General features: G+C 41.2%; 13 protein-coding genes across 28 annotated transcripts in view; 7 read left to right on the top strand and 6 right to left on the bottom strand.

The window, feature by feature from the left end:
* The window catches only part of col11a1b (collagen, type XI, alpha 1b), a 61,354-nt gene extending 42,101 nt beyond the window's left edge, over window positions 1–19,253 (bottom strand). For all 3 annotated transcript variants that reach the window (XM_027031245.2, XM_035528311.1, XM_035528312.1), the window contains exons 1-8: window positions 18,927–19,253; window positions 13,921–14,085; window positions 12,577–12,790; window positions 11,263–11,425; window positions 3,836–3,961; window positions 1,939–2,040; window positions 1,556–1,660; window positions 1–201 (exon numbers count right to left, since the gene is read on the bottom strand). The exon at window positions 1–201 is cut by the window's left edge and continues 111 nt beyond it. In XM_027031245.2, coding sequence (XP_026887046.2) covers window positions 1–201; window positions 1,556–1,660; window positions 1,939–2,040; window positions 3,836–3,961; window positions 11,263–11,425; window positions 12,577–12,790; window positions 13,921–14,085; window positions 18,927–19,041 — 1,191 coding nt within the window. In that variant the 5' untranslated portion in view covers window positions 19,042–19,253. The remainder of the gene's footprint in view (window positions 202–1,555; window positions 1,661–1,938; window positions 2,041–3,835; window positions 3,962–11,262; window positions 11,426–12,576; window positions 12,791–13,920; window positions 14,086–18,926) is intronic.
* A 15,637-nt stretch (window positions 19,254–34,890) lies between these two features.
* On the bottom strand, window positions 34,891–38,663 carry amy2a (amylase alpha 2A). Its single transcript, XM_027031371.2, has 10 exons — window positions 38,496–38,663; window positions 37,015–37,161; window positions 36,696–36,893; window positions 36,359–36,589; window positions 36,034–36,167; window positions 35,797–35,919; window positions 35,592–35,691; window positions 35,385–35,506; window positions 35,172–35,297; window positions 34,891–35,080 (listed from the first exon to the last, which is right to left on the bottom strand). Exons 1-10 carry the CDS (start codon window positions 38,661–38,663, stop codon window positions 34,891–34,893), a joined length of 1,539 nt encoding a protein of 512 aa, XP_026887172.1.
* A 41,539-nt stretch (window positions 38,664–80,202) lies between these two features.
* LOC113591033 (netrin-G1) lies at window positions 80,203–118,552 on the top strand. Its single transcript, XM_027031389.2, has 6 exons — window positions 80,203–80,520; window positions 97,301–97,944; window positions 108,366–108,538; window positions 112,867–112,893; window positions 113,265–113,309; window positions 116,572–118,552. The coding sequence occupies exons 1-6, from the start codon at window positions 80,275–80,277 to the stop codon at window positions 116,820–116,822; spliced, it is 1,386 nt and encodes a 461-aa protein (XP_026887190.1). The 5' UTR covers window positions 80,203–80,274; the 3' UTR covers window positions 116,823–118,552.
* Window positions 118,553–130,821: 12,269 nt separating this feature from the next.
* On the bottom strand, window positions 130,822–160,156 carry vav3b (vav 3 guanine nucleotide exchange factor b). Its single transcript, XM_035528120.1, is given in 29 exon segments — window positions 130,822–132,189; window positions 132,670–132,929; window positions 136,454–136,571; window positions 137,206–137,293; window positions 138,925–139,041; window positions 139,569–139,603; window positions 139,982–140,047; window positions 141,182–141,363; window positions 142,494–142,511; window positions 143,624–143,703; window positions 144,426–144,559; window positions 145,346–145,438; window positions 146,356–146,488; window positions 147,173–147,246; window positions 147,800–147,881; window positions 148,122–148,225; window positions 149,803–149,871; window positions 151,715–151,810; window positions 152,249–152,348; window positions 152,445–152,492; window positions 152,494–152,543; window positions 152,616–152,684; window positions 152,792–152,890; window positions 153,371–153,467; window positions 154,002–154,026; window positions 154,029–154,064; window positions 154,218–154,284; window positions 158,421–158,501; window positions 159,971–160,156. Coding segments are annotated over 29 exon segments (2,649 nt in total). The 3' UTR covers window positions 130,822–132,147.
* A 1,621-nt stretch (window positions 160,157–161,777) lies between these two features.
* selenoj (selenoprotein J) lies at window positions 161,778–166,167 on the top strand. The gene is made up of 9 exons (XM_027032005.2): window positions 161,778–162,069; window positions 162,216–162,392; window positions 162,732–162,830; window positions 162,994–163,086; window positions 163,181–163,337; window positions 163,654–163,769; window positions 164,099–164,176; window positions 165,072–165,211; window positions 165,497–166,167. The coding sequence occupies exons 1-9, from the start codon at window positions 162,003–162,005 to the stop codon at window positions 165,596–165,598; spliced, it is 1,029 nt and encodes a 342-aa protein (XP_026887806.2). The 5' UTR covers window positions 161,778–162,002; the 3' UTR covers window positions 165,599–166,167.
* A 741-nt stretch (window positions 166,168–166,908) lies between these two features.
* Window positions 166,909–174,594, top strand: sh3glb1b (SH3-domain GRB2-like endophilin B1b). Of its 4 annotated transcripts, XM_027031667.2 has the most exons (11): window positions 166,909–167,310; window positions 167,651–167,792; window positions 168,458–168,586; window positions 168,884–169,017; window positions 169,709–169,801; window positions 170,982–171,068; window positions 172,308–172,331; window positions 172,815–172,904; window positions 173,304–173,404; window positions 173,651–173,885; window positions 174,174–174,594. In XM_027031667.2, exons 1-11 carry the CDS (start codon window positions 167,248–167,250, stop codon window positions 174,279–174,281), a joined length of 1,206 nt encoding a protein of 401 aa, XP_026887468.1. In that variant the 5' UTR covers window positions 166,909–167,247; the 3' UTR covers window positions 174,282–174,594. The 4 variants fall into 4 exon arrangements, with proteins under 4 accessions (XP_026887468.1, XP_026887478.1, XP_026887484.1 ...); XM_027031677.2 differs by lacking the exon at window positions 172,308–172,331; XM_027031683.2 differs by lacking the exon at window positions 170,982–171,068 and having other exon boundaries at window positions 166,910–167,310.
* A 525-nt stretch (window positions 174,595–175,119) lies between these two features.
* On the bottom strand, window positions 175,120–234,920 carry arhgef4 (Rho guanine nucleotide exchange factor (GEF) 4). 7 transcript variants are annotated; one of them, XM_027031595.2, is made up of 16 exons: window positions 234,331–234,920; window positions 231,541–231,573; window positions 197,707–202,332; window positions 196,652–196,996; window positions 196,160–196,289; window positions 183,654–183,802; window positions 179,417–179,593; window positions 179,032–179,226; window positions 178,547–178,726; window positions 178,201–178,433; window positions 177,883–178,012; window positions 177,641–177,772; window positions 177,257–177,500; window positions 177,032–177,109; window positions 176,547–176,782; window positions 176,025–176,113 (listed from the first exon to the last, which is right to left on the bottom strand). In XM_027031595.2, the coding sequence occupies exons 1-15, from the start codon at window positions 234,532–234,534 to the stop codon at window positions 176,553–176,555; spliced, it is 7,086 nt and encodes a 2,361-aa protein (XP_026887396.2). In that variant the 5' UTR covers window positions 234,535–234,920; the 3' UTR covers window positions 176,025–176,113; window positions 176,547–176,552. The 7 variants fall into 7 exon arrangements, with proteins under 7 accessions (XP_026887411.2, XP_026887446.2, XP_026887396.2 ...); XM_027031604.2 differs by having other exon boundaries at window positions 196,652–196,993; XM_027031610.2 differs by lacking the exon at window positions 176,547–176,782 and having other exon boundaries at window positions 175,120–176,113; window positions 234,331–234,916.
* Window positions 234,921–235,741: 821 nt separating this feature from the next.
* amer3 (APC membrane recruitment protein 3) lies at window positions 235,742–245,779 on the bottom strand. 2 transcript variants are annotated; one of them, XM_027031655.2, is made up of 4 exons: window positions 245,059–245,779; window positions 244,716–244,857; window positions 241,480–244,261; window positions 235,742–238,130 (listed from the first exon to the last, which is right to left on the bottom strand). In XM_027031655.2, the coding sequence occupies exon 3, from the start codon at window positions 244,232–244,234 to the stop codon at window positions 241,481–241,483; it is 2,754 nt and encodes a 917-aa protein (XP_026887456.2). In that variant the 5' UTR covers window positions 244,235–244,261; window positions 244,716–244,857; window positions 245,059–245,779; the 3' UTR covers window positions 235,742–238,130; window position 241,480. The 2 variants fall into 2 exon arrangements, with proteins under 2 accessions (XP_026887456.2, XP_035383718.1); XM_035527825.1 differs by lacking the exon at window positions 245,059–245,779 and adding an exon at window positions 244,995–245,057.
* Window positions 245,780–245,879: 100 nt separating this feature from the next.
* atr (ATR serine/threonine kinase) lies at window positions 245,880–268,866 on the bottom strand. The gene is made up of 47 exons (XM_035527822.1): window positions 268,672–268,866; window positions 268,452–268,543; window positions 268,190–268,342; window positions 267,183–268,072; window positions 266,870–267,048; window positions 266,588–266,740; window positions 266,291–266,499; window positions 265,848–266,000; window positions 265,537–265,735; window positions 262,638–262,888; window positions 262,279–262,466; window positions 262,099–262,199; window positions 261,825–261,996; window positions 261,403–261,573; window positions 260,876–261,070; window positions 260,081–260,266; window positions 259,499–259,594; window positions 259,277–259,407; window positions 258,905–259,048; window positions 258,688–258,781; window positions 258,437–258,562; window positions 257,741–257,947; window positions 257,494–257,607; window positions 256,504–256,619; window positions 256,130–256,250; window positions 255,880–256,017; window positions 255,345–255,558; window positions 254,701–254,879; window positions 254,232–254,396; window positions 253,912–254,003; window positions 253,702–253,793; window positions 253,442–253,619; window positions 251,614–251,802; window positions 251,167–251,326; window positions 250,314–250,493; window positions 250,076–250,218; window positions 249,853–249,950; window positions 249,542–249,774; window positions 249,272–249,406; window positions 248,337–248,537; window positions 248,110–248,253; window positions 247,797–247,947; window positions 247,447–247,603; window positions 246,997–247,150; window positions 246,760–246,911; window positions 246,458–246,563; window positions 245,880–246,205 (listed from the first exon to the last, which is right to left on the bottom strand). The coding sequence occupies exons 1-47, from the start codon at window positions 268,725–268,727 to the stop codon at window positions 246,032–246,034; spliced, it is 7,932 nt and encodes a 2,643-aa protein (XP_035383715.1). The 5' UTR covers window positions 268,728–268,866; the 3' UTR covers window positions 245,880–246,031.
* Window positions 268,867–268,936: 70 nt separating this feature from the next.
* On the top strand, window positions 268,937–273,851 carry zgc:110269 (probable flap endonuclease 1 homolog). Of its 2 annotated transcripts, none has more exons than XM_027029987.2 (11): window positions 268,937–269,123; window positions 269,505–269,577; window positions 270,095–270,197; window positions 270,549–270,603; window positions 270,762–270,823; window positions 270,931–271,067; window positions 271,318–271,378; window positions 271,916–272,002; window positions 272,813–272,958; window positions 273,067–273,208; window positions 273,319–273,851. In XM_027029987.2, the coding sequence occupies exons 1-11, from the start codon at window positions 269,042–269,044 to the stop codon at window positions 273,367–273,369; spliced, it is 999 nt and encodes a 332-aa protein (XP_026885788.2). In that variant the 5' UTR covers window positions 268,937–269,041; the 3' UTR covers window positions 273,370–273,851. The 2 variants fall into 2 exon arrangements, with proteins under 2 accessions (XP_026885788.2, XP_026885780.2); XM_027029979.2 differs by having other exon boundaries at window positions 271,871–272,002.
* Window positions 273,852–274,380: 529 nt separating this feature from the next.
* agfg1b (ArfGAP with FG repeats 1b) lies at window positions 274,381–280,734 on the top strand. 2 transcript variants are annotated; one of them, XM_027031531.2, is made up of 12 exons: window positions 274,381–274,703; window positions 275,365–275,458; window positions 275,545–275,660; window positions 275,864–276,008; window positions 276,770–276,926; window positions 277,081–277,197; window positions 277,604–277,739; window positions 277,902–277,978; window positions 278,070–278,165; window positions 278,278–278,421; window positions 278,894–278,982; window positions 279,935–280,734. In XM_027031531.2, exons 1-12 carry the CDS (start codon window positions 274,537–274,539, stop codon window positions 279,992–279,994), a joined length of 1,398 nt encoding a protein of 465 aa, XP_026887332.2. In that variant the 5' UTR covers window positions 274,381–274,536; the 3' UTR covers window positions 279,995–280,734. The 2 variants fall into 2 exon arrangements, with proteins under 2 accessions (XP_026887332.2, XP_026887343.2); XM_027031542.2 differs by lacking the exon at window positions 277,081–277,197.
* A 1,881-nt stretch (window positions 280,735–282,615) lies between these two features.
* fbxo36b (F-box protein 36b) lies at window positions 282,616–284,771 on the top strand. 2 transcript variants are annotated; one of them, XM_035528451.1, is made up of 4 exons: window positions 282,616–282,711; window positions 282,956–283,064; window positions 283,371–283,420; window positions 283,544–284,771. In XM_035528451.1, the coding sequence occupies exons 1-4, from the start codon at window positions 282,616–282,618 to the stop codon at window positions 283,796–283,798; spliced, it is 510 nt and encodes a 169-aa protein (XP_035384344.1). In that variant the 3' UTR covers window positions 283,799–284,771. The 2 variants fall into 2 exon arrangements, with proteins under 2 accessions (XP_035384344.1, XP_026887270.1); XM_027031469.2 differs by having other exon boundaries at window positions 283,248–283,420.
* Window positions 284,772–285,107: 336 nt separating this feature from the next.
* LOC113590236 lies at window positions 285,108–286,646 on the top strand. The gene is given in 4 exon segments (XM_035528119.1): window positions 285,108–285,181; window positions 285,696–285,737; window positions 285,739–285,910; window positions 285,912–286,646. Coding segments are annotated over 4 exon segments (1,023 nt in total).
* Window positions 286,647–288,358: the final 1,712 nt, after the last annotated feature.

The following is a 288,358-nucleotide window of genomic DNA, read 5'->3' as shown; positions in this document are numbered from 1 at the left end:
GTGACTCGGGTCCAGCTCCTTGACCTCATACTCGCTCAGGTCATACTCCTTGAAGTCCACCACCTCTGGGCTGGGTGTGCCTTTGGCCTCTACTGTTTCCAGAGCATCATCCGTGGCAACTGTGGTGTCGGTGGGGTCTGCACCCACTTGCTCCATTCCAGTGATATAATCGTCCACAATTTCCTCGCCATAGACTAGATTCTACTCAAGAGGGGGAAGAATGGATACCCTCAGTGAAGCTCCAGCGTTGCATACAATATAATACTACAAACTTAAATGGTCAACTATGTACAGCTGAAATAGTTTAGTTCCACATGTTTTGGGAGTGCCCCACTCCACCTCTTCTTAGTTGTCCTGCCCACCTCTCTTCCCCATACAATGACTCTGCAACCATCATAAATATGACATCACCCTCATCTAGCCTCATCTGCCTCACCTAATCTGTCAAAAACCTTTTGAATCTCACGAGATTTAAATTCTTCATAAATTCATACTGATTGAAATGTCTGCATAAGTGCAAGTATATCACCTTTTAATTACAAATATAATCATTGACTGAACCACTCTTTGAAGCACATCAGGACCTGCTAAAAATGTCTGTTTTCTTTTAGCAGTAAAAGGGAACATATAGACCTAGCCAACTGCTCTCCATTAAAATGAAAGCAACTGGTATGGTGATAAGCTATGATTTAAACAATGGTTTCAACACTTATTTAAACATTACTCATATTCCTCACAGCAATAAGGAAATATAGCATTACATCTATAACTGCTACCATACATGCAATTTCATTTAACAGTCTGCTGTTTGTAATGTATATTATCACCTGTGTGCCTGTTTTAAAGATGCATCCTGCAATCACTCCACACTACTCCAGAAATGTCTGCACTTCTACATTTGCCAGCCCACTTCACAAGAGAGTTATGGAAAATACTTATAACGATTTCCAATTTCATTGGATAATATGTAGACTTGCTCCTCATAATGAAAGCAATACAGTCTGCTGCACTGACCCTGAAGATGTATCATCTGAAGCAGGCCTTTGGCCTCTGTCTCCTGCACACATACTGTTCCAGTTTAAAGCCAGAATGTTCTTCATTACGATGCCATTCAACTCACTGAGCTGATAGTTTAGCGCAAGCAAAGACAGGAACTGCCAAATAGGAACCCTGCCTCTCTTTTACCACTTTCAGATTGGGTTCATTGGCAGAGATTTTGTTTTATTTGATTGCATGTGCCTGAGTTCAATTAAAGCAAATCTGAAGCATAGCCACAGTCATCAAACACTGACAAACTTTAAAATAATATGTAGGGTAATGATCTACTCAAAGACAGCAATGATCTGCCCCAAAGTTAATCATCCTCTTTTTTCTCTTTTATAAAATATTCAAAGAGAAAATCCCTCTCAAAACATTTTTGTTCAAATGTTTACAGATTGATATAATATTCATTATTGGATTTTGACCTCATATGTCACATAAAGATATCTGATAAGCATTCTCCCATAAATGTGGTAAAGAAACCAAAAGTTGTTCAGGTCATGTGACCACTGACCTCAGATGCTACAGATGAGGAGGTGGGGCTTTCAGGCTGTGATCCATCCACGGTGCCGTAGTCCACCTCATGCTCAGTGTAGTACTCAGCATCAGCAGTGCTAGGCTGTGTGGAGATCACACAAGCCAAAATTAAAAACACACACACATGCCAAGGATTCCTCTGGAGATGTCATCTCTGTACCCGCTAGTGTCACAGTGTCATCTCTGGATGCCAACAGCACGCTTGACTATATTACTGGTCCAAAGTTTACAAAGGCTCATGGAAGTTGTGTGCACTTTACTCAGGATACACTGCCAGCAAAGAGTAAGCCTGTTGCATTCTTTCATTCTTTTGTATTATATTATTTAATATGACTCATGAAAGAGTTTTTTTTTTTTTACCTTGGTGTCCTCGCTGGCCTCTTTAGCAGGCGCCTCAGTGGTGGCGAGCTCTCCTTCTGTGTAGTCATAGAATTCCTCATAATCAGTGTACTCAGTGTTGTACTATGAGGGAAAGAGGAAGTTTGTACAGTATGTTAGTAGAGGACAATGATCTTCTAAAGCTATGTGTTAATACGAGAGTGGAGAAATAGTATAAGGAAAAAGATTTTCAAAGCTGGGTTTATACTCATAATTGAGTTTTGTGTGGAAGCAGCAATTAGTCTATGCTAATATATGTATCACATAATTTTACTTCATTATGAAAGTAATGAGGACAAATTAGGCTGTTGGGATTTGGTCAGCTAAATCTGGTTAATAAAACAGACCGATGCTTCTTTGTCCATAAAAAGGTATGTAAGCAAAATATTTTAAAAATAACCTATACAATTAACTGTTTCTGACTATGTTCTGTGTTGGAAGGTTAGGCTGCAAATTATCGTTAGGTTCTTGGCTTGAAATAAACTGGGGTAAATTAACATAATCTTGCTAATTATCACCACGCCTCATGCTAATTAGTGTCATCTCGGGGAAATCCTGTAAACAGGTGGAGCCATCAGGTAGAGGCAGAGTAGGACGAAGCGAGGCAGGATTGCTATGATACAGCTTTGCTCACTTCGCATGGATGAATGTTACTGGTCCCAGTATAGCATCTGAACAAAGATAAATAAATAATTAAATAAATAAATGAACAAAAGAAAGAAAGAGGCCAAGGCCTGATGGTCTGGCTGCCTTTCACTGGCTGTGGAGTGAAAGAGAGAGAGAGGGAGGGAGAGAGAGGGAGAGAGAGAGAGACAGACACAGAAACAGAGAAAGAGAAACAGGCTTCAGCCAGGAGTCAATTTATGTGCTCGGAGACTCCTGCCAAGTGTGGAGCCAAGTCTGGCTGTGGCCAGCAAGCAAGATAAACAGCACGAATGTGGTCCCGGGCCATCCAAAACGTGCCTGGCCTTCTCCACACGTGTCTCAAGTACTTGGTGCCGTGCATCGAAGCTCCGCATGGGGGATCTTTGGGAAGAGTCAGGGGACTGGATTCTGAACTCTCCTTATAATGGTAATAAATAGCTGAATCAATCCGTTTAGGAGTGCTGCTACAGTCAACAATGTGTTTGATGGCAGTGGATCATCAACAATGACAGTCAGGGCTATATTATGATGTAATTCCATTTTTGACATGCCTTACCTTGCTTTTTCTTTGGCATGGTGCAGTTTAGCTTTGAGAAGCCAGTTTTTCCCCAGCCTCTGTTATGGAAAATTTTCAATGCACTGGCTTATAGTTATATAGTGATTTATCAGTATGTTACAAAGATGTGGGGTTTTTTTTAATTCCTGGAGAAATAAATTAGCTTTTCCAGGTATCCCCATGATATCTGTGTAGCGAGAAGCTAAAGTTTCTCAGTAAGTGAGCTGGAGACTGCAGAAGTCATTAGTGAAATATATCACTGGGCCCCTCCAAAGTGGACTCTCTGAGTCTGTGGAAGGGGAAAATGTTTCCAGCGTGAGCTCATAAGTTGTTTTTTTTTGGGTTTTTTTTGTGTGTGTGTGTGTGAAATACCATCGGAAAATATCAGTGCACGCTTGAGATGTCAAAGACTCACAAACCAGAGCTTCAACACTGTATTTCAATTATGTGACTGGCAATAGAGCCTTTTGGGTCTAACTGATTAATCTCAACACTGATTTGACTTCAGACGAGGAATGACCAAAATATTAAAACAACCCTATAACACCAGCCCTTTTTGTCCTCTCTTTTCATAATGATAGATGTGAGGCTTTGGCGGCCCGTCTTCAATCTCCCAAATATCCCCATACACTCCCACCATTTCATGAGCTGCTGCACGCTCTAGACAGCCATACTAACCTCGTCCTCGGGCTCCTGCGCCTGTGGCTGTTCCTGGTGTGGTGTTTCGCAGTCAGGGCTGTAGTGTTCGCAGTACTCGTATGCGGCGCGGGGGTCCCCCACCAGCAGCAGCTGCTGGATATCTCCCTGGAAAAGAACAGCAACATCAATTGGCATCTACCTTCTATATAAAAGGTTTAATTCCCAAAGCAGCTCCCAACACCTTTGCTTGAAAACCAAGCGGCTCTGTCTATCCATTTCAACACTTAATTCCAAACATATTGTAAATGCCATTCCAACCCCCTGGACATGTGTTCTTTTAACAGACACGGTCACACTGTAATCGTGCACTGAGAAAGCATCAATTAGGAGAAAACAGTAAGTGTTTTTGTGACACGAATATAAAGATGGGCCTAAAGTTATCAGGTTGTGTTACAGACATATAAAGTCAAATTTTGTATTTATTTTCCTCACACATAGCTAAATGTCTAACATGAACTTAACCCTTGCGATGTATATTTGACACCATTGTAACATCACTACAGCACTCAAAAGCACAACCCTTTCGGCTGTGACTTTGGCTAACAGTACTCATAGTACATAATGTTAGATGAAACCCTCACGACAGTGGAAATTACAGATTTTTGAACATGATTTAAATACATTTCATTTTATCATCAGAAGAAGCAATTTAGAACATTTCAATATGGTGGTAGCCTGTGATCAAATTATACACAGATCACAGATTCCACACCGGTACGCTCTAGGGTATCTATAATGCTTACTGCTAACCTTGTCAATTTAAATAGTATTCAACAGATACGGGCGGTTGCGGGCTGGGCAGATCAATTTGCGTGATACCAATTTTGGCAGTAGCCGCGGAACACTGACGGCATCTCTAGCGTTTTGAACCAGGAAGAGGCTGTCATAAGCCGTTCGGGCCGTCTTTCCCCAGAGGACAGGAAAGAATGCAAATGTGCTTCTCAGCTGAGAAAACAAGACGGGGTCAGCAAGCGTTCGGTCCAGCGCCCGTGCGCACACACGTCGGAAGAGGCGGCAGACTATTCAAAAGCGCTATTGTGCGCCGCTCTTCTCTACCCACTAAGGTCAAAGACGAGTCATATTTCACAGAATAACCCCGCTATAGCGGCCGGGGAATGGTAAGAAAAATAAGCATCGCCCGTTCCTCACGCAGAATATCTGTGGTCTGTTTTTCATGAAGACTAGAGATGAAGACCTCCGCCCCGACTTTAACTCGGCTCTGTGCATTATAATACCAATGATTCTTTTCGTCCAGGAACTGCCTGTCTCCGCCAAGAATGTTAAATGTTGCCTCATAGATATCAGAATGCCTCAGGTGACTCGTGCTGATACGACAGTTAAGCTAGTACTATGATAAATCTTGTTAAATATCTAATTAAGTAAAATAACAACCCGATCAAATGTGCACATAGACGGATTCGTTCCCGTCGCGGTTGACTAGGTTTTCGGGCGAGCAGGGTGGCCTGTGAAAGATCATCCAAACAGACAAGATTACACTAAATTACAGGGGCTGCATCTGTAGGAGTTTAAACCTCAGGGATACATTTTATGGTATGAAAATTATGTTTTCTAGGAGAATAAAGCAGTGTATCCTTATAATGTCTGGAGGTCTGTGGTACACCACTGTACAACAAACATCAAATTCATGCATAAACTCACACACCTGTGTGTACATAACGGAGATTATACATACAGTAGATCATTAAAATATATTAATGTTCATTAAATATACCACAAACATTTAGACCACTCAGGTGCTTTGGATAAGTAAATATTCACGTATACACATGAGGAAACCCAAAACAAACTTTTTTTTTTTTTTTTTACCTCTAACCCACTTTCCCTCACTCTCCACCTCATTCATTTTCTCTGAATATATGTTTTTCTAGACGTCTGGCACATCTTGTGCGCTACTGAGATTGCCATGTTAGCACGGCTCACTGTACGGCTTTAGCAGAAACATTGAACAATAAATTTACAGAGAAAGTCCTACATTACGTTGTTACATTATCCTTGCAGCACAGTGCACAGAATTTATTCCAAATGCATATTTTTCACAGATGGTGATAATACTAGATTCAGTAACCTAAGAACCACAAAAAGAGAGAGACACAATCAGCTCATCAGAGGAAGTGATGGCTCAACGTCGAAGAGTTCTTTTACAATATTCATCTTGCTGAAAGCATTAAACAACACAGCTATAGTTACTTAGAAAAATGGAGACCAACATTAGTAATGTTCTCCAGGGAGTGATTGTACACAGACTGAGTAAACAGCTCGCTTTGTTCATTCATAAATTACCTTAAACCTACATCATTTCCTACATATGGGAAAACAGAGGCTGCACATTGTGGGGTTTCCGCCTGCTCTCAGAATCTCTGAAGCATAACACTGAACAGATCAGTTTTCACTTCTGCGTGCTTGTCTGTTAGTGACACAGATATGGCTAGCATCATATACAGCAAACTTAATCACCAGTGTACAAGCTTTCTAAAAGTAGCCTTAATAGTCTGGGAGTAAGCCTATTACAACTGACACATGTTATATTCGACTTATTGAATATCTATAGAGCTTTTGGATAGACCTCAATAACTGGCATAATTATCCATGTTTATTGTTGGTTAAGAATAAAAAATTTCATGAATGTCTTCATTAGCCTTTCTGATATGTTTAGGTGCTCAAAATGTGGCAGGGTATCACTGAGGCATATTAATCATAATAATCATATTTGTCAACATGCTGGTCTGTTGCCTTTCATGATGCTTATGAATGTAATAATATGGACAAGGACTACAGTATTGTACCTGTCATGATTGCTTTCTCTGAGGACAGCATGTCTCAAGATGTTTATGAACCACCATTAGCACTTTTAACACATTTAATGAAAAGCTCAGGAATGCTGGGTATTCCTGCTTTCACCATGACCTGCCTTTCACAATCTCTATACTTTGAGACTTGAAAGGTTTCCATGCTTCTTATAATTCCATCTGGAGATCTAAAGGTAAGATGATCAGTTAGAAATTATGACTGGTTGAAACATTTCGTTTTCCACTGACTTTTCTAGACAACTAAGCCTATGATTGTTTTATAACTGTAGCCAATGAGCTTTCAATAGCCAACACCACACAGATGACACTACACCACACACATCACAACACGACACTACAGATATCACAACACCACAGACATCACAGCACCACAACAATACAACACCACAGTCATCACAGCAACACAGACATCACAACACCTGCAATAACACATCCTCTGCATCAAAAATTGTGTTTTTTTACTGACTTGCTTTTTCCTTCTTTGTTTCTTGTAATGCATTTACATTATCAGCTAATGTTGTTACATATTAGCTGAGTTGTACTGTATGCCTGCCAAGGAGAGTCACACAGAATAGCCCCCTATGACCATCTCATTCTGGCTGGCAGCCATTTGACACTATATCCAGCTTAGCGGCTCCTGCGTCAGCACCAGAAGTATAAAAGAGAGAGCAAGAACGCAAATTCTCAGAGACAATGACAAGAAGTGATCTTCAAAGATGGTATAGTAAGGAAAGTCATGAAATCCGAGGGGGTTTAGTGATCCCCAGATGTTATTTCAACTCTAATCAAATGCAGCCTTTTTGGTGACAGCTGGGATAAACTTTCTTTCTAAGTAGTGAGAGGAGAGGCATACCATGTTCAGACTTTTTTTTCCCATCAAACTTCACAGAACAGCTGGGCCTCTAATAGGGCCTATCCCCCTGTACCCTTCTCTTGCTCCTCGGGTTTTCTCCAAGTAGCAGCCATCATTCCAAATGTGCAGCGAGGCCTGTTACTTTATCAGTCTACTGGGAGCAGTAAAACTGTAAAATACATTTTGCAGCAGGCAAAATGAACAAAGGGCTGAGGCCAAGTTGGAGTATTGGGAGAGAAGGGTCAATTGAAAAAGAGGGAAGTTGAGAGTATGAGAGAGAGAGATAGAGAGAAAGAGAGGGAGATAATATGAGAAAATATGAGAAATGTCAATATATATGATTATTTAATGAACAGTCCATTTTACAGGTTTAGCTTCCCAAGACGTTTGGCAACTGTTGGATTAAAGAGGATTTGAAGTGGAGTGAGGGAAGATGAAAAAATATCCCCAAACCTGGAATGTGATCAAATGGGCCACTATCAAATGAGTTTGATTCCATGAGAGATGGAATTAAGAAACATTCCATAAGAGTATATTGGAGATATATGACAACATAACTTTTCCACTATAAAAAACTTAAGGTATTTGGCCAAAAACATGTATGTTTTACAAATGCATGTAGAAATGATAAAACAAGATGTGGCATTCTGCTGTATCAATTTCTTTTTGTTGTGCACATCAAGAAGAAATCAATCTTTTGTACTCTTTCAACTGAAGTGGGGCAGGGGGAGAATTGAAACTGCATCTCCTGTAGCTTTCATACTGGCTGGTCCCAGTATCTCTTAAACAGTTGTGGAGCCTTGGTCAAGACAAAAGCACACACCGATCATTTTTTCCCTTCAGCCATTGCCACTTGGCTAGTTCTAACCTCACACCTGCATATGCAGTATGCACAGGCTGGGAACTCACAATATGCCACCATGGAGCACACAGAAAGAAACAGAAGGACCAGCTTCAGGTTCCTACAAATGAATGAACTCCCATGACACAAGACAATGGAAAGGAAATGATGCAAGACTTTGAAATACTGCAAGACTACAGAACAAGCCTTTGGGAAATCTTTTAATTTATATGATACTGGCCTTATTAGTTATGAGGTGGTGCACTGAGGCTTGAAAAGTCAAACAGATGATGTAGATCGATTAGGGCAAACTTGCTGTTTCCAGCAGAGAGGTTTTTCAAGCAATCCTTGGAAGCACAGGAGCCCAAGCGCTTTACTCTGCTTCCACCTCATTTGACATGTCACTGGAAATGTTCCAATAAGTCTTTTGTGAAAGCCAGAGCAGCTTCGGTGACGCCTAAGGATTTATGGCCATCGATGATCACTTCTTCCATATCTTGGCTCAAAGACCAAAACAAGAAGAACGGGTACAGACCCTGTGATCTCTGGTCCTGTTCATCTTGTACATTTAGCTCCAAGGCTCCATAAGCACTAGGTAGAAAACATGTCTTGTTGGGACACTGGTCTGGGAGACAGTATGACTTAGCCTGGAAGCTATTGGTCCCTAAAGCCCCTTCCAGATTTCACACAAGCAAGGTGAGATGTCAGTTCTGACTGCACATTTCCTCAACCAGGAGAACAAAATGGGTCCATCGCACTAAATAAACATTCTTTCAGGTGGGCTTATGCACATCACAAAGTACATTTCATAAAAATAACAAACATTAACACTAAACCTGCAATTTCAGCATTATCAAACACTATGAGGTAAGGTAGGACATTTTTAAGCATTTAATGTCACGCATGACAAATGACCATAATACATACTGTATATATTTTCAATATGTGCTAACTCCAATAAAATGAGAGAATACAGCTTCTGAAAGTAACAGGTTTGTTGTCTGGATTCCCACATCAACCAGAAGGTATGTGTGTAAATCCTCCTTTATGATCCTTGGTTTCAGTTCACAGCAGTTTAGACCTTCAGTTATACAGGTTACCTTCCATTCAGTCTGACATTTTCATATTGTTTAAACACTGCCTCAGCCATCTCTGATTTAATTTGCTAACTGATTTACTAGTTTGACATTTACAACAGTGTATGAATTATTCATTGCTCTAAAATGGGAGGTGATAACAAGAAGTTCTACTTGTCCATATTTGCCAACACCTTGTCCTGCTTGGCAACAGAGCTTGCCTTTGGCTGCAGCCTAATCAATTATTACTGATTTGGCAAACACATTTGCTATCATTACTACACTGCAAATTCCATTAGAGCACAAATACACTAACAACTATCAACAGATTCAGACCACATCTGAAAGGAATTTCAAGAGGGAAATTACTGAACATGTGAAAAGCAAAGCATACAGATGTGCAAGAAGGCATTTTCCAAAAACAAAAATTATAGCATCCTAAGAATTTAAACAATATCCATTATGCAATTGCAGTCATATTTAACACATCCATTAACACATTTCATCATGAGTGTGAACACTTGAGATATTCTAGTGATGTGTATTGTATGAATGGCATACTTAACAGCCTCTGAAATTGGGCTATTAAACAAGGAAAATTTACTCCACCGTTATACGATTTAACTCTGTCACTAAACCCAAACTAACATTGGTTCATGCAGACCACAGAGAGAGAGACTGTTTCATGCCCCAAGACAGCTTTGACCTGCACACAAACATTTAGCAGAATTTTCTTATAAAACATCAAAGAGGCACTTGCAAGACATTATCTTGCACAATGGCATGCAGTGTATAGGTCAGCTTTTAGTTTAGCATAGTGACATGATTTAATCATCACCTTCTTAAAGCATTGTTTCTTAGGCATATTACTGTTTTTGTATTTTCATTAAATACTTTTTTTTTGTCTTACTAAAGCCATTATTTGATCTGCCTATCACAGACTCAATTGTATTAGAAATGTTTAGAGCATTCATAACATTACAGCAATCATCTTTTTACAAGGTGTTTGAGACTGGCCAACAGCAGGTGGAAATTCTTTTTCGGTTTATGGTCAGACCTGAAGTTTGTAATTCAGATGGCCTAAAGTTTGATCTGTGCAACCCATGAGCTATCAAATTCCAAATGCTCCAGTACAACATCAATTATCACACACATATTTCTGTGCTGGCAGCATTGATTAGAATTATCCAATGATCAATTCTTCAGCAGTAAATCAAAATTAAACATTTAACTGAGCTGAGCCCATAACTGATTTAAGGGCCATTATCTGGTATATAATATACAACTGAAAATGAAAGACCTCAGACCATAAAATCACCGTGTGACACTAAAGCACACCAGTTACCTTCCAGCATGTAGACTTGTGACAATGCTGCTTTCCCTTCACAAGAGCAAAATATCCTTTGAAGAATTAAGCATTTAAACCAACCACAGACTAAGAATACCTGATCTGCATCTATATATGAAAGCATTAACATTTTACTTGTTTACACTGAATTAACACTGGCTGTGTGTGTGTGTGTGTGTGTGTGTGTGTGTGTGTGTGTGTGTGTGTGTGTGTGTGTGTGTGTGTGTGTGTGTGTGTGTGTGTGTGTGTGTTTTTTTAGTGGAATGCACTTGTGGCTGAGACTGGGAACAGTCTTTTTTTTCTGATGTTTTACAAAGAGTCTTCATAACACTGTCACACTGTCATATGGTCCAGCTCTGTGAAACCTGCTGAGTCACAACCCAGCATTATGCCCTCCAAACATGCATAAAGCACATCCACAGCATTCAGAGATCTAGAGTATTGCTCAGCTAAGCCCTACCTCAAAGACCTCCTCATCCAGGATCCTTGTGCCAAAGACTGTGATGCCGTCTGTATTGATAACTGCATTGTTGCTTCTGCTCAGCGGCTTAGAGACCTTTTTCTTACAGTCAATGATCATTGTGACAGTCTTCTTCTCTACACTGATTGCCACACGATGCCATCTGCAGGGTAAAAGAGCACAGAATAAGCCACGTGAAAGGAGAGGACAAAGTCAAATTGTTCAATATGACGAGACATTTTTTGTAGCATATGTCTCTTTATTTAGGTGTGAGTGTGGTGTAGAATGTTTCTGAACAAAATCACTTGAGAGGGAGATTCCTCTTCAAAATTTCTCAAGAGTGAGACTGTCTCAATTATTTCAAATAAGCTTTATGTTTAGGACTCACATTGCACCAATTACACCCATTTTATAAGGCAGTCAATTTAATTAATTTTTCTTTGCATTAAACTTGCTTTCTTAGACTGAAAGATGTTGGAGAAATACTTCAGAATAAGTGATTTACCAGCCTAAAATTGCATGATTAAATCAAGCTCTGTGTTGGAAGGAGCAGATGCCAACAGGCTGAGATCACACAAAACTGCTGACCATAGATCACACAAAAATGCTGAGTACTTACAGATATGTCAAAGTTCCCCACCAAATTTGACAGGTCCATTAACTAGGCTCTTCTTTTGTATCAACTTTTGACTTAAGTGTATGTAGATTTTACATTACCCTATTGTGCTAATGTCATACAGTTGCAACAGACAGCATCTTGTCCTGACTGAACTTTCCATTCAACTGTTAACGCTCTTCAAAGAATCAGTCAGAAATAAATGGGTTCCCACACTCACCCATCATTATAAATATACAGTATGAGATTACTGATTCTTATCTGTTAGATTTTCCAGCACTGGCTCATCAGCATTATGTCCATCTCAGTAGCAAAATCAAAAATGATGATACAGTGGAAATTGAAAATGTCACCTCTTAATGCAAAGCCCCCAGCTCACCCCCGACATGCTCTCCGTCCAACCACAGGATAAAACTATTCAACACTGGGGAACCATAGGTTGGAAATGACTATAAAAGCAGAAGCCAAGAACCACAAGACAAGCTCCAGCATAGACTCTCATAGTTTCCCCAAATCCATAGCAAAATGCAATATTGGAAGAATTGCAAAACACCAAGAGAAAGTGCAGAATTCTTGTCAAACACTGTGACTAAGAGAACCACAAGGAGGCCCCATGGCAGGCTTAGAGTTATAATGGCCAAAAAATATTAAATCCATCTTTTAAGCTCATCAGGTGTAAACTTAGTGTCTGAACTTACTTGCCATCCGCTAAATTGATGGTTCGGAACAAGGGGTAGTCCTCGGGTGCAGGCTTCCCATGCTGGTCCTCATAAAGAAAGACTGGGGTGCGACCAACCTCCACACCTAACTGCTGGATTCCCTGCTCATTGTAAACAGACAGCAGGAAGGCCTGGATTCCAACCTTGGGCTTGATAGTCATAAGGATGGAGAAATCCTCAGGAAATACTCCATCTGAAGATACAAGACACATAGTGTTGTGGGCTGGATGTAACTGTAGTAGGTGGTTGCCTTTCTGTTCATGGTTTTCCATACACATAAGAAGGAATAAAATGTGTGCATCTGTCCTTAGCTGATTATATAAAAAGTTCCAAACAAGAAGTACTTTGTGCACAGTATACACTATAATATGAAAAGAGTTATCCCTTAACACTTATGCCCTCCTCTGGGAATGAAATAGCTAAGAATAAGAGTTTAATTGTCTTTCTCTTGCCACATTAAGTTTACAATGGTGGAAGAGATCTAACCATGAACTGCTGACATAAGTGGCAAAACAGGGAAGGGCCTGCTGAGTATGAAACCATGAGAAAGGCTACATGGCAGTTGGCTCTCCTTCTACTTTGAACACACCCACTGTCTAAAAATATTAATTCGCTGAAATTTCTGGTTTTAAAACTATAGGAATCCTGTTTTTGGATTTTGGACAAAAATCAAAGATATCTAATTGTTAATTTAAACTCCTGCTATTTTGTGATTTGATTTTCTTTTGCAGTCTGGCCAATTTGGGAGGTACCCAAATCACGCAGACTGGGACTCCTTAGATAATGAGACTGCTTATAGTAAATGTGCATATCCTGCCATAATAATGAAAGTGAACGACGATCAACATAACCAAGGCAATGACAATAAATATAGGGGAGAGTTAAAGAGGAACAAAGAAAAATGCTCCTCATGTCAATAAGCTGAACAGGATGCTATTGGATGGCTAACAACAGTACACATGGTCTTCACAATCAGCTTACCTTAATTTGTATTAAAGTCTCCTTCATCATTGATTATTTTGTGGGCAGTAGTTTTTATAGTCAAAGCAAAAACATTATCAAAGAATTTTCCATCTCCCATGTTTGCCAAAACAATAAATCTTTCTTTCATGAGTAACAGGCAAGTGGAGCAGTACAATTAAAACCCATTTAAAGTGCAGCTGACTTAAACCATGTTTTCTAGAGAAAAATGAAACATTGCATGGTGAACCCAGACTGACGTATAACATGTAGTATTGGTTTATGGCTTTCTCCATGATAAAGAGCAGTTGTGGTGTAGTGACTGATGTAGAAGGGTGACCCAGATGAGAGCCAGGTGATTACCTGGGAAGAGCTGCTTAGTGGGTGTGCTAAGCTGGGCCTGCTTCCCCACTCTGTAGGCTACGTCTGGCTTGGATCCCCTGCGTATGGCGCAGAATCCCTGCGTTTGCTTCACTCCGCCCGGAGAGCTGTGAAAGTCTAAAATCTTGAGCACATCCACTGGTTCTGCTGTGAAGAGGAAGAGTTTGGATGTTATTGTCACGGTGGCTGCCAATTCGTAACTGTGTTCATCACATTCATTTCATGCAGGAGAATAAACAGTCTTTTCTTCTCAGCATAATTACCCAAAGGCATTTAACTGAAGGCTCTTTCTGCTCCTAAGTAATGTCATCTACTTAATCAGTTATAGTCACAACAGAAGTACTGGCAAGTAGAAGTATAATCAAACTAATGGAGCTTTCAGTGAAACTTTTTTTTGGCATGCAAGTACTCAACAAATCTGAGAAATCTAAACTTCTTAATAACCTGAAGCTAGCTCTAAATCTACAGACACTTAGACTTGAATGCTTGAAGTAGCTGCAACAGCAGTTGTACTGCACACTGTTAGTGAGCAATTACCACACATTACAAGTAAAGACATCTAAGAGTTTAATTCTGCTGACTGGACAGCTAGTGTAAACAAACAACTTATGCTTGTTGATACCAGATGCTGCCATTTTTCCCCCTAAGAGCTCTAACGATGATTAATGGTTTAACTATGCCTGATTTCCGGCCACTGTATACCTGCTGTAACTGCCATGTGCTTTTATCACATGCCAAATAGGGCAATTGGTGTTTTACAAGAAACCTGAGTTGAGCTTAAAGACATGATGAAGCCCCAAGCTGGGCTGAGCAGCCGGCCACCAGGTCCATTGGCGAAGGCCAACAGGCCAGGAGTGGCCTGTGCTGGGGCTGCTCATTGCCCCATTGCATCTATGGAGGCACAGCAGGCTGTGAGTTTTACAAGCAGTCTGTCAGGATCTGTAGAACTGTAGTTACTGCCCATGTTCAAGTCACGTCTGCCAGCTCTTTCATCCTGCTTGCCCCAGCACTATAGAGTGTTTCAGACAGCTTGCAACTCTTCAATCAAACTGCTACAACAGTAAATTGGAGGCATTCACAGGATGATTAATATAGGACTTTCCAGTAAAAGCTGGTTGCGAGTAGCCATGTAATGTCATACTGACGTACTGCCTTTCTTAAAAGTTTCAGGGCTCATCTTGGGTGCTTCTAGAAAGAAGAAAGCTAAGATCTCTGTCAAACCTGATGAATGGAGTGTTACATGAGGTCAGAAAGATAATCATGTACCAGAGTATCTCTGGCTCATGGTGAAATAAACTGGACTCACCACAGATATCAGTCAATATGTCAGGCTGCCTTACATAAGTATTAGTAAATGTCTCTGAGGCCCAATGACAAACAAATTCCTTAGAGAGCCTAATGGAGTAAGCCAGGGAGTTGAAGGAATACAGTGTAAGCAGTGGTAGCTCAGTGGTTAAAGTACTTGATTTATAATTGGAAGCTTGCTGGCTCAAGCCCTGCTGCTGTTGGGCTCCTGAGCAAGGCCCTTAACTTGTGCTCAGTCATAATTTTGAGTTGTTTTGGGTAAAAGGGACATGAGATATCGCACCTTGGGCATTTGGGTCTACTTTCCAACTATCTGAAAGGACGTTTCTACACACAATGAACTGCATCCCTGCTGACGAGACCTGTCTCTTATTTTCTTGAAAGTTCAGCATTGGCAGAACTGATTTATAGGAAACCTTAGTGGGTTTTTATTTTTTCAACTGTTTGACACCACAAAGGGTCTGTTTCCCCCCAATTCCATTCATCTGGAACTCAAACAGAGGCTTGGGAAAGTACTTCAGGGAAAAAATAAGACCTTGAAACTTCCACTAGATCAGCCACATAGCACAGACCATTACTAACAAAAAATGCTACTAATGGTTTAGTAGTAGTAAAATATGTTCAAAATCCATGGACCAAAAACAAAGTACTGTATATGTTGGATGTGATAGCAGGTAAAATGTACCTAGGAAACTGAAAAAAAAAAAAAAACATAAAAAACTTTTAGGCTGTTACCAGCTAGAATAGCTACCTACTCACAAACTAACTTTACCTTAAAATATAGGGTGGTATACTGTGGGTTTTCCCAGTCCTGGATTTACCATATGGCTGGGATAAGCAGGAAGTGCTGGTCTCACATTTCCTGTTCCACTTAAATGGCCAGGTGGGGGTGGGGTTTGGGAGGTGGGGAACACTGCTGGGTTAGTGAACATACTGAAACCATTAGAGCCCTTGCATGATACACTCCACGAAACATGTCCACACACCATTCAGCAGTCAAATATCAATATGGCACAAGATAAACTATGTTGGGGGTTTTTTCCATTACAGTCCAAGTGCATACAAATTTATACCACAATTTATAGAGCTGAAAAAAATTAAATTGTGAAGGTGTCAATGATGTAAATGACTGTAAAAAGTTATGAATTTTCATATGTTTTTTAAGACACTGAAAAATCCTGTAAGAGATAAGCTCAGATGCCGTAATATTGCTGTGTTCTTGATGACCATGTCTTTGTAACTGATGTGATGGGCTTTACCCATACTCATTACTCTCCTGAAAGTTTCCACTTACAGAAAACCCCCAAGTGCTTAAAAACAGATGATCCACTAATTATCATCTATTAAAAAAAAGAGTTTTAAAAGAACTGGACTAATAGTTGTCCACACCCTTGAAATGGGGAAATCAATAGTCTGTAACTCTTCTGAGTTTTGTAGAGAAGGCTGTGCTGCTGTTTTTTCTATTCTGCAGCATGAACTAAAGGTCTCTTTGTGTAATTTAGAATGCTTTTCACTGATGCTGCATACCTAAAAGCCTCATATATTCCAGATGTGAAGAATAGGCCAGCTCTGGAAGGCTGCGCTTACAGAAGCTCAACAAAAACTATAATATTCCAAATCTATTAAAGTATGGATTATCCTTCAAGCGCATTGAGGGTCTGAAATTGCACTGCTGCTGTTTGGCTTCCATTAGCCTATACTTTTAATTCTTTTTTTTATATCAAACATGGTAGAGAATTCTTCTTGGAGAGGGAATAGCACAAGCACTGAAAATTCTGGAAATTAAAAAAGTATATATTTTTGTACAATTTGTACACAAATTGTTTTCTTATCAGAGTTGAAGGAATATTCCCATGCTTTATGTTGCCTTTGAGCTATCTGTACCCTTGGCAGTGTAGCCTTGCAGATGCACAAGTCCTCTTTCATATATTACAAAAGGCAACAACAATGCTTACTAATAGCTGAGGGAAAACTTCAGAAACATTCAGATTTCCCTTTAGCTGAAATTAAGCAAACCTTCTAGAATTCAGTGGACTGAAATAGTGTGCATCTAGGACTATAATGCATATAGAACAGGACATGTCTATACACACATGACAACATGTTTTTTGTTAATACTATGTTCAATGCATAAATCTTCACCCAATTTTGGGTTATATATCACAAGAACTGATGTCATGTAACCCCATTAATAGTTTTTTTCACAGCCATGTCTTACATTGACTGTGTCATCAACCCTGCATGAACTGTGGTGCATCATCAAAGCTAGCATCACCTGCTCTGGTGGTGGTTAATCCTATTGGGCAGGGCCAGTCTTTACGTGAATCTTGTGACTCATGTAAGCAACATCTAACATGAACTTTTGGCTACTAATCTCCATCTCAAGGCTATCACATTACAAAACAGACCCCACTCCACCCTAATAAATGTACAATCCTCTTTAGGGCAGCCTTGCATCTTATTGTGATTATTGCACCACCATTACAGATTATTGTGCCACCATTTTAACCTCAAGGTGGTCTACATCTGGAATATAGGATTTCAAAAAGGATGACATGATAATGTTACTTAAACAGGTTAATTAAAAGGTTAATTAAATTAGGTATACCCTGTTTTTTAAAACCCAGATAAAATCTAGTTTTAACCAAAGAAGGAAAAGGCCCTGTGGAATTTCCATTTATGAATTTAGAATAACTGTATTAATATATACATTTGGTCAAATTAATGAACTAAACTTTAAAATTACCAACATGGTAGCAAAAGAATAATGTCACTTCTTGAACAGGTAGAATAGAAAGATAGAAATATAATGGATAAATAGGGGATTATATATTCAGTGTTAAAATACACTGGTTAGGTTCTCCATCAACGCCCCTTATGGGCCTTCAGTGGGAACCAGGGTAGTGTGGAGAAATGGTGCTCTTCTCTGAGCTGAGGATCTTCTGAATGTGGCAGCGGGCACACGAGTGCCCCACACGCGCATAATAGGGACTGCAATGCGCACGAGAGAACTTCGCCAGCCCGGCAAACATCTCAGTTCAACAGCACAGTGAAACTGAATATGCTACGTTAACTGATATTAATACATTCGATTAGTCGACTGTTATTTGGTAATTATTGTATCACCTTGAATTAGGATAAGCGAACTTTTCTTCAGTCCTATAAATAACTAACAGTCATTTTTCTGGAGCAACAAAAGCAACAGTTGGATTATGTGCCTATAAATATTACAAGGCCCGCACAGTTGTAGCATCCAAATCCAAACTCAGCATTAAAGTTCCCTCTAACCTCACACCTTAAACGACACTTACACACACAAAGAATTTTTGTCTTGGTAAACCCGTATAAAGCGAACAAAAGAGTTCCTAGCCCAGCTTCATATCAGCGTCTCAGCCGCCGCGGTTAATAGTTGTGGCCGAGTAACGGAATTCAGGGCCACTGGGAAGGAGATTTAAAACCTGACATGTGCAGTCTAATGAAATTCTGCTGCCTTCGTTTACTCGTTTGCTACTAATGTAAAAAAAAAAATAAAAAAAAATACATGCACGTTCGAGGTTCCACGGATGCAGACTTGATTCCGGAGCAGAGAGGAGAACAGCAGGTCTGCTGTCATCACAGAATTGCGAGGATGCCCTGAAGCTACTGTGTGAGTGGAACACAAGACCTGGACACAATTTCCTTACCCGCTCTCACATTTGCCGCTTGTAGGACGAACGTTATAGTGATGAAAGTCGGTACATAGCAATTCCACAGCCACTTTTTCGTTTTCCACCTTGATGACCACCTTTGTATATCCATGTTCGGTGCCCACCGCTGTGAACAAATCGGGCAACTTGTTTCAAGACTCTTTCCTTTCCTCAATCCAAAATATTTATTTATTTTTGTATTGCCATAAGTGAGGAAAAAGTTAATTAGTTTCTTCTGGGAAAAAATCCGTGAACCTTTACTCCTCAATCCCTTCGCCCAGCCCTCAGACAGGAGGTGTGTGGGTTTTCATGAAAAACTGGAAACCGTGCGGTCCCCTAAGAGGCTAGCCGTCAAGAGGGCTGGACAGGAGTAAATCTGACCCACGAGTGAAAGGAACTGACACGGGAAAATCTTCTTTTTAGCAAATCAACAGTCTCCAAAAGATCTTTAAGATCCGCCCATCATCGCACCAAGAAGTTCAAAAGTTTGCAACCGTAGCTGAAGAGGTTTTCAGCCTTGCGACGGAAAGAAGAGCCGATTGCCTAGGAGCGACGGTCACCTGCAGGCGATACTGTATTTTTGTGGATTATGCTGTGACAGAACAATCATTGTTGCATAAAATATCTGGAAGACCACGCTATTTATTTATTTATTTAGCGGGTTTATTTATAAACATAAAGGCGTTTTTCAGACGATGGGGATTCTGCAAAATATACATATTTTTCTTTTAAAAAGGTGCTGCAACTCTGATTGCCTACAATAATTTTAGATATTTCCTGAAGGCAATAGAATAGCCTGAAAAGATAGACAGTATAAGCACGAATAAACTGGCTAAAGAACAGAGTTGACATTTCATGGCCAAGATGAAATAATTTCCAGATACAGTCTCTCAAACAGTTTCTGTCGTTTGGACAGTTGCACTGTAGAAATCTGAAAAGAATTAATGCCGAGAAGATCACTGAAACCTCCAGTGGAAGTCCAGGTGGTAGCAATATAATTCAACAGCCAATTCCGTTTTATTTTGTTTTTAATATCATAATGACAGTAACTGTTGCACGAATTTAAAACATATTCGGCACAGACTCGAGACAATGAGATAAACACTGATAAATATGTTTCAAATTTGTGCATTTCGCGAGGATTCAGCGGGTACTTAAGAAAATAAAAGTCAATGATAACGCATAATTATACTGCAGCAATGTTTCATTTCAGTTTCATTCAGTTTCAGAACAAGAAGTGTTATCCATGAAAAAGTATGACCTTAAAATGGCAACGTTTTAAAACTTTCTTTAAAATCTGTGATTAAACTAAACATTCCGCAATGAAAAACAATATTATTTCTAACGAATTTTTGTTTTGTTCCGAATTGTTATATATATTTGAAAGATACATTTGAATTAGAGATTAATAACATTGGGTGTCGCTGGACTGGTTTGTACTGTGAAATGGGAAAAAAAATAGCACAATTTTCAAACCTTTAGCCTTTTCCCCATTTTTCCAGTCAGACTCCAGTCATGTCACAAAGTTATCCAATATACAAAATGGTTAAGGAATACAATGTTGTCTAACCCCCGAAAATATATACCAAGTTCTAAATGCAGGGGTCACATTCATATATATATATATATATATATATATATATATATATATATATATATATATATATATATATATATATATATATAAAATTTTAAATAGTTCTATAATTTAAATAGTTGAAATATCTGTAACCATTACGGTCTCTTCTGATTCTTGATGGATTCACAGAGTTGCCCTTGAGAAATGAAGTCTATAAAAGATGCTATCTTCAAGACTCAGTGGGTACTTCCCCTTAATTAAATGGAGGAAAATTCATGCAGATCCCCGATTATGGCCTTACAATGCACAAACTAATCTTGACAATTCAGCTGTCATTACCTCACCACAAGGTTCTAACCAGAGGTACCAATGGAGACCTGGAAAAGTCTTCAGTGGACTGCTTCTTAAAGTCAGAATGCCAGTCAAAGCACTTTACAACCAGGGTTCACCAGTCATGCAAACAAGTTCTGCACAGTTGCCTAAACAAAGAATGATTAGTTGCATATTTCTGAAAAAAAAGACCTAATATTGAATTAGCATGATAATTTATTACAGGTAAATAATCATTAATCAGTCATGCTTAATCCAGGGATGACCTAATCATTTTAAAAGGAAAAGTTAGATTTTGAGAAGAATAGAGCCTCTCTTTTTTTGGCTGTAAGGAGGACCTTTGTTATACTTTTCACATCAGAATTAAGAAATGAGCAGCAGACACCATATGCGATTGTGTTTACTCTGATTCAAGAGTCTAATATTCTTGCAGGAACCTTTTTCTGATTTTTTCATAGAAGGCTAATTGTACTTAATGAGGTAATATCAGTAAATTTAGATGGTACTCTTCACCAGCATTGAAACCCAATTACACATTTAGTATCAGTATGGAAGAGAATGGAACAAACATAACATCTTCCATGGATTTCCCTCCAGTTCTTCCTGATTATTCAGCTACCCCAGGACGCCCCCCCCCCCCCCCCACACACACACACATAAACACATATTTTCACCCTTCTCATTTTAACCATAATACCAAAAAAAATTGTCCATTCAGACAGACCATTGGAACGGCAGAAAATGTCACTTGCTCTGTTTCCTGGGAGTAAAGCCCAAAGTGATTAGTCTAATTTAATAATCCCCCCTGTGTTGGCACACAGGAAAAAGTTGAATGTAAGCATAAGAATATGCCGGTCCTTTGATAGGAGCAAGGCTCTCCTTAGCGTGAACGCATGGCCATCCAGTCCGGCTGCTCTTTTCTTGCGGTCTATTTTTTTCCCATGTGCTAGCATGCAATTTTCTGCATTTGTAAGTCCTTCCTATATGAAACCATGTGATTAAATGACCAAGGTGCATACTGCCAAGCTATGCTAAAAAAAGGCATTGTGTAATTAGTCTATAAGAAGCAAAGCAAAAATTAGATCAAGCTGAATTCTTTAAGAAATAGCTAGTCGCTGGGAGTTCAAACAGCCTTTTAACTGGTTAAACTCTTCTGCATCTGTTATTACTGCGGATTGACAATGTAGATACATTTAATATCCTCAAATACTTAAAGTTACTTGCATTTATTCAAAAGGTTTTCAACAAAGTTAAAAGCTGACCATTAAATGATTTCATCCTCATTTATTCGTCAGCTGTGTATTCTATGCCCTTATGTGTCACAGCTGACTTTTCTCTTTGCTTTAATACTCTTGGAGTTTGGTCAGACTCTGCCCTCAGCATTTCATAGACTAACACTTGGTTTGTGTCCTTGTGGCTGTGGTTTGGTCTTCTGCCTCTAGGTTGAGCAGAGTCTATGGCTTTTGGACAGGACCACATTCCGTTCTTTGTCACATGCAGAGGAATCTGCTGAGGCCCTGAAAACAGAGGGAGACTGAAGGGTTAATGTATTAGTGTTTCTTTCCATTTTACACAGGCTTTACTCCAAAGCCATAGCACTGGAAGAGGCAAAATGTAAGGCCGTAAAGAGGAGTTTCAAAGGAATCCTGCAACCACAAGACTCTGGAATGTCAGTGAGTCTGAGCATGCAAGTTTTTGGGTAGCCTAATATGACCTGGCTTGGTATGAAAGTGTGCGCTTCAGTTAACTTCATCTCACAGCAGGCTCTCTAAATAATACATGGATTACAAAAGTAGAATAAAAGCTTCCTCAGTGCCTATCACGATACTGATGATGGTCACCATCAGCTGAACACACACACACACACACACACACACACACACACACACACACACACAAATACACACACACGTATACATAAACAAAGCAGTGGGAGAATTCAAATTAATTCATAAGTAGCAGAATAAACTGATTGCTATTTTTCCTTTCTCTTTGCTGATGTTTATACAGTAGATTAAATCCTGAGCATGAAAGGCAACACAGAAGCCTCACAGTTCTTCCAGATCTACTGAATATCAGATCAGTTTTCACAAGTGAGTATCAAATGGGTTTAACTGTGGATTTAATGAATATTGCTAATTAGCACAGTTTCACTGAAGGTTTTATTGCACACATCAACTATTATTCGTTCTTTAAACCCTGTGATTCAGCACTTTTCCTTTGCCAGCTAATGGCACTGAGACCTCTACCAAAATTGGCTACATGTCACAGCGTTATCTCAGCACATATACAACCTTATTCTTGATGAGGTCATGGAATAAATGATCTATTAAAGTCAATTGAATTATTAAATTACTTGCAATAAATCAGTGTATATCCTAATTTGTTTCGGATTCTTAGCATGTGTTCACAGTCCTGCCTTTGCATTGATTACGGTGCAGTGCATTCCTATTTCTATTCATATCTGACAAGATGGGACAATGCATCACAATTGCCTCGCCAACAGACGAGTCCAACCATTCACCATCACCACATCATTTCCAGTAACTGCTGCAGGCACTGGCCTGCTGGCCCAGGGCCATCATATAAAGTTTCAAACACATGAAAATGCCGGAAAAACACACGGAAAGGCAACTAAGTCCGAGGCTCTAGGAGTGTTTTATGCAGATTATCAATCACACCGTGGCTCCAAGTGCATCCTTCCTAGGATCCTGGAGCTCACTGGCTCAACACGTGGCACCTTGTAGGGCTTCAGTATTCTCAAGTGATGATGTTGCAGAAGCGAAAGGGGAACACGAATGTACAGCTCTGCCATGCAAAATGGATTAGGGGGCGGGTGGACATGAACAGCCATTAAAACCATTGGGTTTGTGCTCTGGAAAGTACTTTAAAGTGCTACTCAATCCATTTCCAGACTGAGCCCATGGGACTTACACAGACTAAACAGGAAATCCAAAAAAGACCTTATTGATTATTTCATTCTCCCTCGTGATTGTGTGTTGAATTTGGAAATGTTGAATTTGGATATGGATTTATGTTCATTATTCTATGCACAGCCACCATGTAGTCATGCTTTTAATCTTTAAATATGACTGGGGCATTTTGTATGGCCCTAAACTACCAACACTTCAAGGAGGTTCAAACTGCAATTCCTTGTTGCCACATTGTTTTGACATCTGCTTAACATTTGAAAAAGCAAGCACAGTCTGGGCACTAATAAAAACCAGGGGTGCTAATCTCCCCCAACTGAAGCAAAGTAAAAGACATGGGGGAATGTCACTCCACCCCCAGAAATGAGTGACATGCTGATTTGATCCTCCAGTAATTCTTGTAGAACCCCAGCTGAACACAGAAGAGACAGGGATGGCTGGTGGTTTGAAAAACCACGTGAAGTAGGTTACAGGCATGGTAATCATAACATTCTTAATGGGAACAAATAAAATAGAATTATTTATTTATTACCTTTGTGTTTTAAACACAGTACATATATTGTATTTTATATTATTTTTACAAATACATTGTTTTTAAATAAATAATAATTATTTTTTAAAAAGACTCAACTTATTTTGCCAAATATTAATTGCAAAACAACTGATCTAACCTCAGAAGAAATAATGTAAAATGCAAATTACATAAAACTGTAAATTGCATTTCCAAGAATACAAGCTCACCTCTCATACCCTAACCTTAATAAATACAGGATGGAGATTTATTTTTCAGATGGAACATTTCTCAGCACTGATATCACAGGATGGCTCTTCTCTGCAGCATGACCAAAGCCTTGCATTGGCTTCACCTCCAACTTCATCACTGACATCTGGTTGGAAGTTTGAGGACCCAGTAGCTATTCCCAATACTACTTAATGTGGAACCAACACACTGGCATCGCATTGTTGTCCAGACCGAAATTATTTACTCTTTTTACCCTTATGCATTCATTTCTCCTCCTTCCAGTGCTATATGGAGCTACCTAGATTTTACTAGACATTAAATACATACAACGTTCTCTGTTTAGGTATTAGTAGGCAAAAGTGACAGTCTCATCCATGTGCTTAGCTTCTGGACCTTTTAGTTCCAGCCCTCAGTATCGTTCAACATTTGGAATTTATATACAGTGAACGTGAGAAAAGTTGTTTTAAATGACCCGACGTGATATTCCACTGTACAGACTTCAAAAAGTGAAAGTTTTCTGCCTTATCTTACCTTAGCGACAAAGCCAGCTAGCCACTCTGCTCAGCGTGAATAATTGGCCTGCCGCCAAAGCAGCTAGTTCCTGACAAGAGGCTGATAAGATGGTGCGGTATGAGTACAAGTGTAGGGGGCATGTTATAGATTAGGCAGACTGGGTGAGGGAGCACGCATAGCAGGTCTGGAAGCACTTAGAGATGGGGGGGGGGGGAGACAGTTTCCCCATGCGGAGTGATTTTTCTCTGTAAGGAATGTCATTGTTTCCACAGTCGTTGATCCTTCATCCTGGAATACAGATAAAACGGCAGAAATTTTCATTTGAGATCTAAATCTCTAATTTAAAACGATCTATTTCCGTAGAGTGAAGGAGATAGTAGCTCCAGTCTAAAAAAATGTCTACTGATTGTTTGATTCTACAGAGTTCATAATGAATCATTAATACAATAATCTCAGAGAAAGAATATGAGACTTGGAATGTAATTCTGTTCTTTTAGAAAATCTTTCAAAAATAAATAAATGTTTATCTTTTTCCACTGCATGTATTGTATGTGCACTGTGCAATTGAGTCCCTTGGTTCAGTAGCATGACGTCACAGAAAGTAGAAAAGCTTTACTTAGTGGCATTAAGATGTATATTCCACTCCTCTGTGGCTTTGTCAGATGAACTCCAAATATGTTTGATTATGGCCTTGGTTTTTCATACTGTATGGTTTCAAAATCCTGGCAAAAGGTGATCATGTAACAGAACGTGCAAGAGTTACTGAATTCTCCATAGCTACCATTTGTGGCTGGTTTCAAATTAGAAGTACAGTTTTGAGCCCTGTGGTCACAAGCAGTTCTGAGGCACACCATGGCTTACTGTCTGTGGGTTACGGACACAGCACAGTTTGCCCCTTCGGAGTTGGGATGAACACCCAAGTTTTAGGTGCCAAGCAAAAGATTGCTGGACATGCAAACACATGCACACATGCACAAACGAGTCCAAAAACCTAGTGTGATCTTAAGCTTGTTAGCTCAACAAACGTACTGGCCATATACAAATGGCACAAGTTGAAAAATGGATCTTAACCAGCAGAAAAAAACTGTTGCTTCTCTCCTGGGGGTGACAATCTATTTTTTTTATTCTTTGATACAGAACAGAAAAATAAAATAAGGAAAATAAAATCAGCATGAGGTATTTTCTTCAACTCAGTTTTGTGGACACAGAGGGGACTAGTGGACCGAGAGGGGACTACAGGACAACATAAGATTCCACGATAGCTTAAGACTATTTGTCAACTGTGTCATCCACACATCAACAACAAGGACATGGAACAGATTTTTTGCAGAATCACAACTTGGGATTCTTTTATAACCAAGATTGTTTCCCTGATGCTCATTTTTTATGAATGTCAGGGGGAGGACAAGAGTTGGATTCTGTTATAATGGCTTCTGTTTCGACAGCAGTGTGGAGCCTGATGTCCAACTACACTTCCCCATTTCTGTTGCAGCTTCCCATTTACTATGGCAGAGGTGTGTTCTGAAAATGGTCTATCACTAAGGCTAAGTGTTTGCTGTGTCTGATGAGTGTAGTGTATCATGTGTACTTCTTGCAACAATGAATAATAATAATAATAATAATAATAATAATAATAATAATAATAATAATAAGAAGAAGAAGAAGAAGAAGAAGAAGAAGAAGAATAGTAGTAGTAGTAGTCATGTAAAGTACCTTATTGTTGTACTATAATATGTATGCATTTATTGAACATCTGCTTCAGAGCCCTTGCGATATGCTAGCAAGTTATAAAAATTTAGTGGACAGAGTAGTATAGTTACAATTATTGCTATGCACACTGGGTCCAGCAATTGTCGTACACACTCTATAAGAAATCACTAGTGCATTCAGTAAATGGCTTTCTGTAGATGTTCATCTGCAACATCTGTACTGGGGTCTCATATGATGGGATGAAGAGCATGTCAAACACTTAAAGCATACAGACTGTGGCCTACTGCTAATCTTTCTCTTTGCTTCTGTTTCTTTCTCCCTCTCTGTCTATCTCTTTCACTCTCTCTCATGCATGAACACTTTTAAAAAAAGGAAAAGATGAAATTACAGGAAAGATTTATTTATAAAATAACTTTATTGAATGCTTGTCACTCACTGTAGGAATATCCTATAGTGATAAGGATGTAGGATGGCAAAAATAACCTATCTACAATACTACAGACTGCAGAAATGAAAGAGTGTACTTGGCTGGGCAGCCCACACGAAGCCCATAGCAGTTCTGTCCTGATACTTGGTGGTTAATACAGAAGGTTCTTTGGGCTACTGTTATGGCAATGACCTCAGAGGAAGACATGTCAGCCGGAGACAGCATCTTGGAGCAGCGAGGCAAATCTGCAAATGCAATCTTCAATTAAAAACAAATAAGAGCCCCAGACACCCAATCACATGGCACAAGTATGTTTATATGACTCCTTAGTAGAACCCCAGACAAGTCTACACTAGTCTCACTCACAAAGGTTAGGAAAATGTAAAGATGTGACTAGAAAGCATATACAAAATGTACGTCTAGTTTAACATGTGTGCATATACAAAAAGTCTAGTCTAGCTGTGAGCAGGTTGCACACTGACATGCACTACTGTGCTTTACATGTGGAGAGCAGGGGGCTGTTCCTAGGAGCTCTCAGTATTGCAGTAAGGGATAATCACAGCACATACTCCCATGCCACAACACAACACACTAATGCCAATCAGATCCAAAGACAAAAACTGAATAATTCCAAGTGTATGATGATCAGCAGTAAGTCTCACTGAAACCTGCACATGTAGACTGGAGTCAGTATGTACCGAGGACATGCTTTTATGGTCACCGATTATCGTAACCCGTATGAGTACTGCCAGTTTGCTTGCCTGTGTGGAGATGAATGATGAATGATCAGTTTAAAACGAATGGTAAATTTTATGTTCCTTTTATTTAGCAAAGAAAAACTATTTCCTTACTGAACACACTTAACATGCAAAAGTCACATATTTAATATAAAGAAATATGGATCCCTCCACAGGAAGTCTCAAGAAATGACTGTTATGAATCAAGGTGAATCAAGGTGCCAACAAACAGTTATTATAGCAATTCAGAAGAGTCTCTAGACAGGGTGAAAAAGAGCAAGAGGAAACATGATTAAAGACATGAGCATGAGAGAGAGAGAGAGAGAGAGAGAGAGAGAGAGAGAGAGAGAGAGAGAGAGAGAGGAAGAATGTTCTCTCTCTCTCTAGGTTAAACATTTATCAGCTTCTGACTATAAAAGTTTTGATGACCCACTGACTGCCAAGAAAGAGGATCAATCATAAAATGGATCCCATCTGTATCTTACGACTTGTAGCTTTTATCCCCTCATTTACACAATATAAGACATTTAATATGGCATCAGCTCTGATGGAGAAAATTCCCACCCTCACTACATGTTTCAGTTTTTGCTACTTCACTGACTAACAATAAAGCTAATCTTTACAATTACACTGAAGTAAATTTACAATTATTGCTCCCAAAACTGAATTTGAATTCAGTACTTTGTAATTGAAATGACTACATTTGTAGTTAATTAAACAAATAAGAACTGAAATGCTTAGTCAGGGGAATATTTTTTTTATTTCTAGCCAGTAAAATCCAGATTATTTTAGTAGAAGAAAAATATTGCTTCTTCTACAGTAAGTGCAGTGAATAATGCCTTAGATAACATGTTGAGAGATACATATCCTCAGAGTTGGGCCGTTAAGGGCCATATTGTCCCTGAACACTTTCCCCTGGCATTGCTTTGTTTTATATGAACACAATATTTATTCAAGCACAAAATATATCATTATGCCTGTTGAACAGACAATTCGCATCTGGTTCCAAATGACTTTTTTCCATGTTTCCAAAGTGCGCCTCTGTGTGCATGTGTTTAAAAGGCCCAGACCATTGCAGTCCCTGTGGGTTTTCTCCAGGTCTGTTTTCCTTTGCAATCCAATGGAAAGCTTCTTTCAACATCTGTAGAACATATCTGTTAGGCCAGGAGTGAATTCCATGGAGGAAAAATGATTCATGAAGCCAACTATTCAACTTTGTCCTGTATCTTCTTGCCATTAAATTTTCCAAGTAATTGGAGGCAAGTTAATGCATAGCAAGAATTTAGTGAAAATTCTATATGCATGTTCTATATATCTCATAGTAAATATGTTTCAGAGTTTTATGCTATACGGGGCATTACTCTATCTTTTTTTCTTTCTTTTTTCTCAAAAGTGGGGGACAGGGTCACATACAGCAGGACCCTGAATTACTTATGATTAAGTGGGCTGGGGGCCCATTTTAGGAAAAATGGTTGCTAAAGCACTGAACATTCATTAAGCTAACCAACATTAAACACTGACCTCTGCTGGTGAGGAGAATTTCATGGCATGCTTCGACCGCATGCCAAGTTCTCCTATCTGTAATGCCTGAACAAAGTATCACAGACGTGTGCTATCAGACCTTGACCTCAACTTGTGGATGGAATCATCGCACAGATGTACAAATCATTAGTGATTGTTGTGTCACTTCTTTGTGCACTAAGACACGCCCAAATGCCAGCCCCACACTGATTACTCACTTAAGAGGCTTTCTTGTCAGCTGTCACAGTAACACGTACAGTCCAAACACTGGTAGCATCAAAGTGGATTTCCTCTCATCGGTTTAATTAGATTGCATTTATTTTGGAATTAAAGGTTCAAAGTTGGCCCAGCTGAGACAACACAAGTGTTGAGATAATTACCCAGGCTAAGATCACAATGAATTGCCCATACGTACACAATACAAGCTGTGCCGCGTTGCCTGTAGAATCAGCTGTCCCCTCATGATGGCACTAGTGTTCTTTAGTGGCCCACAAGACCCCCCCCCCCCCCCCCCCCCCAACCCTGCAGGCTGACTGCTTTGATTACAGCTCAGAAGAAATAGCACCCACGTAGGGTCAACAACCAAAATCACCTTGAGAGCAACACACAAATGTGCTTTATTTATGCCAAATTGTAAAAAAAGGCAGTGCAAATCTACTTGAGCCATTCTTCATGCGATTTCCTGCTGGAACTGTGAAGGCACTTCAGTTTGAAAAGATTTTAGCTTTTCCACTGTACAGCCCGACCTACCCTTTTTCTAAACATGGTCAACGAAGTCCTTACACGAAGTCGGAGACTCGGTTACTGTTCAACGTTTATGAGCCTCTCAGCGCCACCCTGACACCATTAGGACTCGCATCGCGTAGCGGACTTCGGCTGTCTTTCGGGCGGGGTGGAATATTCACGACATGAGACGGTACTATCCTTTCGGAAGCTTAGTGAGAACTTTCCCCAGTGCAGGTGTTCCACACTTATGCTGTCCTAAGGGATTTCCCAGCTTCTCACTGCAGAGCAAAACAGATTGTATTTAGCAGCACAATCAGCCTTGTTTAAATGAACCCTTCTCAAGATATCTCCCCCTGATGAAACAAACGCAAACACACACTTTGTTTTAGCCTACTCATCAAAATCATTACCTTGTTTGTTTGTTTTTTGTTTGTTGTGTTTTGTTTTGTTTTTTGTTTGTTTAAATCATTATGTATAATTCCTTATTATTTTCAAGGAGAGCCTATATAGAACAATACATGTAAGTATCGTATCTGTTAGCGTTGCTGTCAATTTGGTCAATTTAAGATAATTTCATGGGTTGAATTAAACGAATCTTTGAACGACGAATAAAAATATAATCAGTAAAGATCAGTGGTTTATTACATTTCGGATTATTACATGAATTAATTTTAATGAAACTGAACAGAATTTACCCCAACCCTTTTCACACACAGAGAACGTACATACTGTTGATTATAACAAATTAAAAACGTGTACAGAGATGAGAGATGCAATTAAAGACCTGTTTTGTTTTGTTTTTGTCAAATAATACAGGATCATTGTTTGATCTTTTAGAACAAACCATTTGGACAAAGATGATAACTGGATATTTCTGACAAACTGTACAGTACATCTTTCAGCTTGCACTGAGTGGCATACCGTTATACTGCATCATATTATCTTTCATATTTTCTTCACCAGAGAAAGAAAATGCCATTGTAAATGTGTGGCACCGAAAAGGTATCCCATAAATGAAAATGTAACACAATAACAAGCTGGTGTTTTGCAGTGGGCTGGTGGACTGTAACAAGCTAGTGGACTGTAACAGGGTGTAACAGGCTGGTGGAGTTCTGGCAGTAGAAATGTGGATAATGAGTCTTTGTGTGTGTGTGTGTGTGTGTGTGTGTGTGTGTGTGTGTGTGTGTGTGTGTCTGTGACTACTTTCTCCAACTTACACCTGCTGCTCAGTACATCAGCCCCTGCTCTTGTATCCCCAGCAGGAATGCAATCACATCAGTTTTCTTCCTCCTCTGGAAAGTGAATGGCTTCCAACTGACCACAAGATGGAAAAATAACCACTGTTCTAAAAGGAGTGCATGTGCATAGTTAAATGTTCAATTTATGATACGCAAAACTAACTGCAGTGAGAAAGAAGCCAAATCAAGGGCTGTGTATGCTCACAGTGGCAGCTATGCCTACTGATAGTCTGTGTTTGTGGCCTGCCTTGCTGTAGCTGAGGGGCCCAGCCTCCAGGGGTGAGAAAGATGAAGGCGTTGGCCATGTTAGAAATCGAAATGGTCAGTATGAGAAAGAGCCTGAAGTGCTTTTTACTTGGTGACAGTGCCAGAATGTTGAAGTGTCCATTAGCGATTTTGTGATTTCATTGGTGGCTCACATCATTCTGCATCATTCTTACAAATTCATAGATGGGCCAGTTAAAATGAAGAATGCAAATCTAACTGCAGTGAATGTTGTTATTCAATTTTATACTGTATAGCTGTTCAAAGAACAACAGCTGAGTGACAATAATCAGTTGGTGAAACATATTGGGATATAGTGCGGTTGTTTGCGGGAAAAGGGGGTGGGCAGCCCAGGGACAGGGGTGTGGAGTGTCCATATCCCTGTCATATCTGTTTCTCTGTGTTGATTGGTTCTCCTAACAGTAGCAGTGCTCGGTAGGCTACCTCCCATCTCACCCCCTTATTGGCCTTTTATTTGATAATTGGACAGAAAGTTTCATTTTATGTCGTGTTTTAGAACTATTATTATCATTCATAATAATTAACATAATAATAATAAACATAATAACATAAACAATAATATTTCACTCAGAACTCCTACAGTTGAAACTGTTATTGATATGTAACTGTTACTGAAACAGAGCTGCTGTATAGTGACATTTTTCACTGGAGCCATGTGCATGCTTTACACTGGTCTTGAGAATTTCAATAGTCATAGTAATAGTGATTGATTTCAAGTGCAGTCCATACCTTTAATTAACCGCTTATAATTTGAGCTAAATGCAAAGCTAAACTCTGGGTGTGTGTGTTACACAGGTTTTCTCCCATGCTTAATTTATTGCATTGCTCTAATGTTCTAATTTGCTCTAACTTAAATTGCTGTAATTTATTGCATTGCTCTAATGCCCCCATTTGAACTTCACAAAGGACTTGTTAATACTTAGGTGATAAGGTGAGTAAGGTTTGTTTGTGTGCACTGCAGGGTTCCTCTGGGGTCTGGTGGGTTTTGAACAGCCTGTACTCTAGCTGATATGTGGTCAGTGGTATATTTGTAAATGTACAGTGAAATATTCCAGGAATGCTCTGTTTTATAAATGAATACACACTTAATACATTGAAAACACAGTTCTCTTCACATGAAGAGGTTTCGTTGCAGGACTAGTGTAGAACAAATGTCATTTTTTGGTTTGGTTTACATTAAATGAAACAGCAGCATCATTAATTTATTGACATATTAAATATCCAGACAAAAGCTTTCATCCACAAGATTGTATTTAATATTTATTTTGAACACCATTGCTGTTGAGTTCTATCACCTTACAGAAAAATGAAGAGCCTGCACTGCATGTTTTCATTCCAGAAGAAAACAGTAAGAGCAACTAGTCTATGTGTGCCTGCTTTGCCATATCTGATCATCAGAAAACAATGTCATCACTTTTCACAAGAGAAGCATGCCATGACCTCTCTGATTATGCCAGGTATCAAAAAACAAGTGGTACCCTTATCAGAGGGCATCACTCAGCAACCCATTCCCCTCTCCCATTCATGGAAAAGAGCTACTTGCTCAATATGAGAGTGGATTTATGTTATTTCCATTTTCAGTTTTGAAACAACAGTTGCTCACCACTGACTTACATGAGAGAGTTTTGCTTTGCTCCACCCACTGTACTTATTTAGGCTAGGGCCATACCTCACTACTCTGACAAGGTGCTGCACTCCCAGTTGAGATAAACTGCTCAATAAACTCCAGTAAGACAGCAGCTCCCAGTATCAATGCCTTATGCAACTGCATTGACTTGCCTGAGATCACATCAAACAGGAACAACCTCCTGGAAACTGCCCAAGATTGCATCAGCAGGGAAAGCAATTGAGGTCAACAATCAATAATATTCCCTCAGTAACAGTGGCTCATATAACACAAGATACTTTTTGTAGTATCTGTTTGTGTATTCGAATGCATTCTCTAACATCAGAATGATTTTGTCATTGCATCCATAATGAAGGACTTATTTCATTTAGGATACTCCGGTATTGAAAATGAAAATGACGTATTAGTGCATTTAAACATTACTTTGCAGCATTTCCAGAGACTCAAACAAAACAAGTCCAAAAAGTAGAAATTTTTGCAATGGGCCTTTTAAACTTAGAGTATTATGAAATACCTATTGAAATATTTTTTTTCCCTCAGATATTGCTTCCACTTATGACTTTTCATTCATATTTTCATCACATCTAAAAAAAAAAGTCCTAAAATAAAAAGAATTGCACATTAAGAGAATTTGTTGAGAGCCCAAATATGAAAAAAAAAAAAAAAAAAAAAAATGTCACAGCCAAACGGCTCAGATATGAGGTTATGTAGAAGACTGGAGCAAAATTACATTAGTATTATTGCAGTGAATGGACTCTCAAGGCAAAATGAGCTGACATGATAACCAGAGTAACCAGAGTTGGGGTGTACAGTATGTGCAATCTTTTTAATGTGAAGCAGGTAGTGAGGACATATTTCAATGCCCCCACAAATGATATCCCTTCAGTTTCTCTCTGTCAGAGACTTCAGTGATGGCAAATACAACACAAGCAGTGGAGACAAGAAATATCATGTGAAGAGCAATCAAGTACATCAAGAACTTTGAGAGATGTGATGGTTGACCTGTGCCTTACTGTATCTGGTCTTGCATACATATCTGGTGGTGATATTTAATTATTTATTTAATGCATTTGTCAGAATCACATTAACAGAAAGAGAAAGTCTCCAGATACTGTCCATACTGTCCTGAAGTGTTGACACAGAATATTCTCAAGGCTGTTGATAATGGTTAGGAGCCCATCACATCATCTCAAGATTTTGAACCGAGTTAAAATGATGGTACTGATACTCAGAAGGTAGAAATGCCATGTTCCACGGCCTTAAAAATGCATCATTAAACTGTAATGCAGAAATGATTACATACATCTTATATTAAACTATGTTTGAATACAAATGAGCGAATATTACAGCTCCTAAGCACCCCCAAGCCTGCACGTTCTCTCTGAAGTCTGATGACATAAGAGAACATTTCTTATAAATCTTTTTTGTACATTTCCCTCACAGGTTTGCTATGCTTGCTTCCATTTCATAGCGACATATTGAAACTGTAAAGAAACTGTAAAATGTTCAGCATAAACAATAATCATTAACATTACTGACATTGCACCATTAAAACGTCTGACGATTTTATATGCAGTTAATTTACTTTATTAAAATTTACAGTTTAGAGTCAGCATGGATGGCAATGAATGGATCTTCTTCCAAGTTGCTGATTTTAAAGTAGGCATGTCCATCAACTCCAACCTTCACCTGCTTTCCGCTGCACAAGCTTCCCTCCCTCTGACCAGAGATGACATCACAGTAGGTTCCGCTAGGCAAACCAGTGTATAAGGTCACGTCCAGGTCCCTGCAACAAATCAGAAACCAGTCGGAACTTGCACAGCTAAGATATCCGTCACTTAATCTAGGTTTTTAGTATTGCAAATGTGTTAATTTACCAGTCATCATTATTGATGACGATGAATCCACGATTACCACGGCTAAAAGCGATCTGGTTGTTGCTATTGTCCCACCAGGTTGATAATGGCTGTCCATTCACAACATTACGGAAAATGACCATGTTTCTATAGAGAAAGTAAAGTCATGTTTTGGCATTTTATCCTAGCTGGTAATAGAAAAGATCTTCTCAGATAAGAACAGAAGCAACCGACCTGATTTGACGCCATCTGTGCTCACAGACCCAGCCATCTCCACAGGTAGTGTCGGGGTTTATAGGCACAGGCTTGGTGGTACCATCACTGTAGCTTGGTGGTCCAATCCAGTCATTCTTATCCTGAAGAATTGGAAAAAAAGGGCCAAATGGAAAAAAAAGGTTTGGGGGTGGATGCATTTTGGCCAGTGGTGGTCAGAATACATACCTTTCCATTGACAAAATTACGGTCCCAGCGATAACTGGACATTACTCTGGTAAATCCATAGGGGTGGGCCAACATCAGACCAATGGCCATCTTGTACAGTCTGGGGAGACAAAGATTACATAGTGCAAGATAATGTAAACTTTTATAAAGTTATATTCAATAAATTACACAGTTGTGCATGTCACTTTTGAAAAGCATCCGATACCTGGCATCCCAGAAGGTGAGAATAGATGCTCCTGCAGCCCCGTGGCCCCTTTGATTATCATGGTTATCAACAAACACCAGGGCCTTATCAGAGGGCATCATACCCCAACCCTCACCCCAGTTACTGGAATAAACACAGCCAGCAGGTTAAATAAACTTACTAAATGCAAGAACATAAGCTACAAGTAAAAGATATGACCAAAACCACCTTGTTTTTCCCCATTCTGTATTTACTTACACCAGGTATTTTAGCTTTTCTCCATTCCATTTGCGCATGACGGTACCCAACTTGGCACCGTACTTGAACTCAGTCACCCTTCCCATGCCATAGTACTGAGAAGCTGTGATGGGCTCCCCACCAAGATCAATAACCTTAAAAAAATTAGCAATGAGAACAACTCCCTACCTCTAATGAGCTAGGCTATCATTTTTAAAAGCTGATAAATATGCAAGTCATTTTATACAACACATGGTTAAACAGATATGGTAATCTTGAGATTAAGAAGCTTTTGGGAAAGTTAATCCACTTCATTCAAAGAAAAAAAAAACACAGCAAAAGAAACCTCTTGGTAGATGAATGGTCTGGAGCCACTGGAGAACCACTTGGTGTTGAGATTATGGAGTCTTCCATAAACTGCACTCAGATCACCAGGCCACATGTGCTTACAAGCATCAACTCTGAAGCCAGCTACACCCATGTCAATTAGCTTGTCCATGTACTCAGCCACTTTACTGCGCACATAGTCCTTCTCCAAGGCCAGGTCAAGAAGACTAGCCAGACGACAGTTTCTCACCTGTCATCAATAAAGAGTTCACCTAAAAACAGCTGAAGCTCAAAGTATATCCATGATTCTTAAGGTAAAATGAGAAACGATACAAGACATGCTAATAGTAACATACTTGATTAACATCATGATAGTTCTCAATTTCTCCACTGTTGGTGTAACATTTTCCATCGTTGAAGTCCCAGGCAGAATAAGGAACTGAAGGGAAGTCCTTGGTGTTAGCATTAAAATATGTACCACAGCTTGAGTGCTTGCCCTCACCACCACTTGCTCCACACATGTGGTTGATCACCGCATCCACATAGATGTTTACCTACACAACCAGTTTCAGACAATACTACTTGCAGCCACTTTGATTCCAAAAACTGGCATGTCACCGCCAGTAAACAAAACATGATCTCAAAACAGGCTTGTTATGAATATCGCATTTCTACCCCAACATTGTTGCATCTGGTAATCATGTCCCTCAGCTCATTCTCATTTCCAGATCTGGAGCACAGATTATAGCTGACTGGCTGATATCTCTGCCACCATGGATGCCAAGGGTTGGTGAGAACAATGCTCTCACTTGGAGGTGAGATCTGCAAGATCAAATAATTTCTTATTAAGGAGAAAATCACTCCCATCCAAAAACTACTACTGCTCATGTTAAGTTTGCTAACCACCACCTAGATGTTCCGCATGTGGATAGATAAAACAAAAGCTTATTTTGTTGGCAAATGTACATATCATTATATTTAGATCCTCTGTCTATAAAACACAGCATAACCATCAAACATCAAATGTCAACTCAACTATGAAGCATGACAGAGGTAGTATAATGGTGAGTTTGCTTTGCTGCCTCAGGGCTTGGATGGCTTGCAATCTCAGAGACCAACAAATTCCAAAATTGTTAATAAACATTCTACAGCTGGAGTCAGGGTGACTGCGCTACCCAAGGGATTTGATTGCAGCATAATACAAAATATAAAATTAAAATAACAGCAGTGTCTAAAACTGGGGGAAAAAAAAAAATATGATTTAAGAATGGCCATATGAAAGACTGTGGGATGATAGAAAATACTGAAACAATGTGCCAAATTATATGGGTCAGGATTATGCCAAAACACCACCTATATGCAGTTGTAGAAGCAGTTTGGATGAATTTATGACTAATTAAACAGGCAACTTAAATATAATACTTTACTTCTAAATAATACTTAAACACAAAATGTTTGCAAATGACCTTGATTGTTAAAACTAAAGATGTGATATTGTACACAAAGATGTTATACTATACACATTAGGGTCTGTAACGGTGAGCTGTATGGAGGCGGACACGTGCGGAGAAGAGCGAGATTTATTAGGGGCAAATCCAGAGTCGTAGTCGTTGGAGTAGTCCAGTCACGGAGCCAACACGGAGGGTACGAAGATACATGATTAAACAAACAAAAACACACGAAGACAAACAGGGGAAGCAGGCTATAACAGGTGCTAGAACTCAGAGGCTAAGAAACACAAAGGCTAGGAAAAACAGTCAGACTAGGATACACGGCGTACTTGCGGGCATACAGATATGGTTTTCAAAAACACTGAGACATACAAACATCCATCCAAACAATGAACAGCCCCCACACAGTCCATCAGACAAGGATTAAGTACACAAACTGAACAAGGATAGAAACGAGGAACAGTTGAAAGTAATGACGGGCGTGGAAAACCGAACGAGGTTTGGAGAAAAAGAAACCACGGAATGGAACCAAAACACATAAGATAGAGAAACCAAGGAACCTGAAAGCTGAGGGACTAATCATGACAAGTCATAGCATTTTTATGTTGGTTTTCTCTAGTTAACAGTTTGCATAGATTGCAAAATCTAATCTCATGCTTGAACCTGAATACTGTATTATGCTTTTCACATAATTGATAAACGTACCTGAACTCCACCAAAGCCATTGGGTGCCAGGTATCGTTCACACTCCTCTGCAATGTCAGCCCAACGCCATTCGAACAGGTGCACGATGGACGTTCTCCCGTGTTTGGTGTGAGGATCGTGCTGAGCAGAGGTCACGCCCAGCAGCGCTGCCAAAACAAAAAGCTTCATCGTCCTCTGGTCAAGAACCCGGAGTGAGCGTGAATTCAGCTGTAGTATATATACACCTTATGGTTTCGTCTCAGCGCTGTGACCTTTGACAGAGAATCTTTTATCAGTGTTATGACCAAGGAACACAGCTGCTAATCACTTAGACGTTCTCACCCCCCCCCCCCCCCGCCTTTACAGTATGTGTACTTTAAAGAAATTGTAATTTTATGAGCACAATGCAGTTTACTTTTAAGTTCATGACATTATCTGGATTTTGCAGTGGCTCTTTTCAGTATGTCCTGAGCAAATTTGAAAAGGTATGGTTTTAAGGAGGAAATTTGAAAATATTTGAAAAATATTTTATGCAATATTAGGACTCTTGGAATTTCAAATTCATAAAAGATGTACTTGGAATTTTTTACATCATATTTTCTCCAAGCTGACACCACATAAAGTAATTAAAAATCATTTGTTCCTAAACCTAGTCTTGAGAGATTATAGAATGAGTCTACCCTTTTCACAAAATACTGTTCTTATATACAAACAATTATCCTGCATTGCTGTAAATCTCACTGAATCCGAAATTAACACAAGTCTCCATTTTTGAACAATAAACGACAGGCAATGAAAAATCATACAGTACTGTACTATTAAACCCAAATTTCTCCATCCATAAATTTATTTACATAAATAAGATGCAAAACTATGATAAAACATTAATAATATAATAATAAAACCAGTAGCAATGTAAGTTTAATAGTCAGTCTGGACACGTTTTGGATGCTGTTCTAGCAGGCTTTCTTCTATGAAGCATTTTCCACCATCTGATGACACCTGATGACACCTTAGTACAGGCTTATGAATAATCTTGCAGTTTGTCTGTGAACAAACCCCAGAGGTTTGCTCTTTTCGTGCCCATTGCGTTCATCTCTTCCTTACCATGACCTATCCACATTTTCCGGATCTTCTCTGCACCGCAGAAATCAGACATAAAATTTAGGACCTTTTAGGGCTCATCTTTCTAAACTTAAGATGCATAAGCAAAAGAGTCACATGAACCAGAACCCTGGCATAGTTTCACCAAACCCTGATAAAACCTCTGTGTCATTGGTCACAGGTCACGCCCACTGAAAGCAGCCATCCCCTCCCCTCCATTCCCCTTTGCTGGAAGACCCACCTCCCCTGTTAGCAGCACGAGTCTTTTAGCGTTATGAGCTGCAAGAGCTGGCCCCCTGCATCTCTTTCAAAGCCTTTTGAGAAGGCAGGGAAGTAGAAGCCGAGACAACAGTCCGTCAGCCGGTGTGATGGCCCATAATGACCTGTCAGAGACGCTGGCCTCAGCCCTGCAGGTCTGCAGGGGCCTCACCCTTAATGAATTCTGGGATGGACCTGTGGGCCCAAAGGGCCTGAGATAATTCTTAATCTATTTCCTGCCTAACATCAAAAGTGACATAAATGTATTCCCTCCAACAATGGCCTTGAACTGAGCAGGGATGGTTTTCTTCCTCTCCCTTTCCCTTTTTTTCCATCAAAGTGTTCTGAAATCAGAATATTAAGAAAGTCTGGGATGGTCTAATTCCCAAGATAAAATTAAAATAACCACTCCGTAGGGGACTGGGATATTTATTCATTTTGGATAAAATGGTGAGTTGTTAAACTTTTATGACAACAGCATCAGAATGCTGAAGAATCTGATCTAAATTCCCCAGAAGTATTGACCTTTTTACACTGAGGTTCATTATCTAGGACAGTTGTTCTATTCACATACAGCAAAGCTTTGGTCCAGAGTGCTGTAACGAGCTATCCTAAAGTTCCTCTGGATTTACCAACTACATACAACCACATTGTTGTACTTGGAGCATCTTAAGAAGCAATTTGTTTTTGCTTACTTGCACAGGCTGATACGCATTGAATTTCACAAACTCTCCAGTTGTTTATGCTTCCCGACTACTACCAGACAGCCTGGGGCTCCCAGTCGGCATGGGAACAGTGTCTTTGATCTTGGAGGGGGCGCTTTCTTGCGGTGTTGTTTTGGGCCTTTCAGGCTGCCACCGCATCGGTTTCACCTGAATGCAGCTATGGCAGTGCTGTCAGGGCAACGAGAGGCCCATGGGGCCACCCTCTGCGCCCCGTCACACACCTACCTGAGAAGGGCTCACACATTCACACACACACACACACACACACACACACACACACACACACACACACACACACACACACACACACACACACACACACACGGACCACAGAGAGCCAGACACACCAAGACAGCAAAGGTGACATTCACCACAGATCGCAAATATGGTCCAGATCCTAACAACAAACCTGATAAGGTGAGGAGTTCATTTAAAAACCTAAAAACACAAAAATGAAAAATATTTAAAACTCAAAATATCTCCAGACCATTTTGAAAAGGGCAATGTTTCAATACAACAGATTCTTTTGTTTATGGATCAACCACCATCTCCTCATATAAAACTATATGACTTTATATTGTATAATGTGACTAAAGAAAAATGTCTTCACTGACTGAGATTCTGATATTATTATTTTTCTGTTTTTTCCTTTGCAGGTTGTACCGCAGCACCATATTGCAGCATATAAATTATTGACCCGGTTGGCGTGTGCAGGACCAGGATGGTGGACAGAGCTGTACCTTCCGATTAGAGGCTCAGGTGTCATGGTATCGGGTCAGGGTCCCGGGCCTGTCATTCTCACTGATACTTTCTGACACAACCGTCAGCCATCGTCAGCCCCCCTCCCCCCCTCATCTATAATTCATGATGTGCATCGTGAAGCCAACTGTCAGTTCACATATGGTGCTCTGCACTGCGTGCTCTTGCAGTGAGTTTGAAAAGTGAGTTTTTTAAAACAAAAGGTCAATAGAAGAGAAGAATTTGGGACGATGCACTGTGTATTAATTCAAGATCTCTTATAGTCATAGCGAGCTGTTTTGGACTGGAAAGATGAGTTTATTCAAAGCTGGTACCGAAAATGATTACCAGAAGGAAAATCCAAGCATTTCCAGTGCTGATTCATCCATCCATCCATCCATACATCCATTCATCTGCTCATCCATCCATCCATCCATTCATCCATATGTCCATCTATCCACAATAATGACTTAGTTCTTATTAACAGCAAGGCTGTACAGTGAAATTATCAAAAATGCAAATAATAATTGTTCATCTATGCTTGTATATCATTGTTTATTGACTAGAATGATAGCTTTATTTCCTTTTCACCTGAGGATAGCATACCAAAACCCAGATCAACGGCCAGTATCCTCGAGTGCCTCAGTGTCTCTCAGTATGAAAAATGACTAATAGTTGACATCATCAGTGAGAGCAAAGTGTTGAAACACCACACTGAGGCTGCTTGCAACTGCTGCGTTTGTGTGTGTGTGTGTGTGTGTGTGTGTGTGTGTGTGTGTGTGTGTGTGTGTGTGATTGTTTGTCCAGGCATATAAAAGGGGCTTCAGTTACCTCCTGACCCTCCTACTGGTGCTTGTTTAATCATTTCATCTGCTTGATTTCCCCATTTCTCACAGTCACCGCAGGGGTTAGAGGTCGAGGGATTCAAAAGCTTCAGTGAGCAAGGCCACAGGCCATGACGAAACAAGCAGAAAAATGATGAAGTCAATGAGCCACCCGGCACCCCGTCAGCCCTGCACCGCTGCCTGGAATACAAAAGGGAAGAAGAACAAACAGTGTCATCACTCAAAGCTATTATATTTATATTGATGAAAACCTTAGCACCTGCTTTGTGGAGTAATAAAACCTTTCCTTTAGACCACAGTGAAATACATTTTTTAGCTGAAACAGTGAGTATTTAGTAGAAACCATGCCACCTATGTGTGATGATTTGCTTTTTTGCATGTTCCAATTTGTTGGATTAGGATTTTTTTTTTTCAGGTTTCGTTTTTTTTTTTTTTCTTCAGGTTTTTGCTTTTTTCAAGGGCAGACCAGTTCTGTTGATGTGCATAAATTACACTGGGCAGCATCATTCAGTCTGCATGTGATACTCCACAATAAAAATAAATAAATCTAATTACACCTCAAGGGCAACACTCTTTAAGTATTCACAGCCCAAGTGTACAAAAAAGCCCCAAACACCCCCATACCTCCACATGGCATTTAAACTATTACACAACATGGCTAAAAATATTCCCAAGGACACACGTCATACTTCATCGCCACCCTGCCTGCATCTCTCTCCCTCATTTGAACAGACACTCCCGTTGGCTGTTTGTTTGACGGTCGGCAGCAGCTGATGTGACAATGGTGTGGCTTCCAAACAGAAGCTCTAATGAGAATGTGTTTGTGTGGTAGTTGCCAGCGCTGCTGGAGGTGGGCCGTGGGCCGCTTTCCAAGAGCCCCCTGGTGTGCTGAGTTGCAGCGAGGGAGAGCAGACGGAGGCGTGGGCACAGAGCTGTGGGTGGCCGGCCCAGGCTCTGGCCCCTGGCCCCTGGCCCCTGGCCTTCGGCTCCTGCCGCTGTCACCTCTCACATGGCTCACCACAACCACACACCCTGCCCAGTCCCAATCTGTCATAGACTCTCCTCCTCTCTCATTCCTAATCATCTTAATGCAGAAAATGTACTCATCTGTACTTTGTATGTAATAACCCAGAGGTCAACAGACCATAACTTTGCAAGTAGAAGTATGTCCAAGTCTTTTTCACCATCTTAATGTCATCTGTCTGTGCATTTATAACAACTGCATGCACAAATATAACAATTGAAACACAATTCCATTTTTCCTGGGCATTGTGGCACTGGTTCAAAACATCACAGGTAAAGGGATGCAAGAAATCCTGACATACGGCCTTGCATTATTATTATTTCTGATAATTTTCTGTTGGATCCCTTTTACTCATTAATGGCCATGATAGCCTTTCTATATTCTGTATGGTTGTCATGGACAACCATACATTTAAAATAACAAATGCAATTAATATAGCAGAATCAAATTCTATTACTCATTCTCTGTACACTTGAATACCTTTCCTTCAATTTGAAAATTCACCATCAAGATTAATGTTTCCATAGTATATATTATCTCTAACAACAGTGACACTCTTTTCTCACTGAGAATTGGTTAAGAATAGAAATCACAACTCAAATCTTCAGGTGACTTTGCCACCCAAATATTTTATTTTGCTTTGTCAAATAAATGCATTAGCAGTGCAAGAAAACTATACATTGCTTCATCTAAAGAGGTTCACACCAATGACAAATGTGACACAGAATATATTTTATTGAACACAAATAATTTGTATTCTGCACTGATCTTTGGTCAGTCCAGTTTTTTCCCATTTAAAAATCTGGTTATGTTATTTATATACAAAATTTACTTACAGAGGGAGCTGCCAGTAGTGAGTCACCAATTGTTTAGTTTCCTTGTATTTCAGTCTTAATTCTAGTTAAATACCTTTAACAGCAATATTGAGCAAAGCTTGGCCCTGCTCCAGCACTATCACCTGGTTTCACTAAGGACACCATGGGTAAACTAGCTTGCCTAAATGTCAAATCAATTATTTTGGCAGAGGAAAGAGAATGCTGGTTAAATATTTATTAATGTATATATTCACAGAAACAGTGTATTGGCAGGTGGCTTGATTAAAATATGGGCTCTTGCTTCACAATTAGCTGGGAGCAAAACTCAGATTTATAGCATGTCACTACGAGCTGATTATAAACTTCAGCAGGATGTCAGCTGTTCTGGTGACTTGACAAATCATGGATTTTTAGTCTAATTATACCCCAACAACATGATAAGTGTAAAGATATTTTCACTACCAGGAATGTATAACTCATGGGCAGTAATATAATCTTAGAGGTTATAGGGTGATTTTGCATAAAAACTTGATGTAAAAACTTGCAGACATTTACACTGAGTGAGCACTTCATTAAATGCACATTCTCTAAAGCTGCACCTGATAGGTTACTATACATTTTACAGTGAATTTAATTGTTATCCACTATTCCTCCAACTCTCATACTCTAAAGTCGTCTGATTGACTGTACCAGAGTCCTGCACCCTGGGCACATTTTAACAACCTTTATTAGACTCTTTCATGAATAATCTGGTTTTCACTTAAGGGCAGGTGTAAGATAGATGTTAATAATGTTTATAATGTAAGCATGTTCATTTGTAAATCCAGTTTATGGAAACATAAAAGATACACACGTGTGTGTGTGTGTGTGTGTGTGTGTGTGTGTGTGTGTGTGTGTGTGTGTGTGTGTGTGTGTGTGTGTGTGTGTGTTTGAATAAATTATAGATTGATAAATTGTATTTACAAATGAAAATGCTAAAACTAAGTTAGCCTGTATAAAACAAATCTTAAATTAAGTTAGCCTCTATAAATAAGAAACATACATGGAAACGTGTTTGTGTTTGTGTTTTGTATTTGCACAAACTGGATATGAAAATGAACATACTAAAACTAAGTTAGCGTCTAGAAAAGGAACCCTAGTTATGTTTAATCTGTTCTCTATGAAAAAGGAATCCAAGCTATTTTTAATCTGTCCTTCAGAGAAATCTATCTAGCTACAATGCATAAGATGATTGGTAAATGTATCTTAACACACTTTGTAAACAATTTGGTTTCATCAGAAGTCACTAAGTCACTTGAGTTGTCTTTCCTATTTTGAACCAACTGACAAGAAGCAGCTACAAAACAAGATTAATTAAAAAACATACATCATGTATTATGTGCATTAAGAGAATTAAATAAAGTGTTTATCATCATGCTGCTCCTAATTCAATCAATAAATTCTATAAGGTTGAATTAAAAAGTAGCAATGCCACATTGATACAGGACAATGTAATTAATCTAATGGCTTCGATACTTGACAATCCTACTAACCCCCTACAGTTATGTTGGCTAAATATCGAAAAGACATTGCCTGTTGCTTAGTCAGCTCGGATATCAAAAGGCTTTCTGGGTTCATCTTTTTACATCAGTCATACCATATCATCCTGGACTGTTACCAGATGATCAGAGAGATATACTCCACTTGCTGACCATCTTATAAATAGCATCTACACCATCTCTGATGAAATGGCTCCAGATAAAATGGCTTGGCAGATAATTATTGTGACATTTGTGTAATAATGGAACAACAAATATGTTTTGCAAGAGGCCAACTGCCATCAGCCTCTGGTCAGATGTTAATATTGTGATATCAGACTCTTACATAATCTAACATAATTACATTCATTTTATTGTCCTCAGAGCAGTGAAAATGACCAAGTCAGTACAGGCACGGTACATCACTGAGAAGCACATCCAACTCATTGCTGTTAAGATTCCAACAACTAGCAAACAACTAGCTAAACCATGAGTATATAGGACAATATGGATTCAGCTTTAAGAGATTTGCTCTCAGACCACATCTAGCCACTCTGTTTAAAAATCCATAAGCTCTTTTCATTTGTGGTGTATGTGGTGTAAACTCATTCACAAACACTGTGTACTGGTAAGACGCTATATCCCTATTGCCATACCAATTCTTCATCAGTAGTCAGCTTTTGACCACTGGATAGCATATTGCTAGATGGCTTTGGCTGGCAAACCACTCCTAACCAGCATGGATACTGACACAATTAAAACAGCAGCAACACTGCTGTGTACTGAAGTTAAAGATTTACAGGTAGTAAAAATTGTAGTGTAACACACAAGGTTTCCAGAAAACAGGACATACACACACACACACACACACTCACATGCACACACACAGAGCTGATACTCTGCTCTGTCCTCTATCCAAGGTGCTCGGTCCAAAATGCCCTGTTTCTCTGAAAATCTTGGGTGTATAATGCATGTCTGTGTGTGTGTGTGTGTGTGTGTGTGTGTGTGTGTGTGTGTGTGTGTGTGTGTGTGTGTGTGTGTGTGTATGTGTGTGTGAATACTATATTATTTTGTCCTTTGTCAATATTTTTACTTTGCACCTTAAACAACTTACACAACTATTCAGATGATGGCATTCTTTGCTGTGGTCTTCAGTTGACAGTGGTGGCTCACCCTTCCTCCTCAGCACTTCCCTTTAGTAGTGCAGTTATCCGCTTGATTGATTAGTTCGAAACAGCCTGCCATCTCAATGACAGCTGCCAAGGGAAGGAGTGGTGTCAGGTCAGGGTCCCTGGCAGGTTGCTGACGACCTAATTTCCCGCTGAGCTGATTCTACCTTTTTGAGACACATGTCCACTAAAGATGTCTTCCTGCTGGATTTCCAATAGCACCCAGTGGAAGCCTTACTAACTTTGAGGCTCTTTACCACAGATGTCTGATGACTTTAAGCACCAATGACTGCTTTTAGCCTTCACCTAAAACATAGCATAAAGGTGTGCCAGTTCATATGTAACCACATGTGATCCAATTTGATATTGATTTCAATTTCATGGAACTTTTTTGCCTAACAGAACGATGTGTGCATGAGATCCGGTGGGGTTCACGTCCCAGGGAAGCCCTCGCTGCAGTGATTGAGTGCTGATTATGACTCTGCCGTGGCAAACAGGGGAATGCGGCTGCTTCTCTCCTCTGGAAGGTAATTCACTTCTCCCGGTATAATGAGTCTCAGTATGTGGCCCATATGGCTACAGCAGGAGGACTAGGAACAGGAGAGAGGAGGCCGGCGGTGGGGGGAGGGGTTGACATACGTTTTTAATGAAAGATCGCAACAGTTCCTGCATACCTGCACAAATTCACCATGAATCTATGCTGAGACAGAAATGTTGCCCTTTAATAGTAAAATTAGGGCAGGCAGAACTACCAACCTTAACATGCTTTGTATATATTTTTTGTGTCTGCTTTCCTTTGCTCTGATTTAAGTGAATGCAGATCTGTGAGATCTGCATTCAGATAGTGCCACTGTATAGTATAGTGCTGCTGTATAAACATATGGATATGGCTGAATTACTAATGTGACTGATGTTGGTTGTCACTAATATTATTAGTATTATTATTATTATTATTATTTTATCTAATCATAAATTTACATGAGCTTTCTGCTTGACAATGATGAAAAATGATTCACAATCTCCCCACGACTTAGCTGGGTCAGGCCTGATCATTCATTTTGTAATGAGATTACTCTGCTCCACTCATCGAATCTTATGAGAAGGGAAAGATTTCCAATACCTTTCAGTAAAAGCAAATTCTGTTGGCATGGTCATGGTTGGGGTGTTTCCACAGAAACAGCAGCCTACCATGCAGTCTAACTTCCTAACAAACAAGCCTGTGCTGGAGATTAATCACCATCTTATTTCTTATTACAACTATTGTAAAGTTTAATAAACTGACCTCTCCATTCTATCTGATGCATCAAAACTAGAAATACAAAAAAACGACATAATAAGAACAGAGAGAACAGGAAATGTATGGGAATATTAAACAAACATCAGTGTTTTAAAAGGGAAAGTTTCAGTTGGAGTGAATTCATGAATTCTCAGTTTGTCTAAGTGTGTATATTGCTGTCTGACAGACCTTTTTCCAGCATGTGTGAAAGAAACAGCTGTGTCTGGCTCTAATCAACCTACCATCCACTGAAATGGTTTTCGATGTGAGCATGTGAGCATGTATTCTTCCAGTTTGGATTCAGAGCCTTAGTCGAGGACAAAATACCCATTAGATCCTGCAAAACTTGTATCCTCTAATCATAGACCGTTAATATGTGATGTATGGTGAACCAAGCACAATATACTGTAAGAAAAAATCTTGTCCTTTATGTAGTGTAGGCTTATTGTTAAAACACCAAGAACATCCTGCTTTCTGCACTCTGAACATCAGACAATTACACCAATGCTGGCATTCTGTATGTGATAGGTCTCTCTGCAATTTGGAAGCAATTAAAACAGAATGAATGAGTCCAATGTTAATGAGTGCCCAGAGGGTTTTAAGGTCATGGTAGAGTGATAGATATGCCCTTGTGTGAGGCAAACACACATGCAGCATCTACTGGCAAACATCTACTAGTATATGAACTTTAACAGCATTCCCAAGTCCAAAAGATCACAGAGTGATGATCTTCCTGCTTGCCCGTAGTCACTGTGACCCTCCACATATCCATTGTGGAGCCATTCCTAGCTAAAGTGTTTGCCAGTGAGACTAAATGATACTGATTTACCAGGTAAAGCTTGCAAGCCCAAGGTCAAGGTGTTCAAAAAGAAGCATGTTATCAGGAACAGCGGGTAAACACTGCAAATCTTATCAGGAAAGTGAAGATGCCAGGGGCCTATCAGGGACCACAGCTTGGAGTGGTATTCCATACATTTAGTCTGTGAATTCCTATTAGCTGTCTCTTAAATAATGTATGGCTGTTCTAGCAGAGTGCTGTCTTTCCAGCATCACGTGTGGTTGGTGCAATAAAGGTCTGCAGCAGAGGGTGAAACCCTCAATGATTTGTAAGGCAGTGTTGAGAGGAACCCAATGGGGCCTTGAACACATTTCTGACTGAAACTGGTTAATTGTTGAAAATCCAACAATTCCCAATAAGCCTTTGCAACTGAGTGGGCCATATCTATCCACTGAAAGGGAAACTTGACCTCTGCATGTATTGTGGTCAGAGTGGCTTTGTCAATGACCTCTGTTCTGCTTCTAATAAGTGAAGGCATGGTGAGTAGCTCCTCTTCATCCATAATGTCTCAGCAACAAATATTTATTCCAGTGGGACTGTTACTGTCCTACTGAGATTATATTTGTTTGTCTGTTTTCATAGACTCTGGAGCAGCATGAAACTGCCTGACCCAAGCCCTTAGTGAATGTCTCTGTATCTACACCATTACATGTGCACCCTTATTAGGACTTCAGCTGACCCATGGTCAACCCATGGGTAACAGCGCCAGCATAATACAAATTTACCCAATGACAATCTATACAGACACAGATAACATAATAATAAGTTCAATTTTGCCACCCTTTGCCCTTTGTATCTATTGCATACAATTTGAAAGAAGTTAAAGTTTTCACAAAATTGGAACTATGATAGATATGAAAACAGTGTTCTTTACAGCTAGCAGCTACTAAGAATAACTGGCCATGCTATATGGGCTTACAAACTCCACTTTTCTGTTCCAGTCCTTTGTAAAATTATATATTTTGTGACACATTAAAATAAATTTATCATCACCTATATTGACAAGCAGTATTTTGAGTTATTTACACAATGCCACTTAACAAGTATGGCATATCACCAGAGTGCCTATTAAATTTTGTGAAGGAGGAGAAATGTGAACTCTATGCAGCTTTTATGTAATTTTAGGGATGTAATATTTATCTGCAGGGTATTAGTATGGATCAGATCATGGATTGGCAGATTCCAGAGATTATTAAGGAGTTGCAGATGTTTTAAGACATTTTTCACATTTTTCACGTTTCAGACTACATGCTATGCTGTTCTGACTGTGCCCAACAGAAATCCATTCAACAACTGCCTGTACATATCCTGCTGCCTTAGTCAGTACCCAATAGATTTTGGTCACACATAGTTGTTGATTCTGTGACCGACCTGCCATTTTCCCAAGGAAATACAACAATTTTGGTTGTAAGTGATCAGTTTTCTAAATCTAGACGTTTGATTTCTCTACGTAACTTGCTTTCAGCTTCTGATTTGCCTAATCTAAAGATTCACAATGTTTTCCATTTTTATGTTTCAGAAGGTATAATTTTAGACAGAGCAACACAATTTACATGAGGCTTTTTGCCACAAACTTAATATTAATGTAAGAATGATGTCTGGTTATCCCCCTGAGTCTAATGGACAGACTGAAGGATTAAAGCAAGAATTATGGAAGTTTTTATTCATGTATTGCTCTAAATTTCTTCAGACTGTACAGACTGTATTACTATGTCAGGAGCGGCTCCGGGGGTGGTGGAGTTATGTAATGCTTGCAGGGGAAAGTCTCCCCTGGCCCAGTAGGGGGTACTTCATCTGTCTGTTTTTTTTCATGGTCTTATGTTTCTGTTCATCGTTTCTATGTTGTTAGTGGTTAGATAGCTATTAGCAAACTAGGTTCTTGGTTTGGTATTTAAGTAGCAGTGTATTTAAAGCCAATGAAGCAAAGTGCAGGAGTTATGAGGTCCTGGAAAAAATGATAAAATATGAAAGTGTTTCCAAATGAAGAAAGCTCTTTTGTGCACCTTGCACAAAACACACACACACACACGCACGCACGCACGTACACACACACACACACACACACACACACACACACACACACACACACACTAAAAGCCCTAAGGAGGCCAACTATGCCAACCAATATCATCTTTTAGTATTCAGTTAGTCACAATATTTCATGTAGCCATATTTTCCATAAGAAATGTTTGGCAAATACGATTCAGAAATGATGACATTTTTCATTGCATTACATTAATCTATTGAGTGCTGATACTGCTCATTTTATTTGCAAGAATTAATGGTTTATTACTCTGGTTCAATCTCACCATTGCTAACCCACATCAGGTAAACCACCAAAGACAATTTAAGATTATTTTCCTCATCTCTTACTTCGAGTGCCAAATCAGTGGCTTCCTGATCGGCAGTGAAGTGGAGGTTCTATCTGCAGGGGATCTGATTGATGTTAGTGCAACATGGGTGAGGAGATAAACCAGTAGTAAACCCACCGATTTCAGCCCACACAGACAGCACAACTCCGCTCCCTGAGGAGATCAAGATACATTTCAGTCTCCTGAGTTTCCACCTCCTCAGTGGGAGTATCAATCACAGCTAAAGCGGACGGCAAAACTTGCAAATAAAGTGGATGTTTCCATTTCTTTCAAGTCATATTTTTATTTAAGAAAATGGTGGATCAAAGCAGAAGAAATTTGCAAATAATCATCAACTTATCAAACTTTAATTCACACAAACTTAGATCTCTACAGTTAGAATAATTTAATCAATATATTCATTCTGTAATGCCCACAACATTAACGAGTGAAATTTAATGTTAATGTGAATATGACATCATCAGTCCCTTAAAATATAATGTAGTCTTTATTTTATCTAAAACATGGCTAATCTAGCAACCATACTAAATAATACAGTTTAATGCTGTTAACAGAGTTAGGCGGGACAAGTAATAGGTCCCACCTAATTTCACTGTGCATTCTGAACAGTTGTAATAACATTCTCCCAATCTTCAAACACAGCCTTTATCACAACACATGATTGAAGTCTAAACTATAATACCCATTATATGTTCAGACTATTCTCTGTTAGAAGTGGCACAGAGCATGCTGAGACATTGCTGTGGAGAGTTCCATTAATCACCTAGCCATTTCTTGTATATGGAGCTGTGTTTCTCCTCAAAGTGCAACAAATGTTTCGCATTCTTAACTGCCCAATCGATACATTACCTGGGAATAACACCTCCAGTGCTGCTTCAATTAATTCATGGCTGTCTAGTTCCACATTGCTTTCTAGTGAAACTAGTACTATTCTGAATAAGATATAGAGAAGCCAAGCAAATGACCTTGTCACCAAGTCTGCTGCCAAAATAAAGAGTTCTAAAAAGATGAAGGGCAAAGGCAAACTGAAAGACCTTTGTTAGCTGTCTTTATCTAATTGAACACTGGTATAAATATCAAATAATGTGTCTATAATCATACCTTTATGAGAGCCTACTTTAAAATCTGAAGAAAACAACCCAAACTCAGCACATGTACTTTTGTATGCCGAGTAGTTGAGCTGTTATGTGTTGAATTTACAACCTTCCTCTACAGTGGTTTATTTAGAGGGGTTAGCTTGTCTATTTCCAACCACACGTTTGAACAGCTGTGTGTCAGCCTTGTTGATTTTTCCATGAAAGCCCAGGCTGAGAGCACAACATTTATTTGGCCACCATTTTATTTTAATAGTGCAGTTATGCCCTGGGTACCTGTGTACCTGTGTACCCATGCCCTGTGTACCCTTTCACCTGTGTGCCAATTCACCTCAACAAACCTATGAATGCATGTAAACAAACATAGTGTTCATCTGAACCTAATGCCTGTACACAAACCTAAATGATCACCATAGCAACAAATGTTTAATATCTAACTAATGGCTGTTGTTTCTAACAACAGAAAAATGTTTTGGACCAAGAAATAAATACCTTCTTGATTTTGTTCCTAAAATTACTCTTGTAATTGATACTCACCCACAGGTCTGATACAACATGCATGTGTACAGGATTAATACCGGCTACCATTGTGGAGTACCCTGGAGAGGATAACTCCCTTATCGTTCCTCCTCCCCTTCCCCAAACACACCCTATAAGAAGCTGGAAATCATTATTAATCTGGATCAAGCCCGAGCATCCACCACCAGCAGGCATTTCTTGATTGAGTATTGACAGTTTGTAGCTACTCTCAACTCTTTTGATTGACTTGTTGTTAGGTGACAGGCCTATGTGCAGGTGAATGTCTTCCAGCAAACTCTTTCTCCTTTCTCAGGGGTCAAACAAATCTGCTGGCACATGGTCTGGTCGGTGACACCAGTCTAAGACCCATCCTATGTCATCTGTGAGCAGTGGTCTGCGGGAGCCCAGATCTCAGATGTGCACTACCAAACACATCGCTCCCAGAAAGTGCCGGCAACTTTTCGTTTCATTTAGCAACTTCATGAATACAGGAATGCTGGCTTTCTAGAAAGCTCTTTTTAGATTTGTGTTTAGATGAACTCGCTGTTACGGGAGTTTCAAGGCATGTCCTAGGTTAGTGGTCACTCAGAGACGTTGAGCTATGTTCATGCCTCTGTCAAGAGCATCTCTGCCATTCACTTCAAATTTGACAGATCTGAACTCTTCCTTCGCTGACTTATACTCAGGCCATACTCTTTACAAACATATATCTGTACAGTTTAAGCAAAATCTATCAATGCTCCCGTAAGTCAGAATGAAGGCTGCATTGATCATGACACTCCACATTTGTGTTAAGAGATTTAAGAAGTTTACAGTCTTAGGCAACACAGTTCCCTGTCATGGTTATATTTTTACAGATCATGCCGCCTGATGCATATAACCTTGTTGCCAGGCACCACTGATAGGCCAATGGTGGATTTCTGCAGAATCTTCAAATCTCTCAAAAATCCATTTCATTACCTAATAGCCAGAATGGTGTCATGATTATCCAGAAATGGTGCTGTACATTGTATGGGATCCCAATGATTCCATACATGTGAGGGCAATCACATTTAGTCTCTGGATGCCCCCCCCCCCCCAATCATTCCCTCACCACCCACCTCCATTATTCTGATCATTTCAGTGCGGCAGTAGTGCCACCAAGTGAATTACAAATGAAGAACTCATGATTACTTTGTTGGACAGAGATATGGTCATGGTGCAGCAGTAATCAATATACCTCTCTTGGCCCCTCTCCTGCTCCTGCATGTAAAACATCTCCAGCACAATGTCAGCCCACTGCTTGCACATTATTCTGCACTGCCCCCCCCCCCAACCTTCCCCCACCCCCTGCCTCCAAAAATCATTAATGTCACAGTCCCCATGCAGGCATATGGACAGCTGAAACCCTTACTTTTGTCTAAATCACACAAAGGACATTTTTTAAAGCTCAGAGCTAAGCTACATCAAGGTGCGGTTATGGGGCAAAATCTCAACTGTGTTCCACAATGCCTCTTTTCAGCTTTTCACATATGGGATTAGAGATAGTGCTTTGGCCAAATTAAAATAATCACTAATACTTATTGCACAATATTAGACAGACATTTAAAACTCAGATTTAGAACTATGTTTTGCAGTTATCATGTTTATATTTAGGGCAGTGAGCTTACAGGTCAGAACATTTAAATGATCTGCAATAGTATACACACACACACACACAACTATGTTCTAAAGAAAAAGAGCAATATTTTTACACTGAATGTGGGCTATGATGTTCCCAGTGTTCTAATTTAATTTTTCTCTGTGATGTTACATAAGCAAAGTTGCACTTAATATTTATAGTGAGAGTCATCAAAATATGGACTCAAAAACAAGGTAGACTCATAGGTCACTTGAGTGCCATCTTAGTCTTCACCTACATATGGGATTCACAACAGTATTTGGTGTTTTGTTTTTTTTTGTTGTTTTAGCAAGTACACAACTGTTTTGTTTCTAAGAACTACCTTCAAGTTGCTCACCGCAGAACAGACTCACAATTCAAACACGGAGCAGTTTAGCAGCAAAAAAAGGAATAGAAGGCAAAAGAAAAAAGGGACTGTTAAGTCTTTCTTACCAAAAAAAAAAAAAGGAGCAGACATCTGGCCCATCCTGTGCTTATTTCCAGACAAGAGGGTGAAAAATCAAGAAACCCTATCCAAAGGCTTAAGGAACGGCAAAGCGCCATTAACTTTACACATGATATTCCTATGCCACCTCCTCCAGGCTTTAATTTTTCATCAAACTCCAACAGTACATATAATGCTACACTTTAAGCCCCACCAAAGGAGGCCACATCAGATGCTTTCCTCTTCATCAAATTATGTCGTCATATGTATGGGGCTAGGGTGGGAATGGGCGACTGTGTCTAAAGTGTACCATGGTGAGATGGTAAAGCCAGATTTTGAATTTTTTTCTGTTGATTCAGCAATTCATCATGCAAACATGAGAGAAATGCCTCCAGGAACGAGTGTCGATAGCAGGCCTCCAGATTAATCAGGAAATCAATGCACCTGTCCAATGACTGCTTTGTGTTGGAAAATAAACTGCAATTGGAGATCTTAGTGGCAGTGAAGCAGAAAATCACCTTTATTATTATGGAGCGATCTGATATGGTGCCAAACCTTATAGTTTTCTCTTCGTGTAGGAGGGATACCATCATAACTCCTATTTTTTTGCCCAGCCCTGTGATTCATTTTCTTTAGATTGGCCCCAAGAACCATGTAATTATGTTAGTAAGCGTGCTTTATTCAGCCTGGTAAAAGACTGCATCATAGAACGCCAGTTTTGCAATTTGGCTTTACTGTACTTTGGGTCTTGGGATAATCACATCAAAGTGTTATAAGCATCTGCTGAATTACCTGGACATGCCACTTCTGGAAAAATTAAACAATATACCTACCTGTAATAAAGGGGTGTTAATGAATGTATCTGTTGTGATTTGTCTTTTCTCTGCTATTTGTGAAACAGTTATAGAGAACATAAAAAAACACAAGTAATATGTAGCTCTTTAGTTAAAGGGATAAAAAGCATTGCTGATCAAAGGAAGGTGAGAATCACCACCTTCATCCACATTTGCCATTGCTGTCAGATTTGTATTGGCAAGAAATACAGCCCTTATCGTGTCAAGCTTGCTGTCATGACCTGTGCCCTTTGTTTTATTGTGGCACTGCAGTGCAACATTAGAGCAGTTTAGTGCCTGATCTGAGACAGCTGCAGTACATAGCTTCAACAGAAGAGTGTCTTGTCTCTTCTCCTTCAGCTAATTGACCAGTTCTTTAAAAACAAAACACAACAAAAATAATTGTTGCTGTGGTTCTTGACTTGACCTTAAATTAATTGTTTTTAAAAAATGCCTAAAAATGTTAGGTTTATATGATGCATTGCTATTTTCAGATGGTTGCTGCTCACATTTTTCATTTAATGTTTATGTTCTCTACTAATTTAAAGAATAACCACAAAAAAAATGCAACAATTATGAGAGTAAAAATAATTGTGCTAACACATGAGCTTTGAAAAACCAGATGAAAAGTTGCCTGATTACATGAAGCCCAACAAAAAACTTATCAGAGATCTCCCACTGTGAACAGCTGCTTAATTGTCATAAAGAATCTTGTTATGAATGCAAATGTGAACCTTTCTGAACTAAACACCATGTTTTCTCTGTCAATCAAGGGTGGGGGGAAATGGATACTGAGCTAGGTTATAGGGTTATAGGTTCCCTTACCACACCTCATCAGGTGGGTCTCTCACTGTGCCTAGACATGCTGTTCTTGACTGCTGTAGTCATGCTGACCATCTTTATCTTATTAAGTTTAACCAGCTAAAGGAACTAAGCAGTGGCACCATGAGACTACAAGGTCTAATCTTAACAAATAAAGTAAAATAGTATAAGTAGCATAACACTATCACACTAGCGAGTATAGTTTAAATATGATAATAGTAGTAGTAGTAGTAGTAGTAGTAGTAGTAATAATAATAAAAATTCTATAATTCTCATATTGCCCAAGAGCAGTTTTCCCAACACTATCCAGTCAAAAAGTTACCACATACAAGTAGCATCCCCAACCATAGCACAACCATCAGGTATCACAGCCACAGGAACTCACAGTTGATAGGACATTGATTTATAGTCCCAAATAACAATTGACCATTTGTAGTGGGGTAGGAATAAAGTGCCCATTGTGATTTGATCACACTTAACTCTGTGAGAGACAACAGATGTACATAGCAGGGGGGGATGAGATCAAGACTTGTGTAGGCTATAGTTTGTCCTACACATGTTTGAGTACATTGTGCAGAGAACATTTTGCACTTTATGTAACATATAATTGTTACCATATATCTGTATAAAACAAAGAAAGAAAGAAAAAAAAAGCAAGATAAAAAGAAATCTCATGATACACCTCAGAGGATGGTATGATTAAACTGCATTGTATAAAATGTCCAAAACAAAACACATTTAAAGAGATACATGGTCATAGACAACCAGTACAATTCTTTTGAACACTGACTTCCACCAAAGCACCACAGTTATGCGTCACATAAATAACTGGGCCACTGGTGTACATATGATGTTAAGACTGTTTTAGTTCCCTGCCTCTAGGGTTTGCTTGACTCAAAGGCAATTTTTTTTATCCCATTTTACTATGTAAATACCACAATGACAGCAACCAGTGCAAGCAGCCAGATATGGAAGATATTTGTAGCAAAGCACACAGAATAAAAAATTACCTATCAGAGCTGAGAACCAAACCCTTTCTACTTTCTGAGATGTGGCTGAACTTGGTTGATTGCCTAAAACTACTGAGAATATAAGGTCAAGATTGAACATTACTGATAGGTTTCATTAACTCAATACAGTGTAAGTAAATATTTCTTGTAAAAAGCAATTACTACAACAAACTGGAGTAACCAGAGAGCTCTATTTCGATAATAATTACAGCAGACATGAACTTGTGAAGATAAATTTACGATAAAGAGTCAGAGAGGAACTCTCACAGAGAAGAATAACAATTTGCCAATCTGGCACTAGTATCAACTGAAATGCAGTGTCATTCTATTTAGGATATGCCATGTGAAGTTCTGAAAAGTAGCCCCAGAAGCATTACCTGAACAAATTCAAATACAATATAATCAGATTCATGAGCTATGAGAATACATCCTGTACAGAATAAATGAATAAATAAATAAATAACACAAAAATTTTAATTACCAATGCAAACAGTACTCTTAGTTTGTATGATGACAATTTTATACCTCTAGCCCATTAAATATTTATAAGAACCCTTTGTGTGTAAATTCTCACATCAATTATTAACACTACCTTTGAAAATGAAAATTTTGCACCAGAGCATAGCTTACTCCCTGGTTCACCAATCTGAAATTGGACTGTTTGAATCTGGTGTTTGACACTTGGGTCAAACTGGTAGTGTAGTGGTTAAGGTACTTGATTAATAATTGGAAGGTTACTGGTTCAAGCCCCACCACAGCCAGTCTGTCACTGTTGATGCCTGAGCAAGGCTCTTAACTCTCAAGTTGTGTACAGTCATAATTGTAAGTAGCTTTAGATAAAAGTTCCAGCTAAATACTGTAAATGAGTGTTGTGTTTTCTGTCTTACCTTCTCTGAACATGCGTCAGAGGTTGTGCAATTAATTTGTATGTCTCCCATACCTCGCAGGTGCTCTTTGGACCTCAGTACATTTTAAGGAATTAAACAGCCACCACTACAGGTTCTCATGGTGTAGGAACAGAAACAAGCTCAGTGCAAGCATCCTAACCTGGGGGTAATTTTACTACTTGCCAATGCAATATAAATAAGCAATGATCCAATTTCTTGTAGAGGACCTTGGCACAACCTTGCACAGTACTGCCAGCCGCTTTAAGATACTTTTTTGACAAATGTATCATTTTCATGACTTGTCTCAAATAAAAAAGTGCAGATTACATGACTGGTTGTTAAAAATATGAAAGGCATATGAGTGATGAATGAGTGTTTGAATACCCTGGCAGATATTTTGTTGAAGACCTTGCTTACAAGGCTATGATTTTGCAACACATATTATTTTACTTCTGTATCACATAATTTCATCTGGTAGGTAATCTCAATCTATTGTATCATATCACTTTGCTATGTAATCTCACATTACTGTATCACATCACTTCATTGGCTATGCAATCTTACAGTATTGTATCACAACTGTCATGGTTGGTCCCGCCTAGCTTCCATGTTCCATGTTTTTCATGTCTTGTTTTTTTTTTTTCTTCTATTCCATCTTTTCGTTTTCTCCACCCCTTATTCAGTTTTCCACACCCATTCCTGATTTTTAGTCCTGTTAAGGTAATTTATTTAAACCCTGTCTTGTTCTCTGTCTCTTTGCTGTCAGTATGTATGTATGTATGTCAGTAGGTTCATTGTTTATCGAAATCTAACCCCTCTATGTAATCCATATAATCTATGTAAGTTGTGTTTATTTATCCTAGCCTGTATGTTATTTCTAGCCTCTGTTTGTTTCATTCTAGCCGCTGTTTGTGTTTATTAGTTGCTCGTGTACCCTAGCCCTTGTTCTTATCATGTATCCTCTTACTCTCCGTATTGGTAAATCAACCCTGGACTACACTGATGACTATGACTCAGGATTTGACGTTAATAAATCTCTTCTCCGTACATACGTCCACCTCCTTACCGCTCACCATTACAACATCACTTCAGAAGACATTTAATTTCACATCATTTCCTAAAGTTATAATGAAAATGTGTCATACAGAGGCCTCTTTCCCAAATTTTAGTTAAGCTGCAAGAAAATGTTTGTGAACTCTCCTGAATTATGTGGATTTCTGAATGACTAATAAATGAAAGATGGCTTCTAATCATAATGATAATTCTTGAGTTGTGTAAAAGAATGGAATGTCCTTTGTGGAGACATTTGAGGATCTTGGGCTTTTCTTCACGATGGGAAAGGGGAGCGTGACTGAGAAACAGAGCATGAGATAGACAGTACCAACAGTCTTGCAGTCTCTGAATCAGTCTGTGGTGGTGTAGCAGGAACTTAGTCCTGGGACAAAGCTCTCTGTGGAGAGCACAGGGATCTATGTGCCCATTCTCACCTATGGTCACAAGATATGTGTAGCAAGTGAAAGAATAAGAAAGAGAATACAAATGAGAAAAATTATTTTTCCCTGCAGGGTTACTGGACTCTAGGATGTTGAATTATGCAGTCTGGGAAGCTGTCAGAGCTGCTGCTTGTCAAGATTGAGAGGTGCCAATTGAGGTTGTTTTGGCATCTTATAAAGATGCCCCTGGTCGGCTGCCGCTACAGCTGTTCCAGGCACATCCCACTGGAAGGAGTCATAAAGGCAGACCCAGTACCCACTGGGGGGATTATATGTCACAGCTGGCCTGAGAGCATGTTTGGTGTCCCATGTGAGGAACTGGAATCTGTCAAAAGGAATAGAAAATCTGGGTTGTGACCCTCACCTTGAAAAGTAAACGAATATGAGACGAGATGAGTTTTGTTTAATAAAAAACACACAACTTTTACAATTTATATTTTTCTTCTTTTGAAAAAAGAAGGTCATTAAAGAAAAGTATTTCTTTAAAAGAGGAAACTGGAGTCAGGTTTCCAATCTATTCATGTGCGAGTTCTTCTGCTCTGCCCATCAATATTATAAGTCCTCAACAATTCGACACAATTGGTATGATTGTCAAGGTTATGGCTAGTGTTCACATTCATTTTTGTTCTTACAGTTTTATTTGTATGAAATTGAATGACATTGATTTGACATTTTTGTTTGAAGTCACACTGGCCCTACTAGATAAGAAACAATTTTCATTACCTGCTCTTAACAGAATATGTGCAGTATGGTGCAGCATGGCCTAATCAAGAACTTAGAATAAGTTGTTGAAGAGAAGAAGGGTTCACAAAAGAATTTCTAAGGACTTACATTTCTATCACTTCCCAGTCATACAGATAGTTTAAAAATGGTAAGTATTGAGCACCATTGCTTCTCTGTCTGGGACTGGGTGTTCTATAAAGGCCAGTGCACATGCATGCTGTACAGTTTCTAGAACCCCAAGTGACAGCTAAGGATCTGTAGGCATTCACTTGGTACTATCTGTGTCATATTGACACCATAAGTCTACCTTGAATCTACTCAACTAAAACACTGAAGAAGAGTGGCACTCAATAGGAAGCAGCCTCAGGGTCCACTGGTCTCCAAAACACCATTGATGCCCATTTCAAGTTTAATAAAGACCACCTAGAAGTTCTATAACATTATAGGGGCAATGGTCTATGGCCAGAATAGACAAAAGCTACACTTTTTGGTATTGGGGAGATCTGCAAGGTCAAATAATCCTATTAAGGAACAAGTCCCTGTATGGTCACTAAGAACCACGTAGATGACAGATGCTCCATACCACTACTGGAGCTATATAGCACAAATAAAAGGAATTGACTTTAGTTCATGTGGGGTTTTTTTCAGTTAGTGTAATTAGTTATGTAATGCGTACAACTCAAAATAAGTCTTACATAGAGCATTACCTTAACATCCTTTGTGCCCTCTTGTTTTTGTTCAGAAACCCACAGTGAACAAAAGATTGGACTAACCCACAAAAGCTTCCAGAAATCACAGGAGTCTGCTATCAAAGAGGTGGAAAATTGTAAGTGCTTAGTCTTCAAGACAGATAGGCCAAAAACGAGAGATAACACATCACTTTAATCATCTGCTATGAAAGATGCTTACTGTACCTTTTTAACTTGTTGGTCACTGCCTTACTAATGTATTTAATGACCTTAAGCGCATGCATTGCCAGAGTTATACTACTTGTGGACTGTCACAGTAATATTCAGGCATTTTATTTTAATTTTTAAGAGACAGTTATTATCCATTTGCAAAAAAATCTATTAAACTTGTTGTGACAGAAACCTTTTGGAGCTATTGATGTTTTGCGCTCTTAATCCAATATGCAAAATATGCTTGTTGATTTAAATCCAGTAGGTTAACACATGGGTGAGAAGGGCAGGTGGTGGGGATGAGTGGGATTAGTGGGCAGTGAGAGGCAGTGGTGGGGTGGGCTATTGGGTTGTCACGGCAACACAGCAGAAGGAACTTGTCTTCAAAACACCAGGCTTAGTCCCAGAGAGCTCAACCTCACTCAGCTGCTCTCCCTTCAACCTTACACTGTCTGAGTGCCTGTGTGTGTGTGTGTGTGTGTGTGTGTGTGTGTGTGTGTGTATGTGTGTGAATGTGATATACACACATACCTATGCACACATACAGTACCTGAGAAACACAGCCCCTTCCATCTCTTAATCACACATGAGTCTTTTCATAGTGTGTCTCACACTCCCGTAAAGTGTCTACAATGTGTCTCCATACTAACAAAGTATCACAGACTAAAATCCATCATGCCAAAAATGACTGGAATAGTCCACTAAATAAAATGATAAATCATTCTGCAGTAAATGCACAGATCTTAATCAAAGTCAATGTTTAAATCCTGGCAAACCATTCCTTTTTGATTGTGAATTTGCTCTTCTTGCATCATATTGCAGACTCCCTCCATTCAAGACATTGGAGCAGGATAACATGTGCCTATGGCTTCAGCTCTAGTCTCTTTTTCCCAGGTGAGGTGGACACTATTCCACGCTGACTTTGCCTCTGCGCCCAAGGTCAGGAGCCGTGGGAACTGTTGTGGGAGCAGGATTGGCTGGGTATGCGGCAGTAGAGTGCCCACACCTTGTTCTGACGAATAAGAGATGACAAAAGTATTCTTTATTCACTGCTGGCTATACCAAGATTTGACTCTGACAGACTCCTGCCATGTCACTTCTGATAACACCAGCATGTGAGCTGCTAATCTCCTTCACGGTGAAGGAGATTAGCAATGTTTTGATTTCCTATAAAAGATTCTGAAAATCTCACTTTAATCACAGCTAAAGGAATGATACTTTGCAAATGTTATTAATCATAATAACAAGGTTTCTGTCCTTAAATGGAAGTGTAGTTTCTGATGATCTCTTGCCCTTTATTGTTTCTATCTCTACTCAACTCCACACGATTACTTGGTTATTAAAAACAGTAATGAAGCTAAAGTCTAACAATTCCACCTGAATAAACAGTGACAATGAAAAAAATGAAAATCTATTTTAGGTGGTGTATATTGATGGCCCAAAGACTGGAAATCAGAGGAAAATTAATTGAATAATATTACAGTAAATAGACTATGGAATAACTGAATAGCAAAATAAACAGTCAATTCTCTCATCAGTTAGCAATAGCACTAAAGGGAGGTTCTGGAATACCCTTAACCTTGTCAGAATTATTGCATCTCAGCATGCTTATGAACTGAATTCTCATTACACAAGTGCTTGAAAGTACTAATGATGCACTTGTTGAATTAATTTTGGAAAGAAAAGCACATTAAACAATTTGGAACACATCAACATTTTTAACTTTACTTACATATCACATTCCATTTTCTGTTGAGCTAACCCATTTATCCATTCATCCATGAAAAACACTTAATTTGCTTCCATGGCCTCCTAAAGTACACCTATTGCTGTAATTACACTCATGTTTCCTACATATTAGAGGCCCACTAGCTAAAAGCAGTTGTCAGTGTAATCGCTGTAATGAACAAGCCATTATTAACACATCTCTAGTAAGGCATATATCTTATTGCTCACAGATTGTGCATCAAAACAAACTGAATAAAACTAAGATTTATTAGTCAAAATTGTTTCTAAGAAATAAAAGAGTATATTCAGGAGGAACAAATTCACTGTTCATTCCTACAGGTGAAGATGAAACAGTTTGACAGTTCAACACATTTCAGTGAGTATCTTCGTGGTCAGTCCCTGCTCTATTGCACTGCTGATCATAGGCAAATTTCACATATGAGGACATTTCCATTTCATTTAGAAAATAAATGAATAATTTATCAAATATTTGGAGGCAAATAACAGAGGAAGTAGATTGTTGTCTGGTGCTGATCTAATACGATGCCATCAGGAAATGTGTATGGACATTTTCTAGGACAAAAAAAAAAAAGGGTTATTTTGTCCTAAGAAGGATTTGTGATTAGTAAATGGTCAACAACCCTATTTTACCCATTTACAAAACATTCAAGTTGCCAGCCAACCACAACCATACTGACTCCAATGTGGCTGCTATCCTTTACAATTCTTTTTTGTGTGTGTGTGTGTGTGTGTGTGTGTGTGTGTGTGTGTGTGTGTGTGTGTGTGTGTGTGTGTGTGTGAGTGTGTGTGTGTGTGTGTGTTTCATCTGTTACTTAGCCAAAAGATCTAGGACTTGAAAGAGAATATGACAGTATTACGGTTTCACACTGGAGCTCCGAGCTCAACTTCTTGTTATTTGAGCTTATCTTGTTCTCTTGGCAGACAACGTACATAAACAGAGCGGCGTCTTCTGAGAGATGAAAATTCAAGTAGGCCAAACAAGGCATCAGCAGGCTACACAGCAACTGTAATATTTACTTTTTATATACACAAATATAAATATAAACTTGCCATATATCCAAGAGAGAAGGATAAACAAAAGGTATTTTTATTAAAAAGACGACCATCGTGAGAATGCTCAGAGACGGTCAAATTTTCTTTTTGGGTGGGGGTTATCTGCAGAAGTTGAGGCTAGTTTCGTTCGCTGTGTGATCATCCATGCTATTTTGTCGCTTTGAAGATAAAACAGAATATTAGCAGTTTCCCTGTTGAAGAAGTGGTGTATCTCAGATCCAAATGTTGGACAAGTGGAATAAATCCATCACGACCACTTCAAATCACTCCGGACCTGAACTTAAGAGCAAGGTCTGCTGTTGTGAGCGAGAAAACAGATCTGCGTTTCAAACAACGGCGTGCCAAAATTTGTTATGACGATGGCTGAGGCATAGGTAAAGGCTTTACGTTTAGAGAGGATCGAGATTCTATTACAATAAATTAATCACTTAGTGGTTCTGGAAAATGGAGGAGAACCTGACACGCCCAATTTGCATTTAGATGAAGACTTTCCCTCCCAGCTACTGTGCTGATTTATGGCTAAATATGTGCGTAAGAGAGTAACCGAAGTCTACATCTGACATCCCGTGCTGCTGAGTCACAAACATATAGAAGCGCATCTGAAACTAAGCAAAATGTCCACATCTTTTTCACCACTGGCACGGTAATGTAGCATAATGGAATGCGATTGTTTTTCTGTGCAAGCAAGGTTGCAGATATCTCTCGCGGCTCCTCTTCATCTTCGACATAACGAGACGCGACGACAAATGAGAAGAGAGACAAACGACAAATCACGACGTGATTGCGATTATTTGCGGCCTGACGAATGTTCTGTAAAAGCACAAAACAAGCTATTACAAACGGTCTCGCTCCGGCCTCCACGTGAATGATTCATGTCGCGTGGCTCGTCGTCCGTCTCAATTCATCAGCGGCCCGCATAACAACCAGAGCCAAATCGCTGGTACTGTATGAAAAATGAGACAACTGCGAATGTGATCCTCAGTCACCCCACAATGATAGCATGTTTACAGCTCTTTTGTTATTATTATTATTATTATTATTATTATTATTATTATTATTATTATTATTATAGAGCATCACGCGTTTCGGCGCTGCACGTCATTAACAATGTGACGCTGTCATTCGACAATGGTACAAAGAAGAAAATACATATTTATCTGCTGCTTCTATGAGTAGTTTACTTGAGCTATTTGAGCATGTGTTGTTAACCTGCAAAGTGAAGTGGACTGATCTTTAGTGAAGGAAAAACTAATTCTTATTTTAAAATGAGGGGAAAAGTTAACAGGCTAAAACAAGAGAGGCAAAATTGCCTGAAGAAAAAAATTTGACCAAATCTCTGAGCGTAGTCACTTCACTCATTATTCATGTCTCTCACCATGTTTTCTAATTGCATCAGGTCCTTTGTGGAGACTTAAACTTGAGTTGAAGAGGTTCTGGAGGATTGCATAAGAGCAGACACCAACTCCCTTATGTTCTTGCTGTTTGCACTGCAGTGAAAAATATACACTTCCACCCACAAGGAATTTCAAATTGTTTAGACTCTCTTCTTCCCTCCCTCCATCCCTCCCTCCATCTTTCCTTCTTTCTCACTCTGTTTGTGTGTGTCTTTCTCTCCAGACAAAGACAGAAAGCAGAACGACTGCTGAGATGTCTGCTCTGCACTCGTTTACCAGGCCTCCTCTCTCTGTTCGCTGTCAAGGTGAGAGTGTCAGCAGAAATGTGTTCTCCCAGAGGAGCTAGTTACAGAACAAACAATATAAACTCCACATACCTTCAAGCAACATAAATAGTTGCAGCCTTGCAAATTTACTGTAGGAAATCCTGTTCTATTGGTAGATACATTTGGTAAGATTTGGTATGCAAAAACTAATGAGGTTTCATCAAAAACGAACAGAAATCAAGTGCTATGTATACAGTCATACATGGGATGTGTTGTGTTGAGGGGGGTCATCGGTACCACTGTAAATCACAACAAGCTAACACCACTTTTTTCTTCTTCTCAATTTTCACATGAATCTGAAATGTGTATGTGATTAAAACAATTCTAGCCAACTTAACAGTGCAAACATGTTGGAGGAACAATAATAGATTTTTCGTAACAGATTAGAAATTGAGAACCTTGGTTCATCGAAATCACATTATATGTACAAATATGCAATGAGAGCACTTGAATTTTGTCAGCTAATGAGAAAAAGGGCAAGCAGACAATGGAGTCGCCTCACAAAAAGCTCTTGACAGCATTATCTAATATTTATAAGAGCCTCACAATCATTTTATCAGAAACAATGGAAGATGCCTGCCATAATTAATATGCCAAAAGAAAGACACATGCATAGCAAAGTAATCCCCCACCCACAGACTTATCAGCACTCAATACTGTAGTTATTAAACCAAATTTACATGAAAGCACACACAAACACACATGGCAATACAGTGTCCCCATTCAAGCAAGCACAGTGTACTGTCTGTTGAGTTCAGCTTGGCTGGATAGTTCAGATCAACCCTTTGCTAGAGTGAAATCTTGATGTGAGAGGGCTCTCCCTGGTGACTGCCTGGCATTGCTAATGGCTTTCTTTCAGGCACTGACAAGGATGCTGGTGTCGATACAATTCGCTTCCGCTATTCCCGCCTGCCAGGTCCCATCTGGAGTCCATTCATGACGACGGGCGGGTTGAGCTTTCCAGCCGCCCCCTGCCCGTCCCTCGCCCACAGCCTCAGCCCTGCATCCCTCTCCAAGCCCTTCACCCTGCTCTTTCCCCCCTCTCCTCCCCTCTTCAGCCCAACACTTCCCCATTCAGTGTGTCTAGCCTGGTAATGCATCTCCGAGAGTCAAACTGAACCTTTAATAGCACAGAACAAAGACAGCCAGAGTTACTGTAGGGCACAAAATATGCTTCTTTATGACCCTTGCCATTCACTGGGCAGTGATTGTACTGTAAAAGCTCCTGCAGGAGAGAAGACGTAAATGTGGACTTACTGTAGACATGAGCACAAGGTGCAGAAGGAGCACTGGCAAAGTTATTCTGCCTGGACACCACAAATGAGGTTCATATGCCTCCATGCTGCTTCCTTCCCAAAAATTATTGTTTCAGATTGTTTCACTGGATAAAGGTGCTGTTGCACTTGGTCATTTTCCAAAGCCAGAAAGTCAGAAAGTATAGTAGCCCTGTTATTGTGTAGACATGTATGATTTGTGCTGTTATAGAGATATGACCTCCCCCACCCTCTCAGAGCACTGGCTTCATGAAGAGCGGTCATTTGCAGAGCCGTTTTTCCTATAATTTAGGATAAATGAGAATCCCAGTAGTTGCACAGAGAGCAAGTGCAATGATCTGTAAAATTGCACCACTTTCTTGTCTCTCTTCATTGTGAAAACCACTGCAGTATAGATAATAAGTAATTCGTTAACAGTAGAGAGCATCAGTGGAAATATAGCACGTATCCAAGTAGTTCTGTGCTGATAAAGCATTTCCATAACTACATATTTGTGTTAGTCAAATTGCTTTCAAATTGCCCATTAATTGCATCTCATCATCATAATATCAATATTAATCCAGGGTGCATTAGGACTATATACCAGCATTAGGACTATATACCAGCAGTCAGTGTTACTGGTATGAATCATGGGATCATAGCAGGAATATTCCAGCCTATCACTGACAATTGTACTACTGTTCCTGAGCAAAGGCCAGCAGATCCTTGTGTGCTTCAACATGCTACAACTACCTCCTTTACCTCCACAAGGTGGCCATGAAAAATAGCGAGCCCACTTAGCAACCCTACTATTAACATTCATGCTCTTCATCACGAGTAAAGCTGACATGAATATTCAGCTTAACAGCTCAGCATCAGCTGAAACCAAGGTAACTTTTCATTTTCCAACAAACGTCTTTAACAAAAGTTTTTGATACCGCTCATGGACGCATCACAGGATTCAGGGTCACGCTCTGCTGTACTCATCACCATTCCAAACAGTCTTCAAGATTTGATTATGGCAAACAACACAAATGTAGAGAGGCCTTACAGCGACGTCACAAAGTAGAGGCAATAGAACCTATACCTTACAAATCATGAAAGGAGACAGATGACATGCAGGAGAGACAAACTCAGTAAATTTGGTATTATTTATATACTATATGAGACTGATTTGATTTATTGTACATATTTATGTATAAATATAAAAGAACTCAAATGTTGGTTCTATAAGGGGTCTAGGGAGTCTTTATATGTGTTATGAGAGACTGGGAGTCTACATTGCATGTATGTTAGGACTAGACTGGGAGTCTGCATGGATGAATGAATGAAGTTACACTTATATTGTGCCTTTCAGTGAACCCAAGGATGCTTTACAATCAGCACACAAACACATATATTTACAATGTAATCAGCTCTTCACTAATGGTGATTCATCAGTATGAAAACACAAAGGTCAAAAGAACAATCCTGAAAGAATTTAACACAGGGACACTTTTTTACATGAGCAAGTAATATGGTGGCCAGGAAAACTCAACGCACTCAACACACTCAACACTTATTGCCCCAGTAATACTTTAGCACAGCACTGTAGATTAAACCTAAGTCTCAACAATCTGGCTGCACAGCTCCTCACTGCAAAAACATGAAAATTCTATATGGTGCAATCCAAATGCCTTGTCTCATCTTTCTCCTGCCTAATGTTAGTCTGAGTAAGCTGCAAGTGAAGATGAAGACAAGAATGCTAAATCTTGGTTAGTTCATGAAAAAATGGTCTCATGATTAAAAATAAGGAAAAATGCATAAATGGTTTCATGATGAAAGGAAATAACAAGAAGCAGCAAAGGTCAAAAGGTAAAACAAGACATTACAATGAGATCACTTTTTTGTTTTGAGGAAATAAACATAATTGTTTTAGGTGGCCTAAGGCATTTACATGCTACTTGATCCCTACTTTACTGTGAACATAAAAATTGTATCTTTCCTCCAATGCTCTTCAGGTATTTATAGTGGTAAAAAAATGTGCTCTGTGTAAAACTAAAAACATGTCTGTTCATATCAGCACTAGATATCACTTAATTTTAAACCATCTGTACCTTAGTACTGAACTACTACTACTGAACTAGAACTACTGAAGATGGCAGGTCTTAAGAGATGATCAGCCAATGCTGACATTTAACCGATACTCTGGGGCGTCTCTAATTGCTGATCAATACTAAACAGATCCTAATTCCCAAGTTGCAGACCTGAGGTCTTTACAGTGCTTCCCTCTGGGTCAGGTCCTGGGTCCTGAGGCTGATGCTGTCATCTGTGGGTCACCTCCCACTGGCAAAAAGAGCAGGGCCATTGACCTCTTTCACCCATGCCAATCAACGGCTGTGTGGACAGCTTACAGACACCTAGCCTTAGAAGAAATGAAATATAAAGCCAGGCCAGGCTGCATAATCCTCCCTGGAAAGGCTGTCAATCCGTTTGAGGGCGCTGGATGAGTGTGAGAGTCATTTTCCCCTCAGACTTGTAGGATGTTATTACACAGGCTGGTTTAATACCCTGGTCCATTCTGGTCTGGCGAACGGATGACAGTTGCAATAACTTGGCTTGCCTCAGCTCACATTTAAATAGGATAGATTAAAATCAAGATTTTCCACACACTCACCATGGTGTGCCCAGTAAAAGCATTTCTCAGCAGTGTAGAGATGGGCCATGCTACTAGGTTCTAAACCTGTGACATGTGCTGTCTGTGCTAGATTTAATAACTACAACTCATTGTTGTTCATGATTGGAAGAGGCAAAATTTAAATTTCACTGGTTTGATGTGAGAGAGGAACTGATTTGTGTGGTCATTTGAGGGTATAAAGGTGTACCCTTACATGATAGATTAGAGCTGTAAGATCTGTAAATGCATTACAAATGGAAATATGTCCATCATTGATAAAAGAATGATTCTACATACATTTGTTGTAAATGGCTACTTTAAAAATTCAGATTTTATGATTTTCAGATTTTCCTTTTTTTTTAAGGTGCATTTTGCAGAGTTTCCAGAAACACTTTATTCTATTAGAAGTACTTATCATGAAATATAACTACTTCAGGGTAAAATTATAGCACCATCATATACTGGGACAGGAGTGGGTTGAAAGCTTTGGATGTTGAATCTTTCTGGTTCTTCATTTGCTTTCTCACTAGGTTTGAACAAAACATGTAGCATCAAGCCCTAAATGCTTTTTATATCAAAAGTATGTCATGGATCTATTTGGTATTAAAATATTTGTTATTGCAGTTTAACTGAAGCACCATGGAAACCATGTCATTTCACTCATGTCATTTTGATTGGTCATGGGAAAATCCCATGATCCTACAGCCAGGTTCTGACCATGACCCTGGGTCCGCTTGTTATTAGTAAGTGGCACACAACTCTCGGCCTGATACACTCATACCAGCGACGTTGTCAGTGTTGCTGTGTTGTGAAAGACCCACAAAGCCTTTCCACAGTAATACTGCTGCTATGGTCAGAAATTGACCAGTGGTGAACAGGGCACATGCTCGCTAAGAGACATGTGCATGATGACAGATGGGATACAGGCTGTAATTGCACACCTATAAAATCCACCTAGAAGATAGGTCTACCTAATATAATGGTCACTGAGGGTAGGTATAAGGTAGCTGTTTTTAAAGTGGATAGTTGATGTATTACATCAGGTCATGCAGGTAAGCCCAACCGAAATGTGCTGAAATAACCAGTGCAATATAATCACAGTGCAATATGATTTCAGCAGAGGTCTTTTTCCATATTAATACACTTCTGCTGTTTTTGCAGTATTTTAATCAGATGGTAGTCTGTTGGGTCTAACCCAAATGTGACTTTTTTCCTATCCTTATGTATACTTAGCTCCTTCCCAAGTCTTCCACACTGGAAATTATCCAATGCTGCTCCACCACAAATATTATAAGCAGAAGAGAGCTCATTTCTTCCCCTAATAAAGATATTTTGCAGTTGGCTCATCAGTTCAGAATTCATGGCCATCGTGCACTTACATGCTTTCCCATCTTAGGTACCTATATAACCCCTCCTTCCAAATTAAGTGGCAGAAATTTGCATCTACCTGAAACCTGCACACAGTCTGGATAATTTGTTTCACATTGTTTGTGGAGCTGCAGCATGTAATTCCTAAAGTGAGTTATAAACTCACAGCTGTCCATTACTGGAACAATTTACTAATAGCTAATAGCTCCAAATAACATCACTCAACCGTGATACTATATATATATATATATATATATATATATATATATATATATATATATATATATATATATATATATATATATATATATATATATATATATATATATGAGGGATTGTTGTAGGCAGGCTTGTAATTTGAGGTAAGTGACTTTATCAAAGAATAGAGTTTAATCCCTGATTTATCTGAAACTGGAACATGCAGAGTTGTCAGAGCAGTCCTTTTAACGATCAAGCAGAGGGCATCATTTCTTTCCTGGATTAAGACCACTTAGATTTTGTCCCCATCTAAGACAATCAAAGACTTGGGACCATAGTCCTTTAGTGGTCTGTTAGCTCTCCAAAGATACTCAATTATAATCAACTTTGAAAAGCCTAATTGATTTTCTTTACAAAAATCAAAAATGCATTTGTGCTAGAGTGTTTTTGTTTGTTTTCATGCCTTTATATCTCACTGAAGATAATACTTCTACTGAATTTGGCACAAATGATCTTTGACTCCCACAGAATCAAAATTTAGCACACAAATGAGGCCCCAAACATGGCTAAATCTGGTACAGGGAAGGACAGATGAATCTGGTACAGGGAATGAATTAACAAATTTGTTAATTCAATGGTAAATTATTTTTATAGAATGTACTTGAGGAGCAAGTGTTTTTTTTTTTAATTATTCATTTTGTCAAAACAGATTATCTTCTTGTGGACCTATTAGTGTTTAACCCATGTATGTTGTGCTTCAGCTGCCTTAGGGTATTGCTGTTATCATGCGTAAACCTGTTTATTGCTTTCATTGTTTTGTGTTGTTCACGTTTAGTTTTATTCCTTGTTTTTTAGTTTTGTTTTGTTTGTAGTGTTTAATAAAGGTTTGTTTCGTCACGGGTCGCCTCTGCATCCTGGCTCGCCTCCCACATTACAGGCCCATTAACAGTCACTCAGATATCTTTCCCAAGTGAAGAATAAAAACATTTTTGTGACAGTGTTAGAGGTTCCAGTGCGTTATTAGATCCTCTCTCATACAACAGCTTGCTCTCTGTGAAGTATTGTAATCCAATTCCAAAGTAATGTTCTTAGTTCAGAAAAGCAGGACAAACCAGTTCTTCTGGGAAATGCAGTTACCGAGAAAAGAATCTGCTCTTGAGCAGTAAACAATGCTACAGCGGTCAGTATTCCATAAGCTTGGACTTTGCTTTTTTATCACAATATCCACCTTTCATTTGGTGTTTCCTTGAGTGTTTGTTTGTTATGTATTATGGGTTTATGTGCCCAGTGAATGATGCAAATTGCTTAAAAATTGAATTATTACTAAATATTATTGGATTCACTCAAGTTCTGAAACCTTTAAACAAGCATGCCTCAGGATGGCAGTACATATGGCACAAAACAAGGTCTGGAAGTACTTGAAAATTATTGAAAAATGCTTAAATAAACTGTAATTCTGCATGGTTTTAGTCCTTTGACTTTGCAACAGCTTAGTTTTAATCAATGTGTTCATAAAGTGCTGTTGTAGGCTTTACCTAAAACTTTGTATATGTTTAGATCGATCGCACTGTAGAAGTGAACCAAGGATACTACTATACATAACAATATGAGATACAGAGGTGGGTAGTAACAACATTTACTCTGTTACATTTACTTAAGTACATTTTTAAACAAATTGTACTTTTAAGAGTTGTTTCAACAGAGGGTACTTTATAGTTTTACTGAAGTACATTTGCAAAGTCAAAAATGTACTTTTACTACATTATATTCATCATCGTTCATTCTGGTACATTTTAAAATATTTAGCCGAAATAAAAAACCCATGTATCTTAAACATAACATATGAACTAAGTAGGACAGAAAAACAAAATACTTTTAAGTATTTTGCACACTAAATGCAAATATGTTTTCAGAATTTCTGTATCAACCATAGTTTTTGTTGTTCCATTATATGTCCATCTTCATGTATGGGATTTAGCAGACATGATCTACCAAAGTGTCTTTTTAGCTGTCTACTCAGGACAAATAGTTTACAAGTGATTATACTCACATATTGTTATGTATAGTAGGCCTATGAAAAATCAGTACCAAGGAAAGTGGAGCCCCTCTATGTTGGCAAACTATTTCTGGACACGGAACAGTGATGTTCAAGTTTGTACATATCTTAAAGTGAAATAACAGCCATATTTATAAATAAGTAATATATACTTATTGTACAATTCACTTAAAAACCATGCCTGAAAGAAACTTCTTTAAAACAGATTTGAATTCTGCATATAAATAACTATGAGAACTACATATATTAGTTTGTGGGATCTCTATTTAAGTAATTATTATTTTAAAGTAACAGTACATTTACTTCAGTACAGATTTTGGCTATTCTACCAACCACTGGTGAGATATTTGTTTCTAGCCAACTTTGGACAAATCAGTTGACATTTACTGTAAATGCTAAAATGTGCTATATGCTACACCACATATCTGTAGCATTCTTAGACACATGAGGAGCAGTCCAACTAAGAAAACAGAACTTACTCAGAGTAAAACAGTTCAGAGATATGCTCTGGCTCTCTTAGATATGCTCTGGTCAAAATGAACGATATCTTGGAGTGGAGCATAAGGTGTGAACATGGGGGATGGAGTCTCTGAGACACGGGCTCACAGCTGTCTCTCTGTCCGCTGCACTCGGCCTGCTCAGAGCTATTCCAACCTGGTACTGCTCTAGAAATGAAAGCGGTAACTCCACATCACAAGCCTGTCAAATACATGTGCAGAGACGCACACACAGTGTGCTATAAGCTATAACACCAGATAAGGATATATTAATCTATTATGTGTGCATATTATCTGCATTGTTTGCAAGACCAATTAACCAACTTGACAAACACATTTGAACCTATAATCAGTTGACCTCAGACAGCAATCCAATCAATCAGCCAATCACTTAGAAAGCTTTGGTTTTATAAGTGTAGAGACATGGTTTTGCATGGTTGAGGTCCTTGGACTTAGCAATGTCAGAATCCCAATGGAACCTAGTTTGCACTCAGAGCCTGCACTGCCTGATGAAAGGCACGGCAGGTGCACCCCTCTTTGAAGCTATCAAAAACCCAACAGGGTAGAACAGCACGTCCTGCCTTTTTCAAACAGGTGGCTGACCAAAGAGAGGGAGTTATGACCAGTCATGCACACATCCACAAATCATCAGAACAAATGCATGCTTTAAGAACATGCACATTTAATTGTTACTGAAAGTTTTTTATTTTGTGAAAAGGTGGCTTTTACAGTCAACATCGGGGAACACTTTTACAGTCAAGATCAGGGAAAAAAATTACAGTCATCAAGCCCAAAGCTGGTAACAAGCAAAATCTTGTACTTATTTATGCCCAGTGTTGAACCTCAGTTAATAGTCATTCAGGGCTTAGCCTGAAAAAAAAAAAAAAACCTTCATCAGAATGTAAATTGCACTGCAACTTTTTAATGGCTCTGTAGCTTTTACTTGCATCTTAATTACATGGGTAATCAATATGTGTACCTGTGGAATCACATGCAAGGTTCCTGTCAGATACTAAAAATGCAATTTAGATGTTTTAATCTTTCTTTAAAAATATCTATCTATCTATCTATCTATCTATCTATCTATCTATCTATCTATCTATCTATCTATCTATCTATCTATCTATCTATCTATCTATCTATCTATCTATCTATCTATCTATCTATCTATCTATAATAGTGTTATGTGTAATGTAATTAAAGACATTCTTTTGTTATTTGAGCTTTCGTTGATATGATATTGCAATATGATATTGCAATGATACTGCTTGGCCAAATATCAATGGGCCTGAACTAAAATCGCTAGAATTGGAAGAACTTTTGCCGACTTTAAATAAAGTCGAATGTGCCGTCATTGGAGAGAGTAATTCGGAATTTGTTTAATTGTGTTGAGGAGTTTGCACTATGCTAAAATTTCAGATACTTTCTAGGGCTACCGAAAACCGCAACTCTTGGTTATCACGCGAGTCTGCTTCCAATTCCATGTGCACAGTTCTGCTTGCACACCGAAGTGCTTTCACAAATGTTTCGCTTGCTCGGTTAATGAAATGAATGACATCACCAACACGTCGTGAGGATCTGAAGAAATCGGTGGGCTAAATATGTTCTAAATTACAAGAGCTTGCAATATTCTACATCATGTTGGTGACACGAAGGAATAAGGTTAGTAGCATATTAATATTTTTGTAAATGCGCGATTATTGACGATATCCACGTTTGTAAGAACTGTAAGCTATGTATTCATATAGCGCGTTTTTTCTTAGTTCGAATCGTAGCCTACACACGTCTGAGAACGTGGACAAGGAAATGTTGCATCCTACACTTTTACTGCATTGTCGATAGTTAAGTTTTGTTGTAGCCTACATATAGGCTTATATATAAAAGGAAGAATTAAAAAAGAAAGTCGAAACCTAAATTTATGATTAAATGTTTTACACAATTGCATTATGAATGTGCTATTTTGTAATTACACTGGGATGTAATTACTGACGTAAAAGAGCCATCAATATGCATTTAAATGCGGTTCGCTTTGAACAGGACATCCAAAGTGTCTGAGATGTGGATAGTGATTGGAAAATCATTATGCTGATCATATAATGTTCACATTTATTTGGTTTTAATTAATAAAAAGCTTTAACAGGCTACCTAGATTCTGAACACTGAAGGGTACCTTTAGGACCCAGCGGAGAGCTTGTGTGTGTTAGCTAGAGTACGTTTACCATTCCTACACCCTTATACGTGGAGATGATAGCTTTCGTTCTTACTGAAACAAGGCAGGTGAAAAGTAGCTGCAAATGATGCTCGTGATAAGTTGGATAAACTGCTAGGATCTAGCGGAAAAACACTAAACTCACTGTTAAACGCGCTTAGGAAAGTTTGGAGTTTACGCCTGCAAACTGACAGCCTTCTGAAATATCAGACTAATTACGTGGATGCGCAGATAAGGAGAAACGTTTGAGCAAAACCCAGCATTAAATACGACCGGGAAAAACATCCACAATTAAGCGCAGATATCCGGAATAAAGTTTTGTTTTTGTAGACTGCTTGAAGTTCGAAGATCATCTGACCAGCATAAAAGGTGAAAAAGTATAAATGGATTAATTCGGTGAACTCTGGGACCGGTCAAGGTGAGTGGTTTATTATTTTGCGCTCATAGAGTGTGGCGAAGTCTTGTATGTTTTTGATCAAATTTGTCCTCATTGTCCTCAATGTGGCCCACATTGCTGAATATAACGAAGCTGAACAGTTTGACGCTAGTTCAACGTAGCACTGGTCAGTCACAGATCCGATACGGGGCTGTGAAAACTTTTAGACCAGTAATCCTGTACCGCCTTCTGACGTCGTGAGTTATTTTTGGTTGACAATCTGGCCACTTGTTTTATGTGTAGTTTGTTAAATTGAAACGTTTGGTTTTGTAAGAAATAAATGCAGAAAACAGTCACATCTATATTCAGTCTACGTATGGCTTCGGGCATTCAAAGCTCGCATTCTTCTTTAATCTTCCTTCTTCCTCCCGTCTTCCTTGTGGACACCGGCTATTCTTTCCCTCTGTTTATTCGCAATAAGCAATGGTACATTGTCGCTGAACAAGCTACTGAAAAAAAAAATATTTGTGTGGTTACCCTGTTGAATGTCATGCACCAGTCTGCAGTATATTTCCTGGAAATGTTCAACTAAATGGCATTTTGCTAATCTCTGCATTTTGTTATCACGACGGAGAGTCTAATAATTCATTAATTTAATATTAGCAAGAAGCTAGGTGAAAGAATTTCAGTTTCTTGACTTACACCCTGTTGTCCCGTGGACACATAACGTTCGCGCGTAATTACGCACTCCTTTTTGTTAGTTGTTTGAAATCCAAAAGACGCTTAATTTAATTGTATGAGAGAATGTGATAACCGCATGGGGAGCTCAGAGGTTCGCGCGCGCTTTAATGTTGGGAAAGGTCGAGTATTCTACATCGCGTGTCGCATCGCCTGAGTTTTAGTACGTGCAAGCCTTTCAGGAAAGAGGGCGTTAATTATGTATGGCGTTCTGGTATGTGGTCAATGTCTGATGGGTCGCAAACAAAGTGAGTTGGACGGGATTACGTTGTGCGACAGTACGCAATGAGTCTACGGGAATATGCATTATTATGTTTTACAAAGCAAGGCAAGCCGCTTTCCAGATATCCACAGGCTAAAGGTTCAGACGGACTGGCTGTAATCTGACTGCGAGTATTAAGAGCATTTTCGTCTGAAAGTTTTTCTTCACATTAAGACAGATCTTTTTAGGATTAACTACACTAAATAATTTTGTGATTTCAGTAGAAGTTTTAGTTCTGTATATACACTAAACACAAGGCTGCTCATCTGGATGTACTATTAATATATAATTTTTATTTTGCTAATGACAGCCCTGTACAAACATATCTTCTTTGCAGTTAACTATTAGGCAAACAAATTGCCTTAATAATAATCCATATCTGTAAGTACCCTTGTGTGTAACACTAATTATAAAATCATCAGACATTAACTAATGCACTCTCATGTCCCATTTGTAACTGCATATGCCAGAAAATGCATGCAGTGGTGCTTGTGACGTGAGGCTGTGTTTCAGCACCTGGACAGCTCCACTCCAATTCCTCCATGAGCCACTAGTCAATGTGCTGCGAAGCGGAGAGGCAAGAGGGAGCAGGGGAAAGAAAGGTCTGGAAAAGAAAAGGCGATAACAGATTGAGATGTGTGGACAGCAGAACCAGAGTGGCTGGTGAAGAGAACGGTGAATAAATAGGTTGTGCATGGGTTTAGAGGGTACTTAAGAGTTTGCAACCAATATAGACCATGGGGCAGGACAGTCTGCTGACTTACAAAACACTCGGATATGCCTGAGCGGCTTGGGGATTCAAATCCAATTGGACACAAGGGGGTGTTTCAGAAACTCTAAAAACAATGTGGAAGGCTAAGAAAGGGCCTAGTCTAGCAATATAGATGGGACCTTGTAAAACATTCATGGATTTTAATGTAGCAAAGACTCATTTTCCTGTACTTGGATTACCTAGAAATTCCACCCTTCTCCCCCAATTACGGATCAGCATGTCCTGCTGCATAAGAAACCTTTTTGACAGTAGGGAGAGGAAATAAAACTGTAGGATTCCAAGAGTTGGGGAGTTCTGAAAAGACCAAAGGCTAATCTGTCTATAACCCAAAAGTGGCTAGATTGAGAAGACGTCCATAAAACACTGTTCAGCAGTTAATAGAAGTCTTTCCATTCCCATGAACTAGCAATTCTGCTGTATCTTGAAAAAATCCTGCATTCTCTCTCCAGTCACCCCAGATGTGATCCCTTCCTCCCTAATGCAAGTGCGATAAGTGAAACTTCTCAGATTGCCAGTGTTAAGTGCATGGGGGGGGGGGGGGGGGGGCAGTACTCTTAACACTTGAGCAGAGAATCAGCAGACTGACACCTTATCTGAATAGTGAGTATGATAAAGTGTGATAGCAAACTGCACCTTCTCTGGTCCTCTGTGCATATCTGCTGAGTTTAACTCATCTCACCTTGTCATTCCTCAAAGGGCCTACTATTTCGAGCCTGTTCACTGACATTTTTAATAAAACCCATTATACATATATCTACACAGTAATGTCTTATTAATCACATCCTGCACCAGGCCACAGACTGGACTTGTAATTGGCACCTTGTTAGACAGCTTGATGATTGACACACATTTATGGGCTCCCATCTCTCTCTCTCTTCCTCTGTCTCCTCCCTCTGTTATCTGTCAAAGTTCTTGCACCTACCAAAAAGGGCATAGATCTGATCAGTCTTATCATTCATAGCCCACCATCAGACATTCCTCATTTGGATGGGTGTCATGACAATTATAAGACAGAGAGAGTGCATTTTAAGGCCAATACACGCTTGGCCTATTTGCCTTGTGGTGTCCATGCTGAAAGCTGTGTTCAATAATGCCTAAAAAATAAACCAGAGGAGAAATAGGAGCCTTTATTCCTGAAAATGTCTGATTTCAGTGGGGAACTCCATTAGGGTTTATAAAATATGCAGAGTCACTGGACCATATTGGTGTCCAGAAATAGGCACAGTGGCTAAGTGGGATTTCAGGTGAAGCCTGCTGTCATTTGTTCATAGCTCATATCATAGCTAAATTATATGAGCTAGAAATTGACTAAAAAATAATGTCTTGCCTCTTTAAAGGTAAGTGTGGCTATTTGTAATGAGGAGACATGTTTAGGACATCTGAAAATTACAGAAACACACTTAATGCTCAACCTTTCCATTTGTCTTTTCTCATAGCTTGAGACCTGTCTTACATTTTTTAAACAAACCCTCACGTTCCTCTTTTTTCTTTGTATTCCTCACAGACCATGGAGTGTCACAGGAAACAATGACTGGCAAGACACTGACCTGGAATGGCCTCAGCTTACAGGCATCAGGAATCGGCATCTGTCCCCCTTGCTAATGCCTAGCTCTCACACCAGCTTCACCTCAGCGGGTTGTTCTGGCCACACGGGGGCAGCAACACGATCGACGCGAGCCACAAGTAAATAAGTGCCACTTTCCGAGCCCAAATCAGCTCTGCCTGTGCTGACATGCTGCCGCAGCACCCTGCCTCTCTGTCCCACTGAAGCCCTGCCATATTGGAGAGGCCCGCCCCCTCCCATCGCCCTTTGCTCCGCATTAGCCGCTGCATTCCCTTTTAGGAGCCATGCGACTATTGCTGCTGTTGGCCCTGAAAGCTTTGTGGGCGAGCTGGTGCCAGGCAACACAGCATTACCCTGCCTCTTGGGGGCATTACGATGTGTGCAAGTCCCAGGTGTACACGGAGGATGGCCTAGGGTGGCATTACATGGCTTGCCAGCCCGAAGCCACTGACATGACTAAGTATCTAAGAGTGACCCTGGACCCAGCCAACATCACCTGTGGAGACCCACCCGAGATGTACTGTGCCCTCGTAAGTTATAGCTCTTTTTACAGAAGGGTTGCATTTGTATATTAACTCCCTGTTTTGAAAAAAATATTGAAAAATGTGCAAAAAAACCCCTGTAATATAAACATTTATCTGAACAATAATTTGTATCATCCTGCATGAAGATAATTAAGGTTAGCCCTTAGGTGCGTGTGCTGGGTGATGTTATCTTCTCTTCCAACATAATTCCTAGGAAATTGTATGAATTCACCCCCATTCACTCAGATTTCAGTGATTTCTACGAGGGCCTCTTCTTTATGTACACCTTCAAGCTAAGGCCATTAATGGCATTGGCATTCACTGCATGGTTTTTGTTGCATGCTTTGTTCTCTCCTCCTTTTCGAACATGTTCTCCAAGTCACCGTCATTGTTTTTGCCTGCTCTTTGCCAGGTCCTGGTCGCATAATGGCTTTGACTGCACCGTTTGAATTACGAACATAAACTCAGATTACATGATCCGAGGGCACGGGGGCTCCTCTCGGAGGGAGTTGCGCACGCGAGCCTCCCTCTCATGTGTCTCCTCACACGCGCATCTCCACTCCACATTCTCCGCAGCTAGCTCGGCCTCTTAGATTTCCATAGCAGTGTAGATAAAGGAAACGAAAGAGCTCACGCCCAGTCTGTTATCTGCCAAATGAAAATGCAGCTCAGGGAGAGCGTCTGCTGGAAATGGAGAGTGCAGATTGCCTGCAATCTTGGAAAACTCAATGATTTAATAGTTTTACAGGTCATGTGTTTCCTTCATCAGGTACATTATTCAGACTTACGCTCTAGAAGTGCTATGGGCCTCTTATAAACTATCACATTTGGAAGCAGATGTGCATGGGGTTTTGCTTTCTTTTAAGCATATTGTTTTGCTGAGCCTGGGAGGAAACTGAATAAAATAGCCATGAAAATGTGCCCAAACTTGGACTTAGTATAAGCTTTCCCAAAGACTTATTCAGGGGATTTCTGTATTGATATGAACATTTCTGTATTGATATGTATATTTACATGCGCTGAAGACAATTTCATACTTCTTGTAATACAGCATACAGAGTATATTACATACTACACAAATATAATTTATTTATAAATATACGAACAAAAGTATTGGGACACACCTCTTAATCATTGTATTCAGGTGTTTCATTCAGTCCCATTGCCACAGGTGTATGAAACAAAGTACCTAGCCATGCAATCTGTCTTTAGAAAGAACGGGTCATTCTAAAAAGCTCATTTTGTGGTACTGTTCTAGAATGCCAATGTGGCAAAAAGTCAGTTCGTCAAATTTTTTCCCTCCTAGATATTCAGCTGTGAGAGGTATTATTAGAAAGTTGAAGCCTTTAGGAACCACAGCAACTCAGCTATGAAGTGGCAGACCACATAAAGTTACAGAGCAGGGTCACTGAGTGCTGAGGCACATAGTGTGTAAAAGTCACCAACGCTCTGCTGACTCAATAACTGCAGAGTACCAAACCTCCTCTGGTATTAACATCAGCACAAAAACAGTGTGGCAGGAGCTTTGTGGCATGGGTTTCCATGGCCGAGCAGCTGCGTGCAAACCTTACATCACCAAGCCCAATGTCAGAGCACGAACATAAGAGTGGTATAATGCACACCACCACAGGACTCTGGAGTAGTGGAAACATGTTTTGTGGAGTGAAGAATCACATTTCTCTATCTGGCAGTCTGATGGATGAGTCTGGATTTGGTGAATGCCAGGAGAATGTTACCTGCCTGTCTGCATTGTGCCAACTGTAAAGTGGAAGAGGGATAATGCTATGGGGTTGTTTTTTAGGGGTTGGCCTAGGCCCCTTAATTCCACTGAAGTGAAATCTTTATGCTTCAGTATACCAAGCCATTTTGGACAATTGAATGCTTCCAACTTTGTGGGAGTCATTTCAGGAAGGCCCTTTTCTGTTCCAACATGATTGTGCCAAAATCAAGGTCCATAAAGCCATGGTTGGGTAAGTTTGGTGTGGAAGAACTTGACTGGCCTGTACAGAATCCAGACCTCAACCCTATCAAACATCTTTGGGATGAATTAGAGTGGTGATACAGTGATTGTGAGCTCGGCCCTCTTATCCAACATCAGTGTCTGAGTTCACAAATGCTCTTCTGGATGAATGGGAAAAAGACACACTCCAGAATCTTGTAGAAAGCCTTCCCAGAAGAATGGAACCTGTTATAGCTACAAAGGGAGGACCAACTCTATATTAATGCCTATGGATTTAGTAGGAAGCGTACATTGACAGTGATGTGATGAAGGCCAAAGACATGGCAGACGCTTCACGCATGCACACACGCACACCATACTATGTGCTGGAAAGGCACTGCCTGATCGGCACAGTGTAGCAGAGTAAACAAAATGAAGGGAAGTGTGGCTGGATCTGTGTACCCTGGTAGTGGAAGGGCCGCATGATAGCACTCCAGCATATGCGAAAGAATAATGTAATAAAAGAGTCGTTAGCACTAACAAATGATTCCAGAAACACCTAAATTAGCCTATTGTGTCTTTCATATATCTGCATATAACTTTTTTATTATTACTTATTGGGTTGCTAGATGGTGATTACATGCAACCACTTGAGTAAGTGAAATATAAAAGTATAAAGCATAAATACAGACTGTGGCTAATTTGCATGTGAAATTAGACAATTTGCTAAGAGGTTGACAACAGGGGGCTTTAAATATGCCATCACATCTCTTGTAATTTAGCGTATCTCAGCTCTGCATTAGGCTTATCTGTGGGGGACTCAGGAGACAGAGCTTCTGTTATTGAGGTTAGTGTTTTCCTGAGGAAAGGCACAGATCTCAGTAGTGTTCCTACAGCTAGATTCATGGCAGGATTTTTAAAGAAGTTAAATGTGCTGGAGATGTTCTGAGAAGGATTTATTTTAGAAACATCCCAGACAAAAAGTCTCACTCACATACACACACATGAAGTAGAGATTTTTTATTAGGGGAATGACATCACATTCATTGTAGGAGTCTGAGCATGAATATTGCATGCACCCTGGTTCCACCATAGGTATGAATGTGTTTTCTTTCAAAATATATCACCTGTCTCACTCATTTATCACTTGCACAAAGGTGGGAGCCAGCAACACACGCACATGCATGTACACACATACACAGAAGATGGAGTGTGCAGGACAGCTTTTGTGCAGCAGGGAGTTAACCCTGATTTTATTTTTAGCTGTAACATCTAGGGAGGTTGTCCAAAAACATGTAGATGATTCACTTCTCCTAGTTCTCTCTAACCTTTTGGCTTCTGCTTGGTTGCAAGATCAACAAATTGCAGCAAAGCATAACATGCACAAAGCAAAGCTGCCTCATTCAGAATCCATCTTATTACACCACAGCATGGATAGCCTAGATGAGCCATTATGATTAATTACATAATTGGCTTTCATACATTACTCTGCCTTACAGAACATGTCCTGAAATCATCAAAATTGGTTCATAATTTTGCAAGAATGTTTTTAATTAAGACAAAACAATAAGTTTCAGCCATTCTAGTTTTGCAGTGAGATCCATTAGTAGAGGGATGTTCCAGTAGTGCTTTAATCAATAATTCTGATCGCTAATGTGGGACAATGAAAGCTTGTGGAAGGCAGCAGTATATTTAAAGCCATTTAGATAACTGTGTGTTGAGAATATGCAAAAGCCTTAGCTGTTCCTCCCCATGATAAAGCCTTGGTTAAAATGCAGTTGAAAATGCAGCTGGGTGAATATGAAAATAAAAGAATGAGGTTTTTTTTTTTGTTGCATGGTCTTCTACATACATGCACTCAGGGTCCTGTGGAAAGTTATCCATAACGAAATGGAAAGTGATCAAAATAATAACTCTTGTACCTTCTATGAAAAACCAAAGCTCATTTATTTGTAACACTATTTATTGTGCATATCAGTGATTTATAATAAAAAGTAATAATCACAGCAACTAATAGGTACCAACATTCACTGTAAATAAATTATTCATAGGAAATGAATGAACAGTGTCTGAAACCACAACATAAGAGCAAAGCCTGGAAACAGATTTACTGGAAACATAAATGTGCAGATTTTTAAAAATAGGAACATCATGTATTTCTAATAAAGCTGAAGTAGTAGCTTGTTTTTTTCTGATTGGAATATATAACTTAGGAACTTGGGAGTTCCTAATGTAGTAAATTGTATTGTACATGGGTTTTTTGGCCATAATTAAAAAAACAGGCTGATGTGACTACCACCTACAAAAGCAATTGTAAAACTTCTATCTCCTCCTCCTCTTCTACCTCAGTGAAACTCTGCGTGAAACGGCAGTGTGCCAGGCACAGCTATGGCCTAACACCATATAAAAGACATTCATTGTAGACTGCCATCCTATGATAGCTAATGCTTCGGAATTTGTGCATGCTCATTCATCTAAAACATTAACAAAGGTCAAAGGTCAGGACTAGAGACTGTTTTGGTAGCTGTGGCTTTTTTTTACATAATTCTAGAATTCTATATGGTGGACTATTTACTTTCTGCTGATTTGAGAACTTTCATTTTATGGTTTAGCTTGTGTATTTTTGTAAATCAGTACCATTTGCTGTTATTGGCAAATCTTTTTTTGTTGATGTTTGCTTTCGTAGGTCTTGAATGCTATGTCTTCTAGCTTGGACTTTGGTGTGTTGTACATATCTTTTCTTTGTACAACTGATCATTATAAATCAGGCATCTTTATCAGGAAGACATTTGCAAGCTTGCGAATGCATGCATCCATCTCACCCACCCTCACCACCACCCTCCCAACCTAAAGATCGGCTCTTTGAGATGTAAACTTTAGGAAATATTCCAACATCTTTCTAGGCGGTCATTCGGGGACTTGCAAAGGAACAGAGCTTTCAGATAATCCTTGCTAGAAAAACAATGGCTCACTAGAGGGCTTTTTCCTTCAAAAATAATGCGCTGTGAAAACAATACAAGCCTCCCTGGTGGCATCGCTAAAGATTGTTTCGGTTCCAGGAGCCCTGAGCAGAAGACGGGTGGAGCCTTCCTCAGCTCGAAAGAAACTGCTGAGAAGTGGCAGAGGACGCATGACATGCAGGGCCGTGAGTGCCAGCAGAGTCTGGGATGCAAGATTACTGTAATTCTCCTGAACTTTGTCCGCTGACTGCACGGTCAGGACGAAGGCAGTCGGAGCCGCTAGAATGCCGTGTGCCTGCCTAAAAGCTTTGGGGTGATGACGAGGATGACGAGGATGAGCAAGTGCTCTAAGCCGCTCAGAGATCAGGAGAATATTGACAGGCATTGCCAGAGAATTAGCTTTGCTGGCTGCAACGAAGGAGTTCTAACAATAGCACAGCTCGTTATCCAGTTTTAGTCTGCCTCCACCAAGAATGCACTTCAGAAAAATAGCAGGACAGGCAGACTCCTCTGGAGACTTTTTTCTAGCTTTAAAATGCTTTGCTGCCTGTTGTAGGAAACATTGGCTGATATCTGCTATGCTGCAAGTCTAGTTCATCAGGACTTCATGCCCCAAACAAATCCATTGCCTATGAAAATAGATGCATTGATTATGCCTGGAACACCCTTTCTGGATTCACTAATTGTATCCAAGTCACTAGTAAAACCTAGTTCACTTCCTGGATTCACTTTCTGTATCAAAGTTACCAGTAAAACCCAAATTTCTCAGCATTAACAGAAATGAACAGAATATAGATTTGAAGAGGCTTGTATGTTGTCGTTTTATGTGCCTGGTGCATAAAAACAAAGAAAAACAGAAGCCGTGTGCATGTGTTTCCTCTGAGAATATTATGTTAATTGATATATTGTTCTAACATATCTCGCTGGCACTAGCAGTGGAGGATGGTTTGTCTATGTCCCCTTTTCATGCTTTTTGTTCTCATATTGATTTCCTCACTCAGTCTTTTGGCTGGGTGCATGCACAAAATATCCTCAAGGCATCCTTCTGTGCTTCTAGGTTTCTCCCTCGCACAGGGCCAGAGGAATGAGGCTGGACCAAGGTTAATTTCTCAGCAGATGAAAATATGCTTGAAGGAAAGTGGGAATGAATAATGCAGGCGGGCGTTGCAGGGCAGGAGGCTAGACACCCGTGGAATGTGTGCTCAGAATTAGGTCTTCGTCTCTACGCAGATCTCCCATGGTGCACGGTACCATTCGTAATTGCAATTGAAATTTAAGTTGTAAAATAAATACAGTTTTATTTGACAACCAAGCCAATGGTAAAATGACAGTAATCTGCATATGTTGCATTAACACAACTGAGTTCAGTGGTAGAATTTTTATGCTTTTTTATTCAAAGATGTCATGTTCTTCCCTAACATAAACTTTAAAATTATATTCCAGCTGCATTCAGTTTCAACCAGGATGAAGGACACAGTTGGTGTGAAGTTCTCTTAAGGAAGTTATCGCAATCTAACATGCTACATTTAAAATATACACTTTAGAAAGCTGACCCTGACATCATGCATATCCACAGCTATAGGCGGATCTGTACTTTCTTTGATCAGTTCTATGTCATCAGAATTTAAATGACTTAATTTATTTTGTGCACCATGTTTCCAGTGGCCGCTATTGTGAATCACCTGTTGCCCAGTATTTATAAGTATGCATGCAGTAACAATATTTATAAGTGCATTTTCAGTATAAATGTTTATTAAAACCATCCAGCTGATAATTTCATCTATGCCAAAACCAGGTCACTCAGCAAAGCAGCCAGTACAGGGTGCAGTCAGTCAGCTGATTTCAGACTACAATAATGGTACCAGAGGTGGTTCATTACAACTGACTGTGGACTGTAAAATGCATGTGCGTCTATGAATTGCAGCTGTAGAGTGGAGCTGGGTGTTACTCATTATGTACTATTACTGTTTATTGCCAGTCCTGCCGAGACCAGTGTCATCTTAGCCACTGACTCTTAAACACATGGGTGTTTCGCCAACCACTGATACACGCCTTGGACCGTTAGCAGTACCTCAATAGAAGTACTGAAGTATGATAGTTATCTAACACAATCTACAAACCATGATAGTGTATAACCATCAAGGCATTTTAACTGACTTTATCTAAGAATAAAATAATTTAGTTTTGTTACATTTTATTTTGCTACTTATATAACACAAACCAGAGGCAGATGATGGATAATGAGGTCACATGTCTCTAGTGGCCTGAGGTATGATTTAAGGGTTAAATGCATCTTCCCTTGACTGTGCCATATTTACACATGCGAAACATGTCGAGGGAGCTTTAACCAGCTTAAACCAGCTTAAACCAGCCAGCAAATAAATTAATGGAACAGGGCGCCAGCACATGAATTAATATAACTAAGAGGTTCTGGCAGTGTGTCCTGCCTGTGCCAGCCGGTGAGCCAGGCCCACTGGCTCACACTGGGAGTTAGTTCTCCTTTTCCTCATGCTCACAGCTTCTGTCAGTGGGTTGTGTGTGTGAGGGAGGGGGTGGGGTTGGGGCATTATAGCTGCTACTCTGAGGGGCAGGTGAGTCGCGGGAGCTTAGAACCTCTTCACCACAGTGAATGAGGGAGAGAGCAGTGATAAAGCACAACTGTCCTCATCTCTTCAGGTTGTTTTTTTTTTTCTAGAAATGAGCAATTGTGGGATCCTTTTGTATTTTGGAATGTGAGCTAAATGTTAGGGTGTCCTTGCCTTAACTTTAGACCTAAACTGAAGTTATTGTCTATGTTGTTGTCCCGTTACAAACCACCGGAAAAGTATATCTGTAATGTTTTATTCATTATGAAAATCAAGTGTTGTCTCCTACTGGTGCTAGAGTACTGGGACCTCAGGGAGGCTTCATTGGTGGGTGGGTGGGTGGGTGGGTATGTGTGTGTGTGTGTGTGTGTGTGTGTGTGTGTGTGTGTGTGTGTGTGTGAGTGTGTGTGTGAGTGTGAGTGTGAGTGTGAGTGTGTGTGTGAGAGAGAGAGAGAGAGAGAGAGAGAGAGAGAGAGAGAGAGAGAGAGAGAGAGAGAGGGAGGAAGAGAGAGACAGAAAGTGGCTTTTGAAGTGAATCTGGCAGTGCGTGTAGCAGGTTTGGCAGGAGTAGTAAAGTGGACAGCTTCATAGTCACACTCGCCAAGTTGTCAGGGCTGATCGATCTCCAAAACTGTGTGTCGAAGTGAATGATGCGAAGGATCCCAGCTGAAGAGCCCAACAAATAATATGAAAACACAAAAGTGTTTGAATGATCAAGAGAGAAAAAGACGGATGTGTAAACAAGACTGGTGCATTTTAATTAAAGCTGTGAAGCTCATGTTTTCGATTGTCATCAACTTCTATCAGAACGAGAGCTCTCTCACGATGCTTCTTTTCCCTTTCCCTGTCACCCATAACAGACAAATTGGCAAACGTTTTGCTTCTGAAACACCTACTAATTGATTTGTCACATTAGGCTGAACAGCATAATCAGGAAGCATTAAAAACATTTTCACAAGAACTTGCTCGAAAATGGTTGAGCCAACATGAAAAAACATGAAATCTATTTTAGAAGAGGTTGGCAGTCCAGGGGGATTTGCTGGCAGAATCTCTTTTATGCTAATTTGCCTTCAATAAAACCTTATTTGATTTGATGTCAAGAGCCTCTAAATGAAAAGCCTAGATCATTCACCATGGTCTCCATAACGAAGCCACTCAAACTTACACCCAAATTAATCTTTCACACTTTGGCATGCAGAATAGAAAGCTCATAGGAGATTAATCATGTTAAGAAATGCCTCTGACTAGCTCTCCATTAGAGTGGCAATCAGGAATACATGAATAGGCAGATGCATACTAAGAAGACTTTGTTGTCAGTTTTCTTCAATGCTCATCAGTTCTGTGTGATCAGAACAGGTTGCTGGTTTAACTTCTTTAACTACTTAGAATTTGATGCTTTTGTCATTTAAGCATTAATTAACATAATATTTATCCTTCTAATATCATATTTGTCTTTATCTTCATTTGTAGCGTAAACAGAGCGGACTGCAGGAGAAGGAAGGGATATAGGGATAAGGTTTTATGGTCAGATGAGACAAAAGTGGATGTTTGTAGTCAAAGTTCAATATGCTCTGTGTGGCACAAGCACTGTCCATTCTTCAACAAACACCACCCCAACAGTGAAGAATGGGGGTGGCAGCTTCACCTTGTGGAGATTATTTTCTTCCTGGAGACAGGACTGCTTTTTAAAACTGAAAAATAGATGGTGCAAAATTCAGGGAGATACTACAAGACAACCTACTTCATCTGGTAAAAAACTAAATCTTGGGAGAAATGTCATCTTTCAGTAGGACTCAGAAGAACAAGGTGAAAGCAACACAGGAGTAGTTGGACAACAAAAAGGTGAACTATCTGCAGCAGCCAAATCAAAGTCCAGATCTCATTCCAATGAGAATCTCTGACACTATTTGAAAATTGTGGCGAACAAGTGTCAGCAAACGATCCTGAACAACTTGTAGCAAATCTGTCAGGCAAAACATAAAAAAACACAGCCAAACAATGTGCAAAGCTTGTAGACACTTACCCCAACAGACGTAAAGCTGGTATTGCAGCAAAAGGTGGTTCATTCAAGAACTTGTGTAAAAGGATTGCATTCTTGTAAGATTTGCAATGAAATTACTGGCTGGACAATCAATGTGTCATTTGTAATCCAGAGGAATATATATATAAGTTATATATGAATATGATTAATTTTAAGGGGGGGGGGGGTATTTTTAAGGCACTGTATATTCATAGTGGAGGTTTGTTCTGCTCAATCTGCAAGTTTGTTATTATCACAGGCGAGGTACAGACAGGATGCTGAGGCGAGTCATTCTTTCCAAAAACACAGATGTTTACTGAACACGAAACAAAAACGAAACAGAGACACGAAGAACACTGAGCGGCAACGAAACAAATATATAAGCGATAAATTGCTTTAAGCACAATGGGGCAGCTGAAACATAGCATACACTGGGTCAAACACAGAAACAAACACCTGGCCTTAAATGCACGAGGTAACGAGAAGTGAAACTAAGAACGGCTGCAGCAAATGATTGACAAATGAGAGGGGTGTGGCAAAAAGGGAAATACACACACACACATACACACACACATACACTCAGAGCCAGGATGAGACACACACGGAAGCTGAGAGTAAACAGTAAATTATTATCCATGACTAACACACCTATTGATCTGGATTTTGATTTTGAATCAAAGGGAAAGAAACAAGCACATTCATCATAAGAAAAGATATGCACACACAACACACACAACACAAAACACTTGAGGCTTGGCGGAGTAGTCGAGGAGGGGACCTGTGGGTCTTAACTGTGTTATCACGCTGAAAGATGTCAAAGTTCAAAGAGAGGTATGTTAATCAATCACATTGCTTTTGAAAAATCCCTCAAATAACTAATCACAACTAATTATTTATTTGTGTTAAATATTATTATATATTGGATAGCTTTAGACTTGTGCATTTTGGGTAAAATGGCCTGTAGTGATAGCGTGTGATGATGGAATACTGACTCATCTGTGATTCTGCTGTATGTCCCTGAGTACTCATGTTTATTAGAAGTAAGTTTTGTGTGTGTGTGTGTGTGTGTGTGTGTGTGTGTGTGTGTGTGTGTGTGTGTGTGCATGCGTCTGTGCATATTTTTTCTTATGATGGTTGTGCTTGTTTATTCCCCTTTGATGCAAAATTTGTTAGTCATGGATAATAATTTACTGTCAATACCTCTGAAGCAAAATATACAGTAATATTAATATGTTTTACTAATGCATGGAATAAACCCTATACTCCATACATGTAATACATGCTCTGGATAAAAGTGTAAATTCTGAAAAAAAAACTTTTTTAATGGAATATAATGTAGTTAATGTAATGTAGTTTATCATGGACTATAATTATAGAATTCTATCTAATATCGTCTGCAAATGGAATAAATTAACCTCATTTCTAACAACCAGTTTGAGGTTGGTTACATATGAAGACTTCCTCTTTAATAATTCCAACTGTCATTAATTTTCTAGCAATCCTAGAAATCATCATATAATCAGTCATTATTTATATGGTCACTCACTCTTTATTTCTTTCTTTCACTATCATGTTCACAAAGATATATTAGAATTAATTTTAAATGATAGGGGCCAATAAACATGCATAAAATTGATTAATCTGCCTAAGTGCACCCATGACAACCCACTGAACTTCCCAGTTGATGGAATAAGTTATAACTAGAATGCCAAAATTTCACTTTCCAGCTCATGAATAGAGGTCAACCTCATTCTACCACACTGGACTATGTCTTAATGGTCTTAACATCTTAACAGCCTTAACATTTTAACATGCATCTGCTGCCAATTATTGATATTTTACTGTATTATCCAGTCATTTGTTCAAATCATCACACCATTTTCATGACCAAAGAGCCCTATTATGCTCCTCAAGTGACAGAACTGATACTGGCTTCTATTAAGGCTTGATGGCACAAGTACGTAATGCTCCCCTCAGCTGTCTCTGGGCACTTATGTATCCTGTAGTGCTGCTCTTTCTTTGATACAGCCTGTTTGTTCTCCATGCTTTCTCATAGTGAGCGGGTGACTATGCTGTGCCTCGTTTCCCACTGCCGCCTCATTTCTCTCAGGGTGACAGATGCGGGGGGTTTAAACCCCATCCTGCCCTGGGGGGGGGGCATGTCTGTGGCCCATTAAAGAGCTATTGAGCTTCTGTCAAATTGCCAATGCTTGCAACGTCTCTACATCTCTCCACCCCTGCCACCCGCCAGCCACATTATCGGTCCTTGTTATCAGAGACACGAAGCCACATAAATGGCTCCGTGTCTCCACAGACGTGGGCAAGAGTCCTAGGCATCGAGGACAAGCCACCTCATATGAGCCCATGATTCCTCTGTGCACGGCAAGCTGGAATTCAGCGAGAGACCTTCTTGGGGAGCATTGTGTGGTAGTGATGACAGGCAAAGCTCATAAACCACACCAGTATGAGTTTCAATAGCTCTGCCCAAGTGGTTTCAAATGAAGAATGAAGCACACCAGCAATAGCTGGTGGAACCTCTGGTTCAACTAAAAACATCCTCTATGAAAGAACTCAGAAGCCTCCACACAGCTCAAAAATGGTGAATCATGGCTCAGAGAAGTATATCTGTTAGAGCTTCATTGCAAAAATCAGTGTAGTATGCATATTACACTAGTTATCAAAGATTTTTTTCCCATTATGTATTTTTGCAGACTGAATCCAAATATGTTTTCATCTGTCATCTATAGTTTGTTTTTGTTTTTTTGTTCCGGTATACTTGCATATTGTAAAAAATGGAAAAGCACTACCAAGGAAAGTGGAGTCCCTCTAAGTTGGCAGAATACTGCTGGACACTGAAGAGGGATGTTCTTGAGGCCAAATATAGACAAAAAATCATACCTTATGCATTTTAGAAGTAAATCTGTACATATGTTAAGTATAATAACATCCACCTATTTTAGTCTCAGAACAAAAAAAAACTTTGTTCATTGGTGTTATTTGCATGTGTGTATGTATGTGTGCGGTGTGGGAAGAGCAGACAGGGGACGGGGGGTAATGGGGCTATGTGTTAGAAACATCTGTCTCCAGCACTGATTTGCTGGGCAGCTTCCTTCCATTCGTCAGCCTTGGCTGTCACCAGCAAGTGAATTGATGTCCCTCAGTCAGCTCCTCTGTCACATGGCATATTATCTGCAAGCTCAAGTTTGACCATTTCACATATCTCTGGGAGAAGGGAAATTCTACCTTGTCAGGTCTTCCCCGGCAAAATTATAACAGATACAAACTCCTTATGTGTCTCACTTTGATGCTTGTGTTAGAGGCATGTGGAGACACTGTAATGGTGGAGATTCACTCGGGTGTTACACAATTTTGTGTCATGGAGCTGATTGCTGTAAGTCAATTAGTTATAAAAGTTATTTCAGTGAGTGCACTGAAATACATGTGTATTTAAATGTTTTGCAGCAACCATACTAAGGGAAATTTCTAACTATGTGTTATGTGTCAGCACTGGCTCTAAAATAAAATCCCAAGAAACAACACCCAGGATGAAAATCTTTAAATTCCCTTTAAGTCCCTTTTCAGGTAGTTGCCCACTGAAATGGCAAAGATCGCTTTTAATGCGCTTGACACTCACTCAATTAGCACGGGTGACTGCTTTTATGATGAACGCGCCAACATCCCCAACTCAGCGTCCAGTGGCGTCACTTTCCCTGGCAACAGTATTGGATTGACCCCACGGGTCTAACATGACCTTTATGTGGGCGTGCTTGCACTCAGATGGTTAAGAGGCATGTTTGTGTTCGGGCAGCTTTGGGAATGACAAATCAGTGCTGCTGGGACTGATGGAGATGTCAGCTATTCTAATGAGCTCCCGTCTCATTCCCAAGCCCTCCATGGGGTAGCAGAAGATCGATTTCTTATCTTTTTTTTTTTATTTGTTTGTTTTAATCTAATGGCCAACTTAATTTGTTATAAAGATTTTTTGTTTTTTCAGGGATTCTTCCCAGATTTTTCTACCCATTTTATTCATAGGCAATTCCCACCCATCAGGTGATTCCTTTTGTCACACAACTGCCAACCAGGGAGGGCAACAGCTGTCACATGCTTCCTCCAAGAAAGCACGCAGTCAATCATCACATTTTTCAAGCTGCAGCTCATGCAGCATCAGGTGGAGTAACATACCAACTGATGATGCTTGAGTACACAGATGCCCATGATTGGCCAGTATCACTGTAATTGACAGGGGAGAGTGAGTAAGCCACCCCTCCCAGCCACCCACCCAGCCACAGATGGCTATGGCATCATCAAGGATCAAGCTCACAATCTCCTGATAAAAACGTGTGATAGCTGATCTGTCACTTGTAAGATGTTGACCATCCAAAATACAGTTAGATTAAGTACAGAGTTTTTCCTCTAGTGTCTTTTGACCATGTGGCTCTGGGCAACAGGAAGCTGAAAGCAACAGGATTATGCCAATTTTGGTTTGGAGCTTAATGTTTCAAGCTATGCTGGGATATTTGTGACCACTGCTGGTCACCACACTTTCGCCTAAACCCAGGGAGAACATTATTGATCCTCACAGGTGTTGGGTAACAGGTGTTGAATAACCCAAGAAACGTTCCTACCCTCTCAATTTCCATCAATGCATGGACATTTGTCTATAGTAGAATCTCTAAGTGCTGCAGTATCACAGAAGCAGGAATCAATGGTGTGTCAATGTATGTGTGTGTGTGTGTGTGTGTGTGTGTGTGTGTGTATGTTTCATGTGCAAGTGCCAATGATCTTATCTCATTGACTTGCACAGTTGGGAGGGATGATTCCATTTTGAGAGCCTTAACATGCTCTACCTAAGTAAGCTCTGCAGCACTAGTGGAGTTACACTCTACAAGCTTACTCTCTAATAGCATATTCAGTATGCTTCATTATAGAATATCAGGCACATACAGTGGAAAAGATACCAGACAACAGCACAAAGAAAATATGGATTTAATCATTATGGCCTTAATTATCATAATCCTGAAACTCTAAACTTTAAATGAGAAAAAGTGCTGTGGACTGCACTGTTTTGGTTCAGGGTTATGAAAACAGCACCTCAAAGAATAATGATCTTTCTTTTGTGATGAGGTTATTGTCAGTGAGGTTATTGTCAATGATGTCTAAGCCTGCTTTGATATTATATATATATATATATATATATATATATATATATATATATATATATATATATATATATATATATATATATATATATATATATATATATATATATATATATATATATATATATATATATATATATATATAGCTTTATATAATAATGGTAAATTTGCAGGATGATTCGTATGTAATCTCACCAAACCTTTTACAACTCACCCAGAATTACAACAAGGTATAGATATTCAATTCAAGTTCAATTCAGTGTTGCTGGAGTTTATTTTTAATGAGCACTGACCTTATTAATTGAAACACTATCCTTAACCATTCATAATGTTTCTTGCCATTTCAATCATACAAACGTTTACAAATCATAAGATTATATTGTCAGTGTTTCCCTCATCCATATAAGAAAAGAAGCATTCTTCTCTGAGAAAGAGGTTTTATATAGCCATCAATTAATACATATTAGCATTTTGTTTATGATCTATGTGTATACACACACACACACACACACACACACACACACACACACACACACACACACACACACACACACACACATCCTGTCATATCCTGTTTGCAGAAACAGTGGAGAACAGTTGTACAGTGGGGACGGATTAAGGATTGAACTAAAATATCCATAGAGGATTCTATTACCTTCTTGTCAACTATAATGTTAACACCAATTTATCTTTAGCAAATACTTTAGCACAATACTATAGCTCAGCTCATTTTAAATGGGTGAAGGTAGCTCAGTGGTCAGAGAACTAGGGCTCAAGTGACAATGGGTTTGATCCCAGCTGACGCAGGTGAACCAAATTATCCTTGAGTGAAAAAGGACATTGTCCCTACAGCTTGGATAGGTTACCTTGGACCAGCTAAAGAACAAAAGACAATGTTAAATGTAAATTAATGTGCCTAGTGTGATAGTAAAGAAGCAAGAGATGACGACAGGCAAAGGTCAAAGGGCAGTGAGCATAACAGGGTAAGCAAGGACCTACCAAGCTTTTTAGTCAAAACCCAAAAGCAAAGGATATATCTGCTGAGACAGAGCTTCGGTTTGTGGCAAACCTCAGGTTACAATTAAGAATTCAGGTTTGCAAAATTAATCTGGTTTGTTTACATTTTATCTATGTATTTGTGAGGCAAATGGATGATTCAGGAGTGAATATGTTTTACACAATAGCAATGAAAATGGGACCCTGGCAGTGTCATTCATATCATTCCACTGGGGTACATGTGTTTTGCATCATTAAGCAATGCTTATAATTATACTTGTGTCATACAATAGAAATTTAGTAAAAACCACATCTTGTGATGTGTGGGTCTTTCAAGAACCTTAGCCAAGCGAGACGAGGGACTGTGTTCTGCTGATGACTGATTTTAATGACATAGTGCGTAACAAATCCATTCACGAACAAAAAAGTGAGCTTCGCTTCCATGCAGCAGAGCATTTCGCAGTTTGTAATTTCATTCTGCTGTTGATTTTATTCTGAAAGCAACACCCCATTATGACCACTGCAAGCAATCAACATGCATACAGGGCTGAGATTAATGGGCGTCTATAGCGAGTTCACGGCTGATTGTCATTTGTGCTGCCGCTCGGAGGCGAGTGGAATGTCAATGGACGGAGCCAATGTGCCGCTCAGCTGGGCTGCGGCTCCGCAGCGGAGGGGACGGCCGCCAGCCCATGAAAAATGTATGCAACCTGGCATGCTCCTCCACAGCCTCTCATCGGAATTCCGCTCCCGCCCCAACCGGCCGAGCAGCAAGAATATCAATTACGTTTACAATCTGGGTGGCGGGAGTGGGCTGCGCGTGGAGACTCCACTTCATATAAGCACCATATACAGACAGAGAGGCCTTGCACAAACTAGGAAACCACTGCATAAATAGAATTGAATAAGAACATAGCATTCTTGTGATGTGTTAATGGAAAACAAAAATAGCAGGCACCGGTTTTAAGTGGGGTGTGTTTTTCTGGTGCTGGTGTAAACACCCACACTTGCCAGAGACTTTCTGGAAGCATGGAATACTAATTGGAATTAATGGTAGAAGTAAAGTGTTTGGAGATAGCTCCTTCAACAGGGGTGTAAGACACTCTCTTGTCTGTGTGCTTTTGCAGGAGAACCCCTACATGTGCAATAACGAATGCGATGCTGCCACAGAGGAGCTCGCCCACCCACCAGAGCTGATGTTCGACTTTGAGGGGCGAAACCCCACCACTTTCTGGCAGTCGACCTCATGGAAGAAACACCCAAAGCCCCTACAGGTCAACATCACACTGTCCTGGAACAAAACCATCGAGCTGACCGACGACATTGTCATCACATTCGAGTCAGGCCGGCCCGAACAGATGGTTCTGGAAAAGTCATTGGACTATGGGCGCACGTGGCAGCCCTACCAGTTCTACGCCACAGACTGCCTGGACGCCTTCACCATGGAGCCCAAGGCAGTGCACGAGCTGACACAGCACACCCTGTTGGACATCATCTGCACAGAGGACTACTCCCGAGGGTATGTGTGGAAATACGACAAGACGGTGCGCTTCGAGATCAAAGACCGCTTCGCGCTCTTTGCCGGCCCGAGACTGCACAACATGGCCTCTCTGTATGGGCAACTCGACACCACTAAGAACCTGAGGGACTTCTTCACCCTGACCGACCTCCGGATTCGGCTGCTACGGCCCGCCACGGGGGCCACTATGGTGGACGAGAACAACCTCTCTAGATACTTCTATGCCATCTCTGACATTAAAGTGCAGGGCAGGTAAGCAGATGTGGGGGCCTCATTGCCTTCAATTATTCAGACTCTGGCAGTTCCTAGTGAGCTCTCGTCCATGATCCCAGATAAAATGGCAAAGGTGTAACATCGGATGCTATGCGTTCACGCTCCAATTAGTTTGTCTCCTGTGGTGTTTCAAAGGCATACTGTGGCTTAAAATATCACCACAAGCCGTATAATGGCACAATAGAAAAGAAATGAAAACACACCAGCTGTTCTCCAAATTGGGCCAGAGTGGCTCATAAGCAGTTGGTTTATGCGAGAATAACGTAGTTCATGATGACATGGTAAATTGCTCCTCAGTGAGTCTATATGCAGCGCTCCAAATTAGGATGCTGAGGGCCGCAGACATAGATTAGAGCAATTAGACTGGCTGCTAATTGGAATGAGGCTAATCTACTAATTAAGAACATTTACCGTTGATTAAATAATAACCACCAGGGAGTCATTGCTGTGCCATGGAGAAAAACCTGGGTATGTTTAATGCATGTTTAATGAACATTTCATATGTGTGTGTATGTATATGTATATATATATATATATATATATATATATATATATATATATAGACAGACACACACACACACACACACACACACACACACACACACACACACACACACACACACACACACACACACACACACGAAAGACGTTTCGCTAAACTCCATTTTAAGCACTAGGGCTCTATTCCTTTCTTAACAATACTATTCATGAAGTCCTGGGACGTCCACAGATTATGATGAATATAAAAAGGCATTTCGCCTTGAGACTTACTGTACATGAGAAAACTGTGGTTATGACTCCACATAGACCCAAAAGTGTTTTGACTGGTTCAGAGTTTTTTCGCCTACTGCACTGAATGAGTCTGGGAATTTCCAAATGGGCTTAGAAAACCACTCAGCAGTTCAGGCTTTGTCTAAAACACTACCTCTGTTGATGGAAAAGAACAAATATGTCAGAACTGAATGTTTGGTCTATGATACACACAATCTGACATTGGAAGTCATTGGGTTTTCATGAAATGCTTATAGATTGATGTATAATGATAGGGTGTAGTCTTTGGCCTTTAAGCAAAGGTGAGATAACGAGTGTAGATCTAATTTTTATGAAGCCAAATGAATGTAACAAAACATTTCAAGCCAAATTAATGTAACATGGGACTGAATTCATACAAAGTTACCAGCTGCTGAAATGGCAGGGCAGATCGATTGACTCTACTTAGGAATTTGAATTTGAATAGATATGTTTGTGCAATAACTAAATAATATGCACCCCCCCCCCCCCCCCCCAACCCAACCCAACCCCTACTTCCAGTTCTGAAATGCTAATTCGAGTAAAGACAAGCTCAGTTGCTGCTTTAATGTGGGGTGGCGTGCTACCTTGAGAAAGGGTGGGGGGGCCAGGTGCAGCGAGGTGGGGTGAGGGTAGAGCGCGGTGGGACAGGGGTGGAGTTGCGCAAGCTGAGGGCCTCACTGCACACCATCTGCTCCTACAGCAGCTCTGATTATCCCACCACCCACAATTTACACTCACAAGTAGTCATGGGTTCACAGCATCACATATTCCTTTCAACTTGTTTTTTGTGTGTGTGTGTGAGAAAAAAACAAAACCATTAATTTTTGTAAAAAAAAAAAAGGAAAAAAGAAAAGCTTTTCTTCCCTACTTCAAACATGGCAGGGCACCCCGCTATTAATGAAATTGGATGTCTTTTTAAAAAAATAACGTGTTGCTGTCTTTGTATATGATAATAAGCTTTTTATACAAAGCAGGTTCAATTCCAAATAGCTCTTTATGTCCTTCTGTCAGTGTCTCGTTTAGCTATTTGTCAGATGATGAAGTGAGAGAATTCAACTTGCTGCAGAAATGCCACAAGGGAAACAAACAAACAAACACAAATATCAAATTAACTATCAAAATTATATTCTAGTTCATCTGAATGGGTTTAGCTGTGCTAAACACTGTCTCTTTTCTAATAAATTACATTTACTCAGTTACATGTACTGAAGCTGTAACGTTGCTGGCCCGAGTGCCGCAGTGCGTGGGGCAGGACGCACAGACTTCCTCGACGGTGCAAGAGGTGGCTTTCACACATAACACTTATGGTAAACATGACTCTACACATTAAATGAAGAACACATACACATTAATATAGGACTACACAAACCAATGCTATGGCTACAACGATGTTTCACAGAGACTGATCACACATAAGTAGTGACAATGTCCAATGAGGATACACACACTGACAGGGGTTTAAATAGACAGACAGACTTTTAACAGTAAACTCCTGTGCTGGTGTGTGCAACCCCAGGGGGCATGGTTACAAACAGTACATATGTGAGTCCCCCTGCACGCGGCAGGCCATACCAGATGACTTGTGGCCCCGATGGACACGCGGGGGTGCGCATCCTCCCCGGTTCCAAACGTGCCACCTCCCCTAACGGTTGTAGCTGACTGTATCCCATGTTGTACAGTGCCTCTAGTATCATTGAAATGTCATTCTTTATTCATCATCATGGCATAGATCAAGATCATATCACATTTTAGGTGCCATTTATGCAGACATACATTCTAAAAGGCCATATTTTTTTATAATAGAAAATACATACATTTAAAAGCTGAATGCTAAGTTACAGTTTAAATAAATGATACCCTACAGTTACAATTTTAGTAATGCAGAGAAAGATATGAGAGAAGCTGTGAATGAGGACACAGAGCTTTGGGCTGTATCTGTTGTGCTTCTATGTAAATTGAAGCAGAATTCAGTCTGTTAGTCTGTTAGTTTATATATATATATATGGCTTGTTCCAGTAGCCCACTTATGAGTTTATGAGAAGTTGGAAAAATCCCAGACACTGAAAAAAAAAAAAACTTTAACATCAAGGTTGTCCCAGTGATATGACCCCTAAGCTGGAGGAGTGGCTCCAACATCCAACAGATCGCAGGAATTACATCAGTCTCAGTCCAGAAGATTGATGTACATATACATAGTGTGACTAGAGTTTTGGGGAAGCATGAAAAGCACTGAATTCCCACACAGTAGGCCATGTGCTACTCTCCTTTAGCTAGCTAACGAGCTTCAACTAGTGTGTTCATGCACTGCTAGGTGGCTCTGTTTTGGCACAAGTCAGAGTGCCAGCAAGTCATTAAAGTCTCATCCTGATGGCACAATGAGATGCAAAAAGCATACCTTCTGTTATCATATTTTTACTCCCATCTGCCACTAAACCTTATAAAAACCACCGAAACTATTTTTTTGACCAGAACTGCTATTTTCAGATTACTTCCCCCCTCCCTCCCATACAGTTATTACTTAGGATTTTTTCATTGTTGAAGCAGTTTCTTAATACCATAATTAAATGCTTTTTTAATTTTATATGGTGGATATGTATATATTGCCAAAATAATTCAGTTCACTGAATGTAGTAAAATGATTGCATTACTTTAACCACTCATCATGCTAATTCTGCAACATTAAAAGTACACATCACAGAGCACTACTCCAGTTCACTTCAACCACATCTACCACAATGATTTTCATCATTTTCTTCGTGTTGACCTTGAAAACCTTGATGGTTCAGCCAGCACAACAGATTCCGCTGCTGATTGCTAGTGTTTGAATGACAGTGAAAAAAACAAAAAAGAAAATACTACAGTATGAAAACAGTCTGTTATAAGATTTGAAACCAACACGAGTGTTTTACTGCAATAAGTCAGTAATTATCTGTCAATGGATTACAAAAAAAATTTTTGCTAGCTTCAATCTGACACATCTGCAATGTGGATTTAAAAAATGGTTCTAAAATTCTAATGTACTCCTATGAATTGGCCTGTGCATTAAGTTCAGTCTGTGCAAGTCACAGTCTGTCACGTGGCAAGGTTCGGTGCCAATCATTTTCACAAGTCAGATGTTTAATAAGACATAATTAGAGGGTTTGCTGGGATTGTAAATAACCTGGGGGAAAATGGCAACAGGCCTTTCCCTCAAGGCACAGCAGTAAACAGGATTAAACACACACATACACAAAAAGGCTGCATTTTTCAGTTTTTCATTTAGTCAGTTACATCAGTTATTATCTTTTTAAAATCAGTTTGCTTGCATATATTAAAAACTGCATATATTAATAATAACTTCAAAGTATACTACTCCACCTATTTGTAATGGCCAATTTGTAATTTTTTAAAATACATCTAATTTACAAGTTACAAGTATTTTCTGTAGTAGACACATTAGTAATTAAACTAAAAATGTAATTTAAAAAAATTAAAAAGAATAATGATAATAATAAAGCTTTGCCTATAATTTACTCAACATTTTTACTACCCCATATTTTACACATTCCCACTTCAAATGCATAAAATGGACAACCTCCTCTATGTTTAACTTTGTGAGTGTAAGATGGCATTTGATTGAGCTGCCCATGCCTGCAGATCAACATAAGAGCTTCATAATTGGATGCTTCATTGCAAAGGGAGCGGACACAGCCTCCCAGCGAAGCCAGTCACGGCACTGCAATTCAAATCAGATTTGGCCACAGCGGAATAATCGGAGCGGGGGAATTGTGTTCTGATGAGTTCCTAATATTTCCCCGGAAATTTGCAGAGCACCGCTGAGGTTGGCTACGTTTCCAGAGGAGACACAAACAATTTGCCTGAGATGTATTACATTCCACCCAGATGAGCGAGAAAATTGGGCAGCAGGCCGAGGTAGGTGGGCCTAATAGGAATCCTCATTTCAATACCATCACAGCACAGGAGAGTATGGCCATGACTGGAAAGAGAGGGCAAGCGAAGATCACCACTGCAGTCAGGATTCTCAAGGCAAAGTGCACGTCAAAAAATTATTGTGATGGTCGCCAAAACAGGCATTTATACACCCATAAAAATGGAGATGGAGTGCAGAATTTCTATCTGAGTAGCCCATGGCATATACTGAATAACCGAATATACTGCCCATGAAAGGTGGGGCACACGAGTCACATCACCTCACTCAAGCTGCAAATTTGTGGGCTTGTGACTTATATAAGCAAGGAGAGTCAGCTTGAACTTGACTTGCAGGCACCTGACTCAGGACTCAGGGTAATTTGATAAACATTTGAATTTATTTACATTTTTTTATGTACTGTATATTAGATTTTTTCCAGTGGTGCTTCTGTTGCAATATGAGAAGATAACATTTTAAGTCTTTCTTAAAAAATACTCCACCGATTTCTGGTTATAAATGAAGTAGGTTTGTTGGTTAAAGTAATTTACAATTTTTACAAGTTGGCTAACCAATTGTAAAACAATCCCTTGCTACTCTGGCCAGTGTGGTAGCTATTTACTGCTATTTTACCACTAATACTTGATTTGCTCGGATGCTGACTTGGCATTATTGAGACTTAAAACAAGACCAGAGGAAATTAATTGCATATATATGACTCCTATTTCTGCTGTACATAGGGATTGAATCAAAATATTAAAAGCAATATGTGTTTATATTATTTTGTAAAGACTAAATCTAACAGTATCTTACCTCAGACACAGGCTATACCATAAGTATCTATATCACAAGATCATGTGTCAGCCCTATCATAGACGAAATAATAATAATAAACTGGGTATATCTCTTTCTTAAACATGAACAGATGCGTGATAAGGCTAATTACATCCTGAGATCTGTCACCTCAGGAAGGTATTTGTCAAAATTTTAAATAAAGAAAAAAGTGAGAAGACACTAGGTATGAAGGAAAGGCCAACATAAAGCTGTCTTTTGCACCTCTTTAAAGGCAAGCTTTGAGGGTAGTTTGCGAGTCTCCACCTACTCTACCTACCGCTCTTTTTGATGGGGTTTTCTGGCGAGTTTCTCTGTGCCTCTCTGCTACAGTTTACATTCAGCACTACATCTAGGTTCTCCCTCCACCTCTAAAGGCATTCAAAGGAAATCTCCATGCCCTGACTGCCCCTAGGGGAAGCCGTGTTTCCATGAGAGTAGACTCCTGCTTTCACCTCAAACCTAATAAAGGTTATCCAAATTCTCAGCATCGTTCATTCCAAAAAGAGAAGTCATGCAGTCCCTATTGTTGTGCTCTAAATACAGAGAGGTTTTTAAATTCGATTTGATTTCAGTTTGCTCTGCTGTTCTATCGGCCTGTGATTCCCTGCAGTCTTTCCTCATATATTCAGAATTATCTTAACTAAATTAGCCTGTTACACATTATAGTTTTTGTACCCTAAGGTAGATCCAAAACAATAGAAAACACATCAAGAAATAAGGCAGTAATCAGCAAGACTACACAGTGAGCTATTTACATCTATTTACTAAGCAAGCTATCAGTAATTCCCCATCAAGAAAGCTTAGTTTTATCAGCTACTTTTAGAGCACAAGTTATATGAGGGAATTGCTTTTTATTTACTTTGCTATTTGTTCCACACAAACTACAATGAACAAGCTATCACACAGTTTGATGAAGTTTCCCAATGTAACAGCAGACCACCATTCAAAAACCTGTTGTGCCATTTTGGAAAGTAATGCAAACACCAGTAATGGTAATACATCCATTTCACTCCCTTGTTGGGCTTATCTGTGAGAACTCTATCAATTGCAGTGATTGAGGGAAGTGAATTTCTTTTTTGTACCATTGGGTGTTGTGTAGAGTGTACACATCTAGAGGATGGGGAATAGCAAAGGCTGTCGTTCAGAACAGCGATAGCTACAGACTGTCAGTGCTGCCAACATTAGCCAAGATAACCAAGGCCAAGGAAAGGAATATAGCCCAAGAAACCGACTTGAAAGTTTCCGTTCTACTTCCCATGCAGACAGAGGCGCCGTTTCAAAGGTTGTTGGTGGGTCTTTGTATAGGAACACAGGAGCGCAGGGGCAGATAGGCGAACAGCGCTAGCAGCACGCGCGAAACGGAGAATTTTAGCTTCATCGACTCTGCAAAGCTAGGCGGGAATGCATATGTTACACACCTAACCGGCGAATCTGTCTATTCATATTCAGGAGCCTTTTTCAGTCTCGTATGAGTGGAAAAAGCATAAATCCCCACGGGGTCTATATGTATGAGCTGTGAGCTCAGCTTAACATACTGACATACACATCTTCAACTTTTAGCACGCTGAAAATAAAAAAGCATAAGAACACGTGTACCGAATAGCGCTCTCACTGTATGCCCGCGATTGTTAATGACAATGGAGTGGAGCCGAAGGAACTGCATCATGCACAGATAATAGCCTGTGCCCACTCTGGGAGACTAAGGAGAAAGGGGGCAATAAAGTCTTATTAAATGGATTTTCATCACACTGCCAACCCAAGTGCTCACTGTGACATGCCCGGTCCCGGTGGTGCTGAGAGAACAATATTGAAATCAGAAGCGCCGCTCAATCTGACAATGCCGGCGGCAAAAGCAGCGCCGAGGTGAGAATACACTTAACTGTGTGACATCGGCGGGACGGTCCAGATTTCAGATGGTTTTTAATTAACCCCACAGTCAAATCTCAGAACATGTCACTTTGGGGAATTTTGCTATCTTAAATGGCAGCAGCTGGATACATCCTGTGATTAGAAATATGCCGTTTCGTTTAACTGACTATAGTTTAAGAGGCTCCAGAGAGATAGTTGCAGAGATTAATACTTGTGCTGACTGAATTTTAATACTCAAAAGTTGAAGTGATCCAAATGTGTCCTCTGCAACTGATTAGTGTACTACATCCCCAAAATGTGATGATTGCGATCGGTGTTTATCGCAGTATTACAATATGCTGCTGGTTAGCCACATCCAAATGTATCTCTTTACATGCGAACCTACCTTTAACACCAGTTTCAATCGGTCTTACAACTTCTGAAAAATCTGCAATGACAGAAGCATACAATTTCAACTGGTAATAAAAATGTTTCATATTGAAGGAGGGGGCTGTCGTGTCCGTTGATGCAGGAAAGAAGAGACCGGAAACTGTTACCTTGTGGCCTTTTATTAATGCAGAGCTCTGGAGACGTCACATCACAGCACAGTGCGAGTGAGATCTGAAGCATAACTTAGTACTTTTCCATTTCAGCCCTCGCCTCTGTCTAACTGTCACGTACACATGTCTTCTTGCACAATCGCACATATGCACATCCAAGGCATTTCCTGTTATTCAGTAATTATGTCTGCACATACAGCAATTATTTTATTAATCCAAGCATTAATCCTATTCTATTTTGCGCATTATTCTCTATTTATGTAAGATTAGCATTCACTTAGTTTATGCAATCCCACAGGACCAGAAAGGAGTAAGAAAGTTTAGACCAGGCTGTTTGGAAGGTCCACACGAGAGTTAGCATTACAGGGTCAAGCCAGAATTAAACCCAAATAACCACGTTCTTCGTCTGGTAAATTAGCGTATTATGTGGTTCCTTCTTTTTTTTCTGCAGCTATTCATCATTCATGAGTACTGTCAAATGAAGCGGGAAGTCAATTACACTGGATGTATTTCTGACACTGGGTAATAAGTCAGGCTCAAGTTCACAGTGTACGTGTGTGGGTGTGTGTGGGTGGGAAAGCTCCTAACCATTCTGATATTCCAAAAGAGAAAAGTCCTCCTACAGATGTATGGCACAAAAACAAATACAGTCGTGATAATGTGCCCTATGGCAGTTTTCCCATGAGGGATAGCATATCCATTATGATCAATAATCTCACTAAGGGAGACGGAGGTCAGAAGTATAGAACACAATTGTAACCTTCTGCCTTCTGGTAAGAAAATCGATGGTGGCAAATTATATTTAGAATTGATAGCAACATGAGATCACTTATCTCAAATGACAAGGCTGACAATCCATTATAGCTTCCTTTGTGTTACTGTTTTTACTTCTCCACTTTGCATCTAGATATTAAACTATGGATTTGACTTTGTAACGCATGTGCACAACTACATGTAACCCAAACACAAGCAGACCGAGCAAAAATCGCAACTCCACAAGAAGACCTCAAACCCTTTTGCTCAAAACGTTCTTTGTGAAAAGGCCCTTCCCAAAAGGCATCATGACACCTTTGAAGAGAAGCTCTGCTGGGGTGTAGAGATGTTTTACTGCTTTTATTCTTTTCTCTTTTTTCTGGAGCCAAAGCTCAACCACTGGGAACTCTTCATTTTGCTTTGTTGCCACAGATGTGACCTGTGTTGCTTTTCCATTTCTCTGCAGGGAAAAGGCTTAAGCCAGGGCTGGGTTTTAATGACCAAAGGAAACACACATCTAGATCTCAATGAGAAACCTATGTTAAAGAACTGCAAACAGCAAAGAGAAAGGAACATATTGAAATAGGCAATTAATGTATGGATGAGTACTCTGGATTTCAAGATCAAAAATAAAGGATGGTAGATCAGAGATTACCCAAAGGAATAATTTGTTGCTCCCTATATCTTTCTGAGGCCCTGAGACTAGCAGAAGCTTCCTATTTTAGGATCAACTCGGGTTCATTTAAGGCTTGCTTATTTCTCCTAAAGGTCTCTTAGGACCAATATTGAGATGAAATAGAGACAAATTCTAAGACTTACATAGAGCATTCTTGAAAGAATATTGCAGCAGTATTTGAGAATCATGAGTAAAAGAGGATATCTTCAGTCACTTTTATGTCTAGGTCATTTTAAAATGAAAAATGAAAGCAGTGAGAATACAATAATACAATATTTATGTAAGGCAAATTAACTTGTCTCATTATTTGAGCAATATATGAGAATCCAGACCAACAGACAAAAATAATAATATTGGTGACCAAATATTGGTGATTGATGTCTCATCTTTAGCTCATATTACATTTACCAGACAATCTAAAGTAGTGTGTTTTTTCTTGGGAAACAAACACTACCAGTTGAACAATTATAACACATTTCTGCATATCCTGAGAAGTTGTTTTTATGAACCTTTTTTATTCATTTGCTCAATGCTTAATGCACAATGATAGACTTGAGACTGCTGAGATTGATTAATAATAACTGGGAAATGTTTAAATGACTACTGACTACTGACACTACTCATAATATATGAAATGCATATGTATTTGTATGTGACCCAAAAACATTAAAAACTTGTACAAGTTTGAAGCAGTTGAAGAAGCAGAACATTTAAAGTCCAGCTTTTGTGGAATTAGTTTAGATTATTTATGCATTTATTCTTGAATACAGTTCCTTCTGTCTTAACTGGTTGAAACTTAATATATCAGGGTTCTTGATTGTGCAAAGAATGTGATGACGTCTTGAAATCATGTTTATTCAGGCAGTAAACTACTGGTGTGTGCATCTAAAGCTACAGAAGTCTCCATTCCTTCAATACTCTCCTTGAGCTCTAGACCAAATCAGTGAACAGAGTCAAAACTTTGGCTGCTCCCAGTATCAGGCAGAGAGACCCTTTCACTTTTGATTTGTGTCATCCTCCTCCTCCTCAGGTGCAAGTGCAATCTCCATGCCAATGCGTGCATGTTCGAGAAGGGGAAGCTGAGCTGCGAATGTGAGCACAACACGACGGGGCCGGACTGCTCACGCTGCAAGCGTCACTACCAGGGCCGAGCGTGGAGCATGGGCTCCTATCTGCCCATCCCCAAAGGCACCGCCAACATCTGTGAGTACAAGGCAGCCGCCATCGGGGGGACTCCTATTCCCAGCCTGACCCCATCCCACCATGGGCTGCAGTATATCTGTCAAAAGCCCATCACCACCTCTGGATAAATAAATGCACACCTTGTGGGGAAAAAAAAAAGAAAAAGAACAGAATAATTTCAAATTATGACCAGTCTATGCTAATCCCAGGCAGGATTTATGTATTTTATCTTTATGACATCTCTCCAGACTGAAATGTGGTTTTGGGACATTTCTCCAACATCTAACCCATGGAAGACATCTGCTAATTCTACCTGACCCTTATTCTGGCAGAAAGCGGTGGCACATCTGCCGTAGGCGGGGGGTGCTCATTGCCTTAATAAATCTAATGCATTCAGTAACTGGAGCTCAGGGACCAAGTAAGGCTCAGTACTGGCCAGATGGTGGGGAGAGAGCCCTTTGGCCTGCTACGCCAAGGGCTCTGCCCAAACCCAAGCCACTAACGTGAAGCCTCTGCCATATGCTTCTGGAATCCCGACTGTAGAGGGATTGGAGACACAGCACACGGTAAAATAAAGGAAAAGCAGACACTATTTAACAATGCATGTAACATCTCTTTTCCAACATTTACATGCGTGTTGGATTGCATTTGTGTGTTTGTGTGTGCATGTCTGTATGCATGTGTGTGCACACGTGTATATGTGTGAGTGTGTATATGTGTGTCTGTGTGTTTGTGTGGATATCTTGCAGGCTTTAATATACCTGTATAGCTTTCCACTGTTATGAAGGCCCTCATGATGCTGTCATGTGGTTCAGATTGACAGCCAGTTATTAAAAATCCAATAAGAGGACACCATTGCACCAACCTAGGAAACTAAGAGTAGACTATATCAGAAGTAATATTAGCATCTCTTTGGCACCCATGTACATTGCAACAACCTTTGCAATTATAATTTTGTAATTACTACTCCACTGTGCACAAATTGAGTGTAATGTAGTAAAAATGTAGCGGTAATAAAAATTGCAGTTTGGTACACAAGGTTTCCAGGAAACAGGTTCTTATAAAGATGTAGGGGGTGAAACTATATATATATATGGTTTTATATGGTTTCACCATTATACACACACACACACACTGTCTTCTCTACAGCATTAGTCCTACAGCTTCCTCTGGTACACATATGGGTCTCACATAAAGAACAAACTTGCTGAAGGTGCAGAATTTAATTAAGATGCAATTCCTTTCATCCGTCATCAAGTTATCTGCTTTAATCATGCTGGTGGTTTATCTCCATGGTAGGGAAAATGCGACAGGCACGTTGCTATTGGTTGGAGGCAACCCTGCATCTAATATCACAACAGGAAAAAACCTCCTTGCCTCCCCCTCCAGCCCCCCCACCCCACTCCCGGCTTACCGGCTGGCCTCAGGCATGGAGGCCCGCTCTGGGTGAGACAGAACACATCTCACTGTGCCTTCCTTAATACCAGCTTCCCAGTGACAGAGTGAAAGAAGAATGCAGCAATCTCTCTCTCTCTCTCTCACACACACACATTCTCTCTTACTTTTTTCTGTTCCAATATAAAAATGTGGAATGGACTTCGAAGTACATGTCTGATAGACTCCGTGGGCAATGCCGTGAAACTATTTCGAACAATCTGAACAATCCGTATGGTCCTTACAAATTTCCAATTGACCTGTTTTTGTCAAACCGCAATATTAAGTACTTTTATTCCTCTGGTTGCATTTACTTTTTAAAAATAGTAAGAAATAAGTTGTGTAACACAAAGCATGGCAATTCTATTATAATGCTTTTTACATAAATACTAATGTATGGAGAAAGGGCTGTACAATTATAGCATTTTTGAATATAGTACTACAATTGTTTACTGACACATGCTAGAGGCCTATTTAAAGATCACATTTAAAAAGAACTCCTAGGGGACATGGACTGCATTTTCACATAATTGGAATTTAATTTCCCTACCTTACACAGTGGCTAAAATAGCCCAACAGTGTTCTTTATAGTACAGTCTATTTGCAAAAACGCATAATTAGGGTAAACCATTGAAAACAATCCAGAGCTAGGTGGTACTTAGTGCATTTAAAAATCCTACACCGCACTAATGAAACGCCCAGACTTGCTAATGCCAGTGCTACGATGAAATCACTATTAGCCGCCATCTCCCAGAGAGCGAGTGCACAGACTCAGCCCTCTGGGCTCATAGCTCTCTGAAGAGGGAGGAGAGGCATCTGTATTCCACACAGAGCATAAGCAGGTGTGTAAACAGTGAAGAATGATGAGCATGTTTTGTCGCACATTGTCGAGTGCGAGCCATGTTATATTAAAATCGGGGCATGCGCCCCATCTGTCCTCTGCTGCTTCTTCACGATCCAGGCCCCATCCAGCTCGTGTGAGCAGAATTCACAATTATACTATAGCTGGAACATTGATAGTGATTGACTACAGATTGAACTAGCATTGTTTGAGTTGCGTTGTCCCAATATGTAGTTTCATGAATGAAACAGTCCAAATAAGTAAGTAGGTAACTAAAGCAATAAATAAATCAACACAAATACCCCTCCCACCACCAAAAAAAAAAAAAGAAACTCGCAAGGAAAATAAGAAATACACTGGTTTTAAGAATATAAAATACACTACATGATCAATAACAGGAAATACAGTAATATGTGAGTGCACTAAATAATATGCAATACACTGTCCATTTAATAATACAATTTAATTGGCAGATAAGTCATTCAGGATATCAGAATGAGGAAACAGCCAAGGAAGCTGCTGGATTTTGCAAAGCCTTTGGGAGTGATGTGTCTGTTGTAGTGCTGGTGCTGCTGCAGATGGTGCTGCTAAAGTGATGGTTCTGCAGCACTGATGGTGCTACTACAGTGATGGTGCCACTACAGTAGTGGTTCTGCTACAGTGATGGTGCAGCTACAGTGGTGCTGCTACTACAGTGATGGTGCTATTGCAGTAATGGTTCTGCTGCAGTGATAATTCTGCTGCAGTAGTGGTGCTGCTACAGTGATGGGGCTGCTTCAGTGGTGGTGGTACTACAGTGGTGGTTCTACAGTGGTGGTTCTGCTGCAGTAGCGGTGCTGGTACAGTAATGGTGCAGCTACAGTACTGGTGCTGCTATAGTGAAAGTGCTGCTAAAGTGGCAGTCCTGCTACAATAATGGTGCTGCTTCAGTGAAAGTGCTGCTACAGTGGTGGTGCTGCTATAGTGATAGTGCTACTACTGTGGTGGTCCTGCTACAGTGATGGTTCTGCTACAGTGATAGTGCTGCTACAGCACTGGTGCTGCTACACTGGTGGTGCTGCTACAGTGGCAGTCCTGCTACAGTGATGGTGCTACTACAATGATGCTGCTGCTACAGTGGTAGTCCTGCTATTGTGATGGTGCTGCTACAGTGATGGTGCTACTACAGAGGTGGTCCTGCTACAGTGAAGGTGCTGCGCTCATGGTGAGCAGGAAGTAGTTCCTCCTCCACAGCACCTTCGGGGGATGGACTGGAGAGCTGTTATGGTCGCTGTGGTGTTACTTGGCAGAGGCTTCAGGTCTAACGTTGTGTGCCACAGGTTCGACAGCCTCTCAAGTATGCCAATTAAGCATATGCTGTTGCTTTATGATGTGAGTAAGGGGCTGTGCTGAAGAAAAAGTAAAAAAAAATAATAATAATTTTTTTTTTTAAGTGCATACACACACACACACACACACACACACACACACACACAAAAGCAGACCACCCTAGACCCAACCACAGACACACCCACACACCCATAGCACTTATTCAAAACCATCACTTGTGTCTAAACAATATATCACTTTAAGTCAGTGTTAATGCCCCAGAAGCTATGCATTATAGGACTATAGAGGCAAAGAACCACCTAACATGAAGCAGAAGGTAGTTAGAGTCCATGGAATGTGTTAAGGTTGTAACTCGCTTATATCGATATGGCTGATGCATTTCTATGGTTACTACATCCACACGCATTTATAAAGACGTTTGTTATGTTTTAAGGCCCCATGCCAAAAAATGTTTTTATTTTGTGTATGCCTTGGCCTACTCCTTTGATCTGTAACTCATCAATGTATTTCGTTTGGATAGAACCAAAGACACTATTACTATTTCTACCCATCAAATGAGTACTGTAAACCTCTTAAACCCGCACCAAGCCGGAATAACTCAGTAACTTACTCTCAGAGGTAAACAACAGCGGAACTGCAGACTAAACTGCATGAGCTATATAGAAACACGTGAGCCATATCACTCCTAAGCCCATCCCTTTACCCTAAGTAACTCCTGACTAACCGCGCTTTCATTTTTATCCAGGTATTCAGAGCAACCTAGGCACAGCTGGTGAGTATCTTAAACAAGACATCAAAAAATAGGGCTGCTTACCTGGGTGTACGACTTAACCTGAAGACTCAAATGCATGACACTAACAATCCAGGACTTAGATGAGATCAAAAATCACTGTACATAGTAGCATGCTTCCTTCTTGGAGCTGCTGAGAGCATGAATTGAATGCAGTAGTTTGGAAAGAATTACCTCTGGAGTAAACAAGTGTAACTCGTTACTAGATGAGTTCTGCCTATGAAAACACTAGTGCAACTAATGGTAGTACTGCTTCTAATAAAATATGATATAATACACTGTCTATTTTGTATTCAACATACTTTTTCCAGCAGTGCACTTTGTATGACTATATTTTTTCCACTTTCTTGCAGTTCGACCAAATGTTTCATCTCTTGGAGTTGCAAATCGAAATCAAGGTAAGGCATGCACAAAAGGAGAGGCCTACCATTCATAGCACAGACACACACAAACACAAACACACACGTGCACACACACACATGCACGCACACACAAACAGTCTTGTTTCCTAAGTGAAAACACCCTGTAGATAGCTGCATTTGATTAAGACATTCGATGGTTTCAGAATCCTTTGATTAGCCCTTCCATTTTAATTAGGCCCAGTGCTCTTGGGGCCTCCCCCTGTCTGGTCCTCTCAGAGAGAGAACAGGAAAAGCAAAGCAGAAGGGGGACCGATTCAGGGCCATTGATTTTTGGGAGACCTCGGATGATGCCATCTGCAGAAGCCCTGTAATAAATTTAAATTGCATCTCAGAAAAGACAAGCTGTAGAAAAATGTGTGGTGCACACACACACACGCAGATATATATATATATATATATATATATATATATATATATATATATATATATATAGAGAGAGAGAGAGAGAGAGAGAGAGAGAGAGAGAGAGAGAGAGAGAGAGAGAGAGAGAGAGTTTAGTGTTGTGAGTGTGTGAGGTAAATATTATTCAGAATCCAGTGAAGATTTGAAAAAGGGCTGGCTAACTGATTTGCAACTTATCTACAAAGTTTTCATAAACATAAGAGAAGCAGTTCACAGGTGGCTCCAGTTTTGCTCAGGTTTGTCCTTAAATATTAAACTTTCTAAAGCTATATCCTTCTAACCAGTTAACAAAGTTTGTCCAGGCAAGAAAAATACTGTAAATAGAAAAATCAAACCTAAAGCTTCTGCTTCTGCCTTAAGGGATTCTGCCTCCGTGTAAAACTGGGTTTCAGTCTGACAGGAAGATATAGGCTATACGCTCTACCCTAGTGTGTGTGGCAGTGTGTGGAGTCTTCCCCTCTGCAGCACTAAATTGGGAATGTCCAACATAAGTAGGCAACAAACGCAGCCAAAGTTTACAGACTTTGCAGACCTCCAAACCGTAGACTGTACTGCCTTTAAAAAGCAGCTATTTTCCCAAGCTCCTTTAAAACATTTATGTTTTTATGTGTTGGTTTCCTGCACTTTAGGGGATCTTTTCATCGATATTGCAGTGGCATGTCAGTGCCACAGAGTGAAAAAGAAACATGTAACTGCAGTGAATGTTGTTAAAGAGGCTCCATCATTTTAGACTAGGTATCCTTGTTTGAACGTATTAGTCATCAAAGAACTGCTGAACCAGTCATAACCTGCGGTGTCAAATAATAAATAAATCACAGAACTCCCATTAGCTCCAACTGTGTCCTGCTATTATTTTTCACCCAGACTGGCTAATGACTTGCCTAGAGGTACTCTCATAAGTTGTAATGCCCCCAAAACCAACCTTGCACACAATCCACTTCAGATGGGGAGACATTTCAGGACCTCTTCTTCCGCAGGACGAGTCATGAGGCAGATCGATGAAGCTCACAGGGTGGGTGGGGTTTATATCCATCGGCGCCCGGAGGAAGGCGCGACATGGCGCACGCGACACGTGGCACAGGCTTCACACCTCCGGGTCTTCTCGGGTCCCCAGACAAGTGCGAACGCAATCAGTGCGGCCAGACACCACACAGTGTGGCAGATGACCTTGCACATCAAGAGGGGACTTCCATCATGCGGAGCAGGATGGGAAGAAGCCGGAGTGTCTCCAAAGTCCTGCCGAGTGTACATGATGCCGAGTGCGTGACATAGGCTCGACGGCCATGCTGCAATCCTGTCAGAATGCTCATGTTACAGGCATTAAAAACAAAAGCTGATCTCAGATATGGATGCCACCAGAAAAATGACTGCTCTTTTATAGGCCTTTAGTACATGGATAATTCCAGACACAGCAAATGAAGTAAACTCTGCAAGTCTGAAGATTAAAAGTTTTAATCCAACTGAAAATCTACCAATAGCTCCAGCTCAAAAAAGAGCCTCTGGCTCTCTGTGCATCTGGAAGATTAAACCACACGCCTTGCAGAGACACAACAAAGAGCAGACCTTTTACAGCCTAACTTAATATCAAGGATTTCCTTGTCTTATTCTATATTTTGTGCACAGTCCTGTATTTGTTGATTTTATGCTAAATGTCTATTTGCATAGGGAAGTCGGTGGCAGAAGCAGTCTAATGAATCTTTGCTTTTGTAGACAGTAAAGATGGAATGATAAAATCATGACACAATTGAAGTCAGATGTTGCTTAGAGCCCCTCAGTTACCCCCCCCCCCCCCCCCCCCCCCACACACACACACACAATTTGCTTGCAAACTATTTTCTATGGAAACCTTTACAAAGATGCATCACTATTCATAAAGTAGCATGGAATTATACTCAGTAAAAAATTAAAAAATATCAAATTAAAAAATATCGAATTAAACTATCAAATTAAAGACTGACATGTCTTTCTTTCTTAAAGGAACTTGGTTCTACAGTTTAACTGAATACAATGCAATGGCAATCATTTTGTGTTACAGAATGTTATAAATGGCACATGAATTAGGATGAACAGGAGCAACAAATATATTGCATACTTACTGCAAAGTTCCCCATTGTGCCTACGTTTTGAAATAAAGTACTTATCCAAAGTGTTGCACCCAAACCCAGAGATACACTGCAAGGATGCAGAGGATCTTTTTAAACGGCAGCACTTGTGATGAACACCACCCATTTATGCAGCACTGACCATCAGTCACATTCTGCTTTTTTCAGTGTTACCCATTATGACCTTGAGGAAATTGTTAAACAATAGCTTTTCACTGTTATTTGTTGGATGGTAAAATGACCTCTGGATTCTTGTTTACCATAGAGTTGTCAGTGTGAAGATGCATGTGTGCATTGTGACACTGGCCTTGCTGTGTGCATTTGCAAGAACTCTCACGAAAAAGCTGGTCACCAGCAGAGTAAATTTTGTTTTCAATTTCCTTCACATCCTGCAGAACTGCATTGTTTTTTATTTGCCCCCTCTCGGCCCAAAGCCAATACTCTTGCAGATTATTGCTTTATTGCTGCATTGCTCTTGGTCTCACTTGTAGATCTGAAGTCCTATGACCCATCCCTGGGGGTCTCAAGAGGACACTCCTGAGTCCATCTCCCATCTCTGTCATAACCAATCACATGCCCAATCGCACACACAATCACACACTCAGGCTGCTTGATGACTGTTCTGACGGGACGTGTTTCTCCATGCCAGCGTGCACAGGCCTCCCCCACCCCAGATAGGTGAGGATGCCATGTTCACATGTTTCTCTTGCTCTTTCTCTCTCTCCCACCTGCAGGTCGAGTGTGTGACAGCGTACTCTTGCGCTGCCAGAATGGAGGTGTGTGTGAGCAGCATCAGCGCTGCCGCTGCCCGCCGGCATTCAGTGGCGTGCTGTGTGAACGTGGCCCGTGCTATGGCGACCCATGTGAAGAGCTCCAGTCAGGCCAGGCAGCCCTGCATCTCGCAACCACCCGCCAGGCTCTGCTGCTGCTGCTGCTCTCTCTCATCACCTCGCTGACGGCCACCTGGGGCCTCCTCTCACCCTAAAGCGGGTCATCTCCAGGGGGCTCTCCATGGGGGATCTCAGCCCGACATCCAGCTTGCGGACAAAGGAGGGCAAAGAACATATGCTATATATATATATATATTTGGCTTGAAACAAAAGAGAGGTTTTCTACTTGATGTGTCATCTAAAGTTTGGTGTGGTGGAAGATGCGTGAATTGCCGAAAGAACAAAATAAAAAGGAGAGCACAAAAGAGATGTTCAGGGGAAAACTCACAGCAACCCAGACAGTGGGGACTGCCAGTCCTGTCTCTGAGAACATTAGGAAAACAACAAATGGCCGTATTGTTGTGAAGCTGTAACGCTGTTTCTGAAGACACACAAACACACACGCACAAACACACAAAAACATCTCACGATGAATCTTTGCAGCAGCATTCGACTCGTGATTTACTCCCAAACTGAAAAGGAAAACAGGCATCATCATACCGAGCAGGAGCCTGAGACCAATTCAGAAAAAAATAAGCCTTGCTTTACTTCCCATGCAGGTACAGTCCATTCTGTGAGTGTGTAATGATTTTAATTTTTACATGATGCAGCTTTTTTAAAGGCTCTGTAAAGCCTATTCAGTGTATGACTACCATTTCTCCATAATTCCTCAGTGGTAACTCTCAGAAGAAACAATGATAACACCATTAACTGCTGAAAGTATAAGTGTTTGAAAACAGACAAAGTCTGTCCCTGTGTGGAGGATTTGCTAAGTGCAAGGGACTAGGGGATATCAGCAGGGGCTTATTCTTTCTTTGGATTGTAATCAGGCTCCTCTTGAGGCCCTCACACCCTAGCTCTGCTCAGCGATCCTTCTTGTCTGCCGCCTGTACTTCTGTGCACTCTGTAAGCCTCACTTCCTGTGTGCTCCATCGATACGGGTTCGACTGATGTTAGGCCAGTTGTCAAAGGCCAGTGTGTCTGTTAAGCACGCAGCCATTTCTTGTTCCAGCCACCAAAGTAGTGCGAAGAAAGTCACATGTTTAATTTTTCATGTAAAGAAATATTTTCATGACAGAGGAATTTGAAAAACAGCAGTGAACAGTATGCGGCCTTCTCATATTAATCCTTGTATTATAAGCTCTGGAAATGAAGTTTTAATATAACGCTTTAATATCGGCTTGGTTGTACATTTCCGATGTATTACCAACCTGCCGCTGAAAGACATACCATTAATTTGCATATTCACAAACCTACCTACCATGAGTCATGGGAGGCCATTCTCAAGATGTTGTTTGAAAGCCTGCCACATTCTAGAATCACAGACAACAAACTCTACTGCATTGCACCCTGCATTGCATCCTGTAGGTTGTGCTCCACCACCTTTTCATTCAGAGGTATTCCAGGCTATATGGGCGTGTCCTGTCTTGTCAGTTGTTTGCACTATGAAATCAGCACTGCTGAAAGTAAGAGCTAAGCGAATAAACAGGCTGCAGTGGTTTCCAGCACAAGTGATAGAATTTCTCTGACTTTATAACTCCAGCCAAAAACCTCCACTGTCTATGGGATTTTTACAGGAATGCATTCCACCAGTTCTCGTGATATCCAGCAAACCTGGCATACTCAAGCCTGGTTTTAATGTGCATCTTCCTGCTTTTGAAACGAGGTTACAGGTAAAGTCATAACTCACGCAGGGATTTTTGCACTACTATTGTACTCTGAAGTCATATGACTGATGGTAAAGAGAAAGGTGTGTGGCGTTCTCTTGGCCTCTTTCCTAAATAACCTCTTTTTGACAGCAGGGTTGGTGGTAGTTCAGAAGAGTGAATTCTGATTTTCTTTTCCACATACCTGGGTTGAGTCAGACGTAGCTCCATCCAGCCTTCTAAAGACAACCGTTTGGTAAGATCATTATACTATCCACTGGCATCAGCAGTGTAAGGACACGGAGGTATGGCAAAGCAAAGTCTGGTAATCACGTGTAAACCCATGCAAACACCACCATCTGCGCCGCGTCTGTCGAGACAGGGGACGTGCTTCTCTCACCGACGACCATTGCACGCAGTTGTGAGATTGTAATCCTTTTCCAGTCCATACAGGGTACTCGAATGGAAATGAAGTCATTTTAAGACGGTGACACACTATGAAATTATGTTTGGGGCCGGATAGATTACACTACCGAGATTATGCCTCTTAATTTTAATCAAGCGAGATGTCTTTTTGCCCTTGTCCTTAACAACTTACCTTCCAGGACAGAAAAAAGGGAAAGATGCATCGTGTGAGAAAGCACCCTCCGTGTTCGGTTATTGATCGGTACTTTAAAGAAAGAAAGACACTAAGCAGTTTACTTTTGTTTCCACATACCCTGCCATATATATATATATATATATATATATATATATATATATATATATATATATATATATATATATATATATATATATATATATATAAAAATAAGCAGGGAAAAGAAGCGCGGAGGAATGAGCCTTATTAAGTGGGTTGATGTGCTAATGGGTTTGTAAAGGGATTGAAAACAAATTTTCGTTAGCATAAATCATTTCTGAATAGTGGTTCGGGGTCATTTTCGGTCATCGCTGGTCCTTACTTATTTCCCAGACAGAGCTTTAATTCCCTTCTAATCGAAAACAGAAAACACAGGCTACTTAACTATATTAAGATATTATAAAAAAAAATTTCATTACAAGAATTTCAGCTCCATGTATTATATTAAGAGCCCATTACGGCATCTGGTGTGACACTGCGGTCAGCAATTTGAGGAGAATGGGAGTCACACCTGAAAATAGGAAAAATATATTTTAAAAGATGGGTTTTTTTATGTGAAGTGCATACAATTCATTGAGTTTTTTTATTCGCACACTCATGTGAGTGATTTATCTCTCTCTCTCCTATATCTATCTATCTATCTATCTATCTATCTATCTATCTATCTATCTATCTATCTATCTATCTATCTATCTATCTATCTATCTATCTATCTATCTATCTATCTATCTTCACATTTTATTTGTATATGTAACATGGTTTCAGGAAAGCCTGGTAAGCTGCTCAGTCAGGAGAAACTCTCACTGTTGCCCCTACAATATCATTGGGGGATTATCAATGGCTTAAAAACTAATGGTTGTTCTCAAGGTCCCATTTTTCAGACTGCTACAGTCGGGTGAAGAGGTTCTCTCTTGAGACCATCCCCAGTGCTGTTACTGGGCCAAGGTGTCTTACACCTGTGCTCCAACTGTAACGCGGGAGGGGGTGGAGAGCGAACACACGTGGAAGTGACGACACCATAACGAACCAAACTGATTGACAAGAATAAACAAATAATAAGTTTAATAATCGACACAGACTAACAATACAGAATACAATGAAGAACAACTAGAAGATGATGAAGATACAGAAATAAACAAGGAAAGCAACATGCAGCAAGGTTAACCAAACATGGAGAACAGATGAGAATGGGCTAATCATAGAGGAAAAAAACGAGCTCGAACCAGAAACACAATGATAGAAATACTCAAAGACAATAACAATGACCAACAAACGATACGTAGGGACGGGGTTTTTATAACACTACAATTATTGACAAACTCAAAACAGCTGGAATCTAAGGGGAGGAGACAGGCAACCCCAGAGACTGACGTAAACCCGGAAGTGACTAGGTTACCCGGGAAACGGGGAATGCTCCAGTCTGTGGACGTGACAGTACACCCCCCCCCCTTAACACGCGACTCCGGAAGCACGAAATCAACCAAAGAGGGACAAAAACTAGAAACCGAAAAACAAGAAGGGACAAATGAAGGACCAACATTAGTAGGAGATACGGGGGCATAGACAATGCAAGAAGGAGACACAGGAGTAGGGATGGGTCCAGGGGCAAGACTCTGGGCAGGGCTCTTGATGAGATATGGGGCACACACAGGACTCAGGACCAAACCCTTGGCAGGAACTGAGGTCGTGGTAAGTGGAGGGACAGGAGCAGGACTGAAGATGTGGTTGTGACTGCAGATAGGCATGGAGACATGAGAGGAAGAGAGAGGAGAACTGCTGGTCTGGGGCATAGCTACGGAACTGGGGACCGGGACAGAAGCAACGACAGAGGAGATCACATGAACAATGACAGATAAGGGTACCGGAACAAAACATACAACAGGCATGGAAACAGGAACAGGTAGGGTGACTCTGATGCAACAAGGCAGGGTAACGGGTTTAAGCATAGAGACACAAACAGGCATGGATACATGAACAGGAACCAGGAATAGGATTAGGTAACACAGGAACTGGAGACACCGACGCAGACAAGGGCACATTACTGGGTGCTGGCGCAGCAGCTTCAGGGAGCCGAGGAGCGACACCCGGCCTAAACAAGGAGCTAGTATGGGTCCAGGAGATCGACAGAGCGACCTCAAGGGTCACTGGCTTGCCACGAGGCGTGACTGAGGGAGTCCCAAATGGAGGCACGCCTATAGCAGCTACAGAGGCCACAGGGGAACCTCGAAGAGCGACCACGGGGACAGGCCTGGCACGAGGCGCTGGGACAGACCTGGCACCTGGTGCTGGGACAGGCCTGGCAGGCGGCACTGGGACTTGTGGAGTGGCCTCCTCCACTCTAATAACAGCCAGGTCCGGTGACATGACATTCAGTGGTGGTGGGCCTAAGGGCATGGCTGTGGTATTCAACGGCGAGTCCAGGACGTCGCAAGGCGCGGCTGTGGCTGTCAGCAGCATTGCAGGGAGGTCCGGAGACACAGCTAAGGCGGTTGGCAGCGGCGGGTTCGGAGGTGTGGCTGTGCTGGTCAGCGACGGGTCCGGGAGGCCCGAAGACGGGGCTTCACTGCTCAGCGGTGCTGCAGGGTCTCATGGCACGGCTACGCCGGTCAGTGATGGGTCCGGGGACGCAGTAGTCAGCAACGGGTCTTCAGGAGCAGCTGTGGCAACTGGGGGTGGGTCCGGGGACGTAGAAGTCAGCGACGGATCCTCGGGCTCGGCTGCGCCGGCCAGCAGCTGGTCCTGGGGCGCGGCAGTGGCCATCAGCGGCAGCAGGTCTGGGGGTTCCAGAGGCAGGGCTGCGGGAATAGACCTGGCAACGGGTCGGACGGCATAAACTAGGCCGGGAACAGGACCAGGATCAGGACGGGCGGCGTCTCTTGCGCCGGGAACAGGACCAGGTTCAGTACGGGTGGCGTCTCTCGCGCTGAGAACAGGACCAGGCTCAGGACAGGCGGCGTCTCTTGCCCCGGGAGAGGGAGCCGGAAGGATGGGCTGCGTCTCTCGCCCCGGTAGCAGGAACTGGATCAGGATGGGCAGCATCTCTCGCCCCAGTAGCGGGAACTGGATCGGGATCGGCGGCATCTCTCACGCCAGAGGTGGGACTGGCTGGGCGGCTGTGATGGGTGATAGGGTACGGAGCTGGTCAACGATGACAGTGGGTTTAGGTCTTGAAAACCTGGCCCTTAACTGATCAAAAAATTCCTCCAAGGTACTTATTTCTTTTGGTCTATGCGTCATGAGTAGGTCTGCCCATTGTAAGGCCTTACCCTCTAAAAATCGCAGTAAGAAACATACTTTCAGGAATTCTGGAGGGCCTGGATAGAGGAGATAATTGAGATAGTTCTTACTCTGTAAGATGAATCCCTCTAAGGAACCCTCCCCATTGTATTCGTGTGGAGGGCCCATAAGAGAAGGGCGATACCAAGGCTGCCCAGTTTGCAGACAGTTCAACAAATCCTGAAAATATGTCCTAGAATCCATAGTCCAATTGTCCATTTCTTGAGTGGCACCTACAGTGCTGGAAACATCAACACTGCTAGAGACCTCTGCAGTAAGCTCATCATTAACGATAGCATGATCAGAAGGTTGTGAGCACTTACCGGGAGTTTCGACTGCCTTAATGTCTGAACAGGTTTGCTTACCCTTGGCAGACTTCCTGGACTTACGTCGAGAACTCCTTGTCCCCTCAGTGCCAGGGGTGTTATTCTGCCTGGGGTGATCCTGCTGAGAGAACTCGTCTTCACAGCAAGGTGACCACTGACCGGAGAAGCGCGCACTTGCTGTGTTCTTAGTGGGTTGGTCATTCTATAATGAGGGAGGGGGTGGAGAGCGAACACACGTGCGAAGTGATGACGCCATAACAAACCAAACTGATTGACAAGAATAAACAAATAATAAGTTTAATAATTGACAGACTAATAATACAGAATAAAATGAAGAACAAACAGACTAATAGAAAAATAATATGATAACAGGGTGAGGGCAAGAAATGGGCAATGAGGGAATAAAACATTAAAGAAAGACTAACGGAGAACAACAATAATAAAACATAACGGTGAGGATAAAGACAGACAAATGGGAACAACACAGAAGCGGGCTACATAAGATGAACAAACAATATTGACGACGAAGATACAGAACTAAACAAGGAAAGCAACATGCAGCAAAGGTAACCAAACACGGAGAACAAACAAGATCGGACTGAACACGGAGAACAAATGAGAACGGGCTAAACACAGAGGAAAAAACGAGATCGAACCAGAAACACAATGATAGAAACACTCTAAGACAAACAATGACCAACAAATAAGATACGTAGGGACGAGGTTTTTATAACACTACAATTAGGGACAAACTCAAAACATCTGGAATCTAAGGGGAGGAGACAGGTAACCACAGAGACTGAATGCTCAGGTCTGTGGACGTGACACCAACAAAGAACACGAGGTGTATTTTAGCACCATAAATGTCTCTGTGTTGGATCCCACCGTTTACTGCACTGTTCTAGGGCCTATTGAAATGGTTTGAGGTTTGTACTGTGTTGTGAATGTGTTTATGGCTAATTGCTGATGTATGATAGTGCTGATGTATGATAGGCGGAAGCTCACTGCATCTCAAGTGCAGGCACCTTCGGATAGCGTGTGCATTCCCAGCCACTGCGGTGGAAGCATAAACCACGCTCGCCGGAATATGAGCTGCTTACCCAGAATGTTGTTTCCCCTCTGAGTAATTGCCATATGTGTCTCAGAGGAATAACACTGCAATGTCTTATTTATGGCAAGCTGTGTCATTATAAGAATGCATTCTCTTATTTTCATACTTCAGTGCTCCAAAACTCCAGCCTGTTTATATAGTATATATAGTTATATAGTACGCGGGTGTATCTGCCCGCATCTGTGTGTGTGTGTGTGTGTGTGTGTGTGTGTGTGTGTGTGTTTTTTAAAGTAATTTCTGTGTAATGTTTTAATCCACCAATAGTCGCTTAATCAGCCATAGAAATGCAAACTAAATGCAAAGTTGCTTTTTTCTACCCAAGATCTCTATCAGCCTATATCACATGGACTGCAATCAGATGCTTTTTTGGTAACAATTCAATTCTAGAGCCTAGTTTATTTACTACACAGCAGTGGCCTGGCAGCCTGGTGCTGGTGTGTGAAGCTGTGTCCTTGATCTCTGGGCGAATTTCGTATGGCCTCGTCAGAATGACGTATTCCACGCAAGGAGGCTTCAGCTGTCTCTGGATTGATGCATGGTAGTCCTCTTTCCTCCATTGTCTGACTGTTTGTATGCTGTGCCTTTCAGTGACATTCAAGGACCAGAGAGGGTATCAGACAAGCACATTTAGACACAGCTTCTGACTTTGTCAGCATTACCAGCACCCTGTCACACTATCTGAGATAAGCACACCTATGGTGTGAAGTCTGGGTGCCTGATCTGTACTCCACATCGAGAAGCACCACTCATGTGATGATGATTAAGTCTGGCATTTCCAGTTAAGCTGCTGGGTCCAGAACGAGATCGACAACGTTACTTGGATTCAGTGCAAAAGCCATGCTAAAGATGATTTTTGCTTAAGGTTGATCTGATTGAACGTTACTAAAGGAATTTCCATTACTAAGCTGTTGATGGGCATTTGAAACTATCCATTTCAGTCCTTGGCATTGTGAAGTCTCAAATAAGGGAAATATAATCACATTATGGCTAAGTGCAGATAATGTTTGGAGGCAAAGTATTGCTGGCTTTTTGTTGGCTCTCCCCCCAACACTTATATAAGTGGGGAAGAGAGGAGGCAACAGTAATAGTAGATTAATTAGTGCTTCACTAATTTATACACTAATTTATAAATCTAAAATGGCTAAAAGCAAAAACATTCCATATGCAAACTCTTCCAGAATACAAAACCAGCTCCTAGTCACTGAAGTAATGGTGGGTAGTGTGGTAAATAGTTCATGAAACATTGTGGCGTTTGGTGTGCAAGGTAGAGTGATGGCTAGTGTTGTGGGTAGTGTGGTTAGTAGTGTGTGATATAGTGGGTAGAGTGGTTGGTATTGTAGAGGGTGGTAGAGTGTACAGTATAGTGTGTTGGGTAGTGATGAAGCTAGGGTGGTGAGAAGTGAGTGGTAGTGTAGACGTTAGTATGGTAGGCAGTGTGGTGATTAGTGTAGAGAATATTATTAAGGATATTGGGTTGGTAGTGTGGAAGATATGTGGATTGTGTTTGTAGTGTCATGCTGAGGGTAATATGGTGGGTAATATGGAGGGCATTGTGCTGGGTATTGTGGTTGGTAGTGTGGATAGATTGGTGGGTGATCTGGAAGGTATTGGGTGAGGTATTGTGGTTGGTAGTGCGAAGGGTACCGTGGTGGGTAGTGCCGTGGGTAGCATAGGAGGTGGGTAGTGTGTTGGGTAGTGTGTGTAGTGTAGTGGGTAGTGTGTTGGATGGTGTGCATACAATGGGGAGTAGTGTGTGTAGTGTAGTGGGTAGTGTGTTGGATGGTGTGCATACAGTGGAGAGTAGTGTTGGGTAGTGTGAATACTGTGGACTGTAGTGTGCTGGGTAATGTGCATAGTTTGGATGGTAGTGTGTGGGTAGTGTGTTGGGTAGTTTGCGTAGTGTGGAGGGTAGTGTGTTGGGTAGTGTGCATAGTGTGGAGGGTAGTGTCATGGGTAAAGCAGATTGAGTTGTGTAAAAATAAGCAGCCCAAGTACCATCCAATAAATGAGGACTGAAGAAGTTTTCAGTTTTCAACAGTAAGACCCCATAAGTTATAATAGGTTCATTTGCATATAACCTTTAGCCTACCTGCAATATGGGGAAAGGGCTGCAATCTTCGCACTCTTTGCATGAGGAGGCAAGATGATAGAAGAAAGGAAAAGGCATAGTAGACAAGGTGTAGACCAGAGTAACAAAGGAATCAGAGAGCTCGAGAAGTTATGGGGAATCGCCATATTCCCTGCAGACAAGGCCAGTCAGCTGCCTCATTTATTCCAAGGAAATGGGAGGATCACGAAAGCTGATACCCAGGATTCCAACCTACACCATTATCTGTATCTCTTTATGTACTGCTTCAATCGCCTTTTTCTAATGAACAAAGCAGTTACGCATTGTGAGTAATAAGCGGTGGTTTAGATAGATTCCACTTGCGGTCATCAGGGAGCCACAATGGGAATAATTCCGCTGCACATCGGGAATGGCGCATTGGAAAAACGACTCGACCATGCTGTTCGTTCCAGACAAATCCTCCTGCATAAAACGGACATCAAAAGGACATTGTGCCACCATTAATGCATAATGTAGAGCTCTTTCAATTAGGTCACTGCATCATGAAATATTCAGCCATCGGCAATACGCACAAACCAGATAGAGATTCAGTAGCGCACACACAAAAATCGATTTTAGCGCTGTAGTATGAATCAATGATCAAATGCATTGGAGAGAAATAGCCTAAACGTTAACACATAGAGCTCAGTGGAATGTGATATTAAAGGAATATCCCAAAAAAAGCATGCAAAGTGCTGTTGGCACTCAAATTTAAGTCCTCAGTGAGTGTGTTTAAACACTAAATGGCAAGGGCCCTGTGGCCCTGGTTGTGTTTTTAAATAGAGGCTCAATGGCACACCATGCATCTCTGGCCTTAAACTGCTTACCTCCCCCCTAATTACACCCTCAGAAGCCCCCAGGAAGAAATTATTTATATATTACACCAGCTGAGGCCATAAATAAAACATGAAGACCCCCAGATAAAAAAGCATTTATCCTTTTTAGAGATAGATACAGAGAGAGAGATGGACAGAGACAGAGAGAGAGAGAGAGAGAGAGAGAGAGAGAGAGAGAGAGAGGGAGGACAGATCTCTGAACCATACTAATAAACCTCAAATAGCCCTCATTTCACAACGATGTATAATTGACTGGGATTTTATTCAACCACTCTGTATAGTGAGAGAATGAGACGACAATGAAAAACACGGCTACAGGAAGGACAGAGAGGAAACGAGAGAGAGAATGAGAGAGGGGGAGAGATAGAAAGGGAGAAAGAGATGTAGAGAGAGCAATATGGAGGGTGATGAGGTCTTGAAAATGAGAAGATAGAACCATCAGCAAATCAATCCCAGAAGCTGTGAAATAGGAGAATTGTGTAACAATATGAGTGAAGACAGCAGAAACAGAGAGCTACCTCCTCTCCACAAACCATGCTGACAACAGGATGGCATTCTGAATAAAGAAAGACATGTGACAGCAATCATGATCTCTCTTCTAGAATACAAGTAGTAAAAATTGAATTATCAACAGAAGAATAATTGCACTATACTTTTAGCTGTATTAAAACTTTCTGATCTGGAAGGTCTTAAGTTGTCCTGATTAAATCAAACATAGAGTATAGTAGAGTACATATAAAAGCATACACAAATTGCCAGTTTATTTTATACTGAAAAATTGATTTAATTTCTGTACATCATAACAGTTCATAGTTTTGTTCCAGACCAGTGATGGGGACCAGTGTATGTTGTATAGGAGAGGTTGTGGTAGTCACACACATGCATCAGCAGTATATATTGAGGAGTACGTACACACACATCAGTGGCGTGTGACATATTGGGAAGTCTGTGATGGGGACTTACACATTATCTGTGTGTAGTGTTCTGGATGTTTGTGATGGTTATACGCATATCAGCAGTGTGTGGTGTATTGAGAGGTCAGTGATAGTAATACATCAACAGTGTGTGATGCAGTGTGAGGTGTTTGTAATGGTGATCTGGTGTTCAGCATGGCTACGATGAGGATTTTTTCACTTCAACATCTATGATCTATGAGTGTTCAATTGCTCAGCGGTGCTTATTTGGTCCTGGATGAGCAGGAAAACCACAGCTATGAAACAATAAGCCTACAGTTCTCAATACCTAGCCTTGACACTTATAAGTCGTTGAATTAAAGGATGGCATTCCAACATATTTTCTCTTTCTCTCTCTCTCTCTCTCTCTCTCTCTCTGCTGTTAGTATACACCTCTCAGAGCTGGGGAAAAGCTATTTCAATCCTCCACTGACACATACACTTGGCTATTAATCACTCTTTAAGTTAAAAATTATCCACAACTAGGTGGCTTTACCATTATCAGCCATCAGACTCCATCTCTCTTTACCTTTTGTGATCTGGGCAAAAGAAACATACACAAAGAGGACCCTATAATGACCAGTTTTAGGAGAGAAGAGGACCAAGTCATGGTGGCTTTTTGGCTGTGCTGTCTGCAAATGATTTGATTCCTAGTGTCAATGACATCACAGAAAAAAAGCTTGTTGTACTGATCTAGACCTAACCATCACATAACAGGTGATGTGTTTTAATTCTGACAGCAATGCCAAAACATTTTAATTCTTATTACAGCAGTGGTGCCAGCCAGAAAAACACTGGCAGTCTACACAGTGTAGCTCTCGAGTAGGTACACTTAATAAAAGTGCCCACTGAGTGCATTTTTCTGTATTATGGACTGGAACCAAGAACAATCTGGACCACTGAGGTGCCAAGTAAACCTGACAGGAGTGGCCCATGGAGCACAGCAGGATTAGAAACAGCTGAGAGTAGACATGTTCTCACCCAGCTTGGGGCTTTTCAGTACATCTACACTTGAAAGGTTTTTTGTTGTTGTTGTTGTTGTTGTTTTTTATCCTGTAAATGTTTATGTGTTGCTGTGGAGGTGGAGGTGAATGGAGGTGGCTTTATGAGAAGCTTCAAGTTCTGCATGAACTGGTGCCACTTTCATCCAGGTTGTTTGATATCAAAACAACATTTAAAGGGGGATGGGGGATTCAAAATGGAAATGGTTTCAGTTTACTACAGCATACATATAAAAGTGCACCATCTAGAAAACAGTTCATCATCCTTCACATTAAGCAGCAGCATCCAGTGACTGAGGAGTTGCCATAAACTTTAGAAAAGCCTCTTAACAGTCATCAGTGCAGAAATCTCTGTGATTAAAGAATGGAAGAATTAAAAAAGAAAAAGAAAGAACAAAAAAGAAACAATGAAAACATTAATACCTGTAGAGGCCATAGGTTTACAGCAGAACTACTCATGGTATACAAAACTGTTGTTTATTTGAATAGCATTTAAATGTCAGCAGAACTGTAAGTTTCAAACTAAAATTACTTTCTTACTTCACACACATGACTACATTTCATCATTGCACCCCCATCATGCTATTTACACAAAACAAGAAACCTTTCTGAAGGACTGTGAAATCTATGGTCACCTATCCAGAGTTCCATTAGGGATACTAATTACATAACTAATTACATACCAATTACATTTTTTGTTTGTTTCATATATAGAAATAGTCTTCATGCTGAATTCAAATCTGTTTTTGTAATTTTTCTGTCACACTGTTCTTTTTTTGGGGGGGTTGACAGGTTTTATATTATATATAAATTATGTATTTATAAATAAGTTTATTATTGCACTTGAAATATGTACAAACCTACTCCTAAAATGTACAATGTATGATTTTTGTCTATATTTGGCCTCAGAAACATCCCTCTTCAGTGTCCAGCAACAATCTGCCAACACTCCACGCTCTGCTTTTCCATATGGCAATACACACATACACACGCACGCACACACACACACACACACACACACACACACACACACACACACACACACACAAACACACACACAAAAAAAAAAAAACAACAACAACCAGGTGAAAGAAATTCTGAAAACATATTTGGGTTCTGCATGCAAATTACATAATAAAGAGGGAAGCAAGAGCATTGTTCATAGTATAATGTACAATTTTGCAGCTAGCAGCAGGAAGACTAAACAGCTTATTAGTAAGAATACTTTCTCACAGCCTTCTTCAGTTGTAATTGTTTCTTCAACAACAATGGTACCCAGAGAGGTTTGCCATGTCTAGCGTTCGGTACAGATGAGGACTGCCAAACATATATGCTCTTCAGTGTGCTCTGGTGGAACACCAAAGGAGGTTAGGTTATCCATGCGGATACAAGGGAGATGACAGGCAGGAGCACCCCAATGTCTCGCCAAGGGAGAGATTTCGTCTTCGTTCTCCAAATGCTACAGGCCTCCCCCAGCTTAAGCCAGGACCTCGGCTCCCACGCTTTCCTATGAAGTCAGGCCAGAAATGAGGACCCGCAATTCACATGCAGGTTCCCACCAGTGGACAAAGATTCTTTTTTTCCCCCTTTGCTGACAGGTATATTGCACGGTGCATCACAATCGCAAATGTCACAGATGCTTTTCATGGTGCTGCTCTGACGCGAACACGGTGTGAATCACTGAAACCCCCACAATGATACGCTGGTGGGGCAGCATGTTTAACTGATGACTCAGTGACCCAAGTCTGTATGACTCACAGCTTCTTGAGTTTACACAAACTTTTACAGATAAGTGATTACTTTGAAGTGAGTAAAACCTAAAGTGTATGCAGTCAACACGATCAATTTAGTTCTACATTTTCTGTGCTCCGATCACCAATCCAACAGAATACTGAAGAGATGCATCATATTGTAGTTGGTGTCATCCCCATGTTAAGAACTAAAAGGTTTTTCTCTATGGAAAAAACATTATTTTATCACACTCTGTGATAAATAAAACCAATGTGTTTTGTCCATGCTTTTTTCCCCACTGAATCCTCAGAATTACAAGCTTTATTTGTAGATTCCTTCTAACAAACCCATTTGTCAACTCTTAGATAAGCTCATAATTCAAATGATCAAATGAAATTTGGGATAAAAATGTATTTAGGACAAAACTATCAAGTTTGGAACATTTTTATTTACCGCACACCAGCACAGTTGATTTTCAAAAATGCCATTCCTTGTTTTCGCAGAGACAAACCCAGATTACCTTATAAGGGCATAAGAGCATGGAAGAAATACAACACAACTTCAGTGGTCAAAAGGCATTTTTTCAGCAGTTGCTTGCATTTGGCTCACCAGATCATTGCCTGTGACCCTTCATTATTTTGGTGAATGGTCATAAATCAAGCCCATTCTCCATTTTATACTCCAGAGTATACTCCATTTTACTCATTTTGTTGTAAACCAGTGACTTGTGACAACTCCATGGACACTCGCACCAGCAACACATTAGAGGACACTGTGAAAAATAACTAAAGAACTAACAGTCCAAAACTAGTGAAATCTAAGCAAAACAAGCAAATAAAAAATTTTGGAACTTCTACCAGAACCCAGAGCTATCTTCTTCCTAAAATGCCTCTGCTTGTATAATTCCACACATCAGAAAACAGTTGAAGCCATATTCAACAGTGATTTAGACATCTCTATTTGAAGAAAACACTTCTTTGGAACAACAAAAGAAAATACAGTCGGCCATGTTCCTTTACCTCCACCTCCACAAGTGAGGTTCTATGGGATCCTTAGAGAAACTGCCTCATACTGCCCCATATACAGATCCCATTAACATATCAGATGGGGAGTGTCCAGGAATGGCTGCATCCTTGGTCTGAAAAGCCCCAGTGTGATGGGTCTGAGTCCGATGTGTTCAGTGATTGATATCTACCTGACCGGTAGGCCTCTTGACAGTCTGTTTTACTCAGGGCCTCTGAGGGAGCGCTAAGCGCTAACAGTGCTGGAAGCAAAGGCACAGCACAGAAGGCGGAATCAGAGGTCAGGGGGGTGGATGATGCCATCAATAAGGAGGAAGAAAAAAAAAACAGTTCAAAGTTTTCCCTCCTCAGCTTAAGCTTCCTGAGAAAAGGGGAGGCCTGTCCAGTGGGAAGAAAGAGTTTAAAATCATTAACAAGCAGACAGAGGGGGCCTTGGACCCTGAGTGAAGACTGCAGAAGGTGACAAAGCCAGAAAAACATCTGACTCTGGGTGGGGTGAGTGCGAAGCCTGTGATGGTGGATCATTATTAATGAACCAGCCTAAATCTAAAACCTGCTTCGCCCTGCAGGGGACTGCAATAGCCCGCTCACAAGCCAAGCACTTCTTAAGGGTAATGGTTGAACCATGGAGGTCAACCTCATCATAGCTCTGTCCAAAAACCCTCAAGCCGGGGCTGTGCTTATGCTGCCGTCAATGAAGCGGGTGGCAGTAAGGGTCACTCCCTCTAACATTCACTCTTCCTCTTCCACGTAGGAGGAGGGGAACCATGCCACCTGTTATTCAAACACAAAGGAGATCATGTCAGAACTAAACACATCCATGAAAATTATCGTGGATCAGTTACACTAGACACTGCGAACCATGTCTGCGCAAGTTTGTCATCATCTTTGATTTTTATTAGGGTTTTATCTAGTCATATTTGTTGTATAAACATTAAACATTTATTCCTGGTACAGGAATAACATTTATTGGTACAGATCAGTCTACATGCTATCGGTCTTTAAAAGACTTTACCTGTATTCTAACTGACTTTGAGTCAGTCAGCACTGAAGATTCCTGACACTCATGACATCAGGTTTACATGTCCCGAGCATGAAAGACACTAACTCTCTCAGGACAAAAGATCATCTATAATCTATGCAACAACACACAATCTCATCTACACAAACCAATGAATTCTTCAAACCATCAAATCCATACCTCTCAGCCATAATGCACATGTTGCATTAGATGGGAGCAGCGAGGACTCTCACCCTTCCGCTGACCTCGCCGCTCCACCAGCCATCAGCACACTTGGCGTAGACATTCACCAGGTCGCCTGCCTACAGTGGGAGCTCCTTTGTGTCCCTCGAGCAGAAGTCATAGCGCACCAGTGCCACAGCAACAGCATGGAGAAGTGGACCACTGGAGAAGTGAGCACGGGAGGAAGAGGAGAGCATTGTGCCAGTGATGGCAGAAGGTTGACAGGTCCGAGAACACAACAGGAAGAAGAAGAGTAGAAAAACAGTGGACAAAACACCGAGGGGATGGATGGATCAGCCAGGAGCAAAAATCAAACGTTCTGGGGGACCTATATACCTGTTAGTGCTCTGTGACAAATCAGGAGCATTAAACATTTGGAGCAACCCAACACACAGGCATACACACAAACACACACACAAACACACACCACTTTAAAGAAATAATCAGGCAGGTTGAAACAGGAAGGCTAATGCTAAAGCTAGCTGTATCTAACGATCTAATCAGAGAGTTTTGGGGCAAATTTAGTTCTGTTAGGGGCAAAACAAAGAACCCACAGTATACTGGTGTTTTTGGCCCCAGCAGCAGAGACAAAAGAGAGAAGACACTGGGTATAGAAAAGTTAAACGTAAATGTCCACTAATGACGTAATGCTCCTAACAATGTTAAAATCTGGTATCCAGAAATCCACTCCAGCTATAATATTTAGTGGAGTAAAAGCATTTGAACTAAAATCAACTGAAGCAGCATATCAAAAGAAAAAGTATATTTCAAATGTAGAACCTGGAGTACAAATCTACTCAACTATAAGGGTGAGACATCTAGATCAGTGTGAGGATGACTTTGTCCAAAGAAACCCCAAAGCGCTTTTACATCAGCCTATTCCTATAACCCTGTTATTCCTCATCCGCTAATATGGAAAAAGGGAATGGACATACCACTCAGCTCTTTTTGACGAAGTTCAACTTTATTCTCAATGCAGCTGTGCCAATTGTTGCCAGAAATTGCAACATGAACCGTAGACTTCGACTCAAAATGTCGACACAGCTTGCCCTAAAGAACGCTCTTAGGCACCAGTCTGTATGTACAACAGTGAAATTAAGAATCACCACCAGCCTTTTCACTGGTCAATCACATTTTTTCACCATGTTCTGCAGGTCCTCGGGGGGTGAGGGAGTGAGCAGGGCCACCGATCCCTTCCCTGTGGCCACTGGTTTGTCTGGGAAAGCCTATGTGAAGTGTGGAAGGCCACAGTAGAAGCAGCTGCTGCTTGGCTCCGTTTCAGAAAACAAACTCCTGCTACCATGTGAACACCCATCTGAGCAACCGGGATGACCAAGTGTGGATACCATCGAATGTCAGCTTCACAATATGCTTTACCTGCCTACTTTACATCTCCTCTGGGGGAAAGCAACTGCTAGAAAACAAGTGTGTATGCTACTTATGTCCTCGCATAACTATAGTGCACACACACACACACACACACACACACACACACACACACACACACACACACACACACACACACACACACACACACACACACACATGCTTTGCACATGTCTAGTCCACCATGACTGGGATATTTCACAGTCAAATAATTTTATGTCAGATTGTGAGGCTTTCATATATCAATATGCTATCTGTTTTGTAAATGTCTCTCACACACACACACACACGCATGCGCACACACGCGCGCGCACACACACACACACACACGCGCACACACACACACGCGCGCACACACATACACCATCCCAGTTTATCAAAGAAAACCCAGATGTTTTCCTTTGTGTTTGAACATGTTTACCAGACAGTGAATGCCAACTGCCAATGCAACACCCACAAAGCGACTGATCTGGCGGTGTTTGCGGGTCTTTTGGGGGCACAACAGTGAATGTGCCATTGAGGTCCTGGAATCTGGTGTGTCTTGCTGAAGGAGACACTGCCATGAGTGACAGCAAAGCACAAAGATCCCTAATAAGACACTTTAAATGCATCTCACTGTGGAGGGTGGCAAGAGACAAGGCAGTGGGGCCAAATAAAGAAACAAAATCCACAATTCACATCCTCGCTCTGGTCCTAACACTAACCGCCCCCCCCACCCCCACCCACACCCCCACCCCAACCCCCCCACACACACACCCTCCCTCTCCTCTCCTCTTCCCTCTGTGGCAAGGTGGGTGTCCTTGTTCACACATGCCTTTTGTCATTGCTATTGCTGTTTGCTGAGGAACACTTGCATCCTCTTCCAAACCCTCTTTCTTGCCATGCTCTTGTATTTTTTAAAGCAAGAACAGAAGGCAAGTAGACCAAAAAAAAAGAAAGAAAAGAAAGCATGCCAGTTATCGCCCTGCTGTGGAGATTGTGGATGTCGCTGGTACTGGGATATGGTTATTACCCTCGAGTCCATGCACGGGGCCAAAACGCATGCAGAGGAGCTCCCTCTGCTGGCAACAGGGAGAGGGTGCAGGTGGCTCCTCTAGGGGGCCATCTTAGGCAAGGGTGGAACTGCAGAGGCTTTTCTTCTTGAACACATACACACGCACTCACACGCACACACCCGCGCACTGCTTCTTTCACATCAAAAACCAGCCTGCATCCATGTGCTTTGCTCTTTTTTTCAACCCGTCAGTCCTATCTGGAGAGCTGGAGAGGTACTCAGCGTTCCTTGCTGCCTCGCCTCTGAGGCTGCTAGCGCACCTGGCTGAGGCCGAGCGCTCTTCATCACACGACTAGTCATCATGCCCCTCTTCATCAGCAACAGCCTCTCATTTTACCCAAAGCCATCACTGAAATAACAGTAGTAGTCAGCAGTCCCTCCTCTGGGAGAACCTCCATCCTGGAGAGACTGAAGGTTTTAAATTCAACGTCTTCCGTCCATACTGCACTAAAATCATCCATATGATAGTTAAAAGCAATATCATCAAGCCATTAAAAGCATCATCAATAGGCCACTGACTGCAACGGTGTATTAAACTTTGCGTTGTTATATCCATAAGCTGGCCACAAAGTAACTTTAGCTAAGCAAACTTTTGCTATAAGTGACTGCGTGGCTACATATCATCACTGTTTTATGACTAGCATCTGTGGATAGTTAGCTAGCTAGCATAGATTTTTAAACAACCAGCATAGGTTATTAAACGACCAGTAAAATTAGTAAGAGTGGATTAGACTTAGCAAGGACAAAACAGAACTAGCAATGGAACCTTTAGTTTAATAACAAGCAGAATTGACTTAGTAGCGGCAAACAAACAAAATATGGTGAGTTTCAAAGAGTGTCAAAGTATTACCAAAATAATTGCCTTTTTGCTTTTGGCATCAAAATTGTCAATTACTTCTTGATAAATACAAGTGGCTGTGGTAACAATAGATGAAACAGGTTAATCCACTCAGAACTCGTACATGATGACTTAAAAGCACACCTGTTCTTTCCCTTTACCATCCTGCAACTTTTGGCGTATTTACTTTTATATAATAACAACAAGAATATATTTCATTTATATTACACTGAAAAACATGTTTGCAATGTGCTTTACGTTTGATTTATTTTGAGTTTACTTTGAGTTTCTCTGGCAAAGCGTAAGGTGCATATGCTTTCTCTGGGTTTGGTTTCCGATAATCACGGTTGGATGGCTGTAACCACAGGAAGGCTGGTTTGCAGTTGGGAGGGCTGGTGATCACCAGAAGAAGACCAGCAGGTAATCACTGAGACCAGAAGCACCACAAATGCGTGTTGGACCAAACCTGGCTGAGTGCTATGGTTTGAACAGACCTAGCTGGGCACGGGCCACTCACCTGTGCTTCTATGGGCAAGTCCCGTCCCAGGCTGCCTGAAGGGAACTTTGAGCATGGTGTCCAGGCTGCAAAATCCCTCCTTCGGTAAGTGTAGCTTGTAGAACTCCACCAGGTCCAACTCAGGGAAAGGATCCATTAGCACTCTGACATATGCCAGGTGAGCTTGCTACAACAAGGCACTGGCTCCAGCATGCTGCACGGACATGACTGGTTATGAGAAGGGCTCTGGAATGGAATCAGGTCTGGCAGAGGGTGTACATATTAAGCTGTGCAGAGCTGTGGTCCTCCAAAATCAGACTCAGTTGTATTTGCCAGGTATGCTACGTATATAAGGAATATATCTTTACAGAAAGCGAATTAAAAAAATGTATAAAAAACTGAATATGTACTATATAATGTGTAGAATATACACTATAATATACAGTACCATGTGAAATTACCATTTGCGCATTGATGCAGTAATAACTGAAGCATTATAAAGATGAGATGATGGATTGTATAGTAGACATAATGCATTTTGTACAGAGAAATGAAGTTGCATGCTACAGTGAAGACACCATATTAGGTTTAAGGCTCCAGGATTTGGAGATCCCTGAATTAGTTCTGAACAGGAGAAGTACCATTAATGCACTCCAATGACAGTGCTCACGTTAAATGTCAAATGTGTCAGCACACTGATGACTACTTACTGATTCTGATTTCTATAATCTGTTAATGCAGAAAATACTGCAGCAAGAACCAGACCTACTCACCAGTACAGTTTTAAACTTCCTGTTCTCAGCGATGCAAAAGCAGCCATGCTTGCTGAGTATCTTAATGTGCTTCACTTCATGGTTGTACCTGGACAAAACAGAGGGTTTACCTTATCTTACACTAAGCCCAACATTATACTGTCCCATGATCATAATCACTAAAGCTCATCCACCATAACTGTCTGGTACACAACAGATTTGTCATGATACTAAATAATACCATACCATACCTCTGGAGTCATGGAAAATAATCTAGACCAGTGGTCCTCAATTCCTGCCCTGGGGACATGTTTCAAGGTTCCTCTGATCTAACGTGCCTGGTCCTGCTCATTAGTCAACTATCAAGGCGAGTACAGTTGGAGCAGGTGTGCTGGGGCAGGGAAAGTTCAAATCAGGACAGTGGATCCTCTCCCCTACAAACTCTGGCTCACAGTCCACATTTAACTGTACCAAAAAATAAAAAAAATAATAACACAAATATTGGTTCCATTATGCCATTGCCAACTGGTTCAAAACAATGCCAATTGTAGGGAAAATCCAGGATTTGTTTGGCCACCTGCTGCTTTTGTTGGATTATCCAGGACTGCTTAGTGTCCCAGAATGGGAGAGAATGTTTGTGCACTGACATGGCACCAAAATGTAACTTATTTATCTGTGCTCATCAGGCTCAAGCAGGTGCCAACCGGCACAGTGTAGAAGAAACAAGGCTTCTATACATGGCTGACTTTTGTTTTCGCACACGTGCCATCCCGCTCATATGTTTAACAGTTAAATGCTGCTCTTTCATAGGGCAGTTGGACGCAATCTTTTTCACTGTATGTAAATATGTATGTTAATTTACCAGAACGATGAAAACAACAAATGAAATGCATCAAAAGCCGACCGAGACAAAACAAACCAATGCCACAGATGAGAACAGCTGGTTCACTTATGGTGATGTACGTACTGTTATGGATTATGGCCTGTACCAAACATACCATTAGGGAATAACTCCTGCACCAAACTCCATTAGGGAATAATGTACCAAGCATGCCACTGGGGAATAGCTTCTGTACCAGACACATAATTAGGAAATAACATACCACACATCATTAGGCAATAACTCCTGTACCAAACACACCATTAGGGAATAACATACCAAGCATGTCATTGGGGAATAACTCCTGTACCAAACACATCATTAGGAAATAACATACCAAGCATTGGGGAATAGCTTCTGTACCAAAGATGCTTGTACTTGACACACCATAAGAGATAACGCCTGTATTTGACAAACCATTAGAGAATCATGCTTGTACCCTATACACCACTAGGGAATTGGGGCCTGTACCATAGACTCCATCAGGGGATAAAGTCTATGTTGTACATAGAGTTAGGGAATCAGGTCTGTACCATACATAATGGGAGAAGATTTCCTTGTACCATCGATGCTTCCCATTCAGATTTGAGTAAACAAGGCCATGCATAAGAGATACACGCCGTGTAGCTCAGCATGGAGCGGATAGCTATGCTTGTCCTGCTGAGGCCCATCGTTCTCCACCTGGTTTGCAGGTAATAACAGAATAATAATAATGGAAAAAACCCACCTATGCAAAGTCATGCAAAGTCATAGTCAGCAAGCACACCATGCTGGCACACACACACACACACACACACACACACACACACACACACACACACACACACACACACACACACACACACCGCAGCCTGCCTTACTTGATGCTGAAGGCGTACTCGCTCCATTCATGTCTCCTGTGTCGGACCAGGTAGGTGTTGTTCTCTCTCTCAATCAGCTCTCTTTCGGCATTCTTCCTCTCTATGGGCCTTGCGAACCTGCACACAGCCGTTCAGAGCTCCAAAGGGAGTTAAAAACGCCATTACACCCTCCCCCACTCTCCTCGCCCCGCGCATGGTAAAGCAGCGCCGTTTTTGTCCAGCAGGTGGTGGTGTGGCTGTGAGCCAATGAGGCTTGTGGAGTATTTAAAAGCTCTGTGGGCTACATCTGGAAAATCTTCTCAAAAAATAAGGTCAAAATTTGCCAATAAAAAAGGTTAGAAGTGCTTGCTTTAATACTACAATTTGAAAAGGCCACTACAAACAACAACAGAAGCCACAGTAGTAAATGTTGATCATTCTCAAAATTCTTGGAAGGTATTTCTCAGAGCATATTTAAAGTATAAATTGCCATTATTTGCATGAATTAACGATAACCGATTTGTTTTATTGTCTCTACAGTGTAAGCTACACATCCACAGGCCACTCAGACAAAAAACTAGCAATACATTATCATTATCACATCACTGGTGTTGTGACTTCCATTAACTGAACAATAAACTAAGTTTAAAGGATTTCACCTTTACCAGAGCTGGGAGGAATAGTCAACTGGTTTGGGGACCTGAAGAATTGCAATACTTAACAGAAATCAATACTGCTGTTAAAACTTCCATTGGAGCAAAACATAACATGATGGCAATAGTAACGGATGCTGCTTTGCATCTTATAACATCTTAACCAAAGAAAAATTCATTACAAGATTGTGAAGTTACACACCTGTTTTATAATGTCAGCACACAGGCGACAGTGATAATTCTGGCCCGTGTAGCAGATTTGATTCGCAAGGGCTTTGTGTCATCACAAACCCAGCAAGAGCAACGCACTTATCAAGCCTTCATTAGCATGTCATTAGCCTAATGGTCATAAGTTAAAAATTACCCTTCTAGAAAAAGAAAAAAAAAAAACTAAACAAGCAGAGCTACTTATTACGCATACTTACACAGGGATAGGGCTTCACGGCATCACTTGGAAATAGGCCAATCTCTCGCTTTGTCAGGATTTTGCCCTGGAATCGCACAGGACTGTTAATTGCATTATATTTGCCTGAAAGCACCAGTCCCTCCCTTTCGCTTTAATAAATCCAAGACGATTAACTTCCAACAAGTAGCGCATCTCATTTACAACCCGTTAATTATGGTTCAGAGCCTGACGCACCGTCAGACTCCATAAAGCTTCGGTACGAAAGCCTACTTTAACGCTCAGTAATCATTATTGGTTCAGTGTTTGAACACTGCAATAGTGTGAATCATAGCAACTTCCTGGGAAAAAATGGTCATCATTTAATAATGCAGTTTCAGATGGGCCTCAGAGTTCTAAACTGCGGTAAATCTGCGGTTGAACCTTGGCCCCAAACAAAGTTGACAGAACAGGGCAATCAGACCGATAATATCATTATCCAAATGAGATTATTTCTCACATTACTGAAGACACAAATACCTACATTTCTTCACAAACCCCCACCCAATATGTACGCAGAAAACACGGGCTGCAAACTGCGTATAACATGATGCCAAGTATACCTGACTGTTGAGGGAAGATTAGCTGTGGTGTAACTTGGGGAAAATGCCCATGGGAAAAAAAAAAAGATACTTTGCTTTTAAATAATCCTCAGTATGATCAATATGATGCTGCTGTTTTGTCTGATGTGGAAGGTGCTTTGTCTGCCCCCATGATCTGTAATCTCCTTTATTAAAATAAAAATGCTGCCCCTGGCACAGACTAGATTGGAACGCCAATCCTACACCATAAATGTGATTTATTTAGCCTAATAATATTTCACTGCAGCTTCTCAAAGTCTTTATATATGTTAAACAGGCAAATAAGCATGTGCTAAAGATTAAACTTATTATCCCAGCAGAGTAAACAGTTGGAAGCCAAAAAGAGCAAATAAAATTACCATGATTGATTGTATTATTCTGGCTAAGGGACAGATATAATTGTCTCTTAGTAACATGACACACAGTCACCCGGCTTGCCGTATTCCTGTTCCTCTGCATCACGTGACCCCAAAGATTAAGTAGTCTTATTAGCAGTTAAGTATCCTTTCACGTACGATAAAATAAACCAGCCATCGTACATAATTGTTCATTTCATTCCAGAACCAGTATTCCCTTTTTTAACAGACAGTGCAGCCTCTCACCTTCCACCAGCAGCTGAGCAGGTCAGCACAAATGACCTCAATAACATCACCCACACGAATGTTCAGAGGTGGACCATCTGGGGGGCTGGGAGATCCCAGGTAGTTTCTGATGACCAGCATTTTTGGCAAACCTGGAAAACAATATGCACAATAAAAACATTGGTCAGAGGGGCGAGAAGACACTAAATGCGAGGAAAGTCTGAGCTTGTGAAAAAAAATCTAATATAATGCGAGTGGTAGAACTGTGAGTAAGGCAAGCTTAGGAAGCCCGCAGCCAGATGTCTCAAAACACACAAGGAGAAAAATGAGAAAAACAACATTCCAACGCTGCCAACCACAAAGCTTGAAATTTGCACTCGCAGTTGAACTGCTAGGCTCTGTACCCAAGCGCTGATGACTAATTAATAAGGAAATATGCTTACATGCCCCCCACACAAACAGCTTATGAAAATTAATTTCCCATTAAGAATCACAGCTCTGACTCTCTCTCTCTCTCTCTCTCTCTCTCTCTCTCTCTCTCTCTCTCTCTCTTCTCTCTCTACTCTCTCCTCATCTCTAAGGCATTTTCCAACAAAAGCTTTTAAATAAATTCAGCTACACTACTCCTGCCCTGGTGATTCTCTCTCTCTCTCTCTCTCTCTCTCTCTCTCTCTCTCTCTCTCTCTCTCTCTCTCTCTCTCTCTCTCGCTCTCTCTGAATTCTCCAAGGAGATCGTTTCATGAGTGTACGCAGCCACTTCCAGTTTCCCAGCACCAACTCCATATCCATGATACCCAGGAATGTCAAACTGACCCACGGCCCCCAGACACTCCTCCTCACCCCTGCCCATCAGCATGTCTGCAGCTGCTACTGCTTACGAGTGAACATGTTTCATTAAAGCACTTTCTGGAGAAAAATTAAGCATGTTAACGAGAAAAGGAATTAGGCCAAGTGCTAGCATGCATCCAAACGCAGGTGCAAACCAATTTGGAACTTTTGATGATCTTTAGTATTACTGGCTGTCCCTCCATCTTCCTTTCCTCCTAGCAAATAACATTTAAGTGTAGCATATCTCAGTTGTCAGGCATTTAACAATGTTGCTGAGGAATACCTTTTCCAAAAAAAAAAATTGTGAATCAAAGGATCGATTTTGTCTATAAAGCAAAAGTTCATATAAAGCACAAGACTTCAAAGTGTCTCACCTGTATTTTAGGCCCCATGGGGCCTGAAATAAAGACAGAAAAAGGCAAACAGAGCCAAAAATAAGGTCATCGATTTGGTAGCACTAAGAATTGGTATAAAGGAAGTGATCAGCAAAACTCCAAAACGCTACAGTCATCAGCTCTGCCATCTAGTCCAGTGCATCTATATAAATTCAATAGCTACTTTAATGGGAACACTTGGGAACGCCTGCTCATTCATGTAATCCAATCAACCAATCATACGGTGGCATGTGCATACAAATTATGCAGACATGGGACAAGAGCTTAGGGTAATGTTCACATCAAACATCAGAATCAGGATCTGAATCTCATGGGATTTTTATGCTCTACAGTCTCTAGAGTTTACAGAGAATAGAGCAGAAAACACAGTTTCTGCAGTTGGTAACACTGTGTTGATGGGTAGGACAGGAGAATGGCCAGACTGGTTTGAGCTGACAGGAGGGCTAGGTTAACTCAAATAAGCACTCTTTACAACCGTGGTAAGCAGAAAATGGTCTTACAATGTACATCAGTGAGATGCTTTTCTGCATCACAGCTATGTAGCTATATCAGGTTGCACACACGCCACACAGGCTACATTGGGCACAGGCTCACTGCAACCTGACAAATCTTCATTTCTGCTTTGACATGCAAATGGTAGGGTTAGGAATTGGCATAAACCGCATAAATCCTTGGGTCCGACTCATGTCAACAGTTCAGTTCAGGGAAGGGAGTGTTTTCTGGGCACACTCTGGGCCTTCCATTAATACTTGAGCATTGCTGTACTTATTAATACTTGAGCACAATCTGTCTGAGTAGCATTGCTGACAAGCATGACAAATCCTTGGGGACTCCAGATTTAAAGGTGTTTCCTAATAAAGTTGCCAGTGAGTGTGTTATGGGGAATCAGTTATTGTACACTAAAAACTGGCAGGCTTGAGCTCTTACTTTAAAATATTTTCTCAAAGTTATTTAGATGTAATTATATGAAACTGCAGTACTTCAGAGGAATGTAAAAAACAACAGTTTCTCTAAGATATTATTATGCAGTGATATATCTCATCTTGTGTTGGTTTATGATGTTTTATAATAACTCCACAGATGTGGATCACAGAACATCATACACAACACCATGGACTACAGAAGAATACTAGCATATGTAGCCAGGTTACAAACATCACTTTGCAAAGTACATTAGATGAATACATAAGCATGGCCATGACCATGAGCAGTTATAAGGCATTTATACTTGCTCATACACAGACTCCCAGTTTGCCAGGGCACTCCTTATGAGCCCCTGTTCCACGTTTAAGACACAGGTATCCCTGGTTGAAGATCCCGCTGGAGAAAAAATGTTAAATAAACATAACAGGCATTTATGCAGGGGGTGATATACAATTGCACATGTTTGTCAAAACATATTGAGGTATAAATAAGCCTGATAGTAGCTTAAACCTTCAATACACCCCCCTCTACACCACCCTGTCCATTTCAGACCTCCCTAGTAACCCACAGCCTTTCTGTTTTGTTTTGAACCATTTACCAATAACAGTCTTATTATCAATTCGATGTTCTGAGAGTTTGACATTGGCTGTTCATAGATCAATTGGTGCAAAAGTGCCATGCCGCTAAAAACTTGAGGTATGTAAGTGCAACATCCATACATTTTTAAAGTATATGTTGCTTAACAGTAGCTAACAGAAGTTTGGGGAACTTGGGTAATCTGTTTGCCTGCAGGAGACAATGGTGTAGTTCTGGTTCTTATTTGCATGAAACTCTTCTAGTTAGGTGATAACTCCATATCATACATTACACATTTTGACAGGGTACATTTACATGGCAGGCAACCCAATCAGATGTCCAACCCAATACTGTATATAAACTACTATATTTTCATAATTATTACTGTGTATAAACTACTGAATTATCATCACAGTGTCAGTAGACATAAACACATATTTGTTGGTAAGACATTTAGTTGACTCTGTAATGCTTGAATTTTGTGAATAGTTGAAGTGAATACCAGCTGCAGAAGTAGATATTAACTGCATGGAGACACCTACCTGAGCAGCATGCAGCAGGAACTGCAGATGGTGACCCTGTCAAAGGTGTGCATGTGGAACAGGTGCGAGTTACAGGTGGTGTTCTCTGGCCTAATATTGGACCTGTGTGGAAGACACAGGGTTTGGTTATTTTGCTGTGATCACAACCTTAACAACTACCATGGACATGACTCACACCGAGATCCTGAAAGGTGGGCTGAGTGTGTGTGCGTGCACGTGTATGTGCGTGTGTGTGTGTGTGTGTGCGCAAGTATGCATAAGTGCATGCAACTGGGGGGTGGGAAATTCCAAATGAGACCTTCCTACACAGACCTTTCCCATACAAAGACCAGAACAGTAGGTAAGCTCTTTGTCTGAATGGCACTGAAACTGATCTCTGAGACAAGTGTTACAGGCATGTTAGAGAGATAATGTGTCGTCTGATTGTAACCCACAGAACATCACGTGTTCTAAGACACCTCCCCCGCAACACACACATAGCTGACATAAAACGGCACACCAAGGAAGTGTTATTCCAGCTACCCAGCATGAAGTTTGTAGTAATGCATGCCTCCTGTTTACCCTGTCCCACATCTATATCCAACCTCCCTCTCCCCCTCTTCCCAAACCCCACTGCATACAATCTCCAGTGCAGCACTTTACAACACCTCCCAGACTCCACTCACCACTGCCCACAGCTAGACCCACAGCTTTCGGGACACTTCAGTATGCACTATTCCCCTACAAATACTTTTAACCAGAGTTCGGCCTCTGTATAGTCAGAAGTGAAACTGCAGTCCAACCACAGTCCCAGTGGGGCAAAACAAATGTGCGGTCTTGCTGACACACCTAAAGAAGCAGTTCTCAAAATTCTGGTAACAAGATGGATCATGTGATTTGTGGCTTTAATGTTGCAGTTATCTGAGTGTAAAGCACTGCACCCGAATGAGTGATAGTGCAGACTCTTTGGTCTTGAAGAAGCACTCAAAGCTGTTTGTCCTCTGCTGGTGTGTGAGGAAGAATCTGTAGCACCACTGCTCAACCATAGAAAGAGAAATGGGGAAATTGGAGGGAATCAGCAATATATATGGGCCATTCTGAACACTTTAATATCTTTATTAGTTTTCATTGGTTCTTGTGTAAGGTAATTTAGAGACAATTTTGGAGCACTAGATTCATCCATCAAACACTGTTAATATTCAACTTGTGTGTGTGTGTTGGTTCTGGACTGTGCATGTCTATCTTTGTGTGTGTGTGTGTGTGTGTGTGTGTGAGAGAGAGAGAGAGAGAGAGAGAGAGAGAGAGAGAGAGAGATTCCCACATGGTTTCACAAGTCGAGGTCTTCTTGAAATGGATTTGTCTAGACCAAATACATAAATGCATATTTCCTCTTGGCGATAGAAATAAAAGAGAAAAGTAAGCTTAAAGACTAATGCTGCATTATTTAAAGATCGTCATTAGTACTACTAAGAAAGTCGAAGAGAACATCATAAAACAAAAAAGTCATAGCGGGAGACTCGATTTGGCACAAAACAGAGATGTTCGTGGGATATAGCGGTTCAAAAATAAATAAATAACTTTCCCAGGGACAACTGTCATTGTGTAGCCGTACTTACGCGACGTACACTTTACTATGCCGCCGGACAATGAAACGCACAGCTTTCACTGCGCCTGCAACAGCCCGCGCCGCACTCTTCCAATGACAGCTCTGCGAGCTGTCTTGCTGCGCCACTGTACCTGTCACCATCCATCAGCGCTAATCAAGCACGCCACCATCTGCCTGCTCGCAGTATGGGGGCGGAGCGATCACATCAGCGCCCAGTCGCACAGGCTGGAGGAAAAAGGCCGGAAAAGGGTGTGCGGGACGTGACGCTCGACTATGCACCAGCGCGACTGTTCGTTTTCATTACACCAGTTCAACAAGCGCAGTCTCCCTGGGCAGACTCCTCACCGCTCTGCAGTCCTTATCGGTGGTGGGGTTGTTGGTGATCTTGTACTTGTTGAGGTCGATCACTTCTTTCATCTCGTAATTGTCCCCTCGCCGCTTGCAAATGACCACGGCGATGTCGAAGAGAAAAATGTGCCTGTAGCATCAACGAAAGTAAAATAATCGATTTCTGACCTACTGTGATTGTTTATTTCAGTCAGAGGTTTACCATGTACAAAGCATAAACATGGTAAAACAAAAGCCTTCTAATAATTAACTTTTTTGTTAATAATAATAATAATAATAATAATAATAATTATTATTATTATTATTATTATTATTATTATTATTATTATTATATGCGTGTGAGTGGGACAAATGTGTGAGCTGATTTTGTACCGGTACACCTCAAACATTTCATGCATTTGTGCGTACTTCACTTATACAGACGTTGCGGGATTAGCCATAGAGTATCTTGTAGCTATTTTTAGTTACGAATCAACTCATGGACCTGGCTTGTAACTCACTCGCTCACTCACGTTCAGCATAATTCGCCTCAAGGGTGTGCTGTTAGCAATGAAAGAGCTTTGGCGCTTCGGATCTATTGTCACATTTCCCTCCAAGTTTTTTATTTATTTTATTTTTTTATTTAGGGGGTGGGGGTGGGGGGCTTTTTTGTTTGTTTGTTTGTTTGTTTGTTTTTACGAAAATTGCTTTAGCGCTTAAATATACTTGTCTATATAGGCAATGAAAAAGGAAATTATCGGTAAAACTCTATCTTAAATCGTTACAAACGTAGCCTATATCGAAACGGTGTCCTTGTTTCCCTACAGAACCTCACCTGTTCTGCCTTCGCTTGTCCACTCGAACTTCCCTGTCACCCTTCGGTCTGCCGTAGATCTTGAGTGGCTGATTCTGCGTGGGATGATGAAAGCGAGATGAGAGTGATGACAGCAGCACGAGAGCTGTTGTCCGGGACACATTTATAGGAACCCCAGCCATTTATTAATATTCATATTTATTCATCCTCACGAAGGAATTGGAACCTTTCGCTTCACACGTTTGTTAGCTGGTGTTTATAGAAGAGTAAAAAAGTATTTCCTTAATAATGAAAAAATATATTTCATGATCAAAATAATGCAATAAGAAAAGGCCTGGGCAGAATAAATGACCCTACTGCTTGCCACTGAAGACTTTTCAGTTGAGACAATAACCAAATGGTGGTAAACAAAAGCCCTGGAAGCAGTAATTCTGGCCAAAACCCATTTTGACTTTCTTAGTAAAATTAATATATTACTTAATAAATAAGTAACCCAAGTTATAATCCAATCCAAACTTTTTCTAAATTGTTTTAGAAGAAAAAAGGGTGTCTATCATTTTAACTCCAGCTGCAATTAGATCTTCTATGAGCTAATCAACATGGAAAGATTTCCTGCCATACTCAAATGTATTATGTTATGAGACTCACCAGATTCTCGATGGACCTCTGGTACTGATCAATCTCTCGTAAAGTCTCATTGTCCCTCTTTACCTCATTAACATACTGACCCCTGTTCCATAGAGAACAAGGGGAAGACGAAAACAGCTAATTAGTCAGGTCAGTATTGCATTTAAATGTAAAATATAAATATACATATTCATTTTATTGTGCACTTTGTGAATTAAGAACAACAGAATGGTGTCCCTTATGCCTATTTTGCTATGCAATATAGTCAGAGCTAAGCATGTTAGGACCAGTGATTGGTAATAAAATTAATGTTTCTTTGGTTACGCCACAATTTTGCCACTACTGCTTGAACAGGAGGTGACTTTCATCAAGTTCTTCTAGCATCTTAAAGGGAATTTCTGCAATAGTCACATTTACATTAAATATATCTGATGTAAAGAAGATGGCCTGAAGAATAAAAGTAGCCATTAACACTGGAAATTACACTGTTAATGAACTGGAGTCTTTAATAATGCTAATTCTCTCCTCCTTCCCCTTGTGCACATCATTACAATGTACAAACATCTCTACATTAGCAAATATTTCTAAACGCATGACTCCAGTTTCAAAGACGGCTCATTTTAGATTCCATAAACTGAAGCAGATTTCTGCTATGAGCTCTGTAGCATCACCTGTTCCACTTCTGCTTCCCTCAAAACCCCAAGACTCCCTTTAAGCTGTCAGGGCCCTCCAGCTCAAAGGAGCTGTCTGACCAAAGAAGCTTATGTCACTACCACTGAACAAAATGCTAGCTCAGTGCTAACTGAATGACAGCTAGTATATTGCTAACTGTTCTTACCATTTTTCATTAAAGTATAGCCTTTCAATGAGTTATATTCTCTATCTACAACCTACTTGACAGTTATAAAATAGACTCAACACCCCTCTGTTACAAACATATGCCTTGTGTGTACATCTCATTGGCTACTTTGTTAGACACAGATTTCAAATAGGTGGATTTTATAGGTGTACAATTATAGACTGTTGACCATCTGTTGCCATGCAGAGGTTGTCAGATACCATCTGACCAGTTCCTGATTGATCACTTTCTGGCCACATGACAACAGCTGGCTGGTCATTATTTAACCAGTGGACCATTTTTAAGACAAGTTAATGGTGCACTGTGTGAGTATCTGGCACAGCAACATTGTTGTACTTTGTATATGCGTCAATATGACAGCGTTTTAGTGGTTGAGTGTTCTGCCATTCACAAGAGTCTCAGGGGTCTAGATGTTCTACTAAAAAATAAAAGAGAAGAAGAACACCAACAACATTTGTTGCAAATGATGCTTTCTGTTCACTATATTTTGCATTTCTGTCAATCTGTTCTCTTGGCTACATCTACACTAGAAGCAGGACGATATGCTCCATCTTGCGCACACATAATGGGGTATCACTGCTATTTGAAACACTCTAAATAAACATAAAAAATAAATATTTTTTAAAATGAGATTTATCAGTGTTTTTGAAGGTTTAAACAATCGCCACATTGGACTGTGTGCACAGGCCTGTGAGAAGCCCCAGAGGAGCAGTACATTTCTCAGTACTGGTGCCATAAGTGAGGCCATGCAATCCTGCATGTACATGATAGGAAACAACAAAGCCCAGGGTTGAAAAAAGCAAGTGTGTCCTTTAACAGACAAAAGTGATGACTACATTTGGATCATCTAATATTAGATGGTCTAACGACAGAAGCATGCTCTTAATTTGATCATTCAAAACAGCAACATGGTTGCTCACAGCAGCACAGTTTCTAAACTGTGGGTTGGACTACCCTCTCATTATGATATTGTGCTTTACCGCATAGATCAGAAAGTTCTTTGATGCTTGTGAACTAGCTAAAAGGAAATGCACTGACAAAAGCATAGCATTTGACATGAACGAAATTACGTTAAAACATCACAGTATTGCATCAGTGTGGCTGAAATGGAAAATTTGTTCCCATCTGTAATGAGTAGTTGCAGAGAGACAGGCTCCATACTCACTCGCAAAGCATCCAGGGCCACTAGCAAGTTACTCTTCTCGGAATAATCATGAGTGTGTTTGACCAGCTCCTGCACAAGCATAGCAAAGAGTGGAAGAGAATAAAGCAAGCACAGTGATGTTGACAACCAAAGAACCTGTCTCAGTGAATATGGTACCGAGCTTAGCCGAGCCGGGAATCAAAGCTGTGTGCTAGTCAAGGTGAACTCATTAGTGTAGGCTTCACTTAAGGCAGCAGTTACCCCCTCATCCTTTTTGCAGAGTCATTTGCAACCTTCTCTCCACTACATGGAAGACACCATGCCATCATCACCCCTTGGAAAAATGTCAGGAGACAAGAATTTGGGGGAGAGACAGGCAGGAGGAGGGACAGCTGTTAAATCAGAGTGGAAAAACTGGAAGCAAACAAGTGTCAAAGCAAGCTTCCACAGTTGGGGGGGGGGGGGGGGGGGGGGGGCACATGTTAACACTCGGAAAAGCCAGAGACATCGATCAGAAACCAGGAACTTTCCTGCAACTTTGCAGAAGGCTTCAAGAGAGCCTCACTGCATCACTGCTGTAAATAGGCTAATTAACGTGATGAACGGAGACGTGAGTATTGGCTTTTTCCACAGGCATGTCATAGCTTGCAGCTTAACACAGAGGGGTGAAGGCACCAAGGTTCCAAAATCTGAAGCCTGTTCACTTATCATTTAGCCTTATCACTTACAGTGGATCTAGAAAGTATTCAGACCCCTTTACTTGGTGCATATTTTATTGTGTTGTGGGTTTGATTCGAATGTATATTATTACCATTTTTAACCATCAATTTACACATAATCACCCCTAATGACGAAGTGAAAACATGTTTTAGAGAGCCTGCCAGGTAATAAAGGGTTGTGTATGTAAGTGTGTGTGTGTGGGTGGATGTGTGTGTGTGTGTGTGTGCGTGTGCGCATGGATGCACACGTGTGTGCATGTACCTTTGAGGCTCAAACAGGCCTGAGTGCATGTAGCCTGTCACGTGCCCTTGTAGGTGATGGATTATGGGGACAATGCAAAACAGGAACTAAAGGAGATTGCCTGTCACCCAAATAACCTGACATAAGAATGTGAGAGATTTAGGGGTTTGTCCTTGGCAAAACTCCAACAAATGAACACCTCCAGACTTCTGTTCAAATTTGCAATTCTGACCGAGGGCCTGCTATAATCATCACCAGCTCAGCATTCACATTATGGAGCTTCAGTCCATCTTGTGCATGCACAACACCCTTGGTACAATTTTCATGTGTGACAAATCTGCACGATGGCATGAGAGTGTGTGGCGAGCAGCGAGATGAGACAGAAAAGAGACAGCCGGGTCAGTGTCTAGGGAAACGTCCTGTTAACATGTGCAAGGTGATGACTTCATGGAGCCGGGCTCGAATATTATTCTGAAACCTACAAACCAACACACTTACATACATATATGCGCGCGCATGTGTGTGTGTGTGTGTGTGGTGTAAAATTCATCTGTTCTGTGCCACTGTCATTACTCTGTCCTGGTGTTTGGCTAGTGTGTTATTTGTTTGCAGTCTGCAATGCAAGCTTGCTGCCAGGTTTTGCTTAGACACCATTTTCAAAAGCATGAGAGTCACAGAACACATAGACTCTGTTGCCACCAAGTGGTAACTTTTTGAAAGGACTTTGACTGCGATGACTTCATTGTAGAGGACATTTATCTCACTTTTCAACTGTACATTATATTGACTCCCTAGTAGTAGCGATTGTTGATTTCAAGAACTAAAACCTAAACCACAGATTTGAACTTACCACATCCTTAGAAGAGTATAAAGATGGACTTGAATATGCATTCACAAGAGCAGTGTTTGTGTGTATGTATGTGTGTCTCTGTGTGTGACAGAGAGAAGGAGAGCAAGAATGTTTGTGTCCTACCTGCAGTAACAGAGGGTACTTTAGTACGCACTGCATAGGAACAACCAGCAGATCTCTCAGAGTGAACTTCCCACTGTTGGCTCGCTTCGAGCACTCCTGTGGCACATAAAACGTGGAAGCACACAGCGAATCCATCCACGTCAGAAATGCTTAGAGGGCCTCAGCTACACTTTAGATGAACTGCATCAGGGATGTATCAGCAGTTGGCAGAACATCTAATCAACACCAGGGGGACGTTTACATTGCACCGCTGTCACAAGCAAATCTCCGATCTCCATTTTGCACACTGACTCGCTCAGCTGAACCCCTCAGGCATTCTGAAGTGCTGGAAGCCAGAAACATCACACTGATACTCCTTCAAGTTTTTGCCATAAGGCCAAATGGTGAGGGAATACAAACAGACTAACAAACAAATATACAAAAAAAAAAAAGAAAAAGAGTGGTTCTCCACTCCTGAGAACTTGCTGTTCTGGTGATTGAAGGTTTTCTGGTGACAGCGAGACTCTTGTTAGGCTGTGGAATATACCGCCATACCTCTAACTTCAGCTGAACATCCTCTTTCTCTTTACAGAGGGAGTCTAGTGTTGGGATCGCTGCTTCCACCTGACCACAGTATGTCCCATAAATCAGAAGCCTAGACCAAAATATCAAAACTGATTAAAAAAACAGGCTTTTGTTAACTTATGTTGCCGCAGCAATCACAGTAATCTGGTATATTCATTATACATACTTGTGCTTAAAGGCTATGAAGATTTGGTGGAGATTTGACGCATTCTTGAATGGTGTCCTGAATTTTGACCATGAAGCTTTTGTGCACTTTAACTAGATCCTGCAGAATGGAAGCTCAGTTTATTGCCTAGGCACACCACATAGACCCATAGTGAAAAGAAGGTCAGCTCACTGGGATGTTAAGAAACACTTTGTCAATGTCTGCTGCTGAGAGGAACTTCTTGAGAGGTGTCAGGAAATACTGTGAAGATAAAGATTACAACATAGACAGAAATTATGGAGACTCAGACGGCATCATATGAATGGGGTGAATGGATATGCAATGGAGGAGGCAGATGTAGCACTGACCTTCTCAATGGCCTCCAGGGTCTCTTTGTATCTCTCCTCTATCTGTTTGATCTCAAAGAGGCAGCACATCCCGATGTCCACCTCAGTCTGTTTCTGCTTCTATAACACACACACACACACACGCACACACACACACACACACACACACACACACACACATAAAACACGCACCCATACACATGTGCACGCACATACATGCATACAATCATTTCTAGTTTTTCAAAAGCATGTACAAACCCTGTAAATATGTCTGACTGCACACAAAGCATTTCTAATGTCAAATGTTTCCAAACTTAATGAGATGACCCTCAGAAACCATTAAAACATCAGAGATGTCAGAAACTCTTTTAGGGTTATATATAGGAACAATTTTCAATAGAAGAGTGGGAATGTGTGAAAATTACTGAGAACTGTGAGACGTGTGAATGTGTGTGAAGGTGCAGTTAGAAATTCAGACCTGGCTAAAATTTAAAAAAAAGAGTTAAAGAAAAAAATTACTGTGTCCAGGGCCCATTTGGTGTCATGCCAATATGTGGGCGCTTGTGTCTAGGTTGGTTTGATATAGTGTCACCAAAGTACCTGAAAGGTAGTTTCTGTACGCATCAGATCCATATATATTTGTCCTCCTTCCAGATGACTGTACACAGGATCATGCAAATCCTCCAACACCTGCTCACTATTACTTACACACACACACACACACACACACACACACGGTCAAGTTTCTTCATGCACACACTGCACGTGCTGTGCATGTGCACTCTGTGCTGTGGGAATGTGGTGGCTGACACAAATCCATTTCAAGCCTACATAAATCACAAAATGCATTAGAGGCCTTTGAATATATCGATCAACTCGCACTGGCACACTGATCTATCGTGCAGGATCGAACACAGAGGCTTTGTGGTCCCTGGTTTCCAGTGTGAGTAGCTGGGAAATGAAACCTTGCCTCTGACTGAATCACCTCCTCACAGCTGCCTACAGCTTCCCGTGTATAGGCAGGCTCTCGCGCTCTGATAAAAACCATTGTTTGCGTGGGTTACTAACTACTACACTAGCCTGCACTATAATAAGTTGAAAACAGAACTACACATTTACAGAAAACCATTGGTGACTTGCCCACCTGTATGAATAAATGGGTCCTTCTATTGTTATAGTTCTATGACTAAAATAAAATCGTAGGGGACCTGGGTAACATCTTAATATTTACTCAATTAGATCGGTCAAATAGAGGAAATATCTTCATTTTCTGTACTCTCCTCTGTCAGAAATGGCCTACAAAATCAGTGTATTAAGAATAATTTAGTACTTATGCATATTTTGATTGTCAAACATCAGTTTGAAGTTGAGCTGAATTTTGCATTTTCAAATGTGCTTTATACAAATGGATTTTTTAAATTCGTTTAAATATATGGCATGCTAGCTTATCTTATGCCTGACTGTTGTGTGTAGACTGTAGATGTGTTAGAGAGTTTGGATAAACTGTCAATGACCTGGAAACATACAGTGAAATATCAAAAGTAAAAATCAAAACTATCAACAACACTTCATAAAACACTTCTACATGCAAAGAACGCAGAAAGCTATGATGACATAGTAATCCGCACACCTACAAAAAGGGGAAAAAATAGATTGATTAATGTTGAAAACTAGTTTTAACCTGTGAAAAATGTTTGAAACCTCAGTTTCACTAGAGTAAGTGGTCTGGCACCAAATGCTGTGCATTTTTCAGAAGATCTGTGGCTAGGGGGCTGCTCTCACCTACTTTAAGCACATATGTGAAATTCATTTTTGCTTTCTCACTCCAAAACACCTGTTTCACCAATTGTATATTTCTGACAAATAACAGCATGCCAGAGATGATGGCTACCATTACGTGCTTTGTTATATGTGAAAGGTTAAACTCAAACTGTTTTGCTAGGCTATGGCAGTTCAACAAAAAGAGCTGTCTTTTCTATGGAGACATGAAAGCCTTCCAGTCAATTGCCTGGTGCCTTAGGCTTTGAGTAATTAAAAGTAACTCATTATATTTAACAGGCAGCAGCAGGGAACCTAGACTAGTAATTATGGCAGAATTAATTTGTCTAGGTCAAAGGTGCCTAGTTTCTGTCCTAGAAGGCCCTAGAATTGCAGATAGTTCTTCTTAATTACCCACAATCTATTTAATTAGCCATAATTTATTTATTTAGGGATTGATAGCTACATGAATTGACTGAGGTCTCCCTAAAGTGATGTAGTCATTGCATGTTTAACAACATGGCATAAAAAGTTTTTCATTATTAATGATAATTTTGTTAGGTGCAACTACTCCACAGCACAGAGGCCATCAGTCCTTTTTCAGTAAGTTGTATGTACTCAAAAGTGTATTTAGAGAGAGAAATGTTGGAAAATTGCACTTTCCTTTGCACAGCTGATAAAGGACCTCTGTTCTAAATATTCCATTTCTCTGGTAACCTTGTATAGCACATGCTGGCATGAGGATAATATCTGAAAATTCTGACCACATGAGTGAGTTGATATGAATTGGCCCATCTGAAAATTCTGGTTTATATACCACCATCTATTATAAACCTATGGACGCTCATTCTTATTTTCACTACAACGCTTCACATTCCAAGGCCTGCAAAAACTCTATCCCATACTCACAGCTATTAAGACTTAAGCGCATTTGCAGTCAGAATAGAGACTTCCTCCAGAAAAGTATAGAAATGTGTGAATATTTTCAGAAGTTTGGATTTCCTAAGGAAGTCATAGATGATGCCTTTGCTCGTGTTTTACCTCAGAGACAGGATGCAGTGACATATACTGTTAAGACAACAATTGCTTTGGTGCTCACTTATCATAATACAAATAAAACATTAGCTAATATTATACTAAAAAACTTAAAAAAAAACAACCCAGGATACTCCAGGATGATGCAGAGACTGCATCCCTTTTTTAAGGATTCTCCTCTAATCTCCTAAAGAGGAGACAAAAATGTAAAAGACATTCTTATCAAGAGTGAGATAAATGACCAGTCAAATAATAACTGTGGTACTGTAGCCTGCAGACAGTGCAGGATGTGGTATGTACACATTTCAGGTTCCTGTGGTTTGGTGGGGGGGTTATAACGGGTTAGTGTGTAAAATTAGCACGAGTATGCCTTTCTGCTGAGCTTATATTAGATTTAAAAAGGTACAATAGGTGTGAAGTTTTCATAAATGCAATAAGATATCAGGCAACATGTTATTTCAGAACAGCTGACCTGCAGTTACATTTCAGGCACATGAGCCAGATTGCTGTGCTCCTACAAACAGTATGGGGTGATATTTTACCAGTCTAGCAATTACCTCAGACAATTAACACTAAATGTAGGCCACCTTAAGAACCAATAGGTTCTTACATAGTCTTACATCATTTTGTATAGGCTATGACGCTATGAAATTTGCAAAAACATGCACAAGTTGCTAAAACATGCAGCACACATTCAAACATCGTCTCTCAAACACAGTAACCCGAACAGAAACTGCTCAAAGCAGCCAAAAAAGGCTGGGGGAAGAGGGATGAGTGCTTTTTTGCCAAGTCTTGCCCTTATATTCACATTATTAACACTCTTATTCTTTCCTGTAGACCATGTCACAGGGCCTCAGTGGTCACTAGCGAACCTATCTCTGCGTTAGCACACCAAGCCTAGCTCAGTGTTAGCGCACCAAAACTAGCTTGGTGTTACCTCACCAAACCAGTCTGCTGCAAGAACATTTGTTATTTCTGCCAAGTCAAAAGCCAACAACCTGACTGACATGTCAAGGAACAATCTAATTTCTGAAAATCCTTTAGTACAAATAATACAGTTTATGAAATAAAGTAAAAAGAAAGTTGCAAGGTGTGTGCTGTAAGCTTGTTATATGCTGTGGGCATGGTGAGTCTTCTGCTACCACAGAAGCTGAGAGTCTTATCATATTACCCTCAAAACAGGGTACAAAGAAAGTCAACATACAGAGACATTTTTGGGAGAGAAGCTGAGTAGATAAATGAGCTATCGATTGCTGGTGTCATTGAGAGGGCAGTCACTCTGCTGCACAATCTACACTAATCTCGGAGCGATACAGAAAAATACAAAATCAATGTGTGTGTGTTCCTGAATTGAATTAAAATTGCTACAAGGCATCATTTCAGACTGCTATAAAATAAAAATCTTTGGCTGCCTCAGATTGCATGGAATTTTAAAGTAAGATTTAATTTTTGGATCTTTTTTGACTTTATGGAGATTATATTTTGGAGGTACATTTAAAGACTTTGGCACTCACTCTTATCCAGATCAACTTAGATCTTATCACAGTGGTTGTGCTCTCTGGGAACCAAGCCCATGACCAGGGTGTTGGTAGCACTTGCTGTACCAGGTGAGGTACAGTAGTTCTAGTGTGTGGGTTCCAAAAGTGTTTAAAATAAATAAATAAATAGATTAATTTTAAAAATTAATAATAATAATATCAATCCTCTGATGTTGGAATCAAACAAATTATTGAATTTTTCAGATGTTTTTATTTACCATAGTGTAAAGCAATGCTTTAAAGCTTGATAAAAAGCACTTCTGATTTGATGCGGCTTCTGTATAAAATGAGGCTCCCAATTTTCCTCTGACTAGCAAAACATCTACTAAACTAAAGAAATGACTGATGGAAAAATTGGGGAAATTATTATTAATTTAATGATAATAATTGGATCTGGGGCTTCCCTCCATATTTCACAATGAATAGTGAAACAGTTGATATCATTATTGATAATAAATTAATATGGAATGCCACTACCAACACCACTGCAATATATGCTCAATGTATTTTTTAATGCATCTCAGGGAATAAAGGCTGAAAAGATCATAGTGATTCTGTTTTACCAGATTTTTATTCAGTGCGCTAATGTTCTATATTCAGTGTTTGGGTTGTACTCTTTTTTTTTTGTTCAAAAAATAGATAAATGAAGCCAAAAGCACCTGGCCAAAGTAATTAAAGTACCTGTGGTGTGTATCATCACTAGCTAAACAGTATATTTGAAATATTTCTCACAGAATTTCTCACAGGTCCTTCACATTATTTTCAAACTACAAACTGTTACTAGATCTGAATGTAGATATGATTGCCAATAGAAAAACATATATACATTTCTCTCGTGCCTAACCATGTGGATTTTTGAACGATGATTTAATGTGCACCAACAGACCTAATAGGCCTATATGTAATGGCGCACAACCTTATTTAAAAGCTTACTTTCTTGATATTTATTTTTATATTATTCTTTTATTATTTTTTATGATTATGATCATGCTGTGTGACAAATTGCCTTTGTCAAAAAAATGTTTCATTCATTCATTCATTCTTTCACCACCAGCTTCATCTGTCCGAACCACAAACATCTGTGTATTCCTCACTACCAAGGCAAGTCTGGTCACTACACAGATAAATAATTGTGTTTTGAAATATATAACAAGTATAAGAAATGACTAAAATACTTTATATGTAAGGAATAAGAAATTGTGGTTATTGCAATTAAATGTCTACTTAAAAAAAAGTTATTTTCCAAAATATTTCAGTCAACTTTTCTCTTTTTAATATTCCACACTAACTGCTTTTTGTTACCGCCCCGTGCGTGGCACCCGTGCGTCGAAGAGGTCAAAGGCTTCAAACAGCTCACTTCTCTTCATCCCAAAAGTCCTTATGTTCTTCAGACACAGAAACTGAAATAAGGGACATTAGACCCAATGACTAATAGATACTCATCTAACAGCTCATTTTAAAGAACTCTAGTTTTCAAACTCTGGATGTGTGTGTGTGTGTGTGTGTGTGTGTGTGTGTGTGTGTGTGTGTGTGTGTGTGTGTGTGTGTGTTTTGTGTGTAATGTGTAATGTCTACTTTCAATTCCATAAAGACTAAAAAATATAATCTATTTTCTACTAACCTTTTTACAAAGTTTCAGTATAAACCTTAAACAAAAACTGATATACATTTCATTAATCCCATTAATCCTGATTAAATGTCCTTTACAGTTTGTTACTCTTTCCTGTTTCCACAGAAGTAGAATGTTTCTGACAGAGGTCCTTCATCAGCTGTGTAAGCATGTAAAGTAGTTTTGAAAGAATTTTGAAAATCATAAATTGATTCAGTTTTCATTAATATTATGCCTTATTTAACCAGAGTAAAAGTCACAAAAAATAAATAAAAACATAGGCAGTAGCTTCAATGTCAGGGACTACAAAAGTACTAGTCACTTACATGTGACTCACAAAATTAGAGCATTAGAACATTATCCTCAGCGATCAAAATATGGCCTTTTTGTGAGCTAGACAACTCTACAACTGTCTGGAATGTGGTCACAAGAGGACAAACATTGCAGCAAATGATGCTCTTCTGCCGGCTCGGTATGAGTTGGCCCGTCTGGGCCAAACCACTAGGGTGGGGGCTGGGATTCTGTCCTCTTATAAGCAGGCAGATCAATGTTTTGATTTTTATCAGGCCCCAAGAGTGCAGCAGGGGAACTGGGGAAGGGTCAGTGGGGTCCAGGCAGACCTCCTAAAAAGTATAGAAATAGTTCTTAACTGCTCTTAACCAAGAATCTCATGTAACAAATAGGTGTTTTAATGCCTCACCAACCAAGTTTTTTCAGAATCTGGATTGTTTCAGAGCTCAGGGGGAGGAATGAATGGCTCCTACATTAAATGGGATGTGAACCACTGGGACTTTTGTAAAAGTCTTTACTAATGCCGCAACACTGCCCAGCACCAAAAAGAAAACACATCTTGAATACAGAGAAGTATTGAAATGAATAAATACATGTAAATATTTTCATCTAAATTCAGATTATGTACAGACACAATTTTTTTTAATTAACACACACATATATATATATATATATATAGATAGATAGATAGATAGATAGATAGATAGATAGATAGATAGATAGATAGATAGATAGATAGATAGATAGATTAAAAAGGCAAGTAGGCAGTCATATAGCCTATTTAATAATGATAATAATAATAATAATAATACTTAATAATAATAATAATAATAATAATAATAATAATAAATGATCACTTTAGTTTTTGAGTGATTTTTTTTCTTTTTTTTTCAAATATAATTTTACTGAAGGATACATTGAATTATATTAATTTAAGAAGTGTCAAAGGAGATGTGTACTGATGTGTACCTGTGACATCTCTTTCAAATGAATGGTATTCTGTTTCAGATTTTTCAAAAGCTGACAGAGCAGGACTCCATCACGAACCATCTACACCAAATCAAACACCTGCGCAGACTCTGACGTAATCCAATGGTTCGACTGCAAAACTTTGCAGTTTATCAACCACAAAGTGCATTGCTTCCAGTATTCCATAATGCTTGCTGTGACGAATTAGACTCTAGCACTGTTTTGAAATGTAAATGAAATGGCAGTAACTGTAAATGCGTAAAAGGGCAGACAGCTAACCATAGAGGTGGTACCATGGAGAATGCTCTCCCGTCTGAGTGGCACTGGTCCAGTGGTCTACCGCGATAGGGTTCCATCAGTTAGGAATCCTCTTAGCCACTTTATCGCGTCCGTTTCCTCTTCCGTCTGTGCGTCGCCCACAAGACCATAGCACCCGTCACCAAAGGGTCTCTTGAAGCCATCATTAGGCTATTTATGTACAACTCGTGTACAGTTTTTCTATTATGTCCACTAACGAAGAATAAATGAAGAATATTTAATGTACATGCATAGTACAATTGATAGGTTTTGTTTGTTTATTCATCTGTTTGTTGGTTGGTTGTTTTTTGTCAACACTGATTACTAGTAGCAGCTCACATATATTATTTCTTTTTCCATTTCTTTCGAACTGGAAAAGGACACAGTTAAGAGTTTTGAAAGAATTGAACTACGTAGAATTTATGGTCTTTTTTTTTATTAAATATAAACTTTTAGGCTCTGCAACTCATGACCCTCTAAGTGATTGAATGGAAAAAAAATTTGTATGCCAATTATGGCAATGAAAGTATTTCTTGAGATCTTGAGAACATTGTATTGTCTCAGGAAATAGAGACAACAGGTCTTAAATTGTGAGACTTGTGAGAGGAAGCAAGCAGAGGGTAAGTGTTGCATGTCACTAAAATTGACTACGAGTTCCTCATATATATATATATATATATATATATATATATATATATATATATATATATATATATATATATATATATATATATACACACACACACACACACACACACACACACAAAAGCACAATGCCACCAGCATTGGCACCAGAAGTAAGACAGACAAGCAGTGATTTACATATAGAATCATACCACTAACTCAGTGCAAAGGTTAGGTTGTGACTGTGGAGTGTGAGAAAAACGAGTTTTGGCAGAGTGTCTCCTGGCTAGACATGAAGTAAGTACCTCTAATTAAAGGAAGCCTTCTAACTGCCAAGGGAAAACCTTTTAGGACCATCATTTAGTAGCCAATTTTATCACAAAACAACTGAACTTAAATAGGCCTATTCCAAAATGATATCTACAATATCTGTAAATGTTAAGATGTCTCTCTAAATAAATATTATTTGATGGTTTCAGTAATGCACTAATAGATGCAATTTACAAGGTTTACAAGTTAGAGGGTTTAGTGTTAGTCCTGTATTGTCACATGTGAAGTTGGAGTTTTATCACAAAACGTTGTCAACTATTTGCACTTTAGGTTTTTGCAATACTTCAACCTAAACTACTGAGTTGTGTAATCTAAGTAGCTCACAAGACAAGCAAATAGCGTTTCAAAATATGTACAGCCATAAATTCACTTTCATAGTTCATGTACATATACAGCAATCAATAAATTATTTACATTTTGCGGTTCATTTCGGTGTAACATTATCTGTGAAGAACTCCCTAAGGTTTTTGGACGAGATAAGAAGCTTGACGTCAATAGGTCACGAGTCCATTCTGTCCAATCAAAGAGAAATCTTCGTGCTCCACTACAAACAGCCTACACCTCGTCACTTCGTATGTCAATAAAGAATAGTAACGGCTAATGAAGGAAGCTCAGGTTAAAGTCGACAATGAAGAGAATTTAATGATTATTTACTGTACATGGACTAGCTGCTAACGTTGCATCTGTGTCCGGGATGGTAATTATATTATCCGTGGGCTAGCTGTAATGTATTGAAAATAAAGTAACTAACATATTAGTGTATCACTTTATTGTTGTTTACATGGGTCCAACTCTTGCTGACCGAGCCCTTGGAGCAATCATTGGTTCAACTGTCGCCGACGCTGCAGGTTTGTTTCAGTAGGTTTGCGTCACAGATATACAATTAAAGTTCGTTTCTAGATATGTGTTTTGCGTTAACTATATTTTCGATATCGGGGATTATAAAGTCGTACGACTGTAACTAGTAATCATCTGTTCACGTGATTATCTTTAGCTCAGCCACTTCACTGGGTTTATGATCTACAAAAGCTCAGTGGATATTTGGAACCACACCAAGAGCCAGAGTTCCGACCCGAGTCTGCCAACCCGTTCTACAAAAGGGAAACAGGCAGCCAAAGCTGCTATGGCGATCAAGCCTTTGTGCTGCTGGAGTCCTTGTCCGAGTATGGAGGTATTGTTGCAGGACTGCTCTTGGGTTATTAACCTTTAGATCATGTTCGTCTGCGTGCCACCATTATGAACTACCGACCATGTGACTTTCTCAAGCAGTTCCGCGTGCTTAGAAACCCAGCTCTGTCCGCATGATTAGGTAGAATATTGCTATTGATGCGGGCAAGTCCCTACTATCCTTCCCTATGATGGCTTATAACAGATCTAATCCTAGAGATTCCAGGGTAAAATGGTGGCTTCAAACTAGAATTAATTCTTGACAAAGATCTGTATCTTATGCGGCCACTCCTGTACCTGGTTTTACTGCCAGTCTTTAATAATGAACTGTACCTTCTGGAAGGCTTGAATGTGGAAGATTTGAAGCTCCGCACATATAAGTTCTTCGGGCCAGGAACAGAGTATGACACGCCTGTCAATGATCCGCACCGAAAGAGACAAGGTGGGGAAAACCTACTGGGATATTAAAGCTTTCTGTGCTTACAGTTTACTGACCATGATGTAAAAAGGGAGATGTTTGTTTATTGTCTTGGGGGGGTGTATGTTAAATACAATAATGTATTGTTTGATACATTGAATTGTCAATGATACTCTAATGGCCCAAGGTCCCAGGCCTCAGCTGCCCATAAAAGGCCCCTGGAGACAAGCAAGCCTAAAAACTTTTTTGAAAAATGTGGACTTGGGCAAGTCAGAAACAGGTACCCAACTGCCAAAGATACTACCTCACCACTTCCAGTGTTCTGTACAAAAACAGCAGTATGACTCTAAACTGTTTACTGGATCCTCTTGCAGGATGTAGCACGGACAATCAGATGGATGGTGTGGCCAAGCTTGCACCCATCGTGGTGTGTTATGCAGGAAAGCCCGAGATGCTGGAGAAGGTGGAGGATGCTGTGAGGGTCACCCAAAACAATGATGCGTGTGTGGCGGTGACTCTTGCTGCCGCAAGGTAACCTTTTCCAGTCAGCTAAATGCAAAAGTCTAGGTTTAATTGGGTTAATAGCAGATCAGCACAGCACGTATTCTTTAAGTGATACCTTAAAGATGCAGGAACACTGAGTAATTGTTTTTGTGTTTATATATTTTTTCCCACGTGCATGACACATGTGAATCTCACTTGACTGAATGACGCCTGTCATTGGTGTCTCAGTCTCATGGCAGCTGTTTCAAGTGGTTGTTTGTTCAAGTCCTGTATGTCAATGAACAAATATTTAAAATCAGACAATCTGTGAAGGGGTTTTCTAACTTAAGGCTCACCCTGAAAGGTTCCTGGAGCATTTCATTCTGAATGGGCCTGATCCTAATGCACTGGACACAGTGCTGGAGCAGCTTAGTGACCCAAACAGAAAGAATCCACAGGAGCTGGACAAGGCTGTAGCAGGTAGGCCTCATTAATATATGACTTGTGAAGAATGACATGACGTATACCAAAGTCATGGGATGCTGGGCCTTCCTTGTTTCCTTTCCTAGTTAAATTATTGACAAGTACACTGGCCCACTCTCGCGTAAAGTCTCTTGGTGTTTACTATTTAAGTATTTACTTTTCACTATTCTTTAGTCACACACGTGATATTGCTTAGTACTGATTGCAGTCATTGCTTTATTTGCTTCATACTGTGTGTGACATTGCACAAAATATGACATTTTGCTGGAAAATAATGTATACAGCATATCTATTTTGCATTAACTTTAAACCTTTTTCATATATAGGATATATTCATCAAGTGAGGGACAATTTGAACATGTCCCCAAAGCAGCTACTTCCTGTGGTGTTTTCAAATACCTGAGGTAGATAAAAATCTTGATCCTGACCCCTCTATTACAATGCGGTGATGTACTGATTCACCTGTCCAGACAAAAAGAATTAAGCAAAGATGATTTTAATAGAACATCCCTGTTGACAGTGCTCTAATGCAAAACACTGTGTCAGCTAAAGATGATTTAATAACATGAAGCTTTCAGGTCATGGCCTACACTGGGAACATGTCCCTGCCACTTTCTGCATCAACTGATTTTGATCCCATCACTTTTTGAAAGTGTACTTCAAATATTTAACATGATATAATAGTTTATATAACATTTTAATATAGCTTATGTTAGTCAGTAAAACAAAAGAATTATGTTCCTAATTACAGAATTAGGAAATGTTTGCTTATCTTTTATGTTGCACGATCCTGAGATAATAAACGTGAAACAAATTATTTTTTAATCAAAATAAATAGAAAACAATTGAACTACAAATATATTTTAAACCAGGGTGCTGTTACTTGACAAAAGTGCCAATAAAATCTTTTGTGAACCTCATCATTTCAGTCCCAGCACTGATTTATTTTCAGTGATTTCTTAAATGGAACATGAATTTGAGGGGCAGCTGAATTGAATGCAACACCTGGTCTGCATTATTGTCCCCAGCATGTTTCAAAGCAAAGTAACACCCATGCTTCTGATGCACTACAGAGCACTGTAGAAAGCTCTTAATCTGGATTTAATCTGGAAACCTGGCCATGTAAAATTTTTACCCATAAAACCATTACTATTTAAAGCAGGAACAGATATACAGACTATATAGCATTTTTTTCAACTCTCTAACTTCTTGCAATATTGTACAGATTAAGGGGTGTGCTTGTCCATTTATAACTGTATACAGCCTGCATCCAATGTAATTCTTGTCTCATCCTTGCAGGTCTGCCTGGTGCATTCCAAGCAGCAGTGCATGGTGTCCTGACGGCCATGGATTTCGAGCAGGCCGTGCGGGACACCATGCGCTGCGGGGGATGCACCTGCAGCCGGGGCTCCTTCATTGGGGCATGTATCGGGGCCCAGGTATTCTGACTATTTTTCTTCCTACACATTACTTTGACCCTATCCCACTAGTGTGAAAAGCTCATGATGCGTTTATACATTAGTGTTCATTACTGAACAGTAAAAATGATTGACAGTAATAAGTTTGCTATGCGCTGCTTTATGCCAATGTGTATCCATATAATTTGTTGTTTGGTTCTTTTTAATGGAATTGAGAGGGCAGGGCCAGTTTTCAATGTTATGTTGTTTGTTTGCCTATTTACTAATGGTGAGTCAATTTTCTTGCATCCTGAATCCTGTTTCAAGGTTGGTCTTCAAGGGATCCCAGATTCATGGAAGAGCAGGACTTTCAGGTACACCACTGTTTTGGAGTTGGCCAAGAAGATTGTTGGTCCAGATGAAGCATAGACTTCATTTTTCTTTTTCTTTCTTCCTTTCTTAATTTTTATTTTTTCAGTGCCTAATTCTTTTCCACGGCTCCTGTGATTGATGAGACAATTCATGAAAGCTTAAACCAAAATAAATGGTTTAAACTTGATTTATTTGATCTGTTACATTACAGCATGCCATGTTATATTTTACTAATTCTTTTATTCTTTGTTCTTTTCTGAAAATGTTTGATTGGTAAGATGGAGGGGTCCTGGGCTTGTGTAAGTCAGTAATTGTGGACAGGTAATAATTGTTGCTTAATAATTACAAGTTAATAATTGCAGGTTAATGATTATCTGAGAAAATGCAATGGCTTCTGTTTTATTTTAGTAGTATATGTACCTCTTCACATTGGTGGCAAACTTTGCAGCCAATATTTCTTGTGTGTACCTGTCTCTATAGTGAGGTTCTTCATCAGAGTTGGTTTTTCATCAGATACCGTCGTCAGGTAGTCTTCCATGGTGTTCTGTCTTTTTAGGGTCAGACAACATTGTATTTTATGTGATTTTTGTTTGTTTTTTGCAATAAATTACATATTTTTCCCCTTAGTTGTGTTGTAATTTGGTTCATTTCAATCAGGTTTGTTATTTTCCTCCTTCCTGAGACTGAGGTGTTCTGTTGTGTGGATCTGAGACACAGTGGCCTAGGACAAGATCAATTGATCATTGTTTTCTTTGCTCTTGGTATTAGTGAGGGTCGTTTTTTTTTTTAATTTATTTATTTTTTATGTTTCCAGAATTTGATTGCCCTTTTCCGTATCATAATTAAAAGATATTGGCCTAATTCTGTCATACGCTCTCTCTTAACCTGTGCTAAAGAGATTTGTGCCATCTGGTGGACATGTGCGAAATAGAGCCGTAAACACCTATTTGCATGAATATTGCAAAGGTTTGGCATTTATTCATATAAATAATGTTAAAAAAAAAAAAATATATATATATATATATATATATATATATAAAAAAGCATTTTAAAATATATTCTAACGAATGACAATATACGTATACGAATAAATGTATCGACAAGAAATCCATTTGTTTTTGTATAAACAACCATTTAAATGCAATTACTCATTTTCCAATTATAAATTATTTTCCTGCATAATGTAGGATTAAAAATACCTTATAACCTATTTTACAAAACAAACTTTAATCTGCCTACCTCAGCCTATGTTTACGTCCAGCCACACTGTTGAATGATTCATACGCCTTCGACCCTGCCCAATGATAGAGGGGTGTGTGTGGCACGACCTCTGCCCAATGATAGAGGGGTGGGTGTGGCAAGACAGTTTACCCTTTGGATTACTAGTTTAGTTGGAGAGGAGTGTGCAGGTTTAGCAATAGCAATGACTGATAGCTAGCTGGTCTCGGAATTAATGCTTTGGCATGGATTGGGACAAACCGTATAATACTGTAGGCTGCTAATTCAGTTTTACTGGGAGTAGCCAGCTAATGAATCTAGCTAACACGTACCTGGCCAGTTAAGCAGAAGGCTAAAGTAGATAGCTAAGATAACTGGGATTTCGTAAGTGGCTAAGCAATTTTTAATAAGTGGGCACGACTAAGATAGCGTTAGGTTAGCTAGCTTCCAAGCTAATAGTTAGCCGCTGTCATCAAGTTTGTGGAAATATGGATTTCAACGTTAGAAGATTGGCAGCAGACGCTGGCACCTTCCTCAGTCGTGCAGTACAGGTATGTGTTGACGGAGCTCCTGTAAACCTTTTTTTGCTTATATTTTGCAGTGTGTTCTGACTCTAGTTGTTAGCTGAATAATTGTCTCACTTGGACGACTACACAGTGCTGTATGTGTTGTAGCTATGCTAGCTAGGTTGGCTTTGAAATGGAAGCATAACTAATATTAGTTGTTATATTAACAATATTGGCTAAACCATTAGACACTGAAGAAGTGATCGCTGTTCACGTTCTTTAAATATTTAGCTAGACGTTTAGATTCTTGTCAACAATCTGATACGACAGCTAGATAAACTGCCCTGCCCTTCACCAGCTAGTGTCGCATATGTGTGCTGTCTAGTTCACAGAGGAAAAGCTCCGGCAGACGGAGAAAACCGAGCTGGATGCTCACCTGGAGAACCTGCTCATGAAGGCAGAAGCTACCAAACACTGGACAGAGAAAGTCATGAGACAGACAGAAGTCTTGCTGCAGCCCAACCCAAGTAAGGGCGTCCACAGTCCAACATTGTGCTGAACAAACGCTAAATATGGGATTTGAGTGACCACAAAGATTTGCTGTATGATGCTTTTTTGTGTCAGTCGCACAGTGGGGGAGCTTCAGCAGGTGGGTTTTATTGCTTAGTAAGCCATATCACAGGAGCATTAAAGCGAAGCTGGTCGCAGTAGGGTCTGTTAAGTCCCCCATCTGTTCCAGACAGAGGTGGCAATTTCGGAAGTTTTTTTTTTTTTTCTGTTTTATCACTTCAGTATTTGTCACTGAAAAGATAGAAACATATCAGTGCAGAGTTTAAGAGCTTTCTCTTTCTACATTCATTTACATTATTTATCATAGTGGAGTGAAGCAATTTTTTAGAAGCTTGTATTGCTCTGGGTCATAGCAAGGGTAGATTTCCTTAGCTTTAGACTTCAAATAGTAGGTCGGTCTCTTCATAGATTAATTTCATTTTTGGACAAAATGTGGACAGAAGATTTACAGTGCATTACTTTTTCAAATCTGAATTTCAGGTGTAATGACAACTTTATGTTAACTGTATGTGAGCTCTGCAGGCTGTCTAGGTCCCTGTGTTCTGTAGTGGCTTATTTTTAAAAGGCTGCGTGAGGTCTCATGTGACTGGCCAACCTAACTGAGTTTGTCTGCATTGGGCAGATGTCAGGATGGAGGAGTTTCTTTATGAGAAGCTGGACAGAAAGGTCCCGACACGAGCAAACAACCATGAGCTGCTCGGGGAGTGTCTGATTGACGCAGGTCATGAGGTTGGGCCTGGAACAGCATACGGTAAATTTAATCCTGGCAGAGTGATCGGTTAGAAAAAACAGGGCAGTCATTCACAGACTCACTTTTAAATTTCTACCAGTGAAAGTGTGAATTGCGTTAATATTTTCATTGCTTAAATAAGTTAATTTTATATAAGAATCAGAAGTTTGTTCAGCTGAACATGCTTGTTGTCTCACACAATTATTATTTTTTGGCTCAGTATTTGAATTGACTGCATGACAATTGGTAGTCGCCAGACGTTTCTGTGCAGTGACAGTATGCCTCTTTGTGACTCTCTTGTTCCCTGCGGCCTCTCAGGCAGCGCGCTCATTAAATGTGGAGAAACAGAAAAACAGCTCGGCGGCGCTGAGAAGGAGTTCATCCAGGCCTCTGCCATCAACTTCCTCACCCCCTTCAGGAGCTTCATTGACGGAGATTACAAAACCATCTCGGTAAGGCGCGGCCCACCTGGCCCATGTCCTGGCCGGGTTGTCAGCCTCGGTTTGGCAGGTACTACACAGTCTAGTATGTACGGTCGTGTGTGCAAGCAATAGAAAACCATCTGAGGGCAGTTTTGTTTTTATTATGTACCATAAAAGCGTAAAGGGACAGTACACTGAGCCAGCTAAAGAAAACAAACCCTTCAAAGACTGCAGTAAATGCTGAAAAGAATCCCGTTTGCTGAAAGGAAGTGTATGAATCGAAACGTCAAAACAGGCTACAGTTTAGGGGAGCGCAATATTGGGGAAATGATTCTAAGCATATTTATAGAACATGATTATGATGTTTTGGGGGAACAGTCAATGGGAATTAGAAATTGGCTCTGGTTTGACTGACATTATTTTGATTATAGGATTTTCTGGTTGATCAAATCAGGAACTTGATTTATCAAAACATCCATAGATCACTCAACTGGAATGTCAGATCACATTTTTTAAAAAGTGCGTGTGAGTGTATGAGTATGTGTAGGATTGTGCTGAGATCAGTATTTACATTATACACAAGCTATTAACAAACTATATATAAACACAAGAGGGCCTGTGTATGCATGTCTCTGTTATTGTTGATGTTATGCTTTCTATTGTCAGAGGCACTGTGGCCACAAGCTCTTTGTTCATGTCACATCTGGTGTTATTTACACAGAAAGAGCGTAAGCTGCTACAGAACAAGCGTCTGGATCTGGATGCAGCTAAAACCAGGCTAAAGAAGGCACGAGCTGCAGAAGCTCGGTCTGCTGTGAGTACTTTCTTACCTCCACCTAACACACACACATACATACCCCTACCTCCATCTCAGACAAACACACGCTCACCTAACTTCACCTAACACACACACTTTTACTTACCTACCCCGACCTCACGCATGCTCATACTCACCTAACTCTACCTAACACTCACTCACTCAATAACCTAACTCCACCGCACTCACTCACTCACCTAACGCCACCTAACAACACTCATTCACTCGCCTATCTCCAATTAAGGTGCAGAGACTGACTTCTCTCCATCTAACACACACGCTCACATACCCTCCTTTAACTAAAGCAAATACAACAAACACACATCACTTAACATCTACCTAAAGTGATCAAATTATGCCAAAGTCTACTAATAACGTTGAATATGCATCACATGTTCTATCTTGCATACAGCATCACAAATTAAATGAGCACTCTTGTTAAAGGAACGCAAGCTTGTAAAGGTGTGAATTTTGGAACAAGTTACTGATTCTTTTTGAGGGATTAAAAACTTCCATCGTTAGAAAACCCATCCTTAATTAACTGGTTAGGCTTGCACAGCCTGGAGGCAGAAGGCCAATGCTGGTGTACACACCCCTCAAAGGCAGTGCTGCCATTTTACTGGCTTCACTGCTTGACAGCTTCTTTTTAAAGTACTACCTCACACCCACTTGTGCAATTTGAAGATGTGCTTGCGCACCTGAACAAAAACCCCAGTACATTCTGGCACTTCCTTATAGTGCTTGTAGTCAGTGTGACTCTTGTACAAAATGCATCCTGTTGTCATGCACCAGGCTGAGCTTGCTTTTTGCTGCTGGGGACCAAGCGCAGCCCAGATGGGTATGGGCGGTGACGGACACCGGATGGCTTCTTCTGCGGTGGCTCACGTTTAGCGGGAACAATGGTGTTGGGCATTGGGTGGTGATGGGTTGGGGGTGTTGGTCTGCTCTTCTCCCAGCCACACTTGAAATTGGCTTCCTCTTAGTGGCTCCCTGCACACAGCGTGAGGTTTTCCAGGGGTAGGCTTTGTGTCGTAACCAAGCACAACACTCTTCACCCACTCCAGCCCTTCTCTCTGCACTCATCTGACGTGAGCATGTGCGCTGCTCTTAACCTGTGTTTTTTTCTCTCTCTCTCTCTCTCTCTCTTTCCCGCATGCCCCTGCACCCTAACGGTCAGGATCTTAACAGCAGCACCCCGCTGCCAGAGGAGTACGTGACTCCCTTTTCTTACACGCTGAGCTTCTTGCATGTCAGATGGCTGAAGGTTTGTCTATCCTGCCTGTGAAGCAGCTGCCTTCTCTTGCCCCATGAGAGCGAATCACATGTGGAGAAACACATCTTGGCAATTTTGTATACTACCAGAATTTACCAGCTGTTGTGTCTTTTGTTCTTTTGCACAAACAGAAAATATCCCATTGTTGCTATGCCACACCCTGTTGTTCTTGAGTTCAGTTGCTTGTTTATCTTTCATGAGCTCACAAGGGCAAAAAGAGAAAGCAGCTTTTTGTGTTCTGTCGTGCATGTTATGTATGTATACCTACTGTCTCAAAAAAAAAACTAGTGCTTAGGGGTCATTCTAGGTCCAGGGGAAGTTTCAACATGCACAGTGGCAGATCTTACAGCCAATACATGAAACTGTTGCATAAGAGAGTATGTGTGTATAAGAAAATTGTTAGTAGATGGTGCTTTTCATTTCAGTAATTTAGTAGGTTTTTAAATTACTGAAATGATGAGTACTAATAAAGTACAAATGTTAGCAACTCTAAGCAGAGGTTAGCATATGTGGACAAGTCGAGTTTTCAGTTCACATTTACAGATGCTGCCCTCTGCAGGATAAAACCTGAATTTTAGGTTTTGGGGAATCGCATACTCTTATTTTGTTTTAGGGTTCTTTTTCCAGCAATAGAGGCTGAAATAAGGCTAGTTGAGTTTGGAAATGCAATTAAAGGAGTTAAAGGAACATTTGACAATGACTGACCAAATGGCTGATGCAATGTCCAGAGTGAGAAATGACAGGTCATCTTTAACCATCTGAGGTACAATGGAATTCTTACTGAAATTCAAGCACACACAAATGTCCAAACAGCATCTTTAAAATTACACACTGCTTTGTGATGTTGAGCCTCCCCTGTGTGATTGTTGAATGATCCCTACACTCCTCCTCATGCACAGATAACAGCTCTTAACCTGAGCACAAAGATCAGCTTTTAATCCTTTACCTGTGCTCTGAGCACAGAGAACATCTCTTAAACTTTACCTGTCCTTGGAGTACAAAGATTAGCTCTTAACCTTTACCTGTGCTCTGAGCCAGCTCTTCTCCACGCAGCTTACATCAGGGTTTGTGTGAACCGTTAGCTCTAAGAAAACTGCAGCCTTTGGTGTGAAGTGTGGATGGTTCACTTCCATGTAACTAGCCTGTGAAGCTGTATGCGTTGCATGTTGTCCCTGTGCTGTTAAAATCATAGCCTAATGCCTTTCTCCCCCATTCTTGAATGCTGGCCAGCTGTGGGCTCAGGAAGTCCAGCAGGTAACTGTGAGCTGCATGTCCACACAGCAATCCTGACCGCGTCCTCACCCTCTTCTCAGTACTAGTGTTGTAGAGGTTCTCTTGGGAGTCGTTCCAGGAGTGGGGAAGTGTGTTAAAAATCTATGGGAAGTAACCCTGTCCTTAAATGTGTTTCCCGATGTAAAAACACACAGAATAAATCAGTTTAGTGATGTCACAAAGAGAAGCAGGGGATTTTTTTTTTATTTGTATTTTATTTATTTTTTTTTACATTTTATTAATGAACAAAGCAAATGTGCATTTCTGCACTATGTACCTAGGCTTTGGTAGACATTGGTTATGGACAGTTAACCTGGCTATAGGAACATTTTAAGCAAGTCCATTTTCTGCTCCCTTTTCTTGCTCCTTCACCTGCCGAAAAATGGTGAAACCTTAGTATATGCGCAGTCATAGACTGCATGTGTGTTTTTCTTCTGTGTTTACATGTGTGTGTCTGTCTCTCAGGCAGAGTCAGAGCTGAGGATCTCACAGAGTGAGTTTGACCGGCAGGCCGAGATCACCAGGTTGCTACTAGAGGGCATCAGTAGCACTCATGTATGTACTCCATCTACCAAGCAGCACTTTCAAGTGAATTGCCAAACACCACATACACTCAGACTAACAAGCTGTGCAGACATATGTGCTCAAATTACCAAGCAACACTAAAACCAACGAACCGCATTGAAATACGCACTCAAACTACCAATCAACATTCGCATACACTCAAACCACTGAGCCACACTGGTATATGCACTCAAATTACCAGGCAACACTCACATAAACTCAAACCACAGAGCCACGCCGACGTGTACTCAAATTACCAATCAGCTCTCACTTAAACTCAAACCACAAAGCCACATTGACACTCGGAGCACTGAACTGACATATGGACACAGCCCATTAAGCAGCACTCATATGTCCTACTCACCAGCAAGCATCTCGTCCTTTTGGCAGGCACATCACTTGCGGTGTCTCAACGACTTTGTGGACGCTCAAGCCACCTACTACGCACAGTGCTACCAGTACATGGTGAACCTTCAGAAACAACTTGGGAGGTGGGTCTTTCCACACTCCTTAGAGGAATGTTCTGAATATGGGAACGGTTTGTTGCTGTACTACAAATACTCTGATGCTATAAAATCATCTGTCCTGTCCTCATACTCATGAGTATGAATGTGTAGTTTATTCATTCATTCTTCACCTTAATTTTAATCAGACGGGTTGTCTGTTGATTAGCTGGTTCGCTTTCTCAGTACCAGCCTGAAGGTCGGGTTGATGATTGCTTTCTTCTTTTGCTGCAGTTTCCCTTCCACATTCGTCTCCAACAACAACCAGGTTTCGGCGGGCCTCAGCGCTGGTGGCTCGGTGCCTACCCCAGTGGCCGCAGGCACTCTGAGAGCGGGAGCGGGCATGGGATGTGCCCAGGTCTCGCCAGCCCTCAGTGAGCTGCGGGCCTCCTGTGGTCCACGGCGTGCCCGCGTGCTCTACGACTATGACGCGGCCGGCAGCAGCGAGCTGTCCCTGCTCGCTGACGAGGTGAGAGCTCCGCCCAACTCCACCCAGCTGATAAGAGGATTGCAGCGGCTCGTAAATGTATAAGTGTACAATAAATGGCCTAAAGGGGCTCTGTGTGTGTTTTAAATTAGGTAATTAACTGAATATGGGCACGCAAAGGGATCTAAGGCTGTTTGTGGGTGTAGCTGAGTCTGTGTCTTTAGTTCAAGTTTGTCATTATACAAACACACACATTTGTACAGTATAAAGTAAGTTCTGCTGGTCTGAAGCCCAGTGCTGATCCTGTGCTATGACGTGGTCTCTTGCCAGGTAATCACAGTGAGCAGTATGCCTGGCATGGACTCCGATTGGTTGATCGGGGAGAGGCGCCATCAGAAAGGCAAAGTGCCCATCACCTACCTGGAGCTTCTCAACTAGGAGCCCAGTGGTACAGCATTACACTCCAAATGATTTCAAATTTGAAAGCAATTCCTGTTTGCCATCTTGGTGTGTCATTTCATGTAGTACAAAGCAATCCTCTACAACATTTACAGAAATGTGTGCCTAATTTGCCATTTATGAGGCCTATAAGTGGTCTTATAGTTAAAAAAAAAAAAGGGAAAAAAAGCCATTTTTCTTTTCATTCATGTGCCAACTAGATTTTCTTTTTGTACTCTATACTATTGAACTAACTCAGATTGACATGTGTTTTCACCCTTTAATAAATATATCAACAGATTTTGTTGCTCTAGGTCTGACCTTTTTCTTTTTATTATACTGCAGTGTTTTTCGGGTCTAATGAGACATGAGAATGCTTAAGGCAACATTATTTGAATGTAGACGAGACCCAGTATTTAGTCTGTTTCACTGTAAAAATTTGTGTAGTTGTTGTGCAAGAAAACAACCATTTTTGTTTCAGTTTTTAGTTGCCTGTTTAAAATGAAATATATAGGATAATCCAGTTTAATTTTTCTATAATATTAAATACATCACGAAATTCACAGCAATCCCCAAAATGACTGGAGGGTGAATATTGTGTACATTAGAATATAGCCACAGACATGTAATAGCAAACCACCAATATGCTCGTCATGCTATCAGCAACCACAAGATGGCAGCATTTTGCCTGTGTGACAGACTGTCTATGGTAAAACAGCATTAAATGTGCCACTTAAAATGTGCTTTGTGGTCAGACATCCCATCAGAATAGAACACACAGAGTGAAACAAGTCTGACAACCGTCAAACATACTTTTATTTGTATCTTTTTTTTTTTCTTTTTTTTTTTACAATTAGCTATCATAGTGGCTGAGTACTCTTGGTATTGATGTTCGGGTTGAAAATATCCAATAATGTTGTTTCACAGCAATTCATGCAACCCCCCCCCCCCCCTCACAATGTCTGGGTTACGTACTGAGTGGCACTTCAGAAGAGAAGTTCATTATGGAGCAGTTAGTATGCAGGAAGACCAAATGAGTAGAAATATGGGAGACACTCATTTGAAACCACAGTGACTGAACAGTGTGTTGCTAAATTAGGAGCTTTCATGAAGAAATAGTTGGGACAGATTGATAACTGCATACACAAAACAACATGATAATCAGCAGATTCACAAAAAACAACAACAAAAAAAATACAGTAAAAACTAATTCTGTTCATTAGGGACTGCTTACCCAAGACAATGTTATGCAGAACCATTGTTGAAACTTTAAAACAGGTCACACGTATCAAATTACATACAAAAGCTAGTTGTTGGGCACTGTGGATAGCTGGAAACTTGAAAATAAATAAAACAATGTGTAAAGAAGTCCATAGTCCACATGGGGAGGTGGAACCAAAGCGTGCCCACGCAATGATCTGTAGCAGTAGTCGCATTAGTGCCGTTAAGTGCGGTTACAGCGGGAGCGTCAAAGCTGGAGGAGCCATTGTCCCGGTGCTACCCACGAAGCATGGACCGCCCCCCTCATTTTCAGTCCGGGAGCCATGTCGTGATTGTAACCAACCCATAAAGTGCTTTCTTGATTGAAAAGAAAAGAATGGGAAAAAAAAACTTTGTATTAAAACAGAAGAAATAAAAACATGAATTCAGGCACAAGCTCGAGTCTGGGGTCTGTCATTTTTTGAAGGGCGTCAAGCGTCCGATGTTGTGCCAGAAATTGGAGGTCTTGCGTTTGGGTTCAGCCAGCATGATAACCTGTTGCTGGGGCAGCGATGTGGGCAGCGCTGGGTGCTTCTGACGCAGCAGCAAGTCATAGTAGGGCCTGGTCACAGCTTCAGAGCAGAACAGAGGTGTAGAGGAGGTCATCAGTAAAGATCACACACGTTTACCTTCTCTTGTAAATTTACACTTAAAACCTCACCAGAAGACATGCACCCAATATAGAATTTATGATGCTTTAATGCTATCAGTTCCACAGGGAATACAGTTAAGATTTCTGTTAAAGGGGTTACCACAGCAAGCCTTCAGTCTATGAGTTAAAATCACTTAAATTTGGATTAGAGGAGCTCAGAGGAATTACTGTTCATCAATTGAAGAAAATATTATTTATACTCAGGTGCAGCTCAAGGGTTCTAAATAGAGCTTTATAGTTGTGGTGGATGGACGGAAAGCAAGAGAATAAATACAAACGCAAATGGAATGCATAAGTAATGGTTAAATAAAGCTTGGTGCATATATGAACACCATGACACTCAGGGGAGTTACCCTAGTCTACTGGAGGTCTCTACTCTGAGAAGACATCCAGGAAATGGCCCTGCGCAGGACCCCAGGGGCCACCCTAGCCCCCCATCCCACCCTGCGTTGGGGAACATCTGGGAGGAGAGGCGAGGCTAGGGTGGCCCTGGGAACCACGCCCACTGGGGATTCTGGGATATGCAGGCACTTGGAGCTTTTTGCACGCAGAAGTGGAGGAGCTCTGAGAGCGAACAGGTGCTGTTCCGCTGAGGCATGCCAAGGAGGTGAGATGGTGACAGGGAGACAGGCAGATAAATCAGACAGCCCCGAGAGTAGGTACAACGTATGGTTCTATACACTGTAGAATAATACATCTTCAAAGACATAAAAGGAACTCATTTGATAATATTCCTTTCCTATTTTCTCATGCCTGGGAAACATTTTTTTCCAATAAATGCATGTTATTTTCAAACAAAAAACCTACTGGCAGTGAGAAATTTCTCTGAATAAATCACCTTTGGGTTTCCCAGCTGGATGGCTTTTGGATGCATTCTGCATGGCCTGCTTCTTTTGCAGTTCTGTGATGGAAAACCCTGTGAGGGGGAAAACATTTCTTGTCATCTGAAGTACCATGATTGAGAAAGTAGTGAAAGAGTAAATAAAGAAAATAAAACAGTCCATATAACTCAAATGAGTCATTTAGAGACAGTGGTTGCTGTAAGAACAGTAAATGCTTTCACCTGTCTCAAAGTCATGCTGGACCTGCTCCCTCTCGTCCGCAAAGGCGCGTAGCCAGCGCTGTTTTAGCTCGGGCTTTTTAGCACACAGCAGATGGACCTCGTCCCCAGCCAGCGACACCAACTTTAGCGCGTTCTTCACGGTCACGTTCAAGTCCTTGTCTTTGCCGTCCTCCACATCCACCACCTCCATCTGATCCATGTCCATCCGGCCCTTGTAATATAGGATGTCCCGCCGCAGCAGATCCTGAACATCAGACGTGGTCAAAAGTGACAACAAATGGGAATAAAAAAGCTTTGTTGGAAAACTAAGCAATGATTTGAATGCCTCCTGGAATGTTTAATCACCCATGAAGACAAGTAAGCTGCACTTGCCCTGATACTGACCTTCTTGCAGAAGACCAGCTGATGATCGAAAAGGAAGAACATGCGTTGTTGGTTTTTAGCCTGAGGCTGAGAGATCTTGGTCAGGTCTCCTGAGAAGATCAGATCTGAGCTTCTACTCAGGATGTCGTCACCCTGGAGAGTAGCAAAACATACATGATGTTTGCTGAAGCTGAGGGGACTACAGTTATGGCTGTAATGGCTGAGGGACTACAGTAATAGCTGTCATAGGGCAGGGACTGTACCTCCCAGTCTTCTATGGCGCTCTGCCACTGGGCAATCTTGTCAATGTTTTCCAGGCGGCGCTTTCTCTCATTGATCAGCCTGGCCACATTTTTCATGGCATTTAATGCAGCCTCCACATCCTTATAATCTCTGAACATTAAGAAGAAATGAATTACTCATTATATTCCTGTCACCATATACTGATCTGCACATGTCCTGATTCTTGTAAATTAACAGATTTATAGAATGGACGTTCTAAGATAGAAATCATGTACAAAATTTGATAATGTGCATAAAGGTGTATGAAGTGTCATAAGGATTTATACAGTATATAGTACCTATGCTGAGGGTTTGTGTATTTCAGAAGCTCAGCCAGCTGCAGAGGATATTTGCAGATCTTCTGAACAGGTGTGAGAAGAAAGCCATCCAGAGAGATGTCAATCATCTTTTGGAGCAAGCGACAGGCCTCAAAGAAGAACACGTATTTCTTGATCTTCATTAATTTTGACAACTGCACACAGGCGTTGGGGTGGTTGTTGCAATATTCTGAGTAGATCTGAAACTCTGTTTGCTGGTAAGTAAAGAGACAAGGACTTACTTGGGTAACACAAGAGGACAAAATGTAATGAGAATGAGGAAAAAGTCCCTCACACAAAGAAAAAGTGGCCTTTTCCCTTAGCTTACGTTCTCTAAGAAGCAGGACCCGATCTCGCTGAGGTGAGGTTGCTCTTTGTTGAATTTTTTCTCCAAGGCTTTCAGAAACTTCTTTTGGAAGCGATAGAGTTCATCGATGTTGCCGAAGATCATCCGCAGCTGTTCCTCATTGAACATGTCTGTCCTTTTGCGGCATTGTTTGATATATCCCTAATAGTTATCACAAAAGGACAAACAGAAAGTCAAATGTGTTGGATATGTCTGTAAAAAAGATTTAGGAAAGTTTCATTGGTTACTTGTTCTTTTTTATATATCCACATAAGAAAATATAAGCAATTCAACATAGTTCTACAACAGACATGGTCAATATTGTGAATGTTGAAAATCATGTATTGCAAATTACATAATTCTCTGTATGCAATGAACAAACCATGCAAAGGGTGATTTGTAATGTAGTCTATTCACTGCAGTTGTATGTATCACTACTGGACATGTGATGTGAAAGATGCACTGACTTCACAGATGTCCTTCAGGTGTTTGATGTAATCCCTCTCTGTGCTCATGATCTCATTGATGACATTGGCCCTCATCTGTTCCTTGCAGGGTAGGCCAGGGCCCAGCGAGCGACCCACACTGGCCCCACTACCCTCTGGTACCCCGTCCAGGTGGGCTAGATAATCATCCATGGGTTCATCTTGGTTCACACGCAGCTACCAACAGAGAAATTCACATGCAATAGAAATTCTAATCATTAATACCATTTACCATTGGACTTCTTTGTTCAATTATGCTTTTAAATTACTGCTTTTAAAAAACGTTTGATAAAAAATGTACATATTTATTTACATATTTACATAAGTGTGCGCTGGGTATACAGAACTCTCTCCTTCCATCTCTTACCCGGACAAAGCTGGCGGGGAACCAGCCCTCGCTGTCTAGTACCCGGCCCCACCACCACTCCTTGTTGGTGGCATCCACTACTTCGATGACATCACCGGCCTTGAAGCCCAGCTCCTGGTCGTCCATGGTGACGTGGTCCCATAGAGCCTCAGCACACACGCTGCCATCACTGATCAGCTGCACAAACCCATTGGAAAGGCAAGAGCAAGGGGTTAATAAGGCAGTACAGTATGTATTTTGATGCAATATTGTCCTTCGCAAAAGGGTCACAAAAGGTAAATGTAAATTGGTTCCACCATAGTCTATAATGATTATGGTGCTTGTTCAAACAAGAGGTTAACTTTACAAGTCTCAGAAATAGCTTTTTATATTATAGTCCCTCACCAAAATGACTACAAATTATATTGAAACTTCAATGTCTGGTTTAATTAGTTTTTTGATTACTTTAGATTAGCTATTTTAATTAGTTTTATTCCTCACATCATTCTTTTAGATTTGGCATAGGTTTTATTCTTTATTCTATTGTATGTTTTAATTTCCACATGTTATATTTAATCTTGCTTGTTTAGTTTTACTCCTAATTATTTGCTTTAGGTTGTTGAAGGTTCTATTTCCTTATTTATTTCTATTATTATTGCAATTGGAAAATTCGTTTTGCAAGCCTTCCACCAACAATGACTATACAGACATAAGAACACACAGTGTGTTTCAACACACACTGCCAGTGGAAAGACACTGCGTCAGCCTGCGCAAAAACCCTCTGAATGCTTGCTCATTTTGGTGCCTGTTGCCTAGCGACACACCCACATACATTCCCATGTGCTGCTGCTTCAGTTGGGCCTACTACCTCATGCAGCACTCAATTGCAGTAGCCTTCTATATCTAAAAAAAAAAAAAACATTGAAAAGGAGAGGAACAACATTGTTCAGGCTTGTTAAGCATTATTTAATGCCTGTTTGTTATGGAAATTTTGTCCAAGGTTCAGAATCCTTTCCTCCTTGTTTGGAAATTAAACTGCCAAAAGGGTCTGTTTTCAGCCTGGCTAGAGCCAGTAAAATTCAGGAATTTGGGAAGTAAGCATTTTGATATTAGGAGACACAAAAGCACAGACATGTAATTTCTCATGACAGCAGTAACAGACAATCAAGTTTGATTTGACCTTTATCTTAGCCCCTCCCTCCTTCTAGCATAGCCCCTCCCTGGTCTGAGCAGAGCACCTCCCTCCTCCTTGCATAGCCCCTCCCTACTCTAAGCAAAACCCCTCCCTTTTCCTAGCATAGCTCCACCTTGCTCTGAGATGGCTGCAGGCAGCACTATCCCACTGACCAACGGAACATACTCCCATCCGCAAGTCAGAACGTTCATGCCATGTCCACTGACACTAACAGCAGGGAGAGAATGTCATATGCATATGTCAATGCAGACTACAAAAGAACATGCAGACACACACTAGAAACAAAATCAAACAAACATAAGCATTGATCAAAATCAAATTATTGTTGGCAATAAATAGGAAATATAATTTGTCCATCATTTATGCACAGGTACAGGCACATGCATTCATTCTCTCTCTCTCTCTCTCTCTCTCTCTCTCTCTCTCTCAAATAAATCCCCAAAATGGCCACTGACAGCAGCAGACAACAGACTGAGTCCAGTGTATACTATAGTCCAGCAAGCTGCTAAATAATTAATAGAGCACTACCTCTGCATAGTAAACATGCCTCAGTGGAATGTACACATTCATGCACACACGCATGCATACACACACTCTTTTATTGACTATGCTCATAGGGATTCCACTGACATTATAGCTAATTAGTGATACACCTACACCTAACCCTAACCTTATCCTCACTAACCAAAGTAAATTATTTGCCTCTTTTAATTTTTCAAATAAAAGTACCAATTTTTATTTCAAAAACATTTGCAGTCATGGGGACCACAAGGTGGTCCCCACAAGGTCAAAAATATCAGATGTTCCTATCCTTGTGGGGACACTTGATCCCCACGGAGCTATATAAACACTTTCACACACACATCCATTTTGACATTCATTCCAATTACCTGCACTGTGCTGCCTGCATTCTGCACCCCCATCCAGAGTAAGAGACCAACTTTTTCGCGTCCTCTTCCTCCACTCTCCCCTCACCACCTCCCCGAGCGTGTCCACGTGCACACCCCCCGTCTGTGCCTTACTGGAAGGCCAGCAGGAACATCAGCACCACATTGATGATGACGAGCAGCATCATGATAAAGAACACCACCACCTTCTGGGCTTCCGGGCTCAGGTTGCAGCGCAGGAGCACATCGGCGAGGCCCTGGCGGCCGGCCACCGCTCGCTGGCCCCCCCGTGCCATGCCGCCCGAGCCCCCTCCTCTTGGCCCCCCGCACGCCCGTGCCCTCGCGCACGCACACACGCTCGCTCCCACCGTGGACCGGGAGACAAGGTGAGGGGTGCGTGTGCGTGGACGCAATGGGCTACGCGCACGCCGACGTGTGAGAGGGGAGAGGGAGAGACGAGAGAGAGACGTTCCGCGTCTGCGCTTGGATGTTCACTTCCACTTCCTCCCGTGCCTCCTGCCTCACGTGCCTGCCTCACCCCTTTCTCCTCCCGCTCCTCTTCCTCTCACGCACTGCTCTTTGCCTCACCGAAGTCACGGATGGCTATGCCTTTGGGGCTCCATCAAAGCTTGTCCTCTCGCTTCAGCACTCCACGTTCTCTCTCCTCTTCTGTGGTTCTTTCCTGTACTCTCTCTCTCCCTTGCTCTCGTCCCAGTCACTGCACAACTGCTTACGAGCTCTGTTCTCTAAATTCTCCTCATCGGGTTATCATGGCAGTCCCTCCTTTCTCTCTCAAATGAAACCCATTTTCAAATGAAAACAGAGAGGCCAAAAATGGAGGCTGCTTCTGTGCTTAGCAGCAAATCCATCCATCCAGCTCCCGAATCGCCTTTTTTTTTTTCTCCTGCTCCTGTCCCTCCCCCTCCCACCTCTTTCAGCCAATGGGATGCCTGGGTTGTAATGTGTATCCTAGATACCAAAGTAGAGGAGGCCAGCCTTGACAGCAGAAGGGAGGGCTGGGAGGGAATGCAGTATTTTACCTCTGTTTTCTCTTGCTACTGGCTGCATCAGCTGTCCATCTCCCTGCTGCCCCACCTGAATTATGAACAAGTTCTATCAGGTCTCCTCAAGGTGGTGCTAGAGTAAAGGCAGTGCAGCTTCCTGTATTAAGTTAAGGCTGTACAAGGGATTGAATTTCCTTACAACATCTGAAGGCAGAGAGGAAGGAATAAAGCAGTTACTCACACTCCTCTCCACATACCCATTTACACAAATCTAATGTGACTAGAGAGGGCTTCTGATTTCTTCAACCTGCTGTTCTCTCTCCATTTTTTTTCTAAACTGTCTTACCCACACCCATCTCTCCTTTATCTCTCTTGCTCTCTCACAGCTCTCTCCAAATCCCCTCTGCCTACACACACACTGACAGTAGGACATGTCCATTCAAGGCAGCAGCTGTGCCCACCTCCCACACACCAACACGCACGCACATACACACGCACACACACGCTCACAAAACTATCCACAAGTTCAGCAGTGACATCTGGCCTGCCCAGCTGATCCCTGTTTGCAGGGCAGGCACGTGGAGCAGCACAGCCAAATACAGCACCACCGCCCCTTTATACCCTCCTCATGCCAAGCTCAGCAAACCCAGAGTTCCCAGAGGCTTTGCCTTGATTGGATTGTGTGCTGCTTCCCACTGAAACAATGCACTGGCAGTGCAGGTCTCTGCCAAAATGCTAGCAGCACTGGTAATAAATCAAGTGAAGTGTGAATTGGCCGATAGTGAGCTTAGATTGGAGGATGTTATTGGGGTGTTTAAATAAAAAGGATGTGGGGTTGTTTTGTTGGTATTTTTTATAATCAAGCTCTAAGGATGTTGTTGAGTGGATGGGGTTTATATAAAATGTTCCACAAGGTGTCGCCCTCAACAGTGATCACACTGAATAGAGAGGATATGACTGGCAAGGCAGGGCTGCTCTTCTCACCTGGCCTGCAGCCAGGTGTCTCTGACACAAACCACACCAGCAGACATGAAAAGAACACAGAACACATCATATCACCGAGGATGGGTGCATTTTACCATTCGAATGCTTTGGGTTAACCAAGGCCCCTCTCATCATAAATGGATCCAAACATACACACGCACTTGGAGCAGGACGAGTTTCCGTGTTACCTCGTTGATGGCCAGCTGCTCGCCACCACCTCCCCCTGGGTGACCAAAGCGGTTGGTAGAGCTGCGGAACTCGTTGTACAGGTCGTCCTCGCTGCCCACCTCGTCCCCAAGGCTGGACTTGTCCTGTGGTCCATCAGTGATGACCAACGCTGGGGCAGAGAAAGGCGCAGCAGTTAGTCAGCTGGAACACTTCATCGATAACACAGGCAAGATAATAGTCACAGGAAATGGTCTAAAAGAAGCCCTAATAGCCCTGAGAATACAGGGACTGGTAACAGTCATACACGGCACCCACAGCCTGACCGCAGTAGGTATTACATTCTCTACCACAAAAGTGTATCTCGTCTGTGTCTTTAAAAGCTACATGACCAGTATGGTCAGTACACTGGACCAGTCAGGTCCAGCAGTTTACCTACAGTTGAATCTACAGAAATAAAGCTTTCTTTGATTCAACATTTGAAAAATATTTTAAAATGGTAAAAAATTTAAAGGTAAATTACTAGCAACAGTGTCAATAATACACAGAGGACCATGCTAAGTGAGTCACTGTTAAGTATTACTTATGATGATGTGTTAGATGAAGACTTGTTACCATTTGAAGGAGTGGTTAAAACAATACTAAGCAATCTTAAATTTGGTTTATGAGGTTCATATGAGGAATTAACATATGAGTTATGTAAGTGAAAAAAATGTAATAATGAACAAACTGTATTAGCTAAGTTTATGTTGGCAATATTCTTTGATCAATGTAACAAATAAACAGTCCAGTACTGCAGAAAGACTGGAGACTGCTGTGGGTTTATTAAACTGAAGAGTCACACCAGCAGGAAGAATGCACTAACAAGACTAACAGACTGACCGAGTATGCAAAGACAAGAGTGACAAAGTCTGAAGACCACTGGCTCATTTCACCTGAATCACACACCTGCTGCTTTAGACCAAGGGAGATTCCACAGTCTGGCGGACATCACACACACACGCACGCACGCTCGCACACATGCATGCACACACTGCAAGCCTCAGAAATCCAGGCCGAGCCAACCCCAACAGTGGTGTCTGGAGCCTCAGGCGGGCTGGGGTTGTTATGTGGAGCAGGGCTTGTTGTGTCTGTCAGCTCCGCTGGTCTGCCCTAATAACCTCTGCAGGGCTGCATCTGAGCGTCACAGGGATGATGGTGTATCAGGGCTGTCTGTCCTCGATTCCCTGTCCCTGCAGGCATAGTCTGGTGCTTTGCTTTGGCCTGTTTTTCTTTTGTTTTCCATCTCAGGTGTGAGACCTGGCACTTTCAGATCTGAGTGAGATCTTTGCACATGACAAATAACAAATCTCAAATCACACGCAGTTCAATAGAGGACTGCACTATGCTGATATATGAGATCATGCGTGCGCACACATCGCCTGTAAGCGTGCCTGCACTGTATGGAATTTACCACAGGGTCACACACACACACACACACAAAACAAAAAACAAAACAAAACAAAAAAAAAAATATTGGCCACCCAGGCTTAGGTTCCATGGTCATTAATACTAGCTAGCGAATCAGGCTGAGGCTTTGTGTGTGAGCCGCCCCTGCTTCCACCATGAACCCATGTCCTCGGATAAAGCTGCTTGACTGCCCAAATTCCACAGGCAGGGAGGGCCGCAGCCCCTCACGGCTGCTCAGCCTGATCCACATGCTCTTTATGGATCCAAGAACACAGGCCTAAAATATTACTACCTTCCGCAGCACAGCAGAATGCACATTAACAAGGAGATCTGACACCACAAAACTCCACAGACAGATTCCATCAGTGCGCTGTGACGTGTTCTCTTTTAATTCAACATTGCCTGAAGTGCTGAGGTAAAGCTGTAATTTAAGAAACTGGACCATGGATTTATTGAAAACAGAGACCAAAGAACAAACGAAAACTGATAAGTTTATCATGCAGATTACACCCCATGACATCCACATCCTCCACCTGTGTTTACTTCCAATGTCAGAAAATAGTTTTTGTTTCATCCGTCCTTCTCTTTGAATTCTGAAATCACCCATTCACGTCCCTCATTTTTATCCAGTCTACATCTTCCTCAATGCCCTCAAAGCCTTTCAGCACTGTTAAATAAAACCTGTCTTATGATTACAGTTAAACAGAAATAAAGAGATGTAAACAATTTCCAAATTCTGCTATTTCTAAATAAATAAAGCAATGACTGAGTTTGGATTCCTGTTCCAAGGTAAGTAATTTGTGTCATACCACAGTGGTAAGAAACCAGAAAAGACCCTGGTGCTGTAAAAGCAGTGTGATCTGAGTTTAATTGTGACCAGGACGGAGAGATGTTCACAACCCTGGGGTTTTCTTACCAGGCTAAGATTAATGTGAGGTGGAAAGCCAAGAACATTAAAACACTTTTAGTGTGTGAGAAACATCACCTCATGTTACCTCAGTACATATAAACATGTCATGGTTTACAAATGTACACACACACACATACACTTATCGCTGGAGTTTGTTGAATTCTTCAGTTGAACTATATTAAATACCCACATTAACATACTGATTGGATCAATGTAGGGTGGCCTGGTGCCAGGCAGGAAAGCCATGCCCTATAAGTCCTCAAATAGTTACTGCAGGTTCAAACAGGAAGTGTGTTCATCACACTCAGGTATCCAGAACCTCACCTAACACATGGGTCCATTCCAGCATTCTTAGGATCTGATTGCTATCTGAATAACCATGACTTCGAGGTACAGTTATGTGCAAAACAATAGCAGTCTAACATCACTAATGTATTTAATTACTGATTTTGGCAGTAAAGATAATACAACATGGGAAAAAAATTCATGACTAGGTGTAGATGAGTAATGGTCAACCAACAGAATCAACAGTTGTGACATGCATGCTGCTAATTGGGTGAAATTGACTCATTTAATGAAAGGGGCGTGTTCAAATTAATAGTGGAGTTCAATTGTGGAGTTCAATTAGTGAGGTCATTCATTCTGTGAAGAAACAGGTGTCAATTATGGCCCTTATTTAAAGAAGGAGGGCAGCAAATGTTGTACCTGCTGGTTTTAGCCCTTGCTCAGTGAGTAAAATGGGTTGTTCCAGACATTGTACCGAAGGAAAAAGAACTTTGATCAAGAAGTTGATTGGAGAGGGGAAAACATATAAAGAAGCAAATAATTGGCTGCTCAGCTAAAATGAACTCAAATGCTTTAAAATGGCAAACAAAACCCAAAACACGTGGTAGGAAAAGAAATACTACCATCTGTGTAGATCATAGAATAACAAGAATGGCAAAGAAGCATCCAATGATCAGCTCCAGGGAAATCAAAGAAGATCTTCAGTTACCTGTGAGTACTGCAACAATCAGAAGACGCCTACGTGAAGCCAAACTATTTGCAAGAAACGCTCGTAAAGTACCATTGCTGAAAAAACGTCGTGTTGAAAAGGATACAGTTTGCCAAAGAACACATTGACTGGCCTAAAGAGAAGTGGCGCAACATTCTATGGACAGATGTGAGCAAGATTGTTCTTAATAGGTCTAAAGGCCACAGACAGTTTGTGAGACGACCCATAAACACTGAATTCAAGCCACAGTACACTGTGAAGACTGTAAAACTTGGTGGTGCAAGCATAATGGTTTGGGGATGTTTCTAATACTTTGGAGTCGGACCCATTTATCGCATACCAGGCACCATGGACCAGTTTGAATATATCAAAATACTGGAAGAGGTCATGTTGCCTTATATCTGAAGTAGAAATGCCCTTGAAATGGGTGTTTCAGCAGGACAACTAGCCCAAACACACCAGCAAGTAGGCAACATCCTGGTTCCAGATCAAGAAGATTGATGTTATGAAGTGGCCAGCACAATCCCCAGACCTCAATCTGACTAATAATTTGTGGGGTGACATCAAAAATGCTGTTTTTGATGCAAAACCCAAGAATGCAGAAGAACTGTGGAATGTAGTCTAGTCAGCTTGGGCTGGAATATCTGTTTGCAGGTGTCAGATGCTGGTTGACTCCATGCCACACAGATGTAAAGCAGTTATCAGAAATAAAGGTTATACAATTAAATATTAGTTCATTGATCAAAAGAAAAGGTAAATATGTAAACAACTTTCAGTTTATACCGTAAATATTCGAGTTTGTAAATGAAAATGAAGACACTGCTATTTTTTTGAACAGGCCATTATTCTTTTTTTTTTTTTTTTTCATTTTCAGTTTAAACATTTATATTTTGTTCATTTTTTTCATTTGGAATTGAATGTGCAGTGCTCCCAGTGCCTTTGTGTATATGGAAATAAATACTATTATGAGGATTGAGTTTTTTCTCAGTTGTTTTAAACACACTGCTATTATTTTGCACATAACTGCATGGGGCAAGTATACGCTGCCACCAATGATGGATGGGTGGAATAGTACATGGTGAAAAAGCTGCAGCACACTGGTGTATAAAGCATCACTCAATGCCGAGGCTACTCCTGTCTGCAAACACCAGTTTCTACCAATAGAAGCATTATTCTTATTTTTAAGTCTATTTACATACTGGCATTAGGCAATGCAGAAGGAATTCTCCCAACATCTCTGCAGAGGAAATCTCACTGTGACGGTGTCTTCCCGCCAGAAGCCTCTGTCTGGCAGCGGTGGCATCCACATGGCCTTTTGTTTATGCTCTGCTTTTCTGTTCAATGTGTTGTATGTTCTGGTTTTGTGCCACCTGAGTCTATTGGCCATGTCACCTGTGTGTTATGTGGTTCCTTTATAAGTCCTTTGTGTTTGTATGTCATTAACATTATGCTGGCTTTCTTTAGTTCCTTTTTGTGCAAGCTTATTCTGTGATTTGTTTCATTAAACTGAAGAGTTGGAAACTGGTGTTCGCTTCCTTTTGTCTGTGTTCTTTGCCTTTGACACTTTCCCATGTGTATTGTTGCAGTTTCGGTGCACTCTCGACAACATAAGAGGGCAGTGCTGGTGAATCCAAAGAGCGTGAGGACTCCTGTAAGAATGATCAAGGGGATGTTCATGATTCCACGAGGAGCACCTAGCTCCTCAGTACTACAGTGTGGGCTCAAGGTTCGGTCCATGCTGCCGGATCTGCATCTACAAAATTGAATGTTAGAAAAAGCACATCTAGTGCCCCGAGGCTCTGGTGCCCTGAGGAGAGTGCCAGAGTGAGCTGGGACTGCCGCCAGCTCCGGCATCACCTCTCCATGGCACCAGTCCAAAAATGTCTGTGGTGTCCCAACAAGAGCAACGCCTGCTGGATCAAAAAGGCCTGGTGAGAGATGGCTGCCAGCTCTCGCCGCATGTCTGAGCAAAACCCATTGAGAGGGAGGCAGAGACAGACAGAGACAAAGAAGGAGAGAGGGAGAAAGAGAGGGAGAGACAGACAGAAAGAAAGAGAAAGAAAGAGAGATAGAAATGCAGGAACATAGGGACAAAGAAAGAGGAATGGAACGAGAGCAACTTAACTGAGTTTTTTAAAGCTTATGGTTTGTGGTGTCCAAAAAGACTTACTTAAATCTTCCCTGAGGTAAACTCAGTAAAACACTTTAGCAAATTCCCCTTAAGGTTTTCCTACTCATACAGCCTATGGAGACTTCCAGAAGAACCTGATAGAATCATGGCACTTACAAACAAGTCCTCTCATGTCTAGCAGCTGTGGAGATATAGACCACAACAGAGGACATGTTTATTACATAGCCACTGGCATAAATCACCTAAATGTCTATTTTTCTCTCTCTCTCTCTCTCTCTCTCTCTCTCTCTCTCTCTCATTATATATATATATATATATATATATATATATATATATATATATATATATATATATATATATGAAGAAGTATATACCAATAAGAGTCCTTGGGAAAAACTCCGAACACTACATTTGCTTACCTCTGTAAGTCGCTCTGAATAAGAGCATCTGCCGAATGTGTAAACTGCAAAATACTGTAGTAGTAAAAGATGTAGAGGTAGTCAAAACTGCAGTGTAGTACACAAGGTTTCCAGAGAAACAGAATCTTTTGGCCAGCTAGAAGCCTCACACCAGTCATGCAAGCAAAGTGCTAAAATAATAAAATGCATTATAAAACAAATGAAATAAAATATAAAATAAATGACTCTAAAAGCCTCCTGAGAGCTTGGGCTGGGGTTGTGATGTCATTCAGAGCAGAAGGGGGGCTGGGCTGGTGGGGGCGGGGGGTGCCTGGCACAGTTCTGTGGGGGAGCCGCTAAACTGAACTCGTTCCAAGCAGACGCGCACACGGCCTGACGCCTGTACCCGCCACGCAGTTCTTGAGCCACGAGTTTTCCCAGTATTGCTGACATGGTTTGGGGATGTGAAAATGCTCCCGCTGGGCTAGTCTTGATGGAGAGTTGCTCGGGCATCAGTGAAGGGAGCTGGCATGGAGTCTAAAAGCTTTTTCCCCACTGGGCCCAAAATGCCTCAGCAAAACACTGTTTTGTTCTGCGCCGAGCTGCTGTTACTCCAGTTTGAAGGAGTCCAGCTCCCCACAGCTCACACTGAACAGAAACGGCGGCTTCCTGCCCACAAGCTATTTAGTATGGAATTACTATAAGAGCAAAATTACATGAGTGCAAAGATAGAAATCGCCTTGAGAGCTTTGAAAAGCGAAAGGAGTAAGACAGGAAAAGAGCTATGTTCAGGGACGACTTCTCCTCACCTCTGCTAAATGTCTCACAGTGCTAAAGCTTACACTGTTACATATATAACAGCTATGCCCATGTGAAATGGGCATGACACTCAGGAACGTCAAACAACCAGCAGTTGAAATCAAGCATACTCAGAGCTGGACTTTGATGCTCATACAGGGGTTGGAATCCCTCTGAACGCTTACGAGATTTGGGAGATGGTGGACGTCATCTGCGGATGCATCCCACACCACACCACAGTCCACAGTGCTGATATCCCCCCCCCCCCCCCACTGCGAGATGTCTACTACAGGGGAGCTCAATGAAGAGATGGCAGACCATACATATGAGACAGCATGCCAGCAAGGAATGCACAAATGAATGAAAAACCCTCTCTTTCTCTCTCTCTCTCTCACAGAGGCAGGGGCATTTGGGGCAACAACCTTTGAACTGATCTAAAGGCACTGTGTGGAGCCCCCTATGAAAGGGAGGGAGGGGAGAAGCTTCTGAGGAAGAATTATACACCATCAGCCAAAAGAGACGTTTAATTATTGCAATTAAGATTGATTAGCAGCACATCTTCACCATATGTAATTCTCTCATTCTGTGATTCATGTTAAATGGATTATTTTGCACCTGGCCAATTAAACAGGGCAAAATTATTTCAAGCATTCAGAGGATGGCCTGTTGGCATGAAGGAACTGTGAACGTGGAATGCTGTGGTACCATATCACACTTAGCTTTCACTTTCAAACTTTTTGCAATAAGCATAAAGGTTGCAACTGGCCCAAAGGTAAGAGTTCACTATTGAACTCTTCTTAAAAAAAGCTTAAAAAGGCTTCATAAAGGTTGCAACTGGCCCAAAGGTAACTATTAGAGTTCACTGTTGAACTCCTCTTAAAAAGGCTTTTAAAGGACCTCTGAACGCCATTCTGCTCCAGTCACCTGACCTTACAAGCCCTGTGGGGGGGTCACAAGATTCTGTGAGCAGACCGAGCACTGACTGCAGCAAACAGGAACAATCACCGAGTTGCTCTTAACCCAAAATAGAAGCTGTCAAACCAGCAGGCTTGGCTAGACGGGGGACTTCAGAACAGCTTCCTGTAAGCTGGCTATGATCCATCCCTTTCTGATGGCCGAGAGAAAGCAGAAGCTGTTCGGCTGCGCTTCTTGCCATGCAGTTTACCACCATATGAAAGTACGAGAGGACCACACTGCTCACTATGCACACATGCACACAGGCCACCTATGAGCTGCTACAGTTGTGTGCAAATTGTACTTTTTGTTCTGTTTTTTAAGCGGATGAGACACCAAGCACAGGTTTCACACCCAGTTTCAGCAAATGTCAATATAGCAGCCAATGGGGTTAGTAAGAACAGCACACTCAGCTCGAGACATGTACGTGACCTTGTCTTTATCTAAGATGGGTCTATCTAGAATGGATCTGTACCTCTGCGAGATGCCAGCAGATGCTCTGGAGGAATTTTCTTTCATAAACATGACCTCGTTTCGCTTTCTCACTCTCTCTATCTCACTCTCTCTCTCTCTGTGTCATTTTAAAAATGATTGAAGCTGCTCTGTTGTTTTTCTCGCTGCTGCTCAGCTTGGCTGACAGCTGAAGGGCGCTCGCCAGGGCCCCAGTGAAGTGAGAGGACTGTCTGACACACCTGGAGCTATGTCGGTGTGAGATGGAGAGTGAGGGAAGAAAAGGCCCAGCTGAGAGTCATAGAGGGCATGGTGGCCACCTGTAGCGTCACTGGCTTCTCTGTTGCCATGCCAACCCTACGCGAAAAGGGTTCCGGGCAAGCCCTTTGGGCTGATTACGAAACTTACCTGCCGCCCACTGCAGTGTTTTTGTGGATCGGCTACAACCGTGGTAATGCGGTCTGTCCTCCATGGACACTAATGAACTAGCAGGAAAGGCCCCACCTCTGAGCAGCTAGTGGAAGAGCTTCACCAAAATTGCCAAAATTTTGATCACTGATCAAAAGTGAAAAAAAAAGAATGAGCATGGGTTTTTAAAAGGTTGGTTTCCTCCCGCTGAATGCTCGCCACCTCCTCTCTAATTTCAGGGAGGCAGCATACGGGCCGGAGCCTAGGGACCGCATGGCATGGAGTGACCCTAGCGGCAGACCGATAGGTTGGACAGACGCCACTCTGGGGTGGGAACGCTGCTGCCTCCATCCCTTGAAGCGTGCCGTTGTTTCCACAGGGGAAGGACAGTATAAACAGTAAACGCAGTAACTGAACTTTGCCCCACTGTTGGCAGCCAGGCTGCTGTGACCTTATGCTCCTTAGATATATCTCCAATTCTGGACAAACCATTCACTGAACTGACAACACTATGCCCATTTTTATCTGTTGAAAACAAAAACAGCCGTATATCAGAAGTTGAAATTTGTGACTAATGTGACAGCAAGGAGAAATGACACGGGGCAAGAACCAGCCTCCTTCACAACCTTCATCATGATCCGCGTTCACCTCCAAACAACCCCACCGTCAGCAGATATGGAACAGCAGACAGCACTCTGCGAGGACCTCTCTCTGTTTAACGCTTCACTAGCTGGTACCAAGTCACAGGAGCTCTTAGCAGGGCTCCCGGATCATCCTCCTGTTGCTCAGACAGGAAAAGGCAGCAGAGTGCTGTCTGTGTGTTTACATCTCCTCACGCACAATGTTCCATTCAACCCCCTCCCCAGCGCCCTCGCACTGGCCATAGAGGGTTAGACACAAGGCTGCCACACAAATTCAAATTCTGACCACACAATGCACAAAAGCCTTTAGGGGCACAATATACAAAAGCCCTTAACACCCCCTGGCTGGGGCACGACTTGAGCCCAGCTCCCCCCCACCCCACCCCCAAGCCGCCTGTGTTCCGTTCATCTGAGTTTAAAAGCAGAGTGGATAGGAGGCAGAAGGGAGGGGGACTTACCGTTGGTGGAGTGCAGGCTCTCCAGGCTCCAGTAATGGGACATGACCGCTCGCAGCGCCTTGCCCCCACCCGCTGGCCCCACGGAGGGGCTGCTGTCTGAGTCGGAGGCAGGGGACAGGCCCGAGCCCCCGCCGCTGCCGCAGCCCCCCCCGGCCAGCGGGACGCCCACCTCGCCGGCACAGTGCTGGGTACGCATGCACCGCAGGAGGGCGGCGTCTACTTGGTACTAGGTCCAAACGAGCCGGCGGCTATGTTTCGCGTGTGTATCTATATGTGTGTGTGTGTGTGTGTGTGTGTGTGTGTGTGTGTGTGTGTGCGAGAGTGCACGCGCGTGTGTGTCAGTCACTGATTTCTTGGCCTCTGCAGCTTCAAATGCATGCGACACCTCCCCCCATCATCCCCTCGTTCTTTCCTTCACTTTTTAGCTCCGACACGGTGGCGGCGAGAGCCCCTCTCTGCTCCGCAGCAGAGCCGAGACACACGATCAGCCCTCTCCCTCACTCACTCACACGCAGCCACGGGCTGGCATCACTGGGGGCCCCTTCCAGGGCAGGGACGCATGAGCGACATTCGAGCTAACTGCAAAGTGCTTAGCCTGGCACTGAAAAAGGCAGACATCGCTGTTCCCTCACAGGCCCCCTTGCAGGGCCCCTCCCACTGCTACAGCCAAGCTGTTAGTAAACCAAAAGCCCAAACCTACAGTGCTAAGCAGTGGTGTTGAGGGCAGTGCGTGCCTTCTAAGAATTTAACCCATAACTAGTGAAGAGCCACAAAAATAGCTGAGGCCAAAATATCCACAGGAGTTATTTAATTTTCTATGACAGCAGTTTCTACACACAAAAGATTATTCAAGATACGGTTACATGAATGCCTAATATCTCACAAAACGTCTAATGAAAGGGAGCCAATGGAATAGGAGGAAGTTGTTATCAGACCTCAAACTGAAGGGGTTTACTCCTGCGAGCTGAGCACAGAGAGGACATGGAAACTGGATGTAACTAGAGGAGAACATTCCTCACATTCCCGTAGGTGGCTGGGATGATGTTCAGTTAGCTACGATCACACACATACTTCAACATTCCAGTGGATGACAGGAAGCAGCCCACCTCCAGTAATTCATCATGAAATCTAGAACATCTGCAGTTCCCTTTGGGTGCTCTGTCCATAAATAAGTCTCATTGAGCAACACCAGTCCTCTTGACCAGGAAAACACATTCTTTACTTTAAGCCATATTATTTGGTCAGCAAACCTGTGACAGTGAAGACCACTGAAGAATACAATCTTATCGAGTCTGTCACATTAATAACTCATTAATAAATGCTACACAAAGGCTGAGCCATCTTATTTCAGATGTTCAGCTGTCAAATAACAATGTGCTCTTGACAATCCAGAAATGGTCTGTGAAGGTTTATGAAGCAAGTACTCACCGAAAGAAAAAACCTGTCTAGGAACTCCCAATGACGGCTTTATAAAATATGACTGCAGAAAGCAGCGTGTGCGGGTGCATACTTGGTTCTTTGGTTGAATGTTCTGGTGTCCGCTGTGTGGTCCGATATGTAGAATTCTAGCATCATATGAGCATGGCCATGTCAGAGGTACACCACACAGGCAAATTCCATGATGCTTGCCAAGGTCATAGCGTGGGGGATATGTCACAACCGGGCAGAATGGGCTACTTGTGTCTAACATTGCTGCTCCTTCAAAAGACTCTCTATTACATAACATATGCACTAATGAAGAATGTCATGGCATTCTCAACAGGTCACTGAAATGGGAGGGTACTGGGTATATCTCTATACAGTATATCTCTGCTGGTGTTTGGAGTGTGAGGAAATGAAAAATATAAAATAATAAAAGCTTAAAATATACAGATCTACTGTCAGGCATCTATGTCAGGAACACAGGTGTCAAGGTGTCACAACATCAGCCAAGATAAAAAGAGGTGCATGAAAACAAAGACAATCATTTTTAATTTACCACCTAAAACTCAATTTGCTTCAATGAAATTTTGTCTCAAAAGACAAGTGTCCTGTACTTGTGTAATGAGGGTGCTTGTATACTCTTGGTTCAAAGGGGGGTACATAAAGAGAAGATATTGACAGAAACAAACAGAGAAAGAATGGCAGGAAAATAATACATTGACAGACAGAGAGATCAGAACTGGCATTAATGAATGGAAAGAAATCTGAAAAAAATATTTAGCAGAACTTTGGCAGACAGTGTAAGAGAAAGAGAGTGAGAATGCCACAGAGAGAAAGACAGAGTTAGAGTGAGTGAATGAGAGAGGAGTGGTGTACCTCACAAAGACAGTCCCTGTCTGATCCATCTACACCAGGACACAAAACAGATCTAGACTTTTTAACACAAAGTCTTTGGCTGAGAGACACTGACGATACAGTCAAAGGCCTGCCAGCAACATAAAGGAATCCCAAATCGGCTCACACAGAACAACTGCAACAGATCATGCTCCATGTCTCCAATATACTATTCAGCTAATATGCCACTAATACAGGATATATAAACATGGCATCAAAAGAGCTTAAGCTCACCCGGTGCTCCCTGGCATTAGAGAAGTTTGCCACTGTGGGCCCTTTAATGTAACTCCAGCGCTATGCCTGCCCCCTGCATGACACAAAAGTCTGTCCTTGGTCAGATCTACTGAGGGGCACACACAGTAACCCTGCATTGTTGATGCCCTTAAGTATGTTGCAGTAAGTTTAAGGTGTTATCCTGTACCTTAAACTTAAAAAAAAATGATAATAAAAAATTAATATCTGCTTAAAGCATTTTTTAACTTGACATTTCATCACTTTTACACGAAATGAAACAAATGACCTTACTTCCACAGTGACTGCTAACATCCTCAGATCCAACAAGGAAGAAACGTCTGCATCAATTGTAGATATCTCTGATGATTCAAATATCCAGTACACTCACCAGAGAAGGAGACACGACGTGGCCAACCCAGGCAGTCGAGACCGGTGGGAGTGCTCTGGGAAAAGAACTGGTCTCTGAGAGACGTGGAAGAGAGATGCTCTGGAGAAGTGAACAAGAGACTCAGCCGAGCCTGTGGGGGAGATGAAGAGTATACTGGCTTTTCACTTTTTGCTTGCTTGAATTAATGATATTTGCTTGTGAAACCGCAATTCAAAAATAAATAATTCCCTGAGCAACTGAACATGTGCTGATTAGTTACAGTTTTGATGAGGATAAAAGTCATTCTGAAGCAAGTTCAAACATGTACAAAAAGAGACACAAAAGGAATTTGAGAGAGGCCTAGAGGCAAGGCACTACAAGTCAAGTAAGACAGCATGCATGTCCTACAAATGGCAGGGAATGCAGAGAGAAGCAGATCAGGAAGGAGGAGAGGAGTGGAGGCAGCTGATCTGGAACCCAGGCAGCGCTTTCCCCCGACGAAAGGACCCTTACTTTCTCCCGTTTTTCAGAACACTGTGCACTAATCTGGCCAAGACTGCTCTGCACGTTGGTCTTTGTCTTCAGAATTGTCTGGGTCTTCCGAGCTTTCCCTATACCGGAAAGGAGCTCGTCTGAGTAGGAGCGCTGCCGGGCTTCTGGGAGGCTCCTCTTCCATCTCAGGTCTAGCGCCACCTCTCCAGTGTCCTGCATTGCTGAGCTCCAGCCACAGAGCTCGGAGCGGGGACGGGGTCCATGGGTGCGACGCCCTTGTCTCCTCATTGGTGGCATGCAGGCCAGAGGCTGTGCCTTCCGTGCAGCTGCCTGGGTAACTGCTTTACTTCCATCCTGCACATGCTTCTGTGCGCAAACGCAAATTGGGTTACCATGTGGGACTGGCCTATTATATGTGGGGTGGGAGCAAGGTTGTCATGCATGTATTTCAGCCATTGTTATTACAAATTCAGTGGAGTTAAGGTAAGAGATTGCTTTGGCTGTTATCATGCAATATGATGGCGTAAACACTCCCATTCCAACACTAGATGGCACTGTTTCTAAGCTCACACGCCTAGAAACATACATTTTGGATGACATATGAGAGAATGCATTACCATTGCAAATAAATTATTAAAAATTATTGGAATCTTCACCCTGACTTTTTTAAAGGGTTACTTGGGTTGAACTACAAACAAACAAACAAACAAACAAATATATATATATATATATATATATATATATATATATATATATATATATATATATATATATAAATATATATATATATATATATATATATATATATATATATATATATATATATATTTATATTTATATATATAAATATATATATATATATATGATAAAATATATATAAAATTATTATATATGTAAAATATAAAATGATATACAGTAATTGTCAACTTTTATTCAGAAGCTATATAACTCAGCAAATCAAAGTATAAATCATCTACCATATATCAAGCAAAAACTATGACATAACCAAACTGAGTGATCAGTAAAAATTAAAACTCTGTGACAAGTACCAATTAAAACAATTTATTTAATCTTACCTCAGGCTCATTGCAAAAGTTGGTGGAGACCAGGCTGGTTTGGGAATGGCTGTCCGAGTTGCTGTCTTCCAGTAAGAAATCAGAATCGAAGGAGTGTGCTGATGCGAGTTGCACTGCTTTAGATCTGAAAGCCTTTGATCCCAGCAGGGGGTCTGAGAGGCCCTCCAAAGTTGGGCCCTGGCCCAGAGAGCACAGGGAAGAGGCCACTGACCTGGAGGGGTAATGTAAGCCTCTCCGGTCCACCCACAGCCCTGGGCTTTGAGGCTTGGGAGTCATGGGTCTCGTCGGTGTATCGAGGCCATCGAAAGAACCCAGCGACCTGGCCCAGGATGGAGAGAACTGGTTGGTGAAAGCAAAAACAGTGGGGTGGATGGGAGACTGCAGATGGTCACTGTGGTCAGCCTCAAACATATCCAGGGAGTCTGGAGAGAGTCCAGTTGGTGCAGGACTGCTCTCAGAAGACTGCCCCGTAGGTGCAGACCCTGATACACCTTGAGGTCCAGTGGTTTTGCTAAGTGGGCCAGAGCACCATGTGTTTTTCAAATTTTCTTCAGACCTGGGCAATCCCTGGAGATCTGGTCCATTCAGAGGTAAGCCAGTGGGAGAGCCACTTCGCAGGTGATGTTCTGACTTAGCAGTTAGTGGTTCAGGAACAGACATGGTTCTCTTCAGTATCTCTGCCTCCTTAACTGACCTCTGTTTTCTCCATGACTGCTTGGCCTTCACTTTCTCAGTTGCCATATTGCGGCCCTGCTGCTGATTCTCCTTTTCACTGGACCGGTTCTCGAACAAGCTCGACAGAGACCTGTGGGCCATGGCAAGCTTCATACGAAAGTTTAAGTTATCAGTACTTTTGCTCTTCTTTTGGCCCAGCCACTCCATGGTGGGGAAGGTCTTTGAATTCAGCAAGTCCTCAGTCCTGTCCTGCTGCCAGGCTTCTCTGGCACTGGGCATGGACTTGGGTTGTCCGTTCTTCTCCAAGTCAGGCCAGGTGAAGGAAAAGGCTTTCTCAAACTCGTCATCTTTGATGTGATCAGCGTACTTCATCAGGTGATCCGTACTGTGGGTCATATGAGCTCCTTGGAGGGATGGGTGGGCTTGGTTACGTTTGGGTGAGCTGTGATTCCCTGCCTCCTTCCTCTCTTCACTATTCTCCAGTGACACCTTAGGCTCAGGCTCAATCTCGTTGCCACCCTTACTCTCTCTCTTGGCTCTGCGGAAAGAGGGAATCCTGGAGAACATGGAGAACTTTGAGCCTTTCCCTGTTAGGCTACTCTTGTTATTCAGAGAGCCTTGGTCTCTGGAGCTGCCTCCGGTGGGGCACGGAGGGCTATCTTCTTCTTGTTCACTGTTCATGGAGTCCAGGTCAGGAGACACAGAGCTGGAAATACTATTCTCATCTCTATTGTCACTTCCATTGATCAGAGAGGTAACTGTATTTCCTGTTTCTGGTATATCAGCATCATCAAAAACTCCACTGAATGGAACATTGGATTGCACCACATCCACATGACCTACATAACCATTATGCGACAAGTGAGATACAGTGTGCATGGCTGAGTGGCATTCCTGAACAATTCTGTCCTCATCTCCAGAAGACAAAACTTCCATCTGTTGCACTTCCTTCTGACTCTGATTCTCCATTAAAAACCAGCCCTCCTGAAAGTGATCCGCCTCCATAATAGGCTCCAGACTGGCAAATGATGACATACCAGCACTAACGTCTGTAAAAGAGAGTCTCTCTATCTGCAGCGAGAGAGATTCGGCACCCCGAAGCCCTCTACATTGAGCTGTATTTAGCATCACAGCTGATTCATCACTGAGAACTGCCTCAAGCTTTCTCTCTGCAATTTCTAACTTGTGAGTGCCGGCAATCCTGAGAAGATAGCTCACAGGCAATGTGCTCTCGTCACTGAGGAGCTCCTTGTGTTCGGGTCCATTTCTAGTAGCACTACATGGACGTTCGGTGCCTCGTGAGTCTGTGGCGGTTGGTGTGCATTGACTGTGCAGGCTGTCTGTGTGTAGGGAGGCGATGGTGTGTCGGAGATCCGCAGTGCAGCCATGGCTCGTGACGTCCGCATCCTTGAGCCAGGAGCCTCCCACGGCCTGCTCACCCTCTACTGCAGAGAAGTGCAGATGGCACTCTCGGCCACCAAGGTGATCACAGAACTGCCCCTGAGTGCAGCGTCTGTGCCTTTTACAGGCCTCTACATTAACTGGACTTTTGATACTTTTATCATCCACCAAAGGGGCAATATTGTGGTTGTCAAGGAGGCTCATAAGTCTGGGAGGAGTTGTCATGTTCAAAATTCCACTGTCAGTGGTGGCACTCTCATGATCATGATTGTGTTCCTCTGGGAATGAATGCCCTTGATCACAATCAAAACTAATGTGTTCCTGCTCTGTGGTAGTGCTGAATAAAGTACACGGTGTCTCAGGGGTGATAGGCATTACATTATTGTTTGTGTCTGACTCATGGTCCCTTATGGGTCTTGAAATTACATTGTTATGTAATGATGTGCTAGCAATAAGGGCATTATAATCTGAGTGGAACAGGGTCTGCATGCAAGAATTACTGCTTGCATCATGTAAAACCTTAATTACCTGCTCAGACTCGCTGGCTTTTGTGTTTGAATAAGTCAAATCTTCCTGCCTTAACTGACTGGATGTATTGTTCGGGCTTTGTTTTGGATATACTGGTATCTGTCTGAAACTCTCATCTATGTCAGACAAATAATCTAAGTTACACTTTGTTATTTGTTTACAGTTCATGGACAGGTCACTGCTGAATTCAAGACATGTGTCTGTGGGGTTAATTGTAACAGCAGATTTCAAATTTTCAAATGGATCTGAATGTTGCACTACACAAGGGTTTATGACATTGTTTTGATCACTATCAAAAATGACGTTGTGCGCTTCTTTACTAGACTGCACATCATGTGTAGATGGAATCACATGAGAGGAACTATATTCAGAGCCGTCAGAATAAATGACTTCCTGTGCTTTCTGTGGTATGACTGTGAATTCCTTCAAACAGCCTCTGCTAGGACTCAAAGTGGGTTTGTTGGGATTTTTAAAAATGTCATTTTCTGCAGCAGTATTCAGAAGGGTGGTGTTTGGGTTAATAACTTCTTCACTATCAGTGCTTGTAAAAGTAATTGAGGCCTGTCCTAATATAACCTTCTCTTCTCTGCAACTTTGTGTTTTGTTGTTAAAGTTCTGTTTGTGACAGCTGACCTCTGACCTAAGTTCATGAGAGATTCCCATACATTCTAGAACACCATTTTGCTGATTTTGTGTGTAATTCCTTTCAACTGACTCTCCCTCCTTCTCACACTGAATTTCACTGTAATCAGTGCAGGTGTGCTTGCCCACTTTGTATAAAGAGGGTTCACTGTTGCCTAGAAAGTTATTTGCCAAATCTGACAAAACACAACTTTTTGCATCCATCTGACCTGAGAAAGCTAGCTCTGCTGAATAATGACAACAGTCTGGATTAACAGGTGAAGTCCTCAAAAACCGTTCCTCATTATAACCCACAACATCACTCGCATCACTCCTCAAAAATCGCTGTTCATCCATTTGGAATGATGTTAGATGCTCAGGTTGGCCCATGCAGTGATCGGATGACTGTAAGATTTGGTTTCCCATGAGAGGCTGAACAATGTCCTGTGGTACGTTCCAATGTTCCGGTGAGTGCAAAAAGCTGGATGATTCCAAGTCATCTGGCCAACTACATTCAGACATCACAAACCATTTCTCATCCACTGTGGAGACCTCAGACCCTCCCATTTCATCAAGCTGCCCCACAGCTTCCATCCCATTCATGTCTGTCGAAACAAGCTGTGACAAGTGTAAGCTGATTTCGGCATCAGGGAGAATAAGGTCATGTGAGAATGACTCCGTTTTGTCCAGTTCTGAGCAGGTCACCTTTGATGATTCAGAAATCAACTGCGCTTCAGTGTTAGTTATGGGATTGTTTATCATTTTTGATTCTGTTCCAGTTCTGCTTGCAGGAACTAAATCAGAAGAATCACCTAACCAAGCTTCCGTGACACTTCTATCTGGCATCACAAGCGTGTCTTTAGAAGTTGGCTCCATGAAAACTTGCAACTCTATCGGTTCTTTTGACTCAAAGCAGATGGCAGTTGTGTCGGGTGCACTACACTGTGAGATATGAGGAATTCCAGCTTCCTTGGATGAGTTCATGAGAGATGAAGAATTCATAAGTTCAGTGTAGCCTGAAGTCACCCCACTCATGTCCTGTTCTGTGCCGATGAGTGACTGTGCAATGCCCCACTCTCCATCCGCTTCCCACTGGAGCCCATCTGGTTCTGTGTGTTGCCTCTCTGCACCAGAAGGGCAGTAGTTTCTGTCAGGGCAGTGCTTGGGAGAGGCCACGTCCTCGTGCACTGCAGAGCATGAGCTGCTCCCTGAGCTGAGGGAGCGGTCACCATCATCATGGCTGAAGTCTGAGAATGTGTCACTATGCCATGTTCGGGCATCAAAGAACACGTCCGGCACGTCCTGAGCTGCTGCTTCTCCGCTCCATCCACCCACTGCTTGCTGACACTCGCCCTCCTCCAAGTAGCATGCCTCATTTGCATTGTTGTCAACAACTGGTGCCTGAAACAACATGGAGAAAAACACAGAGCTATGGCCCTCATAGTGGTCATTTACCCAAACATTTTGTCTGGGGAAAATAGCATTGTTAGCATCATTGTTTCATAGAACCTCCTGCATTCATTTTAGCACTAAAAAGGAACACATGTTCACTTGTTTCATCAGAATACCATGATCATTTAGTTCCATCTTGAACACTGCCCTCACACGTGGAACCAACATCTCTAGCATTTCGTTTCCATTATGTACCCATATTGCATAACCTTTAAGAAAGAATCTGTTGATTTAATGGAATATCTGAATAAACTACTAGCTGAATCATACAGTAATGCTTATATTCCACCCTTCCATGCATCTCAAAGAAGATGAGCCTGGAGGGCCACATTAGAGGTGCACGTTAGAGGTGCACATTAGCGTATAACCTTCAAGCTCTTAACTCATTTGAGTGGAAGTAAAGCTGTCCTTAGGAAGACCTGACAGAGCCTCCTTTAACAACAGCAGGACCTTAACAACAGCAGTTAGCAAAGATGGAAACACCAACCAATCGCTGTATGAATGTACTTCCACAAGCAGAACAAGAGTGGGAATACAGACGAAGTTGGTATTCCCAATATGTAATATTCAATTCTGTATAAAAAGGCAGAGAAACAACATTAAGTTTTTACATTTTTTACATTTACATTTATGGCATTTAGCAGATGCTCTTATCCAGAGTAACTAACAAAACTGCTTTAGTTGTCTACAGTGGTGGCCAAAAATTGAGACTAGCACAAATTTTGGTTTTCACAAAGTTTATTGCTTCAGTTTTTATGGTGGCAATTTACACTAACTCTGGATTGTGAAGAGTGATCAGACAAGTCATTCCTTGTTATGAAAATTAACTTAAATCACAAAGATTACTGCATTCCAGCCACTGCATTTCAGCCCTGCTACAAAATGGCCTGCTAACATCATTTCAGTGATCTACTTGTTAGCTCAGGAGAAAATGTTAATGAGGACAAGGCAGCTAATATGCTGATAGAAGAGCAGACTAGTTGCTTTAAAAGTTGGTACTTTTTCTGTTAACCATGGTTACCTCCAAGGAACACGTGCAATCATCAATGCAATGTATTAAAAGGGTTTCTCATGCAAGGACATTGCTGCTTGTAAGATAGCACCTAAATCAACCATTTAACAAATCATCAAGAACTTCAAGGAGAGAGGTTCAATTGCAGTGAAGAAGGCTTCAGGGCTTCAAGAAGCACCAGGACCATCTCCTAAGGAGGATGCAGCTATGGGATCGGGTCACCACCAGTGCAGAGCTTGCTCAGGAACAGCAGAAGGCAGGTGTGAGTGCATCTGCACACACAGTAAGGCAAATGCTTTTGGAGGATGGCTTAGTGTCAAGTAGGGCAGCAAAAAAGCCAATTCATTCCAAGAAAATCATCAAGGACAGACTGACATCTGGACAAATGATTGTCTGGAGAAGGAAAGGTGAGCACTACCATGAGTCATGCCAAGAGTGAGGCATCCTGGGAAACATTCATGTGTAGGGTTACTTCTCATCCAAGTGAATGGGTTTGCTCCAAATTTTGCCTAAGAACACTGCCATGAATAAGTAATGGTATCAAAACATCCTCTAAGAGCAACTTCTCCCAATGATCCAGGAGCAATTTGATGATGAACAATGCTTTTACCAGCATGACAAAGCACCATGTCACAAGGCAAAAGTGATAACCAAGTGGCTCAGTGAACAAAACATTGAAATTTTGGGTCCATGGACAGGAAACTCCCCAGATCTCAATACCACTGAGAATCTGTGGTCAATCCTCAAAAAGAGGGAGGACAAACAAAAACACAGAAACTGTGATCAACTTCAAGCACTGATTAGGCAAGAATGGGTATCCATTAGTCAAGATTTTTTGCCCAGAAGCTGATATTCAGCATGCCAAGGCGAATTGCAGAAGTCTTAAAAAAGAAGGGTCAACAATGTAAATATAAAGTCTGTGCTTAAACTGGATGTATTTGTCATTAAAAAGTTTTTGAAAACTTATGAAATGCGTATAATTGTATTTCACTATACTATATAAACATCTGACAAAAGTATATAAAAAACTGAGGTAGTAAACTTTGTGAAATCCAAAATTTGTGTCAGTCTCATAACATTTGGCCATGACTGAACACAGAAAAGTATCCTTTGCTAGGACAAACAAGTTAGAGCTTAAAATACCCTAAATGAAGATGCTACCAGAAAAAAATGCCAGTGCTAAAAATTAGAGATACATAACAACTGTTATGAGCACTATGATTTCTGTATCCTCACTGGATTTGAGAGACAAGAGCGTCAGAAAGATTTATGTGCAAAATGGACTTTTGCTGTGAGTTGTAGAACAAGCAAAGGCACTACTGAGTTTCCAATTATTTAACTGTGGTAATTAACAAAGTCACTTTATGTCACTACCATATTATATTATATTTACATTTACATTAAATATTAAAATAATATTAAAATAACTTTATTGTACATAAAATAAAATAAAAAATAACTTTGTATGTTAAAATAACTTTATTGTACTTTCTGCTTTCATAGGATAAGCAAATTCCTTCCTATATTATCCTCCACCATGCTTTTGAACTACTTACTCTTAAGCGCAACTTAGGTAAAACCTACACAGGCTGCTCCTGCTCTACGTTTACACTCTCTACTCCCTAGTCTTCACTTTTGTTTTTCCTTTCCTTTTTTTTTTTTTTTTTTTAATGGTCATGGTCTCAGTGCTCCAGTCAGGAATTGCTGAGTCAGGCAGCAACAGCTCCAGGGCTGGCTCTACACTAGCTCTGAAAGCATGGCCTGACAGAGAACAGGATAAACATACCTTTTGTGTGTTTTAGTGAGCATGGCATTATTCACGAGCCTCTGCAGAACTCTAAACGATCCTTAAAGCCGTTTTGAGTGGGGCTTTAAGCTGTCCACACCCATGTCTAAAAGAAGTATGCAGCTATATTTAAAAGCATGGAATCACTTTATTAACAGATAACAGGCTTATTAGCACTTTATTAACAGGTAACTGCATCAGAACCATTTTGCATTGACAGATCCTGTCCAACAAATTCTAAATCCCCTCGCCTGGCAGGTCAGGGTCATACCCGCTTGGCTGACACCATGCCAGCCTCTCAACACAGATTGAGCCTTGCACGAACCCTCTGTATCAGCACATTTCATGTCTGCTTACAGCAAACAAAAACGCAATCCAAGAGCTTGGATCTCCCATACAGCTTTAAAACATTCATGAAAAGGTGCGCTGACATCGCTTCTTCAAGGGTGCTTTCATCGCCAACCAGGGGATCCACAGCATTAGCTAGGAGTGCTATCATTTTGTCCAGCTGCAGCCTGTGCATGGTCAAATGTGGCCAATGCTGAGATGTAACCAAATGGTTTTTCATTTCTATAGGAAGAAGTGCATACGGGGGGAGGTGACACGGCCCAACAGCAGGATGCGGGGTGGCGCCAACGATGACCAGTGCCAGGCACAATACAGACAGGGAACACGACCATCTGTTGCAAGCTCTGGTTGCTATCCATCCTAACCCTCCTGTGCTGCTAGACAGGAATAGGAAGCTAATCTGCTTCCTCTATGGAAGAAGGGTGGCCAGCATTTTTCTGGTCAACATCATCGGTGTTCCCAACCGACCTGGTCAGTGGGGCTCTTTAGAATGACAACTTAACTGCCATGTTGTCCAAAACACTCCCGATGGAGGTGAGCGGCTTGGGTGTTTTTGAGCACTCCCGTTCTTCCACATCTCAGTTCTCAGAGGAGTGTCTTAAAATCATTCAGTCAGAGAAAAATGAAGAGGGAGAAAGGGAGGGGGAGAAATATAGTGAGAGAGAGAGAAAAAGAGAGAGGAATGATAATGAGGCCCAATGCAGACTCTGTAATGTCGGCATGATTTTTTTTTTTTTTTACACACACTTACATCATTTCCATTGGGAGGCAACCAGGTTGACTGCAAGCAGCAGAGTGGGGCTCACAGTCCCTGTGCTAACAAAGGCTAGTTTAAAGAACCTCACTAGGATATGCTTGAATAAACCTGATCCTTCCAAACATATGTTAAATCTGCCACGCCAACATTACAGAACGTAAATCTTCCACCGGGTGTGCAAGTATTGGACTGCAGACAGCTGTGAGTCACAAAGAAGCCAACAGGCTTGCGTTCCTCAGGGGGAAGGGGGGAGGCTGAAGGGTCAGGGGGCCGTTGAAGCTCTGACAGAGTCACTAAGACGATCAGGCTGGTTGCTAAGTCATGCCTGCTAAAGTCGTAAGATTTGACTGTTCTTCCTACATGAGCTCATCCCACTGGGGGTGATCTAGCACAGAGAAGGAAATACGAATACGCACACACAAACACACACGCACACACACACACACACACACACACACACACACACAGACACACACACAGACAAAACTGAAGCTGCAAAAAAACACATGAAGACATGAAGACTTTCAGGCTCATGGGACAGACCAGATTACATTTTTATACTTTTCTATAATCTTTGGGTAAAAAAACTAACTACCAACACAATGATGGAAAGACTATTTGGTATAATAAACAATGAGATTTGTGTGATCCCTTTTGGAAAACACAAAGGGGTTCAATTACAAGTGGCCCAAACCTAGGAGGATTGGGGACCACCACAGAGTCTTCACATTCTTGAAAAGAGGACTAAACCAAACCCTTACTGCCCTGTCCTTTGTTTGGATTTCCTGGGAACCAATCTCTGCTTAGACATAAGCATCATTAAATGTTCCACCACAAAAGGCATTAGATCAACAACTCAAAGTTATGGCAGTAACGAAGCCGATGGCACTAGTGATGGCCTGTACTGTGTGGAGGGCTATTTGGAGTGGCGGAAGCCATATATTACACTGTATTACGCTGTGACAGACAGATTTTGAAACCTGATCGTGCTTAATTCAGGGCTCATCAGAAATAACAGCGTACAGAACACAGCATGATGGCAGTCATTTGCTGTAACAGTTAAAACCACTAAATCCAATTTGCCAGCTTGATCCAATAGCAGCATGTATTTATGAGGCAGGGCGAAAGCTGAAACCGGCATGTTTTTGCATGATTTCAATCAGAAACATGATTAAGCCTTTTGATTTGAGCCCTGCAGGTTTTCAGAGAAGGTAGGTTCCTAAGACATGTTTTCACTCATTCTCTATTATAGCAAATTAGTGTTGGCTCTGTCCGAAGACTACCATCATGAACTGTGCTCGTTTCCTCACAGTAAACTGCATGGACAATGACAATTAACTGCATGGACAATGATTACGCAATGTATCTATCAGCATATAGAGGAAGGGACACCTGTTTCACCACATATGTGACTTCACTTTGGTAATATAACACTACTGATCCAATAAATCAGATCAATGCCACACACAGACACACACACACACACACATTCACATGCACACATACACACCCGCATACAACACCCTTGGGAGCATGCACACACGCATGTAGACACACACACACACACACACACACACACACACAGTCAACCTTATAAATTTTGGAACAAAATACAAAAACTATTTGGCAGCTGAGTCTTCTTTGCTCGAGGCTGGGAAGGTCAAATTTTTACTGCTGATTTAAAAGCAGAATTTAAGGGAAAATAGAGGTAAAGAGATCTCATCTCCTCACTCCCCCTCCCTGAATGGCAGACAAATGTAATCAGTTTCAGAGTATGCAACAACAAACTGTCCCCAACTCACATATATATGACTGAATAACTGCTGTATGACAGTAAAAAATGTAGAGGTAGTAAAAATTGCAGTGAAGTACAAGGTTTCCAGAGAAATAAGATGCTTCAGACAGAGGTCTCTCATCAGCTGTGCAATCAAAGTGCTTCTGAAGTTCCAGGATGTGAAAATAGTTCTGTGGTGGCTGGAGCTGAAACAGCAAGCCTGGAAGCCGGTTCCTCTCTCCGGGGGCCAGAGGAGGAAGCCTGGGTTGCCTTTGACCCTAACGCCCTGGTTCTTTTCCCCCACCTCTCCATGACACCAGCATGAGCCGCTGCCTTTTCTGCTGCTCCGCTGTCTTGTGCTCCAGACATAAGCACCTTCTGCTGTTAATCAGTGCATTGATTCTTTATGTGGTGTGAAGAAGACTGCGTGTTGTATAGCAGAGTGAACTTTGCGGAAGAGAGCCCATACTCAGGGACATATACAGGTTGACTAACTGGTCGACTACCAGGATTCTCACAACCGAGTATAGCCACACTCAGGGTGATGGGCTTCAGGTGGTGCTTTGGCCTTTATAGAAAATACATTTCAGAAGAATAGAAAACATATTCAGAGAGATCCACTTATCAATTTCAGTGTTACTGTGATCAAGGTAAAAAAAAAAAAAACTTAAATGCTCAAGCAGGCTACATTAACAGCTCAATTCAACGAAGTCAGGCATTAATACCTACAGAAGGCTAGGCAGCCCAGGTGACTGAACTTTACACTGACAGGCACAGAAACTCCTAGAAAGACCACTCTCGACTGAGCGGTGAGGCTGATGTTTAAAAATCCCAGCAGCACTATGGCTGATAAACTTGTACCAGGTCAATGGCCACATCATAGCTAAGAATCATCAAATAATGTCACCCCAATAATATCAGCTCAGCAGTGGTTTGTGGTCAGAAACAAATCAGTGATGAATGGAACACAAATTGACCTGACAAACATATGGGTAAAGAGGCTGGTGAGTGTCAAACACCAGTCCTTTACCCCAGATTGACCTGCTTTTTACAGATCTGCACCATTATGCAACTGAGCTTTTCTGAACTTTGTGGAACTGGGAGGATTTCAGTCTGAGCAAAAGTTCGGAAGGAGGTTAATCAGCTACTAAGAGTCATGGATTTGCCACGTCTAGAGTGCAGAGTGAGAAACCTTAGAAACACACTCAGTGCTGATGAACTACAATGAGGTTAAAGGGGTTAACACTGATTATGATAAAGGCTGCATGTCTGTGTTGGCATGCAAGACCCCCACCACAAGTGTTTATGAGGTGAGGCAAAAGACTAGTGCTGATCGGCTCCACTCTAGTGGAGCGATCCAATAACATAGAAGACAGATTATGAAGTTCTCCAACCACCTTATTTCTTCGGCAGTCGGGCCAGACAGACAAGCCCAACAGAACCTTGCCTGCAGTGGCACAAAAGCACCTGGGAGCGGCCCAAAAGCTTCTCCCTGGCCCCTCCCACCCCCTCCCCCTCCACAGTAATCCTCTCAGGCCTGTGTTTACATACCAGCTCCGATGTTATCTCACCACCACACTGTCAGCTCAACTCATCCTTATATTTTGCCAAGCTCAGTGGCTATCTGTTCCAATCTACCATGAGCTGCTATGAGGGACATTTCAGGGAGATGGGGAAGGTAGGTTTTGGGAACATACAATGCGGTGGAGATCACTTCGAATTTATTAAGGGGAAATCACCCCAGTCCTGCCTCAGGCTTCTTATGTACAATGAACACTATTGGCCACGCACTCTGTCAGGCTGCTGTGTCTGAGCAGGTCTAATCCATTTTTTCTGTTCAATGTGTTATAAACAATGCAAGGAACATGGTATTCTTCAGAATGATAAATAAATAAATTGGCACAAAATCAATGATCCATGCAGGAAGTCACACTGCATATGCTGTTAGAGAAACACTGCTGCTAAATTGTATCCAATGTAAACACAAACTGTTAAAAGAAAAACTGACCACGGTATCTTATAGCTTCAAGCATTTCCAAGTGATAATTTTTGTTGTTTATTTAATGTTTATAACTGAAAAGCAGCCAAGTTCCATACTGCTCAACTTTAATGCTTCATGCTTGGAGGTTGGGTGCTTTTTAGGTACACACCTATGTTCTTATGAAGAAATGAATCTGCCATCATTCTCTCATTTCTTTTTTTAATTAATTTCCGTCTCTTTGCTTTCCTGCCGAGATTCCTGTAAGACAATCACTCAATGTGCAGGCTAGAATCAAATGCAAACCACATTCCTTATCCAGTATGCCACAGGATACACAAGAGCATTACCAAGAAAATTCACGCGCACAGGAACATTTTCAGAACTGGCTTCTTCATTTGACTCTATTTTAACCTATGCATGGCATGAACTGGTCTCAGATGAAGAAGATTGGACGATAAATTCAGCACTGGTGATCTGAGCATGATTCATTTCCTTACCAAGGAGATGATAACACACATGCTAACAGATGCTTTAGAACATTGACAGTTCAATTATCCACCCTCACCAGTTCTGGCAGGACTTACAGCTACACACCCCAAACATAAGCAAATGAGCAAGGACAACAGCCTAACGAGCTGCTGGGGCTTGCACAGCCAGGTGGTGGAAACGTCACTCCTTCCTATTGCAACCTGTTCAGGATTCTGGGCAGAGGAGCATGTAGGGGATGCCCAGGCTGAAAGAGGAGCAGCCACCTTCTTCTGGCCCCAGGCTGATGGAAAAGGCTTGGTGCGTGGCCAGCAAGTGAGGGTAACCCCACAGTGAACAACCCTGGAGTGAGTAGGATGTGGCCTCTGCTAACAAGGACGACAACTAGAAACAGACGAGAGCTGGCAGGAGATCGTTACAAATGCATTTGTTATTTAGACTACTGGTTACCCTGTACTTTGTTTCATAGGGAGGCACATTTCACAAGTATGAAGCACACAGTTCAGGATCTTGACAATCAGTATTTATCACCTTCACCTGAGGCACCATACCTGACTTTTAAGGCTGACGTGTACTCATCCATTTGGAAACATACAGAAGCACAAGAGGCCTGAACTTCGGAGTAGAATCGGGAGGGTGTGTGTACATTTACATTTACGGCATTTGGCAGACACTCTTATCCAGAACGACTTACAAAAGTGCTTTGTTGTCTCATACTCATAGTATGAGAAATTTATTCATAGTATATATTTGTCATTTACTCATAGTCTATATAAGCACCAAACTCAGTTCATGGTCATAATCTGGTTCATAGTGGGCATGCCTCGCTGTGATCCAGCATCAACAAATTTTCACTTTCCTTAACCGCTTAGAGCGCTGACCTATACGTATGCACCAAAAGGTTGCAGAACAAACCACAGTCTATATTTCAGTTAAGGAAGGAACAGTCCATAAAAAGAAAAGCCGCCACAGCTTGCTGGACTGGTAAATGTTTTTACTGCAAAGTATCTAATATACACTTGGTCAGTGTTTGTATTATCACACTATGTTATATATATGAAACATCTGTTCCATTTCTTAATGCTGCTACCATACTACGCTGCTCTGCACAGATTCTAGCTAGCAGTTAGCTATTTGAGGGCAGCACAATGGAGCAAGGGAAACAAACAATGTTGACATTGTTAGTGAAAAGGTTTGCTGAGACATGTTATTGCTTTATAGTTATAGTCTAGCTGCACATAGTGCTGAACATGAGATTGAGTTTGTCGGTCAATGACCCAGATATTTTTTTGTCAATCTGAGAAGGAAAGGATAAAATACTCCCCTAGAGACCTGGACAGATAGCTAGCTATATTAGCTATTTTTAAACTTGCAAATGCTGATTTAGTGCCAGTGCAAGCCAAAGTATGTTTAGTTATTTATGTTTAGCACCATAAAAGCTGCAACAATTTTGAATTTAAAAAAAATTAATTCAATTTACATGTCAATGAAACTCTCTTGTACCATATAACTAATATGCTGATTAATGTGTGTACTGTGATGTATTATAAATATAGCTAAAAGAAAAACTGACATGTTTTGAATATTACAAAGTGTAACACATGTTACAGCATTATGGGACATGTGCTAAAAATAAGTTTTAGTTAATGAAGCTGTTTTTGTCAATCAGAGAAAAAGGTAATATACCTGCCTGCTCTGATAATCTGGACATGTATGTTAGTCTATTTGCTACACTACTGGTGCCAATTTGATGCAATATTAACTTGTAAATAAGGACTTAAGAGCTTCATTAATCATAACTCACTAAATACTCTGCATACATTTATGAATGCTCAACAACCAGTCTAACAACACTTGTGGTGCTCTCAACATGCAGTTCTCATTTATTAAGACAGAATTTATGTCTATTACTTAATTAAGACCCAACTAAAGTTTTATTAAGTTGTTAATAACAAGAAAACAAGCCATGTCGAGCCTGTTAATCTTGCAATGAAATGTTGGCAAATTATAACTTCACAACCTGCTTTTCTTCTCGGTATAATTGTTCAGGCTGTTCTCACAACACCTCCATGGGTTCATGGCAAGGGCACTGGCACCACCAGTATTGCCAATCCAGCGTGAATTAGTGAGTCGAACAGATGGAGGATGACCAAACACTGGACAACACTCCTTCTAATCAGATCCACATTTGCTATCATGACTAAACACTAATTAAACAGTTTTAGAACTTGACATTCTCTTCTCAGCCCTCTTTGGCAATGTAAACAATGCATCAGCTGAGATCAGATTCTTAGCATTGGATAAAATGTCACAGCACAGTGCAGCCAAAGCAGTGCAATTAGATACATTTTCACCACCACTAACACCTCCACTCAAATGAAACATCCTTTTAACAAGAATGGAATGAAAATAAAGCAAGCTTTTTTTGTGAAGCAGAGCAGCAATGCAAGGATCACAACTCCACATGCGACCCATGTCTTTCTCTGGTGCCTTTGCAAGGTGTAAAAATGAAGAGCAGTGAGCAGGAGGAGTGGAGAAGCTAAAAAGGGACTTTACCTGGAAGAAGCTGCGTAAGAAGTATATTACGCTCAGCATTTCGAGTGGCCCGTGGAGGGGAGTGCTCCCCTCTCACCCTCAGGCTTCACTCCACCACCTCTATCTGTCCGCGTCTGTCTGTCTGTCTCTCTCTCTCTCTCTCTCTCTCTCTCTCTCTCTCTCTCTCTCTCTCTCTCTCTCTCTCTCTCTCTCTCTCTCTCTCTCTCTCTCTCTCTGCCCCTGCGTGCTGGGGTGAGTCTATCCAGCCGGGCGCCTCATGCTCACTTGTTGCTGTTTGAGAAAACTCTGAGGCAGAAGGGAGGAAGCAAGACAGAGAGGGAACAGAGAGAGAGAGAGAGAGAGAGAGAGAGAGAGAGAGGTAGAGAGAGAGAGAGAGAGAGAGAGAGACAGGACCTAACGCGTCAACGATTTAAGCTCCCAAACAATGCATGGTCTTCCATTCAGCTCATAACTGCTACGTCCAAAACAACATTGCTGGCAGGAGGATTTTTAACTATTCAGCTTCCTCTCTTCCAGCCGCATTTAATTAGTGCATTACACAATACGCTAAGCGCATAAGCAGACCCGGCCCAAGGTAGGCTGTACAATTGCAACTACAAAGGGTATGAGTGGGTGTGGGTGTGTGCAAGGCAGACAGAATGTTAACTTGGGCCTGCCCAAGGCAATAAGGAAGACATAAGTGTCATTCAGCGTGTTAGAGATTAACCCCTCAGAGTTGAAACTGTAACATTTTCAGAGGAATGATGGAGCCAAATTATGGCACGCACACACACAGACACACACAAACAAAAACAAACAGGAACAACATGCTTCTCCAGTCCTCCCAAACTGGAATATTTCAATCAGCAAATGCAAAAGGAACAGGTCTGTCTGATATAGGAAAGAAAAGAATTCAGGTGCTGTTTCTTTTGCAAAGAACCAGTTTGTAAAGAACGAGGTATAAGATTCCACTGATCAAGAATAGCTACCTCATATAGGAAAACATCGAAGTATTTAATGAGCTTTAGTATTATCATTCACATTAAATGATCATTTGAATGTTACAACACAGATATCTATGAATGATTTTTAGTCAGTCATTCAGGTCACCAAATTGTATAGCAGTAGTCAGTCAAGGTGACCAGACCACATACAATCAATGTACAAGTGTACAGTCTACATTTGCCTTGATTTACTCCCACATCCTAAAATGGAGCTTGAGCTCTGGCTCAATGTCTCCCTCTGTTGCACAAATATGACAATTGCAAGATAAGAGCTGTCACAGTTTCCCCTTTTAAACCTAGTTTAATATAGCTGTGCACTTTGTCAGCTAATCACCAAGCCCTTCATGAGTAAGAACCTACAGTAAAGGCCATGATAGAATAACTGCCTCTACACTGAAGGAAAACGGCTTAATACTTGACAGACCTGTTCTAGGCGAATAGAAACCAAAAATAATTTTACCTACTGGGGTACAGCATCACTGAAAGTATAAGTGCTGAAACTTGTTGACATCTTTTTTCCTTTGCACCCAGTCCCATTAAAAGATGAGGGACAGGGGACAGTAGAACCAGATCTCTCCTTTGGGTCTCAATATTGTCCTTTCCTCAGATGATGTGACATGAGATTGGACACCTGGACACCACCAAATAAAAATGTACGCATGTACACCACCAAACATTATATGATCACACCTTTATAGCACAGCGCAATATAAGATTACACCTGTACACATCCATCTATTGTAAGATTACATTACACTACAATCTTATATAAGATTATACAAACACAACACCTGTCTCTCCAACTCCAGGTGATATAACTCCCAGAATTCCAAGCATGGGCTCACACAAGCCATGTAGATTATTTACTACAGCTGTGTCCTATTATTATCTGTCTATTTATATGTCTGTTTGTTTTTTCCCTTTGTGAAGTATTGACATTATCCTAGTGTGCATACTGGACGATTTTCTCCTATTATTATTGCTTTTTGTGTTTTTTTCCTCTCCTATCTGCCTTTTGGATTTGTCTGACTGATCAGTTTGCTCTTATGGTTTTGACTTCGAGGTATTTGGATGTTGATTTGGACTGGCAATCTGTCTGTTTTGGTTTTGACCCTGGCTTGTGGTACGACCGTGATTCTGTACTACCTCGCTTTGAAAGCGTGTTTTATCTCTGCAAACGTCTGATTTGTTTGGAAATGTCACAATATGACGTAACATTTTACTTGAGCACCACACAGGGCCATTACACATAATGATCATTACTTGTAATGGTCAATATTAGTACTGTTCATTACTGGTAATGCTTGGTACTGATAGCATTTGCTACTTACTGGTAGCATTTCTGTAAAACCACATGGCCTGATAGCTTGTAATGGAAAGTTGAGGCTTTCATACAGAGAGATCAGGTTAGGTGAGATTGTTAAAGCCTTGCTTAATTCACTTTGCCAATAACAAAGAAAAGACAAAGCGGGAGATTAGGTGGGTAGTGTGAGTAAGTAAAGATTTATTTGACAAGAGTTGTTATTAAGCCAGAGGCCAGAACATTCCACAACAGCAACACCCCTGAATCGTCAATTCAAACCAAATGAGACAGATTTTTATTCTCAGCCAGTCACCATAAAATCAGCTCTTTAAAGTATTGTGAAGCCTGAACAACACTATTCTCTCCACGGCCCTTTCACAGAGGCTGAGTGAACCCCAAATCACGGCCTGCTGCCCAAAACAATGAGCGACACCCCCCATAATGCACCCCTCCCCGACAAAACATCTCGAAACAGCACCACAGGCTCCGCTGTTCCCTGGGTGATGATCAGTTTCCTCCATGCTATTCATTGGGTCTGTGCTCAGCAAGAGCATGAAAGAAAGGTGGGGATGGCGGAGGCTCTAATTTTGTTTCTCTCCTTCTTTTGCTCTCATCCTGTTTCTGTCACTCTCTCCATCATATTCCTTTTTCCCCTCCTGACAGTCTTTCTGTCTATCCCCCCCCCCCATCAGTGTCCTCTCATTTGAGTTTTGTTTGACATTGTCACATGCCTTCTCTGAAAGGGGTTATTGTGAATGAAGTGGGTGTGTGTGTATCGTCAATGAATTCCTCATCGTCATCGTCGACCCCCCCCCCCCCCCCCCCCCCCCCCGACGATGATGTGCTCGTTGGGGGTGGGAGAGCAGGCGGGTGCTTATGAGATGCTGCTAATGAAAGTCCCAGCTGTCAGCAGGCTGTCTCAGAGACAAAAGGGGTGGAAAGGCAGGGTACTGAAAGCCAACTGCCAAGACCCACATTAGAATCATAAAGGCACTTGGAACCAGTGATGTAAGTGGTTACTGTAGGCTACAGCTAAACCCAATGCATTGGTATGTCATTCCTCTTTCCTCAGAGGAAAACGGTAAATGTTCCCATGGTGAATTCAATAATCATTGTTATTTTGCAAACCTCATACAAGCAAACTTATTGCTATGAGCCTGCATAGAGAGCTTATTAACCCCTTACTAAACTCTAAACTCTACAAACTTGGATGTCTCATGCTGAAAAGGGGGAGACATGGCCAGTGTCGCATGAGTATGTCACAGCACAATAGCATTAACATGTTTACCATCATCTCTCACCCCTGTTTGGAGCAAATACATGCAACAGCATTTACAGTACTTTTTTACATGCAACAACATTTGCATTACTTATTTACATGGACGTAGAACACAGACATTATACATCTATTTATGCTATATAATTGCTGGCCACATTATTAGAAACATTTATTACTGTAGTCATAAACACCTTGCAAGCATACAGTTACATGCACAATTTGGAAGAGCCATCCTCCTCTTTATCAGTGGTAGGTTTCTGACACAGGAACAGTATTGGTTGGATATTTTTGGGTGGCAGGCCACTCTCAAACCAGCAGTGATACTGACAATATGTATATAAAAAAAAAAAAGTTTAAAAATTTAAAATAAAAACAAAAAACCCAGCAACATCACTGTGCCTGATAAACTGATTCCATGTCAGTGTGAGAATGGCCACCTACCCAAATAACATCTGGTTGGCAGCAGTCCTGTAGTCAGAAATTGAACAGGATAAAGACTGCTTGACAAACAAGATACAGGGGGGCTTTTAACATTTGTTATTGGCTACAGATGTGCATTATGCAGTTATTCACTGCAAAAAATACACATATAAGACAAGTGTGTGCAGTGAGAGTAGGTGCAAGTAGATGTTTCTAACGAAGTAAGTGTAAAGTTTATTTTGTGAGTACACATATGTGCAACTGATTAACTGTATACTCCACTTCACAATAAACAAATTCTATTCAAACCCGGTAAAATTTTAATTAAGCAAAGAGCATATTACAAGTTATATTCATATATGTATTCATCCAGAAATGCCAGTTAATTCACCTCTCTGTTTGAGGGCCAGTGAGTCAATATCGATGGCTTTCCAAGATTGACTTGGCACTAATGGACTTGAAAACCGGGCAGCAGAGTGGCTTTACTGTCCAAAGCCACATAACACTTGTCTGCTTGGCAGGTTTTAGTAGTTGAACACTGACTGAGCCAACACTCCACTAAGTAGCAGGGTGGGACTGACAGCTACCTGTTGATGCCTGATCACTATAAAAACTCTCAGGAAGTCCTTCATTATCCATTTCATATTCCAGAAATATGGCAAGTCTGAACTGAGCGCGATGCCGATGCAGGAGGGGAACCTGTCACTAGTCATATTTAAGACCCATATGGGGCTGAATTGCTAAATTCGATAAGCATGTCGTTGCTGTGGAGGTTGTGGAGACACCAATGAGACGCCACAGCTGTTCGAGGTAAGAGAAAGCCATAGCCAGTTGATTGCAGGTTCCCGTGCTTGAGTGGAACAGGGCCTCGGCCGTGGAAAAGGCTCTCCCCTGCAGCAGGGGGAAAAAGCCTGGGAACAATAAGCCTAGCTGGCCTGGCAACAGGCCTGGCAACCAACCTGGCAACCATGGCGCAAATGCAATTAAGTGGCTCCTGCAAATCGCATAGTTGTGTCCAGACTACGGGGCTTGGTTGGCTTTTTGTCGAGTAAAAGCAAGCTGGGGGTTGGGGGGGGTCATAGGCTTCCTACGTGGGTCAGTTTCCCTTTATCTGAACCTTCCCCACAATCGCTCCCAGCTGTCTGTGAAATCTACGGCCAACAGCAGTCTCGGATGCCCATCAGTCAGAGAGATTGTGAAATCATTGCATTCTCGTAGCACTGCTGAAGAAGATCGTATGCATTTGAGAAATGAATCATCTTGGATGTTATGACTCAGAGTTTTTTTTGGTAACATCTTTACAGCTGTTGGAAATATTTTAGTAAGCATTTCCAAAAAATATATGGCCAGACATTTATTAAATACATTCAGTATTTCTGAAGACTTCTTGAAGAGGTAAAGACTTAAGATCAATAAAAAACGTTGTTGGCTGAACAAAATATTTAATTTATTGAATCCCCACTTTATTCCAAAACTGTTTCAAAATTATTTTCACATAATGTATATTTTCATGTGTACTGCACATAATGTATCCATTCAAAAAGAAGATCAGGGAAGTTCAAAAGCTTAGATTTAGGCTAGGTCACCATCCATGAGAAAGCATGAGAACCTGACACCATTGATGGAGCTGCAGTTACACTAAGGTTACTAAACTTCACTGAGTCCATGAATCATTCATTCTCTACTCAGCTCTGAGGCCAGTGGACACACAGTCAAATGAACACATGTGCCAAGCAGTGGGGTGCTGTGATTGTGGGATTTGTGCAAGCCAGCAGTTAGCACTAGAGACAGGTATTGTGATCAGATTTCTGAATTCCCATGAATTCTTCATGAGATTGGGTTGAAATTCTAACCTTATGCTTCTACAGATCAACGAGATTCAACTTGTCTGTATCAGAAATGAACTTGTCTGCAATAAAGCGTTCTTTCCTCTTAGGTCAGTTTATAGTTTTTATTAGTCATAGAGGCCAGCAGGATTGAAGTCTCGCCTGAATGCTGCAGATTCAATGAGAATATATGGCAAATCTGTTTGGTGGTGGTGGTGTGGTGTGTCTTTCACAGTAGAAACCTTCCCAAAGAGCACAGCTGGTTTCTATCTCTTATCTGCTTACCCGAGGCCACTGGAGTTCACTTGCACCTACGTACAAAATAATCCACACCACCAGTATGACAGCCACTCAAACAGTGCCTGATTATACTGTAGGAGCAGGACAGGCAAGGAAAGGAAAATGTTCTCTTCAGAATGCCTCTGTGAGCTCATGGCCATTTCTGTCTGACAAAGACACGTACTCACCACATGGACTCACCCTTAAGTGTGCGCTCTCTCTCTCTCTCTCTCTCTCTCTCACACACACACACACACACACACACACACACACACACAGTTTGCATTTGAACAGTAACCAGGCCAACACTACTTTCTCAAATGTAAAAATATGTATGTTTGCTAGACCCTCTGTTAGCGGACTGAACAAGTCAGCCAGAAGGCTGACAGTGAACTAAATGGGACTGCCAGTAGAGTAGCTGTCTGTGCTACTGTTGTTTGTGGAATAAAGCTCTTTAAGAATTTTTGAGTGTGACTAGGACATGTTTGTGCAGGCAATCTGTGTTACCACTGTAGCTCTGTGGGGGGTGGGGGGTGGGGGTGGGAGTGTGTGTGTGTGTGTGTGTGTGTGTGTGTGGGGGGGGGGGGGGGGGGGGGGTGTTGCATAGATTATAATTTAAAGCTTTACAATGAATCAGGAAATTCAATAGTCCATATACTTGTTTTGAGGGTATGACTCATTTGAAAAACAGTTCATTTCACATTTAGCTCTAGTAGTTGCTAAAGCCAATCCTGAAGTATATGACACAACTGGCAAAGATCTCTGGCACTCGAGTTTGACTCGTAGCGATGCCAAAACCCTTTCAGTCCAAGAAATTGACCAAAGTCTTATCGTGGAGAATTGTAAAGCTCTTATTAAGGAGATTTGTCAAGCTCCTTTTGAGGAGCAAGGAGGGTTTATTTCCCCTCTCCCCATCAATCAGAGTGGTGCTGGGCAAATGTGGGCAAATGCTGGCCAATCTATATGAAAGTAGGCAGTTGGTGCTCTCTTTAACATTTCTTTTCACATGAGAAAAAGCTAGACAAGATGTGGCGGTTACTTTAAAATTTTGGAACAAGTGCAAGTTAGTCCTTACCCTCCCAGGCTGGTACAATAGGCAACAGACTACGACTAATACTGTGAAATAAGTGTGTTAAATTAAATGAAGAATACTAGTGTAACAGTCATTCTGTTAGAAAAATGTTACAAATGCATTACTAGAACTGCATGACATTGACAAAATATATTGCAGTTATGACTTCTGTATGACTGACAGCATGTGATATGATAAAGCACAAGAGTTATCACTTGTTATGTGCACATGATATGTGTAAGGACAGAGATGTTCTCAATAAGGCCAATCACAATATGTGTTCTTCAGTTCTTTGCTAGCTTCAGTCTGTATTAGACAGAGGGAGAGCAACTGTGTAATCCTTTTCACCCCAAGAGAGGAGTCAGCTCTGCTCACATGGACTCCTGGCCACTGTGCTTGTGTAACAGTGGCATAGCCAAACGAACTAGTGAGGAACCTGCAGGTTTGGGTCCAGACAAAAAACACTGCACATTTCAGACCCAGTGAATATATATGCAATTTGCTTGAGTCTCCATCGAGCACTTATGAGGAACATATGTTCACTTGGCCATTAACAGAAGCAAGAAAACAGAAAGATGCAGCAGATGACTGAAATTACCAGAGAGAGATGAAGATGACTCAGAATGATGACAAACAAGCTGCTCCTTCCTATGAACTAATTCCAGGTCAGAGTTCCTGCTCTCAAATTCAAATGTACAACCCAGGGAATCACAGACAGCAAAGTATTAAAGTGTTTGGTTCCTCTACAGTAAGGCTCTGTATGTATGCAGTTAACATAAAATTCCTGACTGCTGAAAATAAATATAACTCAGCACTAACTTTTAAATCTTTCAGCCATAACCAACAATTATCCTGTTACAAAATTTGTTTGTTTTTTATATATATAATGCTACTGCAAAGTATAAACCAACGAAGATTATGAAAATCTAAAAACATATAAAGTATAGAAGAATGAGATTTACAGTCACCATTATAACCATAAGTATAAAACAATCAGTATGTATTGGGTTTAGCACAAAGTTGCTGGCCTATGGCTTCAGAGAACTGGCTTTTGTGCTTGGGGCCATCTTATCAGTCAACAGGCAATTTAGAATTTAAACAACTGATTAAACAAATCTGTAACACTAAAGCTATATTAATCAAAAGGGTGATTAGTAAGACTGATGAGTAAGTGTTCATAAAGAACACCCCCACCCACAACAACAAGCGCCACTCTTGGAAAAGACACGAAAGAGCCACAGCAGCTGTCTTTGCCGCCCGCGACATCTCCTGTATTTAGAAGTGATGCACACAGCGGGTAAGAAGAATGGCATACCCCAAACGACCCATAATCCTCTGCGGCTGCCTGATATTCACAGGGGCCCCACTGGACTGAGACACATGAGGCTGGGACAGAACTCCGATGACATATCCACCGTGCAATTTGTGGGCAGAGCAATACTATGGGTAAGCAATATGCCCACTGCCCGCTTCGACCTTTGTTCATATGCAGCGGCTGTTTACTTCTGGGAAAATTAAGGCTTGACAATTGCTAATGACAGAGCAGGTGTGGAAGCTTTGGTGATCGAAGACGTCAATAGTGGCAGCAGTGAATCAGACTGCAGAATGGAAAGAAAGGCCAGACCAATCCTCCCCATCATTCCCATTTGGAGCAAATGGGATGCGTTCCTGTGTTGTGTGCCACACTAACAAAAACCATGACTTGTTTGTTATTCTAAACCCTGGCCAAATAAGAGACTACTACAAAATTATCAGTTTCTCAAGTTTTACAATTAATGGGTATGTGTTTGACCAGGCTGAGCAGTTTTGTTTTATTCTATAAACTACTAGCAACATTTCTTCCAAATTCCAGAAAAAAATATTGTATTTTAGAGCATGTTTTTTTATGAAAATGACTAATGGTCAAAATAAAAAAACACTTACAGAAATTTCAGACCACAACTAATGCAAAGAAAACAAGCTTATATTCATTTATAAACAACACAGTACTAATATTTCAATTTAGGATGAGTCAATAAATCAATATATGTTGGAATAAACCTGATTTTTAATCATAGCTTTCATGCGTCTTTCATGCTTTCCACCAGTCTTTCACATTGCTGTTGGGTAACTTTACACCACTCCTGGCACAGAAATTCCAGGAGCTCAGCTTTGTTTGATGGCTTGTGACCATCCATCTTCCTCTTGATCACATTCCAGATGTTTTCCATGGGGTTCAGGTGTGGAGATTGGGCTGGCCATGATAGGGTCTTGATCTGGTGGTCCCTCATCCACACTTTGATTGACCTGGCTGTGTGACATGGAGCATTGTCCTATTGAAAAAAACAATCATCAGAGTTTGGGAACATTGTCAGAGCAGAAAGAAGCAAGTTTTCTTCCAGCAGTTTTGTAAGTGGCTTGATTCATGTGTTCTTCACAAAGACAAATCTGCCCGATCCGATCCTTATTGAAACACCCCCGAATCATCAACAATCCTGCACCAATTTTCACAATGGGTGCAAGACACTCTGGCTTGTAGGCCTCTCCAGGTCTCTGTCTAACCATTACATGACCAGGTGTTGGACAAAGCTGAAAATTCCACTCATCAGAGAAGATGAGCTTACTCCAGTCCTCTACGGTCTAATCCTTATGGTCTTTCGCAAACTTCATTCTGGTTCTTCTTTGTTTCTCATTGATGAAGGGATATTTTCTAGCTTTGCACGACTTCAGCCCTGCCTCCAGAACTGTCCTCGCTGTGCGAATTTAACCCAGCTGCTGCATGCCATTCTTTTTGTAAGTCATTTGATGTCATCTTACGGTTGTTAAGTGACTTTCGAATGAGGTGGCGATCATCACGGTTGGTAATCATTTTCGACCTCTGCCAGTCTGTAGCTGTTGTCCCATGTGTTTGCTGCTTGACCTTGTTGAAATGTTCAAGATAGAAGCAACCTGACGCTCACTGTATCCCACTGCCAGTAAAGCTACAAATTAACCCTTCTTTTCCTCATTAAGAACGTCTCTTTCAAACTTTGGCATGGTTTATAGCTGTATTTTGACTACACTTACTTTTTGGGTAATCCTAGCACTGCTTTTCCCATCCAGCTGGTTTTATAACAAGAGAATAGTGATGACAGCAGCAGTGGTTGTTATACTGTTGCTCGTTAGAATAGGATTTTGTTAATCAAGTAGAATGAGGTGTGTCTGTGAAGGAATTCAACAAACACTTCAATGAAATGGCTGCTATACATGTGTATATGTTGATTTAAGAAAACATTGGATTGGTCTCTTATTTTTTTCCAGAGCTCTCTGTGTGTGTGTGTGTGTGTGTGTGTGTGTGTGTGTGTATATATATAATATACATATATATATAAAATCCAGTATTTTTTTTTCTCAGACCTGCTATTCATTCAGACCTGCTATTCATTACATAGGCACATTTGGTAACATGAGGTAATTTACCTGAATGACTTAGCTTGTTAGCCTCAGCTATTTTGACTGTTTCAAACTGTGATGACCATTGCAAAGGTTAGAATACTTATGTTTTTAACTTTTATGCATCATTTAAATGAAAATGCATCTACATATTCTATTTATAGTTGTAGTTACTGGCACTGTTCTGTGGTTCCAAGTAATGGAAGGAACATTAGAAATGGCTGCTGCATTGTGGGATGCAGTACACTGGAAATACCAGAGCAGTCATCCATTAATCTTTGACATACTGATAACATTGACTAATAATATTGCCTGATACTTGTATAGCCCTTTTCAAGAAGCACAATTATATAGTATACACAACACTAACAGGGCATGGAGAGGGCATAGTGGAAAAGTAAGATAGGTAGATAGGTAGTCAGAGGTTGTAGGATGGAGAAAAAGATATGCGTTAAGATTGGATTTTCATATTACTGAGGGATGAGAATTCCAGAAGTGAGGAGTAAATCTAGAAAATTAGTCATTTGCATGATTGCCAGAACTATAAAGGTTGGATGGAGGAACTGTGAGGAGCCAAAATGAAGAAGACCTGAGAGTGCAAATGGTTTTGTAAAGAAAATTAAGATCATACAGATATGCAGGTGAAAGATTACTGATAGCATTGCATGTCAGCAGAAGGATTTTGAACTCTAAGTGGTACTTCACAGGAATCCAGTGGAGATTTTGTGCAATGGCATAATATGTTAATGTGATCAGGTATGAATGGGAAGATGAGCAACAGAGTTCTAGATCTAAAGAGATCTAAAGAGAAGAAGATCTACTACCAGCAATGAGAGAGAGTCAGCAACAAATTGATAGAGGCATGGTCAGATTTTCCCAATACTGCTCAGGTGGAGAAAAAGACTTTTTAAATGAAAGAATAGACATGGGCAGAATAGCCCAGAATAGAAATGAGAGTGTTACATCAATGACAACACCCAGATTTCAAACTATGGTGGAAGGAGATATCAATGGAATGAATTTTAGAGTCAGTTTTATTGAGGGTTAATTTTGAGCCAATAAGAATAGGTTCAATCATTTCAATATATAACAATGATGTTATGTTATGTTTTATCCAGTATTAATTTATCCACATTTCTAAATGGCTAAATGCTGGATTTTTAATAGATTTAGTCCTGAGACAAATCTGGGTGTCATCTGTATAACAATGAAAATCTAATTTCAAACAGCATAGGTCTAAGAGGGAGTATGTACAGTGGTGTGAAAAAGTGTTTGCCCCCTTCCTGATATCTTTTTTTTTTTTTTGCATGTTTGTCACACTTAAATGTTCCGGATCAAACAAATTTCAATATTAGACAAAGAACACAAAAAGCAGTTGCAGTTTTTAAAGTAAAGGTTATTATTAAGGGGGGGATCCAAACCTACATGGCCCTGTGTGAAAAAGTGACTGTTCCCTAAACCTGGTTGGGCAACCCTTAGCAGCAACAACTGCAATCAAGCATTTGCGATAACTGGCAATGAGTCTTTTACAGCACTGTGGAGGAATTTTGGCCCACTCATCTTTACAGAATTGTTGTAACTGGGCCACATTGGAGGGTTTTTCGAGCATGAAGCACCTTTTTAAGGTCATGCCACAGCATCTCAATCGGATTCAGGTCAGGACTGACTAGGCCACTCCAAAGTCTTCATTTTGTTTTTCTTAAGCCATTCAGAGGTGGACTTGCTGGTGTGTTTTGGCTCATTGTCCTGCTACAGAACCCAAGTGCGCTTTAGCTTGAGGTCACGAACAGATGGCCGGACATTCTCCTTCAGGATTTTTTGGTAGACAGCAGAATTCATGGTTCCATTTACCACAGCAAGTCTTCCAAGTCCTGAAGCAGCAAAACAGCCCCAGACCATCACACTAGCACCACCATATTTTACTGTTGGTATGATGTTCCTTTTCTGAAATACTGTGTTACTTTTATGCCAGATGTAATGGGACATACATCTTCCAAAAAGATCAACTTTTGTCTCATCAGTCCACAGAGTATTTTCCCAAATGTCTTGGGGATCAAGATGTTTTCTGGCAAAACTCAGACGGGCCTTTATGTTCTTTTTACTCAGCAGTGGTTTTCGTCTTGGACCTCTGCCATGCAGGCCATTTTTGCCTGAACACTGACTTTAACTGAGGCAAGTGAGGCCGGCAGGTATTTGCATGTTGTTGTAGGGTCTTTTGTGACCTCTTGGATGAGTTGTCGCTGCACTCTTGGGGTAATTTTGGTCAGCTGGCCACTCCTGGGATGGTTCACCACTGTTCCATGTTTTCACCAATTGTGGTTCTCACTGTGGTTCGCTGGAGTCCCAAAGCTTTAGAAATGGCTTTATAACCTTTTCCAGACTGATAGATCTCAATTACTTTGTATCTCATTTGTTCCTGAATTTCTTTGGATTGCAGCATGCTGTTTAGCTTTTGAGGATCTTTTGGTCTACTTCACTTTGTCAGGCAGGTCCTATTTAAGTGATTTCTTGATTGAAAGCAGGTATGGCAATAATCAGGCCTGGGTGTGGCTAGAGAAATTGAACTTAGGTTTCCAAAGATGTGATAAACCACAGTTAATTTATGTGGGGGGTGGGGGAGCAATCACTTTTTCACACAGGTCCATCTAGGTTTGGATTTTTTTTCTCCTTAATAATAAAAACCTTCATTGAAAAACTGCATTTAGTGTTTACTTGTGTTATCTTTGTCTAATATTTACATTTGTTTGATGATCTGAAACATTTAAGTGTGACAAACATGCGAAAAATAAGACATCATGAAGGGGGCAAACACTTTCACACCACTGTAGATAATGAACAACAGTGATCTAAGGACTGAGCCTTAAGGGACCCTTTGACTGACAACAGAGGTATAAGAGGTATTTCCAGAGACAGTGATAAACTGCTTTCTATCAGTTATGTAGCTGTAAGGGAACTATGAGGGGCTGAACAGCAGCTGCAAAAGCCTTAGTCTGCATGAAGAGCAGGATAGCAGCAGTGAAAGCGAGCAGCTTTAGTTGGCAAGCACTGCATATTAGCAGCGGTGAAAATGCCCACTTGCAGACAACATGCAACAGCGATGATAGCAAATACATACTGCACACAAGATATTATCTTTAGCTGCAATCGGTATGTGAGTAGCATGATGTATACCCTTTTGAATATAGCCACAATCCTATGTCTCTCTTTGTGTGTCAAAGTCTTGCATAAGTAACATGCATTACCTGTTTCTTAGTTTGGCTGGTCTGGTTCTTGTTTCTGTGTACATTTGAACATATTCTTCTGTAACAGCACTGTGCTACTTGATGACCTGACAATGATAACTAGATATATCCTAATCAGACATTTAAGGTTACAGAAGTAATCCAACCTTGGTTTGCACAAGTGTCCTACCATGCAGGGCACACTCATAATAAGGTAGGCCAGTGGAAGAAAACACACCAAAATAAGTTGCAAGATAAAACCTTAAAAAAAAAAAGAGCATCTAGTAATATACAGTACATGGTACAGAGCAGATCACAGTACAGTAGGAAAGAAATTGAGTAGAAGAACAAAGGCACAATACCATTCACTGTACAGATGTCTGTATAATTATATCCTTCTGATAAATGGCAAATGAGACAGAAACATTAAAAGTTACATTTTTATTTACAAGAATTCTGAAGGCCTATATATTTCCTTAAATAAATTTTCTTCTACTTTCTAGTCAGCCCAATATTTATCCTTACCATTGTTTAGTAGGAAAATGTGTATCACATTATCTCTTTGCCTTACCTGTGCCATGTCTCTGTGGCCACAGCCCCTGCCTGACATCCTAACAGTTGCTATCCGTTGATGGGTGACGAGAGTCCAGCCGGCGTGCACGCCTGGATGGAGCCTGCACCTTCCCTATTATCTTGCAACATCACTCAGCCCTGCAACATCACTGTGAAGGGGCAGATGCAGGCAGCAGGAGGCAAGGTGCAGGTGAGATGCAGGCAGCAAGAGGCCCATCCCAAACCAAGGCCAAAGAGAAAGACAGAGGGGGAACAAAATGGAAGGAGAAAAAAAGGCTGGCTGGCTCAGTAAGGCGACGCTGGGTGTTACTGGCCCACGACAAAAGAGAGGCAGCAACCAATCAGGGAGAGGAGGACGCCCCCTCTGTTCCACTCTAAGGATGCCAAGTGTTGTTCCTTGCTTTTAGACAGGTACGGTCAGTGAGCTCTTATCACTCTAAATGGGCCAACGTGAGTAAAAAAAACACGTTGCTTTGAGATATATAAAAAAGGCCTGGTAAGCACTGGAACATCACCAAGGAATGTAACCCTGGTTTGGCTAGGAGTCCTAGCTAAAGTCTTGCACTCATGTTTGCCAATCAGCACAGGGAGGAAGCCTCATTTCCTGTTAAAAAAGGCCTATTATTTGTTTTTAATGAGATCTCTTACAGAGTAACCAATTTGTAGTCCTCCATCAAAATCAAGCTGAGATGGTTTACAACAAGCATGAGCTCAACCTGTAGTGGGTCTAAGCTCTCAAAGGCAGGGATAACCAATAGGGATTTCCGCAGACAATAATCTGGCAGGTATCTCATCCTGTTTTGCCCCAAGCAACTAGGTCTTTGGCAGAAAAAGAGTGTGTGCGTGAGAAGCTCTGCTCTCCGGAGACAGAAAAAGAAAAGAAAAGCAAGCATTTACGATCCTCTTTGTGTGCTGTGCAGAGATCAACCCTCAGTAACTGACTTGTTCTCTCTCGCCATCTCTCTCTCTCCTTTTTTCACCTACTGTGAATTTGTGTTAGATGCTGGCATTATTACCATATTGAATGCAGCCACCATATGAAAGGCCACTGTGTGTGGGAGACATGTGAATTTTATTTCTCTGGTGATCAAAATCAGTTATATAGGGCTGCCTAGCTGAAAGGTGAGATGGAATAGAAGGATGCTATCCATCATGGCTTGAAAGATGTCAGTACATTATGATAATAAGGTTCTTTCTTTGAAGCTCAGCCTGATTAGTGAGTGATGCTCTATGTGATACTGGTGCACAGAGTACTCTGGAAAAAAACGTGGCATCACATATGGAGGTGCTGGCAGGAAAGCATTGAGTTCCATCGTCTGGATGCAGTTCCCAGGATTCAGTAGTGATTCCAGTGGGAGTAGACCCCTCCAATGCCCTGAGCCAAGAAGGAGCAATGATGGAGGGTCCTTGTTGTGAAGCCACAGCATGTCTGCCCCAGGCTGCAGTCTGTGGAGGGCCATGCCCATCATCTACTCACATCAAGACATGAACACAGGCTTTGAGGTTTGAGGTTGTGCACTGGGTCTCTCCTCCAATCTTCTGCAAGCAGCAAACAAATTGGGAGCAGGATAGGGATTTTAGTTTGAGGGACAGTTTAATTGCAAAGTGAGATCCTCATGAGAAAGCAGACATACTGTTGTGGGTCATAATGCAAAAATGACAGAAATATCACATATCTTAGTGTTGCTCAGTGATAGCAATTCATTGTTTGCTATGACATTCTGTACCAGTGGGGGTTTATATCTGTGGTCCAGCATTACTTTCATGCTTCTGGTCTAAGCATAGCCCTTATGAGTGTAGCTGTCACAGCTTTCATGCCACTGCCAAAGCACATCAAAAGGCACATGACCAAATGTCAGGGGACACTCAGTCCAGGACCTCTTTGATACAAATGACTACCAATTCACAAAATGTCAAGGTATTCTAAGCAACCATTTCACAAACACAACTAGTCAAAGAGGAATTCCACTGCTGGCCACTTTAGAAAACTTGCCATAGGGCTCTTGTCATTTGCACAAACATTTAGACAAAAAGTCATCAGGCCTTCCTTAAGCCTTTTTCTCATATAATAAAATGTGTCTTATTTAAGCATACTGCATCCATTAAAAGAGTTGCTTAAAGAAATCCTCAAACCCTGGCAAAATTTTTCAATCATATATCCAAGTAACAGTAAAAGTCAAGAAACAGATCTTTTTGTTCATTTTCTTGCATAATACAGTGGTAAGAGTTAATCTTTGTAGTAGACACTAAAACTGATTTAGCTGTGCTTGCACTTTTAGAATGTATTTCAACTGGTTATAATGCTTGTGATGAACTCAAACCTATAGTGAAGTGTTGACAAGTGTTGAAAGGAGATCAAAAGTTAAATCAAGTGGAACTCAGCACAATACATTTTGCTGGAGCTCAGAAAAAAAATCAGCTTAGTATCAGCAAAGTATTTCAACATTCCGTCAGCTGGAGCAAAGTAATGAAAAGTTTCACAAACCTAAATCACATAAGACTGAGGTAACCTCAGTTTATTTAAGTGGAAAGCATCAAATATGAAATTATAATCTAGAGGGGTCTATGAAAGCATCAACTCTGCAACAATTATTGGGTGACTTATGAAGGCAAATGCATTGGGCATCAAGAATGTCACTCTGTAACTTGAAGGCAAAACGCCCAGGAGTGGTTCAGGTGACATTTCCAAGGAAATGAAACGACAGGCTGGAACATGACAAGATCTGAACTAGGCAGTGAAGATGTGCACCACAGGTGTGCCCAAAATCCCCTTCAGATCCAAAGCGCAAAGCCATTCCTGTGAATGCAGTCTAATAACAGTCCTTTAGGTTTACCACATGAACAAGGCCTTCTTTTTCAGTGGTTACGTATGTGGTTATGTACATTTGCCACATTGTGCACTGATATAGTGCAATTCAAATGGACAAAAATTGCAGGCTCAAGTTTCTAGGTTGGAGCAATAACCAAAGACACGTTGACAATCTTTTCATCTCCACCTCAGATGAGACCTCAGATGAGAAGTGCTCTCATCTTCCACGCACATCTCCATATTATGCTGCCCAGAACAGGTTTCATGGTTTGATTGTATAGCTGAAATGGCTCTTATTATTATCAGATCATATCTTATGTAGATGGCCAAAGAGAAAAACTGCATGTACAGAAGTCCTTACCCAAAACAAATTTAAGTGAACATAAGCTGAACTTGTGAAAACATATGTGGAGAAATGCCTAGTTCTGAAAATTTTTCCAAGACTTGTTCACAGACTGTTAAGTAACAGCTACACAAGGCTGTTAATCAACTGCAAATTAGAACGAGATGCCCCACAGGAATTAATTTGAGGCTTATCAATGGGATGTTGTTGATAACAAATAAAGAAGCAGACTAGCTGGGAACTGATTGTATTTTCAGTTTTTTCCCCTGAACAAACACTGCCAAATTAGACCCAAAATGAAATGGACCAAAGAAATGACCAGCACAATGCTCCATTTGCAACTGCTTAGGGATCACTGTGACACATCTGCATTCATATTTTGTTCATGGGCATAACACGTAAATATGTACAGTGCAGGGAAAGCCCATGATATGCTTGCAAACCCTAACGTACCTGGGCTAAACCTCCCCAGACATTATGCAACACCTCTGCAGAATCAGACATGTGGAGACACAGGTTTCTCTTTTTTGCCAAAGGCAGTACAAAACAAGTTAGGAGCATGCTGTACATCATCACAGATATTTGTGTTCAGTATTTGGCTTATCCTGTATGAATGGTGATAACATTAATGTCCTTGGCCCGAATTTGCAATGGATACTTTGAAATCTGAATGCTTGCGCACCATAAGCAGCTATAAAATGGCACATTCGTGTTAATGTTTAAAGTGGGTGCAATGACACAAAAGCTACCCACGTTGAGCTGACATCTATAGTCGAACTGAGGTCTTATTGTACTCCAGTTTTTTAGCTGTGTGTATAGTTAGTGCGGTTCCAGTGAAGGTTCACAAAACTGTATTGCAAGCTGCGACTTAGTGTCAATGACACAACTAAACAATATGTTTTCTTAAAAATATGTCTGAAAGAAGCTATGAACCTTACCTGTAGTCGAACTGGAGACAGTCTTAATCGCCACTGAAAGAGATAAACACAGTTCTGTTTTAAGGTGCATTCCTGTTCTCCTTTCTTTGTTATGTCATTGTTATCTTCTTGTTCTTATGCCAGTGTCAAGTTCATAACCCAAAGAGAAGGCAGCGATATCCCTGCATAAACCATAGGGCATGGAAGCTAGCATGGTAAAGATAGAGATATAAGTTGAGAATAAATCCAATTTTTTTTAAAAAAGATGCTTGGATTGAACTAAATTGAACTAAATTACAATGCCAGAGGCTTTTCAGGATGCTCTAATAGGGCTAAATGATGTCACATTAAATACAGATTCAAAAAAAGAAGAAAAATAAAAATGAAAAACGTTTCGCTGTCATATGGGGAAATACTGCAGGATTATGATGCAATAAGAAAAGGAAACAATGTTTAAGCTTTTACAGCTACTGGATATCTCAGTTCTGTCCAAAAAGAAATCTAAATTCTTCTATATTAAATTCAGTATTACTGTGAATCACTCTTTCAGATGTCTCTCAGATGTTGCCAAGTGGATGTGATACACTGAGGAACCATTGTATAAAAAGGGTTAGTACTCATCTGCTTCTTTGTTGGATTGTTTTAACATGTGTTTCCGTTCTGGGTATCCCCTTACCTGAACACCAGTAGAGTGGTGGGGGCTGCATAAATGTTTCTGATTTTTGTAAAAGATATCTTAGGTGTACCTGGCAAAGCTACTGTTACTAGTGTGTATGAAAGCGTGTGGGACACGGTGGATGCCCACACTCTTTCTCCTTCATCCAGTTACGAGAAAATAGAAAACTATCAGAGTACTGACAAGAATAATGTTGAATTATTCTAACATCCCTTATGACAATGTGTGTAAAAAAAAAACAATAAAATAAAAATACTTCACTAAAAATGAGTGATGGCAGAAACAACACGGTGTACAAAAAATATGCTGACAGTCAGCTAGCAGCTGAGAGCAGCTTCTTTTTCTGATGCTGACCGTTTTGTCGATAAAATGGTTACATGCAATATCTAAGCCTCCAGATGCCGCGCTACCATATAAACCTATCTCACAGGGGGACAGCACCCCTAAAATTACTGGAATAATTAAAAAGCTATTCCAAGTTGTGGAATGTAAGTTACAGTTGGACCTTCCCTCTCACAGCAGCTGGCTATGAGTTGCAGAGGGACAGCATTAAGGCTGTAGGGAAAACCACAGATTTGCCACACAACCAGACAGACAACAATGTAGAACAAAACCTCTCCCTACTTGTTCAAGCCAATCTAGAGCTCCAGGTACCCTGATAAATATGAGTTAGATATGTGATCTAAGGATTATTTATATTAAGTGAAATTAAAAATGAAGTCTGAAGTGATGTTATTAATCTCTTTCTTCAGGATGCTGTAGTTTTTCTTAATTTCTTTTTTCAAGATGCCTGACATAAGTATGGCTAACAACTAGGGCTGGGTTTCACAAAAGCATCATAACACTTAGATCATCTTTAAGTCGTAGAGAGAATATTACACTGAACAGTCTGTATCCCTTGTTTAAGGACACCTTAAACGCTACAGTGCTTTTGGGTAACAGGACTCATGTCTTTGTGCAGCGTGCGGAAGACACGCACAACCGAACACACTTTTACAGGCTTTAAAACTCAGACGCATGGGAAATACTCCTGATATTCATGGAAAGTTCAAAGGGCCATGGTGAGCATGGCAGCCAGCTATTATAGCAGAGGTGGTAGCAGAATTTATTGTACTGCCATGGTACATTTGCCACTGGCATGAAAGGAAATTATGGTTAGCACGCCAATAGCATATGCATTACAGAGAGATCATTGTGAAACATCATGCCCAGAACTGGAGAAGACAATAGCAGCTAACAAATCGTAACAAACATAAACAGAGCTATGGGCTACTCTGATCAATGTACCATGTGACAGCGGGGGGGTGTGCAGAAAAATAGAACCATTGTGACAATTGTGATAACTCCTTGTAATTATATATATATATATATATATATATATATATATATATATATATATATATATATATATATAAACTTGTTTACTGTTTACTTGTATCATGGCACAGACATGGTCTGCACCTTTTCATTATACCATATCATTTGTCAGTCATGCATTTGATGGACCATGGGTTTACTCTGGGACCACTAAAAATGTCCAAAGGTTATGAAGCAACAATTGGTGAGGTATGGCTGTCAATGACAGCAAAGATGAGTGAAAATCATCATCTTGTTTACTTAGACAAAAAAATGGGGGGAGTAGAGTGTCACCCCTCACTAACTGGCAGAAATATCTAAATATAGGCAAGACAAGAGTCATTACACAGGGTCTAAGTTTAAACCTTTCAACCAGGAATGAATCCACTAACTAAGATTCCCTTGTGTTTCTCAGTACGTGCGGTTATCACACTTTCAGAGGTTCCGGGGTGTGAGATGAATCAAGCCAAACTTAAAAAATTCCTTGAGGTAAGGGCCATTTTGGTTTTGAACTAGCCGTAGATTAATTTCAATGTACTGAACGGCCCATTATATCTTTCTAAAAGTATTCTTTTGTTGGCAAAGGAGAGAAAAAAGAGATTCTCAAGTCCTCGAGAACAGCGGACAGTTTAGTTTTCACACTGACGGTCACGGCTGTCAAAAAGTGCCTAAGGCTCCATGACATGGTAACTGAAAGAACCCAACTTGTTTACATTACACTGTCTTAAAGTGTCCAGAATAAACCAGTTTCTCATTTCAATTTAGAAATAATAACTTACCTGGCAAAACTTCAGGACTATCCAACAAAAAATGTATGCTGATAGAGAAAATTTCGCCCTCATGTATCGCTCCGGTAAGCAGGCAAGGTGCATTTGCACCTCATCTAACCCGTTTTCCGTGCACCTCGTGCCCGAATTTTCCTCCGCTTTGCCGGCGCGTGCTTCTTCTGCCTTCGGAAAGTTCTTACTGTCGTCTCTCTCCATGTTTCCAAAAGTTTTATTAAGTTATGCAAGTCCTTTCCAATTATTCATATTCTGTCCGTGTCGTACCACAAATGGTTTGTCGCATTCTGCTGGATACTTTTATAAGTATTTTAGTCTTATTTAATTCCCAAATCATTCTTAGGTCAAACCGCCCAAACCGACCACTTTTCCTCTTTATAATCGAAGGTTGGCTAGTAATCACCGACTTGCTGCTTCTCAACATAAAATGTTGTGAAGTCCTCGATTGACATTGCACCAGAGGGCATTCTGCTTCCCTTGCTAATGGCGAGACAATTTAACGACTGTGGAAACGGAACGGCACACTAACAGCTCACTGAACTTCTTTGTAGAGTACAAACAACCTACTAGTACAGACTACGAGGCTTACGCAAATCGGTTCCTTAAACCTGGATTGACGGGAGAAGCGCACCAAAAATCAGATCATGACGCATTGCGCTTTGTTCATAAAATGATGCTGAAAGCATTGAAGAGAAACGCACATATGTGAAATATGTTTTTGTGAAATGCAAAACACATTCCAGTATACAAAAGGGTGTCCATGTAAGTTTCTGTATGGCCACGGCACAGTTTAATGCTATCACTGCTCGTAATTACCAGACTCAGCTCAAGTGCTGGATGGTTGCAATAAAAATCTATCCGATATTTTTAGACCACGGCGTAGAGGTACACCTGCAGCTGTGCATTACTGTGACGCATTTCGGACTAGATAGGAAGAAACTGCAGGTGTAAACGTTGCATGTCATTCTGAGTAGGATTTTAGGCTTGTTTCATTACTCTTGCGTTCCGAGTCTGTGGAACTGTGCTGACGTGACAGAAACGTGCCTCAGGCAAAAACACACAACTGCAGTTCTGTCCCTACCTTGCAAGGACTCATGGTTTCAATGCAAAAGATGACCGGGGTAACGGAACGTGTTCCCATATTCTTGCAAGCAGCTGGAAATGAAAAAGTGACTTCTACATTCAGCAAACGGCGATTGCGCCAAGGCCTGCATTCATTAGCGCGGCTGTTTGCTCAGCATTGTTGCCACCTGGTAGCCAGTGTTTGAGCTCCAGCTGGGAGAAGGTGCTGTCTGCTCCACTGCTAATCTCGTCCAGTGATGCGTCTGGACATTGTTTTACGACGAGGTAATCCAACACAATACACTGGGGATGCACGAAGTCTGTGTATAAATAGATATGCATTGAATAATTTTTTAATAACTCATTTATTTGAATAAGCCACTATGAAAGGTCAGCACACAACCAGGCAGAGATATACAGATCTACAGACTGAAATGATAACAGCTGCCCTATCTCTTCAGAAAGTCTGTACAGGCATACAACAAGGAAAAAAAAAAAAAACCTGCACAGTGGCCGTTTACCCCAATGCAGCAAACTGTATTAAAATAAAAGGCTTTCTACTAAAAATGTTTTTATAACATTTTACAGCTACAGAAGGCATCATGCAATATATCAACATATTTAGTACTTAATGTATTATCAGTAAATCATCTATCATATATCTTTAGTGCCCTAAGTGATAGTCTTGCATGCGATGCTCAGTTGTTTTGGATTGACTGATGCATTTCGACAGTTTGGATGACCTGAGAAATAACATCATTGAGAGTTTCTTGGCTAGATTTAAATGTGTTATGTGGTATGGGAAAATGGCACACTAACTGCAGCTGTATAGCGTAAAACAAAGCACAGTTACATTAAGAGATCGTTCATCAACAGCATAGTTTGGTATTGCCAGATTCACTAATGTGTCCATGTTATTGCCACATAGGATATGCTATACAGTAGATGTTTTTTAGAGCTCCAACTCATTCAGCATTCACCATATTGAATAATGTCAAGGACACGCTGAGCTCAGACACAATCACTACCTACTAGAGGGTGGGAATCTATTATTTACTGCCTCATATTACTTGTGTCCCTTTAGTGTAATTCTTTCCAAGGTGATGCAATATTTAACAAATCATATTGCAAAGAGCTTTTCTCAGAATGATATACAAAAGATCTGTGCTTGTATGTCCATTTGTATGTTGGAAAACACAGAGATGAAACATTTTAGTTATTTGGCTCTAAAGACAACTAAAGACAATTTTGCTAGTGCAACCTTTTGATTGCTAAATGTCTGTACAGTATAAAACAGATCATTTCATTCTGACTGAAGACCTTTGCACCAGCTCTAAACATCGGCAAAGATGCGGCCACCTGTTTGCTTTGGGAAACAGCAGCGCCATGCACATGAATGGGCTGCTTTTGAACAGTGGCCTCTGAATTCAGCTCACATCAGCTCCATCACAGAAGCTTTCTCAAGGGAACAGGGATTCTCCTTTATTCTCCAAACTGCACAGGCACTGACAAGCCTCAATTGATGGCACATCTGTCTTTTACAACACAACTCTTGATCTGATGGCCCATAAGCACCCAGTGATGTGTTTACCAAACTTAAAATAAAAGCAATCTTCCAATCTTATAACTCTCCAAAGTAAGAAAAAATTTTAAAATACAAGGAAACCTGTCATTTTTAAGTTATAATTTTTACCAAATAATTCAAAGGCAAGTAAACGTTTGCTAATGTCAGAAATAGATTTGAAAGAGAAGTAATAAGGGGCAAGTGACATATTATGGAATGTTCCAAAAATGTAAAGGCCACCCTCTGTTTCAGCAGTCTCTGAGTTCTAAATGTTAACGTAAGGCCGAAGGCCCACTAGTCACGGTCAACCTAAGACAACACTGGTTTGAAGTTCAGGGGCCTACAATCTGAATATCTTTTTAAAATATGTTAAAATAATGAAAAAAGAAAGAAAAAGAACCTTCAAAGATGATCAAGGGCTCATTCTAATTAGCACCACATAGCACTTCACTTGCATCGTTGCTTTCTACAATGTTTTATATGTGACTGTGAAAATACGGTGTTCAGACTTTATATTTAATGTTTCACATGTGGAGGGCACCCTGAATTATTTACATAAGGGCTTTGTGCCTAAAAACATCAAATGTTTTAGTAGATTTTTAAATGCTTTACGACTGTTTAAAAAATGAAAACCATTTCTTATTAGACACAAAAACATCAAACAATATATAACCATTGCTGCCAGTGACTTCATTCTATAATACTTTGTATGACTATGCATTATTAAACATAGCCTACAGCAGAATACTGAATATCCTCAATATACTGAAAGCAACAGTAATAATATAAAACAGGCATAGTACTACTATTATGTGATGTGGATGGATGCTTCTGTATTGCACTGACAATCAAACTAAAAATCATGATGATAAAAAGAGAAATATTTCCTTGTGCTACTAGTGACATTACCATGTGAAGGGAACAGGAAGTAGGGTGAAACAAAAAATAATGCATTCCAACATCTTTTTCACTTCTCCAACCATGAGTGGCTACAGTTGAACAGATACAGATTATCCCGGTTGGTAAGTCCATAAAAGCCTTCTGCCAGCACAGAGAAGCAGAGAGGTTGTGTCGGCTGGAGTGTGAGCTGCCTTATGGAGTCAGCGTATTGCATTGGACAGTGTGCTCAGGTTAGCTCAGTAAAACTGTTCTGCATCCACAGAATTAGAATCTGTAAGGAAAAGAGAACCAGGAAAAACATCAGTGATGACAGAGGCAAAAAAGCACTATTGTAAGTAACTATGGACAGTAGGCTGTAAATGTAAATAAACACTTCACTTGTGTGTGTATGTTGTTATTTTTGTCCTCGCAAACTTAGCCATATGTGTAATAGCATGCTCCATAGAGCCACTGTGTAGCTCATGTCCCCTTCATCTCTGAGTGCAACCTGCTTACTCTGTCCATCCTCTCAGCATCACACAACCCTTCATTGTGTCCTCAGCCACAGGGACAGGTCCTTAATAGATTCACATGCCAAACCAAACAGCATGGGGTTTATTCCCCTTCTCAGGCAGGGAAACAGAGTGTGGTCCAACACCTCCCCACCCAAAAGGAGCTACAGTCCCCTAGCTCCGCACATCTGCTCTTTTAATGGTGCCTGTTTCACTCACAACACACACAGTGTGCAATTATGCCCAGTTGACGGGCACATGATTGCCTTGACCTCTGGTTGGATCCCAGGTGTCCTCTTTATGACAGGAATGGACTAGTTGGATTTTTCATAAACATAATATAAAAACACATAAAGAATGTCCATCCTAGTGGATGGGAACATGTGAAATGTAAATACTGCCATGTTGTGGCCATAAGGTGTCCCTACAAGTCAATTTTTCCTGAAGGAAATCTTAAACCTCAAAACCTGCATGCGAACAAAAGTTAAAATCAAGAAAATCACATAGTAGCTCAAACCTGATGAAGTGGTGATAATGTGTATATGCTCCTCCCCTCCTCCTTTTACAGAGGATATGCTCTCTCATATCTTCCAGATGGAGAGTCAAACAGCTGCACTGGGGGAGAATCCATTGAGACCAGAGAGGGAAGCAACACAGTGTAGTAAACAGACCATTCCCTGCTTGGGGCCCCCCTGTGCCTATGACATCACCTTGTACAATTGTCCACCTTGTATTCAAGCAAGAACACACTGGACCTTTCACTGGATTTCCTTTTCAAGAACTTAGTTTTTTCAGTTCTTGGCACATAGGACTTCAAAAACCATCCATTATTTCTCTTGGTTGATATAAACCAAAATAACCCCAAGTCTCCTTGCAGTAAAATGATCCTTTGAAATCTGAACAGATATCTTAATGAATATATTAACATAAATCATATAATCCACTAGAACACCTAAACAATGCTGTCATTTTCAAGGTTACTACCTTCAAGTTCCTGACTCAGAATGTTATGTTTGTCATATACTTCTAGAGGAAGAAGATTTAATAACAAAGATTATTAAACACATATATCCTTCTTGAGTAAAGCAACTCGCCTTTAGTCCTACTGTTCATTTATTCTGTGAAATAACACATTACCAGCTCCCACAAAGTTCACTGCCATGGAGAGTGAAATGTATTCATGCGACTATAATACCAGCCAGTGTTTAATCTACTGCCAGCTCTCAGAAACCGGGTGGAAGGAAACAAAGAGGCCCACATCTGACTGAGATGTGAGCAGTCATTCAATGGCACTAAGACTTAACAGTTACTTTATTCCAAGACTGAGAGCTTTGAAAGCTGATGCAGCAATCTGGCAAAACTGTCTTCTGGAACAACCGGTGCTATGGTGACAGACTCTTGGATTCCCAACATCATCAGTAAAGACCAGAAAACACAACTGAATACAAAATTCAGATCCTTCCATTCAAATCTACATAAAGTAAGGCTACAATACTTCAGGATTTGTTTCAAGAGTATTTTGGAAATGACAGTACAAGAGAGCCCCACTGAATTACTAATGTGAATTCTATTTATCTTCCATTCGGTTATAAATATATATTACAGGAAAAATAAATCTGTCAAAAAGTGGTCACTAAAACAGTTAAGCAATATTTCACAATTTTATCAAAAAGAGAGGTTAGAAAATAATCTAGGTAAATAGGTAATAATCCTATAACAAGACTAAATATAAGCCTTTTTCTTTGCTACCATGGATCAGGAAAGAGACCCATTAAACAGCTATTTATTAACTAGTGCTTCAGTGGTAATTAAGACACCACTAACACTTGGCAGCAATGTTGCCATTTTTTCAACATGCAGTAGTCATGCCAACAGCTTTCTAGGCTATACACTGTTGCTATGGTTTCCAGAAATCCATCTTACATACATAGCAAGGCACAGATATGAGGAGGAAGTCTGACCTTGAGATGTTAAGGCTGACAAAACACAGAACAAACTGTGATATTAAAATCCTTAGTTCTCTGTTATCAATTTTCCATAATCAATGTCTGCTCTGTGGTGTATCAACACTTCTAAGCAGCACAGCCACAGAGTTTCTGACCAATATAAACTTACATCTACACATCAGACGGAATCTCATCTGTTCATTTCATGACATGAAGCCATCAAACTGCGATATAATTGTGTTGTTATACAGGGTCTGAAAACAATGAATATGTACCCTTGTTCTCTTTTTACTCAGTGGCACAATGAGATGGAAGGATAATAATAGCTTCACTAAGCCTAGCCTCCTAACGTCCTAATTACAGAGCCACCCCATCATGGCTGACTGACAGAGGCACCAAACAAGCACATATTAACGGCCTTAAAATCCCTCAGCCAAAGCCTAATGAAATGCTAAGATGCTAGCGTTTCCCCTGGGACAAGCACAAAATGGCCACCTTTCTGTCATTTCAGCTTTCTAGACACAGAGCCTTTCATTTGTTGAGGAAGGGGGAAAGTCTGCCCAGCTGCTCTTGAAAGATGCAATGTGTCTTCCTTCAACAGAGATGCATGGAGAAGGGAATACAGCCGCATCTCTATAGTTACACCCTTTTAAAAGTCAAGGAGTGCATTAAAATTTAAGAATGAACAAATACATTTAGGTGTTTCATACTCTGCCATGCTGTGTAATGCAGAGAAAACATCACAGGTGATATGTGTATGTAGAAGCACTTATAATTCTAGCCAATGTGCAGAAATTTAAATACAGCTGAAGGCAAAGTGTGAATTGAGGTGGAAAAGAGATTGCAGCAAGCATTTCAAAAACACTGGTATGAGCCTGGCAGAAGGACATAGGACAAGGACACATCTTTCCCAGGAGGCCTGAGGAACTGTCAGCTACTCCAGCTGATGGTATAAAGTGGAATAAAAGTACCGAACCATAAGCAATCAGCTTCAACCAAAGATAATCAGACTAAAAATATCATTGCTTCCTAACAAGATGTAAATAAAAAATAAAACAAATAATAAACAAATAAAATAAATTATCAAAATAAGGCTTTTTGTCACTGTGTCATTAATCTTATCTTATAAATAAAATATAAAACAAAGATCTGTAAATGAAAACAGGACCTGCTTGGTACACACCTCATTTCTTCAGCCTGCATTTTCTTTCCACTTTCTTCTCCTCAGAGAAGATGTGGTCCAATAGCCCATCATGGTTCACCATAAGCTTCTTGGGTCGATGTGATCTTTCATGGGGTTTTTCTTTAACTTTCACATCACTGTGGGGCTCTTTTCTAGAGAAACTGGTAGTATTTATGAGAGGAAGGGAAGTAGGTCTCGATACATGAAATATGCCTGCATCATTAAATGGATTCATTTTCAGGTAGCATTGACTCTCATATGTTTTCAGAGCAAATTCTTCTGAGTCATTTGTTGTGACCAGGCAAAACTCCTGTCCTTCCAATTGAGAAGAACTGTGGACAGCATGCTTAAAATTATTTTTGACATTTGTATTGTTGCCAAAATGTTGACCACCTATTGTGGTTGCCTTTGCTTTCTTCCTCTGCTTGGACTTCAGGCATTTCTGGGCCTGGTCTTTCTTTGGTTGTGCATCTTTACCTGGCTCAGTGATGGCTCTAGTTTCATTATCAGACAGGTGTTGATATGCATTAATCCTCAGTGAAGATACTTGAGTAGCACACTGCTCAACTAGAGACAGAATGCTGATGTCACTCGCTATCCCATAACTGCTACTTGGAGAGGGGAGCATTCCCCCTATTAAACAAGGAGGAGTTCCTGCCGTCTTAAACTGGTTAGGGTTGGCATGGGCCCAGAGCTCTGATGCCTTTATGCGCTCAATATAAGAGGTACAAGAATGGCACAGGTGCAGCTCTTTGGCACCATGTTTCAGGGAGCCCTTGCAAGACTCACAAAGGGATTCTTTATTTATGGCCAGCACGAACAAGGAACTTGTTCCAGAGCCAGGAGAAAAAGCCACTGGAGATGGCAAATCCCTGCTGGGTGTCAAAGGAGAGTTGATATTAAATATCCGGAAGCACACGTGACTTGCTGGAGTCCTGGGTTGGCTCTCCGGTGTTGTAACAGTTGAAACTACTCCCTTGTGGTGTTTGGGAGTATCCATTGAGTAATGACCATCCAGCAAACATTTATCTTTCAGTGTAAAGTCAGTCATGTCCTTGATATTATATGCACTTTTTAGAACTGTGCCACTTGGTATATTCATAACCTCTGTTGATTGCATTTTGTCCTGTTGACGCATATCATCCATGCTGCTAGTCTTTGCTGACCCCAAATCTACAGGATTACCCTTCAGGTTCCTCTGCTTAAACCAGTTAACTATACCCATAGCCAGAGAAATTTCTGTGTCACAGAGTTTCAGTAAGCATTCTTTCCCCACCCAGTTACTCTGCATTACCTCAGGACTAATAAAGTCCACAGCCAGAGGAGGGGCCAGATTCTCCTCTGCTCCAACACGGAAGCTGTACATGGATAATGGAAGGTCACTGGAATGGCCAAGAATGCTGGGGGATAGATCCATTTCATCATCAAAAATTGGGGTAATTTCTGCTTCACTTGGGTCATAAAATAATTCATACAAAGCATCTCCACTGTAGGTGTCTCTGGGGAATTTTTTGGAATTATCTGGTGTGAGAGAGCCTTTGGTTTGGTCCTCTGGGGAAACATAATCACAATAACCCTCATCACTGGTACTTTCTTGGTAATCACTTTTGGGTGTTACCGTATCCACATTCAGCTCCTTAATCATTGTCTCTGAAGTTTTGAGTGAAACACTAGGGCTCTCTAGGGGTGTAACTGTCTTGTTTGCAGAGCGTGAGCCAGAAAATGGTGTTGCGGTTGTATGACTTTCTGGGCTCAAGTTCTGTCCAAGGAGAATGGTCCTATTCGGTTTCTCCCACATACCCAACAGGTCTAAGACTTCGGGTGGAGCAGTTGAGGCCATCTGCTCTTTGCCACCCTGAAAGGCTGTAGTGGTAGGAGTTTTCTTCATTGACTCACTGGAACCTCTGGCAGATTCAGGTTTAGGTGTTCCCTCAAGTGCCAAGAAAAATTCCTCATCTGCAAATATTTCTCCACACCCAGCTTGAGATCCAAAGCTTTTCAGTGATGCAGCATCCTCACACACATTAGTGCAACATTCACTTGAGGAGTCAGAAAGCATGTCATTCATTTCTTTTGAGATCCTGGTCCGATAACGTCGCCTCAAAGATTTCTTGGTGCGCTTTGACGTTAGTCCTTGTTCAGTTCCTCCACCAAGTAATGTACATGGTGACATTGGTCTCTCACTGCCCTTCTTGTGAACAAACAGATCTTTTATGGCCTTCCTGGGTTTCCTAAGAAAGATCCTCTTTTTTGGAATCGATTTGGCAATGGAAGGCACAAATGGTACTTGAGGTGTCAGATTGCGGTAATCAATGATTTCACGACTGCTGCCAGACATATTCTGATTCTGATGTAGCACCATACAAGTTGCCCCGAAACCAGAGAAGCTAGCACTGTTGACGAGCCTGGGGCGATGACACCTAGTCGGTGTCCAAGCACAATCTCGGCACCCAGGGCTTACTCCTCTCTCTGGTCCCATTTCCAACACACAGTCATGGGTTCTGGTCTTTTTAATAGAGCTATAGACTTGAGTCCAACTTTCTGAGAGATTGACACTGAGTTCTGGGCAAGGTACATCCAGAGTTTTGGAGCTGGGCAGAATGCCTGGGGCATTGTCTGCATTGTTCACAGTGACAGTCCTGTGGTCTGGGGCACTATGGGGCCTACGTCCTCCGCTGGACTGACTTTCACCTTTTCCTGTGTGTGTTCTGGGGCTACTCCTGCCCCCTGAAGACTGTTTTTGACTCTTTGACATCTCTGTTCAACCAGGTCACATGCATAACTGCAAATGAAACAGACAAAACAATAATAAGTCTTTTCAACTGTATTAAAATGAAATAAAATGGAATACCATGTTTGTTCTATGAGCCTACACTTTAATCAGTCCATGAATTTCCATCTAAAATGAAACAATAAACAAACAATTAAACAGATTTTCTGTCTCCTTTATGAGAATTATGGATCATGCTCAGCAATGTACACTTTTTAAAAGTATAAGCGTTGCAAAAAAAAAATAAAAAATCTGAATTTTATGTTGTAGGTCAAAAAATCGTACCGTTTTGAAATGCCTTTTTAAAATTATTACATCACGCCCTGGCACGCAATGTTTATGTATCATTATTGGAAGTCAATTACACTTCCCCGAGTTAGATCAACGGTATAATAAAATCATAACATCATATCACTGCAAGATCTTTATAATTATCTATTAGTCTACATTAAAATGTGTAACCTACCGACTGTTGATGAGGTCGCGTCACTGCTAGGTTGTGCTAGGCGTTGTGTACTATCCAGCGCGGTTGCCCATTTCCCCGTCTTGCAAGATCTCAGCATACCGGGATTATAAAATTAAGAATTCCCGCATCTTTATGCAGAATTCTGCATAAAGAAAAAAAGCAGATACAGAAAACATCTTTAGTTATGTATAATTTTTTTCAGCTGCGTTTGGTACACCACCGCCCTTGATGACAGACTATATCACTGTTTTCCATTAAAATAAGAATTTAGAATTCTACCTTATTTAGATTTAGATGCCTTAAAATACTACAAAGACTGACAGGGCATAACGAGTCTCCGTACCTGATATTACCGTTAGCTGTTCTATTCCAGGCACGTAACGATGCAATGTCTGTGAACGCGTCAGGTGATGGGAGTCGGTTACATCCAACCACGAGCGATGAGAAATATGGGCACCGTGCAAACTGACCAACAACTTACACTTTGTGTGGTAAAGGATTTCAGGGGGACGGGGGCCAATTATTACATTTGAAAACCATAAAACTGAGATAGAAATAATATCCTGTTCACTTTGCTTTTCGTAACATATTTTACTTAGTATACTGACAAGTTTTCAAGAGAAGCTGCTATGTTAAAATATGTAAAATAGCTTTTTGTTATGGAAAAATCAAATCTATTGTTGGAGACTCATTCTGAAATGTGACATGAAGCAAGATGTTCCATAAAAAAAAAAAAATGAGGTCGCTATAATTTTTTGTGAAGCCTGTAATTTTCTGTTACTTCTATTGGCATTGTCTTTTTACCTTGAGAATACACACAAAAAAAAAAAACCACAAAAGAGGTGTCTGACCACTAGATGTGTCTAAACATTTTCACAAATATGTGGCAACTTAGACAAATCAAGTCTTGCAACTGCACCTGACTTGTGCAGTCATATAAATGACAGGAGAAAAAAACAACTTGTTTTAAGTAGTGTTTTCATATAACCCCCTATCCAACAAATACTTCTTCCCTAAATCCTTTTTCCTTGCATGACCAGTCACAACACTACAATGTAACACTGAAATATATGCAATAAGATCAGACTGTTTTAACCAAAAGTTTAACTTCAACTGAAATTGTGTCATAACTATTAATGTAGATTTCACTTATAAACTAACAAATATAACAAAGTTCAGTTTATTTGTTATAAGAAAAACGCATGGCAGCCAGAAGATGATCAAAAAATGGAAACAACAGTGTCATTCTACAAAAGAAGCAAGAGAAACTTCAAAACTGAACTCTTATACATTTGTCTGAAGTGCAATCAAGTTTGTCAGAGGTAAGGGCCCCAGCCGAGATACATGAGGCACAAGAGGTTGTCATCTGTGGCTTCCTGAATGAGATAGTGCACGTGACCCTCGATGGACAGAGGCAGGCCCATCACCTTGTTCCTGTTTTTGATCACCCCCTGCAGCCGCTGGTCAATGTCCAGAACATGAGTCTTAGCCTAGACCGGAACAAGTTTAGAAAATGATGATCAAAATCCTGAGTGGAGATAGCATGCATGCGACTTCAAAATCTACATGGTGGTATGTCATGTTAAAATCCTAAGGCCTAAAAGCCAGTCTAATTGCAAGCACCGACAGTGAGATTGCACATTCATATATAAATGAAGATATAAATTTAAATCGCATGATTCAATAGCATATCCATGCAGATTACTAGCACTGTGGGTGGGTGTTAGAAAAGAACCAGACACCTTCTCATTGACAATTTCCCCAGATTCATTGGCTTGTGTCTTCGAGGGGCCCTTCACAGGTTTACTCCACTCCACCAATGGGTCATGCAGGAATGTCTTCAGCACACTTAGAAAAGAAAACATTGCAGGGTCAAACTTAAAATGACTTGATGAAATGTAGAACACACTTACAAATCACCCCCTCCCCAACAAATGTGATCCTGCACATGCACTACCCCTCAACTATGAATATTAGCCTGGGACATTTCAAAGCAACACAGGTGTGTGTCTGTGTAGGGGTGTGTCTAAGGGAAGGTGTTAACCTCATGAGTGGTTCTCTCTGGTCTCTCATGAGTCGCAGCGTGACCTCGCAGGCCTGACGGAACAGGCCCTCCGTCCCCATTGGTCCCATCGCGTGCACCATGTTCTGCGTCAGACGGAATGGCACCACCTCCGGAACGTCAAACGTCTCTCCCTGAAACCCATGCCGCATTTCAGATCTGCACCCTGTGGATGTCAATTCCATTCATGAAAGTAATGAATGAACCGCCAAATCTAACCTTGTTGAACAGGCAGTTGAAATCCACATGGACACACTCTCCAGTGAGAGAGTCGAACAGAATGTTTTCTCCGTGGCGATCGCCAAGGCCCAGGATGTAGCCCACCATGGACATGACAGCAGTGGAGCGGCAGTAAGCAGACCTGCTGTTGTACCTGCAAAAGGAAGTGCCAAACTCTTACATAACTCTCTCTCTCTCTCACACACACACACACACACACACACACACACACACACACACACACACACACACACACACACACACACACACACCTAAAAACAGACCTTGACAACAAAGATTGCTTATATCTCATAATTTCACCCACATCTTCTGGAAATGCACATAGTTGGAGAAGACCAAATTCTAGAAAACCTATGTCTTAATTTGGCACTGTATAAATTATTCAAGAAAACCGCACGTTGAGAGCCTAGTGATAACAGATTGCTATACCATGAGGTGGGGTCCGGGAAAGTCCTCAGAAACCATTCGTGAAACACAGGAGGATGTCTAGCACACAGTACATCTTTGTGCAACCTCAGCTTCTCCTGAAGGGAGGCTGTTTTGGGCAAAATCATCTTCCGCAGCTCCTTACCAGTCATGTACAGCCCTGATATGACGAGACTGAATTGTTAGTAGGAATGATCACAAACTCCAACTACAAAAGACAAAGACGCACATCAGTCCCTACACAACACAGCTAAAACATCACACTCCATTCAGCCAGATCACTGGTTGAGCTGATATTGGAAGTGATCTGCTGTGTGTGGCACATTTAAGATGTAAGCCTGTAAGAAGCAGACCTTTCTCTTTGTAGAGTTTGGTGAGGATGTGGCGAAGGCCGGCTGTGTTGTTCACCCACTCAATGATGCCGCACTCCTCGTTTAAAGGGATGACCGCATATGTGCGTATGTGAAGGTCCCTCCTCCTCGACTCCGCATCCTTCCTCAGGCACTGGCACACAAGGCAGTGGGTTAAACACATATTTTGTAAGGCCTTCAACAAGCTAAAGGTTACCCACAGCTCTGATCTGCCAGACAGGGAAACTATATACCAGGGGATCCTGTGAAGATGGATCATGTCCTTATGACAGAAAGCCAGTAGGTGAATAGGTACCTTGTTAATTAGACAGTTGAACTCCATGAGCCTGCAGTCTTTCCTTAGGTCATCTTTGGGCTTGCACATCATGGTGTAGAACTTCCCGTCTGAGCCCTTCAGGGAAATCTTCTTCGGCTTCTGAAGCGATGCCAGGATCTCCACCTTCAAGACGGAAAATTGGCACATCCTCAGACCACGTGAGACACGAGCGAAGGTTAAGAGCAGTGAAGGGCATGAATACTGACGGTGTCATCGAAGCCAGCGAGGTAGACCCAGTGACCCGGGAAAGCGTCGTGGTTGGGGTTGGCACCTCCGGTGGAGGGCAGGGTGGGAATGAGTACAGATTGCAGGGGGATGAGTATCTCGCTGAAGCTAGGCTCCTCGACCAGCCTCTTCAGCATTTTAAAGTGCACACTCATGCTTAGAGTGGAGCCACTCGAATCCACCTGGCCAACAGAGTAACGAAAGAAGTTAGAGCATGAATCATATAATGGGTTAAGAGGTCACCATTGGCTTTGTTCTTTAGGGGTTTGGACAAATATATCTGTAAACAAATATACTGTGACAATTATTACTCATGATAAAATAATATTAATGCAATTTTAAATATGAATAACATTTTTTATTAAAAAGTGCTTTTCAATTATTCAAAGACACTGTTATAATTCCAACATGCACAGAAAAGACAAGACAACTGAAGAAGTCTGCGAGAATTTCTTACCATTCTCTAAAGTAGCTTTTCAGGAAAGGAGAATATTTGTTATTGTTGCCCTGCATTGACTTAAACTTCTCAATGAATACATACTATGCATGCAGTAGTGGAACTTTTTGCTTCCAGTGGTACAAAATAACCAGGTATAATAATGGCTTGACAGGGGGTCTGCAATTAATTAACCTCAATTTCCAGGCATGTTGCTCATGGAATTCAAACCTGCCCACCCACTTTGGAACAGCACATTTTCAGCCGTATGCTTCCGGTGACAAACTCCATTGCAGCCACCATTCCTTCGAAAGTGTGAATTCATTTATTTTCCATCTAACTTGATAATCATTAGGCAATCATGCAGCCATGCTTTATTAATGTAAGCTTCTACCTAATTCTGAATAGTCAATTTAAGTTTTAATCTATGATACATTGGAAACATGGAGAAGTTTAGCAATAGTACATGTTATTTCGCACCGCTTTGTTGCAGAGCTCAACCAGCTTGTCTGTCAGTCTGTTGGCATCTCCAATGAATTTCCCAAAGGTGCCTTTTAGGTTGACGGCTTTCTTCAAGATCTCCTTACATCTGTTCATACGGGTAGGGTAGGAAGACTGAAAACGTAAAAACGCAAAAATCAAGCAAACAAATCAACCCATCCAAACAACTTCCCTCATACTAAACCAAGTGCTAAGTAAGAATCTGGCAGGAAGGCCAGCTGTAGGCGAGGCACCGGTGAGGTCTCTGACCTTTGACACTGCAGCCATCATCCACATTGCCTGCTGTGGGTAGGCTAGGAACACTTTGGCGATGATCTCAGTGAGCACGGCGAACACGTCGTCGTTGGAGTGACAGATGCGGGAGATGAGCTGGGAGAAGGCGGTGAGGAACTGGTAGGGCGAAAGGTTGCCGGTGTGCTCGCTGATCACCGCGTTGATCTTGCTCAAGTCCGCCCGTAGCTGTACCCGGTCTGACCGGCCGGCTGGAAGCCAGAGGGAGATTGTTCATTGGGAGCTCCATGTTGAGTAGGTTTCATGCCATGACTTATTAGGAACCTTACCTTTTTCTACATCGTAAACTTTAGCTCCGAAATCAAGCCAGAGTGTGAGCATTCTGGGCATGGCCTGGTAGATGTACTGGTTCCCAAACTGAAGTGCTCTAGAATGACATCACAAATAGATACTTTATTTAGTTTATTTACATAAAAACAGGGAAAATTACTTTCCCAGTTTTGATACACAGAAAGTAATGAGCCAGGAGATCACAGCTGGAACCTGCCATACTTTCCAAAATAAGTGACAATGTAGCGGATGAGGTTTCCCTGCTTCTCCATTTTGTTGTCGGTGATCATTGGCATCAGTTTGTCATAGTACTTTGCTAGGTAAAAGTTCCCATCTTCCCACTCCGGTAAAAGCGTAGTGACCTCCTACAGTGAGAAGAAAGTGTTTGAGAGTATTTATGTACTCTCTGGTTGCATGCTAGAAAATGAGTTTCGAACAAGCGCACAACTGACTGCAGTACCCTGTAGATCTTCATGATCGCATTGCTCTCCGAGTTGGCCGTCTCTTCCATGTATCTGCCGACCAGCAGCAGGGCTTTCCCTTTAATCTGGATCCTCTTGGGGTCAGTGGGGAGTTGTTCCTCTGGGAAACACTGCTTCACCCCCTTCTGCAGCACAATCAGGGCCTGATGTACGTCGCCCTGTCAGAACATTTACATTTACATGATTTGTCACTTGTCATATATCTGTATATGTGCTCCATGGGAATCAACACCTTTGTGTTGATAGTATCAACACCACTGCCAAGTTGCCAACAGTTGGGCCCCTGAGCAAGGCACTTACCCCTCAATTGCTCAAGTTGTACCCAGTCATAATTGTAAGTTGCTTTGGATAAAACAGCCAAATGCTGTTACAGTTAAATGCTGTAAATGTACACTCTGAGACTTGGCCATAGTTCAGTGCACCTAGCTCTCCATATAAGCTCTCTTATCACAGATCATTATTTGCTGCATTTTTAATATTTGTGTGTGTGCGCACGCATTACAGAAACTAATCAGTGACACTAATGTGTGTAAAAAGAACAGCAACACTTCTGTTGTTGATACTTCTGTAAACCACAACACCTAATAACCCCGGCTCTAACGGAAACTTTCCACGATCAAAGTAATACCTGGTCACCTTGCGGTCAAAAACTGATCAGTGATGAAAGACTGACAAGTTACTTAGTAGACTTACTTATAAATGCATTTAGAAAGATAAATGTGCTTGATATCGGGCACTGAACGTCAGCACACAGTAATTGTTTCTAATAAAGTGGCAAACGACTAAGTAAATACAAGGGGCAATTTATGGACCTTTCTGGATTAACTGTACCTTGGACCAGAGCCACTTGGCCTTCTCCACAAAGAGCTCAGAGAGGTGGGAGTTCTCAGCGTTCAGGAGGGCGTTGAAGGCTGTCTGGTGATGGCCAGCTCTCCGGGCAACTCTGGCGCTCTGAAGCCAGCACTCCCCTACCTGCTCCTCATACAAAGCCCTGCGGTGACAAGTCAGTCAACTGCTAGACAGCTAGAGCAAAAATGGAAGGCTATAGAGACAAAGTCAACCAGCCAAATCAAACAGCTAACTCAAAGTCAAATGGTAACACTAGCTACATGGAGTACAGACAGATATAAATATTGATTTTTAGATTTAATGTACAAAAAAACAGCCAGAGTCAGTCCCTTCATTCCACATTTTTCACTCTAAACTGAGAGAAGTGAAGGACCATTGTGGTCCTTCTTATGTGCTTTAGGCAGACACTGGAAGGTATTGTGCCCTTACCCTTTGCTGAGGCTTAGCAGGGCCCGGCGCAGAGCCAGGATTGGCTCTTTGGCCCTGAAGGAATTCTGCATCATGAGGAGGCGAGCATCCCAGCTGAGCATCAGCTCCGGGGTCCTCATGTCTCCCGCTCCTCCACTTTCGTTCTGCAGCTCAGTGAAGGCATGCTCTAGCTCGCTCAGCATGTGCAGCCTGAAACATATTCAGGTGCATTTGAGGTTCGGCCAATATAACGCTGCATTATTGTGGTGTGGAATTCATATATTTAAGAAATTTGAAATAGCACTAGCTTTTGGTATTGTGATAAAAATGTGATATGATGTAATAAACATTACAATATTTAACTTGGTTTCATTTCAACATGGTTGGGTTGTATGAGCAGTAACCGCCCCCCACCCCCCAAACACAATAATATGCATAGTATGGGCAGGAATTATGTGTGTGTGTGTATTTTATTTATATATATATATATATATATATATATATATATATATATATATATATATATATATATATATATATATATATATATATATATATGCGCAGTTGATTTAGAAAGAACCTTTTACTTGTTGTACACTTGATGGTGTTGTGGATTTGATTTTGAATGGATATAAATGCTATTTTCAACCATCAATCTACACTTAATATGATAATGATGAAGTGCAAATGTTTTAGAGATTTCCAAAAATTTATTTAAGATAAAAAGCTGGAATTTTAAAAAAAGCATTCAGAGCCTTTTCTCTGGCACTCCAAAGTACATGCTGGTTCCTTTATCCTTGAGATGGGTCTAAAACTCAGCTGGAGTCCACCTATTGCAATATGAACTGATAGAACATAATTTGGAAACGCACATACCTGGATCTAAAGGCCCACAATTTACACTGTATTGTCAGGATATAAAGCAACCCATGAAGTCCAAAGATGTCTGTGGATCTTCATGATCAAATTGTGGCAAGGTATAGATCAAGGCAAGGATATAAAACTATATCTAAGGTCTTCATCGTTCCCAGGTCCACACTGGACTCAATAATTTTGAAACAGAAGAATCTTGGCTCAACCTTCCTAAAGTTGGATGTCCATCAAAACTAGGCATCCAGACAAGAAAGGCCTTGGTCAGGGAGGTAAAAGGGAACCCAGTGGTCACTCTAAAAGAACTCCAAAACTCTTGTGCAGAGATTGTAAAACTTATTTGACAGACAACTCTCTCTGCAGCACTACATAACTCAGGCTCTTATATGGCAGAGTGGTGAGACAAAAGCCACCGTTAAGTAAAACCATATTTGAAGTTGAATAAACATCATGTAAAGAACTCTGGCCAAAGAAATGGGGAAACAGATTCTCTGGTCTGATGAAAACTGAACTCTATGAGGCAGAACAGCAAGCACTGTCTGGTGAAACACAGGCAGTGCACCACACCTGGCCAATACCATTTCTATAGTGAGATATGGTGGGTGCAATGTCATGCTATGGAGTTGCTTAACAGTGGTAGACAGAAACTGAGGGAAAGATGAATGTGGACAACTACAGGAATATCCTTGAAGAGAACCTTATACACAGTTCACCCAAACTCAGACTGTGGTGACGATTTACCTTTCAACATGACAATGACCTAAAACATGTAGCCAAAAGAACACTGGACTTTTAGAAGGTATTGACTAAAGGGTCTCAATGCTTTGAAGGAGAGAATAAGAGCTTTGTTTTTGATTTATAATCTCTCTGAAAACATGTGTTAACGCTATTATGGGTCAATAAGTGTAGACTGTTGGGTAATGGGCAACTGGAAATAATCCTATACACACAGGCATTCCTCCTCTCAGGACCTACATACCTGACTATGTATTCATATCCTCTCTGGTAGGTCCCACACTCAAAACTGGCAGCTGAAAGAGGGACCACCTGCTCTTTTCTGGCAAGCTTTAGCTTTTCATAGAAGCACTCAGACTCCTGCTTCTTGGCAGCCAGCAGCATCTGACCCAGCCGCACACCCCACGTGTTGGATTTCTTATCTGCACAATGAAAGATCAGTAAAGCAGAGCATCTTATCTGCTACAACATTTCAATTTAAAAGCGGAGCAGTAGGGAATTTACCAGATGCCAGGTAGTCCTCTACCAAATCCCACTTTGACAGCTTCCATGCTGCCTCCACGCGATAGGTGTTCAGGTCCGATTTCCACCGAGGTCTTTACACAGGGAATGAGAAAAGTTAAAAAAGGGAGCATTTACCATGATAATGGCTGTACTCCATTAAACATAGTATAATTCTTTAGTGCAAAAGTGCATGAAGTGTGTGGGCTTTACCTGTTTGCCAATACTCCATTGACTTGGGTCATAACAGTAGAAAGTTGCCCAAGACCCAACATGGAGTTCATCACTCCATGGTAATGCATTATCTGTATAGTTAAAAAGGTAAGGGGTGAAACAAAGAACAATTTACAAATCTACTCACCAAAAAAGTCAAAACAACTGCATTTATATTTCATTCCCCAAGGTTTTTTCCAAATACCAAATGTAATACAGCTAAAAATAACTAAGAAATGCTAATAAGCTTCAAGAGGAGAATCCACAAAGAAACAAATGCAACTGTTAGGGATGTGCATAGGAGTGTGTGTGTTGCTAGCCTGGTCAGGTTCCAGCTGCATGGCCCGGTCGTAGCAGGCTGTAGACTCTCGCAGCAGGCCTATACTCTCATGCTCAAGGATCTGCTCTCGCAGTGATGGTTCCTCTTTCCTCAGGGCGTAGACCCCCCTCACGCCATCGGGCTCATGCATGGCAGCATACAGCGCCTAGTGTGCAAGCAAGACACGTTCAGAAAGTGAGGTCAATATGGGAGCACTAGTACTGTTCTGGGAACTTTTTTTTGTTAAAAACGTTGCATTTGACGCCCTTATCCAGAGTGGCTTACAATTTCAATCATGCTAACTACAGAGGTAAGTGAATGTAGTGTTAGGAGACTTGCCCAAGGGCTCTTATTGGTATAGCATGAAGCACTTTCCTGGATTAGGATTGGACCCTGATCCCCCATGAGAGAGGCACCGTTTTTAAGCACTACAGATGGGGTTCCCATGAAAAGAATCCATTTAGTGTTACCTGCAGGAAGGTGAGATGATCCTGAATGTTCTGCTTCTTCTCCCTGATGAAGGACTCGAAGTGCATGACGGCACGCGTGTATGCTCTGGAGCGGAATGATGCCTTGGCCAGCACGTCCTCGGGGATGTGGTTCAGGAAGGCCACCACACACTGATACTCGCTGTTCTCCACATCCACCCCTGCATGCGGCAGCCACCACACCATCAACGGCAAAGCACCAGCACCAAGCGCTATGCCCTTCCGAACGCTTCATACAAGTTGAGCAATTCGTTTCGTGGTGGTGGCTACTGATTGCGCTGGCAACGAGGAGGAATTTTCCGGAAGCAGGAAGCATGGAAAAACCCTAAAGCAAGGGCTAAGTTAATCTCAAACTTGAGAGGCTTAACTCTAACTCCTAAAGGGATCATTTATATTTAAAAACAGTGAAGAACAACAATACATTTGCAATAACCCATGCGTATGTTGCCATTACACCCTGATATATATGAATCATAAGGTCATTCTACATGGTAATAACATCTCAGTGCTATATGTTCACCCTTCCAATTTACAGCAAAAAAAAAAAAAAAAGGTCTGTGCAAGAGTTCCCCAAAGGACGTGTGCGAGTGCAGCTGTGGTCAGATGGAGCTGGAGCATGGCCTCACCTGCATCACGCAGCTGGTGCTGCTCACGGACGAAGCGGCCCGAGCTTTTGGCAGCACTCAGGGTCTGCAGCTTGTGCCGTCCCCACTGGGTCAGATGGTCCAGCACAGAGAAGACAGTTTGTGTGCTGAGCTGGCACAGGCCGGAGGCATGCTCCTGCAGCCGCGATAGCCGCATGTCATCCTCCTTCAGCACGGCCATTATCTCTTCCGTCACCTTTGGGGGGGGATTAAACACACACACACACACACACACACACACACACACACACAGACAGACACACACACCGCAGAGACAGAAAAACAGCAAGTATGAGGAGGGTTTTTTTCTCCTCTCACACTCATGCTTTTCAGTACTGAAAAAAAGCTTCTGCTCTTCCTATAAAAGTGTCATTACAAGAACAGTGTTAAATCGGTCCAATTCAATCTGTGTACTGCTTTCTACAGCACACAGCCACATAGAAGCATGTTGCACGGAAATCCATATCCAGAACAAAAATGGACCCCATGGCCTGCGCAGCACTCTCAGGACCCTCACCTCTTGCTGTTCCTCTGGCGTGGACCCCAGCAGCACGTAGACCAGGATGTGGGGCAGCAGGTAGATGGTCACTCTGTAATCATGCTTGATAATGAAGCTGCAGCAGTTAAACACCTTGCTGGCCAGCTCGTGCCTGACCTAAGAATAGAGTACACGTGTTTTATATCTACCCTTGGTCTTTTTTAACCAGAGAAAATGCTGTTTCATATCATAAATGGCTATGGCGGAGGGCTGCCTTTCTAGGGCGCACCTTGCTGATGAGGTACCCTGCCCACGTAGCCGACCAGTCCGAGAATTTACTGCCGCAGCTACTGAGATATATGGGCTTCGTCAGCTTGGACCATTTAACCACTTTCTGGGAGCTCTTGTACCTTAGATTGACACAGAACAGCATATTCAGGAAGACTGCTTTGGAGGACAAAAGGAACCATTTATGAATTTACTTGGACCAATGTATGAAACACTTCATATCCTGTGTATACTGTTATATGCAGTGAGGTTCTTCCGTGAGTATTGCTGTCTATTGTATTGTATTGTATTATGGGGTGTTTTGCACCGTAGAAAAAGTATTTCATTAGAATATTCATGGAAATGATTTAAACAATGAACTTGAACTTGGCTGACCTGCTGTTTAGGTGTGGCTCCAGAATCTCTTGGACCTGTTCTGGAAACCTTCTCCAGAGGCGCCGGCCTGGAGAATCTGTGCGGCCCTCCCGACACTCGAATATAGACAGCAGTTCCTGGAACAAGCCTCTCATGCTTAATATTCCATAAGACTAAATGACTTTGGTCAGATGGCAAGACCAAGCCAATAAAACCGATAAGCAAAGCTGACTATATACAGTAACTGTTAGCAAAACCTGGATCTGCTTTTCACTCAATTTGCAGTTTCATTGCTGCCAAATCCCAAATGTTACATTTACACCCACTTAACACCTACAGCTTTTCTATGAATCCAGCTGGTCTCAAATGAACATGTGAATTGTTTTGACACTGTGGCTATTATATCAACACCAGGGATTTTGCTGTGTGTGTTGTAATAAAAAACTGCATTTAGAACCTCTCACTGGTTTCCTTTTCACTTCATATGTCACATCACAGATGTGCGTTACAAGACTCTGTGAGGGGGTCCAACAAACCACCAGTGTTATCGCCCACATCCTCAGTGACCCACCATTATCCATCTGCCTCCCGAGTACTGGCACCATCGCCATTTTGGCTCATTACTACCCTGTGTACATAAACTAGTCCTTGTGAGTACCGACACCTGTCGCCCTTTTGGCTCTTTACTACCCTGTGTATATAAATTAGTTCTCATGGGTCATGTCCCTGCACGGTTTAGTTTCCAAGTTCATGCCAAGTCTCCTCTGCTTTGTTTATTTCCCATTTTTCTATTGCGCTTTCGATTTCAATTTGAGTTCATCATTAAATTAAACCTTTTAATCCTCGTGCTTATCCCAGCATCACGTGTGGCAGACTACAGGCAGCCACCTCCCTTTGCAATGTGAATGGGAAAAAGTAATGGTCATATGCGAGATGTGCAACTCAGAACTGTTTGTTTCTGACAGTAAGTGCAGAAGGCTGCTAAAGCTCAGTCAGTACCAGTCTCCATACCTGCATGGCATAAGCCGCAGCATCCTGTGCCCGCACGTTGTCTGCGTATGCCAAAAATGTCCTGGTGAGCTCGGTCAGTAGCCCGAAGGCAAAGTTCGGGTCATCGATGCCGCTCTGCAGATCCCAAACAAACAAACAAAAAGCATTCTGCACCACCAGTACTAGGAGGATTTTTTTCGGGACAATGATTACCACTCGATGAATGACTGTAACATGCAGGACACTGGAAGCAAATGGTAAGACGCACCACAAACACAGAGCCAGCACCGCGCGTGTCAGCTGTGGCCAGGTCCAGGCGCCCAGGGTCGATGGCGCCCAGCTCGCCCAGACACTCGCCGCACAGCAGCCTGGCCTCGGGATTCACGTCCTGGCAGCCACGCAGCAGCGCAGTCACCAACTGCGAGATCACCGGCTCTACCGTCTCGCTGTCCAGCACGCGCTTCAGCAGAGCGCCCTGCATGGGGCAGTGTATGGTCACCCTCAGCCAAAAAAAATAAAAAAACTCTCTACCTGATATGTGTTATGTCTGGGATCTGCTTTGGGGCGTATTTAAAAACAGTGACGATGCCTTGATGTGATGATTACAGATTGTCTTTCATTACTTTTACCAGAATTATTTTGCCTTTTATAATGTCTAATACTTGTCACGATGCTTACAGAATACAATAAGATATATTGCAATGTGCCAGAGAGCTTATTTCCGTGATGCAGTCTTAAGTGATAATAGTATTGTGGAGGTCAATATTGTGATAGTGATTAACAAACCAATATGTTGTGTAGCCTTAATGGTGACAAAAACATGCAAAATATCACCAGTGAGAGATCATACATGTATTAGCCATGAAAATAACTCTTGCTCTGCCTTAAGTATAGCATTTCACACCATCAATACCAATTATCATAGGGCTTGTGAGTGTGTGTGTGTGCACTGAGATTTTCCAACCTGGTTCTTGTACATCATCTCCTTCAGGCTGGTGAGAGCATGGATGCGGACGTCCACGTTCTCGTGCTGGATGGCACGCATAGAGAGCTGGAGAGCTGTCTGCAAGTCTGTGCTCTTTGAGGTTTGCTACATAAACACACACACATAGCTTTATCATCACCATCACCCCTCTCCCACACCCCCCCCCCCCGACAGATCTCCACCAGTAGGCCGATAAGTGGATTTTACTAGCTCTAGTTTTAGGAGCATACCTTCCGGTAGTCTTGGAGGACCTTGTTGACATCCTTCAGCTCTGGGTGGTCGGGAAGGAAGTAAATTTCATGGAGAAAGTCTTCTACTTCCTTCCTGGGATTAGATAAAGTACACAGATATCCTACTGGGCTCATCGCAAAAGATAAAAACTCAACCAAAATTAAAAGAAATATGAAAAAAGGACATGTAATTGGTGGGAACAACAAAAGAGCACACCTGTTCTCCACTATGAGGTAGTGCATAATGGCAGCTGTCTCTTTAGGCTGGATGGAGATGAGGGGTAAGAGTGCAACAATCACGTGACTGAGTAGCGGGCCCAGATACGACGAATCGAGACAGCGCACGAAACAGTCCCAGGTTCTGAAACAAGGTCAGTCAGAAACAGCCATTTTCCCCTTCTTTTATTTGTACATGCATGTTAACATACCTTTTTTGACATTTGATAATGATCTATTCTTCATCTCTTGAGTTCAGGTTTTATTCTAGCCACAGAGATACTGTCATGAAACAAACAGTATGTTTCACCAGGACGGGAGTTGGTGGCTCCTTGGTTCAAAATGTTCCCAACATACTGAAAAAGTGGCTTACTGGCAGCAGAGTTCTGGGAAGTCCTCCTTGTACCTCAGGCCAGTTCTAAGAGTAGTCATCATCTTCACCCTTACTGAGCTGATGTGCTTCGAACCCATCATCTTCATCAGAGCCACCAGACTGTTCAAGGCCTAAAAACAAAAAAAGGAGCCTGTCCTCAGTCTATGTACTCCTCGGGAAATGGTTTGGTATGAAGGGCCAAAGTTACTGAGATGTTCCCACCATCTTCTTCCTGTCCTTCTCTCCAGCACTGGAGCTCAGAAGCTGCATATTGAAGAAAGCCAGGATGCCCAGTAGTTTCGGCTGGAGATAATAAGCCTGCACAGAAACGGGAATCGACACGCATATGAACAGTGTGTTGAACACCTAGCAGAGCTGGGATTTTTGGAACCCACATTGCCAGAGTGAATGATGTTTTTGTAATGTATGGACTTAGGCCAAGAATTTGCAGACATCTTGTCTTTTAGAGCTATAACAAACAGATGTGTTTCCCCTACGGACTTTACTAAAATTGCAAAAAGCCTTTTTGAGCAGTAAACAATAAAATTACACACACCGGTTAAAAAAAAGACAAGCAGCACACTGAGTACAGATTAAAAAATGTCATAAATAGCTGATCTCAGCAGACAGATTGATCTTGTTACAATCTAAAGATGGAGATGTCTGACTAAAGTTCATAGAAAATTCCAAGAGTAGTTAAATTAAGGCAGTAAGTAAAATAATTCAAAAACAGAAAAGCACAAAAAAGTTCAAACAGAGCTTTTGGGTATAAGAAAGGGTCTGAGGAAAGTAGGACAGACGCACCATGTGTTCAGGAGTGGTGATCTCCCGAGGTCCCTGGTAAGGATCGTCATTGGAAGCAAAGGAGGCCAGGATGGCCAGTCCATTAAAGACCTGCTGATAGTGCTCTCCTAGCCTCAGGAGAAGCTCATTGTGGAGGCCCTGGAAGTCCTGCCTGAGCAAACTCCCCAGCTCAATCTCTGTCTCGTTCTGCAGGAGAAATATTTCATTGAAACAGCTGGTTCACCTTTTTTCACCTGGTTCACCTGTTCTCCATATAAGGGTTCTCTAGGTCTAGAACTTATACCTCTCTCTGCTTCTTTCTAGTGCATTTACACTCAAACCTTCAAACCTGCAAAAATATATCTGTGTATTTTTGTACACTGATGTATTCAGAACCCTTTTTTTGTACCAGTATACCTGAATATCATTCTGTACTACATGGAAAAGTACCAGAGAAAGTGCAGTCCTTGTATGTTGTATGCAGGCCATTGTGGAATGCTGAATGCTTAAATAAAATATAGGCAAAAATCATACCCCTGTACATTTACAAGTAAGTCTGTATATATTTTAAATGTAATATACATATTGTAAAATGTAACTGCTCTGTGACTTAAAAACACACCTTATAGTAAGATTGTAAAATTTCAAAGTTTTAAATTTGATGAATTTGAGCATAAAAAGTACTATAAGATCCACCTATTTTAGTTTGTGGGCCAAAAAAAAGAAAAAAAAGAAAAAAGTAAACATTTGTTGCCTAGTGTAAGTGCTGTCAATGTCCATGTCTCTCCCTACCCCAACACCTTTAGCAGAACATACCTTCAAGTAATGGAAGGCCCTTTCCAACTCTTCCTTTGTACAGGAGCACACCAGGTGGGAAAAGATGTATTTAAAGTTGCTGATGAGGATCTCCCTGCGGTTGACATTCAGCTGTTTGGCGATGGTGCGGATGAGGGCAGAGGCCGTGGGGCTGGCCTTGGCTGCCAGGTAGGGCAGGAGTACCTGCAGAGTACGCTGGTAACACAGAAAGGGTTGAAAATTTCATACAGTCAATTTATATACAAGATACTTTTTTCATCAAAATTGATTTTACCGCAGCTAACAATGAAGAGGATCTAGCAGCCTCCAGTTAACATCATGCCATGTGCACAGTGCTAATAAGAAGATATAGACCAGATGGAATGTCTTTATTTTGTCATATATACATGTACAATTAAATTCTTTGTGAGCTAGGTACAGAACTCAGATTAATAGCCCAAAGTCCTAACCACTAGGTTAACACTAACATATGGCTGGTTTTATCCGCTGGCAAAATTAAGGGACAGGTTGAGGTGGAGCTGTCTTACGTTGAGGAAGCGGTTCAGGTCTGGGAAGTCAAAGACATGGGCCACATGGGAGAGGATGTCCAGGGCCATCTCCCTCTGGTGGGCGGCCTCCTCCAGCAGGGCCTCGCTGCTCTGGTCGGGCGTAGAGCGTAGGGCTGTGACGTGACGTGCATGCAGCGACTCCACAAGAAACTGGAAGGACATGGCCAGTCAGGTGCCATCCAAAACCCACCTCACTTGTGTATTTAAATCCCCATTTTTTCAATCCTGACACGAGTTACTTTGGTGGGTTAGCAATGTACAACACAAGATTCTGGACCATGTCTATGCAGAGCCTTTCTGTGAAAACATATCTTTGGTGTGGTACTTTTGGTACTTTGGTGTGGTAATTTTTTCAGGTATAGAAAAATTAGGCGGAGGCCCTTGGTTATGGCTCTACTGACCTGGCAGACAGGGTTCCTGTACTGGTTGAAGAAGGACTGTAGCTTGAGGCCTCTGGAAGTGGCTAGTGCCTGGATCTCAGTGTAGGCCACCACAGACACCTGGGTGGACCTGGACAGCAGGCAGTGCAGAAGCCGCAGAAGGGCAAAGGACACCAGGTTCCCCTCAGCTGCTCTACAGAAAAAAACAAGTCAGCCAGACAGATAGTCAGACAGACAGACAAGCATGTACATTGTAGATTTTGCCCACATTTCAAAATGAAAAACATGTTTTCACCTCCCAATCTCGCCTGTGGTCAGTATAAGAGTGTTTTTCAATTCATTGTTTCTGGTTGTCTTTGCATTTGTGTAGGCCTCTTTTAACCTGGAAACCAGAAGCTGTGGGCCAAGAGGAGATCCCATTATGAATCCAGTCAAAGGTGGTACATACAGACCAGATTAAGATAAGTCAAGGCACCTCCTTCAGGAAGCCATCTCCATTCCATGATTCCAGAAGGTTCTTGATGTTCTGGCTGAAGACCAACCGCACATCCTGTTGTGGGTCCTCTATGAGGTTGACCAGGGCACTGAGCAGTGATTTAGTGTCTGGGTCACTGCAAGCCAAGTCTATATGCTTACATATTTGACGTATGTTCACTATAAATGCTAGAACAAAAAAACACAGAAAGTTATGCTCCATAAACACACCCACATGTTGTATTTCAACTGTATTCCAAAGCTTTCTGAAAAACTATAGACACTGCAACACTGTTTCGGCAAAAACAAGGAATAGCACGTTTGAACAGCCTGGAATCTGTTGACCTATATAGTGCTAACCTTGTTTGACCTTGCAGTCTTCAGTAGATTTAAGCAGTTGGAGGAAAGGTGTGAGGACAGAGGCTCTGATGGGGGCTGGCCGCTCGGAGAGCGTGGCGGAGACACAGATGCGAGAGCTAAGGAACATGTCAGCTGGAGATGTCTCCTCAGGAAGCTGGAGGCGAGAGCTCTTGGCCAGACAACAGACCAGTGGGCCTGTGATGGAAGCCATCTCCACCTTCACCCGGGTGGAGCCGTCCTGGAGCCTGTTCCTACGTAATTTGACATGGATGTGATGTATGTGTTGTGCCAAAGTAAGTCAAAAACCTACGACCTTGTTATGAGTTTGTATTATACCCTGAGACACTACTGTAGCTGTGGGGGTGGTGGACAGGTTTGAATGCCTAAATTAAATATTTTAGGACAGTCTCTCTTTCTGCCAAGGTACACCTACCCCTGATGTCATGATGTTATTGAGCCTCAAACTGTCTCAGCCAACACAGCTACTCCCATCACCACCTGATGTCCCCTGCTGTAGCCCACCAAACCTCCACACCAGCCAACTACTTCTCCGTTGCCCTTAATGGACGTTCTCTTGCGGGATGGGTTTAGGACACGTGCACACCATCAGGACAAGAGTAGTTCCTCTATCAAATTGGACTAGACATCAATTGCTTATTTTTTCCATTTTATTATTAGTTATTTACACTGCCTGGCCAAAAAAAAAAGGTCATACACACTAATATTTCATTCGACCGCCTTTAGCTTTGATTACAGCACGCATTGGCTGTGGCATCGTTTCCACAAGTTTCTACAGTGTCACAACAATTAATTCTGTCTCGAGTTGCATTTATTTCCCCCCCACCCCAAGATCTTGTATTGATGATGGGAGATTTGCACCACTGCGCAAAGTCTTCTCCAGCACATCCCAAAGATTCTCAATGGGGTTCAGGTCTGGACTCTGTGGTGGCCAATCCATGTGTGAAAATGATGTCTCATGATCCCTGAACCACTCTTTCACAATTTGAGCCCGATGATTTCTGCCATTGTCATGTTGAAATATGCCCATGCTATCAGGGAAGAAAAAAATCCATTGATGGAATAACTTGGTCATTCAGTATATTCAGCTGACCTCATTCTTTGGGCACATAACGTTGCTGAACCTAGACCTGACCAACTGCAGCAACCCCAGATCATAGCACTGCCCCCACAGGCTTGTATGGTAGGCACTAGGGATGATGGGTGCATCTCAGCCACCTCTCTTTTTACCCTGATGCGCCCATCACTCTGGAATAGGGTAAATCTGGACTCATCAGACCACATGACCACCTTCCATTGCTCCAGAGTCCAATCTTTATGCTCCCTAGCAAATTGAAGCTGTTTTTGCCAGTTAGCCTCACTGACAAGTGGTTTTCTTAAGGCTACACAGCTGTTTAGTCCCAATCCCTTGCATTCCCTTCGCATTGTGCCTGTGGAAATGCTCTTACTTTCACTATTAAACATATTCCTAAAGTTCTGTTGTTTTTCTACAATTTGATTTCACCATGTGTTTAAGTGATCATCGATCATGATCAATCAAGATTTTTTTCTGACCACATTACTTCTGTGAAGATGATGTTTCCCCACTGTCCTTCCACTTTTTAATAATGCATTGGACAGTTAACCCGATTTTAGTAGTTTCGGCAATCTCTTTAGATATTTTTTCAGCTTGATGCATGCCAGTAATTTGACCCTTCTGAAACAGATTAACATCTTTTCTATGACCACAGGATGTGTCTTTCGACATGGTTGTTTAACAAATAAGAAGCTACTCACTGCATCAGTTAGGGTTAAATGACTTGGTGCCAGCTGAAACAATCACCCATGCAGTAATTATCCAATGGGAGGCTCTTACCTATTTGCTTAGTTAAAGCCAGGTGGTGACCTTTTTTTTGGCCAGGCAGTGTATTTCTCTTAAATTACTATTGTGGTGACCGTTGTTGGCCAGAGGAGGATGCCCCACCCACCCACCCTTTGAGCCTTGCTTCCTCTGAAGGTTTCTTCCTCATGCTCTAGGGAGTTTTTCCCTTGCCCCTATCACCCTTGGCTTGTTCACTGGGGGCTTGGACTTGGACATTTGTAAAGCTGCTTTGTGACAATATCTTTTGTAAAAAGCACTATATCAATTTTGATTTGATTCAACGAGAATAGGATTAACCAATCTTGACAATGCATTTTTTCCATTTCTGTTTGAAAGCTATAGCCAGCTACTACACTTGCAATGGAAGCTCAGTCTCATAAATAATAAATAAATAAACAAACAAACAAACAAACAAAAATAAAGCGAGCAATTTCTTCAGTTCCATTCTGGCAAATATGCCAAAAACAATGGAACTGCCATAAGTGTTATTTTCCTATGCCTATTAATGTTTTTAATGTGGTATGGCTGTTGACAGTAGATCATACCTTACATTTAAAAACAAAAAACAAACAAAAAAAACCCCCACAACTCTATGAATGCTACATCTGCTTCTAGTAATGATAGTATGGCATTACACTGGCCAATTTAATTTTACATGGTGATTTTGCTTAGTATTTTTCCTCATCCCCCCTGAAATTAATTCCTGGTTAGACCACTGCCCTGAGACTTTTATCCAAGCTGCCAAACTGAATGGTGGATGAAGGTGAAGCTGATACTCAATGCTTCTGATCATTTATCCATCCTTACCATCCAGAATCTATTCTCAACTGATACTGTGGACAAGAAGACACCTTGCGAACCCTCCTACAAATATATTGTGAATTAATCAAACCCAGATATATACAGTTCTTCCATATCATACTTGTTTTGTAGTGCTATGATATAGACACTAGCAACAAGCTAGCCTTTATGAATTTTTATCCAAATTTTAAACAAATTTTATAAAAAACAAACACATACATTAGATCTTCAATGATGAGACCATATGATTTGACCCCAAGCTGATGGAGCAGGATGGGGAAGCCTCTGACAGCACCAGCCCGCTCTGTCTCGCTGTTGTCCTGCAGAGCCCAGCGGTACACTGTAGCGCGCCAGTCCACACACACTTCCCCAGGGAGCAGGGCGAGAAGGAACACACAGTGGGCTCGGGTTTGTGGGGCTGCGGCAAAGTAATCCAAGTACTTCAAGTTACAAACAGGCTAACTGGTCGCATAAGAACAGATATTTAGATTACATTTACAGACAACAAGCACGCTAGACTTAAGACATACAGTAAGCAGGTGCTAGTTTCTGAGCCAGCCCGGTCAAAGCTGGAGGGAAAGAGGCTGACTGGTACGCCGAGGGGGAAGAGTGGTCCGTCATCCAAGGAATCGACAGCAGGGCGCACACAGTGCAGTAGAGGCTGGAATCAGTCTTACTGTTGACTGGAAACAAACAGCACATTTTAGGGGAACTAAAGTCAGAACAAGCAATGTTCACAAATGAATGCAAAAAAACTGGCATGGTAAAATAAATTTATTTATTTTATTTATATATATATATATATATATATATATATATATATATATATATATATATATATATATGCGAGTACACACACACACACACACACACACACACACACACCGCCCAACTGCCCCAGTCATAAGGTACAGAAAATATCAACTCAAATTAAATTCATCTATATATAAGTGTTCAAAATCATAAGACCCACTAGTCAGATAGAGGATGGCATCAAGGATCCTGACAGTACTGTCCACCAGTGGCTCCAAGTTGGCACTCCAAGTAGTGTTGGCCAAGGATGTGCGACAGCTCTCCACTACCTGAGTCAGAGATCTAGGGTTCAGCCAGACCAGCTGGGCTGGGTCTGTGGCACCGGCAGGCCCTGCAGTCTTCTCATTAGGCGACGGCGTGCCGCGGCCGCTATGAAGGGGATCAAAAGATCGCAAGTCATTGCCCCCTGCCAAACAGGCTCCTGCATTAAAATACAGAGGGCTCAGGCAAGTCATACTTGGAGCAGACAGCAGCCAGGTGGACAATGAGCGCTAAACCCTCAATTAGGGTCACGCACGGAGCTTCAGGTTCCCGGAGCTGGTACTGGAGCTCCCCCAGTCGGTCAACCACGGCGGCCCACACCTCACTCCTGCTCTTCATGTCCACCTGACTGGCAGTAGGCAGGACAGGTCAGCATGGTTACAAAAACAACATAGGACTTATGTGAGCTTCTAGCATTTGAGAGAATATTGGGGGCGGGGGGGGACAGCAATAGCTGTCCCATCGAGCTTTTAGTTACACAGGCTGGGTTCTTGTCTCCCTCCCTGACGAGGCTGGGGAGGTGAGATTTAATTTCTTAGCTGGAATCTCCTCCTCATCATCACTAGGCTCCTCTGAGTCACCGATATTGCTCTGGGCATCTTGGAGAATAGCAAGACCCTCTGCTTTGAGAGCAGCACAGAGATAACCCTCCACATACTGTTAAGATATATATATATATATAAAAAAAAACAAAAAAAACAAAAACCAGCATTAGTTGATAATTACCACAGGGTTACTGTATTTTTAATCAATTAAAATTCAAGGCATAGTTACTGATATGATGCCTTTACCTCCTGGCCTCTCAGAACTCCAACAGAATGAACCATGGCTTTGCAGATTGCTGTCACCCTCTCTTTCCGGATTGCAGCAGCAGACTCATATCCCAAGGGGACAAACTCCAGGATGAAGCAGAAGATCTCACACAGCGTCCCCCTTACCTCAGTGACCTTGATCCGCTCCAAGACCCCACTGAGTACGAGCGTGTGTAGCCTCTCCATTAGCATGTTGAGATGAACCCTCTCAAACCTGCTGTGTGTGCCCTTCTCTGGGATGAACACACACCGGGAGAGCTTCTGGAATGCTTTGCCGCACACAGTGAGGTCGGAGTGGTTCCAGGCAGCAAAGGAGTCCAGGAGGTACAAATAAGCAGCAAAGAAAGTCTGTGAGTGGTCCTCTGGGAATCCCCCAAAAGTGATGATGCGACCAAGCAGCTCCATGCCAACAGCCCTTAGTCTGGCGCTACCGGTGGACAGGACGAAACAGGCAGCTTCCAATATTCTCCCCACTTCCCTTGGGAAGAAGATCCCTTGTAGGATGTTGGTAAGGACCGTGAGCGTGGTTGCTAGAAGTGCATGGGCTGATGCCCTCGAGGACAGCTGGAGGGCAGTAGGAGTCAGATAAAGAGCAGTGTCAGCGGGCACAACACGGAAGTGCTCCACAGGTACAGGCCACCATGGTTGGGGTGTGTCTGCAAGCACCTGCGGTTGTCTGGTGCTCACACACATCACATCCTGGGTCAAACATATGAGCTCTCTGCCCAACAGGCCAAATGTCACTGGACCCTTAGCCCTGAAGAGCTGAAGCAAGGAACAGATAACTAAGGCAATCTTCTCATGAAGAATCTCACATTCTGGGGTGGCGGCAATTCGCAGTAGGCGGACAATGATCCATTTACTGAAATCTAGAAAAGGTGGGAAAGAGTTTGTTATATAATTTGCTTGTCAGTGTCAGATGTGCAAATACAAATTAAATCTAGTGAAATTATATTGCATAAACATGGTGAACAAAGAGTATTTACCAGTGCAACTGTTTTCCACATCTCTGAACTTTTCCGACTGACATGCTGGGTTTATGAACATTAACGATGAGGACTTAATAATGTGCTGAACGAAATCCAAAAGCATAACACTGGCTGGTTCAGAATTAGTCTTTTTGCACAATTCCAAAGCGACTAAAATTAGAAGAGAAAACAATGAAACTCTGATGCCTTTAAATAGTATACAGTGACAAGATATTAATATATCACAGACAAAGAAAAAACTCATTAACCGGCTGCTTACCAACATCAACATCAGTCAGTATTCTGTCAATGAACTGACATAAAATTTGACGTGGTTTCTGCACAGCATGGTTGTACTCCACTGAACTGGCACTGAAAATTGGAAATTTTGTTAACGTTAATTTCAACAAAATTGAAGAATGTCCATGAAAAGAGAATACAACTAGTACATACTCTACTGTACAGACACATTCGATAGCTAACAAAAACAGACAGGCTACCTTGCTAGCTCTTGCAAAGCCGGAATCATTGCTGACATCTCTAATCCTTGCTCCATCCTTGCAGATTTTTAAATAGACTTTTAAATAGACTAAAAGTGCATGTCAGTATTAAAAGTACTTATCAGAGAAATAATTATATTATTATCAATAATAAATATTTGCTGCACTAACAAGAACTCCATCACGCATGCCTCCTGCTGCTCTATTATTTTCGAAACTATTCCGCTCCAACTCAAAGTACTGAACAGTAACTGCGAAGGGACATTTTTCCTATTAATGAAACGCGTTACCATGGCTGACGATTTACTGAGAAATAAAAACATTTAAATTGTAACTACATTTAGTAAGATGTAGAACCTAATATATCGTAATGGGAATCACGAAGTTGGCAGATTTAATTCGCGGTGACGCTCCAAATTCCATATCTTATAAAGAAATCGGGGATTACACGGGTAAATTAGCCAAATCGTGTTAGTGGTAATTAGCTAGCCATCTAGCTAACGTTAGGTTGTTTACTAGTGTCTAGGAATAGTACTTGATTGCTGGAATTATTTGACAACGAAGAGAGTTCTCCAAATGGTGTTAACCTTGCGTAGCTAGATAGGGCGGCTGGGGTGATTGTCTTAGGTAGATAACTTGGGTAGCTAGTTAGCTACAGATTTAGTGAGCTAGGTTAACACTACCGAACTTTCTGGCTACCTGTCAACTCTCGAAGGATTTTAGCTAGCTGACGCTCCTCTAGAGAAACAATGATCTTCTTTTTTTTCAGAGACTTTAAAACTACAGGGTTTATTAATGGTGACTAACGTGATCATTATGCTTTATTGTTTAAGGGAAGGTAATTGCGCTTGATACCTCCATTGTTGTGAACCAGTTTCGTTCAGCTGTGCCCCATCTACGACTAAGGTAAGATGGCTAGCTAATTGGGTCTAAGCCCTACAGCGTATAGTTAAGGTATTTTAGTTGATAGTGACTCCTTGTCTTCCTTAAACGTTTAAAAGGTCATTTACATTTACGGCATTTAGCTGACGCTTTTATCCAAAGCGTCTTACAATTATGACTGAGTACAACTTGAGCAATTGAGGGTTAAGGCCCTTGTTCAGGGGCCCAACAGTGGCAAATTGGCTGTGGTGATGCTTGAACCAAGAACCTTCTGATGACGTCACGTACCTTAACCAAAACAATGAAAGCACTTCCATTATGTGTCCACAACGGAACTCAAATGTTGACAATTCTCATGAAAGCAATGTATAATAGCAGTCAGTACTACACTGCAGCACTGTTAACACTTGATTAAATAGGTTCACTGCGAGTTATACTGTGTATGACTATGTATGTGACAAATAAACCAAACTTGAAACTTGAATGCCTTGTGCATCATTAGGCTGCCTGTTTTTATGCTGTGATCATGTCTGTGTTGCAGCCCTCTGCTAGGTCTGTTTTACCGCACTCTGACCTTCCTGGAGCACGACATCAAGCCGGTCTTTGTGTTTGATGGCAAACCTCCCGATCAGAAAAGAGCTGTGGTGAGATGCACCCTTTGCAGCCAAACCCAAGTTTAGCTGAACGTGGAATAAGCTGTTGGCCAAAAAGCTGCTGCTTAAAAGCTGCTACTTAACCTAGTTTGAGCCAATGTTTACTTTTCACTTCTCCTTCAAGTAGTAGACAGTATTTATTGTGTAATACTTGGAGAGAGACTCACTAGTCAGCAGCCCAAGGGGACTAAAGAACAGTCTTGTAGAACTGTCTCAAAAGTTTCAAATAAGTGAGGAATCAAAGAACAAACATGCTGCACAATTAGATGCAATGTTTATAATGCTCTATATTTAAGACTGTTTATAAAGTACCAAGGCTGCTACTTGTTTGTATCCTTTCAGCTAGAGAGGAGAGCACAAATCTTGGGAAGGAACAGCTCATATCACTCTAAGACAGGTAATAAGAGGAAGTCAGACATGTATTATCACTTGAATGTCTCACTTGATCCTTTGATCTCCATAGAGATTATCTGTCTCCATCTCATCAGTGGGAACATCATTTGTGAATCATGGTCCCATGTTAATACCTCTTACATTTTGTATACATTCCCACAGTGTCCGCTCAGACTCAGGAATTCCTTCGTCTCCTGAAACTCATGGGTGTGCCTTGTATTATGGTAATTACCCATTCTCTGACTCACCGTAATTCACATTATTCTTGATCCATCCTGTTCTAATATCAGGGCTAAAAAATTGTCATCTTGCCTGCTGTTATTCATTCTAGGCTTCTGGGGATGGAGAGGCATTGTGTGCACACCTTGTTAGTACAGGTGTAGTGGACGCTGTGGCTTCAGAGGACATGGACACCCTAGCATTTGGGGGAACCACACTCCTTCGGCAGCTCAATGCCAAGAAAGAAAGGTGAAAAATAGGCTGGGGTATGGATTCTCAACCTCTGCAACAGTCTTTTGTATTGTAGCGAATCTTAGATTTGATTGTTTTTGTATTTTTTAATATATGGATTTATTTATTATTACCTGGTCCTAGTATTCCTGATATTTTTCATGACAAATTACAGAGAAAATGAAGAACTTTGCAATACATTGTTAATGTTCCTCTGGCATAATTGATGTAAAAAGAGTCATAAATTCCTTAATTCTCAATTTCATAGTGAGGTCACAGAGTACTCTTTGCCAAAGCTGTTGGAAACTCTACAACTGACACAAAAAGAGGTAGATTCTGTTACTATTCAGTTTGTCAAAATGAGTTGTGCAACTTCAAATCTGCCCACCCCTTATATTTTATAGACCTGAGCTTTTCTTTATTGTTTAAGTAACATTCACATCTCACAGCATTTTTTAAGTTCTCCCATGATTCATGTTTGATAATTACTCTTTAGACATCTTGACCTCTTACAGGTTAAACCTGATCCTGAATCGCTAATGTTATGTAAGGCACAATGTAGAGCCATTTCATCACAGTCGTAAAATAAACCCTAACAGGGTAATCAGGACCCCAATGCCAAGCGGTCCTGTTTCACTCTGAAGGGATTTATTTTGCAATAATGACTTTCTTGCTGTACATTATCCTGCATTACTTCTCACTTGACATTAAATAAACGTGTATGTCCATGTAATGAAACATGCAAATATGTGAGCTAGCATGTATGAGATCTATGTATGTGTGGAACTATGCTTAATGCTAATCTGTCTGTCCTCTCTTAGTTTATTGACCTGTGTATTTTACTGGGCTGTGACTACTGTGATAAGATAAGAGGCCTGGGCCCTAGACGAGCACTGAAGCTCATTCAGCAGCACCACACCATAGAGGATGTGATATGCCACGTCAACAGAAAGGTACAAGCCCTAGACTGGCTCATAGAACCCCTCCCCCTAGTGTCCCAGAGCAGCACTGCAGAAATACTACTGCATTCCTAAGCTTCTCTGGAGTCTACATTTCCAAACCTCAAAGGACCAAACTGAAACACACATCTTCTGGATAAAGCTGTTAGGCATGCCATCCTTAATGAGTAGGTTTCTTTTGCGTTCTTAGCCAATCCTACCCCCATTCTCTGATCAACCAAGGAGGTAGATTTGATTCACCAGTACCAGGGGTGGAAAACAACAACAGCGATTGACCCAACCATTCAGAAAGAATTCTTGATGTGCAACCTTTTGGTAACAACAATGTGCTCAAATGTTTGCACCAGCAAAAAGCCAGACTGATGCTAAGTGAATCAAATTCAGTGCAAGTTTCAGATTGGTGGTGTCATGCTCGTTATTTCTTAACCTCACTAGATTTTAGGTTTAAACTAGAACTAGTAAGTTTAGAATCTCAAGAAGCTGAAAATTTAACCCTGTCGGTGGACAGTTCATTTTACAGTTAACTGGTTGATGGTTAAAGTGAATCACATTGCAGATCTCTGATATAGGGTGTTTTCCTGGTTGAAGTTGTCAAGAGACTTTGTAAAGATTCACGTATTTTTTTTGTTTGAAAATGCTAGGGGCCAGTTTTCCAGACATCATCTGATCCTAGTCTTGGAATAAATTGCAGTTGCAGTCGTGAATAAACAATGGAAAGTATTTTTTTAGTCTGGGTTTCAACTTAATCTGGGTGTAGGATACTGGCCCTGAGAGCCATACACTAAGATTATACTGTCCCCACAGACACACCCAGTTCCCTTAGACTGGAAGTACGAGGCTGCTCGCGAGCTTTTCCTAGAGGTACCTCAGGTCGATGTACCAGAGCTGGGCTGGAACGAGGTGGATGAAGAGGGCCTGATGCAGTTCCTGTGCCAGGAGAAACCCATAAAGTAAATATGCATTCCATAGAGCATGCATCTGCCCAGTGACCTCACACGGCATCACTTACAAGGCATACCGAAGCTGGTAAAAGCAGCACCTCTTGTTTATGCTTTCAGGGAGCAGAAGGTTCGAGGACGCATGGAGAAGTTCCGGACGGCCCTCGCCAAAAGGAGAAAAGAGAGAGAAGAGGCGGAGAGAGCAGGACAAACCAGGCAATCACGTCTTGAAGAGTACTTTCCCAAGACACGGAAGAGACAGGTCAATTCATTACAATTGCTGGAGATTATATATGATGCAATAAATTCCATCTTTATAATTACATCACTAAGAGTTTAATTATATTGACATGATGGTCTTGCAATATTCAGTCTGCAGATGCTGTAGAATCCAGTAGTGGAAAGCGACCAAAGGCTAAATAAAATCGCCTCTTCTAGGGCGCAGGTTCCAACTCCAGTGATTAACAAGTTGGTCATCTGAAGCAGTCTAATTGACACAGTCAATGGGGAAAGACCATGGCAAGAATTTTTATTTGAACTGTAAGTTTCTAATGAGGGATTATGATGTGTCCATGTGGCTGAAATGTGGTGCTTTATTAATGCCAACAAAAATACTTTTCATTTGGATCCTATCATGGCCAAGACACTTTAAATATCCAGTGATTTTATTTTAAATCATGTGTATAAATGTCCATTCTTAAAATATATTTTTGTTCTTAAATCGCCATGCTGTATATGATTTTGCTTGGGATTAAGTTCTTCTTAAATAGTATGCAATAAGAAGATCGTGGAAATGACTACCTCATTGCTAATGTAAATGACATGAATATGGTTATATAACAAAAACAAATACAATAATAGATTAAGATTTAATGTATTTCTAATAAATCTGATGCAGTACGGTTTTTTACAAAGTAAGTTATTCTGAACCAAAACAGGTATTCGTGTGATTACTAGCATGTGTTGCGCTATAGATATTGGAAATGGATGATCGACCACACGGTTTGGCCACGGCGAGTTTCAGCAGCACCTAAAGTCGCACGTTGAAATGTGCATCTTCGGTGACTGGCCTAGGGTTATGACTAGACCAGTTCAATGAACCCAGTCAATTCATAGCCCTACGCTTTACATCGTTTTCTTCAGACAAGTTGCTTTCCTTCCAAATGTTTTATTCTCGTTGGGAAGCGTACCTCTTCTGTTTAGACGCGCAAACATTTAATCCATTTTCCCTTTCAACCAGAAATTCGGAGCACATTTATATGACGCAGATGTTTTATCCAGCGATCACGTACTGATATCGATTAAGTGACTAAAACCCAGAAACCCATCAATCTAGAGTTGGCTTCAATAAAGCAGTTCCCAGGAAATACGGCCGACTCCAACACGGTTGGTGGCAGCACGTGCGGCTACGTAAGGATCGGCTCCAGAGTTCCTGGTCCTCGGGGCTACAGAAGTAGAGGGCGTTGATGGCCGTCTCTGGCGGATCTCTGTGGAACATTTTCCCCAGTTCTGCCGGGGCTGTTTATACTCTAGCTCATTCCTAATTTTCTAGATTTATTCCCTGTGGCCTCGACGGCTTTTTAGTTAGTCATGGCTGCGAGTGCGAAGAGAAAACAGGAGGAAAAACACCTGAAGATGCTTCGGGAAATGACCAGCTTGCCTGCCAATAGGAAATGCTTTGATTGCGATCAGCGCGGCCCTACCTATGCCAATATGACCGTGGGTTCGTTTGTCTGTACCACCTGTTCCGGAATATTGTAAGTTGTTTTTTGCTTTATTTTTATTAGCGAGTCTTTATATCGGTTAATTGATGTGATATTTGTTTTTTGTTGCACACAAGCTCGTGTAAACAGGCGCCTACTAGCTAACGTTACCACTCCCGTTTCAAGGATTGCTATGAATTTTACTTTAACCTGTCGGCTACATTTAATACATTTCCACCCACCCTTTTTGTCCTTTTTTGACGACATGGTAAGATTTTACACAAGGTACCCGAAAGTTTGATAGCTAACGTGCGCACTTCCCTAATAATGAATACCGAACAATAAATTCTTTACAGCATAATTTAGGTGGAATGTCGCACACCACCTCGTGCTTCCACAAGCCTTAGCCCGGTTTTATATTGATTAGCGCATCATCCCTAGTTTTTATTAAGAAGTTATTATGCCGTGAATTTTATCAGCAGGTGACACGCCCATCTGCTACGTCAGCTTGGTCCCAGCATTGGGCTACTTTCAATTTCATCTCAATTGTGAACGTCGCGTGAGATTGTCGAATTGTGTCGCTCGTATATCAACAACTGTAAAACCGTTAATGTTCGTATGTCCCAGTGCAGACGCCAGCCATTCTCAGCGTTGCATCCACTTATCACTTCCCTTACTGCCTGTATGCCTAGTTATTGCTTATTTTGGGTTCTAGACGGGGGCTCAACCCACCGCACAGAGTGAAGTCAATCTCAATGACAACCTTCACACAACAAGAAATCGAGTTCCTACAGAAACACAGCAATGAGGTACCACGTGCGCAGCCTTTTTTTTATAGGTCAAATGAACATTACTGGCTTTGTACAAATGGTACCCATTTTGTCTCTTTGGCCAGGTCTGCAAACACATCTGGCTAGGGCTGTATGATGACAGGAGCTCTGCTGTGCCAGACTTTCGTGAGCCCCAGAAGGTCAAGGAATTCCTCCAAGAGAAATATGAAAAGAAGAGATGGTGAGGAGCTCCTGGACGAGTCCGCCTGTGCTCTCTTTGCATAGCGTTATGTCCTAGCTTGCTTTTATACTAGGTGCTGGGCAATAGGAAAACAAGTGCTTGGAGCAGAAATTCACTAGAACGCATTAGCTGCCAGATGACCCAGATACAATGCAGCCAGCATTCCAACCGCCCATGCTAACACATTATTTTCTGTGCATCAGGTACGTTCCGCCTGAGCAAGCAAAGGTGATCACCTCTGTTCAGGCATCTGTCTCTGGCTCCTCTGCCAGCAGCACGAGCAGCACCCCAGAGGTCCTGCCCCAGCCCCTAAAAACCCTGCATCTCAGCAAGGCTCCCTCCAGCCAGGTGACTCTTCCTTCAAGTTTCCTTAGCCTAAAATAGTTCCGTCTTGTGGCCATGCTTGCCAACCCCTGCTCTTTGCCCGTGCTCATCACAACAGTTTTCAGATCCCGATCAGTCCTGGGTGAATGTGGAATTTAAAAAATATGTCTGAGGCTTCGGATCTGCAGTCAAGTGCCCAGGTATTGGGATGCAGGCAGCTCAAATCTGTGGAATCTTTGACTTCTGAAGAGTTGCGTTGTTTGGAAAGAATGTTCCTAGCTAGATCCTCTTGTGTGTTAGGGAGTCCAAGTATTGTGTAGAGAAGTGTGGTAGCACCTTAGCAAATTCACTAATAGCAGCCTTTCACCATTCATCTAAAAAGTTGTTGCCAAACAATATCACCTATTTAACAGTATGTGTACCAGACTTAATAGGCTAATGTCTTGAGAATGGAATAAGAATGTGGTGGACAAATAAGCTGCATGAGCATTTTTTTTTTTTATTTTATTTTGCCAGGCAGCAGTTTGTTACAGCATGGAATTATTTGGCACTGCAGAATGCTTGTAAGGAAGCCTATTTGGTGCATTTTAAAATGTTCTGACTGATTTTTGATGTCTATGCAGCTTGTTTGTCCTCTGAGTTTTCCTTTATAAGGAAAGCCTTGATTTCCTGGTATTAGCAAACCCCATTGATCCCTAACGAAGCCATACTGAAACGGATCTTCAGAAGCTCTCTCCCTGTCCTCCCTCCGTTCTTTGTCTCTTGTCCTACCGTTTCATCCTCAGTCCCCGGGGATCAGTCGTGCCCACACGCAGCCTGCAGTGCAGGACAAGAAGTTCGACCTGTTGTCTGACCTGGGGGGAGACATCTTCGCAGCCCCTCCGTCTCACCCTGCTGCCACCTCAAACTTTGCCAACTTTGCACATTTTAACAGGGCCCCAGGTACTTCCTGACTAAGCATCTGAAGCAGCAGCAGTGCTGCTCAGACACCCCAGCTGCTAGCTCTCTGAAAACAGAACAGTGCTTTCCATATTGTTGCCTTTCTTTTTGTTTGTTTTTCATTTGTCTTTTTGGTTCACCTTATGGCGCTTTGCAGCGCAAAACAGCTCAGCCATAGACTTTGCCAAATTTGATTCATTTGGAAACTCCAGTGTGTCTTCCCATTTTGCCACATCACCTCACTCCCAACCTTCCCAGCAGCCTCCACAGACAGGTACCACACCCTCCCCTCCTCTTCGCATTGTTTTGAGTTTTGTCATCTGTTCTACTTATCTGGAAAAACCATGATCTTCATGCCTCATGTAATCTGACCGAATGGCCAAATATTTTATCTGAATCAGCCCTGGTTTAGGAAGTTTGGAGTGGCACTTTGGTAGTAAGGACAGAACTTATTTACTATCAGCTTGGCTACCCTTTACATAATTTCTAACTTGCATTATTACATTATTAATTACATTATTACTTTTAAACTGTCATCATAATGGCCTTTAAATCCGCTTAATAGCTTATCAGACTGTGGCTTGGAATAACTTGTTTGTAATGATGAGAATTCAGGCTTCTCCTTACGCCAGGTGACCAGTATCTCAAAAGATGCTTTCGGATTTGTTTGGTTTCTACAGGAGGTGTGTCTGTGCCACCACTGCCCACCATGGCTCCACCTGCCCCTCAAGCTAACATGGCAGGGGAGGACCGCTACGCAGCTCTGGCAGAGCTGGACAGCGCCCTAAGCACTGCATCCCATAAGGCCTCACAAGGGTAAGATGGAGCAGTTTGCTGACTTTATTCTGATTACCGCCTTCTCTTCCTGCCAGTGTAGTCCAGCAGGGGGCACAGGACTTTGCCCATTAATTTGGCTTTATCCCTTTCCTCTGTTTAAGGCTCTACTGAGTTTTGTGTTTGGCTTTACTTTACCCGCAGTGTGTTTGATGCTTCGCCCAGGTCTGCTGCGGCCCCGACCCAGCCTGTACTTCCCAGCATGCAACAGGGTTTTCCGGGTGAGGAGCATTCTGCTGGTATGAAGTGATGACTTGTAAAGACATCCTGCTCTTTTAGACCAATTTTCTTTGTTCATTTGACTCCTTGCAGGTGCTCCTTCCACAAATCCGTTTGTAACTTCCGGAATGGCCCCAGAGCCGATGCCAACGAACCCCTTCCAGACCAATGGCAGAGCGTCAGCCTCAGGTAGATTCCTGCCTCAGTCCAGCCAGCACGCTCGCATTGCTCTTCCGAAAGAGTGCCTGATGCTCTTCCACTCTGCTGTTGCATGGTTGATTTGATGGTCCCTCTGCTGCAGGCTCCATGAGCATGCCGGCCGGTTTTGGGAACGCCACCAGCTACTGCCTGCCCACCAGTTTCAGCGGGACCTTCCAGCAGCCGTTCCCTGGCCAGGGCCCTTTTCACCCACTCCCCCCAGGCGCCTACCACCAACAGCCCAATGGTACAGAGTATGAAATGATCAGTGACGTGATGTAACCTAAGCACGCACTCTTAATTATCTCTGATGGAGAATCACATCATATTGGTCTAAATTGCATGGCTGTTTTGGCCAGGTCTTAGCTTTGATTTATTTTGTAGTCCTGGCCTAAAAATCAACAAGTTAAGCTTTTATGATTGAGCCACAAATGTCAAATACAAAAGTTCTTAGCTGAAACGGTGCAGGCCAATTTGTCCATCCCAACGTTGTTTATTGGCTGATGAGTGTTTTGCTTTAACTGGAATCAGAGAAATTGGCAGGTTTGTGAAGAATAGTGATGCTGCATTAAGGGCTGGCTTCCCAAACATGGCATAATGAATGGAAATTCATATTTAGTGTGGGCTTAGCCTTAAGGTCTGGAAAAGTGGCACTGTTAGCTCCTGTAAAACATTCTTTTCATGCCTTATTGCCTTGTGTGTTGCCCCCACGCCCCAAGGTGGTTTCCCAGCCTATGGCCAGGCCAAGCCTCCTGCAAGTTATGGACAGCCAATCGTAGGAACCGCCCTTTCCAACAATCCATTTATGGTGAGCCGGCTGCTGACCTTCCAGAGGTTTTAAATTGCATGAATGGAAAATAAACTGAACGTTTCGTTTGTGCTGTCTGCATCCAAATACATGTATTGTGTAATGACTATTTTAATTAATTTTCTATTATTGCACAACTTCATTTGTTTTATGTGCATTACATGCTGTGTCTCTGTGACGTCCTCGTCTCAGGAAGTAAATTGCAATCAGTTAACACAGATATGAAAGTCAGGATATTCTCTCTTAGAATATAGTTTGTCATTTGAATTGTGCTTATTGTTTAATATCCAATAGTGTCTCACATTTCTGTTCCAATGACCACTTGAAGCTTATTGCAGAATCTCAAAATGGTTCTGTAATAAAAGAAAATGGGCAGTAAGGATTGACTTGAAAAAACTGCCTCTGCTTCTAAATTTGGTAACAGTGGGTGTATAATTACCAAGAGATCAGTTTGACTCCTGCTGATTTACCAGCATGCAAGCTTTTCCTAATGAGAATTGGCAAAACATGCACAAAAACAGGAATCTGCTATCTTAGACAAAAGTCAAGTTTTAATAAAAAGTTTGGCACCAACACAGTACAACACATCGGCACTCTGTTGTGTAAACGGCTATATGGAGACGATGCCTTTAGCACTAAACGACTCTGTGGCTTCTGCCTGGGCAATGGGGTAGTTGTTTGTATTTGCAGTAGCCCTGATAAATCTGTTTTTGCAAAGTGAAACTTGTTACATAGTCCCATGGGTCTCCATGCATTTTGTTTATTCAGATCACAGTAGGCCTTTACCCAGTGTTTGATCTTTTAAAGCTACTAGCAATTACTGTGGTATGATCCAACATCTGTAAGCCTTTGAATTAGAGATTCTAAAGGTGCACGTGCTTCCTGTTTTGAATATATGTGTATTCTATTCATCTTTCAGTTAAAGGCAATGGAAACATTTGCTTCCTTCTAGGGCGGAGCCCCGACAGGGCCCTACCCCTCAGGGGGCTCCTCCACCAACCCGTTCCTCTAAAGCACCTGCCATGCATCTCTCCAGCTCCACCCCACCCACTTTCAACATCACCAATGTTCTAAACGCCAGAAAAGATTACTTTTTTTTTTTTTTCACCATGCTGAGCATTTGATGGTTGTAACAGAAGAGATGTAGAAGACAGAACCCTCGCCCCCCAGCCATTGTGCGGAAGCCGAGCAACACTCCGTGCGATTCTTCGTCTCCATTTTATGGCTTCGCCTCTATTAAGTAAATGTTCTGCGCCTAGAAGTAAAGCTCCTTGTGCATATTGATATTTGTAATCCTTTTAAATGCATTATTTACACTAAGAATTTGCAATTAGAAGGACGTGGTTCAGAAGGCGAATGGGGAAGGCTGAGTGATTTTGCTTTTGGACCTGCTCCAGGGGAGGATAAAAGGTGAAACCAAAATGAGAATAAAGCACCAATAGCCTCCAGGAGGTAGCGAATGACGGGTTGACAAACACCCACTGCAGTGTTGAGGGACCATCAGGCATATCACAAGCAGGTGGGGTTAAAAAAGGGGGTGGGGTCTGTAGCACAAAAGGGGACAGGGTAAGTGGTACATGAGACTCCTGTATGATCTACTCGAGAAGCCTTTGAAGCAGGTTTCATCTATGCTGACCTCCATAAATGGATTTTTGACTAGGCCAATATCTGATTTATCATCACAAGTGTATAAGGAAATGTGTACATATATAAATATATGTATAAAAATATTAAAGATTTTTAACTACGGTATCAATGTCTCTTTGATTTGCAGCTCAGATTTTAATTGAATAATAGTGGTACTTTTATTTTTTGGCCAGAGTACTGGCATAGCAGTATGATTTATGTTAAAGGTAAAATTAAGGACCAATCACAATGAGCCTCACTCGCACATTTCACCACTGGCTCCCAATATTTTTTCTACCCAGCTTTATTTAGGTGTGTCAAACACCGCATACACAGGCATAAATCACCTGCTTCCTTCATTGTGCACATATATGTGCAATGTTATGTTAAAATAATATCTTCTCCATCTGGTGAACCTGTAATGCAAGGTAAATGTAGCATGGTCCTCAAAGGATTTATTTTTTATTAGATCTGTTTGTTTATATATTAAACATAGCTGTAAGAATGTTTTGAGTATTAACAATTAGAAACTAGATTATAGGGTCTTGAAGAAAATATTGTTTTGTTTAGTGTCTAGTTGACAAATTTTCATTTATTTAATTAGAGATATTAATGAGTAGTGTTCAGATGCTTAGGTCTGCAGTCAAATCACAATTCATACTAGTGGAGTTCTATACATTATGAAAATGTTTAAGATGAATCTACAGGTATGAATTTCAGGAAAACTGAAGTTAACACTGCACTGGATTGCTGCAAATACAGATTTTATATTTATATGTTGGCTCAGAGAAAAGAATCAACTAATGTAAACCCACTGACCTCATGGTGGATTTTGTGTTAGTCAACAAGGAAAATCTTTGGATAATACTGACTTCCCTAAGTACAGGTTAGGCAGGGCCCTTTGTATTTGATGGGACCAGGATAGACTTTGCATAATCACAGAAATGTATTGTATGGTATTTCAGTGTGATACTACTTACTGCTGTGGGTAAACAAGACACCAACATAATGAGCATGGACACTTAGTACATATGCACCTGGATGGATATGAATAGTAAATAATGTTTAATTCAGTATGGATTATTGTATGAGTGCATGTGTAGTAAATAGAGCCAAGGTCTTTACTTGTAGGCCTACACACTGGTACTAAATGTTTTACCTGTTCATATAGTATGAAAACCAAACTTAGTTCCACATACTTAAGCCATATCTTGTTACTTACACAGACCTTCCAACTTCCACAGCAACCTCCCTGAACAGGATCCAGTAACCATCATGCTAGGAGATGTCCAATAAAGGATCTCAAGTATGAAGAGCTGCACAACTCCAGGCCCAGAAATGGTCCATGCCTACTGGCTGAAGAAGCTAACTGCACTCCTTAAACTCCTGGCAGTGCAAATGAACCAGCTTCTAATGGATGGAACTCACCCTATTGTTAACTGGTTAACTAAAGGCTGGACAGTCTTGATCCTGAAGAACCCAGAGAAAGGAGCAGTTCCATCCAGCTACCGGCTGATAACCTGCCTCTATACAACATGGAAGCTCCTGTCAGGCATCATTGCTGCTAAGATGAGTAGTCACATGATCAATACATGAGCAAGACACACACACACACACACACACACACACACACACACACACACACACACACATATTCCTGAATGAAGGGGAAAAAATAACATATTTTTAATGTCATTGATATTACAATCGCTTGTTGCAGTTTTAATATTGTAAATGCATATAGTTTAGTTAAATGTATGCAAATCAGACAAAGAATTTCTTAGTAGCTTTGATTATTTAATAAAAAGCAACGGACTCTTCTTCTGGCTTATCTGGTATGTGACATTTACAAGAAATTCATTACCTATATGGCAATAATTGGCCGGCCAGACAATCCATTAACGTGACGGTCCTGCTTTTCTAGAAATGATTTGCTTGACTTCACGGCTGCTTTCTGCATAATACTGCATAGGTCCGCGACGTTGTTGCCTTGACAACAAGTCTAATATGGCGAAGTTGCTGGGAGAAACTTTGTTTGAAATCAGTGGCCAAGGTCCTGCGCCTATGAAAGATTATTTCTATTTCGAAATAAGACAAAATGAGGTAGTTATTTGACCTAGTTAGCTAAGTTATGTTTAGCATAAGTGACAAATACAATTTATATCTGATGTAGCGTTAGCAGTTACTAAATACAATACATTAATTAGGACATCTAGTTAACGCTACGTAGCTTTCTTGCTAGCTAGACACGCTACCAAACTAGGTTAGCTAGGGTAGGTAGTTAGCTAAGATAGTCAGTTAATATTTAATCTAACCACTTATTTATTTGACGTTGGCTACATTTTAGGTTATTTGGAGGTGGTGGAAAATTTCTTTAAGGGTTGAATCTCGGAACACGACACCAGGAGAAACGAAGGAATCACACGCTGACTATCTGGATGACAGCCGCCTGCAGAGTAATGATTACGTTTCGTTAGATAATTTAGTTAACTAGCTAAATGTTAGTAAGATGTCTGGTTAGCCAAGTTAAACTAACCAAGAATTCGGCAGCTATAAAACAATAGTTTTCTGTTACACTTTTAGTTATCTGTTTGCAAAAAAAAGTTTTATTCATAGATTGACTTCTTGTCAACATCTAGGTCAGGTGGCAATGGTGTTTGGTTCTCACATCTTGGAGTACTCCAAAAAAATATGCCAGGGCCATTATGATTATCTCCCGCGTTTACCCGACGATTTACTTTTGAATATCACGGCCCATTTAGACCTTGAAGATGTCGCCCGGTTTGCACGCACCTGTCACAGATTTAAAAAGGTATGTCATTATCACTTCTCAGGTAACTAAGTCTTGAAGGGGTGTTTAAAATTATGCGATGATGTCACTGTTTTCCATGCCACTCTTCATATTTCATACGTCATACATGCTGGACATGTCAAGATTTGTAGCTCGGAAGAGTTCTGGGAGCAGACAGTAAGAATGTACTGTGACACTGTCACTGCTGGGATGGAGGACTTAGCCAAGGAGGTGGGATGGAGGACTATCTTCTTCACCAACAAACTCCAACTACAAAAGCAGATCAGCCGCCGGAAGCTAAAGAATAAAACACCCCACACAGGTGGAGTAGACAGTGCTGTGTTGGTTCCTGTTTCTACAGGCATGCCTACTGACAGACAGCACAGTGATGGGGACTAGGCCAATGAGCCTAAGAATGAATAGTGTACAAGAAACAAATCTCTAAAGTGTATAAAGATGCCTAAATATTAACATTTACAATGGAGCATGAAGGTAGACAAACTAACAAACACCATATATTATGTAACCTATCAATAATGCATGGTCAGCCTGAATTTGATCCTAGAGCTGTTTTTTCCCTCATGTTTAAAACACATTCTAAGTAAGATGATGAGCCATTCTTCCCATTTTGAACTACTGAAATGCGATTTCACTCACTGGTTTCAAAAAATGTTAGACATTTAGCATTTTCCTGCTAAGAACAGGTTATTTAGAGAGAGGTTATTGAGAGACTTTCATTTTATTTTATACTTCATTTTATATTATTCATTTAATTATTTGCTGTGTTATAAACATAATGTTCATTTTTCATTGCTTTAAAAAAAAAAAGGTTTGTGACCATCAAACCAGCTACATAATTTTCACCACTTTTACAATTCCTTTTGCTTTAGACACTCACATTTAAGTGCTGTTTATAGAGTTTTATGCCAGTCAAACTAGCTAAGTAAATGTATCTTATTTGTAATGGAAATTTAATCCTTTGAAAACATGACTCCAATTTTATTTCCATTTCTGTTATTTGGTCTCCCCATTGAAGCTACTTTATCCATGTTACTTTATTAGAGCATGGATGAATTTAAAATGTACAGAGTGCATCAGAAATTACTCTAAGATTTATATATTTAACAAACGAATTAATCATCTGTTTGAGTGCTATTTTGAACACCTATCAAAGAAACTGCCTTTAAAGCAGTTAATGTTTTTCATAGAGTCCTGCCATACTGCTACCTGTGTATTTCTGAGTACGTTTCATTGTTTGCCTGTAGCATTTAAGGTTTTGTTTGTTTGTTTTGGCCTTCTGATTTTTTAAAAGAATGCTTATACTGTATATGGTTACATATATTCTGACAGTAAAGTGTCTACTTTCTCTCTGGAATGCCTCTCTTCAATGTTATTTAAATATCCCAATTTTATTATGTGTTTTTCATTTCAATGAATTGTATGAAATAATTGAAGGTCATTTGGAGGTGGTGGAAATGCTTGCAATGTATAATTTGATGTAAAAGTTCAGTCCTGTTTCCCCAAAAGCAGAATATGTTTACAGATAGTAACATATTTTCAATGATCACTAGTGCACTATGATAACCTTATCTATTATTAACATTAACCAATATTAAGAACATAACACAAAAATCCCTGCCCCTTAATTTTCTGTTACATGGATATATTAATTGATAGCCCAAAATTGCATCAATGTATATTCAAAAGAATGAAGACTCATCTGCGTAACCCACTACATGATTATGAGGCTCATGCAAGCAGGGGAGTGGAGGAAGGGCCACAGTGCGTGTAAAGGCAGATGGAGTTCACATCAGTGCCGTTAGACAAGCGGGAGCAGAACTTTCTGATTTGACAGTGCACATTATGACTTAACTTAGCCAGTCCGCACGGTGAGATACATCTTTTCTTTATTATGCTTATCTTATACACGTTATTTTACACATGGAACGTGTAGGCTAATTATTTTTCCATGTTTTCTATGGCCTATAAATGTAGGATCATCTGTTCAGTTCTAAAAGACTAATGTAGCATTTTTTTGACTGTTCTATCAGCTAAAGTATTTGCCTAGTCACCATAAAGACATTTTAGTACCTCTCAGTAGTGATATTTATAGATAAACTCAGAATTTAATTGTACTAACTACTTTTACCATTTATGTGTTTTTCATATTCAATTCTCTGGCATTTTTGATTCAACATGAGACTTATACATATATAGGACTAAAACAGCAAATGATTAAAATAATATAGTTCACAGATATGTATATATATATATATATATATATATATATCTACAGCTCACCAGGCCTGTGGCAGAGCACACGCTACATCCTGCTGTGCCTGCATCATGGGCTTCAATGCATTGTGTGTCACCCTGCACACACTGCGCGCCCTGCACCACCCCACTGCCCACGTGGTCTGTTGGATCCTCTTTGACCTGCAGGTGGTGATGGCCTGTGGGCCGACCATGACACTCATGCTGATGTGCATGACTCATGCTGATGTGCATGTGCACGTGCCTGTCCATTTGCCAGCCGCTCCACTATGAGGCACTGTTGTGCCACTTCTCCCACTGGGTCATGCTGGCCACGTGGCTCCTTGCCCTGCTCAACCCAGTAGTGTTCACCACCCTGGCCTGCGTGCGTCAGCCATGGGAGTACGTGGTGGGCGTGGACACAGAGTGCTCCACTGTCCTGGAGAATACAGTGTGCATCATCAGCGCCCCCCTGCTGCTGCTTGCCATGGCGTTGCTAATCCTTGGCAGCCATGTTCTGATCTACCTAGAGGGTCACCGCGCCGGCCACTTCTCACAGTCCAACAGCAGGGGGCACCACACCATCCTCATTCACAGTCTGAAGATGAGCCTGCACATCCTGCCGACCATCGTCTCGTGCCTGCTCCAGACCCAGGCTATGGCCCTAATCACCTTCCTAGTGTTCAGCTTGGCATAGTCCCACAGTCCTGTGGTGTATGGCCTGCGCTGCCAGGAGCTGCATGAGCGGCTGCCCCACTTCATCCCGCACTGCCGAGGTGGCCCCAGTTCCTCCCCCAGCAAAGACAGTGGCAGCAGTGGAACTGGCACCAGCACATGGACCACCACCAGCATGGGCACAGCCACTAGCACCAGTGCTTCTGCCCCCATCACAGACAGTGAGTGGGTGGAGAAGGAAAAGCTCAAGCTCAAGTTCAAGAGCTGCAGGGCCATGACACATCACACCATGGGCAACCATCAGAAATATATCGTATAGCTGCTCCTGTGGTTCACCTGGAAGAGCAGGTAGAGCAAGATTCTAGGAACGCCATGGTTGTAGTATCATAGTGCCATTGTTAGCACAAAGCCTAGGTAAGTCCATTCCTCCTCTTGTCTGCAAGCCCAAGTTTATGGAGACTTTATTTTCAGACTTTATAAAAGTAAAACTGTAAAACATAGTGGTATTGAGTTAATCTTGTAGGTTTTATGTAGTAATGAGCAATCTGAATACAAATGAAAGCTTTTTCAGATACAATGCTTATGCTTGTCTGATACCAATAGCTGGCCCTAGACTTACAACTTCCTTCTTACTACTCCAGATGTGATATTCTAACATATTCTCTAAAAACCTACATTTGCAGAGATTTAGCTAACCAATATCTTGTGTGGTTCTGTGAATAACTTGATCATAATGAACATTAATAGCTCTGGGGAAAGTAAAATCATATACACCCATTATTGTACAACTATCTAGTTATTATCTAGAACAAAATGTATTTGCATAACAAATGTAGATGAAAATCATAAACTTGTTGTGGTAAATAGTGGCAGCTGTGCAATCTGTCATTTTTGGGGAAAGGACACAGCTACATCAGATGGAATGCAATGTATTTTTGTCATTGTCATTAATATCATTATTATTAGTAGTAGTAATAGCAGTAGTGATGGTGGAATTATTATTATTAGTATTTGTAGTATCTTCTTTGCATTAAGACTGTATGCAGTTTACATTGTGTACTGTGTTGTGCTGAACTTATTTGAATGTATTAAGTATATGATCTTTGTCCAAGATAAGTGCTGCTTAATTGAATTGACAAATGCTCTCTGCAGATGGGCTAGACAAATGAATGTTCAGGTCAGAGAGAGAGAATAGGTTTATTATTTTCTGTCATTATGTATGACACCGACAGAGTCCAAATACCTGAAATTGGGGGATCCTTCTTAACAAAAAATATTTTTGAATACTTATGTTTAAGGAAAGCCACCATCACTAATGGATTGAGTAAATGCAGTAATTATACAGTTATAATTATATGTACTATTTTTGTAATTTATCCTATTTTAGTTTTTAAGTTATTTACTTTATTTGATGCAACATAATAGTTTATATGTCTTATAGTTACTTTGCTGTGTACATTCTTTTTGAGTTGTTTAATATAAATGCTTCATAGTTTCTTTCATTTTATTATTCTTCATTTTAATGCTTAATCGTTGACTGTATAATGTTAAATATATGTAAAGGAATCTTATATGTAAAGAAAGTTCTAGTTGTTTCCAGTGTAAGTTTTTTTATTATGAAGATAAATAAAACTTGTCAGCAAAACTGTTGGATTTTCAAATGTAGTTCTTTAGAATTCTTTGGTAGTTTCACCATTTCACAAGCAGCAGTGTGTGATATCCATAGTACACTTACACTATTTGGTGCACTTTATTGATGAAGCACTTGTAGAAGCCTACTCTACATCATCATTTTGTGGCCGAAAAGCAAGACTTTGGCGTTACATGATTCAGAAGTCCTCAATACGTGAGCTAGGCAGCATATAAAGAATGGTCAACCCTGCAACTACTAACCCATGCCTGTACTCTGTTCTTAAAGCAGTGGAGGGTTTGTATATATTTGCACCTTTTGTGTGTGTGTGTAGGCGCATCACGTCGCGGGGAGAGCGTCAGACTGACCCGAGAGAGGCAGGCACTCTGTCTTTCTCTCTG

Source organism: Electrophorus electricus, chromosome 7 (assembly GCF_013358815.1).
Source record: "Electrophorus electricus isolate fEleEle1 chromosome 7, fEleEle1.pri, whole genome shotgun sequence".
Lineage (NCBI taxonomy): Eukaryota > Metazoa > Chordata > Actinopteri > Gymnotiformes > Gymnotidae > Electrophorus > Electrophorus electricus.
This window is presented reverse-complemented; position numbering and strand designations above follow the sequence as displayed.

Coding starts and splice junctions, on each gene's coding strand:
- fbxo36b (XM_027031469.2), top strand. CDS start 282,616: ATGGCGAAGTTGCTGGGAGAAACTTTGTTTGAAATCAGTGGCCAAGGT. Junction 282,712..282,955: donor TCGAAATAAGACAAAATGAG/GTAGTTATTTGA, acceptor GCTACATTTTAG/GTTATTTGGAGGTGGTGGAA. Junction 283,065..283,247: donor GGATGACAGCCGCCTGCAGA/GTAATGATTACG, acceptor GTCAACATCTAG/GTCAGGTGGCAATGGTGTTT.
- amer3 (XM_027031655.2), bottom strand. CDS start 244,234: ATGTCAAAGAGTCAAAAACAGTCTTCAGGGGGCAGGAGTAGCCCCAGA.
- arhgef4 (XM_027031595.2), bottom strand. CDS start 234,534: ATGGAGAGAGACGACAGTAAGAACTTTCCGAAGGCAGAAGAAGCACGC. Junction 196,290..196,651: donor GTTCTGAAAAACGGGAGAAA/GTAAGGGTCCTT, acceptor TCTCCCCCACAG/GCTCGGCTGAGTCTCTTGTT. Junction 177,773..177,882: donor GCGCCATAGAAGACTGGGAG/GTACAGTCCCTG, acceptor GCTACTCTCCAG/GGTGACGACATCCTGAGTAG.
- agfg1b (XM_027031531.2), top strand. CDS start 274,537: ATGGCTGCGAGTGCGAAGAGAAAACAGGAGGAAAAACACCTGAAGATG. Junction 276,927..277,080: donor ACATTTTAACAGGGCCCCAG/GTACTTCCTGAC, acceptor GGCGCTTTGCAG/CGCAAAACAGCTCAGCCATA. Junction 278,422..278,893: donor CTACCACCAACAGCCCAATG/GTACAGAGTATG, acceptor CCACGCCCCAAG/GTGGTTTCCCAGCCTATGGC.
- sh3glb1b (XM_027031667.2), top strand. CDS start 167,248: ATGGATTTCAACGTTAGAAGATTGGCAGCAGACGCTGGCACCTTCCTC. Junction 167,311..167,650: donor TCCTCAGTCGTGCAGTACAG/GTATGTGTTGAC, acceptor TGTGCTGTCTAG/TTCACAGAGGAAAAGCTCCG. Junction 168,587..168,883: donor TGGGCCTGGAACAGCATACG/GTAAATTTAATC, acceptor GCGGCCTCTCAG/GCAGCGCGCTCATTAAATGT.
- amy2a (XM_027031371.2), bottom strand. CDS start 38,663: ATGAAGCTTTTTGTTTTGGCAGCGCTGCTGGGCGTGACCTCTGCTCAG. Junction 37,162..38,495: donor ATGGCTTTGGTGGAGTTCAG/GTACGTTTATCA, acceptor TTGATCTTGCAG/ATCTCACCTCCAAGTGAGAG. Junction 36,168..36,358: donor GACCATTCATCTACCAAGAG/GTTTCTTTTGCT, acceptor AATTTTTTTAAG/GTTATTGATCTTGGTGGGGA.
- atr (XM_035527822.1), bottom strand. CDS start 268,727: ATGGAGCAAGGATTAGAGATGTCAGCAATGATTCCGGCTTTGCAAGAG. Junction 268,544..268,671: donor GCTTTGCAAGAGCTAGCAAG/GTAGCCTGTCTG, acceptor TCCAATTTTCAG/TGCCAGTTCAGTGGAGTACA. Junction 246,206..246,457: donor GGGAAATTGTCAATGAGAAG/GTGTCTGGTTCT, acceptor GTTCCGGTCTAG/GCTAAGACTCATGTTCTGGA.
- LOC113591033 (XM_027031389.2), top strand. CDS start 80,275: ATGCGACTATTGCTGCTGTTGGCCCTGAAAGCTTTGTGGGCGAGCTGG. Junction 80,521..97,300: donor CCGAGATGTACTGTGCCCTC/GTAAGTTATAGC, acceptor GTGCTTTTGCAG/GAGAACCCCTACATGTGCAA. Junction 113,310..116,571: donor AGTTGCAAATCGAAATCAAG/GTAAGGCATGCA, acceptor TCCCACCTGCAG/GTCGAGTGTGTGACAGCGTA.
- zgc:110269 (XM_027029979.2), top strand. CDS start 269,042: ATGGGAATCACGAAGTTGGCAGATTTAATTCGCGGTGACGCTCCAAAT. Junction 270,604..270,761: donor CTCATATCACTCTAAGACAG/GTAATAAGAGGA, acceptor ACATTCCCACAG/TGTCCGCTCAGACTCAGGAA. Junction 272,003..272,812: donor TATGCCACGTCAACAGAAAG/GTACAAGCCCTA, acceptor CTGTCCCCACAG/ACACACCCAGTTCCCTTAGA.